Raw genomic sequence first — 258009 nt, 5'->3', positions numbered from 1 at the left:
CAGGACTGAACTGATTTTCTCAGGGACTGGATTTTATTGAGTCTCACCTAGAATGGTCCCTTGTCACTATGTCATGATGCACTGTAGGGAGTCTGAAGAGTAGACTCATCTGTTAGAAAATAGGATCACTAATTCTAATTATGAAATGGATTTTTGCTGATCACAGAAAGGAGGAAAGCCTCATCAGTTGTATCAGAATATTCCCTTTTTTGGACCACAATTTCTATCATTACTTGTAGTTTTTTTTCTATGTTCAGTTTTTCTTTAACTGACCAGAAGAGGGTGTGCATGGCACCTGGAAAGTCAAAGGCTACCCAGTGAAATTAATAATTGTTTAAAATGGGGAGAGAGGGGAAGTATCCTAAACAGTGGGCCTTGCCATAAAAGGTGCTTAGCTCTAAAGCTAAGCTCAGAACTCCAGAGAACTCCTTGCATTTCATTTTAGAAAAAGAAGAGGACACAGTCAAGACATTTAGCTCATGTGTTAAGTTGTTAGGTCTTTTGACATTTCTAAATTATCTTGACAATTTAATATTTTAGCTTGCCTTAAGTTCTTCTGATGTTACATGTGTGAATTAAGGCAGGTGGCTAATTGCAGAATAGGTATCAATAGCAGCTTTGTGGATTGTGGGGCCATGGCATACTCTGCTAGAGCTTCCGCAGTGCAAGGTTTGGAAAAATCAGAAATGTTTTCATCTGGACCCAGGCCTGATCCCTGTATTTCTCCTTCTCCCACTCCTCCCCTTACACTGAGTAACTAGTTGGCAACCCTATGGCAAATAAAGAGACATTCACTCTTACAGAAATGGATTAGATAGGGCACTTGGGTGGCTCAGTAGTTGAGGGTCTGCCTTTGGCTCAGGTTGTGATCCCAGAGTCCTGGGATCGAGTCCCGCATCGGGCTCCCCGCAGGGAGCCTGCTTCTCCCTCTGCCTGTGTCTCTGCCACTCTGTGTGTCTCTGATAAATAAAATCTTAAAAATAGAAAACTTAAAAAAAAAAAAAAAAAAAGAAAAGAAATGGGCTGAATAACTGGCTACAACTCAACTGCTTGCATTCAAGGTTTCAGTCCAGAAGCAGGGTTGGAGCAAGTAAGATACTGAGTTGCATGAAATTTGGAGCTCCTACCTGAGCATCATGTTCTTTGTCCAGTTACTGAGGGACCAAAGACAGGATGGAATCGTGAGTTGGAATTGTGAGTTGGTGAGCTGTGAGTGGGAGCCTACAGTGGCATAGGTTTGAGGAACGAGTGTTTTGTGTCTTTGGAGGTGTCAAGGCTTGGTCATTGGCCTTGAATTACCCAGAGGGGACAGGTTAATAACCACGGCCTTCCTATGGTGGGACTCTGATTTAAAGCAATCAGGGTTGGTTGCACTCTTATTTAATTGGCTAACAGCTTTGAGTAAAAGTGGTACCTACTTAGGCATGCACAGATTCCCTAGGTTTTCTTTGCTTCTCCGTCTTCTCTGTTTGCCTGAGTTGGAGCACTTGCGTTGCTTAACAAACCCTCAGCTTGAGATATACTGATAATATATCGATATTTAAGCAGTTTATTTTGTTACCTCTGGTTAAAGAGGAGAGAAAAGTTTGAAAATGATTGTTTTCTCAACTGTAGGAGAAATGTTAGAGGTCATCATCCCTGTCATTGTTCATCCATGCTTTCTCCTTCCTAAAACCAGTGTTGTAAGGCCTATGGTGAGTTTCTGACAAATGTACCTTCATAGCAAAGCCTCCGGGGAATCAGGGACTATCCTGTCTGAAATTATAACCTCTTGGTTACTTTCTTCTCAAACCCGCTCTTTTTTTTCCCATTTACATTTACTACATTTTAACTTCCTGTAGATTTTATTCATCTTGTCTCTCTCCCCTACTAAACTATGTGGGCAGGGTCTTTGGATGATTTTCCTGCTTTATCTTCAGGGCCTAGTGAATGGCTGGCACAAAATAGGCACTCAGTAAATCATTGTTGAATAAATGAATGAATGCTGAAGTAAGGAAATCAGCATTGGTAATGCAGTCATGCTCTGCAGCATTTACACTCATACATACAGACTCCTGACTACACCTCTGTTTTTTTTGTTTTTTTGTTTTTTTCACATTTGTTCAGAGTTGAGATTGGAGGACAAACTAACCTGAGTCCTAAATAGAAAATCCTCACCCCAGACTAGGGGACTCCTCAAATTACTCTGTATTTAATGTTCCAAAATTGCTTATAGCTGAAAACATGGTAAGTTTAGTAACTACAATTTCCATAAAGAGGGAGATGACACGTATATGAGACATTTCTATGAGATTAACCAGGAAGGGGGCAAGAATACACTAGCAACTTTCAGTGTATCTATCATGTTTTATTCTTAAGCTGTGTGATCAGTACATGAGAGCGTGACATATTATTCTTTATACTCATATGCTTGAGTTATAACCAAAAGGGGGGTGCTTGGTGGTTCAGTTGGTTGAGTGTCCAACTCTTGATTTCAGCTCAAATCATGATATCAGGGTGGTCCTGAGACTGAGCCCCATGTCAAGCTCTGCACTGGCCATGGAGCCTGCTTAAGATGGTCTGCTTCTCCCTCTGCTCCTCCCCACCTCTTTCTCTCTCTCTCTCTCTCTCTCTCTCTCTCTTTCAAAGAAATAAATAAGTAAAAAAAAAAATAAAAAATAACCAAAAGGAACAGGCCAACTAAAACAACCATTCTCTGTTCTATAACTGACTTCCAAATTTGGCACCAAATCTCACTTCAATATCTTGACAAAGAAAATTAGTGGTAGAAATGGAACTAGAAGTCAGGCTTAAACCCCTATCCTGACTGATGTAGCAAAGAGTTAAGGTTTATCAAATAGCCAGTAGCTACAAATTTTATCATCTTCCATGAACTAGAAACAATCTCCATCCTTCACCTGGCCTAACCCTCCCCCCAGTAATAAGAAATATGTCTCACACCTGTGCCTCTCCCATCTGCTCTAGTTGGAGCAAGGTGCTTTAATCTTCATAGGAAGATTCAAGATTGTGTTGGCAACCCACTTATCTGGTTCCCTTAGCAACCAGAGCACAGTGTTTAAAGTGACAGCATCCCTTGCTCAGAATAGAAATTGAGTAAGCCTGATCATGATGCCCTGGTCTGCACAGGGCTGCTTTACCTCCTCAAAGGCTCTTTTTCTCCTGGCTATTCATGGTAGCCAAACTTTAAAAGGATAACTACCTAGAATATAACCAGTAAAACCTCTGGATCTGTATACATAGCTGACTTCACCCTTGCCAGTTACAGTGACCCTTATCTCCAATCCCTGGAAATATTGAGCAACCTGTCCCTTTTAATTCAAGAATTTAAGAAAAAGTTTTCATGTCCCTGCAACTTTTGCAGCAATTTAGATATCCTACCACTAATTTTCATGAAATCTGAGCAGGAATCAAGACGATAAAGTTGCTTGGCATTAAGGAAAAGCACAAAGGGAAAAACAATGTTTTTAAAGGAAATCACTATTAAGGAACTATGCTAGGCATCTATTGTTTTGTCTGTTTAGTATGTCCCTTCTTTAGGGAATGGCCCCACAGCCACCCCATTCCACCCTCACCAGGAATATAATGTCTAATTGCAACAGAAGCAAGAAGTTAACTGATCCTGAGACCATTGACTGGTCTGGGAATCTTGACCAGTTAATCTATGCTAGGCCGGTGGGTCTCTTCCTTGGGATTTTTGGATTTGGGACTGAGAATGTGGCTCAGTGGTTTGTGTGCTTGGATGTTAAGATTGGATTCTCCAATGCCATTGGTGGCCATGAAAAAGCAGTGTTGAACAGGTTCTTTGCTGTCAGATGTTTTAGAACCTCTAATATCCTAATGCATTTTGACTCGCCAAAAGGGGAAAGATTTATTCTATTTCAGGCAGCATTTGCCCAATATTTTGTACCATGGAACATAGAATTCTCCAAATTTACTTGGCCCAAATGTACCTTCTCTGTGCAAAAACTATGAACATCCTGGGGAACTCGTTTTTCATGTAACATGCATTAAAATCTGTTGCTTACACTGTGAAGTTTCCATGAGGTTGGGACACACAAGGGATGTCTGGACTGCTCTAATTTAGAGGTTTTCTATCAGGGGTGATTTTCTCCCCCGGGGGACATTTGGCAATCCCTGGAAACATGTTTATCATGATGGGAGAGAGTGTTCCTGGCATCTAGTAGGTCAAGACCAGAGATGCTGCTAAGCACCTTACAATGCACAGGACAACACCCCCTCCCACCTCACAGCAAATAATTATCTGGCCAAAAATGTCTATAATGCAGAGGTTGAGAAACTGCCCTAACCTGATGTCAGGATGCTGGATTAGTCCCGTATGGGTTCAAGGCTCCAAGTCAGTGGGCATGTACTCACACAGCGCATTCAAACGCTCTTGACCTCTGTTTCTGGCACCTATTTGATATTCTCTAATGTTCCTTAGTAGACTTAGCCAGACTCATCCAGATCTTCTGGATAAAACAGGCCTTTCCCAACCCCCTCACTTCCTGGGGAAGAGGATAAGGAGAATTCACCCACGGCTTCTGATCACATGCCAGTGCTTCCTCCCACGAATCCCATTTACTTTCTCCCATCACATGAGGAGGCATGTGAGGAGCAAAAGGGCAGGGAGACACCTCTGCGAGGGCTGCTGAGCAAATGCTCCAAGAAAAGCATGAGTCAAGTGCTAGCAGAAGGCCTGAAGCATGAGCAGGTCTGGCCCTGACCGCACAGTTGACTCAAGCAATATGGCTTATATGACACTGCGAAGTGGCCTCCAGCTGCCTTCCTCAGTGAGCTGAGGCTGACGCACTGAAGCCTCTGTATGTTCCTCCAGCCACCTCTTAGGGAACAGCTGCCTAGAACCATGGTCCTTAGGAGCATCACTGGACGGGGCTTAGAAATGCCTGAGTAGCCTCCGTGTTCCTGGGAAGGAGAATGGAGCACAGAGTCCCTACCTACAAAGGATTCACTCTCTTCTTAAAGACATCATCACTTCCTGGTTTGCCCGAGGAGTGAGGGGTTCCCCAGATGTGGGACTTAATTTTAAAAACCAAGACAGTCCCAGGTTATCTGGGAAGAGTTGGTCACCCCACTGTTCAAACACACAGGGAGACTTATTAAGTAATGAAATGAGAACTCTTGTTATATTTTAACTGAATTAATTGATCACTGCTGATTATGTGCCCATGATTGTGCTGGGTACCATGGTGGGGTGGAGAGAAATACATGCAAGTCCAACTCACACATGCTGTGTGCTGAGAATGTATAAACTGTCTGCTTGGGACTCAGAACATTTTCCTAAAGTAACCGTGTTAAGTGCTGATAATACTTCCAAATTAAACCCCAGAAGCCCTTAAAGATAACTCATATGAGAGCTGAAGTGATAGAAACTTCCCCACAACTATAGGAAACCATGTTGTGGCAAATGTAGTATTTCAGCTACATGGGTTGGATGCTGCTGTGTGATCTCCCCCTTGTTTCTAGGAGAAAGTCCATACAACTCAGCATGACAGCTACACAATCACAATATACTGGCTCCTCCTCCTCCTAACACGTGCAAATGAACATATATAGCACTTGCATGAGATCACACATGCACACACGCATGTGCAAGGTCTGTTTCTCACCCATGTTCCTACTCCAGGGGGGACGTGTGAGATTCAAGGTTTCCTTGATGTCAGTCAAGTGGCCCTTTCCCCTTTTGGGGTGCTCATATCTCAGGATAGATAGACCCCTTCCTATCTGTGACCTCCAAGTGCTGATGACAGGGATGAGGAAACACAGCAGATTCCTCAGTCTGTCAGAGATGCAGGGCTGGCCGCATGTGAGTCAGGACAACGTGAGCTGAACCCAGGGCAGAGTTTCTAGGACATGTGATCTTTGATATGGAGAGAATCAAAGAGATGATTTGGTTCTATCCCCTCTTTTACAGTTGAGAAAACAGAGCCAGGGAAGTGAAGAGACGTGCCCAAAGGTCACTTAAACTTTTGGATTGGAAATACTCCAATTCCCAGGCTCTGGTTCTCTTCTGTCCTGTGCCTCAGAACCTAGGAAAATCTCCTGGAGTTCTAGTTCTTCCCAGCCCCAATTCTACTTTTGAAAAAAAGATTCTGTAAGGAAAGCTTTGCTATCTGGACCGAAAAAAAAAATGGACTTGCTGAATTGGGGTCATGGAACTCCCGAGGCCGAGATTGCCAAACTCTGCTACCCCCTGACACCACAGACACTGCGGCTTCCCTGCACCTGGAATCTTCCTCTAACCAAGCAGAAAACAACAGGGTGGCACCACCGACCACCACCATCTTCTACCATCATCACCATATTTCTTTCCACCAGCCGGAGAAGGGCTGCCTTGTTCCTGGCCATCTTCTCATCTCTGTAAATGTTCTTAAGGCCCAAGAGCCATGAGACCACTCCCTGCGGGTGTGTTAGGGTGATGGAAGGGGAGATACAAATGCTTCGCTTAAAGATTTCATTCTAGTTCTTCATGCTGCTCTGGCCACAGATGTCTGCTACACATTTCAACCTCCTTCCTAACCTGGAAATGCCAATTACCTCTGACCAGGCCATGCTGCATCTTACAAGGTCCTCCGGCTTCCAGAGTGGCTGGATGTGCTCTGGATATACAACTATGATATACTGACGTGTTGCATGTGCCGGGTTGTACACGCCTTGTGAAATGCTTTTGTGTTGATGATCTCATTTAACCCTCTAGAGGAGATGGGGCAGCTATCCCTATACCCATTTTATGGATGAAGAAACTGAAAATAAATTTGATTATTGCCAGATTTTATCTAGTGGCAAAGATGAGATTATCCTGGATCCAGTATCTTTTCCACCAAAAATATAGCAGTCTTTAAAAAAAAAAAAAAAAGTCTGATTGTTTTTAAATAGACAATACCTACACATTGTTCAAAATTCAAAAGATACAAAAAGGCACACAGTGAAACCTAAGTCTCCTCCCTGCTTATCAGCTCCCCCACGTCTCAAAGCAACTTTCTGGAGATGTACGCAGCCTTTTAAAGCTAATCTATGCTCATACTGGCCCTTTATTATGTATGTAAATAATATATATGTGTTGTATGTATGTGTGTGTGTAAAATAAATGAGAGATAGCTTTTATTTACTTAAGTATATATATTTTCCACATCTGCATGTGGAGTTGTGTTCCAAGGACCCAATAATGCCGTGCTTGTGTTTAGGAGGACGGCAATATATCTTGCAAGTAAGCACAGGCTCCCCCAAGTCAGGCAGATCTAGGGCCCTGATCACATATGTGTCATGTAACCTTTCTGAGCTCCAGTTTTGTCATCTGATGAATGAACATGATCGCTCCTAACACATAAGTGAGGTAGTGTCTGTACCATGTTTGGTACATTTAGTGCATAATACACATGTTCCATAAATGGTGGCTATTTCCCATGCACCTACTATGTGCCAGATGCTGTGCTGGGTAACAGAGGAAGCAGGGGAGTAAAACAAGATGTTGGCCCTTAAAGGCTTATGATTTAAACCAGGAGAAAGAGTCCTAAGCAAATAAATGGCAATACCTTGGAATGGGTAGGAAGCAATTTATATGGAGGCTAAGAGCATAGACTCTGGATTCAGACGTTCCGGGCTTCACATCCCACCTTGAAGGAGTTACTTAACTTTCCCTGAGCTTCCTCATGTATAAAACAGGAATAATAATGAAGAGTATGAGGGTTGAGTGAAATAATGTGCAGTACTTAAAACTGCCTGGCACATGATGGGCATTCAGTGAAGAGTGATTTTGATGATTATAACATTGAATTCTGCATATGAACAAATGCCACAGCAGGAATATGGGGCACGCACCAAAGCAGCCCGGGGAAGGGTGAGCATTCCAATGACACGAGAACCACGACTGCTCCCCTTTGGGATACCGCGTGCCCAGCCCAGTCGTTGGCATCTCACCCGCGTCCTGTCCCGTAGTGCTCACCGCCTCCCTGGGAGGATGCTTTCACTCCCTTCTCCCAGAGAGAAACCGAGCCTTAGAGGACTTCTCCCAAGGTCATTCTCCTCTTACCATCTGGCTCCCTGCTGTGCCCGAGCCACTGGGGTAGACCTGGGCAAGAGCAGCAAGATGGTAGCCCCAGCACCCCCACCTCATCCCCAGAGCACCCATTACCGTGGGGAGACAGACCACACAGCCTAGTGTGTACCCCGGATTCACTCACAGTCGTGATAGTGGAAAGAAGGGGACATGCCCACCCGGGGCCAAACTTGGTTGGAAGGATTTGGGGCTTCATCTTGGCCTGCTGTTGCCTCCCCAATATCTAAGGTTTTGGGGGGAGGGGTTGGGAGTTAGAGGGAAGGGAGGGAGAGACCAGGAGCAGAGGAGGAAGTAACTGGGCACGTTGTTGCAGGCAGGGGAGGACAGTTACTGGCAGTCACAGGGCGGTCCCCTGTTGGGGCCCCTCAGCGCCGCCACTGCAGCGCTCTGGCCCGGTACTGTCACCCCCAGGCAGCCGAGCTGAGTTGACGACATGCCCAAGTGCAGCTTCTGCCGCTGTCACCATCGCTGTCATTGATATTATCCTTCCTGTCGTTCATGTGGCGCCTTCTAGCTTACCCAGCACTTTTACATCTACCATTTCATTTTACTTTATAGTAGATTATGTGCGATTGGGAGCATGTGGGTGTAGGGAGGTTGAGAATTGTTCTTCCCTACTGCTACTCCTCACTCGACCTCAATTTTCTGCCTTTTGCAGTGAACTGGGTAGTTATTATTAGCCTTGTTTTTGCTTTTTAGTTTTTTAAAAAATTTATTTATTTATTTATTTATTTATTCATGAGAGACAGAGACACCAGGCAGAGGGAGAAGCAGGCTCCATGCAGGGAGCCCGAAGCGGGACTCGATCCCAGGACCGCAGGATCATGACCTGAGCTGAAGGCAGATGCTTAACCACTGAGCCACCCAGGTGCCCCATTATTAGCCTTGTTTTTCAGATAAGGAGACTGAGGCTGTGAGCATCTGAGTAACTTGCCTAAGGTCCTGGAGCTCATTATGTGGCCGAGCCAGGCGTTGGGTTTGTAAGGTTCTCAAACCAACTACCGTGGCTGTGATGCTGCATGTTCATCCCTTGTCAGAACCTTCAGAGGTTCCGCCGTGCACCAAAGGGGCTCTTAGCTCTGTATTTTTTACCAGGTAGAACTAGCCTTTGTCCTGGAGCCTACTAGGCCTGAGGGGGTCGTTCTCATTGGCAAATCTAGATTTTCTCCTTAACTATGTTCTAGGGACACCCCGCCGACCCCACCTTTGACTCCTGATATGAACTGAATTGTGTTCCCCCTTAAATTCATATGTTGAAGCCCTCACCCCCAATGTGACTGTATGGGGGCCTGAGAGGTAGTAAAGCTTTAATGAAGAGATAAGAGTGGGGCCTGATTCTAATAGGATTGGCATCTTTTTAAGAAGAGGAGGAGACACAGGCACATTTTCTCTTTCCACACTTGCACAAAAGACTGTGTGAGGACAGCTGAGAAGGCAGCCATCTGTAGGCCAGGAGGATAGGTCTCCCCAGAAACCAACACTACCAGCACCTTGATCATGAACTTCTAGCCTCCACACCTGTGAGACAATAAAAGTCTGTTGCTCAGGCCACCCAGTCTGTGGTATTTTGTTATGGCCGCCCGAGTAGAGGGCAACAGCTCTCATGACCTCCACCTCCACCCTCCACCTCCACCTTCAGGCTTCAAGTCTGGGCATTTACCCAAGCAGTTCTCTCCAGCATTCTCTCCATTGCTGCGTAAACTCTCTCTCTCTCCTTTCTCAGCTTCTCAGCTTGAATTCTTCATGTTCATGTTAGCTTGACTAACTTAGCTACCCTCCATTATTCTGTTTCTCATTGCCTTTCTCTGGCCCGTGAGATAACTGTCATAATAAAAGAAGAGGTCTCTTTATTTCTCTGATTCCCTTACAGTTGCCCATGAGTTAGTCATTGTTGGTGGAGCCAAGTATACTGGTGTGGAAACCTGGTTTGGACTCTTGGCTCTATCATCTTCTAGCATGGGCCTAGATCAAGCCACAGGATTGTTGGAGAGTAAATGAGCAATGCGGTGGTGGGTGGTGGTGGTGGCAAAGGTGTTGTTTAAGCAAGCTGCTTGGAGGAGTGCCCTCACTGAGTTGGGCGTTGACATCAGGCTATCATTGAAGAGCATTATGAAAAGCAACCCTACCATCAAACTCACTCTACTCTTAAAGAGCATTGTTGGTGCTCACAAAAGTATGGTGTTTAGTTTTGCAAACGTTCAAAGACTTTTTTAGGATTTTTTTTTTTTTTTTTTTTTTTAGAGAGAGAGAGAGTGAGAGAGACTGTGTGCACCTTGGGTAAAGAAGAGAGGCAGAGTGAGAGGGAGAGAGAATCCCAAGCAGGCTCCACAGTTAGCATGGAACCTGACATGGGGCTCCATCCCAGAACTCTAAGATCATGACCTGAACTGAAATCAAGAGTCAGATACTTTAACTGACTGAGCCACCCAGGCGCTCCTTGATATGGATCTTTAAAATTATAAATGTGTGTTCCAAGCCCAGAGCACACGCTCCACACTCTCAGCACTAAGGGGCTATTCTTGCAAATTTTCAAAAGAAATTTCTAAAGAAAGAGCTTGTGATCCTAAGAAGCAGGTTTGTTCTCATCAGTGGACACCATGAATTATGAAAATGATCGTTTTCCTTTTTGTCTTGGTTGCTCAGGAGCTCAGAATTAAACTGACCTTCTACTTCTAGCAAGTTCACTTGCTCTTCTATCAAATCCTTTGTATACTATCACCACTGCTGTCACCTTAATTTCCTTATTATTTTCACTTGGTTCTTCAATGTATTTATTTCATAAATTAATGGATGAATACATTCTTGTTGTAAAGATGAAAAGAAATCAGAATTATACAGGGCAAAATTTGAAAGTATTCATTTATTATTTACGGTGTAGTACTCTTTATTTGTGCAAGTAGCCTCAAATCCATTTAAAACAATATTAGGAAGAATCAAGTTTTAAAAAACAAATGAATAAAAAGATTTCATTTGAAATCTTACCACCATGCTACATGCATTCACATATGCTTTCTCCTTTCGTTCTTAACAGCAACAATATAAAGCAGATTATCATACACTCATTTTACAGATAAGGCAATTGAATAGGGTTAATTGTCCAAAGTCTTAGATAGTAGTGGCAAAGTTGGAAATGAAACTAGGGTCTGAGATTCAAAGTTTGGGTGTTAACTCCTTCATTTGTTTGTCTTTTTTAACCATCGCACCCCTCTATAGCAAAAAGTAGGATTACGAAATTTATGTACAACTGGAGTGTGGAGGTGGAGGGAGAGCCGCGCTGTGAATTGCTGGTCGTTACAGCTACTCTTCACTCTGCTTCAGGCCAGTGTAATTATTCAGGTAATTCAGCCAAGAGCAGTTTTTTCTACCTAACTGCCAACAGAGACCTGGCCCAACTCGGCGGATTGTGTGCCAACTCTGGGAGAAGACTCAGCAAAGCTCCAAGAAAGGTAGCCTTTACCCTTCCGTCACTGACCTTCCCTGGTGATCAATGGGCTGCGGCTCTCGGGCCAGGATGCAACGTGGCCTTTCTCTTTTGAGAGATGCAGCAGCAGCAGCAGCTCCTATTATTATTTTTTTTTTATGGTTTTATTTATTCATTTGACAGAGAGAGAGCAGGGGGAGGGGCAGAGGGAGAGGGAGAAGCAGGCTCCCCTCCCAGCAGGGAGCTGGATGTGGGGCTCCATCCCAGGACCCCAGGACCATGACTGGAGCTGAAGGCAGACGCCCAACTGACAGAGCCACCCAGATGCCCGGAGGCGGCAGCAGCAGCAGCAGCAGCATCTGTACCGATGATTGCTCCTTAGGGTCTGGTGGAGAGAAATCTGCTCACCTCCAGTCTCCGTCCCGTTCTCTCCCCAGCTCCCAGACAAAGACAGATTCATATTGCATGTGACGTGTTTGCCTGGGTCCCCTTCAGGGCCACCAGTTCCAGGAATCTGTACTGGCTTTCCTCCCACTCTCCCTATCCTGTCGGCCCCAGCCAGAGGACACAGCTATTGACATAAACGCTGCCCGCTGTCCCAGCGAGGAGGCGAGCGCGTTTCTATTTTCATCTGAATTCCCAGCATCTTGGGGAATGAACTTGGCCGTTCCTACCGACCAGACCCCCAAGGAAGGAGGAGAGCCTGCAGGCTCCTTCTGTAACCTTCCTTTGACTTGGACCCAGAAGACAAAGGTGAACTTGAGTGCTGCGGGGACACAGCTTCCCTTTATGCGGCCACCGAGCCCCGGGGCTGCCTCCTCGGCGCACTGAGGCCCTTTTGTCCCGCGGGGCGCCCCCGGCCTGACTGCCCACTCTGTTGAGGCGCGTTGCAGCTCGCTCTGCCCCTCCCCCGGGGCTCGCAGCCCTGGACGGGGCCTTCGGAGTCCGGCCGCCGCACACAGGCCCTTTTCTTCTCCCCGCGCCTGCAGCTTTGAAGCTGCGCCCTGGCAGACTGGCCCGCGCGGGGCGGGCGGGGCGGGCGGGGCGGGCGGTTCCCGGGCCTGGCGGGCACCCGGGGCCGCAGAGGGGGCGCGCACAGACCCTGCAGCTCTCACGTCGGGCCTCGAAAACTGGCATCCTCTGCGACCAGCGCTGCTACTTACAGGAGCTCATGATGTATCCTGGGACCCTAAAAAGTGTTCATTCTAATCTTCTTATAAAAATTTTCAGGCATGGGATCCCTGGGTGGCGCAGCGGTGTGGCGCCTGCCTTGGGCCCAGGGCGCGATCCTGGAGACCCGGGATCGAATCCCGTGTCGGGCTCCTGGTGCATGGAGCCTGCTTCTCCCTCTGCCTGTGTCTCTGCCTCTCTCTCTCTCTCTCTGTGACTATCATAAATAAATAAATAAAATAAAATAAAATTTTTTCAGGCATGCAGAAAAGTTGAAGGAATGGTACAGTGGATGCTCATATGCGCATTATCTGGAGTCTGATTAGCATTTTGCATGGAAGGATTTAGCTACAAGAACGATCATTGCCCCCCAAGCGTAGTGTGTGTCTGTAGAAACCTAGATGCCCCCACCCACTGTGTGTTAAATTATGGCACATTTGCACAATGGTACTATGTAGCAATTAAAATAACACGGTACATCTAGTGGCATGGAAAAATGTTGGTTTTTTTTTGTTTGTTTGTTTAATGTAGAAAACTGCACGATATCATGTTATGTTTTGTTAGGAAAAGTCAGTATAGGGAAAAAAAGACACTGAGATTATATATTAACATGGTAACAGGATTGTGTCGAAATTCAGATATGAGTGAATTTGATTTTCATCCCTGGCTTATTTTTATTCCTTTCAATGAAGATCTATGGCAAGTGAAAAAAGGAATTTAAAACATGCATGGTCAGCTCAGAGAGGCCAGTAGGACTCTGAGATTATTCCAGTACCCTTGATCCTGGCAAAAGTTCTGGGGCTGTCCTAGCTCCTGTGCAAATATTGCTGCATAGCCCATCCTGGCCAGTTAGAGCTCACCAGCGCCCCTGCCCCAGTTTCCTAAGTATGAGCACCACGCCCTCCTTTCCTTCTCTGTCCCTGCTCTCCTGCAGCAAAGTGGATTCTTCTCTCTCATCACTGACTTTTAGGTCAGGGAGGTTCCCTAGCCCCTAACGAGTTAGGGTCCTCTCATTGCTATCCACTCCCTCTGCCCCCCTAGAAGTAAAAGTCTGTGCGATGAAATTCCTCTTCTTAAATAGAAGGCCAGGGCTTACCCCAGAGGCTCCATGCTGCCCATGGGCCCCAAATTCTTTCTCTATGAGGTGCCTGGCCCCCCAGTAGACTCCCATGGGAGACACTGTGTCAGTGTGGTTCTTCAAGAACCCCTAGGACCAGCTGGGTAATATACTTTCATCACCATACAAACAGTGACACAGTATACTACAGTGATAAGAGCTCGCTGGACACATATTTTAAATTTCCAAAGTAAATCCACACTCTCTCACAGTGGTTCCCGGAGCAGTATCAAAAAAATCATTTGGAGATGGCCATGGGGTGGTCAACTTTTATTTTGCCATGTAAAACCACTTACAAACTAAAAACCAAAAGAAAAAGATGTTTTACCACACACACAAAATAAGGACAATCTCAAAATTTAAAAAACAACAATATTTACATTTAACTCTCAAATCGTAGTGTTATGGTTCACTTCTCCCACTACATACTTATAAAATCATTACTTTTTGTATATAACCTGGAAAATGCTGTTTTACAGACAGACAAGCCCTAGTGGGAACCACTTCTTCATCGGTTTTGATACTTATAATCTTGCAAGTGAGGAAAGTAAGCTTCAGAGAACATCAGCAAGTGGTGGAATTAGGATTCAAATTTGAGTCTGTCTGTTCCAGAACCAGCAGTCTTTTCAGGTTGCATCTGCATAACCAGGTTGCCCTGTGGGTTTTCCAGGAAACGGTAGACAGAAATAGACCCGATTTGCTTTTCAAACCCGTGGCTAGACTTGGGTCACCAGAATAAACCCCAATAGATAAGATTTTATCTTTGATCCAAAAATCGCAGAGCTCATCAGATGGTATTAGCCATTCAGAGCAGTACCACCCTATTTTCATTATTTGCTTTACCAGCAAATTTATATTCACAGTTGATATCAAGCAGAGGAGCACACATTAGAATTCTAATCTACCCATCTAACTCTACTGATCGATGCCAGAAATTCCTCTAGTTTGATTGCCTCCATTGATGTGTTTGAAAAAAAATCATTAAACACTTGGGAATAAGGTAAGAAGGTGGACAGTTTATCCTTTCAGTGTTACACCGAAGCAATCTTTAACAGGCTCAATGGGGAATTATTTTATTATCTGGAGGAATGTAGCTGTGTATGACTTTGGTTTTTACTATTAATTAAGGGTTCAGACTCTGAAGTGACATGTTAGCTTGTAGACCTTGCCTAGAATAGAGGCAAATAATTTTTGTCCAGTAGAAAAGATAACCAAAAGGTTACGGTTCTGTTGCCCTGTAGTACATTAACCAGTTTTGTTTCTTACTTGGCAAACTTACATCATAACACCTTTCCTGGTGGACTGTACAAACTTGTGTTCATCTAATCCACATTTGAAACCAAACTTACCTCACTGCTGGTTTGGTCCCTCTTTCATGAGCTGAATAAAATCTACTGAAAGGCAGGTCACTACCAACACCACTTTAAAATGGTATCAATCATTTGCCTCAGTGTGAATGAAGAATCTGAGAACAGATTTTGAGAAGTTGAAAGATGCAGGACTTCGGATCTGAGGAAGATGAGGGAGACGGTGCATTGGGGGAGGCGAAATTAGCCAAGCTTCTCAGGACAGTTATATAAGAATACTTATATTTTTTCACATAGTTCCCTTGTCTTTGAGCAGTGGCCAGGGGCATGGCTTGATAGAAATAGGATTTCCGAGGAATAGTGACTGGGGAAGAGATTAAAAAGCTAGATGGGGCTAGCCAGGGGGAAGGATTAGAATTTCATTCTGTAAATCACGGGATCATTAAAGATTTTAATTCAGGAACTGGTACGATCATATTTTTTGAATCAGAAAGAAAGATAATTCTAACAAGAGTGTATAGAGTGTGTGAAGGGAGAGGCCTAGTGAGAGGTGACCGGGGTTTGACATCTTTGAGAACATATGTGAGTGGAAACTTGAGTATAAAGTCAAAAGGCGATTCAAAGGTAGGATGGACAGATTTGATGAGTGATCAGATACGGAGTGTGAAGAGAGGGAAGAGTCTGAGGATGGAAGGATGGTGATGGAGATCAAGGTGGATCCCATTATTTTTTGACCTGTTGAATTTGAAAGTCATCTGAAATTTGAATCTGGAACTTAATGAGCTTGAACCAGAGAGAAAATTTGAGTTTTAGTATTGGCTCTGAATAGAAGTCATGGACATATGTGTGATTATTGAAGAAAAACTTATCATTGGAGAACCTCTAGTACTTCACTGGCTAGGGAATGGTATGGTTCACTAGAAGGCATCCTCTTCAATTGCAGCATGTTACTGCTGGGAACAGAGCCATGAACAGTCCACGGCTCCATACCTGGGCACAGAATATGGACGCCCCATTCCCATTTTACTTTGTAGAAACGAAGGCTCAGAACAACAAAACAGATTTCTTAAGTGTATGTTTCAGGAATGGAACATTAGACTGGAAACACCTCCTAGAGTTAATCCTGCAGTTCTGACAAGCATAAATGAAGATATCATTTATCTGGGGAACTAGAATTCGATGGGGCAAAACTTTTTTTCTCATTTCTTTACTCATTTATTAAGGTGGTGGTTGCTTTTTTTTAATCCCACGGGGCAAAATGCATCTTTCCCCCAACTCATCATACAAGGTGTCTATATTAGTACTATTGGTTGTACTGCTGCTGTAAAAAAAATTTACCTCAAACTTAGCTGCTTGAACACAAATTTGTTATTCTAACCTTCCAAAGGTATTTCCATCCTCTGGCCACCGAAGCTTATATCTGCCCCACATGCAAAATACATTCACCTCCATCCAGATTCCCCAAAGTCTTAGCCTAGTATAGCATCAGCTTAAAGTCCAAAATCTCATCAGCTCACAAGTTCCAAGTTTTACCATCTAAATCGTCTAAATCAGGTATTGGCAAAAGCTCTGGGAATAATCCATTCTTTGCCTTTGTGGGCCTGTGACACTCAAACAAATGATCTGTTCTCAAAATATAATGATAGGACAGACTTAGTTTAACAGCTATAGGTGTTCCAGTTCAAAAAGGGAGAAACCTGAAAGCAAATAAGAGTTACTGGTCTTAAGTCATTTCTAAATCCAGCTGAGAAAATTCCTTTAGGTGTCAAGATGTGGGAATAATCCTTTGTGGCTGTGGCTCTGTCCCCTGGGTTCCTGGCTGTCTTCTGAATCATCCTTCCTTTCGTGGGGGGTAGCATGTATTTGTGGCTGAGCAGTTTTATCAGCCCGTTTCTTGTGTATAGAATTTTGATGGTTTGACAACCTTCTTTCATTTTGGATTTTGTCTATTTCAGCTCAAGCTGGCAGTGTTTCTGCTGGTGTGACATTCTCAAGAAATCTATGGGTCTCCCATGTGTGTCATGAGGATTTACTCCATTAGACAAGGGGCTTATTCATAGACCTTTCCGAGATAATCTCATCTCTATTTTTGGCTGTTGTTGATCTGGCTCCGAGAACACACCTTAAGCTCTCTAGTTTGATTGGGGATATTTATGAGGCACACTCTTAATCTAAGAGCCTTTTATGTGACTTTATACTCTGACCAGCATCTTCGGAGGCGTCATACCTTTTGCTTTTGCTGTAGAATGCACATTTCTGACAGTGAGTTTTGTTAATTTTAGCATTTTTTGCCATCCAGATAGTCTGAGGATTTTTAAAACTAACAAATCCTGGGGGTTTTGTTGAACATTTCTTACTTCAATTTGTTATTTTCTTTTCTCATTTAACTAAAAGCAGCAAGAAGAAACTAGACCTCACTTTTAACACTGGGCTTGGAAATCTCTGCTAAGTGTTCAATTTTACTTTTGTATATATGTTTTGTTTTTTTTTTGTTTTTTTTTTGTTTTTTTTACAAATCCTGCTTTTCACATGACTGCAGGACACAATTCCACTAAGTTTTCTGCCACTCTTTAAGAGGGATTCTCTTTCCTCTAGTTTCCAGTTTCCAAGAACATGCTTTTCAGTTTATTCTGCGACCTTTTTTGCAGGACCTTTCATGTCTGATATTTCTACTAAGAGTGCATTCAGAGAAATTTAGGCTTTTTTGATCATGCCTCTCAAAATTCCCCCAGCCACTCCTTGTTGCCCATTCTGTACTAGTAGCACCCTACCCCTGGTGTCAAAATCCATATTAGTTTTTTTTTTTTTTATTGCAGCCATAACAAATTACTGCCAACTTAGCTTACATGATAGACAATAGAAATTTATCCAATTGCTCTGTATGTTAGAGGAGAAGTCTCACATGGGTCTCACCAGGCTAAAATAAAAGTGTTGGCAGGACTGCATTCTTCTCTGGAGGCTTTAGGGAAGCCTCTCTCTCTCTCTCTCTCTCTTTCTCTCTCTCTCTTCCTTTCCCTTCCAGCCTCCCTCCCTCCATTTCTTCTTTCCTTCCTCCCTGAGCTCTTAACCTATAATCCATGGAAGAAGTCATTGGAACCTTCAATCTGTTGTCAGAGGCATAGATAACAACCTGGGCTTGTTATTGGCATCTGGAGTGGCAGGCAATCTTAACCTGTGGGATCTAACACTATCTCCGGATAGTGCCAGAATTGAGTTGAACTGTAAGACACCCAGCTAGTGTCACCGAAAATTGCTTGGTGGTGTGGGGAAACTCCCTGCTCTGTACACGAACACTGGAATTTGATGATCAGAACTACCTTTTATGTTTGCAGAGTTTCTTTTGCCATGTCCCTAGTATTAGGTCATGGATATCTTTGAGAGCCTTTAGTCTGCCTGCCATCATGTTAGCAAGCAGATTTGAACCCAAGTTGGTCTTATTACACTTGGACTTTTTCTACTAGACTCCATGGTATCCTCTCATAACTGCCCAGAAGCCCTGCTCATCTTGTACCTCTGTATTTGCCACTTTTGTTGTAGCAGATGGTAATTCTTTGGGTTGCAAGTAATAGGTAACATTTAACTAAGAGCTGCTTGAGCTGTTTAAACCAGTAAATGGGGGATCCCTGGGTGGCTCAGCAGTTTAGCGCCTGCCTTTGGCCCAGGGCGCGGTCCTGGAGTCCCAAGATTGAGTGCCGCATCGGGCTCCCTGCATGGAGCCTGCTTCTCTCTCTGCCTGTGTCTCTGCCTCTCTCTCTCTCTCTCTCTCTCAGTCTATCATGAATAAATAAAATCTTAAAAAAATAAACCAGTAAATGTTTATTTTTCTCACATAACAACATATCTGGAGATGGTAATTGGTCTTGTTTCAGTGATTCAATGATGTCAAGGCCATTGGCCCAATTTGATTGGCCTTTCCCTTATAGTTGCAATATGGCTGCCACAGCTTCAGCTATCACGTCCACATTCAAGACAGGAAGACATGGTGGGGCGCCTGGGTGGCTCAGTCAGTTGAGCGTCCACCTCTTGATTTCAGCTGAGGGCATGATCTGAGGGTCCTGGGATCAAGCCCCACATCAAACTCCCTGCTCAGCACAGAGTCTGCTTAAGATCCTCTCCCTCTGTCCCTCTCCCTCAGTTTATGCTCTCTCTCTCAAATAAAACAAAACAAAACAAAACAAAAGACAAGAAGACATGGGAAAAGGAAGAGTAGGCTCCAGTTTTGTCTGCCCCTTTTTGTTTGGTTGGTTGCTGTTGTCATTGCTGTTGTCTGCTCCTTTTATGAGGAAGGCAGATATTTTCCCTGAAGACCCATGAGACTCCAGTTGTATCCCATAGACCAGCGCTGTGTCATATGCCCCCACCTCCTGCAGGTGCAAGGAAGCCTGAGAAAGTGAGTATTTAGCTTTTTTTTTTTTTTTTTTTTTTTTTTTTTAGCTGGTAGAGGCAGGCAAATGAAGAGGATTAGAAATGAAGTTTGGATTAGCTAGCTCATAGTGCCAGCATTTTCATCTGTCCAGGACCCTGTCTTTGCTTTTTTCTCTTGCCAGTCCACAATTAGAGTTAGAATCATGTTCCTGAGTCAGACACCTCCTGATGGCTGTGCTATGACCACCTGTCCGACAACCCACTCACTCCTTCTTGTAAGATATCCCTGACCCTAGTGAGCCACTTAGACTGCCATGTGCAGTGGCCTGGATCCACTGCTTGTCATTGCCCACTGCTGGCTCTAGAAGCACCTGACTACTTTTCATAGGCCTAAGGACTCCATTTCTCCCACTGGCTATGCAGAGGAAAGCTTCCATTCTGACAGCACCTATTTCTTTATGGGTCATTCCTATGTGGTTTGTGTGTGTGTGTGTGCGTGTGTGTGTGTGCACATGTATGCCTGCATGTACAGGTGCAGAAAAAAAAAAAAGGAGAGAACAGGCCACATTGACCAAGGACATTTTATCCTATGCTAGCTCTAAATTCTATCAAAGTAGAGAGTCTTTTGAGAATATAACTCTGGTGGAAATACCGTTGTCTCCAGTCTCTCCTTCAGTAACAGACTATGATTTTATGTGTAGCAGACATGTACCAGGCAAAAGACTTCTTCATTCTCAGATGAAGATTTTAGTGTCTCTTATAGCTAGGAGCAACCATGTGACTAAGTTCTGGCTAATGGGATATAAGTGGAAACATTGTATTGGGCTTTCAGGACATTTCTTTAAAGTGAGTGAGCATGTTCTTCTTTGTCCTCTCACCCATTTGGCTATCCGGAGTGCAGATGAAATGGCTAGAGCACTGTCAGCCATTTTGGACCAGGAGGAGGAGAGATACAGTTAGTTGACCTTAGAACAACATGGGTTTGAGCTGCATGGGTCCATTTATAATACACAGATTTTTTCAATAAATATAGTACATTACTATAAATCTATTTTCTCTTCCTTATGATTTTCTTTTTTTTTTAATTTTTATTTATTTATGATAGTCACACAGAGAGAGAGAGAGAGAGGAGTCTCCATGCACCGGGAGCCCGACATGGGACTCGATCCCGGGTCTCCAGGACCACGCCCTGGGCCAAAGGCAGGCGCCAAACCGCTGCGCCACCCAGGGATCCCATCCTTATGATTTTCTTAATAACATTTTCTAGTTCTCTAGCTTATTTTATTGTAAAAATACAGTATATAATACATATAACATACAAAATATATATTGATTGACTTTATGTTATTGTAAGGTTTCCAGGCAACAGTGGGCTACTAGTAGTTAGGTTTGGGGGAGTCAAAGGTTACACATACACACTTGTAACAAAAGTTACATCCGTGCAGATGTGCGGCACCCCTATCCCCTATTTTGTTCAAGGATCAACTCTACTTTAAGAGTGGCCAAGAGCTGACACTATCCCTGAACTTCCAACCTCCAGGGAAATACATTTTTTGTTTAAGTCACTGTTCTTTTGGATTTTTGTGTTTTTGCATCTAAGCCTGACCCTGAATAACTCACCTACGTATCATCTGCATGATGTCTAACACTTGCAATAGTCCTTCCAGGTACATTATCTCATTTTTAACAGATAGGAAAACACTCATTTTTCTGTGTTATTTCTAGCAGATCCTGGGGTCAAAGAGAGCCAGTAAGGGCCAGTAGCAACCATCAGAGAGCTGTTTACCTGTCAAGACTGAAGACCGTAGGAAAACTGAAAGCATTTGGTTGAGGGAGTGAAAGGAAGATGTTGCTTTTGGAGTTAATAGCCACTCTAGGAGGAATGGACCTACCTTTATTTTTGTGCAGCTGGGCCCTAACTCTCTGAGACACAGCCCTTTCTCTCACCATTTCACTTCCCCATTTTTCAAGCGGCATTTTGGTCCTTGCAAGAACTTTATATCAATATTGTCTTGTGGACTTTTATCCCCCTGAAATAGAAATTAAGCAATGTTTTCATGACTCACTGATGAGCTGTTCAACTCATTCTCGGTACAAGCTCTTCAGGAGCAGGTCTTTGTGATAGAAATGGTATTGGTGGCTGGAGTAAGAGTCCTTGTGGTATAAAGTACCTGGTGACCTGCTCTACTTGGTTCCAGAGTAGCAATTGGCCTGTAGTCCACCAGAGCTGTTTCTGTCTTGTTCTGTTTCTGCCTTCCTGCACTATCTCTGGCACACCCTCCCTCTGTCCCAAATCTCACATGGGGCTATCTTCCAAAGCTGGCCAGGCATTTTTCTCAGGTGTCCTTCTTCCCCAGTCCTCTAAGAAATCCTAGCAGGACCTGGCTGATCCCATCATGGCCCAGCCTGACTCAGCTCTTCCTTGAACCTGCCTGTTCCATCCTAGAAGCCCAGCCAGGGCAGGCTGTCCCTTAAGAAGCTGGCATGTGGATTCACAGCAGGCATCCTTGGAGGGGGCGGGTGGGATGTCTCTGAACAAAGGATGCAAATGTAGTGGTCCAAAGCCCTGTTTTCCAAGGGCAGTGATGAGAGGGGTTAATGGTACTCTGATGATTTAATGACAGTAATGGCTTTTCTTATCTATTATTCATATTTTTACTCCTAGCAATCCTGTGAGGTATTTAGGGTGAATTTTATAGATATGATCTCCAAGGAGGAGAAGGGAACAAAAACTAAACATTTAATGAAAGCCAAGTTTGAGTTTGTTTTTTGTACACACTGGCTGGTATCACAGCAGGTAAGGGCATGTGATTGAAGTGAGTCAGCACTTGGTTCTACACTAGACCTGCTGTGTAGACTCACTGGCTGTGAGGCTTAGACAGGCCAGTAAATAAACCAGAGTGGCTGAGTTAACTCAGAGCCTTGACTGCCTCTTTTGCAACATGGAGATGATGGGCCTGGGATCTAGATGTGAGCTCTCTGGTGCCCTGGGAGGCAGTACGGTATAGTGGCTATCAGTACAGGCTTTCCAGAGCTGCTGGAACAATCCTGGCATCATTGTTCAATAGCCAGGCAACCTGGGCCAAGTCATCAAACTTAATCTGATCCTCATTTCCACATCTGTAAGGTGGTGATGAAAACACCTCCTAGCCTCCAGGAGTTGTTATAATGATGGAATGAGGATGCAGGTAAACTGTCTTTTGTTCCACAAATAGAAGTTCTTACTTTAATTATTTTTAGCATTACTGATTGAAGAGGATATTCTAATGTTCTCGAAAGAAGGAGACCATCCACCTAGCCCGCCCACATACCTAGAATAGAGATGCACTCAATTAATGAGCTTCTCTTGGGCTGTTGGGACAGCTTTTCAGCCACCACCTTTGGGCTGAGAGCTGTCTGGCTGTGTTAGCCTCTCAGGCTGTTCCTCACTCCCAAGACGCAGATCTGGTTCCCTTCACCTTCCTGATAGGCCCTGGCAGAGCTGCCCAGGACAGCCAAGGTCTCCAGGGCTCCCAGGGACAGAGAAGCAGCCCACGGGGGCCATGGCTGCCTTCGTACCTTACGTAGTCTCGCCTGATCCACCCTGCCCGTCGGCCCTCCGAGGACTCAGTCCTCCTGAGGAATGTGGACTGCCTGAGCCCCTGGAGTCTGGCCAGCACAGTGCCTACCCCCGTGAGCCGGTTGCCCCGGGCACCCCCTCCGCCAGTCAAGGAGACCTCAGCAAGGACTCCCATTAACCAGGTGGGCTCCTGTTGCTCCTTCTTTCCCCAGACCCACACAATTGTTAGGAAATTGTTTCTTTGAATGGTGCTGGCTTCCTCAGCTTTTCCTACTCTGTGCTCAGTTTTCAATTGCGGGCCGCGGTGTAGACTCTGTATTACAGGGGATAGGATACCTGCCAGCTTCAGAGTCAAGCTGGTTCAAAGCAGCCTTTCTTTACCCTGAGTGGCACGTACTTACTTAGTGAGGCAGGCACTGTATGGCATGTGGTGCCAAGTGCTTTACAGGGACTAGTATTATCTCCTGGACCCTCAAAACGTGTCTGTTAGATAGCTGCTCTTAACAGATGAGGGCATCCAGGCACAGGGGCGCAAAGTGACTTTCTCGAGGCCGCATAGCATGGGCATCTGTGACAACAAGGAGCCCTGGGAGGGGAGAAGAGGCCAGGGGATGAAAGAAAAAGAGGAAGGCTACTTCACACCTTGCCCTCCAGGATGGTGGGGGGGGGGGGGTGTCCAACTGCCTTAGCCACGCTCTCAGTTTTGCAGAAGAAGGTATAGAGGTGGAAAGAAGAGATCAGCCAGGATTGAAGGGAGGGTTTATGAAGATGCAAAAAGGCCTTTCCGCAGAAAAACACATCCCAAGGGTTTTGGCAGACAGGATGTGAAAAGGTGCCTTTTTGCTCTGGGGGGAGCAGGAAGCAGCCAGGATGCCTTTTGGTTGGTTGTAAGCAACCATTTAATTCCGACCCTGTGTTTAGATCCCAAGGGAGCCCAAGCCACCAAAGTCATGAATACACATGAGCCCAATGCAGCCTCGTGGACAATAAGACAATGAAGGTGACATCTCGGATTCCCGCAGTCGGTGGCCACATTGTTTTAATTTGCAAATTAATGAACAATTTCAGATGTCAGAGCTTTGGCCTACGGAGAAATGTAACCTTCAGCTGAGATTTTCTTATCTCTTCTGATATGGATGTCTACATCTTCCCTGGGTTTCAGCAGTTTCCTCTTCTCTGCTCCTAAAAGAACCTGCATTTCCCTTTCCTGACTCCCTTCCTGGCTTCCTGTGTGCTAAGCCTTTGCAGTTGTCATCATGTCTTCAGAAGGCATTTGATAGGTACAGGAAGTTGCACCAGACGGGAGATGGAACCAGCAATCAATAAAAAAAGAACTATGTTTCTAAGAAAAAATGCATCACGGCTTCCCACCGGAGTTGTGTACCATATGTCCTAATATCCGTGGAACAATGGATCTAAATTTTAGCTCTTCTGCTTGGCTGTCCTGGCCATCTAAACAAAACAAAACAAAACAAAAAAAAAAAGAAAGGAGACCTTTTAACCTGCTGCTACCCAGCTTCCTGACCATTCCGAGTAAAGACTGCCTTCCCTTTTAACCCTTTCATCAGATATCACAAAATAAAATCTCTCCTTCCAGCTTTATTTCTTCTGGCTACTAGTTTAGTATATTTATGGTGCATGAGTCATCAAGCTGCCGCCTGATTGGAGAAAAACCCAGCACCCCTGAGACCATCAGTCAATTACAGCTATTCTCAGCTTCATTCACAGATTTATTAGCTTGCACACACAGAGAGAAATTCATTCAGCAAAGTTCATTCATAAAAATTTCAACACTCTGCATCATCCTGCACATCTCAGCCTTCTGCTGCCGGCGGGCTCCTGAAAGAAGCTCTGAGACGAGCCCGGGAGGGCTCAGGGAGGGAGGGGAGCTCCCCCTGGGCTGGGTGGGCTGGCTGGGAGGGATCTGAGGCGCCCCGAGGGCTCGCAGGTCCCTGCGATGATGCGGAGCGCCGCCCGTCACTAGTCCCTCTGGCGTGTGGCCCGCACGGGATGCAGGACAAGATCTTCCGAGAGAGGAAGCCCATCGGCACCAACGGGCTCAGGCCGAAAGGCCTTTGGCTCATATATACATTTTTTTTTTTCCTCCTTCCTTTTTTAAATGAACAGTCACTGGAACAAATAAAGGGTTAATAGGCCAGTCATTGCCCCGCCCCGTGGGAGCCGGAGGGAGCAGGTTTGAAAGTTCCTTGTGCAGGAGGGAGGGCTGGGGGTGGGGGGCGCTAAGCACCTCTGCGCCGCGGCGGGCCGGGCCGGGCCGGGCCGGGGGGTGGGCGGCGGGTTCCGAGCCCGAGACTTGGCCCTGAGCGCTCCGGCCGCCGCCCGTGCTGCCGCGGCCGGGAGGGCTGCAGTCGGCGGGGGAGGGGGAGGGGGAGGGGAGCCCCCCCATCCCCCCCCGGAGCCCCCGAGGCGGGCGGGGCAGAGCGCAGAGTCGGGAGCCGCGGCGGCCGCGGGGTGCGCGGGGGCTGAGGCTTTTGCCTTGGGATCCGCCGATCCCGCAGGCGACCCGGCGATTCGTGCACCGCTGTCCTGCTGCAGCACTGCCAGGGCTATGCGAAGACGCGGTCGGGACAGCCTGGCGGGACTTGTGCTGTGCGTAGGACTCGTCGGGCACCCCGGGATGCTGCACAGGGCCAAGTACAGCCGCTTTCGCAACGAGTCCGTCACGTCCCTGGACGAAAGCGGCCCCGGAGGAGGCGCGGGGGGCGACAAGGGCTCGCCTCAGCCTCCCTACCCCGCCCTGGCACCTCACCTGCCGCCTGAAGATGCCACCTTGGCGGCCCAGGAGAGCCCCACCCCACTGTGCACCTTGATCCCTCGCATGGCCAGCGTGAAGCTGGCCAACCCGGCCACCCTGCTGAGTCTGAAAAACTTTTGCTTGGGTACCAAAGAGGTGCCCCGGCTGAAGCTCCAGGAGAGCCAGGACCCGGCTCCCAGCAGCCCGGCCCCCCCCGAAGCCGGTCTCACTAGGGCTGGGCCCGCACCTCTGCCGCAGCAGCCAGGCCCGGTGGGGCACAGGGCAACCGTCTTAACTCCCGAGGCCTGTCCCCTTCCTGGCGCTGGGCAGCCAACCCCAGGGAGCAGGCAGGACAGGCATTTTCTGCAGCACCTGTTGGGGATGGGCATGAACTACTATGTGAGGGTAAGTCTGCCCCTCTCTGTACCCCTTCTAAGAACTCCTGGGGAAGGGGGCGTTTTCCGGGCGTTCTGCAAGGGGCTGGCTGCACACCACCTGGCTGGGTTCTAGGTTTGGACAAGACATTGTGTAACTGGACTGAGAGGAGGGGAGCCGGGCTTACAGGTTTCCCTGGGAATATCTGGCTTGTACTGAAGTCCGACAACTTTTGATTCAAGGACATGGACTGGTGCTAACTTGTAGGTAGCTTCCAGGGGTAGGGACAACTTCTGATAGAGTCAGCGAGAGATGGTGCCATCGTCTTGTTCCCCCTGGACCTGGCATTCTGGCCAGGAACAGTGAAGAATTTCAAATCTGTTTAGTGATTGAGACCTGCTAGGCTCTATCAGCCATTGTATTTCGGTAGAGATTTTTTTTTCACTAGAGGAATGCCTGATGTGTAAGGCACTTGAATTATATTTAAAAATGTAATTCAGCATGTAACGAGTATGTCTCAGAACGTGGCCCAGTCTCCGTGCTTGTGTTAAGAGCTAGTCTTAGGTCTTTGGTGCCCAGACCTTTATTGCCTACACTGCGGCAAATGGGCCTTGTCTGTGAGCTATGTGCAAAATCAGGGCCCTTCCTGGCCTCACGTCGGCCCTTGCTCGTTCCAGATCTGGGTAAGAGAAGAGAAAAAGATTTGGCTCCTGCTCTTCTGGAGCTCACATTTCAGTCGAGGAAAGCAACAAATGCGTGTGAAATAATAAGAGAACAATACTTAGCAATAGAAATCTGGTGTGAGAATGCCGAAGGAATTCAGAGAAAGGAAAAGATTGGTGTGGTCTGGGATTCATTCACATGGGGAACCTTTGGGAGAAGGTGTGTCTTGGAAGAGGTATCAGACAGATCTGGATCGGCAGAGAGGAGGAGATTCCTGGCAGGACAAGAATATGAGCAGTCTGGAAGGCAGGTATCACTGTGGTGGCTGCAGGCGAGGGTCTGGCTGAGCTTAACTGAGGAAGGGGAGGCTGGGGGGTAGTCGGTGATAGAATGACCAGCACACACTTGATGCTCAAACAAATGTGAGTTGAATAGAGACAAATATAGATCATGCGTGGCTTGGGGAAGAGGAGCCGTTGACTGAAGCTCTTAAATGTCAAAGGAGGAGTTAGTAAACACTTGTGATTGGTAAACAGGAGCCCTCGCTCGGTTTGTAGACAAACTGTGACTTGCTGAAAGTGATTTCAAAAGGATCCACCTGGATTTATTTGAGATGGATGGAAGCAGGGAAAAATGAGAGATTGGGAGGCCAGTCAGAAAGCTACTTCAAGAGTTTAGGCACGAATGGATGGTGGGTTAAGGTGGAGGTGTGAGAAAGGAGGTGAAGACAAGAGCCTCCGTGAGACACCTCAGCAGTCTTGGGTGGTCGACCAGACCATTTCAGCTCATGATACAAATAGCAGGACAGTGAACATTTATTGAACAGTGAGTAGACTGACAACTTTGTTATTGTTGTTTATGGAGGTTGTGGGTGATTATTGGTAAAAGGTTCTGAGGGGTGAGAAATCACTTCAAATCTAAGCCTCAGAATGGGATTAGTGATGTCATTGATAGAAGCAGAGTGAGCTGGGAAGGGGATCGTGCTAAGTTTGCTTTTGTCACATTACGTTTAAAGCAATTATATCTACCTGGTATTGATTTGTAGGTAAGCAGTCATGTAAGACCAGAACTCAGGTGAGAAGTCTGACATGAGGGTGTAAATCTGAGAGATAACCAACTGTCACAAATCACAAATGGACAATTAAGATCTCTCAAGGACAGCCAGATAATGAATGCTGAGAAAGTTACAGGGAGAGCAGGCGTGGGACAGCTTTGGCAAATGAATAAGTCAGACCTCTAAGGAAGATAAATTTATGGGACACTCAGTTCTTGCCCTCCCCCATGGTGACACGGCTCATAATGGAAATAGCTTCACGTATCTGCTGAAATGGGCACGTTCTCATTCGTCAACCCAAGTGTCTACCAGGCTGTAGTGGAAAACCGAGCGACTCCAAACCCATGTTCTCTGCACCTGCCTTTCCATCACCTAGACATCCTCTACTCTCTGCCTTGTCTTTCCTCCCGTTCTGCATCTCCTTCCACCTCCCCACACCCACGCACTTGTACAATTTGGAATGTGAAAAGAGTTGCTGTGTGCCCTCCACTTCCCCAAGGGTGTTTTCCAGTTTAGATTTTTAATGAGGACATTGTCTTTTCATGGTGATGATAACTGACCTCAGGGAAGGCGCTGACCCCCGCGAGCCAGGTGAGCCACACTATACCGCCAATAGACGATGACATGAGACACCTGTTAATGCCTCTCAGAGGAAGTCAAAATACATGGAAGAGCCTACTTTATTAATTTTTATAGAAGGCCAACTTGGAAAGATGGAAGGGACTCAGAGATTATCAAGTTCAGTGCCTCTGTGGGCAAAGTAAAGCCCAGTAAATCACTTTTTAAAATCACTTTAAAAAAGTGATTTGTTAAGGCCACACAGGTGAGGCAAAAGGAGAGTTAGAACTCAAGTTGCCCTGTGTGCCACTCCTGGCTCCTTTCACCACAGCTTTCCAGCCTGGTTGAGAGTCTGTTCCTCGAAATTGTTTTAAATAGAAACCAATTTGAAAATATGAAATGCCAACCTATTAATTTACAGTTAAAAATGATCCTACCAAGTGCACCCCAGTTGTGATCCTTGTATCCCCATCTGTAGGAAGGTGCATATAGGAAGATTTAAATCAGAGGTTGCTTAGGGGCCCGGCGGGGGGGTGCTCAGTCAGTTAGGGATCTACTGTCTGCCTTTGGCTCAGGTCACCATCCCAGGCTCCTGGGATCGAGCTCCACATTGAGCAACCTGTTCAGCAGAGAGCTTGCTTTTCCCTCTGCCCCTCCCCCACTGCTCATTCTTTCTCACTCTCTCTCAAATAAATAAATAAAATCTTAAAAAAAAAAAAAAAGTTGCTTAGGGGTGCCTGTGGGGCTCAGTCAGTTGAGCATCTGATTCTTGGTTTGGCCTCAGGTCATGATCTCAGGGTCATGGAATCAAGCCCCCAGTCTGGCTCAGGGCTCAGTGCGGTGTCAGCTTGAGATTCCCTTCCTCTCCCTCTGCCCCTCCCCCTGCTCACTCCCTCTCAAATAAATAAATCAACAAATAAAATCTTTTAAAAAAATTAAAAAAAATAAAAGTTACTTAGTGATGATGAAATCAGAGCAGCAAGAGAGAGATTCTCGCTGGCTAGTAGACATGGAGGCGACTTTTTTTTTTTAATTTTATTTGTTCATGAGAGACACAGAGAGACAGAGGGAGAGACATAGGCAGAGGGAGAAGCAGGCTTCCTGCAGGGAGCCCGATGTGGGGCTCCATCCCAGGACCCCGGGATCATGACCTGAGCCAAAGGCAAACGCTCAACCACTGAGCCACCCAGATGCCCCTAGAGGCAACTTTTGTAGGCATAAGGTAGCCACGTATTGTACTTCCTTATCCACACCATGTGACTGCTCCTCTCCCTGCCCAAACTTGTTTATTCATTCACTCGTTTATTCAACAAATATGTATTGTGAACCAATTATGTGACCGGAACTGTACCAGGCCCTGGGGATACATCCGTGAATAAAGGAGACCAAGTCTGAGCCCCTGTGGAACTCATATTCTCGTGAGTAGAGATGGGCCCCGATTGAATAAACAAGTAAATACAATGTGTCACACGTGCTGAGTGCTAGGGAGAGCAAGAAAACAGAGGAAGTACGCAAGGCAGTTGCTTGGGCAGACATGGAAGATACTGCCTCCTTTTTGGGAGAAAATAACAGTTATAGTTAGTCTTTGTTTTCTTGCATCTTTTATCTTTACAGTAGGAGCTATATTTACCTTCTACTCTAAGTTAGATTTGACTTTGGGTTGAGTATTATTTTTTAATTAAGGATTTATTTACTTATTTGAGAGAAAGAGAAAGAGAGCAAGCTTGCGAGTGTGAATGGGGGGAGGGGCAGAGGGAGAGAATCTTCTGAGTGTGGAGCCCAGTGCAGGGCTTCATCTCCTGACCCATGAGATCATTATCTGAGCTGAGACCAAAGGTCAGATGCTCAAGTGACTGAGCCACCCAGGTGCCCCTAAATATCTTTTTTTAAATTAACTCTTTATTCATAAATTAATAAATAGTTAATTTATTAATTTATTAATTTTTATTAACTCTTTATTTATAAATTAATAAATAATTTATTAATTCTTTTGGTCTTATAGAATTGGTTATACAGCTAAAAGTGTTTTATGAATTCTGAGCACCTATTTTTGAGTAACTTTCATTTAAGCTCAGACCTTGAACCCTCTGAAGATCTTTCAAGGAAGGTAGGCCAGCAAGCATTCTTTGAGAGATACCAGACCAGAAGTGGGACAACCAGACCCCAGTCTAAGCAAAGCAGTGAGGTGAGGTCTGTTACGTGGTGCCAAATAGTGACTTTTGTTCTCACCATAAGATTTTTTTTTAAATTTATTTATGGTAGTCACACACACAGAGAGAGAGAGAGAGAGAGAGAGGCAGAGACATAGGCAGAGGGAGAAGCAGGCTCCATGCACCGGGAGCCCGACGTGGGATTCGATCCCGGGTCTCCAGGATCACGCCCTGGGCCAAAGGCAGGCGCCAAACCACTGCGCCACCCAGGGATTCCTCAACATAAGATTAAGCCTCATTTCTTTACGAGGTATTCCCAAGTCACTTTATCCATCACCGAACATTCACTCGGAGGTCTCCCAGTAGCCCAACACCATCTATGGTGAATGTGGAAAATGTACAATGTGACCAGTGCTCTCATCCCTAGAATGAGAGGATCCTGTATGGCCTTAAAGGTGCTCCCCAGCTCCTCATTTAGTGACTCCAGCTCTTTTCTTCATATGGGAGGTGTTTAAAATCTTAGTTCCCCTTCCCATTCCCAACCCCCAAACTGCTTAAAATCTAGCTGAAAGCTAAATAAAGCAGAGGGAAAGAAACCAACTATGCCAGGGTCGCCACAGGCCAGTATAGCAGTTCTGACAGCAGCTCTGCAGGGGAGGCTGCATTTTCCGAATGATGACACTGAGCCCTCCAAAGTATGTTCTCTACCCTTTCCAACCTAAGGGAGTAGCAGACAGAGTTCAAATCTAGATTTGTCTCACCCCAGTGCTAATCTTCTTCCCACCCTCTCACGCCACCTCGGATCAAGACAGGCAATCCTGGAAGTTTGTGAACAGAAGTGTCATGGATGAAGGACCACACTGGGCAGGACTGCTTTATTCCAGGACTGACATACAGGTCTTGACTAGTTGCATTTGTTTGCAGGATTTCAATCTCTTCCCTTCAGTCCAACCCACCCCAGGGATTTCCCCATTTGGTGTTAGTTTGCTGAGGCTACTGTGACAAATAATCACAAACGAGGTGACTTACACTGCAGAAATCTATCCTCTCACAATTCTGGAGGCTAGAGGTCTGAAGCCAAGGTATTGGCAGGGTTGTACTCTCTTTAAAGGCTCTAGGAGAGGATCCTTCCTTGCCTCTTCCAGCTTTGGGTAAATGCCAACAATCTGTGGCATTTCTTGGCTTGGAGAAGCATCACTCCAATCTCTGCCTCCGTCTTCAAGTGGCTTCTTGCCTATGTGACCATGTCCAAATTTCCCTCTTCTTATAATGGTACGGGTCATTGGACTTGAGCCCACACTAATCCAGTATGACCTCATCTTAACTTGATTATATCGGCTTCCAAATAAGGTCTCACTCTTAGATTCTGGGTGTTAAGGCTTCAACTTCATTTTGAGATGGTTGTAGTTCAAACCGTAACAGTCCTCAGGAACGCTTACTGCTATGTGTTTGCCCAAATAAGCGTTCTTGGGTATTGGGCTCATCAGCTTTGTGTGCAAATATGAATTTATGCTGAGGAATTTTATTTACTTCCTTTGTAAACCTCACAGCCTACTCTTACCATCCATCCTTCCTCGTCCAATGTTATGGCTTATTATGGAGCCAGTAGACTAGTGTTGTTTATTATCTGTTGTGTAGACTAGATGTTATCCATGGTACCACAATGTTCTATCTGCCCCAAGTATCTTTCACACAGGACAGCACAGGCTGAGGAGTTATGAGATTTGCATTAAAGTAATGGTTCTGATGCTAACCAGCTGGGTGACCTTAGGTGCATCATTTCACTTCTCTGGGCCTCATTTTCTCATATTTAAAATAAGATATTTGAGCAAAATGCTGCCTAAGATCCTGAGACTCCAGGTCTCCTTTCCCATTGACCTATTAGGATCTCTTTTGCTTATAAAATGGATTCAGGACAGTTTCCTAAAGGAAATCATTTTTAACATCTTTGTATTAATAGAGAGGAGAAGAAATGTCCTAAACACCTTCTTGCTGATACTGAGCTGGCTTCAGCAGTAAAGCAGAAGGGGGTGTGTCATACTGTGCCCTGGGCACAGGTGCTCAGTTCTAGAGAGTCAGTGTAAGAGGAGTCATGTCATGGAAAAGCATCCAAGTGTCGGATTCCAGAGAGGGGTGGAGGGCAGCCCGATCCAGGGGGCAGGCCAGAGTGAATGACGGTGGTCGGGGTCATGGCTCACGTGGTCTAGCCAGCCAGGCCGGGCTGGGGCTTGGTGTCTAACCTGAGGACTATAGGAATAGCAAGAGTTAACCCTTCTCTATTCCCTCTGGACAAAAGTGCTAAAAGAAAAAGGCCTTACCACACACAGAGACAGTCTCATAACCTTGACCTTGAAAGAGGGAGATTTAGAAGTCTGGGAAACCCCTGAAGAGATAGTCGCAGGATTTCTGTAAAATAAAGGCAGACCTGGGTGGTGTGGGTCAGGCCCTCACAGGTAACAGAGATAGCTTTCTGCCTCTGCTCATTTCCCTCTTTTGTAAGTTATCGGTGGTTAAAAACGGAGGTAAAATATGGGTGGGAGGAAGTACTTCCATCTAAAACTGACAATTTGTCATTGAGGGTGTTATATTTTCCTTCCTGTTTCTTTTTTGGAGTGAATGTAAAAGTAGATTCTGCTAGAATTTAGAAAAATCCTGCTAGATTTGACCTATTATTCCCTTCTTCAAGCATTTTTTAATTTAATTTTTATTTTTTTAAAAAGATTATTTATTTATTTTAGAGAGAGAGAGAGAGAGTAAGTGCACATGCAGGGGGATGGGCAGAGGGAGAAGGAGGGAGAGAATCCCAAGCAAGCTCCATGTCCAGTATGGAGACCTGGGGCTCGATCCCACGACCCTGAGATCATGACCTGAGCCAAAATCAAGAGCTGACTTTAACTGAGCCACCCAGGTGCCCCCCGCCCCCGCCCCCATGATTCCCTTTAAATTTGCACATGTCCTCTGATCTTTCCAATCCTTGCCCACCCCTGACCACTAGAGCACTAACTGGAAGTGAGAGTCTTAGAGATCCCCAAGTTCAAAAGCTTCATTTTGCATTTGAGGAAACAGAGGCTCAGAGATCGGAAGTAATTTACCTCACACCACACAGCTTCTAGTGGTGGAGTCCGGACAAGAACTCCCAGTTCTGTGAACAGCACTCTTTTTTTTTACCGGAGTCTTGCCTCAACTGTCCTCATTCCCTGGACTAAACACGTTATGCTACTTCTCTATTGATTAAAATGCTGTGTGTGCGCTTTTTTTTTTTTTAAGAAGACCAGAATGAAAACATGTTTTTCTAATAGAAAAATTGTCTTTCGAAAGCAACGAATAAGGAAAAAGTGAGGCAGAGTGGCAAGGAGCCCGAAATGCCTTGGCTTTATCAATTTTTCACTTTTTTGTTTAAGGAGGTCCCTGTGCATGGCAACATGCCAGTGTTGAGCCAGGACTTGTACGATGTGCATAAACTGGCTTCCATTAATTCATCTTCCACAGCTTTTGGGGTCACTTCCCTATTATGATTTCTCCCTTCACTTCCATTTGCATATTACTCTAAAGCTAGTACCATGTTATCACATGGATTGCTTGAACCAGTCTTGTTTCCCAGTATGAGAGCTTCATCACCAGAAGAGTGATTTACATGCTGCGCACCGCTCATGAGGCAGGGCCGTTCCACCCCCTCCTTAACAGCAGGAATATGAGGTACCTGGGGTTTCTTCCTCTCTCCTAACAAGCTCCAGATCTCTGTGAGGGGGTGAGGGGGACAGCAGAAGCAGAGTGAGAGGGGTCAGGTCACATTTGTGTTAAAGCATCAAGATCATGGTTACCAAAAGATGTAGGACTTGGTGCTGCCCCCACATAGCCATTACGTGAAAAGATTGTATCTGAAACAGGAGAATTTAACAAGCAGGTATTTAGAAAAGTCAAAAGGCTTCGGATAACTAGATTTTTGGTTGAGATCATGGATTGAAAACGTATGAAACTTGCCGATATCATAGCAATGATGATAAGTAAGTATAAATTTGTGACCATAAACTCAGGTGTACAAGAAATGTCATTACAAATATATTTTAAAATCACTTAACTCACTTTTTAAAGTGATTAATCACTTTTTTAAATAAAAATTTAAATTTTTATTTAAGAACGACATGAAATCTGACACCGAGCCTTTTCTTGCATGGCTGGCAATGATTTCAATTTTGGTCATTTTTCATCCTCCAACCTGTAATCATGATCACATGTGAATCAGGAGGCTTGTTTTGTGCCCCTACATGAGCAAAGGCCTCTGACCTTCAGTTCATTGAAGTCAGGAAGTGCTCCTGTGTCTAGACCTCCATTTGCACGCTAGAATCCTTTCTTATTCTGAGAGCCCCTTGCTGAGAATCCAGCCTCCCTAGCTGACCCTCCAGCCATTCCCCTTGGTAAGACTTGCCACTTGCCACTGCCAGAATGCAGTTTGGGGTTCTGTAATCCTCAGAGATCCATCAGTATCAACTACCCATCCTCTTCCCATCACTGCCCCTGAAGGACAGGAAGGACACATGGTTCAAGCAAGTTAACGGGAAATCCAGAAGCAACCAGCAACCAAAGGGGGTGTTGTTGGCGGAAGGGCATGGCAGAGGGCCACAAAGGAAAGCACAGCCCACCCATAGAAGCTGGACAAAGACGGAACGCAGTTTAAAGAGTTGCCCCTGTTTGTCAGGGTCAGACACTGGCAGCCAAGGGTTCTGATGGAAAATGAGACCGAAGGTTCTTGGGAGGAGTTGGAAATTATATTGTCTGTGGGAGGTTGGGATTGAGAGGCACAGGGGGTTGGAGAGAGTAAGAGAGAGGAGAAAGAATGCATAGTGTAGGCAGTGTCCTACCCAGAAAAGAATCTGGAACACAGAGGTCATAAGCCAACACATTTAATGACATGTTTTGTTTGCTCAAATTAGAGGAAAGGTTGTTTTTTGTTGTTGTTGTTTTTTTTTTGTTTTTGTTTTTGTTTTGTTTAGTTGCCAATGCTTAAAAATTCTGTATAAAACTCTGGATTTCTGGCTTCTCAGAAGAGCCAACAGCCATGGTCTGGTCATCCCACATCCCACATGTCAGGAGATGGCTAGAGATGGCTGATGAGCTACAATCCCACCCAGTTTCACTCACTTATGTCACCTTCTGCCCCCAAAGGTGAAAGGTGGCTGCTTTGCATACCCACCTGTGGCATCGGAATGGGAAGACACTGGTAATCCCTTTGTCTTTCATTTTTATTTATTTATTTATTTAATTAATTTATTTATTGGAGTTCAGTTTGCCAACAACATATAGCATAACACCCAGTGCTCATCCCGCCAAGTGCCCCCCCTCAGTGCCCTTCACCCAGTCACCCCAACCCCCCACCCACCTCCCTTTCCACTACCCCTTGTTCGTTTCCCAGAGTTAGGTGTCTCTCATGTTTTGTGTCTTTCATTCTCTAATTTGGAATATCTGGGAGAGAAGCTGAGAATGTCTTCCCCTTGGGCCACATACGAGGACTTCTTTATGTAATGGGACAGGGTCCTGGGGACTGGGCGAGCCCATGAGAGACACGTTGCCTTTCCAACTCAGAGCCTTTGCCCATCCTAACCAAGTTGCAGAGTTTAGAGAGATTGTGGAGCTCTAGGACTGGCACAGGCCGTCCCTATTTTGTGAAGACATTGTGGGTCAGAAGTTAGTTTGTATCCCAATACTTTGAGACAATGAATTTTTTCCAGAGAGATAATGTTAAAAGAAGTTGATAAGCTTTCTCCTATGGTGAAGGAGAGGATCAAATGAAAAATATATATAAAAAGCTTAGTTACAGAGCCTGCCCACATGGTAGGTCCCAGATGGAGGGAGGAAAGCAAACTTTCAAAGGGCCACAAGTGCCTTGGGGTAAAAATCAATTGAAAGCCCCACAGCTGAGGGTGGGGCTTGATCCCAGGCCCTTGAGATCATGAGATCATGACCTGAGCTGCAGGCTGACGCTTACCTGACTGAGCCACTCAGGCGCCCCTACTTCACTGAATCTTTATTGTAGTATTTCCCAAAATACTTCCTGAGGGCCACTGGTATCAGTTAAAAATGCTTGTTAAAAATGCAGACTCCCAGGGCACCTGGGTGGCTCAGTGGTTGAGCGTCTGCCTTCAGCTCAGAGCGTGGTCCCAGGATCCTGGGAGTCCTACATCGGGCTACATCACAGGGAACCTGCTTCTCTCTCTGCCTAAGTCTCTGCCTCTTTCTGTGTGTCTATCATGAATAAATAAATAAAACCTTTAAAAAAAAAAAAAAGCAAACTCGCAGCCCCCTCCTCAACATACTGCATCAGAATCTCTGAACCTTTGTTTCTAATACACTCACTATGTGATTCTAAAGCCTACAAAGTTCAAAAACCTCTGCTGAGTCCATTTGGTGTGGTGGTTTTCAACAATGGTTGATTTTGTCAGTCGAGGGACATTTGACAATGCCCGGGGAGATTTTTATTGTCGTAACTGGTGAAGAGGTGGGTGCTGCTGGGTTTAGTGACTAGATTCCAGGGACAAGCCACACCTCCTCAGGGCACAGGATAGTCCCCACCACAAAAGAATTCTCAGGCCCAACTGGCCCTTGGTACTGAGGCTGAGCAACCTGAGGCAGTGGGATGAAGTGCATAACCCTGGGATGTGCATTAGGAGGTGATCATGAATGGGAGAATAAACAGTTGATTAGTCATTCGGCTTTTGAAAAATGTAACCTAAGCTACTTCTCATTATCTCAAGTTTTCTTCTTTCTTCTCCTTTAATTCCACAAATTCTCTCAAAACTATAGTTCACTTCCTCACCTACCCCTGCCCCAACCCCCACCTCGCAATACTCCCTGGGCTTCCACATCAGGATCTCAAGGGGTGGGAATGAGAGGGGTGGATATCAGCTGTGGGTCAGGTATGTCCACAGCAGATTCGATCCTGACTCAGGTGCACTCTGGGCTAAATGGCATTACAGGCTAACTTGGTATCCCAACTGTGGCTTCCTACCAGTACTGGTGCCTTCATTTCCATAGGGAAGTGCATTGACAGTTTTAGCAAGTAACTTACCAGTAGATTTTAAGAATAGAACCTGTGTTGAGGCTGGAAATTTCCTTTAGTTAGAGGCGAAGAAGTGCCAGGATGCAAGCAACTTGAGGAAAATGACTGGTGTGCTAGGACAACCCCAGCAGTTGGATTTTTCCCCTCAGGGTCATCAGATGATAACTTACATGAATCATTCATTAGAAAGTGATGAAGTATATAATTCAAACATGATTTTTTTTTACCCTAGTGCCAACTGCAGGTCCTTGAAAGGCACTGCCCCTCCTTCCCCTCTCCTCTCAGCATGGTGCCTTTAACTCTGGGCTCAGGATGCAGACTGATACATTGACTACAAAGTTCTGTTTCAGAGTGAGTTAAGCCACCCAAGGTCACAAGGCTCATCAGCGAAGAGCAAGGACTAAAATTCAAGTTTCCCAACTCCCAAGTCAGTGCTCTTTTCACTACTGTGGTGAATGAGACATGGTTCTTTAATTCTTGCAGTATGAAAAGGGAGCAAAGACATCCACACAAATTACTGTAACAGAAGGCAATGCATAATAAATGACACCAAAGTGATCCAAGTAAAGCACGTGGGATATCGTGGAGGACAGGGGACTTCTTCCATTTGAGATGATTAGAGAAGGTTTCATGAGAAGCCTCATCTCAGTTGAGTCTTGAGAGATGGGTAGAGTTTCCTTGGGCAGAGATTAGGCATCCTTACCTGACAAGCATCCCATGAAGGCAGAGAGATTTTAGGTGGTTTTTGAGGATGGGAAGAATGGAGTGTTTCTTAATATTACATAGTAGAAGACCTCTTATTTGCTGGAAGTGCTTCACATATACCTTTGATGTTTTGGTTAAATGTCCATAAATGTACGTCTGTGTCATAGAGTCAAGGCCTTTTCTCGGAGTTTTATAGATGCGATGATTAATACCCCTCTCATTGTTCTTGTGTAAATTCTGCCCACAGTTCCTTCCTTACATTCCTTTCAGTGTCTTCAGAGTGATATGAGCTGTGAGATCTTCAAAGCAAGCTGAGTGCAGAACGTTTCATTTTAAAAATCTTTAAGAGTTGTGTGATGTACATGTAGTCTTTCACTTGACTTTTTTTTTAAGTTTTTTTTTTTAATTTTTATTTATTTATGATAGTCACAGAGAGAGAGAGAGAGAGAGAGAGGCAGAGACACAGGCAGAGGGAGAAGCAGGCTCCATGCACCGGGAGCCCGACGTGGGATTCGATCCCGGGTCTCCAGGATCGCGCCCTGGGCCAAAGGGAGGTGCTAAACCGCTGCGCCACCCAGGGATCCCCTCACTTGACTTTTTAAAAGCAACTTGCCTTCAGAAAGTCTTTCGAAAACTTTTGACTTAATATTCGCAGAAATAACAATGTTTTTTTTAAAAAATCCCCTAAACTCATCTATTTTCAGTTTGGTTAATGTCTACTTAAATGATGTGATTCCAGCAGCAATTGCAATTGCCCCATACAGGTGTGCCACCAACACACCCAGGTTCTCAGTAAGTCTCCACTCCGAGTGGTGGCAGCAGAAGGTGTGGCCATCTCTACTGGCTGTGGCAAGCTGGTTGAATGGCAACCAGTCAGCAGAGTTTTTTATTGTAATATTTTGTGTTAACAGCTCAGCAACTTGGTTTGTTGATCTGTCTCAGGACACATTTCCAGTTTGTCACCACAACAGCATGTTTTACCTTCCACTATTTCCTTTTCCTACTAAACTTGACAACAACATCTTGCCCTTGAAGAGCAGATAGCATTTAATGAATACTTCCTCTCCAAACAGTTTCTGTTCAGGGAAAATGATATATAGAGAGTGTCCCAAGGCAAACTAGGAAAAGAAAAAAAAAAAAAGAAAAAAAAAACAACCACAGCTAGGAGTACAGCAGGTAATCCTGACTGCTCCTGAAGAATCTTATCCAAGACCCTGTTTTTAGGAGGTGAAACTGAATCAGCAACTAGAGGGCTGTCTCTGGGGATGGAAGTTTAAATTTAGAAACTCATCTTTGGCCTAAGCCTTTCTCTTTTTCTAAGGAAAACCCAAAACATGTGAGGTTTGAGTTCCCCACACCAGTGTCAACCTTATTGCCAGCTTACAACTCAGTGAAGACCCTCTTTTGTTTCTTTTCATGACAGTCTGTGTTTTATAAGGTGCCCTCTGCATCTCCATAGCATTTTCTAACCATGAAACAGAGAGAATAGACTTTGTTACAAGGGTAGATGTAATTTGTTCTCAGTAGCTTTTGTTAGTCCTTTGGGAAAAATACACATCTTCTTCAGTGCAGTAACATTAACTATTATGCTCCAGGGAAAAGATGCTCTACTCACCAGAGTGGCTATGTCTTAACTCCTATTTACCCAGCACTCCTAGGGATGCAAAGGCTATGCGATCCTGGTGAATGAGACAGTTCTCTCACTTGCATTTTATTTGTTTATTTATTTATTTATTACAGTAAGGGAGGAAGAGTAATGAGTGTTAACTTTTCTGAGCTCTTAGCTAATCTAATTTTTCCTCGTATTTTCTGAAATGTCAAAGGTAATACATACTTATTTTGGTAAAAATTAAAACAGTGCAGAAGGTAGAAGGTAAAGGTCCCTTTTCTAGGGTAATTACCACTAATGACAGTTTGTTTTGTATTCTTTCAGAATTCTTCCAAAGCAATGCATAGTTATTTATTTATTGGAAAGATTTACTTATTTATTCATGAGAGACACACACACAGAGACAGAGACATAGGCAGAGGGAGAAGCAGGCTCCCTGCAGGCAGCCCAATGCGAAACTCGATCTCAGGACCCCGGGATGATGACTGAGCCAAAGGCAGACGCTCAACCACTGAGCCACCCAGGTGCCCAGCATTGTCTATTTATATAAACACATCAACATACTTGCTGACACGGATGAAGATTCTAGCATGCACACTGTTCTACCACGGGCTTTTCCCTCTCTGACTGGTAGGTGGAGGCACCCTCACATGGCACTATGTGCTGATCCCCCAGGAGCGGCGTAATGTCCCAGACAAAGGGCCACACTTCTGGCCACTCCTCTATTGAGAGACAGTTCTCTGACCCCCTGACCCCGGCTGGGAGGAGGCCTTCATCTTCCCTGCACTGTTTCAGCTTTGCTCTCTTCAGTTCCTCAGCTGCTTTCCCCACCGGGGGTGAAGTGGGGGCTCCTAGTGTGAGGAGGATCCTGGTCCTCAGCCTAGGAGCATGCTCTTCCACTTACTGTGTAGCTGGAGAGGCTGGGATCCATCCCAAAGTAAGAGAGTCTTAAGTGAGATTAGGCACCTTGCAACAACTCACCCCCTGTATGTGGAAGCTTATCTGTAAATGTAAGCGTGCAGGTTGTTTTAGACTCCCTACTGTGCAGGAAGCCCTACGTGGGGCTCAATCCCAGGACCCCGAGACCATGACCTGAACTGAAGGCAGATGCTTAACCCACTGAGCCACCTAGGCACGTGCATGTTGTTTTAGAAAGCACAGCCTGTAGTTTGGTCTAATGTATTTCTCTGTGAGGATAATCCTGGAATTAAATCCATTCTTTTACTGGCATTCTAGTTTATAGACTAGCTTATTTAGGGCCAGCAAGGGTGGTATCCTTTTAGGATCTTGACGTCTTGTTCACCATTTGACTTCGACTCAGCTCCTAGAGGTCGATCTAGTTGTATGTGATGTCCCTTGAACAGATGAGAGGAGGTGCCAAGTGTGGAAGAGTATTCCCTGGCAGACAGGGTCTGCTCTCTTCTGCCCACAGTCCCGAGTGGCTTTGCCGGAGAGCGTGAGGCCTGGTACTTCAGCCAGGAATGGAGCCTGCCAGGGATGGAGGAGAACCCTGACCAGAGGCTCATCTACTTTTGTGCTGGCTTTCTTTTGGTTTCTGAAATGATGTTAAAGATACTTATTCGGGCTATATGAAGACACGCTTGGAAAGAGTTTTTGATTTGGAAAGAAAATATCTCAGAAGTCCTGAAAGTTTGAAATAAATGTCTGAAACTTTAAAGACTACCTCTAATTTCACCCCCTACCCCCAACTCCCCAACATTTACTTTGTGGATAGACAGCCACTGGGAGCCAACACATGGCTGTCTACATAATGCTGGACGCTCAGGACCCGTCTAAGTTATTTCGAGTATCTCTTCTTAATCCCTTTAAATACAGAGACGAGTTTAAAAAAAAATTTAAAAAAATTATGTTAACCCATCTGGAGTAGCTATAAGCTGTTCGCTCAAAAACAAAGAAACGTTTATTCAACACCAGATCTTACATTCTTTATCTTTTATGACAAGTTGCAAAATTCTGCCGAGATAAAGGCTGAGACTGCGAGTACCACATCCTTGTGCCTAGTCCACTGGTAGGAATGTTTTGTGGAGGGAGTGTGCGGAATGTATGTGGAGAGCAAGACAGATGACCAGGGAGGGAGGACAGAGCCATGCAGCAAAACCCAACAGGGACCAAACGAAAGGGATTCCGTCCTGGGATGTATTGCACACTTCTAAATCTCCCTTTGTAAAATCTAAGAATCCAATTTCCTAAGGAGGCTATTACCTATGAAAAGAAGGAGGAAAGCGGGTGGAGGAGGGAAGGGAATGGAGAAAGAAGGAAGGAGAAGGATGACAGAGGATGTCTGCGTGATTCTGGGGGGCCCTTGGGTCCTGGTAGGGTGCGAGTATTGATCCCAGACGCCTCCAAGAAGCATGTGCATACTTATGGGACATATTTTTTATTAGGATTTACCTTGCTGACTTCCAGAAAGGTTTTGAGGTGGCTCACCTGCTAGTGAGTTAATGCTTCCTACACACACTGAGCAGCTCTGCGGGAGTGAAAGGACAGAAAGTCTGTGAGTCATCACCCAACTGTTCAAGTGAGTTAAGAGGGGGGATGTTTCTTCTAAATGAGGTGCCCACAGACACTGTCAACACCCACCGGTAGGAATCCTGATACAGTCAACTCACTTAGTTGACATCGCCAGGAAATCATTGAATTTTTCAGATAACTGAAGCTCTTCCCTTTCAAAGCCAATCTTCTAAAACTTAAAATACTTTACATGGGAGCCTCTGCATCATGAAAATTATATGCTCCTTTCTCTTCAGAGATGGTTGATAACTGAATGAAAAATATTTTTTGAGAGGGAAATGCCAGGTATTTTCTCCAGATCTATGGTTTATTTTTTATAATGGTTTTATTGAGATACAAGTTGTATACCATAAAATTTACACTTTTAAGTGTGCAATTGGGTTGTTTTTTTTTTTTGGAAGAGGTTAATATATTCACAGAATTGTGTAACCATAACCACTATCAGGTTTTGTTATATTACTTGTTTTTTTTTTTTTTTTTAGAGAGAGAGTGTGTGTGTGTGCTGGGGGAAGGGGCAGAGGCAGAGAGAGAATCTCAAGCAAGCTCCAAACCCAGTGAGGAACCCAACATGGGGCTCCATCTCACGGCCCTGAGATCATGACCTGAGCTGAAACTAAGAGTCAGCCACTTGACCAACTGAGCTACCTGGGTACCCCTCTACTGTCAGGTTTTGTAATATATCACACCAAAAAGAAGCTGGCTACCCTTAAGCTCTGCCTCTGTCCCCCAGCCCCTGGCGGCCATGAATCTACTTTCTGTTTCTATAGATTTGTCTATTTTGGGTATTTCATTTAAATGGAATCATACAATAGGTGGCCTTTTGTGTCTGACTTCTTTCATTTAGCAAAGTATTTTCAAAATTCATCCATGTTGCAGCATGTATCTGTACTGCATTCCTTTTTATGGCTGAATAATATTCCATTCTGTGAATATACCACATTTTGTTGATCCATTCATCAGTTGATAGACATTTTGGGTTGTTTCCATTTTTTGGTTATTATGAATAATGCTCTTATGAGCATTCATGCATAAGTTGTGTGGACATGTGTTTTCAACTTTCTTGGGTCTATCCTGTGAGTGCATGCAGATTGGAATGTAACCTTCTTTTTCTTTTGGTGGAAATGGAATCTTCATTTTAACAGTCATGGTGCTATCACTTCTTGGCCTTTTGGCTAAGATCAAGTGTCACAGTTATGGTTCTGTTCTGGGATCCAGGATAGATCGACAGGAGCCAATAACTGAGATGGGCTAGTTGCCCCTGCACTCTGAGTCCCCAAACGGCTGAGTTTTTAAAATTTATATGTCTATATTTTTACAAGTTTTCAGATTCCTTGTGTTCAGTGAGCTGTCACTGTTTGCTCTTGGTAGTGAGCCTGTCTTTGGAAGAATCCAATATTTCAGTTTGAGGTTCTGGCCTTCCTAAGAGGACAATGTGTTACCACTGTATCTAAATCAAGAGTAAATGGCCTCTGAATGAAGGACTGAGATGCCTTCCTAAAAGAAAAACACAAGCAGAAGCTTTAGGGTTTGACTTCATTTAAAAAACCTCTTTAGCTGGGGCTCAGTTGCTTAAATGGCTGACTCTTAATTTTGACTCAGGTCATGATCTCAGGGTTGTGAGATTGAGCCCCATGTTGGGTTCCTTGCTGGGCATAGAGCCTGCTCAAGATTCTCTCTCTCCTTGTCCCTCTGCCCCTCCTCCCACCCCTGCTTGCTCTCTCTCTCTTTAAAAAAAAAATCTCTTTGGTCAGTTGCTTCTGTATTCTCAGCCATGTTTAGGACACTTGAAGTTGTCAAGTAGGACATTTCCTTTTTTTTTTTTTTTTTTTTTTAAGTAGGACATTTCCATCTAAGATATTAGTCTATAACACTATGTTCAGATAATAGGGATTATAATGTTGCTTTTTCTGCTCATGAGCTACTGAAATGATTCTAGTCTAGAACCTATTCAGAGAGCTCTTGCTTGGTAGAAAGGGAGTCACACAGGAACCCTGACTCCTCAAATGCCAACTGCACAGCACAGGTTAAAAGGCCTCTGTATCTTTTTTAGGAATAGGTTGTCACAAAGACTCAAATAAGGAGAGCTTAAACAAGACAGAGATTTTCTTTTTCACTCATGTATAAAAGTCCATAGGTAGGTATGCCAGGGCCACATAGTGGTCCCACAGTCATCAATAACCCAGGCTACTTCCATCTTTCTGTTTGGCCATCCTTAACACATAGCTTCCATTCTCAGGCTCACTCAAGATTGTGACACGACCATGGGAGCACCCTCCCCTTTATGTGCATTTTCCAAGCAGCAGGAAGAAGGAAGGGCAAAGACAAAAATGGGGTACCTCTTAGCTGAGTTAGCCCCTTTTAAAGGAGCCTTCTTTGAAGTCCTACCTGATGACATCCTCTCATATCTCCTTGGTCTCCTGGCTTCAAGGAAAGCTCAGAAAGTGGTGGTTTTGAAGCTGTGGGCACATTGGAGATTCTGCTGGCAAGGAAGAAAGTAGGAAAGGAAAAAGGAGGGAAGGATATAGGTAGGCAACCCAGAATCTCCACCCTGGCCTCCTAGGAGCTCATGTTTTAAGGTGGATGGGACAGAGACAGATCACCACACAGTGTTACACATAGAGCTGTGCAGAGCTTTACAGAAGCTCATCCCTGGACCACCTCAAAGTTTGTAGGCTCAGGCTGTTGAAAAGGAGGATTGTCAGTAATGGTAGAATTGTCCATCTCAGCTCTTCAGTGGAAGCATCAGAAGACTTTCTGGAGGATATGGGATTTCAGAAAGTTCAAGGAAATGATGCTATCAAAAGAGACCCTCCTCAGGTACCATGGGAATGCCAGGCCGAGACCCATCTGTGTGATGTCACCTATTCTTCTTGGTTCCCATATGTGTATGAATAAATGCCATTGGTCAGGGGTATTTAAGGCAATAGTTGGAAGTCTGAAATGTAGTCAGTGGCTAGGGAAGGAAAGAAACTTCTTGATTTCCATGAAAGTCTCAACCCTGAACTAAATTCCTCATTATTAGCTATAACCATTTGCTACTTCCTGCCCCTAGAATTTTACTTCACTGTCCTATCCTTTTGATTATTAAACTGAACAATATAGCCTAGAAAGTCATTACTGTTTTCTTAAGATTTTATTTTTAAATAATCTCCATACACAACATGGAGCTCAGACTCGAAGCCCTGAGATTGAGTCACATGCTCTACCCACTGAACCAGCTACACACACTGTAGCAAATCATTATTTAATATAATTACAACAGTACTAGTGATCCACCACATGGACTTAAAGAAAAGTAGAGACTTTAATGGACTTTAAAGGAAAGTAGAGATCTTCCTTGCACCCTTTTCTTTCTCTTCAGCTAAAAATACTGAGTTTCTTTTTTTAATGATTACGAGCTATAAAATCAGCAAATTGAATCTGAAATTATACTTGAATTGCTTTCTGAAAGTGAGTTTGATTCAAAAATCTATGTTAGAATTTTTGAGGAGACACCTGGGTGGCTCAGCGGTTGAGCATCTGCCTTTGACTCAGGGCGTGATCCGGGGTCTGGGATCGAGCCCCACATCCGGCTCCTGCATGGCGCCTGCTTCTCCCTTTGCCTGTGTCTCTGCCTTTCTCTCTGTGTCTCTCATGAATAAATAAATAAATAAATAAATAAATAAATAAATAAATAAAAAGAATTTTGGGGAACTTGACGTCTGTGATAGAATGAACAAATTTGCAAATGTCTATACTTGTTTAGAGTTTTGTGATGTTGCATGACCTTATTCAAGTCTTTTATGCTTTGCAAATTTGAGGACTGAGGCAAATTGTTTTTTTAGTGCAAAGGTTCTGTGAGTCTAGGGTTTTGTTTTTGTAAAAATATTGACATAGCAAGTCATCCCTTTCTAGCTCTGATCACAGTGCCCCTGAGACTTACTTCTGAAGCAAGTGTACAATTGCTGAAGTCATAGGCTTATGCTGCTGTCCATCCTAACGGCATTTCCACTTACTCAAACTTCGGCTGGGTCCTGATAGTTTATAAGAATATTTAAGAATCCCCAAATAGTATCCAGACATATGAAAAGGGCAAATGTTTCTTTCCAGTTTGAAAGCTGTTTGATTCAGGCATTTGGAACAATCTGACTCATTATTATGAGCACTTATTTGAATCCGTATTTACACATTTTACAAAGAGGCTCCACTCTTTTTCCCTGGGGACTGTGATCCTACATCCTCTTCAGCTGTCCTGTTATTGTCAACCTCTCTATCAGATGAGCCTGTGTGCAAGTCTGTTCCATTTTTAAAATAACGTCCACCCTTAGTTTATCTTTCATTTTTTTTGTTAAGGCATAAAGTTCTCAAAGCAAAAATACAAACAAGAGCACTATGCTTTTTGGTTTAATTCCTCACCTCTATATCACATTCTTTTTTTTTTTTAAGATTTATTTATTTATTTATTTATTTATTTATTTATTTATGAATGAATGATAGAGAGAGAGAGAGAGAGGCAGAGACACAGGAAGAATGAGAAGCAGGCTCCATGCCAGGAGCCTGACGCGGGACCCGATTCCGGGATTCCAGGATTGTGCGATTGTGCCCCGGGCCAAAGGCAGGCGCCAAACTGCTGAGCCACCCAGGGATCCCTCTATATCACATTCTAAATCCCCTGCTCTCTGCCCTCTACTCCTCTACTCTACTGAAGCCAACAGTGAAAGCCAACAGTTGCCAAATTTCAGTGGACATTTTCCAGTCTTGTAGACTGTTGGTCATCTCCACTGCCCTGAACTCAGCTAACAGTCTCTTTCTCCAAGTAACTCTCTGTGCCCTTGACTTCCACCATATCATGGTTCTCCTTATATGTTTCCAACTTTTGTTTTGTGTCTTTAGTGGCCTCTACTTTGCTTGCCTTTTAAATGCCAAGTGGTATCATAGAAGCCACTTAATTTTTTATCCATGAAAAGTAAGAGGGGTTTGAATGGATAATCTTTAAATTCCCTCAAACTCTAATATCCTTTTAGTCGTATTATCAGGAGTCAGGATTCACTGGCTTGAGCTGCAGAAAACTCTTGTGTTTCAAGTAAAAAGAAGTGTAATGAGAGATGATTAACATTTGGACTGCAGTTCTCCAAAGGCATGTTGTTGGCGGCTGCTTCCTTTTCAGAGAAATCATAAAAGCTGAAAACTAGTACGACGTCATTCAGCAGTTTATCATCATGTGGGAGACTGACTAATGGGAGTTGTGGTTTCAGCAGAACAGAACAACCAACCATTCATGGAGGACTTAAGTGCTGTGACTTGGAGGGAGGATGGTATGAATGAGGCTCTTTGGCCACCATGGCCTCCAGACATGACCACACACCGGGCATGGTTACAGTCCTAGAGAGCTGGAAAGATTAAAACCACCAATATAAATGCTCCTACTGGGGACATCATGTTTGACTAAGTATGACAACTGATGATAAAAAATGTTGGCCTTTTCCAGTAGCACTTAATTAAATGGTACCTGTAGTGTTTAATAGTAATTTAGTTAAATATGCTGCTAGCTAAGATTTCAGATTATTTTTTGAGAGTGAGATTTAAGTTGATAGGCAGGAGCAAAAGTTTAAGGGTGTTTGAATCTCTAAAGGGGGGTGGGTGAATGGGTGCAGACACTGCTGGGTGGGAGAAGGGGGATAGAAGAGAGCATATGATGGAGCCATTAAGTTTGTTTCCCTTGTGGTGGAAATTGCAGATGCTTTCATTTGTGAATGTGTAGTATTCCTCCAGTAATGTTTGATTCAATAAAAAACTCTAGGTCCTGAATACTGAAAGCTGAGTCAGATTTGTGTGATATAAGGATATAGGGCATAACTTATTGAATATTTCCGAGAAGGTCAAAACTGACAAGTGAGGCCTTAAATCCCCAAAGGTGCAGCATATTAAGTGACTATGGCTTGGCAGAAGAGATCATAAACACACTGTCACCATTAGATTAAAGTTCACAACTTAATGAAACAAAGATACAAAACATAACTGCTTGGTCATCAGCTAAGTCATTCTGCAAAGGTGTTGCCTTGGCTACAACTGTAAGCAAATTAAGGCCATAGCCAACAAGATGGCGCACATGTTGGACCACTGAAATAGTAGATGGGGCCCCATACCATTTTCTTGAGCACACACCCAGAGGAGCTTTGTCAGCCTCTGCTGGGCCCGTCCCTCTGCTGTCTTGTATGGGATGCACGGGGCCGCTGCCCCTTGGCAACTCTGAATGGGAGACTTAGAATACTGGATGGGTACCCTGTGGCAAGCCTGGGAAGTACATTAGCCTTATCTATGAAGTGTTGGTGCTGGCATTTTGCCTCACCTTTCACAGCAAAGGACATCCAGCAACACTCTCCTGGGAAGCAGATTAACTTCTGTGAGTCACTGCTTTTCCATCTCATTTATGATTCATGACCTGGGCTATATTTTTAGCTTGTATTTATTTGGGTCTGAGAAGTGGGCTGGGTGGAAGTGTTGTTTGGAAACTTATGGAAGAATGAGGAGAAATTGGCATCACACTTAAGCTTGAGTAGCCTGGAATTTGTTGATGATCATCATACATTCTGTAAACTTTTATTGAGATCCTACTATGTGCCATGGACTGTGCCAGGCTCTAAAAATGCAAGTAAAGGAGACCCAGCTTCTGCCCACCGAGATCCTACTGAATTGTGAGGGCAGACGACTAGCTTGACAACAGATATACTGTAACCCCTGCCTATACTCCCAGCTGTGTCTCCAGATTTTAGTCATATCAAAGTCTTTGGTGTTTTTGCAGTACCCCTTTTATTTAAAGTCAGTTAATTAACATATGGTGTATTATTAGTTTCAGAGGTAGAATTCAGTGATTCATCAGTTGCCTATAACACTCAGTGCTCATTACATCATGTGCCCCCCTTAATGCCCATCACCCAGTTACCTCACTTCCCCACCACCTCCCCTCCAGCAACCCTCAGTTTGTTTCCTAGAGAGAAGAGTCTTTTATGGTTTGTCTATCTCTCTGATTTCGTCTTACTTTATTTTTCCCTCCTTTGCCCTATGATCCTTTGTTTTGTTTCTTAAATATCACATATGAGTGAAATCATGTGATAATGGTCTTTCTCAGATTAACTTATTTCACTTAGCTTAATACCCTCTAGTTCCATCCATGTCATTGCAAATGATAAGATTTCATTTTTTTGATGGCTGAGTATTCCATTGTGTGTGTGTGTGTGTGTGTGTGTACACATATCTTCTTTATCCATTCATTTATCAATGGACATCTGGGCTCTTTCCACGGCTCGACTATTGTGGACATTGCTGCTATAAACATTGGGGTGCGGGTGCCCCTTCAGATCACTATGTTTGTGTCCTTTGGATAAATACCTAGTGGCACCACCCCTTATTCTTGCCCTTCCCTGTTGCGCATGCTATATTCATTGCCTGGATATCTCTCCTCCAACCTCTCCTTAGTTTCCCTTCATGACTCACACCAGCATCCCTTCTGAAAAATCTTCCGTGAGGCTGAGTTGGGAGCCCCCTCTTAAACAGTCCCGTAGTACCTTGCACCCCAGTGTTTATCACAATCCTATGAACAGTAGTCTTGATTGAGGTCCCTTCATGATAATTGAGACTTATTCATCACTCCCCAAAGTAGGAGGCAGATGGAACTGAAGAGGTTGGAGAAGAACAACACTGTCATTCCAGGACAATCACTGTCATTCGCTGAACCCTTTCCATGTGCCAGTCACCATGCTCAGCACCACACATGCATTACCATATTAGAACCTGGTAATAACCCTATGAAACAGATAAGTTATTGTCTCTATTTTATAGATAAAGATGAGATGATATGTAAAGTGATTAGCCTCAGGTTTCACAACTAGTACATGCAAAGCCGAGATTCAAATGCAGACCTGCCTGACTCTCAAATCCTATGCTCCCAGACTCTGGCATATTCCTTCTCCCTATACAGTGATTACTGTATCAGCCACAATATACTAGGTCATTCTGTTAACAAGCAATCCCAGCTTTCCAGCAGCTTAGACAAAAAAAAAAAGTTTATTTCTTGTTTATACTGTGTGTCCACAGCAAATTGGCTGGGGAACTCTACTCTTTGTTATTCTCCCTCAGGGACCTGGCCTGAGGTCTCCAATTGCAAGAGAAAGGATATGTGAAAAAACACTCAGTGATAGTCCCCTTGAATATTATTGGTCAAATCAGGAGCTGTACCCAGCTTCAAAGGGGCAGAAGAAGTGTAATCCTACTATGTGCTGGGAAGGCAAAAAATTGGAAATAATTATGGAACAGCCCCAATAACTCCCACATATACAAAGAAAGGAGTGGGGGAAGTAGATAAATGAAGACAAAGGGGAAGGATAAAGTGTCCAGAGGAGTGAAAGTCTTCCAGGGATTAAGAGAAAGCTTGCTTTTTAAACCATAGGTCTCTAGTTAAATGGCTGTTGGGATCAATTATTCAATTGTTCTTCCTGTAAGCAGTACTGTTAAGACTTCTTTTCTGAATGTATTAATGCTTTGACACAACCTGGGATTTCGCTGAGTCCATCAGGAGAGCATACTCAATTAGTATTACAAAAGCAGCTAATCTGAGTAGGGCCAGTATTCCAGTTCTCATTTTCATTATGAGGAACTAGTCCCGCCACTTTAGAGACTTTCTCCAAGAACAATAGAAAACAGGATTCCCAGTCTCCTAGGATTAGGCCTACATGGTGATAAAAAAAAAATCTCTTAAAAGTTTCTCAGGAGGCTGGGACACAGTGCTAACATTTTCTCTGCCCCACAAGGGACTTGGCTTGGAGCTATCGGGTGCGGGTTTTGAATCTCAATAAACATTAAAATGGAATATTAGATACAGGGCCGTTAAGCAGTTTCTGCAAAGAGCACATGGAGAATATTTTGGTCAAGGAAAATCCACCGTTGTATAATGCAATTCCTGTTTTTCAAGAACACAGAGGGTGATTGACATGGTGTCGAATGAAGCACAATAGTGTCTGAGGTGGTAGATGCAGCAATCGTGCTTCAAGCCACTGTGAGATTATAGATGATATAAACACCTGCCACCTACAGAGATGGTTGGCCTTACCACTCTTCTTTCTCTTGATGCCCCCCCCCCCAAATATTGAATGAATAAATCTAAATTTCAGGCTTTTGAACCTAGAGCAGAAGGAGCTTTCAGCAGGGTAGATGTTTGGATTTTTAAAATATATTCAATTCAATCACTGGGTGTTATATTATATGATGGCAAATTGAATTAAAAAAAAAAAAAAAAAGATTTTGGCAGCCCGGGTGGCTCAGTGGTTTAGCGCTGCCTTCGGTCCAGGGAGTGATCCTGGAGACCTGGGATCGAGTCCCACGTCAGGCTCCCTGCATGGAGCCTGCTTCTCCCCCTGCCTGTGTCTCTGCCTCTCTCTCTCTCTCTCTGTGTGTGTGTCTCTCATGAGTAAATAAATAAAATCTAAAAAATAAAAATAAAAATTTAAAAAAGATGCTTCATATAAATAGAATCACAAAATAAAAAATATATATATTCAATTCAGTCAACCGAAGTATATTTTGAGGGCTCCTGTCTGCCAGGCAGTATTCTAGGTATTGAGGATAGAGCAGTATCAGCTCTTTGCTACTTATAATGGGTTTGGGTGGATGGGTGGAGGAGAGATGCAGTGTAGTATCTTCAGGCCAGAAGTTTTCAGTTCCCTGAGTTCATTTTCATTTTAAATATTGCCCCAGACTATAGCCATCATGGAGCATGGGGCACTTCAGGAGGGTAAACATCATGGGTAAAACTCCTACCTGACCCAGGTACCATGGGGGAATTGCTGTCAGCAGATGCCTCATCCATAGGAGGTACTGATCTGGTAAGTCAGTGTCCAATGTCACTATGTAGTATCTGGTACTTTTGAAAGATGCTGGGCTTGGAGTCTTTCCTAGATGGTAAACTTCTCCAGGCCAGGGAGGTAACATGAAATATCACAGCTTGAAGCATAAAGAGACGTGGGTTCTTCTCCATTAACCAGCTCTGTGGCCCTTGAGCAGAACAACAAACCTCTGAGAATCAGTTTTCCTACCTATAAAAGGAGTGTCAGACTCCCACCCAGGGGTATCGCAAGGATCAAATGAGGTAACACTTGTGAAAATAGACAGTGTAAATCTCTGTGTCCAAGCACGTGGTCGCATAGGATGGCTCTTCTGGCCATGCCCAGCTGCAGAAAGAGCTGCGCGAGTCTCCCCACGCGTGGGTGTCTGGTTATTCCTGGGAGAGGTCATAGCCCTGCAAAAGTTCTCACTGTGCTTTTTGCCACAGGGATGACCTCCAACTGAGTGACTGTGTCTGTGCTCAGGTCTGTAGGCAGAGATGAAACCTCTCTCAGTTCAAAAAAATCCCCGTGTGTAAGGGGTTCTCAATGGGAGTAGGATTGTTGGTATGTGACACGGCATAGCTGCCTCATGTGATACAGATGGTTGTCATGCTTTCCTTGCCCACAGATGGCCAGTACTTTTTTTTCTTTAGACAAATTAGAAGATTTCTTTGGCCAATTGTAGATAGCTCATACCCAAGTCTATTAGAGTGTCATCAGAGTGCCAACCAGATCAAGATCTTTATTGTTTATCTGGGTTTCTGGCACTCAGGACATTCTATTTGCAGGATACTGGATTGCCCACTGCTGTCAAAAAGAAACTTTTCTTCTGAATCAATTTAAAACTCCCCTTATTTAATTCTAAAATTCCCCAGGAGATTACATTTAAGACGTTATCAGCTCTGCTTGCCTTAGAGGGACTTTAAAACAACAGATGCTTCCTCCATCTGCTGTGGGCAAAGGAGTGTACTTAGTTGGGAAAGAGCATAGGAAATGAGGGTGGCCAAGGGTTGCTGAGCTTTGCCCCCTTCACAGCCCTGCTTGGCTTGGGCAGGAACCCTGCCGAGGCAGCTCGTGCTTTTGGAAGAAGTAGCAGAACACACAACTTACTTTTAGAAGATTTCATCTTTGTCAACATTGAGGACTCGGGGTTGAAGTATCTTGGTGGCCAAGACCCTGAGTGTGAATGAATGAACGATTCCAGATATTCAGGTTTTTGAACCTGGAGCAGGAGAAGGAGCTTTCAGTAGGGTAGATATTTGGATTTTTCAAAATATATTCAATTCAGTCAGCCAAAATGTGTGTGTGTGTGTGTGTGTGTGTATGTGTGTGTGTATTTGAAGTATAATCAATCAAAGTGTGTTATTTTGAGGGCTACTGCATGTCAGGTGGTATTCTAGGTGTTGAAGACGGAGTGGTCTCCACTCTTTGCTGCTACGTTCTAGTCGGAGGGGGAGACAAGCAACAAGCAAACAAATACACAATACTGTCAGCAATAAGTGCTCTGGAGAAAAACAAATATAAGAGAACAGAGAATGGTAGAGAAAGGGAAGGTGTCAGCTGCTCTGTGTTCTTGGATGCAAGTTTCAAAAGTCCTGCAGGATCACTCTAGGAAAAGTCAGTCTTTGCCAAGACCACTTGTGCCTCTTCCACTGAGGCCTGTCTTCTTGTTGTCTCACTGAACTCCCCCAAAATCTGCTCCCCAATGTTGTTCCTTGTTCCAGGGGAGGGGCCCTGCAGTCCCATCATGTACCTGCTCCGGTTTTCATTAGATCGTTGCTGTACTAAACAGGGAAGAACCTTCCATTCCCTTCTCATATGACACACATACAGACTCAACTCTGGTACGAGGAGGGCTTTGACCGGCTTCACTTCAGGATTATTTTAACCAGCAACATATCCCTTTAAGAAAGAACACATTACAGATGGTCCAGTTAGGAGGCAGGTTATTTTGAGACTTCCTGAATATCATTTCTTGGCTACTTCATTCAAATAAATCATTTATTGCACTGTAAGAGGTGCTGGCGATAATGATGACTAAGACTCACTCCCTGCCCTTGAGAAGCCCACGGTCCAGCTGCAGGCATAGACATTTAAGAAGATAAATTGCAGCACCACTGGGTGAGTGCAACCTTGGAGTATGACCAACATGCTTTGGGAGCCCGAGGGGAGAGCAATGAACTCTGCCTCAAGAGTGCTGAAGAGGATGTCAAACAACTTTAATGATTTCTGATGCCTCATTTATATATTCATTATCCATCCATTCGACCATATTTCCTGCATAGTTTAGATCAGGGTCACACGATGCCTTGCAGATAATGTTTGTTTGGCCTGTTATTGTTGCTTGGTAACAGCTTTATTGAGATGTAATCTGCATACCATACAATTCACCTGTTTCACGTGTGCAATTCAGGGGTTTTTAGTATATTCACATGGTTGTGCAAATACCTCCAATTTTAGAACATCTTTATCAATCCCAAAGGAAACCCTGGACCTGTTAGCAGTCACATCCCATTCTTCCAAACTTTCCAGCCTTCCTTTCTACCTCTATCAGTTTGGCTACTCTGGACATTTCATATACATGAAATCCTGCAACATGTGGTCTTTTGTGATTGCCTTCTTTCACTTAGAGTAACGTTTTCAAGATTCCTTTATGTTGTAGTGTGTATCAGTACTTCATTCGTTTTTCTTGCTGAAAGGTTTTCCAATGCGTCGTGTCCTTTTTATTGATCTATTTATCAGCTGATGGATGCTTGTGCTTGGTGGTTTCTACTTTTTTTGCTGTTATGAATAAAACTGCTATGTACATTTGGGTGCAAGATTTGGTGTGGACACATGTTTTCCATTTTCATGGGTATTTATCTAGGGGTGGACTTGCTAGGTCATATGGTAATTCTAAGTTTAACTTTTTAGGGGAATTGCCAAGCTGTTTTTCCTAGTGACTGCCCCATTTTATATCCCCACACTGTATGAGAGTTCCAGTTTCTCCACATCTCTGCCAACACTTGTTATTTTTGGTCCATTTGTCTGTTAAATGAAGGCCATCTCAGAAGGCATGAAGTGGTTTCTCATTGTCATTTTGTTCTGCATTTCCCTGATGAGTAATGGTATTGAGCATCCTTTTGTGTGCTTAGTGGCCATTTAAATATTTTCTTTGGATAAATATTTATTTAGATCATTTGCCCACTTTAAAAGTAGGTTATGTGGACAGCCCAGGTTGCTCAGCGGTTTAGCGCTGCCTTCAGCCCAGGCGTGATCCTGGAGACCCGGGATCAAGTACCACATCGGGCTCCTTGCATGGAGCCTACTTCTCCCTCTGTGTCTCTGTCTCTCTCTCTCTCTCTCTCTCTCTGTGTCTCTCATGAATAAATAAGTAAAATCTTTTTTTAAAAGTAGGTTATTTGTCTTTTTATTATGGAGTTATAAGAGGTTTTTTTTTTTAATGTATTCTGGATCCAAGTCCATTATTAGATATATTCTTTGCAAATATTTTCTCCCATTTTGTGGGTGGTCTTTTCATTTTCTTGGTACTGTCCCTTGAAGCACAAAAATATTTAATTTTTATGAAATCCAATTTATCTTTTTAAAAAAATTTTTTTTTTTTTTTTTATGATAGTCACAGAGAGAGAGAGAGAGAGGCAGAGACACAGGCAGAGGGAGAAGCAGGCTCCATGCACTGGGAGCCCGATGTGGGATTCGATCCTGGGTCTCCAGGATCGCGCCCTGGGCCAATGGCAGGCGCCAAACCGCTGCGCCACCCAGGGATCCCCGAAATCCAATTTATCTATTTTTTATTTGCTTGTGATTTTGCTGTTATATCCAAGGTCCTGATTTTTGCATATTTTCTTTTATCATTTTAACTCTCATACATAGGTCTTGGATCATTTTGGATCCATCCAGTTTATTTCTGCATTATAGTGTAAGATATGGGGTCCAGTTTGATTCTTTTTTAATGTAGATATTCAGTTGCTCTAGCACCATTTGTTAAAAGACTATCCTTTCCCCTTTTGAATTATTTTGGCATCCTTGTCGAAAATCAGTTGACAGTAAACATGAGAGCTTATTTCTGGATTCTAATTCCATTCCTTTGATATATGTGTCTATCTTTATGCAAACCACACCTGTTTTGATTGTGTTTCAGGGTAGTACGTTTTGCAATTGGGACATGTGAGTCTTCTAAATTTGTTCTTTTTCAAGATTGTGTTGGCAACTCTGGGCTTCTTGAATTTCCGTATGAGTTGTAGGATCAGTTTATCAATTTCTGCAAAAGAAGCCATCTGGGATTTTGACAGGAATTTAGTTGATTCTGTAGATTAATTTTGACAACATAAAATCATTTGATGTATGAAGGTCGATGTCTTTCCATTTATTATGATCTTCTTGAATTTCTTTCAACAATATTTTATACTTTTAAAGGTATAAACTTTGCATTTATTTAATTTTTTTAATAAATATCTTCTTCTTTTTGATTTTGTTACAATGGAATTGTTTTCTTAATTTCACTTTTTGATTGTTCATTGTGACCTATAGGCTTTTGAAATTAGGAAAACTTACAGATAAAGTCTGATTTCTGGCTTCTCTTGAAAAATCAGATCTGCTTTCCCAAATAGCAACAAAGTAGTTGAGTGAGTAGTTTCGGTTCTCTTCTTTTAGGCCCCTTTTTCTGAGTTTGTCTTCATCATCTGGCTACTTTCTTATATCTGAATTAATTCAGTCATTAATATCATAATTATTAAGCACTGAATTTTTGACCTTTATGATTGTGCTTTTGGGAGATCTAAGTTAGATGAGATTTAGTTTGGATAAGGGATTAATGTTATCTAAATATTTAATGTGATTATTTTTGTATACACATCTTATCCTTTCTCAAAAGATATTCAAGTCACATCTTATTCATCTCAGGAACATTGGTGAGCTACACTCTACACTGAGGATACAAAGAAGAAATAGACACAATTTTTGCTTAAAAGAGAGATATACACATTGATAAAAAGTGCTATATAGGAAACTAGAGTTTTATAAAAGGTCTGCTAGTAGTCCACAGAGTGTGCAGAGGAAGGCTTAGGAAAGGGGGTGTGGTCAAGACTGTGGGTAAGGAAGGGGGAGAAGAGGAGAGGATTCATGAAAGAAGTGACCTTTGCAGGAGATAGTTGGGAATTTGTCCATCTAGCTAAGAAATTTGGAGCTTTTCCTAGGGTCTGGTGTTTTCTCTAATGTGTGGTTCTCGGACCACCTGTAGCAAAATCACCTGAATGCTTATTAAAATGCAGTTACTCAGACCTACTGAAGCAGAATCTCTCAAAGCCCAGGAATTTGCTTTTTAAAATCTGCTCTTTAAGTTCCTCGGGTGACTTTGAAGTTCTATACATTTGAGAAGCTAATCTGAGGATGGGGGCCCTGTAAAGATTAAGTGTGAATGGAGTGGGATAGGATGGAGTGATATCATGCCACACCTGAGTTTCACTAATCGTTAGCTGCATTGGGAAAGGCAGATTCAGAGGGTGGGACACCAGAGATTCTGTGGTAGTGGGGGTTATATTCAAAAGTCAGCACTAAGGTGAAATTCAGGTAGAGAAAAGAATATACTGGGTGATCCCTAAAATCTCCTACATCTGTGTACCTGGACTGTCAAAGGTCAAAATCCCTGTCTTACGTTTTTGTCTGTATTTATACGAAGGTCCCCTTTCCCTGGGGCTGTTGAGATCAAGATCTAGTTTGGGGAGTAGGGTTTGGGGCTACAGGGCTGAACAAAAAGATTGATTTCTTGCTTAATACCAGCCAAATTAATATGGTTCATTTTAGGTACATTGAACATGCACACAATGCAGTTGAGAGGCAGAGTGCCCAAATGAGGATGGTAAAAATCGGGGCAGGGTGTGGAGTTGAGGAAAGAAGACAGAGCAGGTCCAAGAGTTGAGATGGAGCTTGAATTGGCAGGGCTTGGCCCCTGGTTGGATGAGGGATTTGAAAGAAGGGAAAGAATTGAGTTTTCTGGCTCATGTAACTAGGTGGATGGTGATCATGTAGCTTGAGATCAGAAATGCAAGTAGAGGAATAGTTTGGGTTTACTGAATTTGAGATGCAATTGGAATGAATATTCATGTGATTATACTGGTCTGTATCATGTGAAAGAACTTGGGTTGAAAATCTCTGTGCCACCAGAACCCAGGTAATAACTGAAGGCATACGTGGTAGAGATTGATTATGGGACTGAGGTAGAACTTGGACATCAGAATTTTCTAAGCTTCCCTGGTGATTCTAAGATGCAGTTGGAGTTGAGAACCACTGGTATAGTGTGAGAGAAGGGACCATTGTTTAAAGAAAAGACAGGTAAAAACAAGGAACTAGCAAGGTAGACTAAGAAGGAACAGTCAGAGGATGACGATGAGGAATCAGAGAAAATGCTCTCATGAGAGCCAAGCAGGGAGAAAGGGTCAGAGGAAAGAGAATGAGGTGAGTAGAGGTTAGCAAGGGCAATGTTCTAGGCAGGTGAACTGGAAAACAGAAACAGTTCACTAGAGACGACAAGGTAACTGGTTTGCTCAGGCAGTTTCAGGAGAGTTCTGAGGCTAGAACTACTACAGTGAGCTGAGGCATGAATAGAAAGAAAGGAAGTGGAGACAATGCCTCAAGATTATGAAGAGAATGTCCTCCCTCCAACTCCCCTTTCTTAGTGAGAAAGACTAGAAGTTATCTAAAGGGAGCAGAAAAATCCTGCAGTGTCTTTGGGCCACAATTGATGGCCTCTACTATTGTCAAACATTTATTGCATGAGGGTCAGACCCTTGTCATATCACACTTAATCATACACTGTTCTTCAGTGTTCTGATAGTTTCAAAGTGTCATTCTTCCCTGTCTTATCACATGCAGGGCCTATGCCTGAAGCCTTCTTATGAATGATGGTCTCCTATACTCCTAGCACAGGGGCAGGGACAGTCTAAGAAAGAAATACTGTATGCCACAGAAAAAAAAGAGATTTAATCCTGCTTAATAATGAATGAACTGTGCTTCCTAGAGGTTAAGGTAGGCTTTATTTAATTTTTAAACTCTATAACAATACTACCTATTTATTAAGAAAAAATAAACAGTATAAAAGTATAAAGTAAAAAGTAAAGCCTGCCTCTCTCCCATTCCCAGTAGTAACCAGTGTTACCTTTGGTATCAATTTCTTTATTTTTAAAAATATTTTATTTATTTATTCATGAGAGACACACAGGGAGAGGCAGAGGGAGAATCCAGCTCCCTAAGGGAAGCCTGATATGGGACTCGATCCCAGGACCCTGGGATCACGACCTGAGCCAAAGGCAGACGCTCAACCACTGAGACACCCAAGTGTCCCTTTTACCAGTTTCTTATGTGTCCTTCAGACATTCTTTCTGAGGATATAAGAATATATATCCTTTTCCTTAGGTAATATGGTCAAAGTCATCATTCTATAAAAGAGTCGATATGAACAATTCTGATAAACTAGCTATCATTCCTCCTCTCTGAAAACCCTAGTAATTTCTTCAAAGCCCAAGACACACACAGCTATGAATAGGCTGTTCACCTCTCCCTGGGAGCAAGTGGTTGAAGCTCAGACAGTACAAAAATATTATTGCTGCCTTGGGGCGTGAAGAGAGAGCTTGAGCTAGGAGTTAGGTAAGCTGTCTGTCAGGTGCTGAATAGGAAGTTTGTCTGAGCACTGCTAAGCTCCACTACTTTCTCACCACCCTTGTATGCCTCTAATAAAGGTCTTCCGTGTCCTCTCAGGGTCAGGAATTAGGGAGTGTCTTCTGTTTCATGTGCCACCCCCTGTAGTTCTCAGAAGAAGCTTGATTCATTCTGCTCTCACAACTGTGGCCCCTGGGCTCATCTCGCTGCTACCCACTTCAGTAGACCAAAGGAAGGGTCAGTGGGATCCAGTTCAGTGACCCTTTCTGTTTCTTCTTTTCCTGTTATACAAGGCTTCCATAGAGAGTCCCAGAAATGGGCTACAGGCTCTGGGATAAACCCTGATTCAGTCTCACTGAGCCAGGCGTTTCCCTTTAATAGACCTTAATGCTTCCACATGCTTCCACCTACTAAATGGAATTAACAATAATGACTAAACTCATAGAAAGAAAAGATAAATAATCTCTTTCATGATTCTCTCTTTTTTTTTTTAATATTTTTTTAATTTTTATTTATTTATGATAGTCACAGAGAGAGAAAGAGAGGCAGAGACACAGGCAGAGAGAAGCAGGCTCCATGCACCAGGAGCCCGACGTGGGAATCGATCCCGGGTCTCCAGGATCGCGCCCTGGGCCAAAGGCAGGCGCCAAACCGCTGCGCCACCCAGGGATCCCTCTTTCATGATTCTCTTATCCTTATGAGGCTGGGTTTCTTTCCTTTCCTTTCCTTTTTCTTTTTTCTTCTTCTTTTTTTAAAATGTAGGCCCCATGCCCAGCGTGGATCCCAACATGGGGCTTGAACTCATGACCAGGAGATAGAGACCTGAGCTGAGATCAAGGGTTGGATGCTTAATGACTAAGCCACCCAGGTGTCCCTGAGGCTGGGTTTCTTAAGAACAGAGACCATATTTTATTCAGATTCGCATTTAATAAATGAGTGGGAGGTATTATCATTCCCAGTTTGTACCTAAATCAATAAACCAAATGTCTCCTTTCTCAGGACCTGACATTCAACCACTATCTGCTTATGTTGTCATCAGGTACCTAAACAAACAAGTGGACAGATTGTTTTTATGCACTGCCCTCTTCCTGCTTCCTCATAGCAATGGTTTCTGAGTGAAATGGACTATGTGAGTTAATGGGAAGACCAAGTCCATTCTGGGCTTTAGGATACTTGTGAAATATCAGGCACTGATTCCCTCCTATCATTTTGCTCAGAGTGGCTTTCTCAACACAGGCCCGCTGTGGAAGGGGAAATGTACTCATTGTCATATCACCTCAGGCATGACTCACATTTCTTCAGAAACTTCAGTTTATCACAGTGAGGCTGACAGAAGGTGTCACCTGTGTCATTGCCGACAGTCAAGTATATGGAGCAAAGTGGAGGTTTCAGTGAAGGAAAGGGGATTGGAAACAATGCCTGGATCTGTCTTAGAAGGAAACAGAGGAGGTGGTTTTTGCCATGAAGTGTGATTAAGAACAAAGCCTTGGGAGAGTCTCTCTCTCTGTCTCCCCACTAAAAACCCCTTTCCTCACTAATAAGCCACATCCCACCATTGGTGATTCATGTCACTGGACTGAGAATCACCCTCACTGTGACACTCTCCCTCACATGGATGTTGAGCCTCATTGGCCTTGGAGCGTCTCTATCCAACTGTATCCAACTGACTCTGTTTGCCTTCTTTCCCATTCCTATCAGATACACAGCCTGCTCTCCCTTCCTGTTAAATTCCCCACCATCAACTTTATCATCCTGGGCTCTCCTTTATCATCCTGGGCTCTCCTCCACCCACTGCCGCTGGACCACCCGAGGAGGAGGGCACACTCTCCCCCGCCTCCCACTTAACTACAAAACCTCTTCCATGTAGGTCATTTGTTGCCAATCTCTAAGATGGGGACAAACGAAAATCAGAGGAAATGGCAGAGAAATCCAGAAGTCTCCCAAAGGTATCAGCCTAGTTTATAGTTCCTGAGTCTCCTTCTGAGTCCTCTTTTCTCCTGTATGCCTCATTTATCCCCCAGGATGAGAGACCAGTCAAACCTTCACTTCCCTCCATCTCTTCTCTCCCTCTGCTCATTTTAAAGACACCGCTGGGGATCCCTGGGTGGCGCAGCGGTTTGGCGCCTGCCTTTGGCCCGGGGCGCGATCCTGGAGACCCTGGATCGAATCCCATGTCGGGCTCCCGGTGCATGGAGCCTGCTTCTCCCTCTGCCTGTGTCTCTGCCTCTCTCTCTCTCTCTCTCTGTGACTATCATAAATAAATAAAAACGTAAAAAAAATTAAAAAAAAATAAAGACACCGCTGGAGTTGAACAATAGAAGCTTTTTTCATTCTTCCAACTAGTATTTATTGAGTATCAATATGTCCTAGGCACTGTCCCAGGTGCTGGGAATACAGTGCTGATAAGTGTTTATAGTCAAGGGAATAAAGACAAGAGTAAACAAGCAAGCTAACAAGCAAACCCGATAATCAGTGGCATGAAGGTGACAGGTGAGGCCTGTAATGAAGGGTGACAGAAAAGGGCTTCTGGAGCAGTGATATTTAAATTAAAACCTAAAGGATGAGAAGGAGTCAGTCCTGGAAAGAGATGAGGGAAGAGCAGGGGAGAGGAGGAAAGGGAAAACAGCAAGTGCAAAGGCCCTGTGTTTGGAAAGAGTTGAATATACTTGAGGAACAGAAAGAAGGCCAATGCGGCAGTGACATGTATGGGGGAGAATGACACAGATGAAGTTGTGGGGGGAAGTAGAGGCCAGGAAACATAGGGTCTGGGGGCTTATAGTAACACATCTGTCTTGATAATAAATGCCGGGGTTTTTAAGCAATGGGGGGACATGATCTGATGTGTATTTTTGAAAAATCACTCTGGTGGAAAGTGTAGGTGGAAAAACATAGGTGTTTGTTTATATTTTCAAAAAATATGTCTTGATGGGCTGGTTACTAAAACCTCATCTTAACTTGATGATTTATAGCTGAAGGGAAAGATGACACTCACCTCTGTACTGACCAAACCTCCTGTGGGAATTGAACATGTAGCCACGACCTGTATCCCACTGTGTGGGGAGTTCATTCTTTCCAGGGTGAGGGGTGCAGGAAACAGGGGAGCAGGAGCCACATTCTGAAACGGGAGAAGATACTGAAAGGCAGGAGGAGCTGGAGCAGCCAGTGAGGGTATGAAAATAATCTTTTTTTTTAATAAATTAATTTTTTATTGGTGTTCAATTTACCAACATACAGAATAACACCCAGTGCTCATCCCGTCAAGTGTCCCCCTCAGTGCCCGTCACCCACTCACACCCACCCCCCTCCCTCCTCCCTTTCCACCACCCCTAGTTCGTTTCCCAGAGTTAGGAGTCTTTATGTTCTGTCTCCCTTTCTGATATTTCCCACACATTTCTTCTCCCTTCCCTTATATTCCCTTTCACTATTATTTATATTCCCCAAATGAATGAGAACATACAATGTTTGTCCTTCTCCGATTAACTTACTTCACTCAGCATAATACCCTCCAGTTCCATCCACGTTGAAGCAAATGGTGGGTATTTGTCGTTTCTAATGGCTGAGGAATATTCCATTGTATACATAGACCACATCTTTTTTATCCACTCATCTTTCGATGGACACCGAGGCTCCTTCCACAGTTTGGCTATTGTGGACATTGCTGCTAGAAACATCAGGGCGCAGGTGTCCCGGCGTTTCATTGCATCTGTATCTTTGGGGTAAATCCCTAGCAGTGCAATTGCTGGGTCGTAGGGCAGGTCTATTTTTAACTCTTTAAGGAACCTCCACACAGTTTTCCAGAGTGGCTGCACCAGTTCACATTCCCACCAACAGTGTGAGAGGGTTCCCTTTTCTCCGCATCCTCTCCAACATTTGTTGTTTCCTGCCTTGTTAATTTTCCCCATTGAAAATAATCTTTTTAATGTACCTCACTATGGAGCTTGGACCCTAGGGACCTCCTGTCCTGATAGTTCTGATAGTTTCTGAGAGTTCTGATAGTTTCCACCATATCCCCCAAATCCAGACTTCCATTCCTAGTAAGTCTAGAACTCTCTAGACATCACCCACTTTCCCAGTGTTCAAGCTTTGGGGAGTTAAGTTGTGATTGGGATGGTATAAAATGTTCAAAAAGTTTTTTGTGTGTCAATACTAGAGACCCAAGAGGAGTTGACATAGGCATCTGGCTGAGAATCGCCAGGTGAGTGTCCTGGCCAGTGTGCCCTCCCACTAGGCTCTAGGCAGCATTTGGTAGGCTGACTTGCTGATAGGATGCTAAATCTACAGAATTTGCTCAGAAATACTATAAGAAATATCTGAGGAGGCATCCCCTGGATCCTACCATCTTTCCACGGCGCTTTTGCCATTTCCAAGCAGAGGGAGGCTGGAAGACTTCCAAGGAAGGCTACACAGGAAGGCATATAATTTCCAAGGAACTGACAGATCACTTTCAATCAGTCTGCTTGGCTCTCATAACATTTCCGAGCTCATTCTCCGAGAAACACTCTCCCTTGTCAGCTAAGGCTCTGCTAAGAGGATTTACTCCCACGGCCTCACTTGGCAAAGCTACACAGAAGACTACTAAGTCTGCATCCCTAGGCTTAATTCTTCTCCACCATTCCAGAATCCAATTTTCAACTGCAGGCTTATCATTTCCTGGATACCCCACCAATGTCTTTCAGTCAATGGGTCCCAAACCAACCCATCATCTTTCCCTCTCCTGGTTTTCCTGTTTCTGTTAATGGAATCACTGTTCCCTCTGCTACCCTGGCTGGAAACATCTGAGTCATCCTTGACTCATCCTTGTCTCCGATTCTCTAGATCAAATCAACTGCCGAATCATGTAGTATCTGTTTCCGTGATGTCACTTGAATTTGTCCCCTCCTTCCTATTGCCACCATCTCTCCTTGGTGGCTCTCGTTACTTCCCCCTCCACAGGGACTCCTCACCTTCCCCCTGACAACCTACTTCCATACTGCTGCCAACATATAGCTTCTCACGCATAGACTGACCACATCGCTCTTGTCCCCGTGGTTCTCACTGCTGTCGCCTTAAATATAAACTGTCTTTTAGCTTATAAGGCACAATTCCTATTCAAATACTCTGTGTTTAAGGTAAATTTACTAATTCCTGCTGTAAGACATGACTCTTTTCTCCTTTATTTTGAACTCTCTTAGTAAATGATCTTGTGAAAAAGTAATGTCATATTGCTGAATTCTGTATTTATGCAGTTGTATGCTTGTTTTACCTCTTTAGAGGCTTCACGGTTCCTGTATTATTTGCCTCACATAACAATTGAGCACATGCATGTACCTGGCGCTAAGAGCTTCACCCATGTGAAAATATTTAACTCTCAAAACAATTCTAATTGTATCCCCCAAGTTACCAGGGCCAAAACTGAAGTGCAGAGAAGTTGAGGAATTTGCTGAAGTTCCATAACAAATAAGTGGCAGAGCCAGGATTCACATTCACACGGTCCAACACCAGAGCCCAGGCGCTTAACCAATGAACTTACATCATCTTTGTTACCTGCATTCCTGTATCATAGTTTGGATTTAGTTGGTGTTTTATAAAGAGCTGAGGCTGAAGGCACATGTCCATTAATGGTTAGAAATATCAATGGTAGGCTGAGCATGTCAGTGTAAATTGATATCAGAAGCTGGCTTAAGGTGTTTCTCAGGAAATCACTCTAAAGATGAGAAACATCATTGTGCTATTTTCTTCCTAATTATTCTTTTTTTTTTTTCCTTATTCCAGTACATGGGCTGTATTGAAGTACTGCAATCAATGAGGTCACTGGATTTTGGAATGAGAACCCAAGTTACAAGGTAAGAGAACAAAAATGTGAGTGGCTTTGAGGACCACAGTTTACAGTCAGAATAGTTTCTCCCTGTGGGAATTTCTTGCAAGCCTTCAAAGTCACCATGGGCTTTTATTTATGGCTGGAAGGTAGGACATAGCTCAATGACCTAGGATGAGTGGCTCATCATGTGAAAGATTCCCCAATGGGTGGTGGAGCATCTGTATTCCATATAAAAACTGATAAGATGATGTAGTCATAGAAATAGCTGATTTTCTGGGTACCAAAAGTATTTAAGTGTATTCCTGGCCATTAAACATTAGAGAATCTCAGACCTTTTGAACTAAGTAGCTGAAAAGAAGACCAGGGAAGAGCTTTCTGTATCACGTTCTCCCCATTTACAAGACATGAGAACCTGAGTCTTCCTCCTTTATATACAGAGAGCAATATGGAAGAGTTGAACCAGGGGAGCCTTACCCTGCATAGGGGAAGAACCATGTACTACTGTACACAGAGCATAAGTCAGAAGCAGACGTATAAGGCATGGGGTCTGAAGGTCAAGTTCAAGGCAAGAATGGAAAGAGGAACAAAGAAGTGCCAAGACTGGTACCTGGGAGAATTGTGAGGTGAAGGGGATAAGGTGAGAGGACTGGGTTGATGTGAGTGATTCAGGATGAAGCCTCAGGCATCTGTTCTACATGGTGCTGCTGTGTGTCTCAGGGACAAGCCACCGTGCCCATCTGCATCTGTGGTTGCACGCTACCCTTTCTAAAGGTGAATGTTCTCATTATGAAGACAGGAAAACACTTCTTAATGCTCATGCCATGAAATTATAGGTGTAGGAAAAGTGTCATGTGGTTCAAAGTTTTGGGAAAAGGAGTAATATTGCTCTTTAAGAGAGTGTAGTATACAAGATAATGTTAAAAACCCTGAGAAGTGCTGTGCAGGAGTTTAAAGAATTCTATCTCAAGATTGTCTAACTTATTCGGCTCCAGAGTCCTTTTTTCATGTAACGTAAATGAACATCTCACATATCCCTAGGGCTCCATGAAATGCACTTTAGGAAGTGCTATTTTGGACTCACTATGATGCATTTTAATCTGTCTTCCCAAATTTCTCACTGACCCTCAGTATTCCCTATGGTGCCACATAGATGAAATTTAATTCTACTTTTGTACTTTTGGTGGCCACCTCAGTTCTTGGCACATGGAGAGGCTCAATGGAGATTTATGGAATAAAAATATGGTTCCATCTGGCTCCCAGGATTTGGAGATAGCTGCATTTCTTCTCCTCTGAGTTTTCTCTTTCTCATTCTCAGATCCTTCAACTATTCTGCAAGTGACCTGGTGTTTAGATGACTTCCTCTGCTAGTAGTCCTACTTTGGATATGTCCAGGCTTTATTTTCATCCTAATGATCCTTAACCTGGAGAAAAACCTTTCTCCCAATCCTGAACAGATTACAGATGAAAAAAAGAAAGTAGCTACCCCGGGTACCTGGAATGGAGGCACAGGGCAAAGAAATGCCCATTTTCCTTACCAGAGAATGACTGATTTTTTTTTCATTCATCTATTCATTTTCTTTCATTCAAATATTTATGGAGTGCCGATTAAGTGTCTGAAACTGTACTAGAATTAAGGATGCAGAAGTTTCTGTGACCTCATGGAGTTTATGTTCTAGCTGGAGAAACAAGACTATATAGCAAAGAAACAAATAAATATACAATATAGGTTCATGTAGTAATAAGTGCCATTACTGTAACAATAAAGCAGGGTAAGAGAGTAGAGATGGGGGGCTTTTATTTTTTAATTTTTAATATATTTTTGTATAGTTGACACACAGTGTTAAACGTTAGTTTCATAGTGATTCAACGTGCTGTACTCACCACAAGTGTAGCTACCATCTGTCTAGGGGCTGGGCTTTTAAATTTTATTTTCTAGCTATAAAAATACTGTGTGGTTACTTAGAACATTTGGAAAATACAGAAAAGTATGAAAAAAGAAAATCATTCATAATCTCACTTAAGGTTATGTCTACTAACATTTTGTATTTTGGAATACCTTTCCAGTCCTTTTTCCATATATGAACTTTAAATATTTTTATAAAAAATCTGGGAAATAGTTGATATTATTTCTACCATCCTGAGCATTTCCCTGTTGCTAAATATTCACAACTATTATTTATTATAATAAAGTATGCATAACATAAAACTTACCATCTTAACCATTTTTAAAAATCTTTAATTTATTTACAAGAGACAGAGGGAAAAGCAGGCTCCCCGCAAAGCAGGGACCCCCATGTGGGATCCCAAGGTCCTGGGATCACAGCCTGAGCTTTGCAAAGGCAGATGCTTAATCGACTGAGCCATCGACTGAGCACCCCATCTTAACCATTTTTAAGTGTACTGTTCAGTAGCATTAAGTACATTCGTGTTATTGTGCAACTATTACTACCATCCATCTCTGAACTTTTTCACCTTTCCAGATTGAAACTCTGTACTCATCAAATCATAACTCCTCATTCCCTCCTCCCCTAGCCCATGGCAACCACCATTCTATTTTCTGTGTCTATAAATTTGACTAGCCTGAGTGCCTTATGTAAGTAGAATTATACAGTATTTGTCCCTTTGTGACTGATTTATTTCATTTCACGCAATGTCTTCAAGGCACACAATATAACTTTTGAAAGCCTTTGGTGTGTATTGCTAAATTGTTCCGCAGAACTGACTATTTGATATTCTTGCCTCTCAACCATGTAGTATCTATTTTTAGTATCGATTATTAAAATCTTTGTGAACTTGTAAGGCTATATTTTCGTATTGTTTAGTAAATGGTAAAAGATTATTTTTTTTTATGCCATGAAGATTCAGTCTGTAACTAATGTACACACCCAAGGGAAGGTGCCTGGCATAGTATCTAGATGTTATTCCTCATAGACGTGTGCATGTGTGATTCAGGCATGGCACATTGTGTTCTGGGCAGATTTGTGAAGCTCAAGAGTGGTTCACTTTCTCTAAAACCTTTAATTCCTACCCTACTTCCCAAATACTTTTCTTTGTCCTCTTTACTTTCATTTTCCTTTCTTCTCTCAACTTAAAAAAAAAAAGATTTTATTTATTCATTTGACAGAGAGAAAGCACAAGCAAGGAGAGCATCAGGTAGAAGGAGATGGAGAAGGGGAAGGAGAAGCAGGCTCCCCACTGAGCAGAGAGCTTGACATGGGGCTTAATCCCAGCACCCTGGGATCATGACCCAAGTCAAAGGCAGATACTTAACTAACTGAGCCACCCACCCCTCTTCTCTCCGCTTATATGTATTTCGACATTTGGCCACTTTTCAAGTTGCTTTGTTACCAATAGTCTTGGATGGATGTTATCATTAAAACGTTAGGGGCAGGATCCCTGGGTGGCGCAGCAGTTTAGCGCCTGCCTTTGGCCCAGGGCACAATCCTGGAGACCTGGGATTGAATCCCACATCGGGCTCCCGGTGCATGGAGCCTGCTTCTCCCTCTGCCTGTGTCTCTGCCTCTCTCTCTCTCTCTCTCTCTGTGACTATCATAAATAAAAAATAAAAATAAAATAAAAATAAAAAAAACGTTAGGGGCGCCTGGGTGGCTCAGATGATTGAGCGTCGGCTTTTGGCTTGGGCCATGATCCCTGAGTCCTGGGATTGAGTCCTGCATCGGGCACCCCACAGAGAGCCTGCTTCTCCTTCTCTCTCTGCCTCTCCCTCAGCTCATGCTCTCTTTCTCAAAAAAATAAATAAAAATCTTTTTAAAAAACTAGGTTTAATCAGTTTTCAAGTTATTTTAAATTTAAAGTCCACATATTCACAAAGTTTCATTTAACTCATAATCCTACTTAATCCAAGAAGAAAGATTTCATTGGACCAGTTAGAATTCCAAACGAAAGAACTTTATTTTGTGCAACCTCAACTATCTCCCCACGTTTATCGTCAAATGTAAATGTTGATTTACAATCATCAGGTGTGAATGTTGATAAGCTAGTGTATCTAATTGCCACTATAGATACAAACGATGATATTTCAGGCTGATATCCCACCCATGATAAGTGGCCTTACCATCTCTAAATTAGTTAATACATTATTTTAGACAACCAGGAGACAGCAAATGGAAATTCCTGATGTTCGAGGAGGAGCCATGATTAAGATATAGCAGGTGGGTCAGCATTTGAAACAGAGAAGAAAGGTAGAGTAGAATTCTTGTCTTCATGACAGACTTTTCTGCCAATTGTTTGAGGACTGAATCCACAGGACTTCTAGAACACAGAGAGTACTCAAATAGAGCAGAGGAAAAAAAGAAAAGGACAAGAGGCCATTCACTTTCTCAGCAGTTCCCTGGATCATACCCCTTTCAAAGCTTCAATCACATCCCTTCACCTTGACTCCAGATTTAGTCCCCAAAGGAGCCCTGTGGGTGGCTTCTACTGTTGTTCCTCAATAATTCTCACCCAGACATTTATCCTCTTGACTGATTTAGGACCAGATCTCAGTTTTGAGTAACCAGGTATTCATGCAAAAGGGCGAAGGAGGAAGTTTTCCTGATAGAAAAGAGAAACAGGATCATTACGACAACAAAGGCTCACAGCTATAGCAGACATCAAAATGTCTAGAAAACAGTACCAAGAGGAAATAAGAGAAAGGGAAAGCGAAAATCATGTTAAGAATGATATAGTCATTTGTGCTTTCTCCCTTTTTTAAAGATTTTCTTTATTTATTCATGAAAGACACAGAAGGAGAGGCAGAGACATAGGCAGAGGGAGAAGCAGGCTCCCTATGGGGAGGCCATAGGGGAACCTGATACAGGACTGGATCCCCGGATCACAGCCTGAGCCGAAGGCAGATGCTCAACCACTGAGCCACCCAGGCATCCCCATTTGTTCTCTTCTAAAAAGAGTTTCTATCCTAGTTTTTAAAACAAAGCTAAAGAAAACAAAAACACTCGTTTGATCTAATTCAGGGCGCGCACACATATACACTCACACAAAATAAGTCAGGTCATTGAAGCCTTAAGCCTGTTTTCCCTCCTTTGAGTAAGTATGATGTGGACATCATGCAAAGAAGGAAAAACATTCCTTCTGCCCCTAAAGAGGCCTCCCTTCTTTGCTTCTAGGTCAGATACCGAAGGAAAGATAAACAACATTTCAGGATGAACCCAATAAGTGGAGCTGGTGGGACAGGGCTTGACTTTCAACCCTAAAGAACAGAACTTCATGGGAAATTCTCGAGGGGATATTTAGTTCATCACATTTATCACAAGGCATCATTTACTTCAAAGGGCAGGGCACAGTGCTGGTGGAGAGACCTCAAGATCATTTTCCTGCTACTCAGTCCTCTTCCTGTATTTATTGTCTTATGTTTGTAACTCATCTTTGGTAATAAAATCAGCCATGCTAAGCACCAGACACCCAGCACAGGATCTGCCCACACCAGGCTCCAGGACAGCTGGGAAGCAGCAGCTGGCAATGGGTTTGCTTCATTCTCGTGATTGCCATCTCTGGAGGTCTATGAAGGAAAAATGGGGAGCCATTAGACAATGGGTGGTAAATGCTCCCTTTTTAGGGTCCTGGTTTAAGATTAATTTCCTCTAGCTGATTGTAAGGGGCTGCACATGATGGATTAATTTATCTATCCCATTCTACTCTATTCCATGGGGAAGAAAAACCTTGAGTACTGTTGTTTTTGAACTGCTGCTATCAACACTAAGCAGGCTATTTGTGTGATTTGGTACTAGGTAAAGCAATGAGGAAGCAGAGATCATAACTCAGAGGATATTGTAATTGGACTAATTTCCTGTTTGAAACGTTACTGCTAATGAACAGTGATTCTGCAAATTTAATTCACTATCTTGAAATTTTGATTCTTTGGCTTCAGCAGGACGTTAAAAGCAGTTCTTTGGAGACAAATGCATACTGTGTGTGTGTGCATGTGTGTTAACAACCATTTGATGCAAAGCAGATCCACGATGCAGCTGAACATTTACATAAAGGCCTGTGTTTGTGGTTTCTAAGGCATGTGAATATGAAGAGGGAAAGTATTCTGTAGAGGTCAAATATCTGTATGTTTGGTGGCTAAATGAAGAGATTTGTTTGAAAATAGGCAGGCATTTATCTAAATGTCCTGAGGATTATAGGAAGGGAATTGATTGCAGCTATCCATGGATAAACGTGCGTACCTCTGCATAGAACTTGGAGTCACTGGGGCACGTGGGTGGCACAGTTGGTTAAGTGTCTGTGTCTTGGTTTCTGCTCAGGTCCTGATCTCAGGGTTGTGGGATTGAGGCCCAACTCGGGCTCTGCACTCAGTGAGGGGTCTGCTAAAGTTTTTCTCTCTTTCTCCCTCTGCCCCCCATCCCCAACTGTCTCTCTCTTTCTCTCTCAAAACAAATAAATACATCTTTAAAAAAAACCCTGAGTCACTGTACTGAATCCAGTGTGTGGGTTCTTTGTTGACTTTTGAGGAGACCATTGGAGTTAATAGGATTGTAGCCTACATGGCATGCAAAATAAAGACTGCCCAATGTGGGTATACAAGACTGAGCCTATTAACTTGTCATGCAAGGGGGAATTCTCCTCATTGAAGAAATTTACTGAGGAGAGTCATAAGGAGAAAAAATGGAAAGTTTTTAAGTTCTAGTTTATGGTGGTCATGCTAAGGATTGAAAACAAGCACTCTGGCTGAGATGGAATATATATGGTTAGATAAAACAAGTGCCATTGTTCATGGGTCAGGAAAGAATGTTAAGACTCCAGTAAGCATCCAGTGTCCCAGGGTCAAGGTTTATAGCCTTTATCAGCTGGTGAGAACAGTTACAATAAACCAAACAGTCAAATATTCTTTTTTTTTTAAATATTTTATTTATTTTTTCATGAGAGACACAGAGAGGAAGAGCGAGACAGAGACATAGGCAGAGGGAGAAGCAGGCTCCATGCAGGGAGCCTGATACAGGACTCGATCCTGGGACTCCAGGATCATGATGTGGGCTGAAGGCAACGCTCAACCGCTGAGCCACCCAGGGGTCCCACTGTCAAATATTCTTAGGCAAGCACTGATTTAAGTGGAAGTGTAAAGGTGTAAATGTCAGGAAGCTCTTGCTGGAGGTTTTGGGCCCTGTGCACGCACGTGTGTGTGTGTGTGTGTCTATGTGTGTGTACAATGACCGTCTCTTCTGGTTTCAAGTTTCATGGCTCCCCAGTTCCACACAGCCTATTTAGGACTGAGATCTCATTTCTCAGATATCTGAGATGAAATAGTCAATTAAATTCCTTTTAGAAGACTCCAAAGATCTAGTAATTAAAAAAATGCATTGGGAAGGGTTCTGATAGCATGACAGAGTCAAATGAAGGAAGAGAGGGTGGACCGTCGATGGTACTGTTTGGTTCAGTCATTAATACAATGTCTCTCACATAGAGGTACACAGTTACTATTTGAATGAACAGGTGTAAGGCAACCCACAGAATAAGAAAAATATTTTCAAATCGTATATTTGGTAAAGGATTAATATCCAGTACATATAAAGAACTTATACAACTCAACAACAACGACAAAAAAACCAAACAGCTCTATAAAAAACTGGGCAAAGGACTTAAATAAACATTTATCAAAAGAAAACATTTAACTGGGCAATAAACAATAAATACATGAAAAGATGCTCAATGTCACTAATCATTGAGGAAATGCAAATCAAAACCACAATGAGATTGCACTTCACACTCATTAGAATGACCATTATTTAAAACACCCATACCACAAATTCAAAAAACAGAAAATAATGAATGTTAGCAGGGCATGGAGAAATTAGGAAACCTTATGCATTCTTGGCGGCAATGTAAAATGGTGCAGCCACTATGGAAAACAGTATAGGAGTTTCTCAAAAAATTAAAAATAGAATTACCGTATGATCCAGCAATTCCATTCCTGGGTATAGTTCTAAATGAATTGAAAATGACGGTTCAAACATATTTGTACATCCATGTTCAGAGCAGTATTATTCACAATATGCAAAAGGTGGAAGCACCCCAAGTATCCACTGATGGACAAATAAATAAATGTGAGATACACACACACACACACACACACACACACACACACACACAGGAATATTAGCTTAAAAAACGAAGAAAGTGGGCAGCCCTGGTGGCGCAGCGCTTTAGCGCCGCCTGCAGCCCAGGGCGCGATCCTGGAGACCCTGGATCGAGTCCCACGTCAGGCTCCCTGCATGGAGCCTGCTTCTCCCTCTGCCTGTGTCTCTGCCTCTCTCTCTCTGTCTCTCACGAGTAAATAAATAAAATCTTAAAAAAAAAAAAAAAAGAAGAAAGTCCTGCCAATTGTGACAACATCCATGAACCTGGAAGGCATTATGCTAAGTGAAATAAGCCAGAGAAGACAAATACTGCATTGTATCACTTATATATGGAATCTTAAAAAAAAAAAAAAGTGGAACAACAACAAAGAGTCCAACTTTAGAAGCAGGGTAGAAAGGTGCTGGTAGTTGCCAGGAGTTGCAGGTTTGGGGAAATGTGGAGATGTTGGTAAAAGGGTACCAACTTTTAGTTATAAGGTAATCAAGGTCTGAGGATCTAATGCAGAGCATGGTGACTATAACTGATAATGCTGCATTGTATAATTGAAATTTGCTGAATTAGATCTTAAATATTTTCACACACACAGACACACACAAAAGTTAAACATGGGAGGTGATGGATGTGTTAATTCACTTGATTGTGAGAGTCCTTCCACAATGGATATGTATATCAAATGATCACATTGCACACCTTAAAAATATTACAATTTTATTTGTCAATGATACCTCAATAAAGTTGAGAAAAAAAGTAAGGAAATTGGTACACACTACCACATGGATGAGCCTTGTCTTAATCTGTTTGGGCTGCTGTAACAAGATGCCACAGACTGGGTAGTTTATAAACAACAGATATTTATTTTTCACGGTTCTAGAGTCTGGATGTCTGAGATCAAGGTGACAGCATGGTTGGGTGACAGCCCTTTTCGGAATCACAGACTTAACTGTATTGCTAAAGGGGCTGGGGAGCTCTGTGATAATCTCTTTTGTAAGAGTATTAATATCATTCATGAGGGCTCCATCCTTATGACATAATTACCTCCCAAAGACCCCACCTACTACTACCATCACCTTTGGAGGTTAGGATTGCATCATACAAATTGTGGGGAAACACAAACATTCAGATCCTAGCAAATCTTGAAGATATTATGCAAAATGAAATAAGCCAGTCACAAAGGGACAGATATTTTGTGATTTCACTTATATAAAGTAACTAGAGTTGTCAGATCCAGAGACAGAAAGTAGAATGGTGGTTGCCAGGGGCTGGGATTCTTGGGAGGGAGGGAGTGCTTCATGGGGGACTGAGTTTCAGTTTGGGAAGTTGAAGAGTTCTGGAGATGGATGATGGTGATCATTGCATGACAATGTGGACAAATTAATGCCACTGAACTGGACACTTAAAACAGTCATAATGGTAAATTTTTTGATATGTGTATTTCACTATATTTTTTTGAAGTCTAGTTACTAGATGAGTTCTAATTTGGGAGTTTTCAGTATTGTATAAGTGAACTTTATTTTGTTGAAAGCCAGTAGGAGAAAGTTATCCTTTTAAAGCTTCAGGGCCTGAGTTTATCAGCCAAGATAATTTGGTAAGGAGGGCAGAATGGCTTCTTCTTAATTTCTTAACAAAGAAATGTGACACTGGTGAGAGGATGGCCCATAGGACCACACTGGTGAGAGGATGGCCCATAGGACAGGAGAAGAGACTAGGTACCAATAGCTAATGTTTGTCTCCCACTGCACAGAGCTTTCACATCCATGGCCTCTTATGACCTGCACAGACACCCTGAGAGGAGGGCACTATAATTCCCTGTGTTAAAGCAGGGGAAGCTGAGGCTTGGAGAAGGTAATGACCATCCCATGACCACACAGCTCTTTTGCCAGGGCTCAAACCCAAGTACTCTCATTCCATACCCTATCCCTGCACTACTTAATGTTTCCTAGTGACGTTGCTTTGAAGCGAAGAAACTGCTCTCTTGGCCAGATTAAGATGGTGGGGAACAATTGAGGGAATTACAGCAGACCTGAGTCATCCTTAAAGTTCACTTTTAAGTGGGAGAACAACAGCATGGCTGTGCTCATCATCACCGATGTCAATCCTCTGTGGGACATCTCATTCTTAATATTGTTTCACTGTGTTTTCTCCCCCCGGTTACAAAAAGTAAATTTGTCTTATTGTGGGAACTGGAAAGTAAGGTGAAATAAAAGAAAAAAACAGACAAATCACTGGAGATAACCAAGAGTAACAGTTTGGTATAAGGGTTTTCCTATCATCTGTTTAATACCGAAACTGAAAATACATAGCGCTTATTGATTTGTTATGTGTTTTTGTCATTGGCTGTGCACATTTTCTAGGTTGTTAAGAATGAGTAGTACTTGCTGTGACCTGAGCTTTCAGGTGGAAGAAATAATTTTAAACGCATCTACCTGTCATAGGTATATTTATTGAGTCTTTTTACTTCCAATAATAGAAAACGACTTTCCCTTGCCTAAGCCAAAAGAGGGCAGCTCATAGAACCAGAAAAGCAGTGAGCAAACCAGTAGAAGGACAGGGGTTTGGGGTCCCAAGGCCTCAGCAGGAGGACTACAGAGATTACCCATCTCTGGTTTTCTCAGTTCCAAATATCAAATTCCCAGGGGAGACAGTGATTGGGATCTAATCCTGCCCTAATCATCTTTGGCCAGGACAGAGTTGCACTGTGAAAATATAGTACTTCCATAATAATCCAGTATTGGGAAGTGGAATGGCTGAAGAGGAGGAAGAACAGAAAAAGCAAGAGGAGAAAGAAGCTTATAAAATGGAGGTAGCAGATGCAGTAAAACATAGGTTTCGACCTCACAGGGGAAAAAAAGACATTAGGTCAATTTCCTTGGAGATCTTTAAAAAAAAAAAAAAAAAGAAGAAGAAGATTGAGACTATTTAAATCATCTCCAAAATGCTCCACTGAAATCCAAAGTTTGCTAAATTGTTAATCCAATGTTTCATGTTATGGTAGCTAGCACATTAATTTTAGAACATAATTCAATTGAGCTGTATTTTTGTGGGGTGACAGACACTTTGAGACTACATGTATAGATATTGTATATGTTTATTTCCCTTTTACAGGACTTAGGGCAGTGTTTTAATGCTTTAGCTATTTATAAAGTTTTGTAAAATGGTCATTATTTTTGTCCTATGACAAGTTGTTTACAGTATCTACGTTTTATTTGTGGAGGAGGCTTTGGTCAGGAATGAAACTCCCAATTATAGCATCTTTTCCATGGAAAATGTGATCCATTTTATGAAGTGGTTTCTAAAAATATGTTGCAGCTAAAATCAGGGCCTGCTAATTTATCTATACGAGTGTACAGAAACTTACAGGTATGTAGATATTATCAGACATACACAAGCACACACACTCAAAAAGGTCATGTATACACAGTTACTGAGCTAAGTGGATGGTTAGCTGTCCATGTCTAAGTGTGGATGGTAGAGGATGGCCTCAAATATTTTTTTTTAAATATTTTCCCAGTTTCTTTTCTTTTTTAATTTTTATTTATTTATGATAGTCACACAGAGAGAGAGAGAGAGGCAGAGACACAGGCAGAGGGAGAAGCAGGCTCCATGCACCGGGAGCCCGACGTGGGATTCGATCCCGGGTCTCCAGGATCACGCCCTGGGCCAAAGGCAGGCGCCAAACCGCTGCACCACCCAGGGATCCCGGCCTCAAGTATTTGAGGAGGAACAAGTTAATTCAGAGTTTAAAATGCATGAATGTTAAAGCCTATGCATTTTGGGGAGACCTCAGTGTGTTTAGCTCTGACTGCTTAGTGAAATAGCTTTCTCCAGTGATTTTTCCCCCCCAGGCCTTCTTTATTTGCAGAGCCAGACGAGAAGGCAGTTTAGTATCTCCCTTTTGTAGCCCTTTTTGGTTTCCTGTAGAAGTCAGAACTGAATTTTTGTAGCACACCAAGCATTCTGAATTCTACTCAGTGCAAATGTTCTTCAGGAGCAAGAGAATAGATTTCTAATTTTGATTTTGACAGACACACTGGTCTGAATCATTTAACAGTGCAAGTAGAATAGGGTTTTTGAACCTCTGTTCCTAGAAACACCAAGACTATAACTGCAGAAGCCTCCTGAAAAAGCCCAGAGTGCATCCCGGACTGTGTCTGGCCCAGAAGGGGTTGGGCCCCCTATGGTTCTACTTCAATGGACTAACCATAAGAGCTCCACCATCCATCATCTTTGGATTTGAAGGTTCTTGTGGAAGCCTGGTCCATAGCCCTGGCAGGTTTCCAAGCAACAGTGCCCTAGATATATTTGGATCAATAAATATTTATTGATTAAGAGAGAGGTTTCAGGTCTTCTCAGGCTTTGATCACAGATCTTGAGGTGACTCTGGAGGTCTTGAAGGCTCCATGGTCACTGCTGGTAGTCAGAGAAAAGAAAAGACCTAGAGAATCTAAGAACATGGAATCTGGCGGAATGAGGTCAAATTCCAGAGTGAGGAGCTCTTAGACAATTGGATCTGGCCCCTAGTTCCAAGGCAGAGTGCTTGGCACATGGTACCATTCGTACATATTGTTAAACAAAGGAATAAAAATAAATTCACTGAAGATGCTTAGTTTGGTTCAAAGACCCTTGGGGCTCAAGGAGCTGATTCAAATGAAGAGAAAGTTTTCTCAATCCCCATGGACCTGGCCTTAACCTCTTTCTAGTTTCAACTATCAGCAAGCAGTCTACAGAGTAGTTTATGACTAAGTAACAGTTGCTATCATCAGCATTGTAATCATCACAAAAGTTAACATTTGTAGAATAGATATCACTATTAATCTCATTTTGCCCATGAGGATACTGAGACTTAGGGAAATTACGGAACTCACCAAGGTCACCTAGCAAGTTAACAAGTGGTGGAACCAGAAACCAGATCAGCCTGACTCTTGTGTACTCGGCTTCATCAAAATGAGAGAACTTTAAGGAACAAAGCTCAGGAAAATAAATGTTGAAAGCCAAAAGTGACAGAATAAGGAAATGTTCCGTCCTCAGCTTGGAATTTGGCACGGGTTCAACATGCCAGATTCCTTATTTGTGAGCTCTTTCTGGAAGAGCCTTCATAAAGAAACTCATAAATCTGTAGGTGAGGATACTTCTAGTGATGTTTTCTGATCTCTACTAAGGAAAAAATAAAGATTGTGTCAGATAGTGGTTCTCAAACTTTAGCCTGTTTGAGGACTTGTGGAAACACAGAATGTTGTACCCTACTTCCAGAGTTTAAGATTCAAGAATTTGCATGCCTACTAGTTTCCCAGGTATAACTGATGCTGCTGGTCTAGGAACCACACTTTGAGAACCACAGGTATAAGGGAAGTATATCCTGTGGTTTCAAAGTGAGCTTTACAGTTAGGCCATGGATCATAGGGAATTCAGGGAGTTCCCTTCATTTTGAAAACGCGATTCTTCAGAAAAATCCCCAAAAGCATCTGAAGGTTTTTTTTTTTTCTCCTGTTGTTCTGTTTTTGTTTTAAAGAAAAGGGCAAAGCCTGGGGAATGCCAGAGCAGCGTGTTCTAATTTTGCTATATGTATGTGTATATATAGCCAGAAAAATCAATGATGCAGTTCCTTTTGGGAAGAGTGAGCCAGATGGAAGGCACTCAAAATTCATTAAAAACTAATCTCAGCATGAAAGAGTCCTTTCTTTGATAAAAAGAGAGCTTTGTGGCCAAAGGAAATGCAGGACAGTTGGTGCATCTCTCCACCTGCCAGGCAGATTTGTTCCATTTCCTATTGGTATTCTCCTTAGGAAAACTGAGAATTGCCTAACAGAATAAGTGTGCAGCTCTGACCCCTTTAATTAAACATGAATCATAGCTTGTGAGAGCTGCACCTACTCTATGAAAATGGGTGTTTTCACGTATGTTTGAACAATATGAGGGTGTTATATTTTTGATTCAGATTATCTGAGCCACTAATGAGAATTTCTCTGAAAATAAGTTTTTTCCACTGTCACCTGTGACAACACAGATTTTTTTTTAAAGATATCTTCTGGTTAAATGGCTATGCCACTGTAAGATGGCATAATTCTGGCAGGAGCTCATTAGCAGGGCTTAGGCTGGGTGTAGAAACAGACTTTGAAGTGGACAGCTAAATGCAGAGGCTTACTGTGTGGGCTCTCAGGATCAACACATGAGGGAGTGAAGGATGCAGGACCGGCCAGGGAGAGGTTGACCAGCAATGTCATCTCAACAAAGGCCTGAACAGGTCTCATGGGCAAACAGACCAGGCCTTCGAGCTTCATATTGACTTGTCATTGGATGCCTGCTGTCTCTGGAGAGGGGACGTAACTGTGGGCAAGGCAACTGCCTTAAGGAGAAGACAGTTTCTAGGGGAAGGAACTTAGCTGTGAGCCATTAGCAGTGAACACTCCAACATTAGGGGCAGTGAGTACCTCTGTGCTAACGGGGAAGCCGGGAAGAGGGGATCAGTCTGTGTTTCAATGCCATGGAGATGCCTAAACATTTACACATTCTGCCCTTGTAGAAACTTGTACTGTCCATTAGTATAACAGACGTAATTGGATCTCTTCCACAACATATCTATAACACCCCAGTTATAACACGGAGAGTACTCTTCTGGGCACTAGGCATTGTAAAAAGCAGGTTAGACCCATTTCTTAAAGCAGACAGATATATTAGGATAAAGCAATTACTCGCTCGGGGTCACAGAACTTGTAAGAGCACTACTTTTTGAACTTTGGCTGTCTCCTTGCAGAGCCCACTTGACCAGCCTTTCCCCAGGTTCTGTTATCATGTGGAAGAAGAATTATAGATCAGTTAAAGCCCTTCATATTTTTTCCTTTTAAATTTTACTATAATTTTGTACTTTCACTTCTGTATTCTTTCATGTACTTTGCACAGGATGTAATGCACATGGCATCACTTTATGAAGGTTAGTTGATATTAAAACAAACAAACAAAAAAGGATTTCAGTTCCCCTCTTTCTCCACTGAGCTCCAATGGGAGAGATAAAGAATGGGAGATGATAATTCATAGTTTGTAAAAGGAGTTCCAGAATTCTCATATTTACATAGAAGTCCCATCTCTTATAAAACCCAGCTTCCTGTACCAGGAAACTGAATAAGACCAAGTCCAAAATCTATATAAATAATCTTTGTAAAGATTAAAGGTGCTCTAATGGTTTTCCATTAGAGACGATCATGATCTCAAAGGCTCTAACATTCATTTTTGGTTTGCTCCAGACAAGGCTCAGCAAACCACAGCCTTGGGACCTAATTCAGCCTACTACCTGATTTTGATTTTGCCACCTTGTGACCCGAGAATAGCTTTGACCTTTTTAAAGGGTTCAGGAAAAAAAATCAAAGAAGAATATTTCTGAAAGAATGTTTCATTTCACATGAAAATTATATGGAATTCAAATTTCAGTGTCCATGAGTGTTACCGTCATACGTTCATGCCCATTTATCTGTGTATTGTCTGTGGCTACTGGCCTACTGCGGCTGCAGAATTGAGTCGTTGTGACAGAGATCGGATGGCCAGCAACGCCTCGTGTTTTTACTAACCGGCCCTTTACAGGAAAGGCATGCCAACTGCTGCTGTTAAGGGACTCTCAACTTCATCTCTGTTAGAAACACTTGAGGGAGCTTTTAAAACTCCCAGTCTCCAAGCCCCACTCTGCACCAATTAAATCAGTCTGGAGATGAGACCTTGTCTTCCGGATTTGTTAAAGTTCCCTTGTGTTCCCCAGTGTGTGGCCAAGCTTGAGAACCACTGCCTAGAGCATGAATGCATTTTGAAGGACAGGTGGATGAGGCCTGTTGGCATCCAGGCTGCCATATGGGAGAGAGAATGCAGGTCACTGCTCAATACCTGTTTGTTCTGGGGGCGATATAAGCAAAGATGTTCAGGACCTCCAGATGCCCTCTGGGAGAAAGCCCTTCCTACAAGGAGGCTGGCAGAGATGAAGGGGATGGGGGAATAGAGGGGACTAGACCAAATATCTATCCCAGCATATTGAATGACTGAGTTGAAGACAATTTTTCCCGTAAATGGAACATCATCAATTGTATGGGCAGTGTGGCCATCCTTACCCTAGCTGCTCAGAATAGGTGACCTAATTCCTTAGCATCTACTAGTTTCAACCATCTGGTTGAAACTGTGGAACACAGAACCAGGTGTCCTGTGCAGTGGGTCCAATAGAAGTTTTAATCAACTGTGTGGTGCCTGAACTGATCTGCTTCAGAATCACCTAGAGGGGGCAGCCCAGGTGGCTCAGCGGTTTAGCGCTGCCTTCAGCCCAGGGTGTGATCCTGGAGACCTGGGATTGAGTCCCATGTCAGGCTCTCTGCATGCAGCCTGCTTCTCCCTCTGCCTCTCTCTCTCTCAGTGTGTCTCTCATGAATAAATAAATAAAAATAAAATCTTAAAAAAAAAAAAAAGAATCAACTGGAGGCTCTTAGGCATACTCCAGACCTATAGAATTAAAATCTCCAGGAATAGTCCCAGAATCTACATTTTAACTAGCATCCTAGTTGATTCTTAAATCAGCCTACCTACCTACTTAAATGGTTATGCTGTTGAATTCTTAGCAGAAATGCAGGCAAGTCGCTGTCCTACCATTTTTTGCCACAGTGGACTCAACTGGCAAGGCCAGTTATGGATTGCTCTGAAGTGTGTGCACACATTTAAAAAAAAAAAAAGGGACTTACCAGGTAAAATCTGTAATATATATGCCAAATGGCCTTTCAATAATCAGAGTTATTTTTTTAAAAAGCAGTGTGAAAGTCATATACTCATTCTACCAATTACTGTCTTGCTTAGTAGTGTACATACCTCTATAGCAAACTATTTGAAATATCTGAAATAGTGCCAATCTTTTTTCTTTGAAGATAGGTCTACTTTTTTGGAAGTAGATAAACATCCTTTGGAGTGAAATAGGGTGGATAAGTTGGATCTGTTTTAGCTTTTGAAAAGACGAGCTTTGACTTGGAAGTGACCATACTGTTCACTCTTTCACTTCCAAAGACACGCCTTCATAATATTTTGAATATTTTGTCTAAAACAGAGTAGTTTTAGAATAGCCTAGTTTATCCCAAAGTAATGGAAAACAGATTTTTGGATTTACAAATTTCAGGGTGTTTTGTATGAAATCAACCCCATATCTCTCTTGTCATTTTCATAAGGCTTAAACACTTAAAAGGTGTTTTTGGGTGTAGGTATTTGCATTTTGAAATATGTGATTCCATTACAGGAAATCATTGTGGGGAGAGGAGAAAATCGGCGCTTCACTTCTGTTCACCAGGGTAGACTTGTAGGGGAGGCGTGCTGCTGGGGCCCTTCACTTCATGAAAGTGCACCTGATGGGGCAACATTTACATCACAGCCAAAAGGCAGCATCATGAAGCAGACAGAACAACTGTGCTCTGTGGTTGCTGAGCTGGGTAGAATTGCAAGTGTGCTTTAGAATCAGATTTTAAATATAATTCAGGTTGAACAGAGAGGTGCAATAAGTCAGCGTGAGAGTAGGAGCCGTGGGCAGTACTGAAAAGTTTTATTTGACTGTCTTGGGACCTGAAGTGTCTATTTCTAAATGAAAGGATATATTTTATGGGCTGTGTCTACTCTCCTAGGGTGAAGGGATGATGCCCCTTGATAATAGCACAAAGGGAGTTTGAAGCTTTCCATTTGCTACCCTTCTGTGGGCACTGAGTGCATTCATTGTGCGCTTATCGCCATGGAGGCAGGCTCATGTTCTAAAGTGTCTTGTCTGAGGGCCGACACAAAATTTTAAATGTCTTTAATTTCACCAAGCTGAACAAAACTGAACACATAGATCGCGGGGCCTTGATCTTCTGTGGGCCAAGATTTCAAAGAAGGTACTAGTTTTCCTAAAACAACCTTAAGATGTAATACCACCCTGACGCGGGGCTTGACGTACTCACAAGTCCCTTCATTCATCTGTTCCAAGGAACTCTGAGATGTTGACAACTTGTCCCTTTGACATGGTGAACTGATTTCTTTAAGGATTCAGGTTGGAGATGAAAAGGAAGGTAAAGTCCTTTGGGAGACACAGGTGATTTTGTTTTGCCGGATTATTTTTGAGTTTTATTTGGGAGAGGTTTTTGCTGTGCTTAAAAATTATCATTTCTACATGCCTGGACAAAATTGAAACCACTCCTTCACTGTGTGTGTGTGTGTGTGTGTGTGTGTGTCTGTGTGTGTGCGCGCGCGTGTGAGGAGATGGGAAGAGTTGCCTTGAACCATTCCCCTGGGCCTGTTGCCTGGTTTCATGTTCCACATTTTCTGACTTTCCTATTTACTGAAGAGCTGCATTTTGACATTCACTCCAAACAATCTGTCCGACAGCCCTCCCTCGATTAAACACTCTGCTTTGTCTTGGATTGTGATATTGCCTTCCAAACCTAAAACAAGGGTGGGGCTAGGCAACTTTGCTTCCAGAAGAGCTTCACTGTTTAAGGGTTAAAGACACAGAAAAATTATAACTTAAGCACTGTAGTGGCCAAGGGTCAATGAAGAAAGGTGGCTTTGTTTGGATGGTTCGTTTGGACTCTGTTAAGACAGACAAAATATCTTTTTTTGGTCTTATGGCGTAGGCAGGGTTTTATATGCTTAAAAGCAATCTTCCACTGCATTCTCATTCTCTTACATCAGCCCACTTCTCCCCTTCCCTCTCATGTGGCAAAACAATAAACAAAGTGGCCACTGTTGGTGCTGTGGGGCCTTTCTCCCTCTTTCTTTCTAGTGCAGGCTCAAGAATGGAAAGCTTTAGCCATTTAAACTCTGAAAATTCTGCTTCTCTGGGAGAGGACATTTGCTGAATGTTTGCTAGCTGGAGAACATCTCATGATGAGTCAGTTTTAAAAGGGTGATGCAGAAATGCAGGCTGCAGAGGCAGCTGGGATGGTGAGGACACCCCCAAGTCCTGTGAGAAATCCCTGCTTCTGGGTTCTCTGTTTTCTTTTTCTCCTGCATTTGTAAAATGTCTGAGGGTGTGGCTGAAACTCCAGAAAAGCATTGAAAGCACTATTTGTTCTTGAAAACATTACAGTTAATCTCTGGGTCCTAGTCTGAGGGAAAGAAAAGATCTTTGTGAAGAAAGGCAACAAAATGCAAGCATCTCTCTCTTCCCTGGCTGCGGTTGCAGATTTGTTAACTCTGATGTCAGCAGAGAAAGCAGAATCTGAGAGGTTATTTTAAAGCAGCGGTTCTTAGCCTGGGATCTCCGGATTCCCAAGAGCCCCCACAGATGGTTTTCTGGCCGTGGTGGGGGTGGGGTGGGGTGGGGAATCCTCTAAAACTGAACAGAAAAGTTTGTACAAACAGACCTTTCATTGAAGAGAGAGCCTGTGACTTTCTGGAGTCTCAAATCTCTGAAAAAAAAATTAATAACCACTTTCTTTGTATTCTTTTCTTTGTTTATTGTGGTAAAATAAACATAACATAAAATGTGCCATCTTAACCATTTTTAAGTGTACAGTTCAGTGCTATTAAATACATTCATTTTGTCATGCAGCCATCACCACCAGCCAACCCCATAATTCTTTTCATCTTGCAAAACTGTAACTCTATACCCATTAAACAATAACACCCTAGTCCCTCTTAACCCCAAGCCCTGGCTACCACCATTCTACTTTCCATCTTTATGAATTTGACTACTGTAAATACCTCAGGTAAGTAGAAATGTGTAGTAGTTAGATGTTTGTGACTGGTATATTTCATTTAACATATGTTATAGCATATTTCAGGATTTCCTTACTTTTCAAGGTTAACTGATATTCTGTTGCCTGTATATACCACATTTTGCTTATCCAATCATCCATTGGTGGACATTTGGGTTGCTTCCGTGTTTCAGCTATTGTGAATAATGCTGCTATGAACAGAGATGTACAATATCACCACTTTTTAAAAGCAAGTTCATAAGCCCAAGTTCCTCTTTTTCCCTTTTGAGCAGAATTATATATTAAGAGATTTTCAGAATCTGTAATGCTGCTAAGCCTTGACTGACCGTAATATTCCTTTTTAAAAATTAAGATATAAATGACATACAATATTATATTAATTCCAGGTGTACAGCATAGTGATTTGACATTTGTGTTCATTGTGAAATGATCACCACAATAGGTCTAGCTACCACCTGCCACTATACAAAGTTAATACAGTATTATTGACTATAGAGCATATGCTGCCCATGCTGTGCATTGCATCTCATGACTGTTTTATAATTGAGATTTGTGTATCTTGATCCCCTTCACTCATTTTGCCCCTGTCCCAATGCCTTCTCTGGCAATCAGTCAATGGTTTCAGGACATACAGATTTTACACATGTATACACGTACACACGTATACACCAGTCTGTGCTCTGTATCTATGAGTCTGGGTTTCTTTTGTTGTTTTTTAGATTCCCTATATAAGTGAAATCATGCAGTATTTGCCTTTACTCTCTAAACTTGTTTCACTTAGCATTATACCCTCAAGCTCTGTCCATGTTGTCACAAATGGCAAGATTTCATTATTTTTATGGCTGAGTATTATTTCATAGTGTACACACATGCACACACACATCTTCTTTATCCATTTGTCCATTGATGGACACTTAGGTTGTTTCCATATCTTGATTATTGTAAATAGTGCTGCAATGAACCTAGGGTGCATATATATCTTTTTAAGTCAGTGTTTTTGTTTTCTTCTTTTGGAAACCCAGTAGTGGATTTGCTGGGTCACATGGCATTTCTATTTTAAATTTTTTGAGAAACTCTATACTGTTTTCCATAGTGGCTGCATCAATTTACATTCTCAACAACAGTGTACAAGGATTCCCTTCTCTCCGTATCCTTGCCAGTAATTCTTATTTCTTGTCTTTTTGAAAGTAGCCATTCTAGAGGATGTGAGGTGATATCTCATTATGGTTTTGATTTGCATTTCCTTGATGGTGAGTGATGTTGAGCATCTATTCATGTGTCTGTTGGCCATCTGTATGTCTTCTTTGAAAATTGTTTATTCAGATCCTTTGCCCATTTTTTAAAAATTATTTACTTATTCATAGAGACACACACAGAGAGAGAGGCAGAGACACACGCAGAGGGAGAAGCAGGCTCCATGCAGGGTGGGGGACTCGATCTGGGGTCTCCAGGACCACACCCTAGGCTGCAGGCGGCGCTAAACCACTGCGCCACCGGGGCTGCCCCGCCCATTTTAAAATTAGATTATTTTTTGTTATGCGTCATATGAGTTCTTTATATATTTTAGATATTAACCTATTATTAGCATATGATTTGTAAATACCTTGTCCCGTTTAGAAGGTTGTTTTTTCATTTTGTTGATGGTTTTTCACTGTGCGGAAGCTTTTAATTTTATGCAGTCCCATTTGTTTATTTTTACTTTTGTTTCCCTTGCCTTTGGTGTCAGATCTAAAGAGAGGGTGTTAAGATTGATGTCAAGGAGGTTATATTTTCTTATAAGAATTTTATAGTTTCAGGTCTTACATTCAAACTTTTAATCCATTTTGAATTAATTTTTGCGTATGCTCTAAGATAGTGGTCTGGTTTCATTCCTTCACATGAGACTGTCCAGTTTTCCCTGCACCATTTATTGAAAAGACTATGCTTTCTCCATTATATATTCTTCCCCCTTTGTCATAAATTAATTGATCATATATTCATGTTTATTTCCAGCTCTCTATTCTGTTTCATTGATCTATATGTATGTTTCTTATGCCAGTACCTCACTGTTGTGATTACTATAGCTTTGTAGTATAGTTTGAAATCAGGAAGCATGATATCTCCAGCTTTGTTTTTCTTTCTCAAGATTGCTTGGCAATTCAGGGTCTTTGTGGTACTACATAAACTTTAAGAATTATTTGTTCTAGGGGCACCTGGGTAGCTCAGTTGTTAAGCATTAGACTCTTGGTTTCAGCTCAGGTCATGATCTCATGGGTCAAGAGATGGAGCCTGCACTGGGCTCTGCATTCTGTCTGTTTGAGATTCTCTGCCTTCCCTTCTGCCCCTTCTCCAACTTGTACATGTGTATGTGTGTGTTCTCTCTCTCTTTCCAAAATCAATCAATCAATCTAAAAAAGAATTATTTGTTCTATTTTGTGGAAAATGCCACTGGTACTTTGATAGGGATTGCATTGAATGTGTAGATTGCTTTGGGTACCATGGACATTTTAACAACATTAATTTTTCCAGTACATGAGCATTGAATATCTTTCCATTTATGTGTGTTTTCTTCTGTTTCTTTCATCAAAGTCTTACACTTTTTAGCGTACAGGTCTTTCACCTTCTTGGTTAAATTTATTCCTAGATATTCTTTTTGGTATGATTGCAGATGGGATTGTTTTCTTTTCTTTTTATGTTTTTATTTTAATTTCAGTAAATTAACATACAGTGTTATATTAGTTTCAGGTGATTCAACGCTTCCATACAACATGCACTGCTCATCACAGCAAGTGCACTCCTTCTTTCCCATCACCTATTTCATTCATCCCCCCCACTCACCTTCCCTCTGGTAACCATCAGTTTGTTCTGTATAGTTGAGAATCTGTTTCTTGGTTTGTCTCTTTTTTTTCCCTTTGCTTATTTTGTTTCTTAAATTCCACATATGACTGAAATCATATAGTATTTGTCTTTCTCTGACTGACTTATTTCACTTAGCATAATCTCTAGCTCCATCCATGTCATTGCGAATGTCAAGATCTCATTCTTTTTGTGGCTGAATAATATTTCATTATATATATATCTTCCACATCTTCTTTATCTATTCATCAGGCAATGGACACTTGGGCTGCTTCCATATTTTGGCTATTTTAAATAATGCCACAGTAAACATAGGGGTACATGTATCCTTTGAATTAGTATTTTTGTATCCTTTGGGTAAATACCTCCTAGTGCAATTGCTGGATCATAAGGTAGTTCTATTTTTAACTTTTGGAGGAGCCTCTATACTGTACTCCACAATGGCTATACCGGTTCAGTTCGCATTCCCATCAACAGTGCACAAGGGTTCCTTTTTCTCAACAGCCTCATCAACACCTGTTGTTTCTTGTGTTGTTGATTTTAGGGGTTTGTTTTCCGATTTCTCTTTTTTGATAGTTCATTATTAGTACATAGAAATGCAACAGATTTCTATATATTAATTTTGTATCCTACAACTTTACTGAATTAATTTATTAATCCTAACATTTTCTCGGTGGAGTCTTTAGGGTTTTCTATGTAGTATCATGTCATCTGTAAATAGTGATAGTTTTACTTCTTCCTTTCTAGTTTAGATGCCTTTTATTTCTTTTTTTTATTATTATCTTTTGCCTAATTGCTCTGTCTGGGACTTCCAGTACTATCTTGAATAAAAGTGGGGAGAGAGGGCATCCTTGTCTTGTTCCTGATCTTAGAGGAAAAGTTTTCATATTTTCACCACTGAGGATGATATTAGCTGTGGGTTTGTCATATATGGCCTTTATTATGTTAAGGTATATTCTCCATACCCAATTTTTGACAGTTTTTAAAATCATAAATGGGCGTTAAATTTTGTGAAATACTTTTTTTTGCATCTATTGAGATAATATGTTTTCTATCCTTCATTTTGTTAATGTGGAGTGTCATGTTGATTGCAGATGTTGAACCATCTTTACATCCTGGAGTAGGTCTCACTTGATCATGATATATGATCTTTTAAATGTATTGTTGAATTGGCTTGCTAATGTTTTTTTAACAAGGATTTTTGCATCGATGTTCATCAAGGATACTGGCCTCTGATTTTCCTTTTTTGTGGTGTTCCAGACTTTAAAATTTAGAGTGAGTATACCCATGCATACATGAGAATGTTTGCCCACATGGGCATACAGCTGGGCTCTGGATGCTCTTTTTTTCCATGAGGAGAGAACAGCCAGTGTAGAGAATGTAGTGTCTGGGAAAGGGCAAGAGTCATCCATTTGAGATTTTTCTGGAATTGATCCCTGCCACTCTGCCTTATTCTCTTGCTAGTTTACTCCAGACACATTAGAGTAAGGATTAGGCAAAAAGGAAACCCTCATTTGTTGGGGGGAATGGACAAGGGAAGGTCTGATATTCTTTTCCTGGTCCTGAGAGTGTGAGATGCCTTCCTTTCCATGCACCTAGCAGTATGGTCACAGAATGAGTGTAGGTTTTGAATTCAGACCTGGATTTGTATTTTGCTCCTCCCACCATCTGCATTATTTGGAAGCAGTTATTTAAATTCTTTGAACTTTAGTTTCCACATTTGTAAAGTGGGTATAAAATAGCTATCTTGAAATGATATTGTTTATTTTTTAAAATTTATTAGACATCTGGTTTATTTAAACATCACACCTACTGAGGACAGAGTTAACAGAGCTCATGGAGTAGGGGGAAAAACCCTATCCAGCATTCCTTCACTGCAAATTTCCTGGGGACAAAATTTATGCATTCTGTACTACAGTCTCACCCTAAAGCATCCACATGTGCTTGATATTAACTTGAATAGGAGATGAGAAAATTTCTCTACACTCAACTCAGCAAGGACATTAGTGATGCAGCTTTGAGAAACATTCTTAGGCACAAGAAATAGCACTGCCTGTAGTGAGAATCTTTAATAATCAAAGAAAAGAATGTCACTAAATATAATCTTACAAATAAGCAGAAAAATACACTTTTGCCAATGGACTGTTTTACGTATCAGGAAAAAGTGTCACAATGAGATTTCTATGAAATTAAAACACTAATTGTTATACTCAGCTTCTAATCTATTCTGAAGTTATTTTGTGGAATTAAAACTCAGAGAAAAAGAAAACTGATTTAACCTAAATGGAACTTAGGGGAGAAATGCAGGACTAATATGGAATAGTAGCTGTACTTCTTTGATTACACATTTAAAAAATATCAAACATAGTCAGCCAAATTTTATTAAAAGAAAAAGCATCAGATCACCATTATAATTCAAGAACAAAGTCTAAATATGCACTTGACAATAAAGCACATTTGAGTATGGAGTGAAAAAGTTTTCTCCAAAACCACCAAATGTATCCTCTCCAAATACCCAAATAATCCACTTCTGCAGCTCTTTTGTCGAGTGGAATCATAAAGAACTGAAGATTTAAATGACATTGTTTTTTTTAAAAAGATTTTATTTATTTATTCATGAGAGACACAGAGAGAGAGATAGAGACAGGGAGACAGAGACATATGCAGAGGGAGAAGCAGGCTCCATGCAAGGAGCCCGACGTGGGACTCAATTCCGGGACTCAGAGATCACCCCCTCAGCCAAAGTCAGAGGCTCAACCGCTAAGCCACCTAGGTGTCCCTTAAATGACATTGTTAAGAATAAATGAGATGATGTACATAAGGTACTTAGTACTGGGCCTGGCCATCTAAATAGGAGCCATTCCTTTTAAAACCCAGGCTCCCTTAAGGAGGGAACATGATGAAATGAGCACTGGGTGTTACAGTGTGTGTCGGCAAATTGAATTTAAGTTAACAACAACAACAACAACAAAAACAAATCCAGGCTCCCTGCAGTGGCATTGTGTATTATTCTAAAGGTAGGGATTTCTATTTTGAAAGTGTTGCTAAATCGATAAAGATTTTTCTTCTTTATGAAACTTTGGGGAAATAAAATAAGCAAGTCTACCAAATGAACTGAAAAAATAAATCTGGATTTAGCAGCCATAAAGATGGGAAGAGTTAAAAGCTAAGGTGAGGTGAGAAAAAGATACAAATAAAGAAAATCATTTATGATCTGTAACATGAACATTGCCACATCTCTCTGTGGGTGTTGACAAAAGAGAGAAAGCTGTATCCCTCCCTCACTGGGACATCTTTGACATGCCCTCACATTTTCATAGCAGATGAGCAAAACTCTTGCTGAAGAACTTACTTTTCATTCTTTTAATATTTTAAAAGATTTCTTATTCAGTCAACTGCACAGTGATAGAATATTTTATTCTATCTAAATATTGATAGAATAAAAATAGAGAACAAACCACACACAAAAAACACCCAAACCAAGTCATTGTTTATAAGGTCTTTGTATATCACTATTTATTGACAATTAATTTTATGTAGCTGCTACCAAGGTGTGTACCATTTCAAGTTCTACTTTTCCACCTACTCATTTATATAGACCCTTATTTCTATAGTCTTCATACTTAACATTCCAAGTGGAAATACTTATACATTTTATGCCTATATCACAAGCTATGGAGTTGGTTTTTTTACTCTAAAATGTTTTTTCTACTACATACTCAATGCTATTTCAATACAAATTCTCCTCATTTTGTCAAAAGCCCTGATAAAGGTGAAGAGATTTATCATCTTTCACCAAATCACTCTCTAGGAAAACTGTATTAATGCTAATCAGGCCCCCAGGAATGGATAAGTACGTCTGAAGTGGACTCTTTCCCATCTTCCCCAACAGTGCCTTTGTAATTTTCTTTTTTGCTAACTTAATGTGAATAAAGTGTCTCATAGTTGTTTTAATTTTCAATTTTAAAATTATAATGAATGTGAACATTTTCCTGTTTTTAAAAACTGAACTATTCCTATCTCTTTTGTACGAATTATCTAATCCCGGGGTTGGCAAACTATGGCCCTTCAGCTAAATATAGCCAGCTGCCTGTTTTTGGAAATAGAGTTTTATTGGAACATAGCCATGCTCATTTGTTTGCATATTGTCTAATGCTGCTTTTGAGTTATAATGGCAGAGTTGAGTAGTTGTAACAGAGGAAAGTCTAAAATATTTATCGCCCTTTGCAGAAAAAGTTTTCAGTCTAATCCTATCTCTGAGCTTTTATCCACTCTTGTTCTTCCACACTTTATTCTCCAGCAATATCAAAGTACTTGTAGTTCCCCTCAGATCATGATAATTTATATTTTCCTATCTTTACACATGCTTCTCCTCTGTCTGGAATTTCCAAACTCCACTCTGCCAGGAAGCTTCATTCTTCCAAACCGTCCTCGAGAGGTACTCATGCTATAAAGCACTCCCTTTAATTCCCATTTACAACTTTACTTTTTGCTGGACGATATTGCCTGTATGAGAATAAAAAAAAACAATGCCTGGGAAAGCACTTTGTAAAACTACAAGGTGCTATAAAAAAGTAACAACTAATAATAACTGTTGTTATACTTGGCAGCATCAGTGCCCACCTTTGTTTCTACTTTTATTTCAAACCATTTACAAGGGGCTTTTTTAGACGAAAGCACCCCAGTTTGCTCTCATGGAGTAAAGGATCTGATAATACCTTTTATATAATCCCTCTTTATTAGATATCAACAACATAGGTGCTTGAACTAGCTATTTTGGCAACACCAGAGGCTAATTCAGATTTATTATTATGTGTCTCATCAATTCTTGAATAATCATTAAGATGACTCAAACATTAATCAACCAACCAAATAGCCTAACTCTCTGAGCAGTCCTGTTTCATCCAGAGAACAAAGGTTGGAATCCAACAGAAACTATAAATATAAAATCCTGAGAAAATATGCCAAACCAAAAAGCCATTCTGTGTTTTGGTTACAGGTAATTATGCAAAAATCAGACAATAGAATACCTTGGAGAAGGATTTCATATACCGGGGGGGAAAAAAAAAGACTCTGAACTAAAACTAAAACACACACTATAAATCTAAAACTATGCCCCAGAATTTTTGGGAATTCTACTTATCTTTCCAAACTGCCTTCTACAAGAACATTGAGAATTAAATCTGCAGTAATGCATCTTTATCTATATAGCTGTATCTGTACTATATATAGATAGATTTCTTTAGTGGGTCTGCATTCCTCTGAATGTTCCTTCCTTCCTTTAGTAATCAAAAATATCTCAAAGAAAATATTTTTCATGAAATATGTATAAAAATTGTAATGCAATGCTGCACGTGCGCATATGTGTGTGTACTAATTCAGTTTACTAATTTAAGCAATGATCTCCAGTGAATCCAGGAAAGAGCTTAGAGATGTGCTTTGTGAAAAGTTTAATATATGTGTTGAAAGCCACAAGGTTATGGTTCAGATTACACTGAGTGAAAGCTCCGGCTGTTGTGAATGCTGAGTTCCAGAGACAAAAGCTCTTAGTTATAACTGCATTTCTGGAGTGGAGGGCGCCAGTTCATTCACCACTTCCATTAAGGACCAACTTCATATATTCGTGGTGCCTTTCTCTCAGGAAGTACAGTGCAGAGTAAGGGCAAAAAAAAAAAAAAAAAAGCAAAGGAGGAAATTTGTTATTGATTTTCAGTTCTTCTGCGGAATTACGTGAAAGCTCAATGACTTGTCGCAGTATCTCAGTCAATAAAGCTCCATTTGAGACCACCTTGAAGTTCAATTCTCTCCCCATCCTTTTAAACTTCCCCTACTGTCAGATTCTTTTGTATTTCATTGTCTTTGGTGCTGAGAAACTAGGAAGCTTTTTATTCATAACACCACAGGGAGGATTTTGCTGAAAGTAAAACTGAATTATCCTCAGACAACAAAGTTCTACCCCTCTTTTTTGGCTCAAAATCAAACCTGAAAATCAAGGAAAAAAAGAGATCAAGAAGGTGAATAGTAGGACTCCTTATTGTAAAGTGGCTTTGTTGCTCTCCTTTGCTTATTTTTTTTGTTGCTGGGTTTCTGGGAGTTAACGGCAGAGGGACAAGGTACAATGCTTTACCCTTTGGGAATAGGGGAAGATCATTTATGTCAGACTCACATTTTATCTGTAACACTTGCTAGCATTTATTGACCATTCACTGCATGTTAGTATGCTAAGTCTTTCTATGGTTTCTGTTCTGTAGGGAAGCAATAAGTCGCCTGTGTGAAGCCGTCTCTGGGGCAAATGGAGCCGTTAAAAAGAGAAAGGTAAATATTGGTGTGGTTTTCTTGTTTTATGTTTTTCTAAACATAAAAGAGAATATCAAAATAGTTGTTAGTTCATTCTACCCAATGAGCTGAAGTCTAGAATGGCCTTTTATCAGTTGGCATGACACCAGAAATGCACTGAAAGTTGTTCTTGTCTCTCCAATGTTTCTGACTTGCCTGACACTGTCTGAAATGGTGATGCCCGAGCCACAGAATGAAGAAAGCGCCTGGGTTTCAAGTAAAAAAGTCTGGGTTCCAGTCCTGGGTGTTTACTTACCTTTGAAGTATCTCATCTCTCTCTCAGACCCCATCCTTGTTCCTGTAAAGTTAAGTTGAACCAGATGGCCGGTATGGTTCCTTCCAATTTCATTATTTTATAATGTATCTATTCTGCATTTTAACATTTTAGAATTTTTAGACTCCTTGGCCTATTTTCAAATGGAAATGTGGGTGCTGGTAGAGGTGAGATAATAATCCCTGAGTGGAAGGCACTTCTCATGCTTGAAAGAAAACATAAGATTTGGTGTTGCATAGACTTGGATTTAACCCTAGAACATTTATTGCTTTGGAATGTCCAAAGGGGAGGTGTAAAGGGCCTTAAGATAACTATGGATATCATGGAATTGTAGGTTGTTTAAGAGAGAAAGAATTTTTAGAGATCTTCCAGTCTAGCCCTCTTATTTTGCCAGCTACTAGACTGGCTCATAGGAGATCTGTCTTGAGTAACTTGGATGATGATGGTAACAGCCAGCTATAGAAGCCAGGAATTCAGATTTCCAGTTTAGCGCTTTATTTTCATACCACCCTGCCTCATTCTTTATTATTCTTCATTATTTTGCATAGGGCTAATCCAGTGTCACCCAGATGAGCCACAAGGCATAGAAAACCACTGATAAGTAGCCTTTGAATTCTATTAGAGCTCCCTATTTACTAGTTTCTTTGATGAAACCTATGGCCCCAAAGTAGCCTCTGGCCTCCTCCTGCCTCTGTAATGTCTGCAAATAGGATGCTTTTACTGGATGATCCCAACAAACAGGCTCACTCATTTAAGACTTTCTCATTTCAAAAATGGGGAGCTCACACCCCAAAACAAAATAAAACAAAACAAAGCAGGTTATCATCTTTCCAAAAAAGTACACATGGAAGGAAAAAAAAATTCAGTTAATTTGCTTTGATAGCTAACATTTATTGCATACTTAATACATTCCAGGAACTCTTCCTTTTTTTTTTTTTTTTTTCCAGGAACTCTTCTATGCGCTGTATATTTTTATGCTCTTTTCCCTTCCAATTTAAAAAATTATGGTAAAATATGCAGGACATAAAATTTACCATTTTAACCATTTTTAAGTGTACAGCTCAGTGATATTATATACATTCACATTATTGTGCAACCATCGCCGCTACCCGTCTCCATGACTCTTTTCATTTTGTAAAACTGAAACTCTATACACATTAAACAATGACTGCACTCCCTGATTTCTCCAGCCCTGACAGCCACCATTCTACTTTCTGTCTCTATGATTTTGACTACTCTAAGTGCCTCACGTAAGTGGAATCATAGTATTTTTTTGTGTGTGTGACTGGGTTATTCCACTGCACATAACGTCCTCGAGATTCATCCATGCTGTAGCATGTGTTAGAATTTCCTCCCATGTTCGTTTTGGCAGCACATGTACTAAAATTGGAATGATACGGAGAAGATTAGCATGGCCCCTGCACAAAGATGACTTGCAAATTCATGAAGCATTCCATATTTTCATAACTGGGTGGTGGGCATTAAAGAGGGCACATGAAGTAATGAGCACTGGGTGTTGTACACAACTGATGAGTCACTTAATTCTACCTCTGAAACTAATAATACAGTATATGTTAATTAAATTGAATTTAAAGAAAAAAAGGAATTTCCTCCCTTTTAAGGGAATAATATGTATGTATGTACCATGCTTTGCTTATCCATTCTTCTGTTGATGGACACTTGGATTGTTTCCATGTTTTAGCTGTTGTGAATAATGCTTCTAGGAAAATGGATATATAACTACCTATTCAAGTCCCTGCTTTCAGTTCTTTTGAGTATATAACAAGCGGGAGGATTGCTGGATTATTTGGTAATACTACTTTTAATTTTTTGAGGAACTGGGAACTGCCATACTGTTTTCCATAGCAATTGTACTATGGTATGCTCCTGCCATTAGTGCACAGGATTTCTATTTCTCCACATCCTTTCCAACATTTGTTATTTTCTATTGTTATTTCTGCTTTTGTTTTCTATTAGTTTTAGTTATCTAGATTTTCTATTTCTTCATCAAGTCTTGGTAGGTTTAATGTTTCTAGGAATTTGTCTGTTTCATCTAGGTAATTGCATATCAGTTTGTTGATATGCAATTGTTCATAGCACTCTTTTATAATCCTTTTTGTTTCTGTTGAATTGGTAGTTAGATCTCCATCTTACTTTTGTTCCTGATTTTAGTGATTTGAGTCTTCTTTCTTTCTTTCTTAGTCCATTTGGCTAAAGATTGGTCAATTTTGTTGATCTTTTAAAGAACTAACTTTTGGTTTCATTGATTTTCTCTATTGTTTTTCTAGTCTTTCTAGTCATTGATCTCTGCTCTAATCTTCCTTGCTTCTACCAGCTTTGGGTTTAGTTTGTTCTTTTTTTTTTTTTTTTAATTCCTTAAGTTGTAAAGTTAGGTTCTTGAATTGAGAGTTTTCTTCCTTTTTAATGTTAGTGTTTATAATTATAAATTTTCTCCTTAGCACCACCTTCCCTGTGTCCCATACATTTGGTATGTCTCATAGTACTTTTTTTAATGATCACAAAAAAACCTACACCAACTCTTTTTTTTTTTTTTTTTTTTGACTTCTGGTGTACAAAGGGACCAGAAAGTTCAGCTAGCCCAAACTCTCACTGGAATTCCTTTTATATAAAGCAGATCTCTTCTCCCAACACTTGGGTTGTACGAGAAAGGTTCGAGGGCTCAGATTTCACTACTTATTAAAGAATTTGCTTCATTCCGTTTTTAAAAACTGTTCATTAAAAAAAAAAAAAAGCATTCCGTCTCATTTGATTTGTTTAAAGTAAAGTAAAATAGAGAGGAAGAGTATGTGTTTTGACCCATTTTTAACACATAAAAACATTCATATTATTTTGTAACAAAACCCTTAACTTAGAGTGTTGTTTTGCTATTTTTAAAGCCTCCAGTTAAGTTCCTATCAACAGTTCTTGGCAAAAGTAATCTTCAGTTTTCGGGAATGAATATTAAACTGACCATCTCAACATGCAGCCTCACATTGATGAATATTGACAACCAACAGGTAAGATCACGAATGTCATTTATAGTTTAACATACCATGTTTTTTTCTAGAAGAGTCTGGGCATAATAAAGAAAATAAAATTTCAGACAGAGTGTGCCTAAAATTTAATAAGGCACAAGGGAAAAAAATCTGCCAAGGATTTATGCATGACAATAATTAGAACGACAGTATTATTAACCCGTCATGGCATTTAACTGCTTGCATACTTACCTCTACCTAATTGGCTTTGTAATAGGAACTAAGGTGCAAATAACATTGTAAATACCATTTGGCAAGTTGTTTATTACTGTCCATCAGTGCTCCCCAAAGGGAAAGCAATTCCATTTTCAGAACTAACAGACTGTGTTGGATGAGGGTGTAAATGAAGGACAGAGGGGCAGGTGATGTTAGAGTTAATATTCTAGCTAATTGAAATTTAAGCATAAAAGATTTTCTTCCAACTCTTAAGGTTGAAATGCTTTGTAAAATGTTATAACATAAACACAGTTTCTTTGATGATTTATGATACCATGGTATATATGCCTGAGTTCTCGTTGTGAACCTTATTTCTCAAAGAACAGCATGGTGGAAGCAAATATAAAAGATATACAGGCCCTGGACTAAATGTGTACCTTATAAACTAGGGCACTGTTTGACTTGCTTTTTATGTTTTAAGCTAAATTCCCTGTATCAGGTTATTTATGTGTGTTAGAGTCTATTTTTTTTTCTTGGTCTAATATGTTGTGATTCAAGGTTCTTAATATTTAAGGTTTTCCTCTATGGATTGTTGTTGATCAAGGACACCTGGAAGATTTAACGTGTAGCTGGCTGAAATAAAACACTATGGGGGCTGCCTGGGTGGCTCAGTGGTTGGGCGTCTGCCTTCAGCTTAGGTAGTGATCCCGGGATCCTGCGATCAAGTCCCACATCAGGCTCTCCACAGGGAGCCTACTTCTCCCTCAGCCTATGTCTCTGCCTCTCTCTCTGTGTCTCTCATGAATACAAACAAACAAACAAAACCACTATGGGGCTTTGAGGTCACAGCATAGGTTGAAATCCTGGCTCTGCCACTAACCAGCAATTTACTCTACCACTCAATTTTCCTTGTCAGTGAAATGAAATAATACTACCTATTCACAGAGTTTCTGAGAGAGTGGATTTTTTAAATTATTATTCCTATTTTGTTTTGTTTTTTAATTTTTATTTATGTATTTTTTATAAATTTATTTTTTATTGGTGTTCAATTTGCCAACATATAGAACAACACCCAGTGGTCATCCCGTCAAGTGCCCCCCTCAGTGCCCGTCACCCAGTCACCGCCACTCCCCGCCCACCTCCCTTTCTACCATCCCTAGTTCGTTTCCCAGAGTTAGGGGTCTCTCATGTTCTGTCTCCCTTTCTGATATTTCCCACTCATTTTTTTGAGAGAGTGGATTTACCAGTAGTATATGTCTCATTGGGTTATTTAGGGGATTCAGTAAGATCATCATGTAAATCACTTAGCACAGTGCCAGTCTCCCAGTACCAACTGTTATTTACTCAACCATTTTTCCTATTTCCTTGAGACATTTTCATAAACTAGTCTTTAACAGGGAAAGCATATTTTAAAACAAAATTATGAAATTTTCAGTAACATATAAATACAGCTATATACATTTTGACTCTGATATTTTTGCCAAAAAAATCACTTGCAGTTCTGAGGGCTGCTTTATTTTCTAAGTTCAAAAGCAGAATAAGGGGCAGCCCACGTGGCTCAGTGGTTTAGCGCCACCTTCAGCCCAGGGCCTGATCCTAGAGACCGGGATCGAGTCCCACGTCCGGCTCCCTGCATGGAGCCTGCTTCTCCCTCTGCCTCTCTGCCTGTCTCTCTCTCTCTTTCTGTCATGAATAAGTAAATGAAATCTTTAAAAAAAAAAAGCAGAATAAAATATATTGCTTACACAGTAGTATAAAACACCATAGAGGAAGACGGTTAATCTGAAATAGTTCAAAACAAATTCGTGTCTAGTTGGGCCCTGATTGGTTATACAAGAGAGGTGGTACCATTGGTATAATGACAGGAGAACATTTGAGGCTGTGCTTTGAAGATGCAACAGGTCTAGGTGGAAGGTGAAACAATCATTCAGTCTTTCAGATGCTTTGCTCTTAAGACACTTGTAAGTGGAAAATTTATTTTTAGTTTTCATCCACGTGCATGGTACCAGGAGTGCTTATTGTGCCTTAGTATGAGTGAGATTCATTGAGTATAGAAGCACTTGAATTATCTCATAATTTTGAAGGAGAGGAAGAGTAATCAAATCTAGAGCCATCATGGTGACAGCCTTATGTGCAGAATATAACGAGCACTTTAAAAAATGGTCCTTTCTATGGAGTGACTGAAGGAATGTGGAATTTAGGAAGAATAGGGTTGTGGTGTATAAGGGTAGAGGGCATAGTTTATTCTCATGTTTCTCTCCTTCTACAATTTTTCCAGGCTACTGCTATTAGAGGGGGGTATTGTGACATGCCCATCATCGTTTTGGCAGAATAGAAGTAGGGACAGTGGGCATGAGTGGCTTGAGTGGCTTCCACTACCAGTAGTTGTAGCAGTGAGTGCCTCTGGAAGTGAGACATCTTTTCTGTCTTGGTGGCGTGGAATGGGGTTATGTTCAGCCCACTGCTGGAGTGAAGACTGAAGTTAGGATCTCATTGATCTCAGACCCAGGTGTTGATTTTTAAGAATAATTTTGAATCATTCTGCAGGCCTAGTAGGAATGGCTTGGTGGTGGTGGGGTATAAAAAAAGATGTGTCACTGTGGATGCTTCAACTCAAGAAGCTTTATAAATCCCATCAAAAGGGCAAGTAACATGTTCAAGGTATGAAGGCAGCAGAGAATCAACCATATAGACAGATGTACATGAGAAAATGATCTAGTAATTAAATTCTCCTTAAAGACAGCTACCCTTTGAAGTTCTAAGATAAATACCAAGAAATACTAATGCCTCCCCTCATGCTTCTAAGATATACTTTGGACTGAAAACATAAACAGTTTCAAGTTAATAGATACATTCATAGATGACAGAGTATTTATGGGTCAGTTTGCATTCATCTTCAGCCACGGAGAACAACTTCAAGAATATAACCATTCACAGAAACGGTCTTTCAGATCATTCCCAGAAAATGTCATTTCGAAGGAACTTCAGAGGCAGAGAATGAAATTATATTAAACACATAATTGCAATTTTTAAAATTTACCATATTTTGGAAAAGCAAGTTTTAAGGATTTTTGTATACTCGTTTTAAAAATCCAAGCAGACTTCCTTGATATACTTTAATATGTTAGGGACTTAAGCAAAAATGTCAGTCTCAGTAGCTCCTCCTCCCACTATTCTTTACTCATATCTACAATCCTACTACCAAGTCTAACAGCTGGTAAAATTTTACTGAGAAGGGTAATAAAGAGATAAAGAAAGTAAAATAGGCAGAAAATGGAGACATTTTTTAGTCTTTATGAAGAGAGGCAACTTCAAATATATAGAGGCCAGAAGGGTAATGCTAACTGTCCAGGTGCAAGAAAAACAATGGTGCAAGCATAATGATACACGGTGAGGGCCACTTGGCTTCCACGTTGGGGAGACAACACTGGGAAACATGGCAGTACAATGCCTTCTCTATATGAAGGGGAATTGGATGCTTTTTCCCACATAACTATAGGTCAAGGGCTGCCAGATCTTCAACTTTTGGGGGGAAAAATGGATATCTGGGAGTTTTGCTGCTGTCTCTGGATTATGAGAGGTTGCTCTTTAATTAAAAATGAAAATTTTAAGCATGAGTCAAACAAAATAGATGTGTCCTTAGGGCAGCCAGGGTAGGACAGTCTGATCTAATAAAAATGTATATGAAAAGATCCAGAAAACTATGCCCCATCACCCCACATACTCATAATTTTAAGGTTTCCTTTCCCGTGTTCACAAAGTAAGGACCAGAATCTCTCTAGAACTCTGTTCTTTAGTTCCCATTAACCCAGATTTGAACTAGGTCACCTCATTCCAGTGTTAGCTTTAACCTTTAAAAGAAATACAAGCGATTTTATGCTTCTAAAAGGGGTGTTAAAATGTTATTAATTATTTTCTATCTTTAGTAAATACAAACAAGTATTAATTTCAGTGGTCTCTCAGATTACTGCCTATTTTTCTAAGACCTACCATCAGAGGGGTCCACTCCTCCTCCTCCTCCTCAAAATGAGCCTTCAAACCCAACAGGGAATAGTTTTCTTTTCCTCTCCTCTTGCTCCCTACTCAGTCCCAGAGATGAACCTAATCACAATTCCTGGTTGGAAGATCGGTTTTTTTCCTGACACCTCTATTTGGAAGTACATGCTACTGGTTAGTTATGTGTGTGTTGGCATCCTTTGCCCCACTCCCAAATTCAGTTAATTCACATCATACAAGCAATAATCAGACTCGTCTAGCTGCAGCTACAAGCTGTTTGAAAATGCAGTGAAATTAAGGCATTGGAGAGGCAGGGTTAGGATGGTTAAGTGCTAACATCTTGCTTATTATTGTCCCATCTATCTATTCTCCTCCTCACCAAGCTAGTGTTTCAGTAACTATGGTCACCCTCGCCAGTCCTCTACTTTATGTAAAAGGACCCCCCCCCCCCCACCCATAAGAGGCAAGATGACTGTAACTGAGGCTGAGCTGTGGTATTGTACTGGATGTGTCCTTTAGTGCCATAAGGGGCAGGAACATCCAGTACTTTTATTGATCATCAGACCTACTAATATACTGTTTTACTGGGCACAGCTTTCTGACAGAATTACTACTATTCTTATACAACTTCAGAACCTTAATAACCACAGCAACATGCTCACCTTAATAGGACAGGTTTTCTCAGGCTGGCAAATTCTTTCATAGGAATTTGCCAAGTTTAATATCCACAAGTTAATTTATAAATCAGTTATTTGAAGCTGGAGCACTTTCCCATGTAGTGGTTAAATGTGAATCATAAAGTGGTTTCAATGATAAAATAAAATAGCACAATACAATAAAATAATAGTGTTTAGATAAAGTATGGGAACAATATTCTTGGCCAAACAAACAAAATACACAGAACAAGAAATTTTATTATCTCGAATGCTGGTGCATAACCAATGACAAGCGTAATTAGAGGAGGAGACAGAGGGAAACTTCAGATACTGAGGTGGATTTCTGGGCAGGTTTTAAAACCTTTTAAGGGTTGAGGGCATAATTGTTCAGTCTTTCTTTTTGGATGTAGGGCTTTCCTTTTACTTGACATTTTCACTTTAACAGTTCTTATATTATGAAGTTCAACCAAAGTCCTTCACCTGTAAGTTAAATGAAAAACAAAGAGAGCAAGTAAAACAACTTCTCTAGTATGTAGGAGTATCAGAAATAGTCTGTTCTTTCACATACATTTTAATGTCTAACTTTGAAATTACGGACGTCTTAATTTTTGAGTTTTAAAAATGGCAAGACAAATTTTCTTGAATTATGGATCATAGTAGCTTTATAAATGATCAAGATACACGTACAAACAAAATTTCAGATGCTCTTGAAAACACATTTTGAGATAGATCACACATGATACATATTTCTTCTTGGGTTTATCTTTTTTGGGATAGTGAAGAATACCCAATTTTTTTTTTTTTTTTTTTACACTAAAAATTTAGCCTTTGAACACTGGTTTGGACAGACCACAAAGTGGAACCTCCAGAGTTCTCTCAGTAGGCTTTCAGTCCAAACGATTCAGACATCTTGTGTCCTAAATTGGATGTTACTACTTTTTCTCACGTAATTGGTATCAGTGGGGGTCTTGTACTGGCGGTTTGTCTTGGTCATAACTTATTCTTGCAAAACCATTCCTTATAGTGAAATATAGGAGAGGTATTTTCCCCAAATGCAAGGAAAATAACCGGGATCAGTAACAAAGTCTAAGCGGCAGGTGTTTCAGGAACATTCTTGAAAACAGATTTCCACAGTCCTGATACGTTTCTTCTTCTTCTCCAACAATGCTTTCATAAGAGCGCAGTCACTGCCCTATTCTACTCTGCACAACAACAACAAAAATTTTCTTTGAAGATCGACTTTTTTCCCTTGGCACCGTTACTATCTATCTGGAATGAGCCCAAAAGACCGTGGAATGTCGGGTCTCTCCTCAAGTAGCTTCCTCCTCTTTTAACAGCGTGTAATCACTCTCTGTCAATAATCTCATCACAGCCGAGTTCTTCGGTCAGGCGATTGACAACCATAAGTGAAAAAAGCTCTTCGATGAAAGCCAACTGATCAAACGGGGTCTTCTCGTAATGCATTTGAAACCCGCCATCCAGGGCTGCTTCTCTGGCTCTGGATGTTCTCAGGAACATCTTGTTGGCTTCCTCCAGGGCCGCGGATACCCTGTAGCCGGCACCACTCAGTTGCTCCTCTTCCGGATAATCGTAGTCGTCCTCCCAGTCATCAAACTCCTCACCCTCGTCCTCGCTCTCGAAGTCAGGGCCGGCGAGCTGGCCCGGCTGCTCCCCCGGGCTGGGCCGGTGAGCAAGGCCTCGTTCCCCCTGCGGCTCCGCCATTGGCTGGGCCGCCTCCTCCTCCATCGGGCCTTCCTCCTCCAGCTGCGGCTGGGCCCCGTGGCGGGAGGGGTTCGGGGAGGGCTCCCGGCTCCCGCCGCCTACCTCCATCTGCGGAAGGTCACCCTCGCCGGGCATCACATCCATCTGCAGGTCATTGCTCTCTTCATACAGCTCGGACAGCTCGTTCATCTCCGACATCGTACTCGCGGCGCACCCTCTAGCCAGGCGTCCCTGCAGACGGAGCTACGCGGCCGGGCGGTTCTGCGCGTGCGCCGACGCCGCGCGCCTGCGTGACCCCGTGCGTCTGCGCGACCCCCGGACGCCGTCTCCCGGGTGCCCGTCGGGCGGGGCGGGGGGCCGACTCCTGCGGCGGGAGGGGCTCCCGTTCGCCGTCCGTTCCTGCTGCTTAGCGAGGCCCTGCGTTTAAGAGAGTCGCCTTATCTCCGCTTTGCTTAACCGTCCCGCTCCTTACGGTGCTGTAAACTTGGAGATACTTTACGTGGCCTCTGTTACGACGTTTCAGCCTCCCCCCTGCTCCCTCCCCCTCTCCCCCTCTCCCCCTCCCTCCTCCCCCTCTTCCTCCTCCCCCTCTATCCCTCCCCCTCGCTCCCTCTTCCTCCCCCTCCCTCCCTCCTTCCCCCTCGCCCCCCCCGCTCCCTCCCCCTCTCCCTCCCTCCCTCCCTCCTTCCTCCCCATCCCTCCTCCCCTTCCCTCCCCTAGACCCTCGCATCTGCACCTGTCGTCCATGCGCAGGGCTCCCGCATCCACACCGCCAAATCAGTGTTCTCAACCACAGACCAACATACTATGAACTGATCCATTCAGCTCTACTTCTGTTTCCCCCATTAAAAAAAAATAATAATAAGTTCACAAACATATTATCTATCTTCGCTACATGCTGAAGAAGTACTTGACTCTATTTCCACAGGAGGTTAACTGTGGTCAGTTTCAGTGCGTATTCTTTAAATCCTTTTCCATTGCATTTGTCCTTTTCCTTTACAACCTCGTGCAAAAATCTTGTTCTGTGTGTGGGTTGTTTTTTGTTTTTGCATGTCTTACGTAACTGTCTTCAGATTACAAAACAAAAAGCCCCTCTGCAGTGTCTTGAAGGTTTAGCTTTGTTGGGGTACATAGATGAGTGGTGGTGGTGGTGTGTGTGTGTGTGTGTACAGCATTTCATTTTATTTTTTTTTATTTTTTAGCATTTTATTTGTATAGCTATGCTGTTGTTGACCTAACTTTGCGCGCAAAATTTCCGATTTTTCAATATTATAAACTATGGGTAAATGACATCCATATACGCCAGTGTTTCTCTAGAATAAATAACCTAGAAGTGGGAAGGCATAATTGTAGGGTGTGCATACTTTAGTTTTTAATTCATGCTGTCAAACTGCTTCCCAAGATTGCTGTACAAATGTAACCTGTCCTCGGCAGTGTTTGAGAATATCTGTATCCTTGCCGCACATAGTTTTGTTGAGCAATTTTATCAATTTAATGGTATCTTGTTTTATTTTCCACAGCCTTGATTTCTTGGAAATTGGGTATTTTTCAGTGTGCTTATTGAACATTTGTGTGACTTATGAAAATCAACTGCTCTTATTTTTGGTTTATTTCTTTTTCTTATTGACTTGTAGGAATGTCTTACAAACTAAATGAATACTTTGTTTTACGTGTTGCAAATATATTCTCCCTGCCTGTTATTTGTCCTGTTTCAGGGGTCTTTTCTGGTGACAAAAGTTTTAAAATGAGTTTTCCTGTAATCAAATAGAAGGTTTTTAATTTTTTCTGTATGTCTTTTACTTTCTATCAAGATGGGTTTTCCTACCTCACAGATCACAGCGTAATCTTGTATTTGTCTTCTAATGTTTGAATAGATCTTTTATGGATAAAACCTTCACTTATATAAATACTCTGAGGACAGGATTTTTTTTTTAATATTTTTTTATTTATTTATGATAGTCACACAGAGAGAGAGAGAGAGAGAGAGAGAGAGAGAGAGAGGCAGAGACACAGGCAGAGGGAGAAGCAGGCTCCATGCACCGGGAGCCCGACGTGGGATTCGATCCCGGGTCTCCAGGATCGCGCCCTGGGCCAAAGGCAGGCGCCAAACCGCTGCGCCACCCAGGGATCCCAGGACAGGATTTATTTAAATAGTTTTTTACATATATACAGCTAATTCATTCAACTCGACTAATTTAATCACTGTCCTTTTGTTGGCTGTTTGGTGCCACATTTATCATAGACTAAAAGACAATGAATGTGTGAGTTTGTTTTTAGACTCTGTATTTAAATAAATTTCTACAATTTTACAATGTGTCTTGCTGATAAGGAAAGTCTTCTCTCTTTGTTCTTTAAAAAATTATCTTAGCTCTTTTTGCACATTTGTTCTTCCATGTGAATTTTAGAAGTAGCTTGAAATGACAGTTGGAAGTTTCATTGGAGTTGCATGGAATTTACAGATTAATTTGGGGGAGAATTGACATCTTTACAATATTGTCTTCTCATCCATAGAAGTGATGTGTATCTTACTGCTTGTTTGTGTCTTATTTATATCCTTCAATGAAATTTTCTAAAAAGCCTTACGTGATTTGTACTAGTTTTGTAGTGGTACTCTTGTAAAATGTACCCCTTACCCAATACAGTGTATAATTGGTTAGTGCTGCTGTGTTGGAATGACATTGATCTTTGTATATTGATTTATTTTTGGTAATCACTCATAACTGAAATATAAACATAGGAAAGTACGCAAGTTGTAAATGTGCACCTTGGTTATCACAAAATGGACATATTTTTGTAACCACTACCCAGATCAAGAAATACCATTTGCAGAATCCCAGAAAACCATTTGCTCTCTCTCTCTCTCTCTTTTTTTTTTTTTTTTGCCTCATTATTACCACCATCCTCATTTCAAACAGAATAAAACATTTTTGACTGGTTTTGAACTTTATGTAAATTAAATCATGCAGTGTATATTTTTTGTGTCTAGCTTTTTTTGCCCAAGAAATATGTTTTTTTTTCGCTACATAGCAGTCCATTTTTGAATATCACAGTACTCATCATTGGGATTGTTTCCACTTTGGGGATATTACAAAGAAAGCAAAAATTCTCTTTCTTGAGAAGTTCTTTGATGCACGTATTTATACAATTACATTAGAATGCATCTAAGAATAAAATTGTCCATCTTATCAGATCAATAAGCAGAATCCTATGTAGATTAGGTTAAACAATTCTGAAGATGAGATTAGCCAACTGATGCAGTTGATATTTTCAATGAACCTTCAAAACAGCATGACAGATACATCTCTATAAATTGGTCATAGGGCAGCCCCGGTGGCCCAGCGGTTTAGCGCCGCCTTCCGCCCAGGGTGTGATCCTGGAGACCCAGGATCGAGTCCCACGTCAGGCTCCCTGCATGGAGCCTGCTTCTCCCTCTGCCTGTGTCTCTGCCTCTCTCTCTCTCTCTCTGTGTGTCTCTCATGAATAAATAAATAAAATCTAAATAAATAAATAAACAAATAAATAAATATGTCATTATGCTGTGGTTTCCAAATAAGTCTAAAATCTCAAATGAAGGAGATGGTCTTCTGACATTAATGCAGTTCACATGGATAACTTCATATTGAGGATCTTAATGTTAGTGCCTTAGTTTGTGTTTGGTGGTGAATGACTGAAATCCAATTCAAGCTAACTTATGTAAAAATAAGTAAATATAAAAAAATGCATAAAAAGATAAAGAAAGAGGGATGGTTAGTTGAAGTGATGGAACAGATGTTACCATCAGATTTTTAAATATTTTTAACTCTCGACTCTGATATGCCCCAGAGGGAAAGCTTTATTTTTCCATTAGGCTTTTCCCACATGGCAGCAAAAGATGGCTCCCAGAAGATTTGGACTTAAACTAAGGCCCTAATGGCAGAGAGAAGTGCAATCCTTCCTGTTGCCCATTTCAGTTCCTCCCCGTGATACTGATTGGCTTTGCTGTATTCAGAGGGGATGGTATTTTCTGATGGGTGAAGCCTGGATCACATGTCCAGCCATAAGGAGAGTGTCAGTGAGATGGGCATGTCAAACCTACTTGAACCTCAGGAGATTCTTACAGAATATGGATACAGTAGTTTCCAAAGGGATGCTGAGCAGGCAAAAACGAAACATGCAAATGTATGTCCATTACTATTAGATTGTATGTAACTAGGCATAATTAATCTGCAGCATCATACATGTTTGTTTGTATTTTACAGATTATTGCAAATCATCATATGCAATCTATTTCTTTTGCCTCTGGAGGAGATCCTGTAAGTATGGATTCATAAAAGTTCTTTTTATAATAGTTAAAAGAGCTTCCATGTAAAGCACGTTAGCCATGATGTATCTTTTCCAATGTTTTATTATGATTTGTGAATAGCCATGTACAATACAAAATTTGGTCTTGATAAAATATTTTCTGTTACTGATTTTTAAAATATTTGGATTCATAGATGAGCTATCAGTATTCCATTGTGTTGTGAGTCATGGAGTTCTCATCTGAGACTGTTCTTGTAGATAACATCTAAGTCATGAAAAACAAATATGTCATACATGTGTTGCCAGTCCCCTCTCATCATTTTTCTTAACACAGAGTTCCAGGTAGATCCTATTAAGCAATTGGATTTGTCATGTGAGGGGAAGCCTGGTTGCCATTCTGGCTGTCAACCAAGGCAATTAAGTCTAATCTAAAATGGGCATCCAGGTTTGCAGAGGCTCATGGAAGGAACACTTAGCTGGCAGGAGAGAATTTCAGTTCCTTCCTCCTTAGAGGCCACGGGATGCTCATTTCCCATGAACTGTGGGAGACTGAGCAAGTGCTCGCTGTCCCAGCCTACTTTACAGAGTGGAGGGTCATTTCCTGACTCCCTACTCTTCACTTCTGAACCAGATTGAAAGGAGAGATGCAGTGAAGGCTTAGGAAGCCTGTGACTGACCAAGAAACAGATCTGTTTGAACTGAGGGAGTAGAAGGAGGAATTTGTTGCTCCATGACATTGGGATGTTTTTCTTCTCCCTGCAAACATATAGAGGCTAAAAGAGGACTTTGATTTTCATAAGGGTTGAACAGCAGTAAAGTCGAGAAAACATATGGGGGGGGGGAGCAAATGTAGGCCTTATTATAATTGACAATGTATTATCTTCTTTTCTGCTGAGCATTTATTATTCAAGACTGTATCTTTCAGAAACGAGGCAATAAAATCCACTATAACAGTTTTTTTTTCCACTACATTTAGTTTCTCACTTCCAACTCAGGAATAAAATGGAGGGTCATAAGTGATAGGACATATAACTCAGAAACCTAAGAGAGAAGTATGGAACGGTAGTAAAAACTAAATCTGGTGGCTGATGTGCCTGCAAAGTTTTGACCTCTATGCTAAATATTTAAAAGGAAAAATTATTGTCTATCCTAAAAGGAAATAATGTTCTGAAGTTACTCTGCTATAATCATTGCTTGCCTTACTGGCATCTAAAGTGAGCAACTTTCTTCACTTGATGATGTAACTTTTTTATGTCTGAAATATATACTTAAATACTATTTAATTACCCTATTCTTTAAAACATTTGAATAATAACTTGTCTTCACATTGGCTACCAGTGACTCAAAATATTCAAGCATGTCAAACCTAAACACCCTGTCTTTAGAACTTATTTGAAGCATATGGAAGAAAAGCAGTATATATAGGACTTCAAATCATTGTTTTGTTTTGTTTTTTTTATTAGTGGATACTTAATTTTCCCTTTGGGCTTCTCTACTTCCTTATATTTCAATCTGGGGCATAGTTATTTTCAAATGAATATATTAGTTCCATGGTGGTACCATTTAATTAACATGTAAACCAAATTTTAAGAGCTCTACTTCTTCCTCAAGAGATTCCACAGATGCCTAATTGTGGATTCAGTACAAATAGGGGGCATGTAAGGTGCCTAGCACGTAGCAGTGGCAATGGGGGTCCAGTACTGAACCTGAACTCCCATCCATCCAGCCTTGAAATCTGGCCTTGACAATGACAAAAAGGGATATGCTTGATAGCAAAGAGGGTTGACTGAATCCAGCCTGAAAAGGCCAGCCTTGTCTCTTCTCTTCCTAACCCATTAGAGCTCAGTCATCCATGAAGGAACTCAAATACTTTCCTTAAGCTATGTAAAGTAATGATTCTATAAGTGAAGAGTTAAAAATAATTATAGATGTTTGCCCTAAATTTCTGCTTCAGGTTTCAAGGGTTGCTGTCATTTCAGCATTGATACGCAAATCATCGTTTACCCTAGGCAAGCCCTACATGATGTCTATCATAGTTCTCCAGAATCCTAATTCTTTTTAGATCATCATGACATACCTTTAGTTCTTTAGTACTTTCAACCCACCAAAGCACTGCCTTTACCAAAAACAAATGGTAAAGAATTTGTAATGCTGTGGGGAAGTTTGTACCTAGATTTGAGTGGGACCCCTGTGTTCTCTGTAGCTGGGGCAAAAGTCTGCTCTTCAAATTTAAAACAGAAAACTGGAGTGACCACAAGCTTTGGCATTCAGGGTCCCCCAAGTGAAGTGCCAGGCTTTGGAGTCAGGGAGACTTGACTTATTTAACCTCTTCCGGCTTCAGGGTCCTCATCTATGATCACCCTTGCCTTAAAGCATTGTGAGAATTATGTGAATTGATGCACCTAACCTGCTAGCACCATGCCTAGCACAGTGTGATGGGAGATAGCTATCGCATTATTGCTAGCACATAGCTTTTTTTGTTTTGTTTTGTTTTTTAAGATACTCACTGAGATAATTTACAACTTCACACCTAACTGGCTGCAAGATGCTAAAAGTCTCCATGGCCCAAAGTAATACCTTTCTTTCAACTGGATTTCTCCCCCAAGTTTAAGAAATACTGGCTACTCTTCCTTACCTCTTGATCTTTGCTCATTCTTACCTTTACTCTTTTGTCAAAGATAATTTACTTGTCTTCCTCCAGTCAGCCCTGAAGATAGTTCTTGGTAATGCTTCTGTATCTATATATACTTTCTCCTTTTTAAAAGTGCCCTAGAAGTATGTCACAAATATATTTTCTTGTATTTTTTCCACTATTTGTGCCATTTAACATTCTTTAGATTCTTCTAGATATTTACAGTTAATAGAATTTTATAACTATAAGACTGTTAAATAATGTTTTGAGGATGAGGTCCCACAACCTCTTTCCCATCATCTAATGCATCTGAGAGTGTTGCTGGCATCCTACCATCCTTCAACTTTATAAATAGTAGCCACACCCCCAGCACTTGTGGCTTTGCTTCTACATTCATATAAAACAAAGCTCAAAAAATAAAAAATAAAATAAATAAAACAAAGCTCATAGATATGACCTTATTTATTTATAAGATGTTTCAACCCTTTTATCTTTTATCATAAGATAAATTTGTTTAGGTGTTTGTTATTTTTTAAAATAACTGAAGACAAGTTATGCTGACCCTGAGATCTGCTTCCTGCGTGTTTCACTGTGGGTTATTAAGTGATTGTCCTTGAGGGTATTACACACGGGCTTTTATTTCCTGCCAGTTGATTGCATCTTCCCTCTGGAGAGTCGTACTTCTAATCTGCAAATGGCATTGTGTGTATTTTTTTTTTCCCTGAGAACTGAGATAACAAAAAGCATCTTTAATTATTAAAATCTTATCACTCATCAGTTTACTGTTTTCAGTAAGAGTCAGAATTACCAAGTAGCTTTCTGTTTGTTTTTACAAAGTCAGCAACACATCTTTTTGAACTCCTTAGATTTTTTGTGGGTTCTCTTTTTCAAAAATGATTTTTCCTCTCTAGATATTGATCAAATAAATGTTTTATATTTTTGCTTTGTTATTTAAGTTAACTCGCACTACACAAAAGCAAACTAACAACCACAGAACCCAATGTGTCTCTGTAATTGACTTATTTTCTGACATACATGGTGTCTCTTTGGACAACTGGGAAATCATGGCACCCCTCCTAGTTTATGCCTTTTTTCTGATGGCATAACCCCTGGTATTTCACCTTTCAACACAGGAGATAGTCATGCTCCCTAACCATTTTTTAAGAATGTATGTCCTACAACTCAGAAACTGCACTACTGGATATTTACCCTAAAGATATACATGTAGTGATCCGAAGGGGCAACTGCATCCCAATGTTCATAGCAGCAATGTCCACAATAGCCAAACTATGGGAAGAGCCCAGATGTCCATCAACAGATGAATAAAGAAGATGTTTTATATATATATGTATACACACACACACACACACACACACATACATACACACACACACACAATGGAATATTACTCAGCCACAAAAAATGAAATATTGTCATTTGCAATGACATGGATAGAACTAGAGGATATTATGCTAAGTGAAATAAGTCAATCAGAGGAAGACAATTATCCTATGACCTCAAATTATATGTGGAATTTAAGGAAAAAAACAGAGGATCATAGAGGAAGAGAGGAAAATATAAAACAGGATGAAATCAGAGAGGGAGACAAACCATAAGAGACTCTTAATCATAGGAAACAAACTGAGGGTTGCTGTAGGGGTGGGGAGTGGGGGGATGGGTTAACTGGGGGATTGACATTAAGGAGGGCAGGTGATGTAATGAGCACTGGGTGTTATAAGACTGATGAATCACTGACCTCTAACTCTGAAACCAATAATACATTATATGTTAATTAATTGGATTTAAATAAAAATTTTTAAAAAGACAGTAATAGCATAGTATTAAACCAAGCATGGGTCTTTCTAAGTACAGGACCCTGTGTGACTACACAGGTCACATGCCCATGAATCTGGCCCTGCTGCTAACTCAACTTTACCATTCCATTCATAAAGCCAAGGAATTATATTATATATATTTGTCTCTACTATTTGTTTGTTTCCTTTCCACTGTATAGCTGGATATGTATATGGGTGATGGACATTAAGGAGGGCACGTGATGTAATGAGCACTGGGTGTTATATAAAACTGATGAGTCACTGACATCTGCCTCTGAAACAATTACATTATATGTTAATTGGATTTAAGTAAAATTTTAAAAAAAGAACGTATATCTTAACATATTCCCTCTCTGGATTCTTTTTTATTCTTAGTGAATAAGTATAACTAAATCTGCCTCTAAATTTTAAATTTTCAACTTCTTTCTCCAAGGGGCAGAGGATGTGGACTCCATATTGGCCAAGCTATGCAGTGTGTATTTATGTTCTCTCCTAGCATGCTTTTCTATTCTATTTAGGCAGAAACATTTGTATTTAAGTCCTCACCTCATTACATGTCCTAAATGTACTCTTATCTTTCAACAGTACAATCCATTCATTTTAAATGCAATCATTTTCCCTCTTTTGTAGGATACTACAGACTATGTTGCCTACGTAGCTAAAGATCCAGTTAATCAACGAGGTATGGAAAGCAACTTCTAGATTTTCTTAAGAGCTGATTTATACCACCTTTAAAAAGTAACAAATAGTTCTTTTCAATATACAGAGTGATGAGGATCACTAGAGTGCTATACGGGGTTCTAGAAATATTATGTGAATTTGAGTTGGAAATAAATAGCCCTGCTAGCAGAATGAAGTAGAAATAAATATACAGTTGGGATTTAAATCCCAGTCGTTTGAGGGATCCTTATACGAAAAGCTTATTATCTATTTGTATAATAAAAAGAGAAGTTGTTTTGGTTATACTGCAGCTGGCTGCCTCATCTCCAGTGGATGAATTAATTACACAGAAGACCCAAGCCAGTGAGATTATTGGCCTGCATTGGTCTCAGCCTTGGTGTGTATGTGTGTGTTTGTGTTCAACACACTTGTGTGTTGAACCTGTGCATTTGTTCAAATAGTCTGGCATGTTACTTTGAGTGTTTGTCTTCTAATTTTTGGATCTTAGTTTAAATGTCACTTCTTCAGAGAGACTTCTTTGACTGATACCACCTCCTATCTCCAGGAGCATATCCCAACCTGCTGCATCATACTTTATTGCTCTTCTTATTAGCACTTAGCCCACATTTTTATTATTTTATTCTCTCATTTGTTGATATGTTTAATGTCTGTCCTTCCTATTGAAAGCTCCCTGAGGGCAGGAACCTGTTTACCTTATTCACTGTTGTTTCCAAAACACCCATCAAAAAGCCAGGCACATAGGTATTGCAACAAAAATAACTATTTTTGTTGAGTGTCTCAATAAATGGAAGGGTAAATTGATTGGATTTCCTATCTCAAGATTTAGCAAGGTTGCCTAAGTAAACTCATCTCCCAGTGAAACTTTGGGATAAAGGCCTGAAGTTTCTTAGGTCATTGGACCTCCTTAGACAGACATGGTTTGTGTTGCTTCTCATCCCTGATTCTGGGACATTCAGACTCCTCTTAGGGATGAGTCTCAGGTTGCTTCTTCTCCTTAACTAGAAACTTATTTGGGCAACAGCTTCTCCACCCCAGGGATAGAGTTTGCCCCAACACATTTATTAGGTACATGTGAAGTAGAATTTGGAAATTCAAAGGCTATAAAGACATGTAGAGGACAGATAGGATAGAACTGATAAATAAGAGCAAATTAATTAATTAATCTTTGAGCAAATGGGTGGAGAATGCTGTTTACAAAGCAGAGCTTCAGGAAGATTGATTTAGGAATAGGATGGATTCAGAGAGAGCCTTAAGGCAGAGAGATCTGTTTGGAAGCCATTATGATGGTCAAAAAGGAAATGATGAGGACCAGCTGCTAACAAAGGACTTGGGATGTAGTAGATGTTTAGCGAATGCCAAAAGAACATGGCTCTGTGAGATGGAAAAGAAGAAACAGGTGACAAGAACTAAGCAATACTCCATTGAAAGGGACTCACTGTAAACTGTATAATGAAGAATGGATAACCATCAAAGATGAGTAGGAGAGACAGGAACTAGTGAAGGGGAATAAGGGTTTAGGAATGGAAGACAAGAAAAGATACTAGAAAAGAACAACCTCTTTTAATTAAGCCTGTGTTTCCTGAAAGAATAACTGCGTGCTATTTTGGGTAAGGCCTCTGAACAACAAAGCCTTTTAACCTGAAAGGAAAAGGTGAAAGGAAGTACAAATAGATTGGGAAGTCTAGGTGTTTGGTAACTTTGTCATCAGTCACTGAATAGCTCAGGCAGGTCATTGCTCTTCAGTCAACACAGTGGTGAGGAGTTCAAAGATTGATGTCCATTGCTTGCTTGCTTCTCTGGGATAATGGGTCTGCCTTGAAAATAGATGACTTAGAAACATAAGGTAACTTTGCTGGCATCTGGGTGGCTCAGTGTTAAAGCATCTGACTCTTGATTTTAGCTCAGGACATGATCTAAGGGTCATGATCTCAGGGTCTTGAGATCAAGCTCTACCTGGGGGGGGGGGGCATGCTCGGCAGGGATTCTGCTAGAGGTTTCTCTCTCTCTCTCTCTCTCTGTCTGCCCCTCCCCCTGTGCACTCTTTCTAGAATAAATAAATCTTAAAAAAAATAGGGTAATTTTTTGGATTAAAAAGTTAGCATCTCCTCATCCTTATTGCTCCGTTTCCAGTTTCCTCTTTCCCTTTCTTCTTCTTTTTTTTAAAAAAGATTTTATTTATTCATGAGAGACACACAGAGAGGCAGAGGGAGAAGCAGGCTCCCTGTGAGGAGACCGATGCAGGACTCAATCCCAGAACCCCAGGATCACTACCTGAGCCAAAGGCAGATAGATGCTCAACCACTGAGTCACCACCCAGGCGCCCCACTTCCTTCCCTTTCTTTTTTCAAAAGAGTTTATTTATTTATTCATGAGAGACACACACAGAGAGAGGCAGAGACATAGGCAGAGAGAGAAGCAGGCTCCATGCTGGGAGCCCGATGTGGGACTTGATCCCAGTACTTCAGGATCACGCCCTGGGCCAAAGGCAGGTGCTCAACCACTAAGCCACCCAGGCGTCCCTCTCCTCCCCTTTCTTATTTACTTGGTTATAGAAACTTCTGTGAGAAGCCATTTTATTGTCATCATAGCCCCGGCTTGCACACCCATCTAGTGTCAAATCCTTTCTCCTCGCCTGAGCCCCTGGACTTTGGTTTGTACACAGAGGTGCTGATACAGCTTTTGAGCCTGCAAATAATTATTAATTCCATACTAATACAGAAGGGGCTGAGCTAATTATTGTGGAAGCAAAATAATTCCTGGCCAATCTGGACTCCTTATTTAGTGGGAGAGAGAAACACACAGAATGTAGGATGTCATGGAAAAGGGTGTTTGAACAGCAGCATGTGGGACATCGCAGGTGCTCCATGAGGATCTATGGGAGAATCGAACACAGGCCCAGGGGAAAGAACCCTGTGATGAGAGCTTAGGGTCATATGTTTGGGTGGTGTGTGAGTGTGTGTGAGGGTGGGGTTGCCAGAGAATAGAAGGAATAGAAGTAGGGGAGCCATGGCAAAAAGATCAGCTAGAAACAAATTGTAGAGGGCTTTGAATGGTGGCCAAAAGGTCATTGGGAGCCATGGAAGATTTTGAGCTTTATAACAACTATTCTGACTTCTGCCATTTTACTGAAATTGCAGAATGATTATTTTTCTGGCATTTGTATCTGTGAAAGTGATACTGGAGCGCAGAAAATAGTCTGGAATTGTAGAGTCCAATTTGGAGGACATCTCATTAGTCCTAGGCAGGAGTGGTACGGTTTAGATTATATTGCGGGGAGGAAGGAAAAGTTTGGACAAATCTGTGAACTAATGGAACTTGGCAACAATTTAGATATGAAGGTTGTTGAAGAAATAGAAACCAGATGTTCCTGAGGACTTAATGTGATATTATATATGATGAAATATCTCAATATGTGTCTCATAGTAAGTATATAATAAATGAAAGCTTATTATTATCATTATTATTACCCTGTGTGATTTGGAATAGTATTGCAATTAAAGAAACAGGGATTATTATACATTGGAAAAAGACAATCCACTAGAGAAACAGGGGAAAGGGGGAATCTACCATCTATTGCGTGCTCACCATATGGCAAGCATTGTGTAATTTCATCCTTACAGCAACTGAGGTTGGTATTAATTTATTCTTTTATTATAAAAGCAAACACTGGCATTGAAAAAAGTGAGATTGTTTTCCTAAGCTCGGCCAGCTAATAAACAAGTGAATCAGCCCCCAGGTCCTCAGCATACCTTTACAAAAGAACATCACAAGGCATGAAGAAACATTTAAAAATTTTGCAAGTTTACTAGCTACCTTGTTAGCAATCAAATTATAAATAGGTAGCACATTTCATCTTCAAATTCCAAATATTGAAGACAGGTAAAATGGGGTTTAAAGTAGTTTATTCTTAACAATGTTGGTAGGAGTGTGGATCCAAATGTTTTGGAAAGCAAGTTGACAATTTGCAGCCAAAGCCTTAAAAAGGTAAATTGAACCAGCAGTTTAACTTCTAATGAAATAATTAGGACATGCACAAAGATTAAGCAATAAAGATCATTGTCATATAATATTTATATAATAGAAAAAATACAATTAATTCAATATTCATAAATAGCAAATTGTATAAATGAATCTATAGAATGTACTACTATGCTTTGATATAAAGCTAGTGTTAGAGGGCAGCCCAAGTGGCTCAGCGGTTTAGCACTGCCTTCGGCCCAGGGTGCGATCCTGGAGTCCCGGAATCGAGTCCCATGTTCAGCTCCCTGCATGGAGAGCCTGCTTCTCCCTCTGCTTCTCCCTCTGCCTCTCTCTCTGTGTGTCTCTCATGAATAAATAAATAAAATCTTAAAAAAAATAAAGCTAGTGCTATAGAAGAATAAATAATGACATGGGGAAAATGTTGACAATGTTATGAAGTGCAAAAAAGTAGATTGTGAAACAACGTGTATAATATGACCCCAGGTAATTTTTTGGAGGTATAGAAAAAATATTGGAAAGAAAAAGATGCCAAAAATATTAATAGCAGTTATCTTTAGGTAGGGAGACTTGCATAATTTTTTTTGGTGCCTTTTTAGTTTTCTAAAACTCCTGCAGTGAATATTTATTATATTTGTAAAAAGAAAATATGTTCTAAATCCTTGAATAAGTAAAGAAAATAGTGAAACCAGAAAGAAGATGTTACAGAATTACCTAGTGAGTTTTGTTCATCTGGGGAAAATGTTTAGCAGGCAGGAGGATATAGGGAGGGGTGTTACTGTTATGGGGGATGGGAGTGTGGGGGTGGGAGAGACAGACAAAGAAACAGGGACCAGGCCTTCAGGTGCAGGTTTGGAAAAACTGCAACTTCATAACCCTAAGAGTAAGCAAGATCACCCAAGGAGGAGCTTGCAAAGAAGAGGGCTGAGGGCCTCAGGGAGTAGAAGAAGTCAGAGGAGACAGCAAAGAGCCAGATGAGTGGGAACGAGGAGGAGAGAAAACCAGGAGATGAGTATCATCTAAGAAGGAGGAAGAGCAAACTTCTAGGGGAGAAAAGTCATCCCAGAATAAGACAGCACAGAATGTCACACACTGAAAAGGAGTTAGGGGGAGTGAAGGTGGAAAAAGCCTTTGAGTGGGGCAGTTAACAGAGCCAGACCTCAGGGATGAGGAAGAGCTTAGCTGACTGAGGAAACCCAGGCTCCATGCTGAGAATCCTGAATGTTCCCACTGTCTCTCATTTGCATGATTCACTTTCTTTTTTTTTTTTTTTTCAGCATTAGTCTATTCAAGGCAAGGCAGTTGTCACTTTTTCCCATCTTGGCTAGGACCCTTGAGTGAACTCCTCGTTTTATAAAAGGCCTTTTCTGTAGAAAAGCTAAGTTTCTCTAAGAACATTTTGAGTTTACTTAGTGACTAATACGGCTTGCCCCTGTAATTGCTGTAAATAGGAAATCCATATTCTCTTCACCTCTTATTCCAAATATGTCATCATCCAGGAAAGTTTACAGATTTTCTCTGAGTCTAAGATGTGAAAGAAGGCCCCAGTTTACCTGGGTAGAGGATGGCCATGGTTCTCAGTCTCTGAAGAAAGCTAAAACAAAAGTTTTTTAAAGACTGTAAAAACAATTTCAATTAACCTATTTAGTTATATTTATGGTTATGGTTATGAAATATACGCATGATTGCCCTGGGTTAACTCTGGTCTGACTGGAAGCTTGCTTCTTTGGTCTGGTTTCTTCCTAGGCATGGAGGACTCCTTGCTCAGTACCCCAGCACCATCTGGTGGTTGACCTGAGAAGCTGCACTTTTGAATTTCTAGTTTATTAAAAAACCAAAAACCAAACCTGATCTAAAAAATACCCCTGGTCTATTAAAAATAAATATAAAACTAGTAGGGAAGGGCCCATTATCCTCTAAGAATAGTTCTCAGCCATTTGTTCATGAATATCCAATTAGGAAACCAAATGAAAAAGGCTGAAGAATATGAATCTAAGACTTTAAAAAATCCTCCTTAATATGATACTTGATACCCAAAGGTAGAGTTGTGGGTCTATCTGGCTACAGGTGAAATGAAAAGAACCCATTTTGCATCTGATTCCATCTCAGGCCTCCATGCCGAGTTATCATATCATTGGAAAGTCACATTATTTTTTGGCAATTGGGACTTTCCATATACTTGTCCTTCATTCTTCCCATTAGCTAAAGATTGGTCAGTTCTTGGCCAACCTAGCTGCTTATCCAGACCTTTGGAGATGAGCCTAATACTGGGAAGTGGGCACATTTGTATGTGATTCAGAGCCCATCTGGCCCATGAGCAACCTCAAAAAGACAGTTTTTTACAGAGCAGCATACTATGAGTAGCAACAACAGCACTATGTGTGTTCGCTGAAAGTAGTGAGGCTGCACAGAATATCGCACAGGGTCAACCATTTTGTCCAGTGTCATCCTTTCATGGTGATGGGCACCACTGTTTGTTTTCTATTAATCTTCTCAAAAAAGTAATATGGCATTGATGAGGTTATCCAAAGCAAAGCAGAACATGTTGGTGGCATCAGCCCAAGAACAGGACCAAATCCTCAAAGTATCAGAATCAGAAGAATTGAGACAAGTAAAACCATTTTAGAAGTATGTGAGAAGCGGTAGAGGATGTTTGGTGGATTTGGTGTTTCCTTCCTTCCTGAGAGTACCCACACGCCACAAGAGCCCACATGCCTGTTCCTCAGAAGGTGTAAGCTGCTGTGAAAGAGGGAGGTTAGGATTTCTATAAAGCAATAAGGGACTTCAAACATCACCCGTGCTCTGTCTTGGCAGATAAGGGTATTTCTGAAAAGTGATTTGTTCGGGATCATGCAGATTGTGGCATAATTGGAATTTGAACTTGAATCTGGATCTTTCCATGGAGTTCTTTTAAGTGTTCTTGTTTTCTCATCCCTTCAAAGGGAGATACATTTTCATTTTCCTTCGGGTGTGTATATGTATGTGCAAATATTTGAATTTCCTGCCTCTCTCATTATCTTCCCTATCTTCAGCTCTAGACCTCTTCTTGAACGTAAGAAATATTTAAATTTAAAAAATAATTTCCTGTATCCTTTTATGATTTCTGATCTTGACTTTATTTTTAATTGACCCAGAAATTTATGAGATGAAAAACAAAAGAGGGATCCCTGGGTGGCGCAGCGGTTTAGCGCCTGCCTTTGGCCCAGGGCGCGATCCTGGAGACCCAGGATCGAATCCCACATTGGGCTCCCAGTGCATGGAGCCTGCTTCTCCCTCTGCCTATGTCTCTGCCTCTCTCTCTCTCTCTCTCTCTCTCTGTGACTATCATAAATAAATTTTAAAAAATATTTAAAAAATACTTTAAAAAAAAAAAAAGAAAAACAAAAGAATTCAAGTGAGTTGCCTTTTCTTATCATAAGGTAATACGACTTCTCTTGGCTCAACTGGAGGGCACTTTCCAAGGGCACTTTGTAGGTTTAAGGATATCTCCAAGAGCAAACCAAGCAGTGATTCATACCACTCAATGGCTGGAAGAATCTGCCTCACTAGGGGTCCACTGCAGGTGCCATTTCAATGCAATTGAAGACAACTTCTCACACTAGAATTATTGATGCAATTCAGGAAAATCAATATGGATTTATTCAACACAATTTTTTTTTTAAATTTTTATTTATTTATGATAGAGAGAGAGAGAGAGAGAGAGGCAGAGACACAGGCTCCATGCACCGGGAGCCCGACGTGGGATTCGATCCCGGGTCTCCAGGATCGCGCCCTGGGCCAAAGGCAGGCGCCAAACCGCTGCGCCACCCAGGGATCCCCTCAACACAATTTTTAAAACACCTTCTATGTGTTGGTCATGTGTGAAGCTACTGCAGAGAAAAAGAAAGAGCAATTTAAAATGACAGCCTAAAGATAGATCCATCATTTTTCTTTGGTAGAAAGGATATATATTTATAGACATTCTTAATTAAGTTTTGAAGCTAGAATTAGCTCCTAAGTCTATATTAGGATCCAAGTCACTTCTTTAAAGGGACAACCTTATAAGAGATGGTAATGATAATTCTAGAGGTTTGACACCTTGGCATTGTTTGATTTAATAATTCCTCTCCCACACACAGGCACATACAAACACATGCCTTCTAAAAATTTAATTTAAATCTTTTATTTTATTTTATTTTATTTACAGATTTATTTATTTATTTTAGAGAGGGAGCACAAGTAGAAAGGGGAGAGGGAGAGAGAATCCCAAGCAGACTTGAGCTCACCTTGGAGATCGACCTGGGGGCTTGACACAGGGCTTGATCTCATGACCCCAAAATCACGACCTGACGTACTGCACCACCAAGGTGCTCCTTCATCTAAATCCTTTAAGTGAAAGTCAAGTTAGTTCTGGAATAAGAATTGTCTGAGATTCCTTGAGATAATTATTAATAGAAGGCTAAGAGAAGAAACACTTGTAGGTTCTACTATTACGTACTGGTATAGGCTTTGCAAATTCTATCAGATGTAAATGAATTGCCTTCTGCTTTAAATAGATATAGAATCCTTTCCAAGAGAATGCAAGTGTGAAATCATGCTTCCAAGTCAGCACAGTTGAATCATGCTATAAAGACAGCTCTTCTCTCTTTAGGTGTCCCTTTTAGTAATGTGTCCTTCTGTTGGTTTCACACACAGTTCCCAAGATACATGAAGCATTCTTGGCATCTACTCTAATTCCCCATGCACTTGCTTAAGCCTTTCTGTTCTTAGAGAATAGCTAACAATTTTTGCAACATTATTGCATATATTTAACTGCTATCAAGCTTTTTCTCATCCCTCCATTCTTCAGGCTACACAAACCAATATATTTTTGAAAAATGTTATTTCTCATGGGACTTATTGCCTCCAAATAAAAATTATCCTCAGGGCTCTTTCTAAGCCATCCTTATGAAACTTCCATTTCAATAAATTGCCATGTTGCAAGGCTCTAAGCAAGACCCCATATCCCACCGAAGCAAGAATGGTATTCCATATGGTGGGAGGTGAATTTATAGTCCCTGAACAGAAGCTCCTGTTTTTATGCAGCAGCAGCAGATTTGCTCATTTGTGGTATTCCATCAGCTGCACCCTTCATAGCTTATTTATTTAAATTACATGTGCAAACTCCCCCCTTCTCAGTAGCTGCTTCTCAGAGAAATTATCTAATAAAAATTTTAATATCTTCTGGTCATGTCATCGTCACAAAATCTTGTTGCCTTTTTTTTTTTTAATCTTGTTTTTGATGCTTGATGGAGATAATACTTTAGTAGAATTTTGAAGACAGGGATTACCACACCATCACTACTTTCTAGTGGCAATGACAGGGCAAAGGGGTGTTATAAGCTCCTATCTTCACCAGCAGCTCATCCCTCACTTTGAGGGGAGCAGGGTATGGGGGAGATTTGGAAAGTTATATTTTTGCAAAGACAAAATACCATGCAAAGACGACAGCATGACCCTCATCTTCCTGTCAGATTGCTGCCCTAAGCATCTTTTGTACCGAATTATAGAGCTAACATTGAATACAAGTCACATGATTAAGATCACTCTAGTTTTATAAAAAATGGAGGCCCAAAAATACTTGTCTGGAGACCAGAATTTGTCGTTTTTTTGCGATATTTAAATGTAAAATATGACTGTTTCTTCTCTTTGATCCATATGAAAAATGAGGTATTCTTTTCCGCTACTTCAGAACTGAAAAGAACTTGTAAACCTGCTCCATTTCACTCAATTAAAAGTTTGTGTTGTGGAATGATTTTGACTTTATATAAAACCTTTCCTTGTTGACAACTTATTACAGGTGTTTTGTTGTTTTTGTTTTGGTATGTTCTCTTGCAGCCTGCCATATATTGGAGTGCCGCAGTGGAATGGCCCAAGATGTCATAAGCACCATAGGGCAGGCTTTTGAACTCCGGTTTAAACAGTATTTGAAAAATCCTTCTTTGAATACTTCTTGTGAAAGGTCAGCCAAGAGTTCTATAATTATTTGACTTACTATATTTGTTTTGTTTTATTTTAAAGTAAATTTTCAAACTAATGAAATTAATATTTTTTTCTTACAAATAGGCAGTTTCAGTACAAACTAATAATGTCATTTTCTATTCTTCTTCCATTTATATTTATCCAGATATTTCCTCTTGCTTTGTATCAGAGAAACAGGAATATGCCCTGTTTCTCTGATATATAGAGAGCTACGACTTAATGAACTATTATCATGAAATAACAGACATCAATACATTTCTCAGAATCATTCCAATCCCAGATCTCTTGCAACTAAAAAAAGAAAAGAAAAAATCAAGAATGAAGAACAAAATAGTAAGAATCAAATGTCTGTAGCAAGAATCACCATTAGTTTGCTGGTTTGCAGTGTAAAGAGATGAGCTCCAGCTAAACGGTGGGAGGGCTGAAAGGTGATGTGACCCAAGGATCTGGTTGTTCTATCTGAGGCACAGAAACTCTGCAAGGAAAGCCAAGCCCTTTAGGCCTGACAGACTTCAGCATGTGTGGAGTGCAGTGAGGTCTCTCACACCCAAGGGACAAAACTCAATCTTGTTTAATTTTAAATATACTCCTCCCCCAATTAGTTATGTTGTGTATCAGCCAACACTGGGTTTGGAGATCTCCCTTTATATGGGTTCTTAGGAGGCCTTGATGTTGAATTTTTCCCAGGGTAACACTCAATATCTTAGTGCTATCGTTTTGTTGACATGTAATGAACCCAACAAGACTGTGTGGGTTGTTAGTGGAATCAGTTCAGTCCAAAAGGACTTGATTTATTCTTTTTCATAAGAAACTTTTACTAATTCCAATTTGGAAGAAAAGTTGTTTGTTTTTTGTTTTTTTTTGTCCTGTTTCAATTTTTAAAACAATGCATGTTTACATAAATCTACCCACTTGCCACATATGGTTCTAATATTTCTTTATGAATCCCATATACTCCTCCAGATTTGTGCAGACAAGATAACTGGCCATAGCTCTCTTATTTTTCTCATCTTGGTTTAATAAACTGGACTAGGCCCTCTGCCCAATATCTAAAAATTTTTTTTAGGAGAATATTTCCAAAATGGTACAATCAAAGTGTGCTGAAGATACTCAGGAAAACTTTATTTTTATGCTCCACTGGCAAAAATGACTTACATTCAGAGTTCATATGTGTGTTTGTGTGTGTATGTGTGTTTCTTAATCACTGGGAGGAGACACAAAAGCATCACCCTTGGCACTTTTTGTTGGCTTACCCTACTTTAATTGTCTATGGAAAGCTAAACAACTCAACCATCTGGTTGCTTCCATCCAGATGTTTGACATCACTTAAGAACAGCTATAAACTTAAAACATGAATGCAAAGTTTTTCAGATGATTTGCATGGTTCTGATCCCTCTGCCTCCCCTACAGCATTTGAATTCCCGCCCAGCCTCTTGGGGATTCTTTTTTCCCTTACAGTGAGGGGGTGCCTATTGATGATCATGCTGAGGAGCGAGAAGATCATGAGTATTACAATGAAATCCCAGGGAAGCAGCCACCTGCAGGTGGTGTTTCAGATGTGCGGATCAAAGTCCAAGCCACAGAACAAATGGCTTATTGCCCCATACGGTGTGAAAAGTTGTGCTACTTGGTAAGTCATGTTTTATTGTTACCGGAACTTAGCAATGTGATTCTGTCCTTGTCACTAGAGAGTTTAATTTGAGAGTTTTCAAGTACTAGTTTAGAGAAAGTATCATCTTCCTCAATACAGAGCCAGAGAATGAATCATTGTTGGAGCCTGCACTAGATCATTTTTGCTCTGAATCCCCCAACTTTGGCTGATGTGGATGACTTCACATCTCCCTTCACTAGGAAGTCCAGCATGTTATTTTTAACATCACCCTTCTCCATCTCCAGTCTTCCTATATTCTCCTTGCTGCTCATCCTTAGCTACAGCCTCCACAGCTGATCCTTCCCCTGACCTCCTGATACCCTCTCCTCCTTTCAATCCTCTGCCTTTGTTCTGTTGCATCAACCCCTGTCTCAGTCTTTATTTTCTCTTTGTCTACTGGTTATCTCTCTTCCATCTGCTAATAAATTTGGATTCCTCCAACCAGCTCATAATGTCTTGTCTCCTTCTCATCTTCCTTTTTTACCCGTAAACTAGAAAACATTGTCTCTATCCCAGGTTTCACATCAGCACTATATTTCTAAGATCTGAATTCTGCTTGACAACTTGATGGGAATCACTTTTACAGTGGTCACCAATGGTTTTTTTGGTCACTGATGGTTTAAATCAATTTTCTTCATCAATATTCTGAATCTGTCTATAGAATTTGATACCTGAATAAAAAAAAAAAAAAAAAAAAAGATTTTGATACCTGTAGGCTGCCCCTTCCTTTTTGTAGACCTCTTCTATTATCTTCTAAAGCACTTCTACTGTGTCATTCTTATCCCCCATCTCTTTTGCAGCTTTTGAAACCTTTGTCCAACATTTTATTATTAATTTTTTCAAACATACAGAAAAGTTATGTAAGAGTCATACATTGAACACTCATACACTCACTGTCTAGAGTCTATGATTAACTACATTTAACATTTCACCAGGTTTGCCCTGTCATCCTATATAGCTATCATCCATCAGCACGTCTTAATTTTGGTATGTTTCAAAGTAAGTTACATCTTTTTTTTAATTTAAATTTTGTTAGTTAACATATAGTGTAAAATTGGTTTCTGGACTAGAATTCAGTGATCCAGCACTTACATACAACACCTAATGCTCCTCACAACAAGTGCCTTCCTTAATACCCATCATCTGTCTAGCCCATCCCCCACCCACTCCCCTCCATCCACCTTCAGTGTGTTCTCTGTCATTAAGAGTCACTTATGGCTTATTGCTTATTTCCCTCTTTCCTTCCCCCCCCCCATATATTCATCTGATTTCGTTCTCAAATTCCACATGTGAAATCATATGGTATTTGTCTTTCTCTCACTGACTTATTTCACTTGACATAATACACTTTAGCTCTGTCCACATTATTGCAAATGGCAAGATTTCTTTTTGATGGCTGAGTAATATTCCATTGTGTGTGTGTGTGTGTGTGTGTGTGTGTGTGTGTAAACAAACATATATACACACATACCACATCTTCTTTACCCATTCATCAGTCAATGGACTTTTGGGCTTTCTCCATAGTTTGGCTATTGTTGATAATGCTATCACATCTTTTCTCGTTAGACCTTATTTTCTTCCACTCACCTACAAATCCAAGCCCTTGCCCTTACCACCCTTGCTCTGTGTTTGGCCTCGACCTTGGTTTCTCCTCTGGCATGCCACCTGTATACACATTGTTCCAGCTTCTTTGTTTTCAATTACTACCTATCTCTCCAGCTATAATGCGATAGACATTACATTGCTTATGTTAAGATTGAAATCAGCATTTTCTCCTTGATTTCAAATCAGATTCCTCTACAGATTTACTCATGTTTATTAATAGTACTGCTCTTCTTTCATTAATCTGCAGTCTTTTGCTTTTCTCACTTTGGGCTCCACATCAACTCAGTCTTCAAGACCTAGAATTCTGCCATGAAATCGTTTGAATCTACCCCACCTCTCATATTCCTGTTGCACCTTTCTGAGCTCTGGTCTTTACTTGCCCAGATGATTCTGAAAACTCCTTCCTTGTCTCCAGTTTCATTCCCCCAAACCATTCTGCATGGTACTTCCAGATCAGTCTTTCTGAAGGATAGATATTGCCCTTCTCGAAGGCATCAGTGATATCATCCCACTATTGAAGACAATCTAGATCTAGATCTAGATCCATAGGGGATCAGTGCAACCCCTGATGGATGAGATTGTCAAGGTTGAAAAATGAGCCTGGCATTAACCTCAGTAGAATAGGGCTCCAATCTGTCACTATTAGATAGAGGTTTGCTAAATACTATTTATACAAAGTGTCCTGGAAATCACACTTTCTGGCCTGAGACTTGGATTGAGTCCTGTAGGGGAACCTCCCAAGCACAGGCAGCAACCCTCAGGATATAGGCCTTATGTTGGCAGCCTTTATGACTCCCCGCTCCAGACCCATCTTTGCAGCCCCCAAATAATGCACTCCCATAGGAGTCTATGCTCCCCACCCAGAATCTCAGTTCCTGTCGGAAAGTGAATTTGTCAGCTGTATTCTGCTGGGAGCATCAGTAGTGTTGTTTTTTGAAAGTATGGATATATACTATGTTTGTAAATGTTTCACAATTTGTTGTTTGTGCAGCCTGGAAACTCCAAGTGCAGCAGTGTGTATGAGAACTGTTTAGAACAAAGCAGGGCAATAGGTAGGTACAATTGTCCTCTGCCATCTGCCGCTCTCCTTATTCCTTGTAGGTCATGTGGTTGTGTGTGGCCCTAGCTCTTAAAGACTTCCTGGGGAAGTCAGGTTTATATAACCAAACATATAATGCTTCAGCGGCCGGCTTTCCACACTCCGAGAGGCCCAGAATGCCACGCATGTGTCACTTGACAGGCTCATGACTTTGCCTCACTCTTGTGGGCTCTACCACACTATCATTCTACCTTATGAGGTCTTTCACTGCTGTAACATCATGAGAGGTCTTCCTGGAAAGATGCTTCTCTGCTTAAAACTCAAGGGAGTTCCACTTCAAAGAAGATCAGACATTAAGCTAATGTGAAAATCAATGCTTTACCATTAGAATTAAGGTAAAATCTTTAAGCAGAAAACAAAAAGAAATCTGAAATGCAAGAGACTCAATTAGGGGGGCCCATCTACTCCACTTGCCCTACTTCCTAGGGCATTAAATGTCTTATTACTGCACGTGATAGTTATGTTGGGCACAACTTTTCCACAACACAAATGTAGAATATCAACCATCCAGGTTGGACATACATTGTCATAAAGTTATACCCTAGTTAGTAATTTGATTTTTTTAAATTGTTGAAGGTACATATTTCTTTGGGAAGCAAAGTTTTATAGCATTAGAGAGGGAGGTAACTGGATGGTATTGATAAGATGGTGGAGAAATAGAGTTGGATAGCCATGCTTAGGGACTCAAATTAGCAGGAATTTGGCACCTAGAAGGTAGTCACTTCTAAGGGTATATATATATTACTTATTTATTTATTAAGAGATTTTATCTATCCATCTGAGAGAGAGAGAGCATGCCCAAGCACATGAGAGAGAGCACAAGCAGGGCGAGGGGCAGAGGGAGAAGCAGACTCCCTGCTGAGCAGGAAGCCCGATGTACGATTTGATCCTGGGACTGAAGGAAGATGCTTAACTAACTGAACCACTCTGGCACCCCTAGAATATTTTCATTCTTCTTAGGAAATTATGCCATTGTAACCTATTAATTTAATTTACTTCTTTTGAGACAGAGAGACAGAGAAAGAGAGAGAGAGAGAGTGCAAGGGGGAGGGGGCAGAGGCAGAGGGTGAGAGAGAATCCCAAGCAGGCTCCACCCAGCATGGAGCTTGACATAAGACTCGATCTCACAACTCTGATATTATGACCTGAGCTAAAATCAAGAGTCAGACACTTAACTGACTGAGCCACCCAGGTGCCTCAAATTTTATTATTTCTTATATATGGGAGATACATAAAAATTTATCATTTTAGGTACAGCTATGATTCCTACCTTCCTCCACCATGCAAAAATAACAGAAGTAGTGGGTTTAGACGGTATTGTTAATTCTTTAAAGATATGGTTCTTTTTGGTAGCTATTAAAATTCCATGCCATTCTTTAAAGTTATTTACAATTTTAACCTAACTTTAAGTAATATGACTATAACAAATTAAATTAAAGGTAAGTGCAAAGGCTCCCTAGAAGCTATATTCCTTCCTCCCTTCCTTTCCCTTACGCAGAAATCCCTAACCTAAGGATTTAATAGTCAGGAACACATCACATATGTCCTGCAGTATTGTAATTATTTTCTACCTGTGCTGAAGCTCACTTGGAAATATCTCCACATCCTGTTTCATCTCATTCTATAGTCTTCATTTATGCAACACTTTACTCAGTGGCTATTTATGAAGATGCTCTGTAGGTCTGGCAGTATGCAAGAATGGAATCACAACCAGTACTCATGTTGGTAGTTTAAATAGGAAGACACATCTTTAGCAAAAGCTTACAAATAGGATCGATATTTCAAAGCCCAACGTGTTATGGAAACAAATAACAGGGAACCTAACTTAATCTGAGGGACTATAGAGGGTCTTCCTAAACTCTCTTCAGGCAAACAACCAAACCAGGACCTGATGGATGAGTAGGGATTATCCAGGCACAGAGGAAGAAATGGGAAGAGGGGGTGAGAGAGGGAAAGAGAAAGAAAAGTATAAATGGAAACTAGAATTCCTGGTGTGCCAGGACCACATCCTAGATCACTGCACCTAGAGAGGACAGCAGAGAGAGTCTTGGACCTAGACAAAGAACTCCCGAATTTTTGGTCCTAACAAATACCTCCCTTCCCAGCTCATCTTCCTCCTCTCCGTTAAACAGTCTTGATGGCACAGCCTGTGTGGCAGCCATGTGACATGTGGCACAGTCACATGGCTTCTGAGGGGAACTCACTGAAGGAAAATCAACATTACTAGAATGATGTACCATATGCTAAATCACAACACTACCATTGAAGATAAGGGGCATGGTCTCCTAGTTTTTTGTCAAGAGCCCCCAAAACATACATTTGTGAAGGAACTAATGGTTATAGAGGTTATAGAGGTACTGTCTCAGTCTTATTCAAGATATTTCTTTTTGTAAATGTAATCTTGTCATAGAATCCAACTTATTGTTTCTGTTTATCTTGGTTTTATTTCTCCTTCAAATCCAACAAACAATGTAACCCCTTATTCTTTTGTGGTTTATATATGTCCTAAGCCAATATAAGCAGATCCAAACTTATGAACAGACTTTACTGAGAGCCTGGAATATATTTCCAGAATTAGTTCATTCCAGAATTAATTTTAGCCATGATGATTATCTCCTAGACAAGTGTACCGTATTCTACTATTCTGGTTTGCCTGTACTAGAGCTTAAATACATATTTTGGAATGACAAATACAATAGAAGTTTCTATTGCAAGTGCCTGTTCTTCAGTTGCACTCCAACTTTGCGAGGGTTGGAAACCAGTACAGAGCTACCTTCCTTGTGGTGGCCTTAAGGTAACAGTTCATAACTGGGAACTTTTCAGAATCTTGGTGAGGTGAGAGATGGTATTCGCAGTTTGGAAAAAGTCCTTCAGCTGGATACTTTCTTCCCTTGAAAATCAGAGCTACAACATTGTTTCCTTAGAAAAGCAGTTCTAAGTTCCAGTGAGGATCCAGAATGCTAGGAAGCCATCTCCCTAGACCTCAGCCACTAAGACCATAAGTTAAAAGAACTCAACCCCTGCTCCAGGAGCAACAACAATTAAGGCCACTCCTATTGTTGTAGGGAGGACTTTACTACTATGGTGTCCATTCATTCACAGACACCCAGAAATCAAGTATTCCTATCTTGGGGCCTGCCTGTGACTACTAGGGCATATGTTTAAAAACTGATCTGAAATTCTTGACCAGTGAGCAAATTAATAGCAGTTGCCAGAATAGCAAATACATAACTTTTATGGCTTTTCCTTGAGATTTATACATAAGCATTTGAGAGACACCTATACAAATATTTTCAATAAGATCTGGCTTTTTCCTCCCAAGACATTTATTTATTCAAATACTGACTTACAACTTGAATTCCAGTATATTATAAATACTGCAATAGTCTTCTGGTTTTTGGAGAAGTTAATTGTATTTATCACCAGACTTATAAAAGACACCTATCCCTACTTTTTTTTTTAAAGCTTTCTTTTTTTAAAAGATTTTATTTACTCATGAGACACAGAGAGAAAGAGGCAGAGACATAGGCAGAGGGAGAAGCAGGCTCCATGTAGGAAGCCCGATGTGGAACTTGATCCCATCATTCCCTGAGCTGAAGGCAGACGCTCAACCACTGAGCCACCCCAGTGTCCCTCTATCCCTACTTTTAAATTTCTTTATGGAAAAAATTAATTAGCAAATAGAATAATGTTTTCCTGACCTCAAGTTAAATGGAAATAAGATATTTTTAATCAAAAAGACATTAAATTCTTACAAGCCCTAAGGGCTTGCACTTAAAAACTTTGGTTCTTACAGTATATACACTATGTACACTATGTATTTGTTTTTTGCCACCAGTCCTCTCTTCAACAGGTTGGATCGGTTCTCGGAGTAATACTTGGCAAAAATAAATTTTGGAATGCACAATGGCTGGCATATGTGGTTAAACTCTCATCAGCCACATACTTTACCCAATAAAGATTTTAAATTTGGGTATAGAGTGAAATACATATTTAAGGCAACATTACTGAGTTAAATATAATAGGGCATTTGGGAAAAAGAAATGGTCATTTTCAAGAGAGACTGGATACAGGCATTAATGCTTTTGTGTAATTCTATGGGATGGTAAAACTGATGTTGTCACCTCATGCCATTCTCTGTAAGGGGCAAATGAGTCAGTGCCCTGTGCTAAAGTTTGACTCAGAACATACCGGGGTCAAATATGCTGAGAAAGGAAGACTGAGGCAGATTCAGCATCTGTTCATTCAGCTGACAAACATTTTTCTTTTGAGCACCTGCCTCAGTGCCTTCATACTAGGCATTGAAGATGAAGAAGATATGCAGATAAATGGGTTCTAATCTCTTCTTAAGGACTCGAGGAATTTGCAGTCTCAAGGGGAAGACAGACGAACAAGTAAACACATACCTATATTATGTTATGGAGTGGCGCCTGACCCAGCCTTGGGGAGGGAAGCACTAAGGGGGAAGCTTCTTGAAGGAGGTGGATTCAGAACAGAATCTTATTTATATATATTTTTTTCAGAACAGAATCTTAAAGGACAAATAGGAGTTAGGTACAGACAGAAAGGAATAGCAGGAGATAAGAACCATTTGCAGAGCACCAGCATCAATGAATAAATAGGTAACTGAGCAGATATTAATTATTTATTAAGCAGGCACTATTCTGTTAGTGTCTCATCCACATTCTTTCATTTAATCCTCACAACCATATTTTTTTATTTAAATGCAATTTGCCAACATATAACACCCATTGCTCATTGCATCACGTGCCCTCCTTAAAGCTCGTCACCCAGTTACCTACCCACCCACCCACTTTCCCTTCTGCAACCCTTTGTTGTTCCCCAGAGTTAGGAGTCCTGCTAATTATAGTGGCTGTGAGTACTATCATTAGATAATGTTTCAATATTTCAAGGTAATATCTAAATGTATATCCCAAAATACAATAGAGCATTTGATAAAGAAAATAGACATAAATCCACATTTCAAATCTTGATCATTTTAACTTTCGGGAGGCCAATGTTCTGATTTAATTAGGTCATTCTTGTTTGTAAGCTCATAATGCAGCTGAGGAAGATTTTGTAACAAAAAAAGTGATCTTCAATCTTTGATTTATTTGTAGTGATCTCTAACCACTTAGCCATTTATGAAAGTAAGTTTAGTTTAAACTAGATAATATTCATAGATCCATGTAACCAAACAAATGGAGACTGTCATATATTGTAAAATGCAACAAAGAAACGAAATGCCCTGACCACCCCTCCTTCTTTAGAAATCTCACTCCTCCCTCAGGATATTCCACATATAGAGTATGAGGGAGGACAAGGTGATGTGTAACAGCTGACAGACCAAGAGAAAATGAGTAGGTAGTGAGGCTGTAGTCTTCTGACTGGGCTTCTCCTATGTGATGTACCCTTGGGTCTCCATATTTTATAAGAATTATAGCACTATTCATCATGATGTGAAATCTGATATAAAGTTGGTTCTTTTTGGACCACATTAAAAGGGTTTAATGACTGAAACAATAAAAGGACTGATGTTGACTGATATTTTATGATAAGACAATGGAATGTGAATGTCATTACTTCAGGGCAGCTTCATGATAGCACATATGGCCAAAAATATAAATGTTCCATCTATCCTGACATTCTGAGGACAGAACCATCTGGATGGTACAAAATATTTCCTGACATCAGGTACTGAAATATGGTGCTATTACCCATCCATTCAGTAACCCTTTGTTGTCATAAGTATGTGCCAGCCATGTGCTAGGAGAAAAGATCTCTACATTCACGGAACATGCAGTCTAGATGGCATTAAACAAAATGACATAATAGGATTAATTTTTCTTATGATATGGACTTCAAAGGTGAAGAAGAAACTTCTAGCAAAGCAGAGAGACTTAGTGTAGTCTGAGAAGGTCGGAGAAAGCTCTACTGAGAAAAGAGATGCTTATACTGACACCTGAAGAGTGTGGGAAGAGCATGGCAATCAGAGAAAATGGCCTTACAGTGGAGATTATTCTTCCAGAAGGGCAAAGTGACTGAGGAACATGGAGGTGCAAGGGAAGCTGGGTAGATGGGACCAGAACTTGGGGCTTGTTGAAAAGTTTGAGCTTTGGGACACCTCCTGGGTGGCCTAGTGGTTGAGCATCTGCCTTTGGCTCAGGGTGTGATACCGGGGTCCTGGGATCGAGTTCCACATCGGGCTTCCCACCGGGAGTCTGCTTCTCCCTCTGCCTATGTCTCTGCCTCTCTTTCTGTGTCTCTCATGAATAAATAAATAACATCTTTAAAAAAAGACAAAAAAAGTTTGAGCTTTATCCAAAGAGGAATGGGAGGCAGTAAAGAGTTTTTTAAGCCGCTGAAAAATATGACTAGGTTTGCAAAAAAAAGATCATTTTGGCCACAGTGTATAGAACAGAATGGAAGAGGAGGGAACAGGGTAAGAGGGAAGAAGGTGATAACCTAAGGGTGAGGTTTTTCCATTAAATTCCAGAATAAACATCAACAGTTGGTTAGAGGCTGAGCTTGGCAAAACAAAACTTTGGGCATAGAGAGAAGACAGACTTTCCATTCTTAATAATTTAAGTAATAAGGTTTTGAAAAACAGTTTAGGGACACCTGAGTGTCTCAGCTGGTTCAGCATCCAACTCTAGATTTTGGCTCAGGTCATAATCTCAGGGTGGTGAGATTGAGCCCCACATTGGGCTGGATGTGGAGCCTGTTTAAGATGTTCTCTCTCCCTCTCCCTCTGCACCTCCCCTGCCCACTCATGCCCCATATGCACATGCTCTCTCTAAAAAAAGGTAGGGTGCCTGAGTGGCTCAGTGGGTTAAGCATCGAACTCTTGGTTTCAACTCAGGTCAAGGATTGAGCCCCAAGTTGGGCTGTGTGTCTCCCTCTCTGTTCCTCCCCACTGTTTGCATCTCTCTCTCAAACAAAATCTTTTTTTTTTTTTTTAAAGCAGTTAAATAATAGATATTCAGGTTCTGTATGACATATGTGTTTTCTTGATTCCTGGACCACAGCCCTGAGCAGTGATGTTTGCTGGACAGTCGGCTGTCTTTTTTTCTCTGGCTGCTCCTCTCTTGGGTCTTCCTAGTTTGTTTCCTACCTGGTGTTGAAGCAGTAGGTCAGCTGAGGGATGGGCGGGGAGGGTCTAGGAGGCCAAGGAGAGGGTGCTTTCCCTGAAAGCCTGGTGTGTTTCTTGTTTTTACAGGTCTAGAAGTCAGTACTCAAATATGTATAGGAGGGGAGTGGCTCTTCCTTTCCTATCAGTTCTAGACTCAAACATGATTTTACTTATTGTTTACAAAGTAAGAACATATGTTGATCATTAATCATTACAGGTAATGCACAGGAGAGAGGAGTGCAGTCCCATCGAGATGCCTCATTAATGAAGCACGCATGTCGAGTGGATTTCTTCAATGATCCCTGCTACATAAACACACAGGCTTTTCAAAGTACACTTGGCTCTGCCCCAAATCAAAGCTCAGCTCACGTGTTGGGGAGCCCATGGCACCGTGAAAGTAAGTCGCTGCTCACTATCTGTATGAATTTCCTGTGGCTACTGTAACAAGTTACCACAAACTGAGTGTCTTCAAGCAACAGAAATTTATTCTCTCACAGTTCTGGAGTAGTTCCCTCTAGAGACTCTGGAGGAGGATCTGTTCCATGCCTCTTTCCCAGCTTCTGATCACTATTAGCAATTCTTGGTGTTCTTTGGCTTGTCAACATATCAATCTCTGCCTCAGTCTTCACATGGCCTTCACCACTATGTCTCCAAACTTCTCCCTCCTTTTTCTAGGACAATACCTTTCTCTTCTAGGTGGGCCCTAAATCCAGGAAGATCTCATCTCGAGATCCTTAACTTAATTATACCTGCAAAAGCCCTTTTACCAAATGAAGACACATTCATGGGGACTATGGATCGGGACTTGAACATATCCTTTTGGGTGCTACTGTTCAACTCACTACATTGTCTTTCAGTTTCAGGAAGGCTGTTTCGCTGGCCTCATTTTTAGGGAATGAAAAGGATTGTTTCTTACCTCAATATTATACCACAGTTAATTGTGAAGTGTTATGAATTTCGAGGTTTTGGGACTTTGATTTTGAATAATCTTTTCAGATACTTTAAATTGGCTCCCAACTTTTAGTTTCTGCTGTGTGCTTTTGCTGAAGGAAGGACTATCTAAACCAGGAGATAATTTTGAATTTGTTGGTTTGCGTGAGGAACAATGACCATTATTTGGCTCTGTTTAGTGATGGTTTTAATTTTATTCATTTCAAAATTCCTTGGTAAGTCATCTATACGGTACTAAAATAAAGTGGCTCCTTTCCTTTTTTTTTTTTTTTGTGGCTCCTTTCTTTAGCCATGTATCTGTGAGTAAAATACAGTAAGACAAACATCATTTTCCTACTAAATTGCTTCCAGAAGTAAATGCATAAACAGGAACATAAATAAGTAAAATCAAAGCAAATCAAAAGCCTACAGCCAATTAAAAAACAAGTAAACCCAAAAATGCTTTTTATAAAATATTAAAGTGTATTGGGTTCAAATTTGGGTGAGCCAAACCTGGTTCACTCCAAAGATGGAGATCCAATCATTCAGAAAGTCCTTTTGCTAGCTGAGAATGTCTCTCCAGACTGCCAAGGGCAACTTTCTAAAAAAGTTGATGAGCAATGACAAGATGAAATTTAGCAGATTTTGGTGAGCCTGGGCTTCACCAGACCACCTTAACTCCTAAACTGAGAAACAAAGGTCCTCGTTGCCAGCGATGTGACAAGTGAGCCATTGTCTTGCAAGCTTTCCAAAATCAGCCTTGGCACCCAAACAACCTGATTGGGTTCTCTGGAAGCAAACACTGAGATGGGGCTTTGGCGTGCAGGGTCTTTATTGGGATCCCTATCAGGAAGGGATCAGCCATCAAAAAAAGTGAAATCTTGACATTTGCAATGACGTGGATGAACTAGAAGATACTATGCTAAATGAAATAAGTGAATCAGAGAAAGACAATTATCCTATGACCTCACTCATATGTGGAATTTAAGAAACAAAACAGAGGATCTATAGAGGAAGAGAGGAAAATATAAAACAGGATGAAATCAGAGAGGGAGACAAACTATAAGAGATTCTTAGTTATGGGAAACTGAGGAGGGTTGATGGAGGGGAGGGGGTGAGGGAAGGAGTAACTGGGTGATGGGCATTAAGGAGGACATGTGATGTAATGAGCACTGGGCATTATATAAGACTGATGAATCACTGACCTCTACCTCTGAACCAATAATACATTATATGTTAATTAATTAAATTTACATTTAAAAATAAATTAAATAAAAAAAAATAAATTAATTAAATAAAAAAAAAAGGCTAGAGCATGTAGCTTAAAGTTCATGACATCTGGATAATGTAAAGTCCTTTCAGTCAGGATTGGATAGGAATTCTTATTATTCTTATTATTCTTATTGTTTTTTTTATTATTTGCTAAGTTGTCTGTCGCCTTCCACAACCAAATTTAGTAGTGAAAAGAGGGATAAGATTACCATAATAAAAAACCTATGTTCACAAAAGAGAAGCATGCAAGACACACAGGGGTCACTGGTACATAGCAATTCCAAATCCCATAGTGCGGTAATTGTGAAGACTCCTTGAGCTGGAAGTGGAGAAAATGATTTGCTTGGACTCTGGTCCAGCTTTATGAGAGGAATCTCTTTGTCCATTGTTATCTGTGGGCCTCGACTGTCCTCTGGGTTGTTCCTGCCGTTATCCTTTGTGTACACATCCAAAGTTAATGTTGGAGAAAGTGCCTTTTTTAGGGGCTTCACCACATTTATAGCCTATTTTCTGTGGGTGGGGACTTGATAAATTGGAGTTGCTCTGGAGGCCCTAAAGCCATAGACAAGCCAATCACAATGAATTATGATTCATTGGCAACGTAATTCCTTAAAAACTTAGTAGGATTCTCCTTTATTTGCTTAGAGTCAATTCCTCATGAAATTCCCCACAATGTTCTTTTATTATCCTCATTGCCCGAAGGATGCCTTCTTTCTTTCCTGTTATTGATATAATTTCTGTGTTCTCTCTTATTGATCTGTGTTCTTTGAGATTTATTAATTTAATTGATCTTTCTAAAGGACCCAGGTTTTGGTTTCATTTTGTCTGTTATTTTCTATTTTCTGTTTCATTGATTTCCATTTTTACCTTTTCTGTGCTTTCCTTCCACTATCGATTAAATTTTCTCTTCTTTATCTAGCTTGTACTATATTTTCTTCCACTGTCTTTGTAGTTTTATTTCCACAGTTACATATTTATTTCTCATGAACTTTATATTTTCTGTGAAGTAGAGGGTCTAACTTAATTTTGCCTATGTAAGTGATCCAGTTTTGCAAACACCATTGACTAAATAATCTCCTCTTTTTTTTTTTTTTTTTTAATTTATTTATGATAGTCACAGAGAGAGAGAGGCAGAGACACAGGCAGAGGGAGAAGCAGGCTCCATGCACCGGGAGCCTGACGTGGGATTCGATCCCGGGTCTCCAGGATCGCGCCCTGGGCCAAAGGCAGGCGCTAAACCACTGCGCCACCCAGGGATCCCTCTCCTCTTTCTTTAATATCACTCTCCACTAGACTAGATTCTTTCTTTGTATGTGAATCTGTTTCTAGGCCTTTATTATACTTTTTCTATTGCCCTACTTCCCTGTTCTATTACCAGTATATTAACTAGCATGGCTTTATAATATATCTTAATAGGCATATAATTCTTCCTTTATATTACAAATAATTTTTCTCTGGGTGCTATCTCAAACTTTCACTTATTATTGACATTTTAAAAAAGATTTTATTTTATTTATTCATGGGGGAGAGAGAGAGAGAGAGAGAGAGAGGCAGAGACATAGGCAGAGGCAGAAGCAGGCTCCATGTAGGGAGCCCAATGTGGGACTCAATCCCAGGTCTCCAGGATCACACCGTGGACTGAAGGCGGCACTAAACCACTGAGCCACCCACGCTGCCCTATTATTGACATTTTTTTGTTAATATCTTTTTCTAACAACGTTTTAGACACTCTACAGAGGTGAATGTGTTTTTCCCCTCATTAATGCAAATAAATTCCTGTTCTATAATTTTTACATGCCCAAGATTCCATACTGATAAACAGTATGCAGTCGGTTCTCATACTTAATGGATTCCATATTTGAGAATTTGTTTACTTGCTAATATTAGTTTGTAACACCAAAACACTCATGTGGAACTTCTGTGGTCATACGTAGATGTGCACAGAACAACAAAAAATTCGAGTTGCCCAATGCACCCATTTCCAGCTAAGGTGAAAGTAGGGTCATGCTCTGCCTTCTTGTTCCGTCCCTTCTGTTATAAACAAGTACCTTCTGCAGTCCATTTATTGCCATGTACTTTGAGTTTTTGTGCTATTTGCTGCTGATTTTGCTCATTAATATCATCTCCAAGTGTTGTGCTGAAGTGCCATATATCGCTTGTAAGTGCAGAAGATTGTGATGTACCTTACAGAGAAAATCCACATCCACATATTAGATAAGCTTCATTCAGGCATGTGTTGGCTTTTAAGATCAGTGTTCTTGAATCAACAATGTATATGAAATAAGGTAACTTTAAATAGAAATACACATAAAACAAGGTTATATATTGATCGACTGATGAGCATGCTGTGTCCTGAGGCTCAGAGGAAACTAACCCTGCATTTCTCCTGTGGATGGTGTTTCAGTTTTCACTAAATCAGCATTCATAGCAACTTTGTAAAATAAAACTGTCAATGAAGAGAACTGACTACTTTCAGTCCTTTCAAATCAGAAATGGAGCCGTTTTAACATGTCGTGGGAGAAAAAAAGCATGGGCTTTTCTTCCCACAACAGAAAACTGAGAGTTGCCCACCAGCCCCAACACTTTTCTCACAAATTTAATCCCCCTTCCAATTTTGTCTTTAGTTATGTGGCTATCCTGATATTTGTATACATTTTTTTATTCTATAAACAGGGTTTTTTTTCTAATTCAAAAGTAACACAAGTACTCATGGAAAAAAATCCAAATAATAAATATGGTATTTAAAAATAAAATAAAATGTCCCTTCTCAAGCTTTAATACTGTATTCAACTCCCTACATATTAGCAGTTTCTTCTGATTACTACCAGAATGTTAATGAATAGTTAAGTATCTATCTACATACTTAGGCATATCCATCCACCCATCTATCTACCTACCTATTAACCTATCATCTATCTCCTTTATTTTTTTTTTAAAGATTTTACTTATTTATTCATGAGAGACACACACACACATAGAGAGGCAGAGATATAGGCAGAGGGAGAAGCAGGCTCCATGCGGGGAGCCCCATGTGGGACTCTATCTCAGGACCCTGGGATCATGCCCTGAACTAAAGGCAGATGCTCAACCACTGAACCACCCAAGTGCCCCTATCTATCTCCTTTAAAAAGAAATAAAAGTTATACCCCCTTAGAAGTTATGATAACCTCCTTCTATACTTGCTTATTTCACTCTTCCATTTTAGAGATTTACAAATTAGCATGTAATATCCTTTGTTATTTTCTTCCAGTTTTATTGAAATATAATTGACATATAACATTGTACTAGTGATTTGATATATGTATATATTGCAAAATGATTAACACACTAACTTTAGCGTGGTATCTATCCATCACCTCACATAGTTACAAAATTTCTTGTGTTGAGAACTTTTAAGATTTACTCTCTTAGGAACTTTTAAATATGCAACACACTATTGTTAACTATAGTTGCCTGGCTGTACATTACATCCCTAGGACCTGTTTATCTTATAACTGAAAGATTGTAACTTTTTACCACTTTCACCATTTCTCCCACCCCTCACTCCCTGCCTTTGGCAATCATCAGTTTTCTGTTTCTGTGAGTTGTGTTTTAATTTCACATATAAGTGAGATCATGCAGTATTTGTCTTTCTCTAGCTGACCTATTTCACTTAGCATTGTGCCTTCAAGGTCCATCCATGTTACAAATGGCAAGATTTCCTACCTTTTTATGGCTGAATAATATTCCTGTGTGTTTGTGTGTGTAATCAACCAATCACATTTACTTTATGCATTCATCCATCATGGATACTTAGGTTGTTGCCATGTCTTGTAAATTATGCTGCCATGAATGTGGGGGTGCAGGTATCTCTTTGAGATAGTGATTTTTTTCCTTTGGATATATACCCAGAAGTGGGATTTCTGGATCATATAGTACAATAGTTCTACCCTTAATTTTTTTTTTTCCAGAGTGGCTGCAGCAATTTACATTCCCACCAACAGTGTGTAAGGGGTTTTTTTTCTCCACATTCTTGCCAACATTTATGTTCCATTTTTTCCATGATAGCCATTCTAACGGGTGTGCGGTACTATTTCATTGTGATTTTGATTTGCATTTCCCTGATGATTAGTGATGTTGAGAACCTTTTTAATGTACCTATTGGGCATTTGTGTGTCTTCTTTAGAAAAATATCTATTCAGTTCCTCTGCCCATTTCTCAGTTGGATGGTTTGGGGTTTTTTGTTTTGTTTTGCCACTGAATAGTATGTATTCTTTGGATATTAACCCCTTATCAGATTAATGATTTGCAGATATTTTCTCCTATTACAAAGATTGTCTTTTTGTTTTGTTTATGGTCTCCTTCACTATGCAGATTTTTGTTTTGATGTGGCCTTACTTGTTTATTTTTGCTTTTGGTGTCAAATCCAAAGAAACACTGTCAAGACTGATGTCTAGGGGCTTACCCCTTATGTTTTCTTTTAAAGTTATATGGGTTCAGGTCTTACATTCAAGTCTTTAATCCATTTTGAGATGGTTTTTGTGTATTGTGTAGGCCAGGAGTCCAGTATCATTTATTCACACTTGACTGTCCAGTTTTCTCAAAAGCATTTATTTGTTAAAGATGCTATCCTTTTCCCATTGTATTTTTCTTGGTTCCTTTGTCATAAGTTAATTGACCATGTAAGTGTGAGTTCATTTTTGGGCTTTCTATTCTGTTCCATTGATCTATGCGTCTGTTTTTATGTCAATATTACACTGTTTTGATTTCTACATCTTTGTAATATAGTTTGAAATTAGGAAACACGATAGCTCTAGCTTTGTTCTTTTTTTTCAAGATTGCTCTGATTATTTGAAGCTTTTTGTGGTTCCACACAAATTTTAGGATTGTTTGCTCTAGTTCTGTGAAAAATGCCATTGAAATTTTTGATAGGGACTGCATTGAATTTGTACATGTTTTGGGTATTATGGACATTTTAACAATGTTAATTGTGAGCACAGACTATTTTTCCATTTATTTGTGTCTTCAATTTCTTTCATCAATGTGTTAAGAGTTTTCAGATCTTTAACTCTCTTGGTTAAACTTATTAAGTATTTATTATTATTTAAAGTTTCATTTATTTAGATAATCTAAATTACCTAAATTACCCAGTGTGAGGCTTGAACTTTTGAGATCAAGAGTCATATATTCTTTGGTCTGAGTCAGCCAGCAGCCCCAGTATTTTATTCTTTTTGATGCTATTATAACTGGGATTGTTTTCTTAATCTCTCTTTCTGATGGTTTATTAGTGTATAGAAATACAACTAATTTTCATTGATTGACTTTGTATCCTGCAACTTTATTATTCATTTATTAGTTCTAACAGGTTTGGGGTTTTTTTTGGTGGAGTCTTTAGGGTTTTCTATATATAATATTATATTCCCTATAAAGAGAAACAGATTTACTTCTTCCCATCCAATTTGGAAGCCTTTTATTTCTTTTTCATCTCTCTCTCGCTCTTTTTTTTTTTTTTTTTGCCTAATTGCTTTGGCAAGGACTTCCATCACTTTGTTGAATTAAAGTGGGAAGAGTGTGCATCCTTTTGTTTCTGATCTTAGAAGAAAAGCTTTCAACTTTTCACTGATGAGCATGATATTAACTGTGGGCTTATTACATATGGCCTCTATTATATCAAGGTACGTTTCCAACATACTGGCTTTGTTGCGAGCTTTTATTATGAGGGGATGTTGAATTTTGTCAAATGCCTTTTCTGCATCTTTTGAGATGATCATCTGTTTTTTTTTTTTTTAAAGATTTTATTTATTTATTCATGATAGTCACAGAGAGAGAGAGAGAGGCAGAGACATAGGCAGAGGGAGAAGCAGGCTCCATGCACCGGGAGCCCGATGTGGGATTTGATCCCGGGTCTCCAGGATCGCGCCCTGGGCCAAAGGCAGGTGCCAAACCGCTGCGCCACCCAGGGATCCCTGGTTTTATCTTTCATTAATGTGGTGTGTCACATCAATTGACATATGGATGTTGGACTGTCCTATATCCCTCATAAATCTCACTTCATCATGGTATGGGATCCTTTTCTTTTAATGTATTGTTGAACTTCGTTTGCTACTATTTTGTTGAGGACTTTGTATCTACATCATTCATCAGGGATATTGTCCTGGTAAATTTCTTTTATTATTATTTTTTTGTGTGTGGTATCCTTGTCTGGTGTTGGTATCAGGGTAATGCTGGCCTTGTAAATTGAGTTTAGAAGTGTTACCTCCTTTTTTTTTTTATGAAAACTGTTAGAAAGATTGGAATTACTTTCTCTTTAACTGTTTGGTAGAATTCACCTGTGAAGCCATCAGCTTCTGGACTTTTCTTTGCTGGGAGGTTTTTGATTGGTGATTCAGTCTCCTTATTACTAATTCACTTGTTCAGATTTTCTATTTCTTCATTATTCAGTCTTGATAGTTTTTATGTTTTTAGGAATTTATCCATTTTTCTAGGTTATCCAATTTTTTGGCATATAATTGTTCAGAGTAGTCTCTTATGATCCTTTGTGCGATGTCACTTGTAATGTCTCCCCTTTCATTTATAATTTTATTTGAGTCACTCCTTTCTTGGTAAGTCTAGCTAAAAGTTTGCTTATTCTGTTTATTTAGTTTTATTGACTATTTTGTGTTGTCTTTTTACTCTGTATTTCATTTATTCCTGGTCTGATCTTTGATATTTTTTTCTTCTATTATGTTTGGGCTTAGTTTATTTATTTCAGGGTAGCCTTGAGATGTAAAGTTAGGTTATTTATTTGAGATCTCTCTTTTTTCTTAATATAGTGTTAGTTAGTTTGAACTTCCCTCTTAGAACTGCCTTTGATAGCATCCCACAAGTTTCGATATGTAGTATTTTGGTATGTGGTATTCAAGATATTTTCTGACTTATCTTTTGTTTTATTCTTGGACCCATTTGTTGTTCAGTATCATGCTGTTTAATTTTCACATATTTGTGAATTTCTTAGTTTTCTTCTTGTAATTCATTTCTAGTTTCATATCCTTGTGGTCAGAAAAGATGCTTGATATGATTTCATTCTTTTAAAATTTATTGACTTGTTTTGGCCTAACATATGATCTATCCTGGAAAATGTCCCATGTGCACTTGAGAAGAATGTGCGTCTATTGCTTTTGGGTAAAATGTTTTGTGGATGTCTGTTGAGTCAATCTAGTCTAATGTATAGTTTACATCCAATGTTTCCTTACTGATTTTCTGTGAACAAACCTTTGTTATTTTCTATTGTTTTATGGTATTATATTGTATAAGTACATCAAAGTTTATATATCCATTCCCTTATTGAAGAACATCTAATGTTTTTTCAGTCTTTGCTAATATAATAGTCATTACTACTCCAAAATACCCAATTGCATGTGCTTTTTAAAAATCGAACGCATCGGGATGCCTGGGTGGCTCAGCAGTTGAGTGTCTGCCTTCGGCTCCGGGCCTGATCCTGGGGTCCCAAAACGAGTCCTGCATCGGGCTCCCTGCAGGGAGACTGCTTCTCCCTCAGCCTATGTCTCTGACTCTCTCTCTCTGTGTCTCTCATAAATAAATAAATGAAATCCTTAAAAAAAATTGAATGCATTATTATGCTGTCTTCCCAGTTCACATTGGTTTCTTTAAGTGTCTCATTCTTTGTCATTGGGCTTACTTACAATTGTTTAATTTTGCATGTTAGATTTTTTTTCTCCCTTAAGCCATATGCCCTTTTTATTTGATCAGATGCTTATGGGTGTGGATATTCTTATCTATCTTGTGCTTACCTGAATTTCTGATCATGAGCAATATGTCTTCAGTTCCTACAGGAACTCCAAGATAACATGATTATTTTCTTCCATGATTCCTATCACTTTCTTTTTAGGTCTCAATTAAATATAAAGTGGCCTTTCTTGTTGCTTGCTTAACCTTTGCTACTTCTGAAAAAAATATGTTATTAATTATATAACATCAATAGCTTATTAAATTTTGTAGGGCAATTTTATGTAAATAACTAGATTTAAATTATGATTATCTTTCTCAAAGTTAACATTATGTAAGGAAGCAGTCGATAATAGGTAATGCACCACAATGTTAAAGAGTAGTTGTATTTGGTGATAGGACCACTGGTGGTTCATTTTCTTTGTTTTTCTGTGTTTCCCAGATATTAAAAAGCAGCATGCATAACTTTAAAAATTAAAACAAAATTTTAAAAAAATCTGTCAGATATTCTGCTTTTAGGAAAATTAGATTTTCGGCAAATATTTAGATGATTAAAATGTCCCAGTACAGTGTATATTGTTCTTGTGCTAATTTGGGAAACTGTGTTAGGAAAATATTGTCCATAACCTCAGGCTGGCCTGTGATCTGTTGCCTCTTTTCAAGATGATATAATGTCTGTTTTTCTTTTGTTTTGTCCTTGTCCAAAAGCTCTCCACCCTTATCTCAGAATAAACTGGAAGCCATCATGCATTATGATGTGTGTGCACACACGCATGCATGCATCTCTCTTCCACTCATACACTTTCCCTTTTACTTACACAAACATGTACATGGCTGCTTCTCTGAGTTCTTTTTTTATGCCTGCAAGCAAGCAGCACTAAGGCCAACTTCATTTATTATTCATCAAATCTGGACACGTTTCTTCAGCCTTTTTCTGGCAACAGTAGATAGATCTGGTTGTTTGTGGAGAGAATATTTTCAGCCATTAAATATAGACTAAAGATATTTTCAAAAATATATATTTGTGAGTGCTGCATCATAATTGTGTCATGCAGAGGGAAGTGCCTAAGTAGAGACAAAACTATTACATATTAACAGGGGAATTGGGTTATGTCTACAATGCCCTGGTTACCTATTTTATGTATAATATATATGATATACATGACTTCATGAGATTATCACATATAATTCATAAAACTTAGAGTTAAGAGGATTTCTTATTCCCTTGCATAAGGACATGGAAACACACCTTTGCATTTATAAAGATGAAAGCTAGTTTCTATGTAAAAGATCCTTTGCATTTAAAAAGACAAAGCCTGATTTCTGTGGTGATTTTCCTAGTAAATTTGCCATATAGAACATATCTTCAGGGATCCCTGGGTGGCGCAGCGGTTTGGCACCTGCCTTTGGCCCAGGGCGCGATCCTGGAGACCCGGGATCGAATCCCACATCGGGCTCCCGGTGCATGGAGCCTGCTTCTCCCTCTGCCTGTGTCTCTGCCTCTCTCTCTCTCTATGTGTGTGTGACTGTCATAAATAAATTAAAAAAAAAGAGAACATATCTTCAGACCTAAGAATTTTATGTTATTACTTCTGCTGTATATGATCCAGATAACCTTGCTCTCTAGTAGGGACCATTGTAGGTACTATGGAAGTAGAATGGCTAGGCCAATTTTGAAAACTGAAAGATTTTCACATTCAAGGCAATGGTCTTTGAGCATGGTGATTAAGAACTTGGGCTTTGGAGTCAAATAGATCTTATTTCATATCCTAGATTTACAACATATTAGCAGTGTGACTTTGGGTAAGTCATTTAGTCTTTTTAAAATCCATTTCCTTGCCTGCCCTGTTTTGAGAACCAAACAAGATAATATATAGAGAGCATTGAGCAGTGCCTATCATACTTAATAAGTGGGAACTATAGAATAATTATTATCACTCTGAATATCAATAATATAATTAAGTGCCACCTGGATATACCTCTTCATCCCCACTTGACTCTAGATGATATTTATTTAGCAGAACTGTGGGGAGCTGCCTCAGACCAGGGCCTCCCTGATGTTTTGCCTTCTTTTACCAGATGAACTCTGCTTTGTCCATGCAGGTGAATGACACAAACACCAGATTTGCCATTTAAATAGGAGGCCATTTAATAGCTATGCTGTGAGGTTCAGCATAGCTTTGGAGTTTTTGGTAAGAAGCATCTCTGAAGCACATTAGTAATTTGGTTTGAAAGTAAAAAGCTAATTACTAAAAACAGGCATAGTGTAAAGTTACTGAAGGCATTTTTCAAAGAGTTTGGGGATGTTTTTAGAAGTTATCTGCGATCCAGGTACTGCATAAGCCTCTTTCTCTTTAACATACAGCCCCTAGGACATAAAGTGCTTCTTTCTGCAGTTATGAAAGCAGTTTTCATGGGTCAGTTCCATTTCTCATCTGAAAAGAAAACTGCACCTGGGGAAGCCTTTCCTGGTAACAGAAGCCAAAGGCAATGTTTGGACCATTAAAATTAAAGCCTGTTGGAAGTTCTAGAAACAAAAACCCCATTTGTTCCAGAAGCAGCATCATTTAAACAGTGCACGGCACACAGTAGGGCCTCAAATTGTATGTGCTGAATGAATGAATGAATGAATGAATGAATGAGGAGGTAACTTGGTGATGTCTCTATTTATGTTTGGACTCTAGAAGCACCAGAAACTGTTCAGCCTGGTGCCACGGCCCAGCCTGCCAGCTCACATTCTTTGCCACATGTTAAGCAGCAGCTGCGGAGTGAAGACTGCTACCATGGCAAGCTGAGCCGAAAGGCAGCAGAGAGCCTCTTGGTGAAAGATGGGGACTTTCTGGTTCGAGAGAGTGCAACATCTCCCGGCCAGTATGTGCTAAGTGGACTACAGGGAGGCCAGGCAAAGCATCTTCTTCTGGTGGATCCTGAAGGGAAGGTATCACTGACCTCTTACTATGGTTTTCAAAGAATGTTCTAATTAAGATTATTCTGAATGATTGATCCAAACCCTGATATTGAAGCACGATAAAGCTAAGGGTTTCCTTTCTCTTGAACCCTCCACCTAGATTAGGAAGTGCTCACTAATTGCTAGTGGAGGCATTTGGGAGGGAGTCACCCTGGAGTATTAAGTAGAGGACAGCACTTTCTGCCCCTTCTCAATTCAATTCAGTGAACTAAATGAATACCTACTACATGGAAGTACAAGGATTCACAGTTGACCGTTGTCCAATATTACATACTTTTTCATTGCTATCAGAGTGCTTATAGCTTATAGTTTCATAAAACAGAAACTTGAATAATTAAGAATAATTAAGAAAAATCCAAGAATGACATGGGAATGGTTCAACCAAAGTATTATGGTGTTTCTCAGGATAAAGGAGTGCTCTGGTTGAGGCAAACTAAAGGCTTCTTGCAGGGTCTGACATGTAAGATGAACCTTGAGTGACAGCAACATTTTTTTTAAATTTTTATTTATTTATGATAGTCACACACACAGAGGGAGAGAGAGAGGCAGAGACATAGGCAGAGGGAGAAGCAGGCTCCATGCACCGGGAGACCGACATGGGATTCGATCCCAGGTCTCCAGGATCGCGCCCTGGGCCAAAGGCAGGCGCTAAACCTCTGCGCCACCCAGGGATCCCGAGACAGCAACATTTTAAAAGGGGTACATTTAGAGCATAGGGAAGGAAGTACAAGGACAGACAGAGCAGAAGAATAGTATTAAGCCAATAAAAAAAAATGTATGGCTAGGCAGAAAATGCCTATAGACGAGATGATCCTGGACAAAAACCAGTTAACAAAATGGTAATAGTTCTTCCCTATTAATAATTAGTTTAAATGTAAATGGATTAGGCTCCCCAGCCAAAGAATATAGAACAGCTGAATAAATAAAAAGCAAGATCCGACTATATGCTGTCTAGAAGAGACTCACTTTAGATTGAAGGACACATATAGGCTGAAAGTAAAAGGATGGATAAAGATATTACATTCAAATGGTAACCAAAAGAGAGCAGAGATGGCCATACTTGTATCAGACAAAATAGACTTCAAGTCAAAAACTGTCAAAAGAGACATAGAAGGACATTATATAATGATAAAAGGATCAATTTACCAGGGAGATATAATAATTATAAATGTATATGCACCCAACATCAGAGTACCCAAATATATGACAAACATTGACAGAACAGAAGGGAGAAATAATAACCCCATAATAGTGGGAGATCTCAATGCCCCACTTTCAATAATGGATTGAATGAATGTCCAGTCAGAAGGATTTGAACAACAGTGTAGACCAAATGGACCTAACAAACATATGCAGAACATTCCACCCAACTGCAGCAGTATACACATTCCTCTCAAGCATACTCAGAGCATTCACATGTTAGATCACAAATACTTGGATGGATCACATGTTAGGTCACAAAACAAGTCTTAGGAGATTTGAGAAGAGTGAAATCATACCAAGTATCTTTTCTTATCACAATGGAATGAAACTAGAAATTAATAGCAGAAAGAAAATTCGTAAATAGGTGGAATAAAACAACACACTCTTGAACAACCAGCTTCAAAGAAGAAATCAAAGGGAAATTAGAAAAAATCTGAAAACAAATGGAAATGAAAACAACACAACATACCAAAACTATGGGATGCAGCAGAAGCAATATGAAGGAAGTTGATGGTGATAAATACCTACTCTGAAAAAAAAAAAAAAGATCTCAAACAATCTAACTTTACACCTCAAGGAACTATAAAAAGAACGAACTAAATCCAAAGTTAGCAAAAGGAAGGAAATATTTCATATTACAGCAGAAATAAATGAAAGAGTAGAAATATAATAGGAAAAATCCACAAACTACAACTTGATATTTTGAAAAGATACACAAAACTGACAAACCTTTAGCTAGGTTGCTAAGAAAGCAAGAGGGAAGACTCAAATAAAATCAGAAGGGAAATAAGAGACATTACAACTGATGCCAAATTAAATGATTATATTAAATTAAATGATTATCAGAGATTATTAAGAACACTTGTATGCCAACAAGTTGGATAACCCAGAAGTAATGGATAAATTCCTAAAAATTTACAACCTACCAAGATTGAATCATGAAGAAATAGAAAATCTGAACAAATTACTAATAAGGAGATTGGATCACTAATCAAAAACTGTCCAATAAAAAAGTCCATGACCAGATGGTTTCACTGGTAAATTCTTTCAAACATTTAAAGAATTAATGTCAATACTTCTTAAATTTTCAAAAAAAAAAAAAAAAAAAAGAAAGAAAAAGAAGAGGAGGGGTGCCTGAGTGGCTCAGTTGCTTAAGCATCTGCCTTCTACTCAGGTCATGATCTCTAGGTCCTGGGATCCAGTGGCCAGAGTCGGGTACCTTGCTCAGAGAGGAGTCTGCTTCTCCCTCTTCCTCTGCTCCTCCACCCACCTGTGCTCTTGTGCATTCTCTCTCACTCTCAAATAAATAGATAAAATCTTTATTAAAAAAATGAAGAGGAAAAAATACTTACAAACTCACTTTATGAGGCCTGCATTACCCATATAACAAAACTAGAAAAAGACACTATAAGAAAAAAAAAAAAAGAGGGCAGTATGTCTGATGGACATATATACAAAAATCCTTAACAAAAAATTAGCAAACCGCATTCAACAGTTCATTAAAGGATCATACACTGTGACCAAGTAGAATTTATCCCTGGATTGCCAGGAAGGTTCAACAAAGAAAATCAATCTATGTGGCACGCTACATGAACAAAATGATTGATAAAAATCATATGGTCATCTCAATAGATGAACAAAAAGCATTTGACAAAACTTAACACACCTTCATGATAAAAAAAAAAACCCAATCTACAAGCTAGGAGTAGAAGGAAATTACCTTAGCATGGCAAAGGCCATATGTATAACGCCTAGAGCTAATACCATACCCACAGTGAAAAACAAAGTTTTTCCCCTCACCACTTTTGTTCAACATAGTACTGGAAGTAGTAGCCAGGGAAATTAGGCAAGATAAAGAAATAAAAGGCATCCAAATTGGAAAGGAAGAAGTAAAATAATGTCCTCAGATGATATAATCTTATATGTTAGAAAATCCTAAAGATTCCACAAAAAACTTGTTATGACAAATGAACAATTCAGAAAGTGAATATATAAAGATCAGTTGCATTTGTATATAATAATAATAATGAACAATCTGAAAATGAAGTAAGGAAAACAATCTCATTTACAATACCATCAAAAAGAATAAAATACTTAAGAATAAATGTAACCAAGAAGGCAAAAGACTTATACACTAAAACTGTAAAACACTGCTGAGAGCAATTAAAGAAGACACAAATGGAAAGATATCCCATGTTCATTGATTAGAAAATTTAATATTGTTAAAATCTCCATATTACCCAAAGTAATCTACAAATTCAATGCAATCTCCATAAAAATTCTCAGAGCACTTTTTTATAAAAATAGAAATACAATCTTAGTATTCATTTGGAACTACAGAGAACCCTGAATAGCCAAAACAATCTTGAGAAAGAAAAACAAAGCTGGAGACATCACACTTACTGATTTCAAAGCTAGAGTAATCAAACCAGTATGGTACTGGCAGAAAGACAGACATACAGACCAATGGAATGGAATAGAGACCCAGAGAGAAACCTCTGCATAAATGGTCAAATGATCTTTGCAAAGGTTGCCAAGAATACACAATGGGGAAAGAATACTCTTATCAACAAATGGTTTTGGGAAAATGATATCTATACATAAAAGAATAAATTGGACCCTTATCTTACACCACACACAAAAATTAACTCAAAATAGATTAAAGACTTATACGTAAGATCTGGCACTGTAAAACTCCTAGGAGAAAACATAAGGGGGAAATTTCTTAATATTGCTCTTGACAATGATTTCTTGGATGTAACACCAAGAATACAAACAAATGCAAAAACAGACAAGTGAGACTATATAAAACTAAAAAATTTCTACACAGCAAAAGAAGCAATCAACAGAGTGAAAGGCAATAAGAATGGGAGATAATATTTGCAAACCATATGTCTGATAAGGGGTTGATTTTCAAAGTATATAAGAAATTTCTACAACTCAATAGCAAAAAGACAATCTGATTAAAAAATGGACAGATGGGGGATCCCTGGGTGGTGCAGCGGTTTAGCGCCTGCCTTTGGCCCAGGGCGCGATCCTGGAGACCCGGGATCGAATCCCACGTCGGGCTCCTGGTGCATGGAGCCTGTTTCTCCCTCTGCCTATGTCTCTGCCTCTCTCTCTCTGTGTGACTATCATAAATAAATAAAAATTTAAAAAAATGGACAGATGACTTGAATAGTCATGTCTCTAAAAAAGATATACATATGGCCAGCAGCTACTTAAAAAGATGCTCAACGGCTATAACCCTCAGCGAAATGCAACAAAATTCACGGTAATATATCACCTCACACCTGTTAGGATGACCATGATCAAAAACAAACATACAGAAAAGAACATGTTTTGGTGAGGGTGTGCAGAAATTGGAACCTTTGTGTCTTGTTAGTGAGAATGTAAAATGGTGTAGCTGCTGGGGAAAATAGTATGGATTTTCCTCAAAAAATTCAAAATAGTACCCACATTTGGTCCATATTTATTGGTTGGGTTTTTATCCCAAATGAGTTGAAATCAGGAACTTAAAGAGACATTTGCACTCCCATCTTCATTGCAGCATTATTCACAATAGCCAAGTGGTAGGAACATGCTAAATGTCCCTTGATGGATTAATGGATTAAGAAAATGTGGTGTATGTATACATACACACATATACAATGGAGTACTATTCAGCCAAAGTCAAGAATCTGTCACATGCTACAACATGAATGAACCTGGAGAACATCCTGCTAATTAAAATAAGCCAGTCACAGAATGACAACTACTGCATGATTCCAATGATATGAGATATCAAAAGTAGTCAGACTCATGGAAACAGAAAGAATAGTAGTTGCCAGGGCCCGGTGAGGAGGAGGAGATGGGTTGTTGTTTAATGTATAATGTATAATGTATAGTTCAGTCATGTAAGATGAAAAGTTCTAGTGATCTGGTGTACAGCATTGTGCTTAGAGTTAACTATACTATCGTACACTTAAAAACTTGTTCAGGAGGTAGATCTCATAATAGGGGTTTGTTATCTCACACACATGTGCACAAATGTGCACCCAGGCACCTTGTGATTGGGGTCATAGCAGCAGATGTTTGCAGTGTGTAAAGCTGGGCAAATGGTGAATTTAAGGTGAATGAGCATGGAGTGCAGTAGGCTAAGATGACCTGGGAAGCACGTGTCCTGTGTCAGAGGGACAGTCACATGCAGCTTCAGTCAATTGCTGCCACTTGGAGTAAGGGCCCAGAGTAGCCAGATTCGATTTTACCAAAGAAGCCACAAAACTAAATTTTTGTAGGAAATCTCCCCATTTTTAATTCAAAATACTTAAAAAATCTCTATTGGGCATCTCCCACTTAACACACCCCAGCAAACTTAAACATCCCTGGGATGTTTGGCTACAGAGTGGATAGTTTATAATCCCTGCACTGGAAGATTCACTGGACATCTGTATGTAGGATTGCTTGGAGAAGAAAATAATGAGGGGCTTCCAGGTAAAAACTAGTGAGAGCCTGAACCAGAATGGAAGCAGGAGAAATACAGAGAGGAGGGCAGAGTGAGCTGGAATTAAAAACACAGACTGGCAGGACTGATCAGCTGATCTGACATAGGTTCGTGTTGAAATGAAGGAGATAAAAATGTTTTCAAGGCTTGGAGCCATTTGAGGCTAAGTTGGAAACATTGTGCTCTTTGCCTCGTACTCCTTGAGTGTGTATTTCCCAAGAATAGAGGTATTCTCTTACACAGACATAGTACAGGGATCAAAATCAAATTTATACGTTGATACACTACCATGATCTAATTCATAGTTGTATTCAGATTAGGTCAATTCCAATAAGTTTGTGTTTTTTTAATATGCTGAAAACCAATATCTAAACAGAACTAAAAAATCCCTTGTAGAGAGAGGTAGCAGAATCATGTAGCAAGATATTCTCTGGCTGTGACTTCCCACTCCTGGACAATTCTCAGCCACCCTCCCAACAGGAATATTTATGGCCAGTGGAGTCATGATGGGGAGTAATTTCTTCTGCCACTGCAGAGTAAGGATGCAGTAACATTAGGGAGGAAAGTCCTCAGGAGAAAGCAGGCAAAGGGAAACCAAGTTTCTATGGCAGGCAGACAAGAAGTTCCATATAACAAATATTTAGGAATCAGCTACCATGAAGTCTTCAGGAAGAAGACGTGAATGCCTATTAGGAAGGTCTGAGGAGGCTTCTCAAAGGAGACAGGATTTGTGTTAAGCCTCCAAGGAGAGGCAGGACTTCTCCAGAAGGGCCTGCTTCCTACAGACACAAGATATTTTGAAACAGTCTGCTTGCTGGGTTATAATTATAACCAATTATAGACTTCATGCTTGTATATACAGTTAAATATTTATAGGACTGGTGACATGATAGAATACATCAAACAGTAACATGGCAAAAGGTTGGTTGCAAATTTGGATTTTTCTAACTCAGAGGGAAAATTGCTTTAAAAACATAATGGGGGAGCACTTGGGGGGCTCAGTGGTTGAGCTTCTGCCTTTGGCTCAGGTCGTGATCCCAAGGTCCTGGGATCGAGTCCTGCATTGGGCTCCCCACAGGGAGCCTGCCTCTCCCTCTCCTTCTGCCCATGTCTCTTTCTCTCTCTGTGTCTCTGATAAATAATTAAATAAAATATATTTTTTATTTGTTTTAAAAAGAGGTAATGGGGAATGAGACAATTGTCTACTAAGGGATATAGAGTTGAAAAGTACGTTTGGTTTTTTTTGTTGTTGTTCAGCCAAATATCTCCTTTGAGGATGTGTCTGTTTTTCTTCCTGATTGTTTACATCTTTTGAGAGAACTATTACCATTTAACCTAACTACTTTGTACTTCCTTTTCAAGGTAAGGACCAAGGATCACGTATTTGATAATGTCGGCCACCTTATCAGATACCACATGGATAATAGTTTGCCAATCATCTCTTCTGGAAGCGAAGTAAGCCTTAAACAACCAGTGAGAAAAGATAATAATCCAGGACTTTTGCATTCTAACAAATGATAGTATGGAAGTGCCATCACACTAATATTTCAAAAAAGTCCATTTTGTGTTAGGACACAAAGATAATCCAAACTTGGTTTATAGACAAAATAGAGCACAAACTGTGAAGTACATTTTTTCCAAGACCATCATGGGACTATGTCTTTTATCAGACAAAGAAATAACAAAGATCGATCTTCAGAAAGTAAAACTTAGAAAAGGGGAAGAGGATTAGTCCATTTGAAAAGAAATTATACATATGCACGGATGTCACTTTTTAAGGCCATATTGCATTGATAGCAAGCTAAAAGCACAATTAAAATTTCCCATGCTAGAGACTATTTGGATGAACTGCTGGGGCAGTGGTATGTGCCTTTCAACTTGATAATTTGGGGACATTTTCATATTGGGGAGATTAGTTCTAACTGTCTTCATATTCTATAACTATAGAACTATTTGCCAAAAAGTTTTTCCTTGTTACAAAAATAAGAAGCAATCTGCTTGATAGTTACTGACTTTACTACGTTTTCTGTTTAGTAGCACTTTCACTGCAACGTTAAAATAAATTTGACGTTGAATTTGGATTCTGTCTATGCCAGTAGAATCAAATCAAAAGCCACTGAAAGCATTGGTCTGTTTCATTGGCCTGTCCCATTCACTAGTTAAAGGGTTGGAGCCTAGATTCTTTGGCCTCGTATTTCTCAATGTTTGCTATTCAAACTGCATATATGCAGCATAGAACAAGCTGAAGAGAGGCCAAATCTATCAGTCATTTCTAGTTCATCATATTTCTCCCTCTTTCCTCCCCCACCCCCACTCATGAGAAAGCTCCTGAGTGCATAGATTGAAAACATGGAAGGCAGACCAGTGTTCATATTCAACATCCAAATTGGTTTCATTCTTATTTAAAGAACGAATTTATTTGAAAGTATCAGGAAATATCCTCCTGATTGGCTGTGACTGAATCATAGTCTCTCACCTACATGTATCCTCAGCATCTTTTCTAGATATGATCAGACAAAATGCAGAAGGGAGAAAACACATTGAATGAAACATTTGGAAAGGTCTGCCTCATGTAGGTACACTGATCAACTGATGGTGTAATTAAGTGTTGTATAGAGAAGAGTGCTGGCCAGGTCTCTCGAAGTGACCTTGAGCTAGCTGCTGAACCTGACTGGACTCCCGTTTCCTTGTCTATGAAATAAGGGAGTGGGATTAGGTGAATTCAGAGATGTATCTCTGCCCTATCATGAGTCTATAAAAAGCAAGTTTTCCATTTATTAGGGGTCAGCGCTGATAGTTTGTATAATTAAGATGAAAACTTGAGTTTATTCCTTTAGTCTGTATCTCTACTCACAGAATAAAAGGCACAACTGAAATCAACATTCAGGTAGCAGAGACCCTGAGCCTTTCTGTCAAAAACATTGAAACTTTGGAGTACTCTCAGTAGTGATGGTGGAAGTGGATTGGGTTGTTTGGAGTAGCAGAAAACTGCTTCAATCTTTTACTTGCCTTTGCATATAGTGGTTTGGCCATTACTTTAGGATGCTTTTTTATCCTGAGTAATCTGGACAGTTGCCTTAACCCCACTTCATTTTGGCTATGTAGATACAACTTAATCTTTGTAATTATGATATATTTGCTAAGTTTTAAATAAAATACAAGAAACTTTTTTGGGGTAGAAATCATCAGAAATCAAGCACACTGAACTGTAATATTTTTCTGCAAGGGTTTATGATTTTATTCTACTCTACTGCCACTGATTGCTTAGGTAGGTTTGTTTCCTTTTATACAACTAGGAAATAATGGCTGTTTCATCACTTTTACATATATCTTGGTTTTTGATGATCTGTCTTCGTGAAGGGGGTCAGCGTGAGTATAGATCATAGAAATTTGTGGGTGATCTAGTCACCTATCAGAGTCAGAGTAGGGTTGTGATCTCAGTCTGGTTGAGCAGAGTGTTAACTGGGTTGCAGGAAGAAGTTCCTGGTAGAAATAGGTGCAGAGAGTATAAACAATATGAGCAGAACATGGATACTGGTACATGATGCACCAGTACATGGATAATCAGTATTTGACTGTAATGTTATAGTAGTTAGATAAGCAAATACTGCACTTACAAGTACCGCAGACACAGTTCAAACAAAATGAAACAGAAGAAATATTTTATTGCATGCTATTTTAATCACACACACTTATCTTCATCTGTTTTAAAGTGGAAATCCATTTGCCTATAAATATCTGTAAACAACTTTTCAAAAAAAAATAAATGATCATTGCTTTATGACAATTGAGAGTATATGTCTGATGTTTAGGATTTGGAAACTTTATCATTTGCAGGATGTATCAGGGTCCTGACAGACAACAGATGGTTCACTTAAATTGGGTAATGCAAGGAGGGTTTAATAAAGGGATTTTTTACAAAGGTGTGGGCAGAACGTTGGGAAACCACAATGGAGCGTGCAGTGCCCTGGGGCCAGTGAATGGATAAGGGAAGAACGTGGTAACATAATCTGGAGCGAACTCTCTGGGAGGACTGCCTCCTAGCACCTGTGGGCACCAGTGGAGGGACTCCACCAGCTCTGGTGACTCCACAAGGAGGAGGCTAGGGATAGTATACTCAATGGAAGAAGGACAGCCTTTTCAACAAATGGCATTGGAGCAATTGGATGTCTGTAAGCAAGAGAACAAACCTCACACTTTACGTAAACATTAACTCAAATGGATTATGGATTTAAATGTAAAATATAAAACTATGAAACTTTTAGGAAAGAAAGATACAGGAGAAAACTTTTAGGATATAGGGCAAAACAGAGTTTTTAGACTTGATATGATCTGGTAAAGGAAAAACTAATACATTGCATTTCATCAAAATAATAAATTTTTGCTCTGTAAAAGACTGTAAAAAGGATGAAGGAAAAAAAAAACAAAAAAAAGAAAACAAAAAACAAAAAAAAAAAGGATGAAGGGCAGGCTGTAGACTGGGGAAAAATTTGCAAATCACCTATCTGACAGAGGGCTAATATCTAGAATATATAAAAGACTCAAAACTCAACAGTAAAAAGAAAGTAGAAAGAGGGCAAAAAACATGAACAGACAATTCACTGAAGATATATAGATATCAAACAAGCACATGAAAATATGTCCAAAATCACTAACCAGTTAGGAAATGCAAATTAAAATCACAATTAGATATTACCACACACATATCTGAATGGGTAAAATGAACAATATTGACAATATTAAATGCTGACGTGATGAGAAGAAAGTGGATCACAGTTTCTCATCATCTTCTTTCTCGCACTCTGGTGAGAATGTGAAATAGTGCAGTCATTCTGGAAAGCAGTTTGATAGCTTATCTAAGAAACTAAGCATGCAGCTAACATTCAATCCAGTAATTAAACCATTGGGCTTGGATCACAGAGAAATGAAAACTTATGTTTACACAAACACTCGAATAGGAATGTTTATAGTAGCTTTGTTTGTAATGACCTAAAGCTGGCAATATCCCAGATGTTCCTTCAGTGGGTGAATGGTTAAACAGACTGTGGTACAGACATACCGTGGAACACTACTCAGCAATAAAAAGGAATAACAGGCTGATACATACAACGTGGCTGAATCTGCAGATAATTATGCAGAGCAAAAAGCTGATCCCAAAAGGTTACTTAGTATAGGACTACATTTACCTAACATTCGTGAAATGATAAAATTACAGAAATGGAGAATAGGTGTTAAGGAAGGAGCCAGCAGGAGGGAGGAAAGTGGGTACAGATATAAAAGGGCAACATGAGTTGGGGCACCTGGGTGGCTCTCAGTGGTTGAGAGCCACTGCTTTCCACTCAGGTCATGATCCTGGGGTCCTGGGATCGAGTCCCACATTAGGTTCCCTGCAAGGAGCCTGCTTCTCCCTCTGCCTGTGTCTCTACCTCTCTCTATGTCTCTCATGAATAAATAAATAAAATATTTTTTAGAAAGGCAACATGAGGAATCCTTGTGTGATGCAGTTGTTTTGAATTTTGACTATCAATGTGGATATCATAGTTGTGATATTGTAGTATAGTTTTGAAAAAGATGTTATTGTTGGTGACAATTGGGTAAAGTTTACAGGAGATCTCCCTGTATTATTTCTTACAACTAACTACATGGGAACCTACAATTTTTACCAAAATACAAAGTTTAATTTAACAAATGTTTGGGGGTAAAAGGTAGATAACACTTTCACTGGTAGGATCATCTTGGTCACTGTAGGTCCCCTTGTACTAGGACTAGAAGGGATCATCTAAATGAGCTACATGAAGCCACCTTCATGAAGGGCTTCAAATGTAATGTTTGATGTTGTCTCCAGAGATAATGCTGACAAGATCAAAGGATGGCAAACACAGATGTACGGGGAGACACTGCCAGCTTTGCCCAGACTCTCTCAGATCCCTTGATTCATTTAGGCATGTCCCTCTGCTGGCTTCTGTGTGTTTTGCTCCCAACTGCCTGCAGAGTGGCTCTTTTCTCTGAGGACAGCCTCAGGTAAGCGGAGTTGTTTTGAGTCACTAAGAGCCAGATGTGCCTGTGAGTTTCCTTCTCCCCTTCCCTGCCACCATCACTGGTGCAAGAGTGTATCCCATCCTGTTTAAACTGCAGAGATCCCCAGTGGGGTCAACTGGTCAGTGTATCTCCTGAAGCCACACACCTGCTTGGCCTTTCCCCTTTCCTGTCCTGGTTTCTCACTCCCTAACAGCTTTCCCTGGGAAGCCTTTCTTTAGGAAATCCTATGTACTCAAATTTTATCCCAGGGTTCACTTCTGGGAACATGACCTAAGCCAGACAAACGTCAAATAACTTTAAACATGTATCCCATTACTGGACTATACTATGTTCTAAGTGTTCAAATCCCTGAACATTTTAAATAAATCCTGTAATTGTCGTGTGAATGGTATTATGTTTGTATTACATTAATATGCATTGAACATGTTATGTAAGCATTTGAAATATACACCAATTTAATGATCTTGTTTCAAGAAACAGAAGTACTATGGCATCTGGGAAGGTCTGCATTTCACACTCAGTTATGATTTTTGCAGCTTTGGATCTTTATCAAATGGTCATTGTCACTTCTTCTGATAACTTTTACAGGTTTTCTGATTAAAAACCTTGTTATTGTTGAAAATCCTGAACATTAAATCCAGTCCATTGGGTCTCACATTTTTGGCCAAAGACCTCTTCCATAAGAGGCAGAAGACCTATTGTCCCACATACCTTCCATCCCCTAATCCTCCTCTATTACTTATTAATTTTTTGGAGGGTAGTGAAAAAATAACTCTGTGACAACAGAGAACTGAAGAGGAACATCAGGAATTGCTTATTTATTTACTTTTAAGGGAGAAATACCATTTACATGATTTTATTTTCCAAAATACTGCCTTACAGATTTTTTGAAAAATGAGTAATTTTCTCACTTGCCTTGATAATATGTCATCAGTTGTTTAAATAGAACAAATTTTAACTAATACATTTCAATAAAGCAATAAGCAAACTTCAGAGGAATTATAAACTGATGACTTTAGTAATGACCAATGATAAAAATTGAACCTGAACCTGGATATTATGTTAAAGTCAGGTTATAGGAAAATTGTGAATTTAGGTATTAAAGGAGCTAACATTACACACACCTGAGGTAACCCAACACTGTACAACAAACTAAATTGATATTGATGAAGCCAAGCAAAGATAGTTCATAACTAAGACATAGGAAAAGCACCTCTTAAAATCCAAAATTTCCTGGGAAAGAAACTTACACTTTTCTCCCAAAAGTAGGTATTTCAGTTACCTTCAAGTGTGCCTGAGCAGGAGTTTTATAATTTTGCACATAGAAATGATGAAACACCATTTTTGGTAAGTTTAAATAATGTGATAGTTTTAGTTTACAAATTCAAAACATTAGTAATGCCTCATATCTTACTTGATAGATTCCTATTAGGCAAACCTTAGTTGTATGTAAAAATAAAAACCTATAAAATTGCAAGTTATTTTCCCATGAGAACTGAAGAAAACGACTTATGTGATCTGTATCATTTAATGAATCATCAGGAATATCCGTGAGGTCCACCAGAAGGTCATGGATCATACTTGGAGAATCACTGGTTTAGACTATTCACATATAATCAATCTAATCAATCTATTGTCACAAATGCATCTTAATCATAATTATTTGGTTTCAAGGAATGAAAACACACCTGTATTAATTTCCTAGGGCTACTGCAGCAAGTACTATAAACTAGGTGGCTTAAAACAATAGAAATTTATTCTCTACAGTATTGGAGATTAGAAGTCTGAAATCAAGGTGTTGACAGGGCCATGCTCCTTCTGAAGGTTCTGGGGAAGAATTCCTTGCCAGTTTCTGGTGACCCTTGGTGTTCCTTGGCTTGTGGTGACATAACTCCTATTTCTTCCTTTCATCTTCACATGACTGTCTTCTTCTTGTGTGTCTTATGTTCTCCTCTTTTTTTTTTTAGGAAATTAAAATTTATATTTTAAAAGTGAACTCTGTACTATGATAATGTATATATTTGTGTGCACGTGTGTTTAATTGACAGAGGATGTTACATTGGTTGCGAGTTCTTCTCTTCTTCTTTAAAGGACACTGGTCTGGGGGATCCCTGGGTTGTTCAGCGGTTTAGCGCCTGCCTTTGGCCCAGGGCGTGATCCTGGAGTCCCGGGATGGAGCCTGCATGGAGCCTGCTTCTCCCTCTGCCTGTGTCTCTGCCTCTCTCTCATGAGTAAATAAATAAAATCTTTAAATAAATAAATAAATAAATAAATAAATAAATAAATAAATAAATGACACCAGTTTTAGATTTAGGATCTGTCCTCATGTATATTAACTAATTACATCTGTAAAGACTCTATTCCAAATAAGGTCACATTCTGAGTTCTGGGTGGATATGAAATTTGTGGAGAGGACACACTATTCAAATCCTAAATGACCTGAGTCAGCTTAAGTCAAAAGATCGTTTTGAGTTTCAGGTTATCGTAGGATTCAAGGAAAAGCTGAACTGTGAGACTTCACAAACTGCAAGCCTCAGGCACATCCATGGCTTTGAGTGCCAGAAGGTCGTGATCTTCAGTCTAGGCTCCACTATATACATATACTTCCATGTATGGAAGCAGTATATTTCCCATAAAATACAGGCAACTGTAATAAAAGCCTGTTTCTCCTCTGTATGTTTGCCAGCTGATTCACTTTCATGAAGTCTTATTTCAGTTACTTGGGAAGAGAATATGAGTGACCCAACTTGGGTCTGGTGCTCACCTTTGACACAGTCAGGTATGACCAGATATTAGGGCAGTGGGGAAGTGATGGTGGTGAAATTATAGTGGCTGCAGGCAGGAGTAGATTCCATGATTAGAGGCTTAATTGGGGCAGGCATTTTGACTCATGTGTCAATATTAAATGAGCCCCTGGAATAGTGCTTGGTGCAAAGTGGCTCCTCAAAAAATATTATTAAATCAATAAACTGCAAATAATGGTCTGATCTTCCTCAGTTAAGTAACAGTTAAATAGCATTTCTACATTTTAGAAGTTCTTTCACACAATCTTATTTCATCCTTTTTGCAATCCTGCAAAGTGGATATTATCATTTCTCTTTTTAAATAAGAACATTGAGGCTCAGAGGGGTTAAACTGTTGAATAAAAGCTAGTGGGTAGGAACTTGAACTCAAATCTTTAAGTTCAGGGCTCTTTTAAGGATAGTGCTCTTTATTTCATGATGGCTTTGCTTTGACCTAATACCTTTGACCCCAAGAAGAAGGTAGGAAAAGGGAGGGATGATGGTTTAGCTCTACCTTTAGATATCTTCTGAATGGGAAAGACCACATCTCTTTTTTTTTTTTTTTTTTTAAGATTTTATTTATTTATGAGAGAGAGAGAGAGAGAGAGAGAGAGACAGGCTCCATGCAGGGAGCCTGACGCGGGACTCATCCAATCACGGGTCTCCCAGATCACGCCCTGGGCTGAAGGCGGCGCTAAACCGCTGAGCCACCCGGGCCGCCTGGGAAGGACCATATCCCATCAACAACATGGCACTTCGGGGACTCCTGGGTGGCTCAGCAGTTGAGTGTCTGCCTTTGCTCAGGATGTGATTCCAGTCCAGGGATCAAGTACGTATCAGGCTCCCTGTGAGGAGCCTGCTTCTCCCACTGCCTGTGTCTCTGCCTCTCTCTCTGTGCCTCTCATGAATAAATAAATAAAATCTTAAAAAAAAAAAAAAAAGACACTTCCCCTTGAAATGTAAACAAGTCTGGTAGAGGTAGCGTCCCTCCCAGCTCACAGGTGTGTCTGTTTAGAAAATGCAAATGACCCAACATTCCAGAAATAATCTCTAATCCAGCATGTAAGACCTTTGGCAGCTTTTCTCTTACCCCACATTTATTTTTATTACTCCTGATTGACTTTGTCTACTTGCATTTCTCTGGACATGTTCATTCCTTGTGTATACCATACCTTACTTTTGTAGCATGTCTTTCCCATTTCTTTAGGCATTGAGCTCTCCCACTGGCTGCCTCCTTCTGGTCCGCTTCTCCACTCTTAGGTCTAAATATAAGAACCCTTTTTTTAAAAAACATTATTTATTTGAGAGAGCGAGACAGAGAGAGGGAGAGAGCACAGGGAGAGGAGGAGAGGGAAGGGGGAGGAAGAGGGAGACAAATAGACTCTTCACTGAGGAGGGAGCCCGAAGGTGGGGCTTGAATCTCAGGACCCTGTGATCATGACCTGAGCCACCCAGGTGCCCCATAAATATAAGGATCTTTTATTTTTGCTGGTCTGGTTTCACATTGCAATCACTCATGCTAACAACCTTCCTGTTGACTCTCTTTTCCTCTTCCTCCAAGAAGTTTGTCTGATAGATCCTTTCCTAGATGATCACTTTCCCTCAGAATCACACCCATTCTTACATTGCATGTAGTAAACTATTATTTTGTGGGTTTGTGTATGTGCGTGTGTGTATTTGTCTTCTTATGTATTTTGCACTGTCAAAGAGTATGAGTATCTCGAGGGTGGGGTCCTGCCTCACATTTTATATTCAAGCACCTAGGCCAGGAATTAAACAGGATAGGCAGTCAAGAAAATTTCATTGATTATACCCATAACTTCACCCAAATCCATTTTTAGAGGCAAGGGGGCTCTGAGGCTCTGATTTATTCTTTACTTTTCATCTTTTGTGACATACATGTTTAACTCTCACTTACATATAATATTAAATATAAATAGCTCTGGATTTGGAGATAAAGGAAATGTGCTCAGATCCTTTCTGTCTTGCATTAGCTGTGTAGCCTTGGACAAGTCACTTAATTTTTTTTCTCAGTTTCTTCTGTGGTAAAATGGGATATGAATACCTGTCCTAGCCCCTCATAAGTTTGTTGTAAGGACATGAGCTAGTGTCTGTGAAAGAACTCAAATTCTAAAGCACTAGGTAAGGGATTATAAACATTGTCACCTCATGTGCTTTCCCCCTTATATCTTTTATGTGTTCATCACTGTAAGAAACAGGAATCACCGGCGGCGGCAGCCCGGGTGGCTCAGCGGTTTAGCAACGCCTTTGGCCCCGGGGGGGGGGGGGGGGGGGGGGGGGGGGGAATCCGGGATCAAGTCCCACCCACGTCAGGCTCCCTGCACAGAGCCTGCTTCTCCCTCTGCGCCCCCGCCCCCCTCTATCATGAATAAGTAAAGTTTTCTTTTCTTTTTTTTTATAAGAAAAGAAACAGGAATCACTTAGCATCCTTGCTATAGCATTCCATCTTCACCCAAGCCTAGTTCCCACTAACAGATACCTTGGCTCAGGTTAACAACTGCCATTTACCTGAATGCCTTTTATTTACATTTTTTCTGGCACAGAAGTCATCATTTATTTGTTCATTCATTTACTCATTTAACAAAAATTTTTAAGTGCCTATGAGGGACCATGAAACATGCTTGATATCCAAGAAGTAATGTAAGTACCTCAAGTTATTAACATTGAACTGAGTAAAACAGACACACAGCTAATTATAGAAGATAATAAACATGATAAGATATGTATAATGTGTACAGATGGAGCATCATTTCTGTCAAGGGGGACAAGTGTGTCATGAAAGGCATGTCAAGATAAATGAAAGACACATGTCAAGATAGATGAGGAATTGCTCATCTATCTTGAAGACTGAGTAGATAAGTAAGATAGGGCAATGAAGGTGAAAAAAAAGGGGCGCCTGGGTGGCTCAGCGGTCGAGTGTCTGCCTTCAGCTCAGGGTGTGATACCAGGGTCCCCAGATCAAGTCTCGCATCAGGCTGCCTGCATGGAACCTGCTTCTCCCTCTGCCGGTGTCTCTCATGAATAAATAAATAAAATCTTTTAAAAAAAGAAAGAAAGAATTTGAGCTAAACGAAAGCACTCTGAGAACCATAGGAAGCTCAGCCAGTAATTTCAGACACTTATTGCTAAGGATTGAGTGAGTACCTATTATGTGGCATATGTACCCTTATGCTAGTCAATGGGGTTACAGGGATCAGTGTAGGCATCACAGGAGTTGGATGGTGAGGTAGCAAAAGAAAACTAGACGGATTATGAAGAGCCTTAAACAACCATTTTGCTCCATACTGTATGGGTAAGGTTTTCTCGTATATATGGGAAAGTGTTAAAAAGAAGTGCGAACCTAGTGCTACCAACTCCTTGATATCCACTGAAAGCCTTTTAGGTTGGAAGGTGGATACAGAACGGGCTTTAGTCTACACTAGGCAGCCCTTTCCTAAAGGACAGGCTAACGTATACCTAAAGTGACAAGAACATTCACACCTGGGGGAAATTCAAGACGTGAATAGACACGTGGGGGAAATGTGCCATCTCATGGGTAATGCAAGAAAACACAAATTCAAACGAGGCAGGACCCAGTAAGCAAGAAGACAAAATAAAACTACACCTAAGCGTGTTTAGGTGATGGGGAAGCAGGAACCTTATAGAATCAAAGGGGCGAGTGCAAAAACCTTTAAGGGAAAGGATTCGGTGGGGAATGTGAGGGATTCTGTGTGCTGCGGCCGAGACCTGAGGTTTAGGAGTGGAAGGCGCGGGGCGAGGGGGCCCCGGGGGTACCAGCAGGTGCAGGAGGCAGCAAGGGGCCCCCCCGCCGTCGAGACCGAAGGCCCAAACCCTGGCGCTCGGCGTCGCTAAGCAACCGTAAGCCCGCCCCCTCTAGAGCCAACCCTTTCGTAATTGGCTCGCTAACTCACCAATGGGCGCACGGGAGGGCCTTCCCGCCACCTCTGGCGCCCGCTTTTAAACAGCCGTACGGTCGCTACCGCGGGCGGAATTCTCAAGCAAGCTTGGGGGGGGCGGAGACCTCCGCCTCCGCGCCCAGGCTCGGGCAGGCACGGCCCCGCCCACCGGGCCAGCCTCTAGCCGCCGATTGGAGGAGGCGGCTGCTCATCAACGGCCCCGCGCCCCTGGGTTCGGTTGTGACGAGGAAGGCGCTAGCGGGTTAGAGACCCCGGCAAGGGGGGTTGTTAGGAGTCGGTCTCCGGCGGGGGCAGGGTTTCCCCGTGGTGACAGCGTCGCGGCCGCCGGTGAGTTTCGCTTCTCGGAGCGAAAGTAAATTCTTGGAGCTGGGGCTGGAGAAGGTGCGGGGCCCTGGGCATTCCGGCCGTGGCGTCCCGGGGCTGAGCCGCCCCCTCCTCCACCCCGCGGCGGTGGACTGGCTGTCCGCGGGCTGCGGGACTCAGGCTTGGGCTTGGAAGAGTCAGCGAGACCCCAGGTTTCCGCTCAGTGCTAAGGGACGGGTGGGAGCCCCTCCGCGCCTCGGGGGTCGGCGTCCTGGGGAGCCCCGTGGTGGCTCACAGCGGGGATCCACGCGTGGCGGCCGCAGCCGGCCCCGGCCCCGCGCCCGCAGGCTGCAGCTTCGCCGTCGCGGTTCGCGCTCGCGGTGCTGTGCTTGACGCCGGCCCGGGTTCCTCGGCGCGCACCCCTGCAGCCCGCGGCTGCCTCCCGCACCTTGAGTCGGGGTCAGCACCTCGCCCAGGCTGCTGTCCTGTGGCTGGTCGCAGACCGTTGCCATCACTCCTTTACACGTCTGTTGTCTTTTCCTCTGCGAAGTCCTGTGAAACTTTGTAAATCTTGGACAAGTGCCTGGTAGATCATTGAATAAGCGACCAGGCCTTTCAAGCCCGGCGTTGCAAGTCTCAGACAGTGTCCTGGCTGTTTTCATTCTGGGAGGGAAGCTAGGCTGTAAGCAAGTAAGTAGAATTTCCTAGGGCGTGTATACACCATCCCCGACCCCCACCCCCACCCCCCGCTGTGGCACTTGGCCTTTGATTTAAGCCGAATTTCACCATATGCTTCACAACGCGTGGCACTTTATATGCACTCCCTGGATATGTAAATGCACCCAACTAAGTGAGTGAGAGGCTGAAATTGAAGGCTTAAGAAAAGTGTGAGAAATATAGCCTGAGAGTGCAAGAAACTGGCTAATTCCTGGGGCAACACGATAAGGAGGGCGTCTTGAAGGAGGTGGCATTTTCATCCTAGAAAAGGTTGCATTAGTCGAAGTAACGTTTCCTACCTGCTGCATATTCACCTTTCTCGGATGTACTGAATCCTCTTTGTTTTGACCTCTTGTAGCTGCAGGCTCTTCATTGGTAGGAATGCTATAATAATAACAAAAACTAAAATGTATCGATTGGTACTTAGTACTAAGCACTCTATATTCATTATCTTGTGAATCTTCATAACCAGTCTTTGAGGTAGGTACTCTTTTTACCCCCATTGTATTCATAAGAAAATGGAAGCCACCTCCTTAGGCTTGCACAGCTGATAAGTAGAGAGCTAGAATTGAGCACTTTCTGCAGTATTGTGTCCCTTGTAACCAAAAGCCTTTTCTTTCTGTGAAACTTCTCTCAGCTGCCCTTTCTTTTTAGTCAGAGCTAATTTATGCTTTATACTTTCCTCTATTACGGAGCTTATTACAATGTATTATGGTAACTATTAATTTATATCATTGTTTCTCGAAGGCTGATAACATGTCATCTAGGTTATAAAGTGGGTGCCCGGGAAAGTTTTATTGAAATATTGAATCCTATAGGGCCCCATGAATGTATCATATTCAACAAATATTTATTATGTGCTTGCTATGTGCAACACGTGGGGGACATGCATTTTAATTCTGCCTTCAGAGAGCTTACAGGTTTTTGGATGCCATGAAAACAGTGTTTTTGGTTTTTGATATTTTGTCCTCCCAAGACACTCATTGGTTTTCCCTCTCACGGCAAGAAAGGCAAAGAAAATGTAGCCAGTAACTACAAAACGAGTACTGAGATGGAGTCCTTCTGATCTCAGTGTTTAAAAAGAAAAAAAGAACATAGTCTTAACAATTGGTTCAGAAAAAGTTATTTGGGAAGAAAGTATTAACTACTTTTTAAAAAGCATATAGTACACTTATCCTGCATCTTGATTATTGATCAGTTATCAAAGAAGTACATCAGTATTTCTATTAATAGTATAGTATCACCAAATTCATTCAAAAGTACTTTTACTATGACAAATGTTCTTTTTCAATACATTAATATGGTAATTTTCAGGATGGTTTTTGCAATTCATGCTTCTCAGCAGCAATTCCTGAGGTTACCTGTTTTCTACAAAATAGCCACCACTAAGTGTTATTAACCTTTTTTTCTTTTTAAATTTAGCGGTTGGAAATCATTTCAGTGTTTAAATAACACTGCATTCTTCATGACTTACACATCTTCTAAGTTAATTGAACATTTAACACTTATTTTAAAAAATGAATTGTGTTGGTTGCCCATTTTAAATTGGGTTGTCTCTTTCTCATTTCTTTTTGAAAGTTGTATATTGGGATTTTTGTCATGTGTTTTGCAAATATTTTTTTCTTTTTATTTATTTTGCGAATATTTTTCTTATGATACATTACTATTATTTTATCTCTCAACTTTGTTAGTGTTTTTTTTTTTCATACATAATATCTGACTTGTCAATGAGGTCTCTTTTACCATATAAAGAATTTATTTTTTGTGGTTAAGTTTCTGTCAAGTTTTTCCTTTATGGTTTCTGGGTTTACTGTCTTACTATTATTTTTTTTCTTCTAAAAAAGTTTCTTTTAGGGCAGCCCCGGTGGCACAGCGGTTTAGCGCCGCCTGCAGCCCAGGGCGTGATCCTGGAGACCCTGGATCGAGTCCCACATCGGGCTCTCTGTATGATGCCTGCTTCTCCCTCTGCCTGTGTCTCTGCCTCTCTCTCTCTCTGTCTCTATGAATAAATAAATAAAATCTTAAAAAAAAAAGTTTCTTTTATTGTTCTATTACAGTAAAGTCTCTGATAACAGTGGTAATTAGTAGTGATTAATAAATTGTGGAAAAGCATTAGCTTTTATTTTAAATTTTAGTTAAAATGCTGATTATTTATCCACAGTAAGTTTATCTGATTTCTCTTTATGCTGAAATAGTTTCTTAAGGTCTCCAGTAGTTTGCACTTTTGAGAAGAAAAACTTATTTGTATCTTTTCTTCTCCAGTCTGGAGAGATTTTGGTCTTTCCAGATATTTGCAGATCTTTATTTAATGACATAGTTTGGATTAAAAAGCCATTGGAAAGAGATACACTTTGGTCTCTTATATTTTCTTCACTTGAAAATACTTTGCAGAATTCACTGTTCTCTGAGAAAAAGTAGCTCTTTATTTAAAATAGCTGTATTTAGCAATAGGCTGTTGTAAAACTTGATGTTCTTTTTCAATATTCAACAGGAATTGATGGCATGTTAGTGAAGGATTGAAAAAAGAAAACCTCTCCTTTCTTTTGTCTAATACAGGAGAATAACCCAAATCAATATTTTGGCTTTAACTATAAAGTACAAGAAGAGGTGGAGAATACTATAAATATCAGAAGGAGGAAAGATGATTTCTGCCTGGAGAATTCAGGGTTGTCCTTAAGGTCCAATTTAATCTAATTTCTTTAAAGGAGCCAGGATTTCAATGGCCTAGTATTTTCATTATTTGTTGAATTCTGTAGACTTCATGTTCACTTGCAGTAATGAAAAAACCCTAGAGACATGAGCTTGTGTATTTTTCCCTTACCATTTCAGCTATGTTATAGGCTCTCTACCTTCAGGTCTCTAACTTATGCAGGTGTACAAAAAGGTTCTTTTAGCGGTTGGGTGGAGATGAGGTTTAGATTCCTTAAATTTTCGTATTTTCCCTCTTAGTGAAAAAATGCACATTTCCCTTCCTCCTCTTAGCTCTGGCACAAGAATAGAAAGGAGCAGGTCTGGTCTAAGAAACAGAAGCTAGTTGATGTAAGGGGTTTGATTTGATCAGTCGAAAGGGATGGTCTGGGTGTAGGAACCAGAGAGGGAGGGATAAAGAAGGTGGACTGCAAATTACAGTTGGGACAAGAAACATAAGTTAGTCTTTGAAAAACAGAAACTCATTGTATGGGGATTTTCAACATTAAAATTCATATTTGTGTTAGTCTGTAATGCCCTATTTCATCCATTCTAAAGTACACATTTTCTTTTCAAATTTTAATATCTGCAAAGTCAGGCTGCAGTTTAAAATTAATGATGTGTCATAATTTAATTGGCCACATCTTTTTCTTAGTGGTACAAATGGAACGGTGTCATATAATCAGAGGTGCGCTAGGTCTGATGAAGTGGAATATCTTTTGCTTGTAGAGCTATTGCCTTACCGAAAAGTTTGTGATCATAGTTCTCAACTGTTAACATGAAGGAGCTAAGTTCTTTATGGTAAAATGTATTTGAATTCCTGGGCCTATGCTTCTCAATTCATTTCCAGTTTAATATCGTTTTAGAGTCTGGAAAGTGCAGTGAATGAATTGTGGCTCAGGCTCACATCAAAGTGCATTTCCCTGGCATGCAGAAGAGCGGAGTGAATGGAAGGCAGTATTAGGCTGGGTAATTGATGACGCCTGCCTCCTTTTTTGTTGGGATTCTTTGGACCTTTGAAATTCTGGGTAGTCTGTGTAGCCACGATTCCTAAGTATAATTCAAATCATCAGCAGGCTCTTGACTGTAAGTACTTGAAAACCCACCTCCTGCTGCTGCTGCTGCTTCTGCCCCAGCAGTAGCCATTCTGCAGAGAGGTTTTTGCTGTTGCTTTTGGAATTGGAACTCTACAGTGGTACAGCTTCACAGTCTTCACTTCTGTTTTTCCTCAGTATTTTTTTTTTTGCTACAACCTGATTTTATCAAGCCAAAGAGCAGGACGTCTAACAGCGATATTTTTGTTGTATGCTACACAGTTTACCAATGGTAAATGGTTTTTGGGTGGCAGTCATTAACTCAGGATTTAGTGGCTTTCTTTTTGTGAAACATGACATTTGGATTTGTGATATTCAAAGGATGAAACAAATTGTGGAGGATGCTCCCTTTGCGATATTTAATAAACCAACTTAGTAACTTTGAGCATATTCTTAAAATTTTTGTCTTGGAATATTTCTAATTTATTATCTTATTTTTTGTGTGTGAACAAAAAATCTTCCTGTTTTAAGTTATATGTTCCAGACCATGAGAAAGGTCTAGTCACAGGTTTATTAGCTTTTTGCAGTTTTCTTTTCTTTTTTTAAGATTTTATTTATTTATTTGAGAGAGAGAGAGAGAGCGCACAAGTATGGGGTGGGGGGTTTGGTGTGGGGAGAGGAAGAAGCAGGTTCCCTGTTGAGCAGGGAGCTGGGAGCACAGGGCTGGATCCCAGGGTCTTGGCATCATGACCTGAGCCAAAGGCAGTCCCTTGACCTACTAAGCCACCTCGGTTCATTTTTCTTTTCTATGAATTAATGTCATACGGCTATTTTTCTGTAAATCACATTGATTTGTAAGCACTGTCTTTATATTTGGAATAGTAACCATTTGTCATGCATGAGTTACATATATCTTTTCCCTGGCTGCTGTTGTCTTTTTTGCATATGGCATCTCTTGTGTAGTTTGGTCTGGGGAGATTTTATGGGATATTTAGGAATCAAGCATCTTCCTCTTTCCACAGGAAGACCATGTCATTAGATTTTGGCAGTGTGGCACTGCAGACACAAAATGAAGATGAAGAGTATGACAAAGAAGATTATGAAAGGGAGAAAGAGGTAAGTTACTCAGAAAAAAGACTCTAAACCCAATCTTGAAGTTTTTATCCTGATCAAAATGATACCATCTTGTGTCATTTTGAAGGGATTTAGAATTTTTTTGTCACCTCCTAAAACTTGATCAGTATTTGAACTTTTAAAATGTGGTTGAGTGGAATGTTTCCTTTTTTGAAACAAGACTAAAATGCAGTAAATGGTTAGATTCTTTAAGATCTTTTCATTTAGGAGGTAGTGGTTGGCTTTGGAGGCAGAGACCTTGTTTCTGGTTGCCTGGAACTTTGCCTTGAACAAGTCCAGCAAGGTTCTTTGCTTCAGGTATCTTACATCCTTGTGGAGGCAGGCAATAAGCAAGTAAACCAATGAATAAAATAATTTGAGTGAGTGATAATTTAGCACTGATAAATGATAAGGGAACAAAATAGAATGAAATTAAAGTAACTGGTAGGGGACTGATAAAAGAAGGTCCTTTGGAGGGGGAAATGCCTGAGCTTAGACTCTGACTCATGAGAAGGAACAGCCAGTGCAGAAGCCTGAGGAAGAATATTCTCGGCCAAGACATGCAACAAGTGTAAAGCATACAAGTTGGAAGAGACCTTGTATATTTGCAGAACAACCAGAAGGCAGTGATATGGGGATTGGGTAACCAAGGAATGAGTGTGGAAACAGGCTAAAGAGGTTGGCTAGGGCCAAATCGTATGTCATGGTAAGTTGTTTGTATTTTATTCCAGGAGAAAATGGAAGTCAGGGGAGGATTTTAAGCAGGGAAGTGTTACCTGATCATGTATATAAAGATCTTACTGTATGCTGTGTGGTGAATAGACTCAAGGAGAAAAGGACTAAGAGGAGGAGATTATATTTTATATACATCTACGAGTTTAACAGAATTCCTGGCACATAGTAATGTTCAGTAAATGGTGGCAGCAGTAGTAGTAGCAGTTGGTGAAAGTCCATTTATTAGGATTGTTTTTAGTTTGAGATAAATTTCTTGATTGACTATGATAATAAGCTTCTTTTGTATTGAGGCTATGCTTGATATGATCCATTTTCTAATATGTAAAACAATCCTTTTTAATAGTTACTGTGGACTAGTATTAAGAAGAAGCAAAGAATATGATCATTTGCCCATGTAGTTGGCAGTAGAGTTAGGGTAGAGATAGAAAACTGGCAGCTCAGTGGATTTTTGTCCATAGACATTTTGTCTTGTTTGGTTGTGCAGTGTTTTTAAAAGTTCAATCTATATTTAAAGTTTGGAAAATTTCATGTAACAACTCAGAATTTCTGGCTTGTCTGGAAAGGTCCTAAGCCCTGGCCATATATGCACATGGCAGCAGGCAGGCTGAATCTGAGCAGTGGCTGTCCATCCCCAGCTGGCCATGGTCCTCTCACACCACATGGGCTGATTCACTTGGACTTGCCAGCTACGCTCTTGTAAATTCTCTGCCAGGCCGCTGAGGGCATTGGAGTCTGACCCCGACCAGGGTTTCTAGATTTTTGACAGGGTCCTTCACCACAATTGTTGTGGCAAGGATGGGGGTGAGGATTTTCTATTACTTTGTGAACTCACAGCACGAGGTCTTCATGACCCCTGATGGCTTTGGATAGTTTGCTGGAATTTAGCTACTGGGATTCTTGAGGGGATCAGTTTAAGTAATTATTATAGTTGACTTTAAAGAAGAAGAAAAAACAATCTGACAGGTGATTTTTCATTGGAAAAGATATTAGAGAGATGGTTAGGGTATTAGAGGGAACTAATTAGAGGTGTATTGTGTGGTGAAAGTTTTAAGGGGGACATTAGTTAAAGAGGCAATTAATTCTAGGTATATAGAAAATAGCCCTAGGGATCACTTCTTGATAGGTTTTAAACTGGGATAGGGAATTTCCAGAGGACAAAGAGCTCTCAAGAAGTAAAAATATCTAAGAATGAGTGTTTCTAGCAAAGTAGAAGAAAAGACCATATTAGCCAACCTGACTCTGACATGATGATTATGTTTCATGTTAATAAGTGTTTTTGCCTTTTTTTTTTTTTCCTAATTGCTGCAAGGGAAGAAGTAAGATCAGAGGCTAGATGGTTTCAGATTTTCACCAACAAAATTCAGGATTATTCATAAAAATTCAGTTTTGTCTATATCATCACTGCAAGTTAAAATGACAAATTGGTTAATCAAACCTAGGTTTGTTTGCATATCCAGAGGCTATTTCAATCTCCTCTGATTGACCTGTCTAAACCTACTATAGAAAAACATTTCACAGCCTTGCGGGGTTAAAGAAAAGAGTGGTCTTTTCCTGTTCCCTGGTTGGTAGTTTTGGAATCAACAGCTGGCTTATAAGTGTTAGTAGAGGGCTAATGCATATTGCTTTCTCTACTTAGTGAATCACTTGGTAGTCAGTTCACATATGTAGGGGGAATGTCTGTATCCCTGAGGATGTACTGTAGGGCCAAGTGGACCATATCTGACTCATAGTCTCCCCTACTAAGGATTTGTGAGATCCTCTCTCTTTTTTTTTTTTTTTTTTAATTTTTATTTATTTATGATAGTCACAGAGAGAGAGAGAGAGAGAGAGGCAGAGACATAGGCAGAGGGAGAAGCAGGCTCCATGCACCAGGAGCCCGACGTGGGATTCGATCCTGGGTCTCCAGGATCGCGCCCTGGGCCAAAGGCAGGCGCTAAACCGCTGTGCCACCCAGGGATCCCTCCTCTCTCTGTAAATGGTAGAGTAATCCTGATTTTGACCCTCTGGTATGAATGGCCAGTTGCTGAGCTTAATTTGGGTACTTTGGGGCAATTGAGATTTTGTCTACACTTATCCTTAAGTCAGTGAATAAGCCACAGTCAAGTTCCAACTTCCATGCCATCCCAGTAGGAGCTCTATGATCTTGCCTTTTCCATTTCCGTTCAAGCCATTGTTTGCTTAGAAGAGTGAAGGGAGAAGGTACATTTGCATTTAATCTTCAGAAAAGGAATAATCACTTCATTTTTTAGAGTGTTTCAATATTCAGAGGACATTTAGACCAGTGGAATCTCAAACCACATGATGAGACCCGTATTTTGAAAAAAAATAAAGAGTTTTGCAGAAAAGTGAGGTACTATAATCATTTCTAAAGTACCAGTTCTTTAATGGTAAAAGTTTGCTCACTGTGGGCCAAGGCATAGCAGAGAGGTGCATAATCCACAGCCTCACCCCATGTTAAACCCAAAACTCAATCTTCTATGCAGTAAACAGCAGATTAGGGTGCAGATGAGCAAGGGTGAGGATACCATAGAGATAGGCTGTTACATCAGTTAGTATTTATATTACCCATATTCCTTGCAGCTTATTGGAGCCCTTTACTTTCTTGCTGTACCATTTAAGAATTATGGATGTAGTTGTCTTTGCTACTAAGTAGACCTCATCCAAAGTATTCTAGGCAAACTTTTACTTATAAAGCTGGCCCAGGAACTTGACGGGATGAGCACTGGGTGTTATTCTATATGTTGGCAAATTGAACACCAATAAAAAATAAATTTATATTAAAAAAAAAGCTGTCCTAGGAAAGAGGAATTCAAAAGTTCTTCTATTAACTCATTCATAATGTAACAATGTGATTTTTTTCAAAATACTTTTCACTTAAGTCAGTGTGCTTTGTCATTTCATTGTGGAATGTTAGAGACCTATAGTTGTTACTGTTGTGATAGGAGTGGTTACAGGCTCCAAAGTTATTGGTACACCCATAGGTTAGGGTAGATTGTCCTTTGGGGATCTCACAGTTTGCTGGAGTATACATGTACTTTCTGCAGTGTCACCAAAAACAGCTCTGTGATTATTGCTTGACTCTATGTATGTATGCATGTATTTTGGAGCTGGTGTTTTGGGGCAAAAGTACTAGTAATCTGCAATGTCAAAATGAGACTTGCTGATGATGGTTCATTTAGTAATGATTAATTTGAAGTCTGAAAAATGATCCTGAGTAGAAATGTAGGTGGTTTAGAAGCAGATGGCAGAGAGAAACTCACACCTGGCCATGCTGGTTTGAGTCCATTTGGTTTTTATATTGGTGCTTCTCTAATAGAATAATAAAGCACATCTGAGCTTGAAATCCTATATTTTAAAAAGGTAGGGTTTCTACTGCATAGCCTTTCTTCTACTTTTTAATTGCCTTGTTTGATGTAATTATAGAAAGATGGGCATTTTGTCCCCACTAGAGGGAGTTATGAAGCTAGTATTTGTTTACATTTTATATTATTTAACTTATTTAGTGGCCTTTTCTTGTTATCACCTGAGAAAAAGGAACAAATGGTTGAGTATTCATATGGTTGATGTTTTTCTTTAGCAATTTCTTATACTTCATCTGGATTGTTTCTTTGGATATTTCTCAAAACATACAGGTGTTTTTCAGGGACTGTCACAATGGGAACAAAAACGTGACTGGCAGACTATAGCTTGATTGTATACAAACAGGTAGAAATAAGTGACTTCCGGTGACCAACGGAATGTCATGTAGAAGAAAATTGGAGTGGAAATAGAGAGATACAGGTTCTGGTGCCAGCTCTGGGGCTGTAACTCTCACTTTTGTGTGCATGCCCTTCCCCTCCTCTGGGCCTTGGTTTGTTCAAACCCTTTAGAAGGAGAGATTTGGCTTGGAGGAGCTCCAGTGTTCCTTCCAGGCCTAAAGTACTGTGTCATTTGTGGGGCTGATATTGTCTAACAAATGCTGCTGTATTTCTTTTTCAGATATGGTAATCTAGACGGAGTTTTCCCCACTAACATAAAATGTAGCTTACTAATGGAATGGATTTAAAAAAAAAATTCCTCATGTAGTATAATTCATAAACTAAGGCTCTAGCTGCCAAGTTATTTGGCCCTTTCTCATTCCCGTATTGAGCCTTTCCAAGGATGTTTTGAACTTGGCTCTTAGGTTAAAATGAAGATTCTATTTACTGTATATTCCCAAAAGCATTATTTAATAATTTATATTTTAAAATATCAGAATCTTTCCGGTATACTTATGAACTAACCTGTTTAAAAGCCATATGAATGTTGGCTACTCCATATGCTGCTTTTCTGCAGGAAGAATATGTCTGGTTTGTAATCAGAACTCTTTCTTTCATGAATATTGAAGATCATAGTCTCCAAAGACAGTCTGTTTCGTTAATTTAAATCGAAAACCCTAACAAAAGGTTTACATGTTCTCTGTTTTACATTCCCCCTAAACATAGCTGTTTTGGATGTTCTGCATGGGTAATTGCAAAGTGTTTTGCTGCTGAAATCCTTTGAGTAAAATTCCCTCAGTTTTTTCTTGTTAGAGAAGAAACCTGTGAAGTAGTAAAGGGAGAGGAGTTTATGGATTGGTTTAGATTGCATTTCAGTGGAAGCCTTAGCAATGGCAAATGATCTTTTTTTGTAGGGAAGGTATCTCTTTAATTATTAAGTTCAAAAAAAAAATTATTAAGTTCAGTTGACGCACAATAACATCCCACTGAAAAGATTGCATTTGGGACCAAAAAGCAATCTGATGAATTTCAAAGTAATGAGTGGGATTAAATGTCATTATTTATAAAGATAGTTCTCTTTGCCCTTGAATCTGTATTTGGTAGCTAAGTGGATCTTTAACGAAGAAAATTTATAGTTTATAAAATTCTCGACTTGGTAACATGCTAGGTTGATCTGATAATTCTGTGTTTTATGTTATAAAGTTTAGTGACCAAAACCAAAATCCATTTGACAATGTATATGGGAAGGGCACACTTGGGTTCTGGGAATGGAAGCCTTGGGGGGTGGGATTTTGTTCTTGAATGGCCTTATTAGGAGAACTCACCTCATTTAGCTTTTCCCTGTCTTGAGAGTTACGGAAGCCAAGGAATATGGCCCAGCTATGCCAAAGAACTTCATGGAAAAATTTTTTGAAGGTGAATGAAACGCTTTCAAAGTGTTAGCATATATGTAAAATATTTTATAGTCATCCCTATAAAACACTATAGGGATGATTTTGCTAGTTGTTAAGTTCACCCGTGGATCCAGAAGCATTTTGATGAACTTACTGCTTAGGCTCAAATTAATTTTCCTCTGTGGATGCTAGTTTTGTTAATTTTGTGGTATCACAAAACTACAAGAACTGCTTAGTTATTGTATAGCTTTTTCTATCCTGGTGAGAGGAAACTATGTACTGTACAGATGTCCCTGTCAACGTTTTCCTTAATTATAAGGCTATGTACTTGAACCTCACTGAAGGCTTAGAAGAAAATATTCTTTCTGTACAGGAGTCCTTACTTGATGTAAGCATAAGAAATTTATTTTGTTGTAATTTTTCTCTGTGTAGTATATGGGGGCGGTCTTTTTCCTTAAAGGAGTGATGCATAATTACAGACAAAACAGGCTGGACTACTTTTGAAAGACCTTATATATGTTTTTTACTTAGTGAATTTTGTATCTTTCTCAAATCACTTTGCTACCTTTCACTTGAGGCACACATGTAGCATACTAATATGTTGATGTGTTCTGTTAGCTTTTAGTGATTCTTTTGTGTGATTCTTATTCTTTATATCTTTGGGTTAAGTCTGACTGATATAGCTAATTCTCAAAATGGTTTTTCAATTACCCAGCATGAGCAGGTGACCAATAAATCAAGGTCTTAGTTATTAATATTAATATCAAATAAATTTTGAGATGAAATTAACTTTTCATTGGAATGGAATATTGTTCTCTTGTGTCATTTTTTTTAATGATTTTTTTTAAATTTTTATTTATTTATGATAGTCACAGAGAGAGAGAGAGAGGCAGAGACATAGGCAGAGGGAGAAGCAGGCTCCATGCACTGAGAGCCCGACGTGGGATTCGATCCCGGGTCTCCAAGATCGCGCCCTGGGCCAAAGGCAGGCGCCAAACCGCTGCGCCACCCAGGGATCCCTCTCTTGTGTCATTTTTAAAGAACAAAATGGATTGAGAAAACTTAAAAAAAATAATACAGTGAATATTAGAAATATATGTGGGATCAAGGAAGTATCTCCCTCCCTTCTTCACATACTCCATTTCCATTCCCTAATTTGACTTCTCCAAAATTCAGTTAGCAATTGAAACATTCCTTTGAGACCTTTCTTAATATATATATGTGTGTGTGTGTGTGTGTGTGTGTATATACATGTAAACTCCATGCTGGCAATGGAGGGTTTGAACTCATGACCCTGAGATCAAGACCTGAGCTCAGATCAAAAGTTGGACATTTAGCCAACTAGCCATCCAGGTGCCCCCGTAATACTTTCATTTAACTTTTCACATACTTATTTTCTTTTATAAGGTTTTGATTATAAATATAATAATGAAAAATGTTTTATACTACATTTCTTTTCTTCTAAAATGGAGAAAAATAACTTGCCATAGACTAAGGAGCATCTCATTTTTTCCCCAAGGTTTTACAAAGTATTTAGTATCTTTAAAATTCACTCATTGCATAATTCTCTAGGGTTCATTTATGTACTATGGAGGACTCAGTCAACTTGTTGATTTAACTAGTGCTTAATTTTAAAGAGAAGTCCTGGGGATCCCTGGGTGGCTCAGTGGTTTGGCGCCTGCCTTTGGCCTGGGGCGTGATCCTGGGGTCCCGGGATCAAGTCCTGCGTCGGGCTCCCAGCATGGAGCCTGCTTCTCCCTCTGCCTGTGTCTCTGCCTCTCTCTCTCTCTGTCTATCATGAATAAATAAATAAATCTTAAAAAAAAAATAGAAGTCATAAGCAGCCCTCTTCTGTTTAATATAGTATTTGAATCTTCTGATTGCTATACATTGTAGGACAATATATTGGGACTTGAAGAAAGACATTACAGATACTGACAGTCGACAAATAAGACAATTCATTCATCTCTTAATCACCATTTATCTTGAAACTTAAATGAATTTATCTAGTTTTTATAGGCAGAATGCTAAAGAAAAATTTTTTCTAGAAAAAAAATTGGAGAGTGAAGTCAAATGCTTTTATGTCAGGTTTGGAATTATGCTTTTCAGAGTATTTTCTGTAGAAAACTGAATCTTAAAGCTCTGTTTTTACTCAACTGTGTTACCAGAGCTGAGTATCATGTATCTTTTCATCTTTGGAATTAGATGGCAGTCTGTTAATTAGTCACTCTCCAAAGGGTTTCTATCAAATTATTAGAGCTTTTAAGGGTTTCTGGCCACCTGCTGCTGGTATTTCTGTTCTTACCACCTGGGCACAGTAGAGCTGGCTACTTAGATTCCCCGAGGGGATGTGTGGTTGTCAAGTCCCCAAGGTCTGATTACTGGCAGGACAGGATTCTGAGACTCCAGTCTGCCCCATGATAACATAATACTATGATTGTACCATTATCACAACTTGCTGTGTTTCCATAAAGAAGTTTTAAAATTCTATTGTAATGTTAAGTGTATTTAAGACATTTGTAGAAAAAAAGCCTTCTAATATAAATCCTGATATTGTGTATTCCCCTGTTTCCCAAGTGAAATGATGAACATAATTTATGTGGAATTTCAATAATTTATTAAATGGAGAAATTAGGAACTTCTTTGACTTCTAAAGTCAAAATCACTCATTGCAAGGCAGCTGTGGTTCGGCATCTCATGTTTCATTCAGGGTGATATTGATGCTGACTTTCCTGTCTCAGTTGCAGCAGTTACTCACTGACCTTCCGCATGATATGCTAGATGATGACTTGTCCTCCCCCGAGCTCCACTATTCGGACTGCAGCGAGGATGGCACAGACGAAGAGTAAGGACTGAACGCTTTTTCTTGTACATTGCAATTCTATAATGCTCTTTCTTTTGATTCTCAGTAGCAATAATGTATGTACATGGTTGAAAAATTGTAGACTAATTGTTAGAATTTTGGGTGAAGATTGGAGGAAAAACATGTTAAAATATTGGGTTCTTTGTGATATCTATGTCCAAATAAGTGATAGGCTCTAAAGTATTGATTTTTCTCAAGGCTACATCGCTCTGAGCAGTTGGAGATGAACTGGCATGAGCATCAAGTGCTGCCTAAATCTCAAAATGTAAATGTAAGTATCTGGTGGGTAATGACTTTGGTGAGAGTGGGAATGGATCATAGTCCCTTTGTTTTTACTCTTGTTATCTAATAGGACTATAATGAGATTCGGGATATATATGTTGGAAAGAAACGTAGCAACGGCTGGGAAGACAATCAAAGTAAAAATGATGACCAGCATCCTGGCTACCATCCCAAAGAAGGTGGAGATGAAGGCGGGAGTGGTTATAGTCCTCCAAGTAATTATGAACAGACGGATTTATATCATCTTCCGGAAAACTTTAGGCCATTTATCAATGGTCAGAAGCAGGAATTTAATAGTCAACCAACCAATGTAATTAAATTTTCAGAACCTCAAAGGAATCATTTCCAGGTATTGTAAGAATTTGACTTTCAGAAATTTGTGTGTATGTGTGCACGTATTTGCTTGTGTGCATATTTAAAAAATGTACATAAAATGTGCATATTTAAAATATGCACATAAGTGCAAAGATAGGCTTTATTTTCAGTACAAAAATCCCTGAGAGTGCTTTTATTCAGGTTCATGTTAAATTAGTCATGCTGTTTTCTGTTTACAATCTAATGAAATCATGATCTTAAGTTAGAGTTTTTAAAGAGAGGCTTTATAGAAACAGTTAAATGGCAAAAGTTATGTTTACCAGAGAATAACCATCCTCACTTGCTGCTGCTTCTGGCTTCTACCACTTCACCAAGCTTCAGTGAGAAGCTACATTCAGGTCTCCTTTTTTTTTTTTTTTTTTTTTAAGATTTTTAAAAAAAATTATTCATTTATGAATTTATGAAAGACAGAGAGAGAGAGAGAGAGAGCGTGCGAGAGAGGCAGGCAGAGACACAGGCAGAGGGAGAGGCAGGCTCCATGCAGGGAGCCTGATGTGGGACTCGATCCTGGGTCTCCAGGATCACGCCCTGGGCCGAAGGCAGGCGCTAAACCACTGAGCCACCCCAGGATCCCCACATTCAGGTCTCTTGATATAGTTTTAAAGTGGTAAATCTATGTAGATGACACCGTTTAGTTATTATCTTGATTTGTCTAGCTTATCACCTTTATGACAAATTTTAGGTTGACTACTTTTTTTTTTTTAATATTTTATTTGTTTATTCATGAGGGACACACACACACACACACAGAGAGAGAGAGAGAGAGACGCAGAAACACAGGCAGAGGGAGAAGCAGGCTCCATGCAGGGAGCCTGACATGGGACTTGATCCCGAGTCTCCAGGATCACGCCCTGGGCTGAAGGCAGGTGCTAAACCTACTGAGCCACCAGGGCTGCCCTAGGTTGACTACTTTTTTTTTTTTAATTTTTTTATTTATTTATGATAGGCACACAGTGAGAGAGAGAGAGGCAGAGACAGGCAGAGGGAGAAGCAGGCTCCACGCACCAGGAGCCCAACGTGGGATTCGATCCCGGGTCTCCAGGATCGCGCCCTGGGCCAAAGGCAGGCACCAAACCGCTGCGCCACCCAGGGATCCCAGGTTGACTACTTTTAAGCTGATACTTGTTTTGTGATGTTAACAGCAGTAGATAGGATGAATGTTAAGGAAAGAAACACTTTTAAAATTTCTTATCCTGGGAGAGTTTATAAGATTTTAGGATATAGGTGGCTGCTTCTTAGTCTGAGTGACATCGATTTTGCCAATAGCTTTTCTCTTTTTGCCAACAGCTATTCTGTGTCACCCAATGACAGGATGACTTTTTGATCCTTTTAAGGTGGTCATTTTCTCTTCTAACTCTGTGGAATGTTAATTATTCCACAAATGTTACTGAATATTTATTACATATGAGGCCTTGTACCACATATTCTTGTTATTTAATACATACATTTTTATGTTCCCAAGATGTTGGCATCAACTAAATCATTCTTAAATATTTATATACAATCTTTGGAATTCTTGAGTGTTATTTATGGAATTGGCCCCATTGTATGCTCAGAAGTATAATTAAGGTACATAAAATTATATATTTTATAGACTTTTAATTAAGAGTTAAATAACTCTAAGCGATACATTTTTAAGCAAAGATTATATGTATAAAGTTTGTGATTGTACCACAATTAAATTTCATAACAAAATTGAGGTGTCTAATTTAGATCATTTTCAAAGAAAACGCCAAATCCTGATTGTCAATTTCATTTATTATCTTTTGATAGCAATTTGTTACATCACAAGGTCCCAGTTGTCAAGCTTTGGAACCATATAAAGTGACGTACAAACCTTATCAGTCTTCTGCCCGGAATAATGACTCACCAGCCCAGGAGATAGCAGGAAGTGACACATTTGAAGGCCTGCAACAACAATTTTTAGAAGCTAATGGAAGTATGTATCAAGTTTATATTTATTTCTTAATAACAGAAATGGAGAGTTTTGAACACTGGACATACTCAATAGTCGTTATTTCTTCTCAAAGTATGATAATGGAATTGTGGTTGATTTTCTTTTTTTTTAAGTTCCCTTATTGTTAGAGATCCTGAAGTATTTATGAGTAAACTGATTGAAGTCTTGGATTTACTTTAAATAATATGTTGCTGGAAGAAATGTTGGGTGGAGATATAGATAAAGCAAGACTGGCCATAGGTTCATAATTATTGAATCTGGGTGATGGGTCCATGGGGTTCATTGTGCTCTTCTCTCTACCTTATATCTGAAACTTACCATAATAAATCATTAATATAAAAAAATAAAACATTAATAATGTTCTTCTCAACGATATATTTCAGTTCTAATTGGTTAAGATTTTTCATTAGATTCATGTTTTTCTTACTGAAGTCTAATTTGGAGAGTGAAATAGAATTTTCTCTTCAATCTTGGATTTTTCATTACTACGTAGATATGTAATTTAGTAAGTCAGCCATTATCTTAAGTTTTTATTTTTAGACTTTTAGTGTAATAATTGGGCAACTCTGATATAAAGTATTTAATATTCAGAATTTAAACTAGCTTTTTCTCAAATTTAGTCATGTGGCATTTCCAAAAAAAAAAATTTTCCTTTATATAGTGCATATATAAATATGAGAATGAGAAAAGTGTTACTAGAGTTTTAAGGTGAGGACACATCCAAAACCAAAAGCTAGAACTTATGCTGTGACTGACCTATGAAGTGTTTCATACATTTAACTTTTATTGTTACACTTTCTGGCATGTGAAATAACTTTTAGTTATTGTGCATTTTGAAGAGCCAGTGTGACTCTAGAGTGTGGCAGCAAGACTTTTGTTTGTTTCACATTTAAGGGGCAGGGGAAAAGTCATTGACTCTTCTGGGTTTCCTGGGCTACACCAAGTAAACTGGACTTCATGCTATAACTTCAGAGTACTGCTTCCATCATACACGTGGGCTGTGGGGTAGTTATAGGGGGAGGCGAGACCTCACTTCCTCCAAAGGAATCAAGAGCAAATATGAGGTCACCTCTCTTTGTTTAGAGGTTTTATGGAATGAGATGAGGAAGTCCAGCCTGTGTGGCATAACTGGTTTTAGACTGAGTAAATAAGCATCACCTCGTGGCCTCACATCTTGGTATTTGCTCTTTCAGTTTCATTGTGTTAGTTGCATTTGTATTTCTGGCCTTTCTTTGTATATAACCTTGTCACTCTAACAGTCTGAATTTTATCAAGTTGATTTATCTTTTGGTTAAGTAAGTTACATGTTTGTCTAAATTTGACATTTGGAAATTAATTAAATAACTTCATAGCATGATAGTGCTGAATTTAGTGATTACAGCTTTTTAGCTACAGTAGTTTAAAAAGATGACTTTGGGGAGAGGTGTAGCCTATAGGCTGCTCATTCCTGGGCTAGCCCTATTCTAAGTTGATTTGTAACAAAATTTTCAGTCTCTAAGGGTTTCTTTTGGTCTTAACCATATCTCTTTTTTAAAAAATGAAGATTGTTAAATAAAAATGAAGATTGTTTTGCTTGTTAGCAAGTAGAAGCATTGTTCTAGTAGAAAATTAAGAAAATATTTGTCATTTTGTTGTTGAGGCACTATCCTTCTACACATTATTTTTTCTTTTAATCCCCAGTCATTTTTAAATGGTCCTTAAAATGACTTTAATCATGTCTGAAAGAAGACCTCAAAATTCTTTATTAATCTATTCATTCATTTGGTAATGTAGCAGTTATGTGCTAGCATAAATGTGAATGCACTATAATTCCCACTCCTGTTTAAAATAAAATATTTTGAGAAGAATGTCCAGAAATGTTCTTTAAAAATGGCTTTATAGAAGCTGATTTTTTTTTCAATTTTATGAGCACACTGAATGCTGTTCCACTGTTATTGTTAAATGCTAATCTTCAGCCAAAATAGTAGTGACTCAGAGTTACACTCTAGACCAGTGACGACTTAAACTTTTCTAACAGTGACTACAGTAAGAAGTACATTTTTTAAATATTATCTATGTAAATAAGTATATATAACTAAAAAGTTTCACAAAATAATCGTTTTTCATACTACATGATGTACTCTGATATATTCTTCTTTTTAATGCTAGTCACAATCCATTGAATTGATTTCATGATAATGAGTTGTATCCACAATTTTACATTTATCTAATAAATTATCTTTAATTTTAATGCAGATTCTGCAGAAAATATGCAGATTATCCAACTTCAGGTTCTTAACAAAGCAAAAGAGAGACAACTAGACAATTTAGTTGAAAAGTTAAGTGAAAGTGAGCATCAAATTAGATATCTGAATCACCAGCTTCTAATAATCAAAGGTAAGATGACACCTGTTGGGTGCTATCATTTATGAGGTACACTAGAGCTAGATATCTTTTTCTAATAGCCTCACTTTAAATATGAAGCTTAGAGAGTTGATGTACTTGGTCAGAGAGCTCAGTAATGAGTCAGTCAAAATGAAACAAAAACCCCGGACTTTTGACACCTTGCCTTGGGATTATTTTTCACCAGAACATTCTATTTCGAGGTCCTCGTTTTCTCCCTTTCTCTTCTATAGGCTGTTAGAATCAGTGAACATTATTTAACTATGCTGATAGCATTCTATCCTAATAAGTTGTTGCTTCCTTGTACAGTTTACCTTGGATGAAGTATTCCAATTCCCAGAGACTTGTGTTTAGTTTGTAATACATTTTCTAAGCCTACAAATTAACATAAGATTTTAATCCAAGTAAGAGTTAGTGATCCTGAACTCCTTTGGGTGTGTCAAGGAGAAAAATGGAGCCATTACTGGGAAAGCACATAGAATAAACACAAGTTCAAATGAAAATTGCTTACTCTTCACGCTTTCTGTAGTTTTGGTCAGTGCTGGACTTTTCATTTATAGAATAATTTTGTGACTGAACTCTAACTTGTTTCAAACTTAATTGATAGTGAAAAGGTCTCTTTCTGTAATATTTTTAGAATTTATTTTGAGAGAAGAACTTGTAAACTGTTACAGTAAAGTATGTGGGAAGAATTTAAGATTAGGTGAATTTAAAAGTTCATTGCATTGTGTATAAAAAACAAATAGTTCTCAGAGTCTTTCTTTGGTTAGTAGAGATTTGTCACATCCATGTTGCTTCTCAAGTAAACAAATGCTGAAATCATTGTTAGGAAATCTTGTGGTCCCCCAAAAAATACAGTAAAATTTTTGAAGGAAGTGGTTCTGGTTCTCTCAATTTTTTTTGGTGTCACTCGGGCATTCTTTTTTGGAATTTTTCCTGGTTTTCTCTAAATCAGCTCAAGTTTACTATCTGAATTGAACTGAACATTTATATGATATGTATCTGATACGTGATAGAGATTGTGACAATTGGGATCCCTGTACAGTAATTTATTATTTATATAAACATTTTTAATGTTCTAGATGAAAAGGATGGTTTGACCCTCAGCCTTCGAGAATCACAGAAACTCTTTCAGAATGGAAAAGAAAGAGAAATACAGCTTGAAGCACAAATAAAAGCACTGGAGACTCAAATACAAGCATTAAAAGTGAACGAAGAACAGGTAAATATTTTATCATGATTATTTGTGGTAAAAGGTTGTTTATTTTAGTGAAATGGTTACTTAACTTTTTTGGTAATGTGGGACTAAATGTAGCAGAACTTTACAGTTTATATCATTTTCTACCATAAGTCTGCTTTTGTTTCCCTTACCTCGGAGGGATGGTGCTTGCATTCACCCAGTCATCTGTGATAGTCTCTAGTCTCTTTTGGGGGAGAGGAGTGAGGGTGGGAGAGAGGGAAAGAATCTTAAGCAGGCTACACGCCCAGTGCAGAGACCAACTTGGGGTTTGATCTCATGACCCTGAGATCATGACCTGAGCTAAAATTGAGAGTTGGACATTTTACTGACTGAGCCACTCAGGTGCAGGGTAAAAGTCTCTGGTCTTTTACCCCTTCCCCAAATTCTCTCTTATGGTTGGTCTTTTTGAAATACTGATTGTTTTTCCCCTGCTTAAAGCCTGACCCTGCTTTGCTTATGGGATGAGGTATGGCACTGAAATGGCCATCTGATCCTTGCCTACGTCTTCCCTTATTCTCCTCAAACTCAGTAGTGGGTGTGTTGTTTTTATGTACTTGTATATGCTGTCTCTTCTCTCTGGAAGGTCCTTTCCACAGCACACTGCTAGTTGATTAACACCCCTTGCTCAAGGGGTTTCTTTTCTAAGTCTTCCCTGCCTTCTATCACATATATATCTCTATTCCTACTCTGATACTATCATGATTATAGTTTTATGGTTTGTTTTGAAATGTGATAAACAAGGGCTACTGTTAGTATTCTTAAAAAATATTGTAGCTCTTTTTCACATTTTCTTTACTAGATTTTGCATATCAACTTTTCATGTTTGTAAGAAATCTTACTGGGATTTTGATTAGTGAAGCATTGTGTTTATGATTTTATCGATGAGTTAATCAATAAATCAATTTGACCTTTTGGAGAGGTCAAATTACTTGCCCAAGGTTACAAAGCCAGTTATTGACAAAACAGCAGCACCTAAATTTCCTGACCCCAACAGACTTACCTTTAAAGTGGTGGCACAGGGATCCCTGGGTGGCGCAGCAGTTTAGCGCCTGCCTTTGGCCCGGGGCGTGATCCTGGAGACCCGGGATCGAATCCCATGTCGGGCTCCCGGTGCATGGAGCCTGCTTCTCCCTCTGCCTGTGTCTCTGCCTCTCTCTCTCTCTCTGTGTGTGACTATCATAAATAAATAAAAATTAAAAAAAAAAAAAAGTGGTGGCACAGGGGCACCTGGGCGGTTCAGTCAGTGGAGCGTGTGACTCTTGGTCTGGGGGTTGTGGGTTTGAGCCCCAAGTTGGGTGTAGAAGTTACTTCAAAATAAAATCTTAAAAACAAAGATAAAGTGGTGGTATGTTCTTTGGTTAATGAGATAGATAGCCATATAATGATTGGAAATGGTCCCAAGACATTAGTAGCCAAGCTGGGTGGGGGTGGCGGTGGGGGTGGGGGTGACTCATGAGAGTAATAACATTTTGGAGGAGGGTGGTGGTTAAAATTGAAGTGACTATAAAATTGTGAGTTAGGTTTTTTTTTTTTTTTTTTTTTTAATTTTTTTTTTATTTATTTACGATTGTCACACACACACACAGAGAGAGAGAGAGAGAGAGAGAGAGGCAGAGACACAGGCAGAGGGAGAAGCAGGCTCCATGCAACGGGAGCCCGACATGGGATTCGATCCCGGGTCTCCAGGATCGCGCCCTGAGCCAAAGGCAGGCGCTAAACTGCTGCGCCACCCAGGGATCCCTGTGAGTTAGGTTTTGGATGAGATTTGTGGCTAATTCTGAGGATGGTTTTGTGAAAGAATTTGAACAGTGCTGTGTCATATCTGGTTCCTTATCCTTCCAGTGTCCCCCCAAACAAGTCACTTTATCTCTAAAGTAGCCCATAGCTCCATATTCCTACTCTCCTTCATCATGCCATATCCTATTATTCTATTTTAAAACTATCTGAAACAATCTCATTTGTTTACTTGTTATTGATTGTCTCTTCCCACCAGAAAGTTGTAAGAGTTTGGACCTTGCCTATCTTGTCATCATGTCCTTAAGTGCTTAGAACCTGCTTGGTACAAAGTATTCACATTATTTATTGAACAAATGAATAAATGTCCTAAGCACTTAAAACAATATTGAAATAGTCAAACTCTGGAATAGAAATGAAGAATAAGCCTCATTTGAAATTTTAATTTTTGTGTGTGATAGAGACTATTAACATTTTTAACTTTTTGAAAACTGATAGCTCTTATAGAAAAGTTGAATTACTTTTATATAGTAAACGGTTATAACTTTTTAATCTTTTTATAAGTTAGAAATTGCATGTATAAGAAATAAAGCATAAATGAAAACATAAGTGGATGGTTGGGTAGCTCAGTTGGTTAAGTGGCTGCCTTTGGCTCAAGTCATGATCCCCAGGTCAGGTGTTGGGATAGAACCCTGTTGTTAGGCTCCCTGCTCAGCAAGGAGTCTACTTCTCCTTCTCCCTCTTCGCCTCCCCCTACTTAGGTTCTCTCTCTTGCTCTCATAAATAAATAAAATCTTAAGGAAAAAATAAATGAAAATATAAGTAAAACAGAATCACAAAGTGTACTGATTTTCTATCATTAACATGAACTTAATGGCTTGAAACAATGCTTATTATCTTACAGTTCAGAAGTCAGAAGTCTGACATGGGTCTCACTGGGCAAAACTCAAGGTGTCAGCAGGGCTGTACTGCTTTTTGGAGACTCTGGGAAGAATCCATTTCCTTGCCTTTTCCAGCTACTGGCGGCCACTGGCATTTCTTAGCTTATGGCCCATTTTCATCTTCAGAGCCAGAAGTCACTGGTTCTGAATTTCCTGCCTCAGTTTGCCTCATTTAAGGACTTTTCTGGATACATTGGGCCCACCCAGATTATCCAGGATAATCATTTTTATTCTATGGTTATCTGATTAGCAATTTTAATTTGGTTTACGGCCTTACTTTTCCCTTGCCATGTAACATAACATATTCATAGGGTTTAGGGATTAGGACATGGACCTCTTTTGGGAGCCATTATTTAGCCTAGTACCGCATTATTTTTCAACAACTGTATAGATACAGTTTTCAAAACTTTGTTTTTAGCAAGTGATCATTGACAATTTTCATTAGTCTTTCAAGAAACAGTTGTCATTTTTCTGTGAGTTGGAATTTTTTAACAGTTGGATTGCGTCCCCACCCCCCCTGGGCTCAGAGCAATGCAAACAGCACTGGGGCCAGTACAGTAGCTGCAGATTCCTTTTCTGGTACCCATACTGCCATCATGCAAAGCAAAATCCTCTATCACTCTCCTCAGATAACTACAGACTTTTTTTCTCAGAGAATAGTGTTTCCAGCAACCATGGGCCTGGTGGGTTCCAGCTAGGGGAAGTCTTAAGGAACTAGAGCCACCATAGGGAGACCCTTCCTTGTCTGTTTTTCTTAAAGGATGGTAGATTTTTAGAGTTAAAGTCCATAAGGAGAGTACAGTTAAAGTCAAAATACTTTAAACATGGCTATCTTGTGTGTATCTAACTAGATGATTAAGAAGTCCAGGACAACTGAAATGGCTCTTGAGAGCCTGAAACAGCAGCTGCTGGACCTCCATCATTCTGAATCACTTCAGCGTTCTAGAGAGCAACATGAGAGTGTTGTTATGGGCCTCACGAAGAAGCATGAAGAACAAGTGTTGTCCTTACAAAGGAAATTGGATGCTACAGTTACTGCACTTAAGGAGCAGGTTAGGATGATTTCACATGAACAACTGTTCTAAACCAGTAAAGCTGGTTATTTTTTGCAACTGATATTTTGTGGGGTTCATAATACGGAAATTTTGGATGCTTGCAGTAGGTGTTTGTGAGTAAAACTTAAGAGCCAAATATTTTCAATCTATTAATATGCCCTGAAGGCTTAATTTTGGAAATTCTCTTAGAGGGCTGGTCAGTACTTTCTCAATTCTCACGTTACTAGTCCTTTATTTGTAGAGTATTTATACATATTGTTCTTATTGCCCTGGAGTAAATCCATACTGAAAAGAGTGAATGTTCTGGGAGCTGGTCTGAATTTGAGAGGTATCCTGGGACACAAGTTACTGAAAGCCTTTCTTGAGTAATTAACCTGTCAGTAAATTCTAGACAATTCTAGAAGTGGTTCTTGGGAGTTAATTTTTGAGAATAGTGTAAAAAAAAAAAAGGGGGGGGGGGAAGAAAGTCTGACCTAAAATCCCTGAGATTTGTAACTTGAGCATCTCTGTGTATTATTTTTGCCCCAAAGGGAACAAAATGTAAGATGTGGGTGAGTCAGTTGGTGGGTTTGCTTGTGTTCCAAACCCCAGGTAATCACTTGAATGAATAAAATTTCAGAGTGTACTTTTCTTCATGTAATTTCAGAATTAACCCGAGAGAAGAAGAGCAGAAAAATAAGATGGGAGGGTATGGCAAATCCCAGTGCACTTAAAATTCATCCTGATTTGGGTTATTTCTTATTTATGCACCTGCCTAAATTTTTCCATGTTTTAGGTAGAAGTACAGAAGATTATGTACATAAGTACACAAGTACTGAATTATTGCCAGTAATAAATGTATACTGTCTTATTTTATTTTTATATGTATTTATATGACTTTTTAATTATATTTATTTTCCTAAATAGCTTTTTTTAATAGAAATATTGTGATTTTGATTGGTGTGAAGAATATGTGGGGAAGGACAAGGGCTATGCCAAATTATTGACAAAATCTTTAGTATTTAAGCAAATGGCATTTGAGATATAGTTTTTTTGTTTTGTTTTGTTTTGTTTTTGAGATATAGTTTTATTTATCTTGGCTGTGTTTGTGTAGTAGCATTAAAGTTAGTTGGACTTGGACAGTGGTCCTTCCTGGATGACAAGAGGGGTGGAATCTGGTTGGCTTTTCCATGCAGGGTTGAGGATAGAGTGCCATTCTCTGCTGACTTTGGTTACACAGAAGGGCTGGAAGAAATTCTTGCTGTGTTCAACCCCTGTGCTCACTCTATTCTCTGTTCTTACCACTCCCTTGACCCTCACTTTAATAGAAGGACCCTGGACTAGAACACAGAACCAAGTCTTGATTCTATGCTGACTGGGCTTCAGATACCTGAACCATAAATTGAAAGTGTGATTAAGATCTTTTCCACTGTTACATTCTGTGACTGTTTTTATTTTATTTTTTTAAGCAGACCATAGCACTGAGACTAGCCTGTGGATATAATTGCATAACTGTTTTTGCAAAGTGGTGATTCCACAGTGCTTATAGTTTCTCCTTTTGGGGATGTTTCTGAGGTTATTTCTTTTGTGTTGTCAATTTGGAATCATTTGGCTCAGCAGTATTTTTAATAAAAGGACAATCCATATTATCTCAGAATCCATATTGAGATTTCTGATTAGAGAGGTGCTGTAAAGATCAACCAGGAGATGGGAGATCCCTGCCTTTAATCAGAAAAGTATATGAGTGTATTCTATATAGAGCAGGTTGATTTCTTAACTAACTGGTAACCATACATACATTCTTCATTTTGCCCCTTGCCCTTTTTTTCTTTATAAAAGTTATTGAAGAGCTATAAAGTATTTCCCTTTCAGATAAACCTTTTCCTATGTTCCATTCAGCACATCACCCAGACAAGTAAAACAACTTTTTGAAAATAGGAGCAAGGTACAAATAACTGGATAATTTAGTAAATGAACTTAAATAAGTTTGCCAATTTCTGAGGAAGGTTCTGAGCAGCTTTCACATAGTTAGCTGTGTCCCTATGTGCTATGCACTATATGCGTACGGTGCTAACAGAGTCCATGTTTACATGGAGCACATTGTGCTAGTTATACACTTTTAACCTGGCATCCCTGAAGGCAGTTTATGATTAGACGCCAAGGCTTTGATAGATCCTCTCAAATTGTGGATACAATTTTCTTTTACACGTCCGTATATGTGTTTTTCGTTTTGTTTTTTGAGAAGACCCACAAACGTGCTCAGATTTCCCAAGAAGTTCATGCAAGAGGTTCTCCGTGCAAGAGGTTCTTGGAAAAGGTTAAAAATCACTGCTTTATGAACAGCTTGTTCTTGGTGGGAAAGGACTATAATTGTAAACTAATCATATTATTACACTGATAGCAAACCCTCTCCTGGGCTCTCCTGCCTTCTGTCTCCCATTCATGGAGATGTCGTGTTCTGAGATCTCTGAATGTCAGGCTAAGATCTCCGATTATCTCTTTGATGGTAAAGAATCTTTCTTCATTCTGGTCTTGAAATCTACAGCTTTAGGTAAAGTTGTGAACTTCGGTTTCTATGTCATGACTTTTGCCTGGTCTACTTTCTAACTTTCTTTTAGTGTTAGATTTAAAGGCTCCAGTGAAACACTTTCTCTTGGCTGAGAAATTCCCACAGACCTCTGTGTGGCCTAATCCTCATTTTTCTGTGCACTAGAAATCTTGTTGAGCTCTATTTGCTCCCATAGATTCAGCTATTCTATCACCACCCTTCTCATTCAGTCTTAAAGATGTCTGCCTTTAACCCTCTTGAACTAAATGTTCTCACTCAAGCTACTCATAGAAAAGAAGGAACCACTCATTTTGTTTTTTGATATTGAAACTGCACAGGGGCAGCCCCGGTGGCGCAGTGGTTTAGCGCTGCCTGCAGCCTGGGGTGTGATCCTGGAGATCCGGGATCGAGTCCCACATCGGGCTCCCTGCATGGAGCCTGCTTCTCCCTCTGCCTGTGACTCTGCCTCTCTCTCTCTCTCTCTCTCTCTCTCTCTCTGAATAAATTAAAAAAAAAAAAAAGAGAGACCGCACAGGTTTATTATGAGTGTAATTGGTTTCCCCTGAACTTGTCAACAGGAAAAAATGTGGTTCAGTTGATTGTTGCATTTAGTCAAGTTATTGCCACAGTCAGCCTTCTCTTTATAGTGTTTTTCATATCTCCCTTTTCTTGAACTTTCTTTTTGTCAGCTCTTAGTCTCTTATTTATAAAAGGTATTATGGCCTCCCCAGCCCATATGTGTTGTCTCCCCACCCCTTCTCTCACACACATTCATACTGTCATTAATGTTAGCCCATTCTTGTGTTTGCCATGTTATTTTGGCGCTTCAGAACCATGCTTTTCAAGCTGGCCTGGGAATCAGCAGCAGTGTGCCAAGAGGTTTGCACTGTTGAATAAACATGGAGCAGTTTCCAGAAGTTTCACTTTGCTCAGAAATTTGGTAGAAAAAATTTAAAGCAGACATGACTACATTATGAAATAGTATGCAAAATTCACATGGATTTGCAAACTAAAACAAGAGACTTCAGAGTCTCTTTCCCCTGCTTAATGATGCTGTCATTATCCTTATAAGGTGTACCTTGTGGTACTGTCCTTAGGGCATTATTAAGCTTTAGATTATCCTATGGATCAGGCCCCAATTGCCTTCTCTGCTTCAAATCTCTTTGATATTCTTCTTACTATTTACTTTCTTCAGGCTTTTTCAGGTAACTTCAACCAGTTCCTTTAATTTACTCCTGCCTATCTCATGCTCTGCTTTTTGTGTGGAATCCAGCCTACATAGTCTTTTTTGAATGAGAAGTGGTGATTTCTTCTACCTAGGCATGGGACTCCCATGGCTTATTACTCCCAAATGCATTTTTCTTTTTAAAGAAATTTGAATATATTGTATGCATGCTCCATATTTTCTATATATCTCCATATAGTTACACACATGAATGAATGGGTGCACTCATACAAACACACATACACATTTATCCTGTCTGGTTTTCTTTGTCATTTATTTTTAAAGGTTTTTTTGTTTGTTTTTGTATCACTCACTGTGTGTAAGATACTGCATAGGTACCTTCAAGGAGATTTTATTAAGAAAAATACATAAAAGGTAGAAAGAAAAATATAAGAGAAACAGATTAAGTATAAAAGAAGTTCAGAAGAGGGAGAGATTATTTTTGGCTGCTCAGTAGAATGAGCTTTTGGCTCTTCAGAATAGAGTGAGTTTCCATGTGTTTATCTGTATCCTTACTGTCTTAGGATACAGATTGCATGGTTCAAAGTGGTCTGCCTAAATATATATACATACCCTTATAGTGACAGTGTAAAATGTAAATTGAACTATAATACATTTTCTTTGGCTTGAATAGAATCTAATTTTAGAATATCAGTGAGTTGTGATTGTAGAACAGAAAGGACTTTAGAAATTACTGAATTTAACCTTTATTAACATAATTACAAAAGAAAAAACAGATGGAGAAGTTGATGACTCACCCAAGATCATTAAAGTTTATTCTAACTCCCAGTCCTGTGCACTTAACCTTGTCAAAGAGGTGATGCTGCTCTGTAGTGATTTTATGTTTGACCTATGTATCATATTTGTTAGCTTAGTATTTAATAACTGATCATGAAAGTGACTTCTTGGATACTTTTTCTCCTTAGGAAGATATCTGTTGTCATTTGAAAGATCAAGTGAAAGAACTGGAAAGGAATCAAGAAGCAACCAAATTAGAAAAGACTGAGATCATTAACAGATTGACGAGAAGTCTGGAGGAGAGTCAGAAGCAGTGTGCCAACATTTTGCACTCAGGTGGGTGTCCAAGATTGGCTCTTGTCATCCCACGAGGCTAGTATGATGAGCAGAGAGAACATAGGATCCATGAATTATAAAAATCCAGAAAAGTTCACTAGTGACAATTTTTTTAACATTGTTAACTGTATATGCATAAAGGTATGGTGCATTTTCATTAGATAATTTAGAGAACACAAGCAAGTACAAAGTGGCAAATAAAGATAACGGCAAATAAAAATAACCAATGATCCTACTACACAGAACTATTGTTAATGTTTGAATGTATTTCCTTCAAGCAAAATTACCTACCCACACTGTAGGCAATTCCCTGCTTCTGTACATAGTGCATTTTTGAAAACATACTGAGGCCGAATGTGCAAAAATTGAACAATAAAATATGTTTTAAGGCAGATTCTCTCCCTGGGAAGTAAAAATGATTATGAAATCCCACTTTTTAGACTCAAACTGATCCTGTATTTCCACCATTTTGTGAAACTTCTTTACATTTCTTTTCCCCTTTCACACTTATCTGGTCAGTTGAAGCTAGGGAGTTATATTTTTGTCATGATTTCTTTTCTTTTTTTTTTTTTTTTTTTTTTAAAGATCTTATGTATTTATTGATGAGAGACACAGACAGAGAGATACGGACAGAGACACAGGTAGAGGGAGAAGCAGGCAAGGACCACGATGTGGGACTTGATCCCGGGACTCCAGGATCAAGCCCTGAGCCAAAGGCAGATGCTCAACTGCTGAGCCACCCAGGCATCCCGCTTATGATTTCTCATATGGTTTTCATGGTATTAAGTTTGAGACATACACTTTTTGTCCTTAGTTTCAGCAGTCCTTTTGTTTCTTGTTTTTATAGAATGATTTTAGAGTAAAAGGCAATAAAATAATCACATATATGCAAACTGCCCTACAGACAAAACTGCCCTGTTTGCTGGTGAGTAGCTCCTGCTGTGAAAATAGCTCAATGGTTATTCATTAGCTGACATATGAAAGTCACACAATGGCATATAAAGCCAATTCAGACTGTTGGCACAATGTATATAAGAGCAGCTTACTCAAAAGTTGAAAGATTTCAAAGATTGTCAGAATATTAGTGTGCATATGTTTTTGGTGGGGGCAGAATTTGGCTCATACACTGTTTGGCCCCCTCTCCCAGTTTAGTATCCTCATGTTTCACATGGCATTATTTAGTGAGCCTTTTTTCCTTGCCACTAAAGGCTTTGAAAATATGATTTTCTTTAGTTGCATAATATGCCATCATTGCTTTGCTTAACCATTTCCCAGATGCTCTTTTTTCTTTTGAGGAAGCCCAATAAAGTCCCTTTTACATGGGAGCCTTCCCCTAGTACATTTAAAACATTAGGTTACCGAAGTTTCCAAAGCATTGCCCGAATATGCTTTTTTCACATGTGGAGGTGGGGGTGGTGGAAATAAAAGCATTTCGAAAGAAGCTAAAGGCAGCAAGATGTAGTTTTCTTATTAGAGGGTAGAAATGGGTTCCAAAGAATTTTTGCTTTGGCTTTCTATGAGTTGGAACATTATGCTCCTATTAAAGGACTCTTGGTATTAAGGTCTGTAGACGTGGCTGATTTGATTCATAGCACGGTCACAGTAGTCCAAGTCTTCAACCTCCCAAGGACATATGAAGAGCCATACTAAGTGTGTGGACATGTCTTGGAGGTGTCTGGACCCATGCTTTCTGGGTCCCACTGGTTATACCTTCGAGCTCCTAGAAAAGTAATGAAATGGTGATAATGCAGAACTCCACCTTCTGTAGTCTTCTGTACATCATAGGTACTTTGTCCCTTTACTTTTGGTGTGTTCTATGATTTCCCCCCCTCCATAGGCTCAGTACAGGAGGTGGCTCAGCTACGGTTCCAGCTGCAGCAAGCACAAAAAGCACACGCTATGAGTGAAAACATGAACAAGGCTTTGCAAGTGAGTGTTGCCACCTGGAAGAGACTCTGTGGGTAACTGAATTAGGCAGTGCTTACATCACTTTTCTAAACCTTGGATTTCTCTATAAAAGAGGTGGTTGGCCCATCTCCAGACCAGGCAATGAGAGTTGTTCACAGTCTCACCCACATAGGTAGTCAAGCCCAGGTCTGTCTGGACTGCAGAGCCAGGGCCTGTCCACCACCTGTCCACATCCCCACCCCCCATCAGTCTGCCTGTCTGTTGCCTCCATGTGGCATGTCCTTTCATTTATGGGTATATCCCAGAGATAAGTATATCTACAGGTGTGGGAGACCTGCAGTTTAGCTGCAATTCTCTCACATCCTCCTCCAGCGCTACTTACATTTTCCACTGGAGGAAGAGTTCCAGTATTACCTCTGTTGGAAAGACGTATTTTGCCTTTTCCCACCGGCAGACTAAAGTACAACACGTTCTTGGCAAACCGGTCTACTCTGTCTTCCAGGAAGCCAAAAAGTGCTGCCATCAGTTTGTCAGCTCAAGGGACACTTTTTATGGAGGACAAAAAGTAAGGGAGGGATGAGAGAAGCTCCTTATGTTTGCTTTCTCATTCATTTATTCCTTGGTTCATTCAGTTTTCTGGAAAACCTGATATGTGCTAGCCTTTCTAAAGTTATATAGATATTTTAATTATGCACCCATGTTCGTAGCAGCATCATTTTAAAGTTGTTATTTGATGTATGTGAAGAAGCCTTTCTGCTTTCTGTTGATCATTAAAATGAATTTAGAAGCATAGATAAATGACTGATTCCTTCATGTAGGAAAATAATTGTCAACAATTTTGTGTTTTAGGAAGAATTAACAGAACTGAAAGATGAAATTTCTCTCTATGAATCTGCCGCAAAATTAGGAATACTTCCAAGTGACTCAGAAGGAGAATTAAATATAGAACTCACTGAATCATATGTGGATTTGGGTATTAAGAAAGTCAACTGGAAAAAATCCAAAGTGAAGAGGTATTAAGCAAATAGTTTACTATAGAAGAGTCTGCATTAATAGTACTGAAGAGACATGTAAATGAGTGGCACCAGGCATGAAATGAGAGCTGACTAGGGATTCTTGAATGTGGGACAGTATGCCTTAGTTATTTCTAATGAGGTGTAAATGTGTGAAATAAAAATGAACAGAAACCTCAACTATTGATATTGAACTATCTTCAGTACCAATAGACATGTCAATTTCAATAAGGTATAAAATGATTAAAGTTAAAATATACAGAGTAAATTCTATGACTGAGGTTATGTATCTTTTATTATTGAGGTAAGGATGTATTATTTTTATTTGTACTGTGTGTGGAAGGCATTTATCAATGGCATGTGAAAAAATAAGCGTTAATTTTCCCTAGGATCTTGACTGTGATCTTACTTTTAAAATACGGATTCTGTCTTTTATACCACTGTTTGACACAGATGCTTTAGCAATCTCATGAAAGGAACAGAGGTGAAAAGGGTGGGGTGGTGGGAGAGGGAACACATTTTGGTACTGTTAAACACTTAAGAGATGAATGAAGGACAGGATGTATATTTTTGAAGCACTTGCGGTCTGGAAGGTGCTATGCAAGGCTCTAGGAGTAGAGGACAAAAGATGAGGATGAAACTCTCCCTCTAGGGAGTTCACATGTGTGTGGGCAAGGAAAGGGAGGCATACTTGTGAGCAGCTAAATGCTGTGTGCTACACATTATCCTGGATATACAAAGAGGCATCTATCCAGTCATTCCTTCTGCTGGTGTGGAAAAAGGATGAAAGATGGATATTTGGCAGAGATTGCATTTAGGCTAAGGAGAGCCTTTCTTGAATACATATAAATGTCACACTTGTACCAGCAAGTGTATAGTTTCAGACTGGGTACCATCATTTTTGTTCCATGAGAGTGTTTACTACCTGTTATGTTTACGTATATGAATCTCCTGAAGGGTTTGCTCTATAATAGATTTTAGAAGTTAAGTATTTTAATCCTGTGATTTCATTTTCAAAATAGTAAGATGACATTCAGAAAATTGAAATATCAAGTGATCTGGTAATCCTGTGAAACAAGATGTTAATTCGGTTTAATAAGGCTCCATTTATCTGTAGGGTCAATCTTTAGGGACTCTCATCAACAGATTACAGATACAATCCAGAAGGAAGCTAGGATGCCAATAGCATAACTAGCATATGTGCACAACTAGGATGCCAATAGCACAACTAGCACCCTCAGGCTCTTATTGACTTAGATTTGTGTTTGTATCTCATGAGTTATCTGAGTTCCTGACTGCAGAGTAGCTGGGGCAGAGGGTTAGGAGGTAATACCAGTGTTTTGGTCAGATAGCCCAGCCTTAGCAAGGAGAGAGCTACAGAACTATAGCTGTGATCTCCCTCAAAATGCCCACAGACATGATCCTGTTATTGAAAAAAGCCTTCACCTTTGGTTAATTAAAGCAAAAAAAGGTTGTATGTATTATAAATCTACAGGTAGATTTACATAAAAGTTTGAAGTTAAGATGTAGTTATCTGGAAAATTTACTACTGTGAATGCCTCGTTTCCTGTTAATGCCAGATTAGTTCTAAATGGCTAGTGGAAGGAGCATGGTCTTTACATCCAGATTTTGTTTTGATTTGTAGTTTTGCCATTTATCACTGGCTTTGTGATCCTGGGCAAATTTCTTGGCTTTTCTGAGCCTGTTTTTGTATCAAGTTTTTTTCTGTTAAGTAGATTATAGATGTCTCTTGGAGGTTAAAATGAGGATTAAGGCATAAAGGGCCTCATATAATACGTTCTTGCACATATTAGGCATTTAAAAAATAGTTATTTATTTATTAGAGTATGCACCTGTGAGTGGTAGAGTGTGGGGTGAAGGAGAGAGAGAGAGAGAATCTCAAGCAGACTCTCCACTAAGACAGAGGCCAACACAAAGCTGGATTCCAGGACTCTGAGATCATGACCAGAGCCAAAATCAAAGAGTTGGACGCCTAACCAACTGAGCCACCCAGGCACCCCGCACATACTAGACATTTAGTCATTGATAGCTATTAATATTATTATTTAGTAGATGATTGGCTAAAATATAGCATTCATTTTTCATATTAATTCTTTTTTAATTCAACATATACTTTGTAAAAAGTTTTTGATCTTCATTTCAACCTTGGAGAAACATCAGATCTCTATTTTCATTTTCGGGTTGGGAAAACTAGTTCTCAAAGATCTGAACTCTTTTTGCCTATAAAGAGAGACCATTAGCAGCAGAACCAATACTTGAGCCCAAAACTTTATTGTCATGTAAATCTGTTGGTTTGTGTTTACATGACAAACCTTTTTAATTTCAACTTCATTCTTCCTTATGTCTTCTATTTTAGAGGGTTAAAGATTTAGTTCATCTCAAAAAAATTTTTTCTCTAGTTATTATTTTACTTTGAGCTATAATTAACCAGGGAATTGGGAAAATAATGCATATATATGTTATATAAAAATTATATATATATGTGTGTGTGTCTATATGTTTTACCTTTTCAGGTAGACTAACTTCATCACGATAACTTCTAAAATGTATTCTGCTTCTTCCCTTTGTATTTAGTTAGTACTCATAGCCAAAATCCTATAGTAATATAAAACACAGTCCTATAGATATCCAACCTGAGACATATCACATCACTGACATAGTAAAAGGACTTCTACCACATGTAGCTGGGAAAGTGGAGAATAACTAAGCACAGAATGAGTGGTCATTGAGATTTAGCTAGAAGTCTCTGTCTGAATCACAGGGTTTAGTGAAAAAAAAAAAAAGTTAGCTTTTAGTCATCCCACCCACCAGCAGTTTAATAGATATTCGGCTTTGAGGAAAAAGTAAAAATATTTATTCGTAGATCAAAGTGAGAGGAGATATAGGAGAGAAGAGATTTGTACCTTTTCTCTGCTGGATTGTGATTCTTAGAACAAGAGGAAGCCACAGTTTTCCCAGTGTCGAGAATTTTAGTTCTTTGTTGACTTGAGCTGCTTTCAAATCACTGACCCAAATATTAGCGGCTCCAAGCTTTTATTCTCAACTACCACCTCCCTTAAGCTACTGCCTAGTAAATTTGAAGGGTTTAGCCTCAGTGTTCTATTTCACATTCATGGAATTTGAGTAGCTAAATCTGCATGCAGCTTGCAGACAGCTTCCCCTCTCCCGTATTATAGTTGGCTGCGAAGCTCAAATAATAAACATTTAACAAGTGGAATGCCTTTTCCCTTTGGTCTTCTCAGCAGGCTTCATAAGGGACTACAGTTTATTTGGACTTAGGGGAACTGACTTCCACCGGGCTCAGCAGGACTGGTCACCACTGCTGACTTTTTCCCTTTTGGGAAAGAAGAGAAAATTATTTTAGCAAGCACTTTCCCCACTCTCTGACTTGGCTCTCTCTAGGAGTACATGATGTGCTATTTCAGTGGTCAGCATTCAGTAAGAAAAGAAATTAGGGATGCCTAATTTGTTAACTGAGCAAAGTAAGCATTCTGTTAAAAGTTCACCGCATCTTACAGCACAGGAAGATGCATTGTAATATATTTTATATTTCTTATATAATTATATTTCTGTGAATTATATTTTTATCTTATATTTCTGTATAAATAGAAGTGGCTGAAGTAGATGAGATCTATATAGACATACTTACACCATATCTATTACCTATACAGGTGTTGTGTATATTGATAAATATGTAGTGTATTACAAGGAACTCCTTTGATAATGTAACATCTAAAAACCCCGAATATTTTGTTCATTCTTTCTCCTTTCCCCTCTGTCACTCTGTGTGTGTGTGTGTATAACATTTCATTTGGAATCCTCTGAAACTGAAGAACAGTAAAAATTAAACTAAGATACTATTATTTATTTCTTAGAACTACCTTTTAGGTTTTTAGAACAGTTTTAATTATCAGAAAAACTAGTACAATTTCCCTATACTCTGCACCCATTTTCCTCTGTTAACATCTTATACCAGCATGATACCTTTGTTACTATTAATGAACTAATATTGACACATTTGTTATTGACTAATGTCCATAATTTATTTAGATGTCCTCAGTTTTTGCCTGATGTCCTTTTTTCTGTTCCAGGATTGCATCCAGGATACCCCCATTGCATTTTGGAATCATGTTTCCTTAGGTTTCTCTTAACTTTCCTTGTTTCTGATGACCTTGAAGTTTTGAGAAATACTGGTCAAGTATTCTGTAGAAGCCCCTCTTGGAATTTGATGTTTTTCTCATGGGTTTTGTGGCATCTCACAGAGATGAGGTGCCATTTTCATCACATATTAAGAGTATATACTATCAACTACTTCTTGTCAAAAGTAACTTTTTCCTTTATTATGGAAAAATTAGAAAATGCAGATTAAGAAAATAGAAGAAAATTAAAGGCAACATTACCTCACTTTACCTGCCATGAAGAAAACCACTTCAACATTTTGATGTATAATTTCCATATTATCTATTTTGTATATTTCTAAAAGAAAATAATATTGAATGTATTGTTTTAATGTGTTTTTTTAACTTAGTATATTCTGAAGTCTCAAGATGTCAATAAATATTGTATATATTTAGAGATGGATTTGTAGATGAAGCAACTATAGTAATGCACTGTTTAATTTTTTATGATAAGTAATACAATATTATTTTATCATAAGCATCTTTGTAGTCAAGTCTTCATTCACATCTTTATTTCCTTAGGATGTGAGTGAATATCCTCGCTAGGAGGTGTGCACATATTTGAGGTTTTTGATACATGCTACCAAGCAGCTCTGTAGTTTATTACCCACATTGTGTGGCAGTATCTATTTCTGTGTATCCTAGCTGGTACTGAGAGTTTTCCTGTTTAAAATTTTTATGCAGTTAGATCCATCACTCTCTAGCTGTATGATTTCTTGATGGGATTTTTCTAGTAAGTTTTATAGTTTTGTTTTACTTTTAAAACCTTTTAAAATTGAGACAAGTGCATGAAACCTAAGTGTATAGCTTAAACACAGATTTTTAAAGTGAATGCCCATGAAACCACCCCCCAGAAATAAACGCCAGCAGCTGTACATATGCCTCTTCCTAGTCATAACCTTGAAGTTAATGACTATCCTAAATGCTGTAGCAATTGTTTTCTGTTATCTTGTAAGACCTAATCATACCTAAACACTATAGATTAGGTTTGCCTTTATACAAAGGGTAACTCATACATTAGATGCTCTTTTTCTTCTATAATTTTACTGAGATGTATTTAAAATACCATAAAATTTACCCATTTGAAGTGTACAGTTCAGTGATGTCTACTATATTGAGAGTTGTGCACCCAGTACCATAACCTAATTTAGAACATTTCAATAAACGTTTTGGGAATGTTTCCCCAAAAAGAAACGCTTTACCTACATTCTTCATTACCCCTTCTTGTCCTGACAGCCCCAGGGAATCACTAATCTGCCTTCTATCTATGGATTTGCCTATTCGGTATACTTCACATGAATGGAATTGTATAGTATGTGGTATTTTGTAGCTGGCTTCTTTCATTTAGCATAATGCTTTCAGAGTTCATTCACGTTGCAGTGCTTCATTCTGTTTTGTAGCCAAATAATATTCTGTTGTGTGAGTATATATCACATTTGACTTAATCATGCATCAGCTGATTGGACATTTATTTGGGTTGTTTCTACTTAGGCTATTATGAATAATGCTACTGGGAACATTTGTACACAGATTTGTGTGGATATATGTTTTCATTTCTCTTAGATAAACAGTTGACCCTTGATCAGTGCACAGGATTAGGGGCACTGACCTGCTGTGCAATTGAGAATCTGCATATGACTTTTGACTTTCCAAAAACTTAACTGCCTACTGTTGATCAGAAACCTTACCAATAACATAAACTGTTGATTAACATGTATTTTTTATGTTATGTGTATTAATATATTTTATTCTTACCTTAAAGTAAGCTAAAGAAAAGAAAATGTTAAGACAGTCATAAGGATGAGAAAATACATTTACGAAATGTACCGTATCAAAAAAATTCCATGTATAAGTGGATCTGTGCAGTTCAAACTTATATTATTCAAGCAAGGGTCAACTGTATATCTGGGAGTGGAATTGCAGAGTGATGTGGTAATTCTGTGTTTAGCATTTTGAAAAATGGTCATGGTGTTTTCCAAAGTGGCTGTATCATTTTATGTTCCCACCAGCGATATATGAGGGTTCCAGTTTTTTTATATCCTTGCCACCACTTGCTATTTGGCTTTGATTTGCCAATGATATAGTTTTTATTTGATGGCTAATGATGTTGAACATCTTTTAATGTGTTTTTTGACCATTTGTATGTCTTCTTTGGAGAGCCCTCTTCAAATCTTTTGCCCATTTTAACATTGGGTTGTCCTTTTTTTTGGTTTTGAGAGTTCTTTATATATTCCAAATACAAATCTTGTGTCAGATATATGATTTGCAAGTATTTTCTCCTGTTGGTTGTCTTTTCACTTTCTTGATAGCATCCTTTGAAGCACAGTCTTTACTTTTATGAAGTCAAACAACATATTTTTTGTTTAGTTGCTTGTGCTTTTGATTATCTAAGAAACCACTCTCTAATCCCAGATCCTGGAGATTTATACCTATGTTTTCTTCTCCAAGAGTTTCATCTCTTACATTAGATCTTGGATTCATTTTGAATTAATTTTTACGATATGATATGATGTAGAACTTCATTCTTTTGCATGTGATATCTAATTGACCCAGTACCAAAATTGTTTTGACATCCTTGTGAAAAATCAGTTGACTCTAAATGGAGGGTTTATTTCTAGGCTCTCACTTCTATCCCATTGACCTGTATGTTCTTATGCCAGTACCATACTGTCTTGTTGGTGTAGTAAGTTTTGAAATTAGAAAGTATGAATCTTTCAACTTTGTCTTTTTCAAGATCGCTTAGGCTATTCTGGATCTCTTGCATTTCCTAATAAATTTTAGGATTAGTTTATCAGTTTCTACAAAGAAACCAGCTGGGATTTTGTTTGGTGTTGCATATAGTCTGTAGATTAGTTTAGGGGAGTATTATAATCTTAGCAATATTGGGTTCTGATTCATGAACACAGGATGTCTTTCCAATTACTTAGGTCTTTCATCTCTTTCCATATACTAATGTATTTTGTATTTTTGTGGTTTTCAGTGTGTTAGAGTCTTATACCTCTTTTGTTAAATTTACTCCTAGTTATTCTCTTGGCTATTCTTTTTTGCTGGATTGTTTTCTTAATTTTATTTTGAGGTGGTGAATTCCTAGTGTATAGAAATAACATTTAATTTTATATATTGATCTTGTATCCTGATACGTTGCTGAACTTGTTAATTTAGTTCAAATAGTTTTTTAGTGGATTGCTTAGAATTTTTTTTTTTTGGTATAGGATCATATCATCTGAAAATAGAGATCATTTTATGTCTTTCTTTCCAATCTGAATGCCTTTTATTTTTCTTGACTAATTGCTTTAGCTAGAATCTCTAGTAAAATGTTGAATAGAAGTGGTAAAAACTGATACTCTTGTTTTGCTCTTCAACTCATGGGGAAGCATTCAGTCATTCTCCATTAAGCATTAATGCTAATCCTGTGTGTTTTTCATAGACATAGATGTTCTTTAGATTTTTTTTCCACTTAACATTTTGTTGTGAAACTCATGGCGTGGCATATAACTGTAGCTCATTCACTTAGATATACAAATATGTATATGTGTGCTTTATTTATGAATAAATGAATAGTCTAGTTTATTTGCCATCCTACTAACCATAGATTCTTTATGTTACTTCCTAGTATAATGTGCATACATTCCTGTTGGGTATATACATAGAAGTAAAATTGCTTGTGGTATATGTGTTTCATTTTAAGAGGTATTGGAAACTCTTTTCCATAGTGGTTGTTCCAATTTACATGAGAAGTGTATGAAAGTCTTGGTTGCTCTGTCTCTTTGTTAACACTTGATATTTTAAGTTTTTTACTTTAAGCCATATAATGTGTAGTGATATTTTATTGTGGTTTTAATTTGTATTGTCCTATATTAATGAGATTGAGCTCCATTGAAAAAACTGTTTATTGGCTTTTGGGTGTGGGGTGTGTGTGTGTCTGTCAGTGTATGTGTGTGACTTGTTCATGTCCCTCTTCAATTTTTAAATGACTTTGTGTGTACATGTGTTTTGTTGATTTTTAGAAGTTTTTTTCTTTTATAAATATCTATTCCACATATGAATTCTTTGATGGTTATATGTATTGTAAATATCTCTCATTTTTAACCTTTTGTCTTTTGATGAATGGAAGTTTTTTTTTTTTTTAACTTTAGTCAAATTTATCATTAGTGCTTTGTATGTTCCCTTTAAGAAATCTTTCCTGTTGGGGTGCCTGGGTGGCTCAGTTGGTTAAGTGACCAACTCTTGGATTTGGCTTAGGTCATGGTCTAGAGTCCTGGGATCCAGCTTTGTGCTCATTAGGGAGTTGACTTAGTGATTCTGTCTCTCTCTCCCACCCTGCTCATGCTCTTGCTTACACTTTTTCTCTAAAATAAATAAATACATCTTGAAAAAAAAAAAAGAAACCTTTCCTGTTAGCCCTATGATGCCTTCTAAAAGCTTTAATGCTTTGCCTTATATTTTGTTTTTACCATCGCTCTGGAATTGCTGTTTTTTGTTAGGATTTTTCTGATTATTCTTGATCCTACATTCAAATGAACTTTATGATTAACTTGTTCTGCTCCAGGAAAAAAAATCCTGAGAATATTTTTATTAGGATCACATTAAACTTATACATTGACCTAGGGAGAGTTGATATTATAATGATGTTGAATTTTTTTTATCCAAGAATATACCATGCCTTTTCATTTACTTATATCTATTTTTGTCTCTCAAGAATGTTTTAGTTTTTTATATTTAGGTTATTGCACAATTCTTGTAAAATTGATGTATTTTTACAGTAGTAAATAGGGTATTCATTTCTATTATTTCTTCTTGAGTATTTTTTGTACATATATACACACACACATATATGTGTGTGTGTGTGTGTGTGTGTGTATATAGAGAGAGAGTTATAACCTTTTTTTTTTTTTTTTTTAAGATTTTATTTATTCATGAGAGACAGAGAGGCAGAGACATAGGCAGAGTAAGAATCAAGCTCCCTGTAGGGAGCCTGATGTGGAACTTGATTCCAGGACCCCGGGATCATGCCCTGAGCCAAAGGCAGTTGCTCAACCGCTGAGCTACCCAGGTGTCCCTAACCTGTTACTTTCTAACTCTTACTGTTTGCAGTAATTTTTCCATTATATTTTAGGTTTTTCTAGGTATAATTATATTAATAGCAAATAATGGAGATAATTGTGCCATTTTTGTTCCACTTATGCTCCAAATTGTTTTCTCTTTAAGGTTGCATTAGAGGTCCTCTGTTTTATTTTATGTAGATATTGATAGTATAAATGCTGTTTTTCAAAGTGACCATACTATTTTGCATTACCAAAAGCAATGTCTGAAGTTTCAGTTGTTCTACATTGTTGTTAAAACTTAGTGGTGTTAATCTTTTTAATTTGAGCATTTGTAATGTGTGTAGTGATAATCTTATTGTGGTTTTAATTCTTTTTTAGATTATTTATTTATTTATTTGTGAGAGACACACAGAGAGAGAGAGGCCACAGGCAGAGGGCGAAGCAGGCTCCATGCAGGGAGCCTGATGTGGGACTCGATCCCGGGTCTCCAGGATCACGCCCTGGGCCCAAGGCAGGCACTAAACCGCTGAGGCACCCAGGGATCCCCTGGTTTTAATTTTTATTTACCTAATGACTAATGATCTAAGGATCTTTTTTTTCTTTTTCTTTTAATGTATTCGTTTATTTGAGAGAGAGGGAAAGAGGGAGAGATTGCACATGCACAAGGTGGGGGTGGGGGGGAAAGGGCAGAAGGAGAGAGAAAATCTTAAGCAGGTTCAGGCCCAGCATAGATGGAGCCAACACTGGGATTAATCTCACAACCCTGAGATTATGTCTTGAGCCAAAGTTAAAAGTTGGATGCTTAACACTGAGCCACCTAGATACCCCTAAGCATCTTTAGATGTGCTTTTCTTTCTTTTTCTTCTTTTTTTCCTGATGTGTTTACTTGCTATTTGTATATGTTGTTTGGTCTTTATATATTCCAAGATACAAGCCCTTTATCTGATATATATATGTTGTGAATATTTTCTTCTACTTTCTGGTTTACCTTATCATGTTCTTAATGGTATCTTTTGAAGAGCAAAAGTTTAAGTTTTTAAGAATTCAAATTTATTAGTTATCTCTTTTGTAGTTCATGGTTTTGTGTTCTAATGTAACCATATCACAAAAATTTTCTTAAGATTTTAGAAATTTAATAGTTTTACCTCTTACATTTATATCTATGATCCATTACGAATTAGGTTTTTAATATGATATGAGGTAAGGATTGATGTCCATTTTTTTCATAGCAATATCCAGTTGATCTAATACCATTTGTCAGCAAAACTTTTCTTTCCTCGTTGAATTGCTTTAATATCTTTGTTGATAATTAATGGACCATTTGTGGCCTCTTTCTGTACTCTCCATTCTGTTTCCCTACTCTTTTTGTTAATACCAGTCCTGATACTGTAACTTTACTGTAAGTCTTGAAATGTGTTGGACAAGTCCTTCAACTGTTTATTTTCAAAATTGTTCTGAGTATTCGAAGATCTTTGTATCTCAAAATAAATTTAATGATTAGCTAATCAATATCTCCAACAAAATCTACTTGAATCTTAATTGGAATTATGTTGAATCTATAGGCCATTTTGGGGAGAATTGATATCTTAAGAAATTGCTATTTAATTATACATAAATAAAGCTGGAGGGGAAAAAATGAGTCTTCCAATTTCAGGGCATATGTTATACATCTCTCTTACATCTTTAGTTTCTCTACAGTAATGTTTTGTAGTTTTAGAGATTTCCCTTTGGTAGGTAACATTTTTCCTTTAGTTTGAAGAATTTTCTTTAGCATTTCTTGGCAACAAATTCTAGGTGTCCTTATATGAAAACGTCTTTTTATTTGCTGATTATAGAATTCTGGATCAACAGTTCTTTTATTTCAGCGTGTTAAAGATATGTTCTTCTACTATCTCTGGCCTTGGTGGTTTCTGAAGGAAAATCTGTTATTTGGACCATTATCCTGTGTGTAAAGTGTCGTTTTTCTTTTGTTGTTTTAAAGAATTTTTTTCCTCTTTTCAGCATTTTGGTTATGATGTGTCTGTTTTTTGTTTTTGTTTTTTTCATTTCATTTGGGGTTTACTGAGCTTATTGAAAATGTAAATTTATCATGTCTTTTATCAAATTTGTGAAATATTGACCATTATTCAGATATTTTTCTGTCCTTCTTTCTTCTGTCCTATTCTAGGTCTCCAATTATGCAACTTAAATTTTTTTATATTGTCTGACAGTTCCTGAGACACTGTTCTTTTTTTCTGATTCTTTTTTTTTTTTTTTTTTCTGTTTTCACACTGGATAATTTCTACTGAGCTATTTTCAAGTTTACTCATTCTTTTCTTTTCTTCTGTCATCTGTTTTATTAAACTTATCCAGTGAGGGTTTTTTCTTTTTTTTAAGTATTTTTCAATGATAAAATTTCTGTTTGGTTCCTTTATAGTTTTTATTTCTCTGTTGACAATTCCTATCTTTTCATTCATTTTAAATATGTTTTCCTTTATTTCATAGAATAGAGACATAATAGCTACTTTAAACTTTGAAGACTCTCTGTGATAGTAGCTCTAGCATTTGTGTCATCTATAGGTTTTCTTTTTTTCTTGCAAATTGGTCCCATTTTCTTGGTTAGTTGCATGTTGAATAATTTTAGATTATATACAAGGATACCTTGTTTTATTGTGCTTTGCAGATACTGCATTTTCTTTACAAATTGGCAATCCTGCATCAATCAAGTCTATTGATGCCATTTCGCCAACAGTGTCTGCCAATCATATGTCTCTGTGTCACATTTTGGTAATTCTCACTATATTTCAAACTTTCTTATTATGTTTGTTGTGGTGATCTGTGATCTATAATTACAACTCGCTAAAAGCTCCGACAATGGTTAACATATTTTAGCAACAGAGTATTTTTTAATTAAAATTCGTGTATTGTATTTTAGGCCACACTATTGCTCAACTTAGTTGACTATTCATTTGGGTCACTTTATTGCAATATTTGTTTAATGTGGTGGTCTGCATCCAAATCTGTGATACCACTGTGGTGTGCTTGTATTAGATGTTAAGATTTTTAGGTTGCGTAGAAGCTTGTATGGGTGTTTCAGATCTCAGTTTATTTGTCCAAGCCTTTGCCACATTGGTACCAATCTGTCCTTGAATGCATAGCTCAAGAGTTAGTCATTGTGAGATTTGTGTGTGTGGTTCAAATTTCAGTTAAATTCTCCAAATATTTGCTCTGTTGGCTTGTGGGTCTATTCTGTGCATGTATACATAGTTCAGGGTTTTGACTGAGGCTTATACGTATTTATGCACAGAATTCATGACTCCTTTCTCTGATTCTCTCCTCTCTAGGAGTTTTCCTGTGCTTTCTATCATTGGTTTTCAGCAATTTGATGTTAATATAACTTATGGTGGTTTTCTTCATTTTTTTTACTTGAGATTCATTGAGCTTGTAGGTTTTAGTAGGGTTTTAGTTTTCATCAAATAGAATTTTGGTCATTTAAAAATTTGGGGAGGCACCTGGGTGCTCAGTCCATTAAGCATCTGCCTTTGGCTCAGATCATGATCCCAGGGTTCTGGCCCCACACTAGGCTCTTTGCTCAGCAGGGAGTCTGCTTCCCCTTCTTCCACTCTCTGTCTCCCGCTCTTGCTTGCTCTCTCTCTCTCTCTCTCTCTGAAATAAATAAAATCCTAAAAAAAAAATTTTTTTTCTGCCCCCTTCGTTTCTTCTTTGATAAGATTTCAGGTACAATGAGGTTAGAAAGCTTAACATGCTCAATATATTTCTGTTTTACTCGCCTTTCTGTGTTTAATTTTGTAGGATTCTATTGCTATGTCTTTATGTCTGATGATTTTTTCTGCAATATTAAATAAGCTGTTAATCTCATCCGGGATATTTTTCATTTCAGATGTTATAATTTTTAGTCTAAGTTCAGTTTGGGTCATTTTTTTTTTTTTTTTTTTTTTTTTTTTTAGTTTGGGTCATTTTTATATCCTCTGTTTCTCTCCTCACTATGTTCATGCTTTTTTTCTTGCCTCGAACATATGCAATATATTTAATTAATTCTACTGCCAGCATCATTGCTGGGTCAGTTTCTGTTGATTGATTTTTCTTCTGGTTATGGTTTATATTTTCTTTCCTTACTTGCATGCCTCATAAGTTTTGATTAGATGCTGCACATTTTGAATTTTATGTTTGAGATGTTAGATTTTTGTTGTATTTTTAAAAAATATTGTTATTCTTTTTCTGTGACGCACTTAAGTTTCCTGGAATCCATTTGGCCCTTTCACGGCTTTATAGGTTTTGTTGGGTCAGATTTAGAGGAGATTTTATTTAATCTGGGGCTAATTTGGCCCCATTACTAAGGCAATATTTGATAATTTGTGAATTTGGAGACCTTTCCAGTATGGTTCATTGGAATCCCCAATATCCCCAGCTCTATTCATTTCCTATGGTTCTTTCCCTGGCCTTGCAGTAATATTCTCACATGGATATACAAATATCTAGAGCTCTCTTTCTGTGTAGCTACCTTTCCCATAGTATTTCCCTCATCAAATTCTAGCCATTTTGGCCTTCCTAAACTGAGCTCTACAACTTGGTGAAATTGCTAGGCTGCTTTTGGCTTTTCTCTCCCTGTGCCACAGGCTGGAAAATTCCCAGGGAGAAAGCAACAGCAATCAGAACTCACCTTGTCTGTTTTCTTTTTCTGAGAGATCATTATGCAGTGCTGCCTATTGTCTAATGATTGAAAACCACCATTTAATATATTTTGTTTGGTTTTCTAGGTTTTCTTTTTTAAGGCAGGAAGACAAATCTGGTACTTTGAATCCATTATGGCTAGGAGCAAAGTTCTAATTTCGGTTCTGAAATATATCGAAACTAAAGTTGGAATTAAATTAGCATAGCCTTTATTTTTGTTACTTTTGCCCCAGTTGCTCAGATAACCACCCAGACTTGTGTATTAATAATAGAGATACAGAAATTGTTAAGATGACTAGTATTTTACTTTTCACTGCCTCCTTTATTTTCATGTTGTTTCTCATAGGGTCATAAAGGGCATGCATATATAGCATGCAACTTAACCAAAAACAAAAAAAGCATGCCATATTGAAGTTCACATGACTGAACTCCTTTCAGTGAGGCAGGCAATCTAAGCATAATAATAGTCTTCTTATGAATAAACTTACTTCTATATATGGGGACATAGCAAAAATGATATCCTTGTTTAAGACAAAGCTTAAAATTGTTTTTGAAATACTAGTCTGTAGTTGTATAGGTCACACAACTTGGTCGCAACTGCAGTTAGTCAGGGAATGACCATGCTTGATTTGTTACTTGCTTTAATATTAAATATGATAATTTCTCCATTAGCATTGTACAGCAAGAAGAGCCAAATGATGAGCTTTCCAAAGATGAGGTCATTCTGAAGCTGAAAGCAGAAGTGCAGCGTTTGCTGGGTAGCAACTCGGTAAAGCGTCATCTGGTGTCTCAGTTACAAAATGATCTCAGAGACTGTCGTAAGAAAATTGAAACTCTTCAACAAGCGGAGAAAGATGAAAAAAGCATCAAGGTTGAGGTTTGTAGAATTTGTAGAGTTAAAAACGCATCTTTAAAAGCTTTAATTAAAAAACATGCTTATAATCTTCATGTTTATTTATTTTTTTTATAAATTTTTTTTTTTTAAAGATTTTATTTATTTATTCATGATAGTCACAGAGAGAGAGAGAGAGAGGCAGAGACACAGGCAGAGGGAGAAGCAGGCTCCATGCACCGGGAGCCCGATGTGGGATTCGATCCCGGGTCCCCAGGATCGCGCCCTGGGCCAAAGGCAGGCGCGAAACCGCTGCGCCACCCAGGGATCCCAATCTTCATGTTTAAATCAAACCTTTCTCTTCCAGGGTTTCATTTGACATTATTTAGAAGTCCAGTATAAAGAAAGGAATGCCACATAAAGTAATATATTTTCTAGTTCCTTTTGGCATCTTGTAAATAACATGCTAATTAGGTGAAATTCCTTTACCACAAATCCAGGAAGTAATCTATGTAACAAATACCTACATTTCCTCAAGATTGGCTTATACCAACAGTGTTCTAGTCTTAAATTCTCCACAACTAGATCCTTTAGCACTTTGTCCATGAGATTTCTCTGGCCCATGTTCCTGTAATAAGCTTCATTCTATATAAGGAAATTAATTATGTAGTAGTGATGTTATGAGTGGGAAAGGTGCAGAAACCAGTTAAGTCAAAATCACTGAATCCACTTTTATATCCTTCAGTTAGTGTCCTCATTTTACAGATGAGGAAAAGGAAGCTGGAAGAAAATGTGACACTTCTGAGGTCACAGAGTCAGTCTTAAGGCAAATCGAAATGAAAACACTTGACTAGTGAGTTGGTCAAGGTTATTTCCCCAAGATCTTTCTATCACAGAGATCTTTACCATTGACCTCATTTCATAGTTGCCTTTTCACCCTACCATATGTCCAACTCCCAATCCATCTATGGTCTCAATAGAAAAGGATACATGTAAGACCTAGTAACTAAAAGGAAAGGGAAGGAGGAAATGAATGTGGGTGCTATATTCCTTTTCCTTCTGGATGGAAATGATATTTTACTTCCCCCTTTATTACTGTTTTATCTCCTAATCCTTTAAACTAGGAGTTGTATTCATTAAAATGATCCTATTAAATTATGCAAGATGTTTTATGATGTTTATTATTATGAAATTTTAATTGTATCAGTTTTCCAAAAAATAATAGTGTGTTTTCACTGTTAAAGTTCTGACCAGTCTGGTTCCTTCTGCTGAGTAACTGTATTTGATAAGTACAATGACAATGTTGATTTCAGTGTTAATAATCAAATGAGAAAGAACCTCCCTTCCCCCCAGCACATGTAACATCTCTAAATCAAGCTGTCTTGTTTCCATGTTTTTTACAAAAGATGGGAATAAACCCTCATGTTTCAATTTGTGTTAGAGTTGGTTAGTTCAAGTGTTTTGGTGAGAGTAGCCTAAGATTTAGGAGAATAGGAACCTGGTTTAGAGTTTGAACTTTAGCTCAGGTGTCCATGGTTCTTTCTTTGTTCTGTACTGGAATTACTGATGGCATTTGCTCTACAGATATACATCCACGTATGTAGCAGATGATGGTGGCCGTGTCTTATGCTTTTAAAATTTTAACTTTTGCCTCCATAGTATGAAGAGAGCTATCTCATTGTTGAATATTTTTTGTCCGGCCACTCTTTTACCATAGTGATTTCTCAGCAGTCCACGTTTGGTTTTTCTTATAAGTGTGACTTGCCAGCCTCTGCTGCTTATGTCTGTCTTGCTTCCACTTACTATATAGGGATTTCTTGGGAGTATTGATGATTTTCTGCATGTTTGCTCAGTAAATCCTTGTTGAATTAATACACATATTGATCCCTTTCTAGAGGGGGGAAAGGGAGAGGAAGTAGTAATTTAACCAACATACTTTTTAGATAAACACTCAAGTTCATGGTCATCTATCTAATTAGTTCATGGACACCTTCAAACTATGCCTTTGCTTATTTCCCACATCTTTTCTAATGAACTTTCTACTTAGTCTGTAACATTAGAAAGCAGGGTTGGGAAGTACATGGAAAAAGAGCAAATCATTCAGCTGAAGCTTTTTTTTTTAAATCTACTCTATGCAAGGTCTTGTGGGATTCAGTGAAAGAAACAATGGCCATTCCTTGAAGGAATTTAGAATCTAGAACAGCACTATCCAATAGAAATATAATGGAGCTACATATGTAACTTAAAATGTTCTAGTGATTCCATTAAAGTAAAAGTAATGGTGAAATTAATTTTAATAATATATTTTACTTAACCCAATATATTCAAAATATTATCTTCTCAATATGTAATCAATGTAAAATTATTAATGGGATGGTTTGCATTTTTTTTATTTGCTTTTTTTATGATTGTGCCAAGTCCTTGAAATCTGACCTATGTTGTCCATTTATAGCACATTTCAATTTGGATAAGATATGTTTCTCTTTTTAAAAATTATTTATTTAAATTCAATTTAATTAACATACTGTATTATTAATTTCAGAGATAGAATTTAGTGATTCATCAGTTTCATATAAAACCCAGTGCTCATTACTTCAAATGCCCTCCTTGATGCCCATCACCCAATTATCCCATCCTACCACCCACCTCCCTTCCAGCAATCCTCAGTTTTTTTCTTGTAGTCAAGTCTTTGCCTTCCTGTTTTTGTCTTAATTTATTTTTCCTTCCCTTCCTCTCTGTTCATGTTTTGTTTCTTAAATTCCATATATGAATGAAATCATATGGTATTTGTCTTTCTAGTTCCCTCTAGTTCCATCCACATCATTCCAAATTTCAAGATTTCATTCTTTTTGATGACTAATATTCCATTATATATGTGTGTATGTGTGTGTGTACATATACATGTACATATATATATATTTTTCCCCCAAGATCTTTCTATCACAGAGATCTTTACCATTGCCTTTGTGTATATATACCATTTACATTTACCATTATGTGTGTGTTTATATACACACACACGTATATACAAACACACACCACATCTTCTTTATCCGTTCATCTGTCAATGAACATTTTTCAAGTGCTCAATAGCCATCTGTGGTTAATGGCTACTGTATTCAACAGTACAGATCCGGAGGGAGATGAACATGTATAACTTTGTGTAATAAGGATGATACTGGTTGCAAAGTGCTCTAAGAAAGAATAACTAACCAGGCATGGTTGTAGGGGAGATGGTAAGGCAAACCTTAGTGAGGTTTTTAAGGAGGGAATATTTGATCTCTATCCTGAAGGATAAAGGCAGGAGAGAAGGTAGGAAGGAACATGTCAGACTTGAGCAGAAGTATATAAAAAAGGATGTAACAAATAACTGGTATAACTAGGGAGTAGGGCATGTGTCTAGAAGTCTATATTGTATAAGTTTCAATCGTCTGGAATCTTTGAGGCCAAAAACATATAGATGTTATATCAATTTTTGGAATAATATAGCTGGCATTAAATCCTGAGGTTAATGAAGTAATGTTGAACTTCTCTGCTTGCTATAGGGATGTTAAGAGAAAGAACATGTCAATTTAAACTTCCTTGGATATCTTTTTAAAGAGAACTAGGTCATCAAAATCCTTTCCTAAAGCCTTTCTAAGTATTGAAAAGGGCAGCAAAATATTTACTCTGTAATCTTAATTAGCATGTTTCTTTTATGAATGTTTAAAAGTATTTGGTTGTATTTATTGCTTTATAACTTTGTAGTATATTTTATTTTTATTCATATCCATCTTATATAGAAAAATTAAAGATTATCACAGAAATTCTGTTGTTTTTGCTTTCATATCATTTGAGTATTCAAACAGTACTGTTCTCTGACATTTCCAGGATCATTAAGATGAATATTAGGAACTTGTCCATATGTAGCACTATGCACTAATTGGGAGTGAACTAAATTCTATGCTGTTCATTCCAGTTGAACAACTGGGCCTTTAAGGTAGAATGTAGTAAAGTCCTTAGGAAGATAAGTCTAGCAGTCAGGATCCATATCTACACTGAATTTTTTGTTAGCATAATAAATAAAACATAGAGGCCTTTTTGTATCTGCTACTCAGTGGAGATTATTACCTAGCCACGAGCTGTGGTTAAAACAATACTCTGATTCCAAGGTACTTGATAGGCAATGTTCAGTAGCCAACTCAGAAAGTTCTTATCCAGTCTTTTTAGACATAGAAATTAGGAAGGTAATGTAAGAATTGGTATATTACATGTCTTTTTTTCTTCAAGGTAATATCTTTAGTATTCTGACTTTAGAAAGAAGTTTCATTGTAACATTCAAGTGGTCTTTTTCTTTTTAAAGGTCTTTTTTTTCTTTTAGATTTTATTTATTTATTCTTGAGAGATAGAGACAGAGACATAGGCAGAGGGAGCAGCAGGCTCCCTGTAGTGAGCCTGATGCAGGATTCGATGCCAGGACTCTGGGCCCACAACCTGAGCTGAAGGCAGGCACTTAACCAACTCAGCCACCCAGGCAACCCTTAAGTAAGGGTTTTGTGCTGATAGGTACAAGTACCTAGTCCGTGTGTGCCTACAGTGTGATAATATGTCAAAACAGAGCGTAATACCTAGCTGTGAAAATTGGTTTCCCCTGTCATATCAGTATGACGTTATTTTCAATCATTTCCTTTCATAATAATATAAAACTCACCAATGGGGAAGGAAGCACAAATGAATATCATAAACTTTAAAAAGTGGAGGCCAAGTTAGAAAAATTAAAGCCATTCTAATGAGTCAGTAAAATCCTTGAAAGTCTCATTAGTACCTCTACATCTGGAGAGAACCTCACAGAGTAGATATTCGTAGCTCTTCTCTCCTCTGGCTAGCGTAGAAGCAGTGGCTTCTGGACAATGATGGCAAGTGAAAAAGGGAAAATCAACAACTGGAGCAGTCTCCCTGTAAAGAAAAGTGGAGGCTAAGAATCAGAAGACTGAACCAGAACCTGGGTGTTCTGTTACCCTACATGTGAATGAGATACCCGTACCTCCCCAATGAGGAGAATGAATCTTGATACAGGATATTTTTTATACATTGTAAAAGAGAGCTCAGACTTCAGGTAAATACATAAACCAACAAGTCAAATGGAGTAGATATTTAAAAAAAAATCTTTGTGGCCCCTACAATGAATAAATAATTCACAAAGGTAGATAAAGAAGACACTTAGATGGTAAGAGTAAAATGTGAAATAGTATAAGCAGACAAATCTGGGAAGATGAAAAACGAATTATGAAGGCATGTTAAGAGGTTCTGCTCTGATGGCAATGCAAGAAATGCAAATGATAGCAGGTGTTGGCTACCCTTTCCCCATAAAATACAATAATTATTTCAAAACAGTCATTGCCCTTGGAGGCAAAGAGAATTGGACAGATTCTCACAGATGGACTACCTGACAATATACATTTGCATGATCTTGTGGGAAACAATTTGCCAAAATTTGTCATGAATCTTAAAATACTGTACTTGTTGAATAAAATACAGATCTATGAGTTAATGCTGATTACATAAATAAGTACAGAAATAAATTAGATGCTAAACATAGTATAAGATAAAAAAATAGAATATTTGCATAGTCTCATAGTATCTTTTCATAAGATACTTATTCCTAATAACAAGTAGAAAAATTGTAACTTTACAGTGAAGGTTCCTGCAGATATTATCTTCATTTATTGATCATAATCAGTTGATGAAACACACTGACGTCATGTGTTTCCTGAAGAGCACACACATCACTTCTCTGGCATTCATGCTATAAACAGATGACCTGAATTTAGTAATGAAGTAATATCAGAGAAACCTACATTGAAAGGCATCTTACAAAATAACTAGTTGGCACCAAAAAGTCTTAGTTTTTTTTTTAAGATTTTATTTATTCATGATAGACAGAGAGAGACACAGGCAGAGGGAGAAGCAGGCTCCACGCGGGACTCGATCCCGGACTCCAGGATTGCGCCCTGGGCCAAAGGCAGGCGCTAAACTGCTGAGCCACCCAGGGATCCTCCAAAGTCTTAGGTTTGAAAGACAAAGACTGAACTGTCCCTAGATTGAAGGAGACTAATCAGACATGACAACTAAATGCCATGTGGAATTGTTGACTAGATCCAGACTGAGAAAAAGAACATTAGAGGAAAATTGGAGAATTTTGTATAAGGTCTGTAGATCACATCTGAGTTAATTTCTGGTTTTGATCATTGTATTGTGGTTATATTTGGATACAGCGATAAAAGTTATGGAAATTATTTGTGCTGTTTTTGCAATTTCTTTTTAAGTATGAAATTATTTTAAAAGCATAACTTAGAATTTTTTAAAAATCTGAAAAGCTTTTGATTTCTTTTAACATTTAGACTAAAATAGATACCTCGGAAAACCCAACTAATCAATTCTGGCCTGGCTCTTCTAATTCTGATATGATTGTCAAAGATGACATTCTGCGATTTGAAAATGAAATTCATGTTTTACAGCAACAAAATCAGGTAATTAAAAGTCTCCTGTATTTTATGAGAATTTTTATGACCTCATTAAATTCAAAGGATATAACAGACTTCAAAAATCCAGAGGTAATGTGATTTAGTAGATAGGTTTATTAGTAGGTGAATAAGGATTCCAGTTATTTTCCATTATTGGTCATGAGGTAGTACTTTCATCAGAAGGTAAGTTGGTGTAATTCCAGTTTCCTGTTTATAGAGAAGCATGGCTACTAGAGGTGTTCTTTTCTTGACCAAATAGTTCAACATTGTTTATTTATATGGTTGTGAAGATTATTGAATTCTAAGACTTAAGACATTGGTTAGCTAATACTTCTCTCGTTTAATGTTTTCATTTCATATAGTTCAAAATGAGTACAAAATTTTAAGTCTTAGCCCTACCAGAAAGCTGCTTCTCAAATGATTCTCTACTCTTAGAAGGCTTAAAGAGACTTTGTAGAATGATGAAAATGATACATCATCATTACAGACTAGAGATAAAGCACAGAGGATATTAAAAAATAAGATTGGACACATCAATGAAAATGATGTTTATTTCCTCTACTGTATTCTTTTGTATATAGGAACTTAAAGAAACGGAAGAAAAACTGAGAAATACAAACCAAGACTTATGTAATCAGATGAGACAAATGGTACAAGATTTTGACCGTGACAAACAGGAAGCTGTGGATAGGTAAGGAGTATATGGAGGTCTAATGCCTGCCTCCAGCCTCTATCCTCCTTCCCCCTGTGGCTAAAGAAAAGATTCAAGAGAAGTTATGGAATGAACCCTCCCTACTGAGATCTCAGACTGAAGAAGATGAGTCTCTGGCTTCTCAAATTAGAATTCGGAACACATTTTCCATGGCAGTGATGTTATGTAGTGGGTTGGGTTCTATATCACCATCAAAGCTGTAGTTCATTGAAATAGTATAGCTTTATGGTTTTTATAGACTATCTGGGAAACTATTCTTTATAAGGAAGAAATCTGGAAGAGAGTATGTCTTCCAAATACCAAATCATAAACTTGGAAACAGATTTTTGGAACATAACTTACTTGTGAGTTGAGTACTGCTAGTATTTATGTTTAGTATAGATACCTTGAAATTTTGGAACAATGTTATTTCAATTAATTTTTTGTAAACAAGTCCTCAACCAAAGACTATTATCTGTTTGAAAGACTGGAGCATTCTCCTACCCATGTTGCTACCCATGTTTTTCCTACCCACGTTTTTCTCTAGAAACATTTGAAGAAAGAAAATTTTGAAGATTCTTTAAGCTTCTTCATTGGGAATTAATTATTACCACTTTTGGTTGGAGCAAACCAACCTGACTTTAATTATAATATGTATTAGAGGGAGGGAGGGAGTGGGTAGGGAAGGAAGAAAAAAAAAAAAAGAACAACAATTCATCTTGGTGTTTCTAGTAATGCTAGGTACTGCCTTAGATTCTGCTGTCTGCTCTCTTTTTTTTTCTAGATGTGAGAGGACTTACCAGCAGCACCATGAAGCCATGAAAGCCCAAATACGTGAAAGCCTGTTAGCAAAGCATGCTTTGGAGAAGCAGCAGCTCTTTGAAGTTTACGAGGGGGCTCGCTTACAACTTAGGTGAGAACAAGAGAGTATAACTATCCTTTAAGCTGTAGAGACAGCATTCTCCTGTTTTGTAGTTGAGAGAAAAATTATTTGCAGCCCTTATATTTTTTGTGGTCATTTAGCTGCTGGTTTTGTGTATCCAAGGTCTGAGTTAGATAAGATGAATAAGGAGATGGCTGCTGTGCAAGAATGTTATCTGGAAGTGTGCAGAGAGAAGGATGATCTGGAATCAACTCTCAGGAAGACCATTGAAAAGGAGCAACAGGCGCAGGAGCAGAAGGTATGGGAAAAGTTCATGTTATGTTTGCTCCATCTCATTCCTCTGGCTTCACTGTTGTCATAGAAACCAGTACACTTGTTCTTTTGTGACATGTGGAAGGCATACATAGAAGTAAGTCCCTTTACTTTTGGCTGTATCACACCAATATAGCTCATAAGGCATAGAAATCTTGAGATGATTACTAAAATCTTAGTAGAAAATGACATCCATATAGAAGAAAATGATTCTTCCTTATGTCTTTATTCTAAGAGCCAAAACTGGGCTAAAAAATAAATGAATGAATGAACGAATGAATGAATAAGTGAATGAATGAATGAATGAATGAATGAATGAATAAACAAGAGTGGACCTGGGTCACTGTGAGTCTGAAACCCAGGGATCCTCAGTTTGCAATCATTTGTTGGCTGCAGGTGAACCTACCTAGTCCTGTGAGCACTGCATACAACATTGGCTCAGAAACATTTTTCTCCGACCCATTTCTCTCTCAGTACCTAAGTGTCATTTTATTCTTCTGGGGGGAAGGGCAGGAATTTGAACTTGGGACTTAAGACACAGAAGGTGGTGGTATGGAGCCCTGGAGAGCAAGGTCACACTGTTAATGTGACCTCTTCCAGGGAAGTTCTTGTTTTTAGGGAAGCTGTACTCCCTCCTCCTGCCCGAATCCAAGTTGCTGTTGGTGAGTGTCCAGAAGTAAAATCACATGTAAACAGTCATCCCTCTTTTCTTCCCTGTCCTGGCCAGAGTCTCATCCAGACACATGTCTGATTTTCCCTTCCACTTTGGACCAGCTGACAGACCACAATTTGAAAGCCACCTGCGTCAAGATTAGAAAATATTTTTAAAGGCTTGAGTGAATGTTCTATACAGAGCCTTTTCTGAACAAAGTTCTATATATTTCTTTAAAGACTTTATTTTTTGAGAGAAAGAAAGATAGTGATAGAGAGCAGGAGAGAGTACAAGTGGGGGAGAGAGGCAGATTCCCCACTGAGCAGGGAGCCTGACTCAAGGCTGGATCCCAGGACCCCACAGATCACAACCTGAGCTGAAGGCAGATGCTTAACTACCTGAGCCAGCCACGCACTCCTGAACAAAGTTATATAAAAGCAGGCTATTGCTACTACAGACTTAAAAAGAATAGTAAAGAGCAGATGAGGAATTCAGCTCATTTAATATTTTGATTATTTTTGAATAGAAAAACATGTCATGTATACATGTCATCTAATGGAAAAAGAGCTTCTAAAGAGCTATTTTAGTTAGTGCTGGCAGTTTAAAAGTTAGAAGGGATCTTAAATTACTTAGAAATTAAGGATTTAGCTTTTAGTAATGTTTAAAAAAATTGAAATAGATCTCTACTATGATTCTTTTTTTTTTGATTCTTTCTTTATAAATATATAAATTGACAAGAACAAAAGCAATTCTCTCAAAGAGGTCATTCTTTTCAGGAATATTTTCTTTTACTTTTAAAGAATCAATTGAACTATAAAATTGGATCACATAAATTGGTCACTTGCAATGAACAGCTCTACGATGTTGGCTCATGAATGCTTGTACACAAGGACAGAAGAAAAGTTAATATTACTATTTGGCCCTTCCAAAAAAAGCTTACAGGATATATTTTTTTTCTTTGAAAATTTTTAATGGTCATGTAATGAAATTGACTTTTTTCATTTGTTGTAGCGTTCTGCACTTTTTTTAACATAGGATTTAATGCATGTATAGAATGATGAAGGTACAGAAGACTTATCACCCTGCAACACTGCTTTGTGCTAGCCCTGTGTAGTTATATCCACCCTCATTGAAAGGGCCAGAGTACTTACCACATTAGAAGTATATATAATTCCTCCCTTCTCTGGAAATACTTTAGTTTTTTATTTAGACTTACATAAACCTACTATAAAACTTACTAATCTTTATAAGCCAGTCAGAACAGAACTTTAAATTTAAGAGAATTTATTTAATCTTTTCATATCCTCTAGAGGTAGGCAAAGATATACCAATCTGTTTTCCTAGGTAATGTTTCACACGCACACAATAGAAGAATCTTTCTAAACTCAAGCAAGCTAGGGAACTTTCAGAGTAGTCCTTTTTTGCAGGACATAAACCATTTTCCCTGCAATTGGCTTTCGGGTCAGTAACTTAGTCTGGATACAGAATTCATAAGATAGGCAACCCCGAGAGTCCTGGGGTGTATTTTCTTGTTCTGTATGTGCTCTTTTCTGAAATGCTTATTGAGTCAGGCTGTGGGTTAAGTAGGGGCTGAATTCCATGTTTTAGAACTTTTATTGACACACAGAACTTTGCTTACATTTTTGCCTGGCTTGTTCAGAGAATGGGAAAAGGTCACATACACAGAACTCTTCAGCCTGTGTATTAATAATCATTGGAGGTCATGAATTTTCAGACAAGGCAAAAGTGGGCAGTATTCCCATTCATAATTTCACTTCTATACACCTTAAGGCTCATTTATATAGTTGTAATACATGCTGAGTCTGTCCTTAGAGTTCTTTTGCTTTCTGGGGCATGCAAATCAAGCTTAAATATTTTAAAACTATCCAAAAATGTACTTCCTTTTAATGATAAAACTTTTAAAGTTAGATATACCTCCAGTATGTTCAAATGGCAGATCCCTGTGCTTGATAAATCTGTTACTTCTATAAAGAGAGGTAAGCAAGGTTTTCCCCACTGTGGTAGATTGCAAAAATGGCCACACGTTTTTCCCATCAGTGAATGCACGCACTAGTATTGTAGTATGAGTTTGTAGCTATTCTCAGTAAGAGGTGGTCTGTTTCTCACACCTTGAATCTGATCTTGGCCACATGATTGGCTCTGGCCACTGAGATTTTAGTAAACATTACGTAAAAAGAGCCTTAAAAATGCAAGCCATTTATGCATTGGGGCATACAAGCTTGATGCTCTGAAAAATGCAGTGACCACCACTGTGTGAATGATCTGGGATACCCTGTTGAGTGATGACACATTGACCAAGTCAACTTTCTAACAGATATCGAGCTAACCTCCAGACATGTGAATGAGACTATAGAGACTATATAGATCGTGTACCTCAACTGCCTGCAGAGATCAACAGTGTTGACTTAGGTCAGAACCACCACCCAGCTGACCCAGAGATTGATAAGAAATAATAGATGTTTGCTGTTTTAGTTTAGTTCTGTTATAGTTAAATTTTGGCTGGCTTTTTATGTAGTAAATCTACCTATGCACAAACAAACAGAAAATTGGTAGCAGTTTTCTGCTGTGGGTCAAAAGGAAATGTGGATACATATGGAACAACTCCTGAAGGATAGATATACACAGATAAGACAATTTGAAGATTCCTTCTAAAGTCAACAGAAAGTAACAGTGATATATGATATGATCCTGAACAACTTTCTCAGCCATGTAATTGAGACTGCCCTATAGCATTAGTACAACTATGGTTTCCATGACCGGATTGTGAGGAAATGGGTTCTTCAGTCACCAGTTTCCAACATCATACAACACTGAAAAAAAAATAGATAGCATCTTTTCGGCATGTGCCATTGGTGGAAAGGAATCAGATGGCAATTCAGACCAAAATAAGCCAGGTCAGGTGTGAACCAGAAAAAATCCAGACAACCAGGTAGTCATGACTCAGAACTAATGGTAAAGGGACACTGAACAAAAGCTCTCTTTTGAATGTCAATAGGTATGTGAAGTGTATACTTTTTTTAGCATTATGTCTTGTGGGCTTCAGTGTGATATTTCTCGTTGCATCTCGGTGAAACCTCCAGAGAACCGCTTTAAAAATTTTTAGATGGAAACTGTTATAGGTTATTGGATCCCTGAGTAGAACTTTATTAGAGTTTTCAGATCAACTGGATTTCTAGAGTACATAGAGAATGTTATATGAATAGTTCAAATTATTAAATTTTATCTGACACTTGACAGTTACTATTTGATAATTCTTCAGCTAGTTTTGATAAAACATTTTGTCTTTAGTAATGAAAAAAACACCAATCTGAATTGGTAATGTTTTTGTGAGACTATCAGGAAAGCATAAACTGTTACACAAGGTTGCCATTTCAAATGCAGCAATACAGCAGCCTGGGATTGTGATAGCCAGGAAAGCAGTTTGAGAACTCTGGATACCCAGAAGGTGGAAAACAGGAAAAGGGAAAAGCAAGTTTTGCTGTTTCATAGTTTTGCCTAAGACAGACTGCTTGGATCCATCCCAGTACACTGTTGAAAGTAGAAAGTTATCATTAAGATATTATTCTAATAATGCTGCTTCCCCCTTCTTGAACGCACAGTTGACTCAGTAGAATTTAATATCATAACAAATAAGGTTCTAACTTGTTCAAGTAAGTAAAACTATTTTTTTAGATTGTTCAGTTTTAAGTTCATTAATTAGACTTAACCCAGTGCCTGCTTTGTGGAAAGCCTGGTGTTGATGGAAAAAACATAATAGAAGTTTTCTTCATAAGAAAAAAAAAAAATCATGCCATCTTTGTAGTGGCAATGTCAAAGCTTCTTGAGAACAAGATAGCCTGACCTTATGCAGTATACTCAAATCTTCCATGTGATTTATGTCACATTTATAGGGTCCAACAGTAACTTTCAGGGTTTATTTGAGAATATATTTTCATTGACTAAGTTTCTAAATCTCATGGAATTACTACAACAATGTCTAGATGGTTTTCAAACACAGCTGTGGTTGCTCTTTTGGCTAGCTATTAATTCCAGTTTTTGCTTATTTGAATATTTTTTCTTTTCATATGATTTTTCTTCTGAAAACAGATCAAACAAGAACTTATTCAACAGCTTGAAAAGGAGTGGCAGTCTAAGCTGGATCAAACTATAAAGGCAATGAAAAAGAAGACCTCAGATTGTTGCAGCCAAACTGACCAAGTAACCACTGCAGATGTTATTTCCAAGAAAGAGATGACAGCCATGATAGAAGAACAGAAGCGAAGGATCCGGCAAGATTTAGAGCAAGAAAAAGAAACAGCTATCAGTGGGGAGTTGAAGAAACTTGAGGTTGAATTAGAACTCAAATATTGTGAAAATATTGCCAAACAGGTAATATTATGGCTTATTATAGTAAAATTATTGAAACTGCCTACTAATGAAAACATGTAAAATGGTACCATTGAACTTGTTCATAACTTTATATTTTAAAAATTTTGTACATTCTAGGATAGAGAACCTCTTAGGTTGTTACTAAAATTTTCTTCATTATGTTTCTGTTACTCCTTGTTTTTTCTGTGTATTCTTTAAGTTTTCAGACTGCCCCATTGAGTTCAGTCTAAGCATTAGGATGCTTGAGGTTAAAGGTGGTGGTTTTACAACGGAATGAACCATAATTTCACTGTGAATCTTCGTATCTAACTTTATAGAACATACTCCACTATGTTCTATGTTCATACTTCACTATAAACTAATAGTTTAACTAATATAAACTAAATATAGTTAACTAATATAAACTAAACTAAGGTAATTTTAGATTAAGCAAACTTAAAGCAAGTAAGATATTCCCCGGTAATTACATTGAGACTTGCAGAGTTAAATCTGCAAGCATGCCCCATTAAATGGGACGTTGTCTGTAAATCCCATACATTGCCAGAAAGCAGTGCCATTGCCTTCCCTTGGATGTGCTCAGAAAGCTAGCTCATTTTTAACTGGGGCATATTACTTGGTTTCCAAGAAATGTCATACTGAGAAAGTATAGCTCTGTATTAATGGAATAAAGAGTTAATTTTTAAAAAATCTATATCATTATAGTGATTTTTGAATTTTTTTGGTTTCAGTATGCCTTTACACTTTTAAAAACTTACGACTCTATAAAGCTTTTCTCTGTATGTGTTATATCTATTTATTGGAAAATGAATATGAGAAATTTTTAAAAAACAAAAATACTGAAGCACACTTTCCATTGGCTGTCAGAGCAGTGACATTCCACATAGCATGTAGCCTCTGGAGCATTGTATTACTTACACATGAAGAAATGGGAGTGAAAAAAGAAAAGGTCTGAATATTATTTTGAAAATAGTTTTGACCTCACAGAGCACCTGACAGGGTATTTAGTTCCTTAGAGGTTCCTGGACCTTACTATAATATTATTTATTTTTTATTTACTATTTTAGACTTATAAAATCTTAGGATAATACCTAAAGTTTTAGAAAATATATTTAGCTTTTGATAAATACTTGGAATTCAGCCTATTTTTAAAATTGTTCTACATGATTTTACGGAATCCTTACAGTATAGGATGTAATGTATGTACAAATGTATGTAATGGAATTGAGGGCATCTTCAGTCAGTTAAATAATTTTCTGTAATGCTTAAGGTTTGAACAGAGTTAATAAAATGTTCTGTGGGCAAAGAGATGTATTATGGGTGCTGCTCTGGTGTATACAATCATAGATCTTATGAAGAAAAACAGCATGATACAGTAGGAAGGAAATATTTATTTGTTTATTTATTTATTTATTTATTTATTTATTTAAAATTTTATTTATTCATTCATGACAGACACGCAGAGAGAGAGAGAGAGAGAGAGAGAGAGGCAGAGACACAAGCAGAGGGAGAAGCAGGCTCCATGCAGGGAACCTGACGTGGGACTCGATCATGGGTCTTCAGGGTCACACCCCGGGCTGAAAGCAGCACTAAACTGCTGGGCCACTGGGGCTGCCCAGAAGGAAATATTTATAATAACTTTTTAAAGAATATAAACTTCTATAGGAGCTTTATCTCTTCCCTGTATTTTTGACTCCCAGATTTTACCTGTAAATGTATTTAGCATTTTCCAAAACAATTCAGCCCCTTATGTCAATTTTGGTTTTGTATGTTTGTATGGATATAGATATGTATGTGTCTGTGTGTATTTCAAAATAAGGAAATAAGGAAAGATTATTTAATAAATGATCTTGTGGTAACTGGTGACAGATTTACAACCAGATTGCCTTCGTAATTCATCAGGTCTTAAATTTTTTTCCCGAATTGATGTATCACCCTCATTCTTTAGTTGCAAACTCAAGATAGTAGGAAAACTTGTTAGGTACAAGGCTATAAACTATATTGGTGCATGCTGGCATGTGTTAATGTGTTTATAGGTAAGGCATGAAGTCTGTGGATATGGTGAGTGTGCTGATGGGACAGCCGCTGACTCCAAGCAGCATTCCTGCATGTCTTCTCCTTTTTCTCAAGATAAATATGAGTTTGTTGGAAATGATAATCGTTACTTTGTATGAAGCTTTCCAATAATAGTATTGGCCATCAAATGTTTACAGATTCCTACTTCCTGTGGTGCTATTTGCATGGAACAGTATGAGAAGTTTAGAACAGAAGGATTAGAATCTACTGTTTGGGATAAGGTGGAGTACTTGAAGTCAGTGTACCTAATGTAGTGCAATACAATATAAAATGCACATGAAATCATAGTTGCTATTTGCATATGGGATCCTTCTGAAAGTTTATACCTCACTTTACCTCCTTCTCTTGCAATACCCAATTGCAGGTAGAAACAGCTGTACAAAATGCTCGTCATCGATGGCTGGAAGAAATGCCTGATCTTGCAGAGTATAAAGCACGTGTAAGAGCAGAACAGAAGAAGTGGGAAGAACAACAAGACATCACTGTGGCCAGACGGGTAAGCACTCTCCTGGAAAGAAGCTTCAAGAAGGCCTCTTTCCTGACCTCTCATCTTCACCCCAGGAATTTGTATCTACTCACAGTGTTATAGAAGGATTAAATACAGTCAGGCATGTTAAGCATTAGCTCAGAGCCTAGCTGATGGTGTCTGTTCTCATCATCAAGATGTTGAGGGAGAAAGAATGTATTTTAGAGTCTTGAAACTCGTAATCAGGAAGGTAACCTTAACTGTAAAACTAAATCCCATTTGATCTTGCCTTATCTATAGAAGAAATTCGGAACAGGTGTTTATCTGTTTATTAATAGCTGTCCATTTTCTTTCATATGCTTTGTTTCCTATGCTCTGTCAGTTGTCTTATAATCTCCTTGGAAAATAGCCCAACTCTCCTTTCCAGATATGTCATGTTGTTTGACCAGAAATGTAATCATTTGCATTCTTAAAATTTGTTAGAGTAAACCAATTCTAATCAAGATGCCAGTAAACTGAACATGGTTTTGAAATTTGACACAATAGTACTAAAATTTACTTGGAAAGGACTAGAAATTTTTTAAATGTTCTGGAAAAGAAATAGTAGTCCAGCCCTAACACATAATAGAATATGTTGGAAAGCGACAATTCAGTGTTGAGTCACAAAAATAGAATTCTTTTTCATTCTGTATAATATAGACTTCAGAGATAGGCCCAACTATAAGTAAAAGCTTAATTGTTTCAAAGCAAGGGGATAAGGAGTTAATCCATAATAAGTAGTCTTATGATAGCCAGATAGCACTTTGGAAAAATTAAGATTACCCACACATACATCACAAGAAAGTCTAAATTGATCAAGAAAACATTTTGGGGTGTCTGGGTGGCTTGGTTGGTTAAGCATCTGCCTTCAACTCTGGTCATGATCCTGGGGTCCCAGGATTGAGTCCCGCATGGGGCTCCATGCTCAGAGGGAATCTACTTGTTCCTTTCTCTCTGCCCCTCCACCTTGTTCATGCTCTCTGTCACTGGCTCTCCCTTTCTCTCTCTATGAAAAAAATCTTAAAAAAAAAAACCAAAAACAAAAATATAAGTTAAACATTTTTAGGGCAACTCTCTAGTAGGGTCCCTTCCCTTTTCTGGAGCTTTATACTATCACTCAGTAAACTTTGCTTTTCTGCCCCCCTGCTCCCCCAAAAGAATTTAAACATTTTTTTTTAAAGATTTATTTATTTATTTATGATAGACATAAAGAGAGAGAGAGAGAGGCAGAGACACAGGAGGAGGGAGAAGCAGGCTCCGTGCCCGGAGCCCGACGTGGGACTCCATCCCGGGACTCCAGGACCGCACCCCGGGCCAAAGGCAGGCGCTAAACCGCTGAGCCACCCAGGGATCCCCAAAGTTAAACATTTTTAAATGAAAGTATAAAAAAAGGAAATTGAATATTTCAGGTCTATACCATAATAACTTAATTTTGGGACAACGGAAAAAGTAGCAAAGATAGATGAAGAGGATAAAACAGGTACAAACATTTAACACATTTGCTTTTGTAATAAAAAAAAAGTGACAGGATAATAAAAATAAGCAAAATAAATGAACTAAATATGAGAAACATTAATATTAATATATAAGAAAAACAATACAAATTTATGAGAAAAACAAGAATCTATGGATAAGTACACCAAGAATATGGACATACAGTCTTCATGAGAAGTCCAAATAACAAACTTAAGGTGCTCTTTTCTGCCGTATGTGTAAAGTCTCTCTTCCTAATTGTAATACAAACACTATAATAGATTGCAGTGTCAGATATATACTGTTCTCACAATATTACAACCATTTTGGGAAAAAAAAAGTGTGTAATAGACATTGAAGCATTCATGTGTCATATTCATGATCTTATTCCACAGATTACTTAAGGAAATAATTCAGCCTAAGTAAACTATTTTAACATTTTCCTTAAGTTATGTGATAATATGTGGGTGTTCATTGCATTATTCTCTATACTTTTTTAGTATGCTGAAATATTTCAGAAGGAAATTTAAGAGAAAGAGGAAATAATGTGGTAATGTGCATGTGTCTCAGACCTCAGAAGTCAAGAATAATTAAGTTGGGTAGGATATAGAAAATAAAGTAGTCAAGAGACCTTTCCTTAAGAACACAGGAGACCCAAATGTATGTGGATGCAGAAATACGGAAATGAGAGGACAGGGACGCCTGGGTGGCTCAGCAGTTGAGTGTCTGCCTTCAGCCCAGGGAGTGATCCTGGAGTCCCAGGATTAAGTTCTGCATCGGGCTTCCTGCATGGAGCCTGCTTCTCCCTCTGCCTGTGTCTCTGCCTCTCTCTCTCTCTGTCTCTCATGAATAAATAAATAAAATCTTTAGAAAAAAAAAAAGAAAAAGAAATGAGAGGACAATGTGTTACTTCTCAAACTTTAGCAAGCATGAGATTTGTAGAGGGTTTGTTAAAGCAGATTCCTGGGCTTTATTCCTAGAGATGCTGATTTGGTGGGCCTGCAGTGAATCCTGAGAATTTGCATTTCTAACAGGCTTCTAGGTGATACACACTGCTGGTTTTTTAGAGCACAGTAGAGTTTGAGTAGCACCATTCTAAATAATTATTCAGCCACAAAACGTAATGTTAACCTTTTGTGGATCCCTCCTCCAAACCAAAAAAGGTGAGCAAGGGCCAGTTGCATAGCATTGGCTGGAGAATTCTTGTAAGATGAGAGTGATCAATCAAGATCTATAAAAATTTAAAGCCAGTTTTTCTGAAGTCCGGAAGTGTCAAAGTTCCTAAAGTTTGCTGCATTAGAAAACATTAGAAAAACCTGAGAATCTGTAAAAAAAAAAAAAAAAAAAAATACTATTGCCTAGCTCCCATCCCCCAGGCTTTATGTTTTAATGGTACAGAGTGTGGCCTGGGTATTAGGATTTTTAAAGGCTTCTTGGGTGATCTAATGTGTGGCAACTATCAGGAACCACTGACTTGATTAATGCTGTCAGATTTGCTTTGTACAACTTCATGTGAGAGGATGCACACTTTTGGTGAGGTCAGCAGGTCATCCAAATTCCATGGGATATGCCACCTCCACCAAGTTACCTGGTAATGATTTCCAGGATCCACTGTGACAAGACTGTTTTCCCAAACAGCACTCTTTAAACATGTTTCACATTGCTACTCAATCATTCTGCTGGTAGCAAAAGAATTTTGCTGTGAATTCTTTTGTAAAGCTCATCTTAGATGGTAAATTTAAAATACAACTTGAAAATTTTGATTTATGTTCAACTATTCAGGAACTCATTATTGAATAAAGCCATATAACATCTTTAAGAATTTTTGTAGTTGATGTTTGCTAAGATTATATAATACCTGAAGATTCAGGAAATAGATACCCTATTTCAACAACCAGAATAGGTGGATGGATGGATGGATGGATGGATGGATGGATGGATGGATGGATAGATGGATAGATAGATAGAATTGATTTCTAGCAATCACCACTTTCTAGGCCAAACTTTTGGAGTGCCCACTTCTTTTAACACTTATATCCTTGTAACTTTTTTGAATTTATAAAAAGTGACTCTAGGTCATTATCTAATCTGCTCCTTATGTAGGTGAAGACAAGAAGTACAAAAAAGATTAAGCAACTTTTTTCTAAGGCCATGCATCCAAAGGTTAATAACTACATAACTATATAACTACGTAACTAAATAACTACATTTTTTGAGTCCTTATCTGCCAGACTCTGGACTAAGTGCTTTAGATGTATTTTTTTCTTTTGTCCTTTATTCCTAACAAAATTCTATCAGGTAAGAATTATAATTGTCCCCATTTTATAGTTGATGACACCGAGGCTCAAAGAAATTAAGGCCTGTGGTTCCACAGCTGCTAAGTTTACTGCAGCAATGTATCCCTAGAGCCTGATCTGTTGAGCACCATGCTAGGCTGCCTCAGCAGTCAAAGGCGGGGTTAGAGCTAAGTCTTAGTTTTTTGATTCCCTAGGACTTTTTGGTTATGTTCTATTATTATCTGTGATCTGCTAGCCTTGTCATAAAAGAAAATTAGATTAATGAAAAAATGACTTTTTATGTTTGGTATTGTCATTTAGTGAATTTTGCTAACCACTGTGCTTCCATTAAAATATAGTTATGTTTGCCAGCAAGTTATGCAAATATATATTTGCATATATATTTGCAAATATATTATATTTATATAATATATTTCTATTTATATAGAAATAGATATATTTCTATCTATTTCTAATTATAGAATATATTTCTAATAGTAAGATTATATTTATATAATCTAATATATTATATATTAGAATATATTTTTTATTATATATTTCTAATAGTATATTTCTAATAGTATATTATATTTCTAATAGTAAGATTTATTTATGAAGCTGCTTTTGCTTCATGTAAAAGATACTTCATTTGTCATGGGCTTAGGTAAAATTTGAGGCTACATCTGTATAAAACCAATATGAACTTTTTTCAGAAATTAGTTTTGAATAATTGTGTAATTACATATTTGGGGGGTCTTTAAATTTCTAGTTCTCCTTGAAGAAACTTGTGTTTTCTAAATAATATAAGTCATAAAATATATTAGGTGATTTAAAGTGAAGGAAAGGCAGGTATCTGGGTGGCTCAGTCAGTTAAGCATCTGTTTTCAGTTCTGTCATGATCCCGGGGTCCTGGGTTCAAGCCCCATGTTGGGGCTCCCTGCTCAGCAAGGAGAGTCTGCTTGTCCCTCTACCTCTGCCCCTCCTCCTGCTCTTTCTCTCCCTCTCTCAAATAAATAAATGAAGTATTTTAAAAACAGTGAGGGAAAGGATCTTGGAGTATAGTATAAGTATATTTTGGGAGCAATGTCTTATCCCAAATAGTTACTTTAATTTTTTAATTCATGAGGAGATCCTAAAGATTTTAAATGTACATCATTATATCTTTTAGATATCATTTGCTATTTCTGAAGCTAAAGAGAAATGGAAAAGCGAGCTTGAAAATATGAAAAAAAGTGGAATACCTGGAAAAGAATTGGAAGAGAAGATTCATTCTCTTCAGAGAGAGCTTGAGTTAAAGAACGAGGAAGTCCCTGTGGTTGTCAGGGCTGAGCTGGCGAAGGCCCGGAGTGAATGGAACAAAGAAAAGCAAGAAGAAATCCACAGAATTCAGGAACAAAATGAGCAAGATTACCGGCAATTTTTAGATGATCATCGAAATAAAATTAATGAGGTGCTTGCAGCAGCCAAAGAAGACTTTGTGAAACAAAAAACTGAACTACTTCTTCAGAAGGAGACAGAATTGCAAACATGTCTAGACCAGAGTCGTAGAGAATGGGCCATGCAGGAAGCCAGGCGGATCCAACTGGAAATCTATCAGTATGAGGAAGACATCCTCAGTATACTTGAATTTCTCTTGAAGGACACCCAAAAGGAACATGTCAGTGGTTCAGAGGACAAGCAACTCTTGGAACTCATGTCAACTTGTTCTTCAAAATGGGTATCTGCACAATATTTTGAAAAACTAAAGGCCTGCATACAGAAAGCATTTCAAGATATCCTCTCCCTAGCTATAGAAAGTACCAACTCAGAGTGGGAAAAGGTATGTTCCTGATAAGTGAAAAGCATTATTAATAAACATCAAAGGTGATTGTAGAAGTTGCATATGGTATTTTTTTCCTTTCTTCGTTTTACAGTTTTATAGACATAAAACTTGTGTTTTTACCAGTAGCTTAACAACTTTTTGTAGCGAATCCAAAGAATCTTATTTCTTTTTGCCAAAAAAACTTTTGCTTCTTCAGAGTGCTACAGATATGAGGCAGAGCTTTTAGGCACTAGACCTCTTTCCTAAAAAATATATGCCGTTCTTTGTAGGGGCCTGAGCTATGAAAAACTGAATAACTTTCATTCCTGTTTTTGTTTTTTGGGCATGACCACTTCAAGAAATATGCATTGTATTAAACTAGGGTTTCTTAAGAGCTTCTAAAGAGTTTGGAAGCCTGTTTCTTGCCCTCCAGGAATATGTGTCACAAAGGCCAAAAAATGCCAACCAAGTACAAAAAATATTGTTGTAGAAACAAGCAATTAGAAGTATGGCTCACTCACACAAAACTCTGAATCCCAGTTTTGTTGGTGTACTATATGTGGACATGTAAAATGAGTTAATTGTATCCTTTTAGTTGTCTAAATAGTCTCTGACACCAGCTTTTAGTTTCTGTGGAAGATCTGAAAAAACTGAAGTCTTGTTGGCTTATGATTAAAGAAATGAGATATGCATGAAAAATCCAGAATGATATGTAGGCATTGTGATCAGCCAATTTCAACATTTGGAATTAGAGGTGGAAAAAAAATTGCTGACATTATAAGGTTTGTCTGAGAGGAGATGAAAGAGTTAAGTTTCATGGGATGCCTGGGTGACTCAGTGGTTGAGTGTCTACTTTTGGCTTGGGTCAGCTTGGGTCATGATCCTGGGGTCCTGGGTTCAAGCCCCATGTGGAGCTCCCTGCTCAGCAGGGGGAGCCTGCTTCTCCCTCTGCCGGTGTCTTTGCCTCTCTATGTCTCTCATGAATAAATAAATAAAAAAATAAAATCTTAAAATAAAGTTAAGTTTCATTAAGATATCATGATTAACAATTTTTCAAGGCCAAGATTGAACATTTGGTTTTAATACTTACTGGGAAGAGTTATAAACTGAAGAAAAAAATCTAAGTTCCAGTTCCACACTTGAGGACAACTAGTCTGTTACCTATGTAGTCATATATTATAGTTGCTTATCTAAAAAAGAAGGTACAAATGTCTGGCCTAATTCCTTGGGTTTTGTAGAGTTGTTAGGAGTTGTTTTCAATGTAAAAATAACACAGTAAGATCACACTTCCCATGGGGATCCCTGGGTGGCTCAGCGGTTTAGCGCCTGCCTGCCTTTGGCCCAGAGCGTGATCCTGGGATCCGGGGATCGAGTCCCACATCAGGCTTCCTGCATGAAGCCTGCTTCTCCCTCTGCCTGTGTCTCTGCCTTTCTCTTTCTTTCTCTCTGTGTGTCTCTCATGAATAAATAAATAAAATCTTTTTTAAAAAAATCACACTTTCCATGAATACTGCTTATACTACTCAACTGAAAATTTTTGGAAAAAAATGAAGAATTAGTTATAGCCAGTTATAAGCATAAGCAGTGATGGAAAATCATGTTTTATGCTTTCAGGTTTACTTTCCTGAGAAGGCAATCTCTGCTACAAAAATCAGGAAAATATAATACTGTTCCTCTGCTATTAATATATAATCAATCCTAGGGTCTCTGTATTGGGCTTATAATTGTGCTATGGCAGTGTGAAGTCATACATAAGTGTATGACTTAATGTAGCTCACATGTCTGTGAAGGTAGAACCACATAATTTGGTTAAGAACTTAGACTTTTGTGGCTTTTGTTGGGTGAGATTAGATTCTATTCCTGAGATAATCATGGCTTTCAAATGCCTTCTCTGGCATTTGTCATAGAAGAATACTTGATCTTCTGCTGTTTGAGAGCTATCTGAGCTCAGGAGCTTGAGGTAAGCAATGACTGTAAACAGTGATTATAAATTTGCAATATAGGTGCCATAAATATGAAGAACTATGAATTATAATTAATGAAATGTGTCATTTTTAGAACTGTTCATGAACATTAAGACAGGAAAAAATGATCAGTATATATAAAACAAGTCTTCATTAAAATAACTTAGGTGATCAAAACTTTTTAAAAATGGACAGAATGCAATCAATTAAAAATGTAGTTTCCAAGAAAATGAATGCCTTATCAGAATACAATACTACAGGTCATAATGGAAAGAAAGAAAACAAAAACATCAATTGGAACAGAATTTTCAAACAAATTTAAGGATGTGTGTTCTGTCTTCTACCACCAAAGTCAAGTTAAAACTAAGACAAGAAGGTTGCTGCTCCTGCTTTTTTGTCGTCCTGGCTTTTCTCCAGTTTTGAGCAGAAACTGGAAACATTGGCTACCTTAGAGTTCAACTTTTATTACTCCTTTTGGCCTCAGCCTCATATCCTCTCGATTGCCTGGAGTTTGCATTTTCTCGATAACTGCTGACCTCTGCTTCTGATGCATATCATAGGTAGGTTTCCCAAAAGCCAGTTAAATGAGTTTCTTATAATCAAAATCAAGGCTTCTAGAATCAAATTTATATGATCTGTTTTAAGTAATTAAACAAGGTAGCTTTCTCAAGATCACTTGTGTTCCACTGGGATTTAGTAGTTGTCCAGAACCTGAAAATACTGCCTAAAAAGAATGTCTCACCGTTCATGAATTTAGTAGCTGTATTGTCATAGCAGGGACTAGGACACTGAAAGTGTTCAATAAGTGTTAGTGAAGAAATAGTCTTGTACAGAATGTTTAGGTTAGCTTCAGTTTCTCTTTCTAACTTTGGAATTCAACTGAACTTCCTGACAAAATGACAGTGTATATTAAAGTATTTAGAAATGTGACATACTGTATAAATGTTTTTTTTCTCTTGTTACTTTAAATTCTCGAAAGGCAAAAGTTTGGTATTATAGTTTCTAATGAGTTCGATCCCTACTGCAGTGAAATGTTTTGGATTTTCAAGAACCTTTGTGATTTCACATAGTTTGTCCTGTGATTTGATCACATAGACCATTAAAAATCTTAAATTCACATGTATGTGTGCAAACTATCTCCTGTCTGTCTCATAGTTGGCCCACCAGTCCTCTGTCAGATAATGTTCTAATTTGAGAATTACAGTCATAGTAGACTACTTCATAGTAATGACAGTATTCATGTAACACCCTAAGAAAAGTACTGGTGATGGTTTAGGCAAGATTTTTTTCAGGCAATGTTTTCTTTCTACATTTTTAATATTAGCATTTTAAATAGAGAATTGTGTAAAGATTTTTACATGGCATTAACTGTGAATATAATCTCTTTTAGAGAAATATGGCCAAGATCTCTAAGGATCCTGCCACAGATGTCACTGGCAGAGGAGACCCTGGAGTCCTGGCAGTCCTTCCTGCACCTACTTTTGGACGCTGTGCTCAGCCCTTAGCCTTTCAAGAAACAGAAGCAGAAGCTGGTAATGGGATTTTATTCCTACTGGTCTTTGTAACATTCATACTCAACAGTTCCGGTTGGTTTGAGGATAAAAGGAAGTCAAAGATGTGGACAACTTTTATGAGTAAATAAGTGGCTACTGTTACTTGTGCCTAATCTGTGTCTTCTCTTTAGATTTCATTTTGCATTTAGGAAATGGGGCTGCTTTAGACCCTCTGAATTCTATCTTTTCATGGTCTTCGCTCCATTCATAAGTAGTTCTTATTATAAGGAGAATAATGAGAATTTTAATAGTCATGTTTTCATTCCCTGGCTTTATTGAGAAGTCCCGGGTTTCATGTAAAAGAATTGCCAAATAACGGAGACCTTCTCATTCATATAATTGAAGCTTATTTCAACAATTTTTTGATGGAAATCTTTCTGAAGAGGTGTTTCCTGATTTGTGAGTTTTGTGAGGGCAGGAGCAGTGTTTTATCTTTTCCTCTCCAATACATGGCAGAGTGAATGGCACATAGTTTGTGTTCTTGAATATTTGGTAAATTAATAGCTTAACATTTCCATAATGACTTACAGTTGTTACTCTGAAAAATAATTATTGTATTGTACTGAAGCCCCTTGACATATTCAGAGCTCACTGAGGCATGCTGATTGGATTTATATTGCCTAATCACCTAGAATTCTGAACAAGGATCTGATATATCCTTTATAGGCTCCAATCCTTTTCTTGCAGCCTGCTCTCCCTCCACATACAAACACATACCCACTCTTTCTGTTTCTTTTCTGTTGCCTCTATTGCAGCCTAGAAAAGAACTAAGAATTGTCAGAACAACTCATATATACTAGGTTAATAATTTTAGTTTCCACAATTTCTAATTTAGTCAGTTATATTACCAGAATTGTAAAGAACCCCTGCCTTTCCTAAGAGTTGACAGTTTATTTTCCTGATCATCCATAGGCCCTTTTTCCTCACTTCTAGATTCTAGATGGTTGAGGATAACTTATTATTAATTAGGTATATGGGAATACTACTTAATTTATATTTTGTTTCTTACTTTTCAGTGTCATTGTATGTCTGTTACTATATTTGGAATAACCCGAGAATTTATTCACAAATTTATGAAATGCGTAGCAACAAATTTTGGATATTATTTGGCTTTGGGAAGTCCTATCAATATGAAAGGAATTAGTTTTTACTTAAGACAAATCAGAGTACAAAAGGATTTTTCTTTCTTCAGTCTTTTTTTCCCTAAAACCAAACACATCAACCAATTCATTAGAAAGGGCTAGTAATCCTAAATATATACTAAGTGCTATAGTCCTTTATAATACTACCACCAGAGAGTACCAATGTTAACTGTTTGATTATATTCTCCTAATATCTTATAATTCTTTAAAGTAAGTTAAATTTATGAAATAGTTGATACATGCAAAGAAAATATGTGATGCACTTGTAAGTCATGAAGCCTACCAACCAGGAGCCCACTCTTTGACTTAAGAACTAGAGCGTCACCAGTACTGTTGAAGACTCCTGTGTATTTGACCACAGTCCCATCCCTGTAACTTCCTTACAATCCAAGGTAACACATATTCTGATTTTTAAAAATTATTCTCTTGCTTTTCTTTATGTTTTGACCAAATACAGGTAATCCTGAAAAAGCTGTTGTGTTGTCTAATAGCATTATAAAAATGTTCACTGTAGTCTTTGTAATTTGCTCTTCTCTGCTTCATAGCAAGCTTCTGATACCTGCCTCTGCTAATGCATGTAGCTCTAGTTGCTGCGTAGTGTTCCATTCTATGAATATACTGTAATTTATTATCTTGTCAGTGAGCATTTGCCTGGTTTCTAGTTTTACAACAGTATCTTAAATGAAAAATATAAATGCCATGTATAATACCACCGTGATGCTTCATTAATTCTTTGATGCTTGTGGACATAAATGGCACTATTTAAAGGAAACTGAAGTCAGGGAAGATCCAAGAATAATTTTGTTGGACCAGTGAGTTTACATCAAATTTTTGGGTACCGGCTTTTGAGCCTGTGCCAATTTGTGTCCTACTTTATTATACCAATTATGTGAATAGTAATAATCTATTTTTTGTATCATTTTTTATATTATTTAAATTTTACAAATTCCATATATTTCTAATAGCAATAGCTGTTAGTTATTGTATGCTGCTCTCTGCCAGGTACCGTGCCACACCATTTATATACATTTGTACCTCCTGATAGCTTTAAATATTTTTTTCATTTGGAGCCAATTTCAAACTTACAGAAAAGTTACAAAAGTAAAAATAGTTGCAAGTAGCACTCGTATATCCTTTACCTAGATATATTTGTTGATGTTTTATACAGTTTTATGCTCTTCAGTGTGTGTGTATATGTGAACATTCCCTTTCCTGAACCATTTGAGGATGTTATATAATATATACATTGTGCCCTTTTACCGCTAAATACTTCAGTGGGTATTTTCAAAAATTAGGAGTTTTTTCTTTTATAACGTTAGTATAGTAAATTTAACATTTGATAAACATATTGTATCAACTTGTATGTATTCTGATTTTGTCAACTGACCCAATAATGTCTCATTATTTTTTCCCCCTACAGTACATGAATCTGTCCAGGGTCAGGTATAATCTTTAGATGTCACATCTCTTTAGTTTCCTTTAGCCTAGAATATTTTCCAGGCCTCTTTTTTACTTTTATGATACTGACATTTCTGAAAGACTTACTCTCCCTTCTCCCCACCACCCCACCCCACCTCCAGCTTTTGGTAGAACTTTTCCTCATTTTGAGTTTGTCTGATGTTTTTTCATAATTAAATTCAGGTTGCATTTTCTGGGCTGAAACGCTGCATAGGTGATGTGTTATCACATGTGGAGGTGCACAGTGTCCATTTGTCTTTTATTGGTGAAGTTCATTTGAGCACCCGGTCAGGGTGTTGTCCAGTTTCTTCAGTGGCTTTCCCCCACCTCACAACTAATAAGCAATTTCTAGCAGACACTTCCAAGACTATGAAAATCACCTTCTCATAAACATTTCCCTTATATTTAGTAATCATTGATGATGCTTGTCTGATTCTATCTTTACTGTGGTATTTGCAAAATTATAATTTTTCCAGCTCTAGACTTCCCTCCACTTTTATCAGTTGGTATTTGGCATGTTGTTATAATTGTGAATCCTCCTGTTAGTTGGTATAGTTATTTATTTTTCTGTCTTTTTGTTTATTTATCAATCTGTCGCTCAATCCATTTACCTATTTATGTATCAACTTAATCTACTTATCCATCTATCTACCCATCCATTCCATTATGGGTAGGATTATTGGTATGGCTCATGAATTTCTATTTTTTTATTATTTTATGATTCATTACTGTACTTACTGTTAAAATTGCCCCATATTCAACTGGTGGATCCTTTCAAACTGGCTGCTACGACCTTGTGGCATGCCTGTATTTTTTGGGAATTTCTTTCTGGCTTTCATCTTGTATATCCCTTGTCCCAGTACTGGAATTAGCCAATTCTTGAAGGTCCTTGGTTCCTTTACTAGGGAATGGTATTCAATACTAAGAGCTGAACATTATGTTTCAGAGCAATTTTTAAAATAGATGGTATTATTTTACATACTAAAAAACTAAGTCTCAGGTTATATAATATACTCTGAGCCTTATTGCCAATAAATAAAGAAGATTTAAACCCAGATCTCTCTCTCTTAAGCATCACATTCTTTTTGATTGCACTGTTGCCTCTAGTCATGTCACCTGGTTTTCTTCCTTCCTTCCTTCCTTCCTTCCTTTCCTTTCCTTTTTTAGTTCTTAGTTTAAATTGATGTAAAAGTTTGCTATCATTTAATTTTTGCAGATAAGAAAAAGATCTTTGAAATTAAGGATTCATGCTGTGGACACTGCTTCCAAGAACTTGAAAAGGCAAAGCAGGAATGTCAAGATCTGAAAAGAAAACTGGAGAAATGCTGTAGGCATCTTCAGCATTTAGAAAGAAAGCACAAAGCTGTAGTGGAAAAAATTGGAGGTTAGCATTTAAAGTAGCCCTACTACCGGTGTTTGATCCTTGAAATGTTCAAATGTGACATTTTAGTTAATGTAGGCACCAATTCTCTTTGAGGATTAAGGTAAACTAATTTGGCCCCTATTTTTACCGATCAAATTATTATTCCTGAACTACAAAGAGGAAAATTGGAGCTCTGATTAAAAGGTCACATTCCTTTCTTCCTTTTTGGATTGAATAGGTACTGAGTGCCCACTATGTGTCAGGCAGTGTTCTAGGCACTAGGGACACAGCAGTGAATACATCATACAGAATTCCTGTTCTGATATAGGCGTACAAGACTGTTTCCTTCCTTCAAGAAGCTTGTCCTCAAGTGAGGAGACCTAAAAAGAGATTAATAAGTAAGTGCAGCACCGAGTGCTCCTGGTGATATGCTTGTGTAAACTTGGAAGAAAGGATATGAATGAACTCTTTCTCTTGCTTGAGTTAAGGAAGGCTTGACTAAGCCTTGAAATATGAGGACAGCATTCGAGGCAGAGGGGAGACATGTGCACAAAGACATATGGGCCCAATCTGGCATCCTTCCAGTACTTTCAGTCTGTTCTTCACAGTGCTGTCAGGGAGATTATCTGGAAGGGATATCTGCTGCTGTCTCCACTTCCCCTTTTGCATAAGGGAGGCTACTGGGCTTCTGAGGGCGCTTCCTCTTACCTTTTAAACTTATCTCCTGTGCTCATTCTCTGTACACTTGAAATGCTCAGATTGCTGAGCTGGTCAGGAATTGTACTGCTGGACCTTGCGTACAGTGTTGTCACCCTGCCCTACATCATATCCTTTCATTTTCATTTAGCCTAATTCTTCCTCCTCCTTTTGGGTTCAGCTGAGAAAGATGCCTTTATCTGCAGAGACCTCTTTGATTTTCCTTGCCAATGGACCACTTCTGTGTAGCTCCATAGCACTCTTGGCTCCTACTCTGTTACCATTCTGTATTTAATTTTTTGCTTACTTGCCTGATACCATTTCCAACCTTTAAGTTCCCTGATAATAAGGAATATATTGTATCTTGTTCATCATTGTAGTCATGATGCCTGTTAACATGCCGATGATAATAAATGTTTCAATGAATGAGGGATTGAATGCAAGGGTCCCCAAAATTATGTGACCCAGAAAAAAACAGGCGGATAGATAGGTTTCCTTTTTTTCTGTATGTCAACTCTGTTGCTTGCCTGGACAGCAGTTACCTCCTGGCCCTTTCTGTTTCTAATCTTGTCCCTCATATCCATTCCCCATCAAGCAGCTCGAGTGACCTTTTAAAAAAGTAAATTGGATCATGACACTGTCTTGTTTAAAGTCCTTCTGTGGCTTATCTGGCCCTCAGTACGAAATAGAAATACTTTATTTAAGGCTAAGAAGCCTTTCATGATTTAGTATCTGCTAGCCCCTTAGCCTCATCTTGCTCTAGCCCCTTTATTCTCTCCTAGGGCTATAGAATGGATTTTATTGTCTCTTTTCTCTTGTCTGTTTTCATCTCCTTTTACCAAAACATCAGTATTCCCATCCTGATCACATTGCCCGGCTAACTCCTACTCCTCCCTCCCCCACTACATTGCTTCCTCAGGGAAGCTTTCCTAACCACCCCCAACTTGGTAGCTTCTGTTTGACACTACCGGCAGCTCCAATGATTTTCTTAACATTTACCATATCATCCTTGTAATTAATTTTTGTCTATATTGTCCTTTGGAGCATAGCCTTGGTGATGAGAAGGATCAAGTCCTGACTGAGCACTTAGCGCACAGTACCTGGCAACATAGCACACTCGGTAAATAATATTGACAAAGAGAAGCCACCTGCTTCATTTCCACCTACTGCTTACTAAGTCTGTTAGTAATAGATAATAATTATTTTAAGGCAAGATAGGATTTTAAGAATTTTGAGGTAAAAACTTTAACAACTGTAATTCCCATGGTGATGGTTTAGTTCTTTGGGAGAGGCCAGAAGGGTAAACAAGCTATTTGTAGCTCTTGTTAAAGTTTGATGAAAATCAAGAATATTTATTTTACGTAATAAAGTGACAAAGGCAGCTGGATACGTTTATTATTTATAAATAATATTTATCACCATGCATTGTGATTATAGTTATTCTGTATAGTGCTTTTTGAGGCTATCTTCTGTAATTCATAGATTTAGAAATAATCTAGGAAATTGGTACTTAGCTCAAAACATGAGGCTATAAAAGGGTTCAGGGTCAGAATTAAGTCATTGGATAATTTGATTTCAGTGTTTGTCTTAGTGTACATCTTTTAGTTGACAATGTTTTTGCTATACTGGTTACTTCTTTTTTGTTTTTGTTTTTGTTTTTTTTTTTTTTGTTTCTTAAATTTCATTTTTCACCATGTTGATTTGGTAGCGCTTATTGAAAAGTGATGGAATAAGAGTGAGTGATTTAAAAATATGCAAGTTATATCAATCACTAGGAGAAATAGAATGATTCATTACTCAATTTACAGGGTGTGTTGAGAGGGTGGCATAGGAAACATGGTGTGTCTTGTTCATATTTATTAAACATTGGTATTGCCAGACTTTATATAAGGTGCTGTGGACTTATTATTTTATTTCTATTATCTTAACGGTAAGTAATACTATCTCTGTTTTACATATGAAAAAACTCAGGTTCAGAAAGTTTAAGTAATTTGCCCAAGAAGCAGAGCTAGGATTTAAACCCATGTCTCTCTCACTCTGAAGTGCATGCTTTGTCTTCTGTTCCATATGGACTCCATCAGTCTTCTCATCCTCTTTTTAAAAGTCCAAAGAATTGAAAATCTTGCATTATTGTGAAAGTGGTACTTACTTAATCTTAATTTTCTTCTTATTTTGTATAGCAGTGCTTGTTCAATGTTCATTTATATGAGTATAGACTGTATACCAGGATCCAGGAGAAACATGGGAATAGAAGACCCAGTATGTTTCAACAGAGCTTCAATCTAGCTGGGAAACAAAATAGATGCATATGAAACAGTTGGAAACCTATTCCAAGACAAGGTGTAACCCAAAGCAAGATGTGGATGTAATATTGATTTTAAGTGCTGAGAAATTGGAATAGGGAATAGTCAGATTAGGATTATCAGGGAATGAATGATACAGGGAGCAACTGCCATTTCTACAATCTCCTCTATGTGCACCATGTGCACTGGGAATTTCAGGGAGAGGAAGATTAAGGAAAGAAGAGATTAACCAATATACCATTAATTTTCTTTTTTTTAGAAGAGAATAGTAAAGTTGTTGAAGAATTAATAGAAGAAAACAATGACATGAAGAATAAATTGGAAGAACTGAGAACACTTTGTAAAACACCACCAAGGTAGATTTTAACTATTTTATTTTTAAATTTATTTTTATTTATTTTTTTGAGAGAGGGAGGACACATGTGAGAAGGGAGTGGGAACCTGTGGGGGTGGAAAGGACTGAGGGAGAGGGAGAGAGAATCCTAAGCAGGCTCCATGTCCAGCACAGAGCCCAACTTGGGGCTTGATCTCACAGCCCTGAGATCACGTCCTTGAGGCTGAAATCAAGAGTTGGTTGCTTAACCACCTGAGCCACCCAGGTGCCCCAACTTTTACTATTTTAAAGAAATTATTTATTTCTAAGTATTTTTAATTTTTTAACATCAATTATATAAATAATGTTCATACCAAGAATATAAAACTTGTTATATAGCAAGAACTATAAAAAAAGAAAATCTTCCAAACCCTATTCCTAGTAGATACCCTCTGTTAACCTCTTGTTTTACATCATTTAAGTTCCTTTATACTCACATGTACATGTTTTAAAAACTGAGGTTATTGTGTAAGCTATTTTCTAAGCTTTTATTAATGTTATAAGATAAACATTTCCATATGTCATTAAATATTCCCCTATAATATGCTTTTTAGTAACTTCATATATTTTCATCATGTGGATTTATCATAATTTATATAAATAACCATAACATTTGTTTCTTTTTCTTCTATTTTAAATAACTATAGTGAAGATTCTCACATGATTTTTTAAAGCACATCTCAATTGGATGGTATTAGAATATATAGATAGATATTTAATCTCTATTTGCAATATTTGGTTCATTTTTAGGTCATTGTCAGAAGGGGCCATAGAAAGTGCTTGCCTGCTATGCAATGGGAGGGCCTTGGAAGAACTTCGTGGACAGTACATTAAAGCTGTAAAAAAAATTAAGCGTAAGTCCTTAAGGAGAGTTCTAAGATTTTAAGGTGGTTTGAGCCTGTTTTATTAGTAGCACTAGTAATTTCAGAGAATTTGCCAAACCACCTTGTTCTTTTCTAAATTACGCAGCGATGAATCGTTTTGCCCAATATCTTGTGGACGTGACCTGAGGGTAGAGTTATTTTATATTGTTAATTATCCTTTTTCTTTCTTGGTCACTAATATTAAACTAAAAATTTCATAATCTTAAAACTTAAATAGCTAAAAATGTCATGTGGGTTTTAAATTAGCAAGTATTACTTTCTACCATAAGCTTTTAAAGACCATAGAAACTAGATCTAGTTAGGCATCATTCTATTCTTTTTCAAATATTTTGGTAATAGATTAAGCCATTTTCAGATCCTTTGCTGTAAGAGGTGATGCAACATACCCTGCAGAGCATTTCTTTGGTTTATGTTTTCTCAGTAGAATATCTCCTGTTTTTTTTTAATAGGTTTTTTTTTTTTTTTAATTTATTTATGATAGTCACAGAGAGAGAGAGAGAGGCAGAGACACAGGCAGAGGGAGAAGCAGGCTCCATGCACCGGGAGCCCGACATGGGATTTGATCCCGGGTCTCCAGGATCGCGCCCTGGGCCAAAGGCAGGCGCCAAACCGCTGCGCCAAACAGGGATCCCTCTCCTGTTTTTTAATTACAATATTGCTTAGATTGTATGTTTGTCCCAAAACATTAGCCAGTGCTGATACAGGAGAAATGTATGTTTACCTTTTAAAATTGGTTTCATTTTTAACAAAATGAGAATCTTGTGTAGATGTTTTGAAAAGCCCACTCAGTATCAATAAAGACAAATTGTTTTTCAGTTGTTGATGGTGCCAACACAGGGCATGTTACTACAAATCAAACAAAGCAACTTTTTGTTAACAATCATATTGGTTGGGAAGTGAAATTTTAAGCTTTTTTTTCATTCTCATATGCTACCTTGTACGTATGTGTATTGTTTAACATTCTAGATGTTGGTTGGAGGTTTTCTGTTGACATGTATTCCAATTTAATTTGTCCCACTTCACATAATCAGAAATAATCTTTCAGTTAGTGTTTTTTTTGTGTAGAACATCTAATTTTCAGGAAGAGCTTACTGATATGGAGGGGGAGAGCTCTATGAATTGAATCTTTAATATAATTGAGTGATGATATTCTAGAGGTAGGATGTAGCCCTAGATTTAGTAAAAAAAATGTTGACCTTAAGTAATGGTAGTTTCAATCAAATCATGTTGAATCAAAGATAAAAAGAAAACTTCAAAGCAGTGAACTATTTTTAAATGTAAATTTCAGAAGGCAACATAAGTCTTATCCTCCTCCCTGGCATTTTGTACATATCTCTCATGGATTGTAGTATTATATTTACTTGGATTCTCATAAGTGCTGCTGAAAGAATTGAATAAATAATGAAACATGGATTTTCAGAGCATAAGTAAATGGGAATATGAATCTCCACTTCTTATTTCCTCCTTCTGTCTTTCTTTGGTTCTTTCTTCTTTTCTTCCTCACCTTTTATGTGTATTTTTCTCCCTCTCTTAATCAGACAATACATAATTGAAATGTGTAAGTTTCTGCATCTCATATTTATTTTCTTGCCTCAGTGTTTTGGAATATGACAATGTTTTGCTAAAGAATATGCTGTTTCCTTAACATATGTGGCTATCATCATTCTAAAAGGACTTTTAGATTATTTCTCCTTTGAATCTCCCAAAATAGGGATCTGAAACATTTCCATTTTAATGATTGTGGAAAAGTACAATGTTTATATCTCTGGTCACTTCACCTCCCAGAAAATTGATCTGAAGTCTGCCTCCCCTGTTTTTGAAAAACTGCTAGTAAATGTGCATTTTTGGGGGTTCCTCCCCACCAACTCCCTCCCTCACCTCGCAACTAGGTGATATGCTTCGTTATATTCAAGAGAGTAAGGAAAGAGCTGCAGAAATGGTAAAAGCAGAGGTGTTGCGAGAACGTCAAGAAACCGCCCGAAAGATGCGCAAATATTACTTGACTTGCCTCCAACAGATTTTACAGGATGATGGAAAACAGGAAGGGTAAGTTCAATCTAAACAAACAATGTGTCCTGAGACTACCAGGACAGCATGTTGTCATTTTCTAAACATTTTCCTGAAACACAAAATTAACTATTTCTACATGATCATCCATTAGGGGTTAAGAGAGGCTTATGTCTGTACTACCCCAAATATTGGCAGGACTAATAGGAAAACAGAAATCCTGGGGCTAAGGAAACTCATTTTTTCCTTTAAACTATTATTAATTTAATATTCTGGAATTCCCCACAGGGCTGAGAAAAAGATTATGAATGCTGCTAGCAAACTTGCTACAATGGCAAAATTGCTGGAAACACCAATTTCTAATAAATCCCAGAGCAAAACTCCACAGTCAGGTATGTCAAAATGAGTCACTTGAAGAGTTTTTTTCCTCCCTTCTCTTTTAAATATTTAATATTTTTAGTATGAAGAAGAACAAGGAATGTAAGGAGTGAGAATTTATAAAGTTGTGCCTGTGTTTTACTTATGCTAGAAACTTACAAAAAAGAGTGTAGAGTTTCAGTTCAAGTAGGCAGACTGAGCATACCCATCAGCTCCCTATAGTTATTTCCATTCCTAGAAATGACAGAAAACATTTTAAACAAGTTAGTAGAAGAGAGAGAATGATAAAGATCAGAGCAGAAATAAATGAAATAGAGATTTAAAGAAAATAGTAGGAAAGATCAACAAAATCAAGAGCTGGTTTTTTAAAAAGATAAAATTGATAAGCCTTTAGCCAGACTCTTCAAGAAAAAAAGATAGAACTCAAATAAATAAAATTAGAAATGAAAGAGAAGTAGCAACTAAAATACAGAGGATTGTAAGAGAGACTGCTACGAAAAATTATTGTCAAAAAATTGACAACCTAGAGGAAAGGAATACATTTCTCAAAATATAGGGTCTTCTGAGACTGAATCAGAAGGCAATAGAAAATCTGAACAGACCAGTTACTAGAATTGAAATTGAATCTGTAATTACAAAAATTTCAACAAACACAAGTTGAGAGCCAGAAGGATTCAAAAGTGAATGCTACCAAACACTTAATGCCTATCCTCCTCAAACTATTCCAAAAAATACAAGAGGAAGTAAAACTTCTAAATTCATTTCTATGAGGCCAGCATTACCCTGATACCAACCCAGAAAAAGATACTATAAAAAAATAAAATTAGAGGCCAAATCTCTGACAAATACAGATGCAAAAATCCTTGAAAAAATATTAGCAAACTAAATTCAGTAGTTACCTGAAAAGGATCATTCACCATAATCAAGTGGGATTTATTCTGCACATGTAAGGATGGTCCATTATTCACAAATCAATCTATATGATACACTACATTAACAAAATTAAGACCACAAACCATATGATCATCACAATAGATATAGGAAAAGCTATTGATAAAACTCAACATCAGTTTACGATAAAAACTCTCAACAAAGTAGGTTTAGAGGAATTTTACTTCAGTATAGTATAGGCCATATATAATAAACCCACAGCTGACATCATAATGAGGAAAAACTAAAAGCTTTTCCTTTACAATCAAAAACAAGACAAAGATGTCTACTCTTACCACTTTTATTCAACATAGTACTGGAAGTCCTAGTCATAGCAGTCAGATAAGAAAAATCCAAATTGGTAAGAAAGGAGCAAAACTGTCACTTTTTTGCAGATGACATGATACTATAAATAAAAGACCCTAAAGACAACACCTAAAAATGACTAAAATAAATGAATTCAGTAGTGTTGTATAGGGTATAAAATTAACATACAGAAATTTGCTGTGTTTGTATGTGCTAATAACAAAGTATCAGAAAGAGAAATAAAATGATCCCATTTATAATTTCATCAAATAGAATGAAATACCCAAGAATAAATTTAATGAAGGAAGTGAAAGACCTATACTCTGAAAACTTTAGGACCTTGATGAAAGAAATTGAAAATGGTGTAAACAAATGGGAGGACATACCATGCTCATGGATTGGAAGAAGTAATATTGTTAAAATGCCCATACTACCCAAAGCAATCTAAAGATTCAGTGCAATCCCAATCAAAGTGTTAATAGTATTTTTCACAGAAGTAAAACAACCCTAGAATTTGTATGGAACCACTAAAGACCTTGAATAGCAGAAACAATCTTGAGAACAAAGAACAAAATTGGAGGTATCACAATTCCAGATTTCAACCTAAACTACAAATTGTAGTAATCAAACAGTGGTGCTGGCACAATAGTAGACACATAGATAAGTAGAACAGGATAGGAAGTCCAGAAATAAGCTCATGATTATATGGTCAATTAATCTACGACAAAGGAGGCAAGGATATACAATGGGAAGAAAACTGTCTCTTTAATGATGGGAAAACTGCACAGCTACGTGCCAAAGAATGAACTGTATCACTTTGTTAAACTATACACAAAAATATACTCAAAATATATTAAAGACCTAAGTGTAAGACCTCAAACCATAAAACTCCTAAAAGAAAACATCGGCAGTGATCTCTTGAACATTGGCCTTAGCAGCTTTTTTCTGAGTATGTCTTCTTAGCCAAGGAAAACAAAAACAAACTATTGAGACTACAGCAAAATAAAAGTTTCTGCATAGTGAAGGAAACAATTGACAAAACAGAAAGGCAACTTCCTGAATGGTAGAGCATATTTGCAAACGATATATATGATAAGGAGTTAATATCCAAAATATATATCAAGAACTTCAATTAGCACCCGCAAAACAAATAATCCAAAAATTTAAAATCAAAAGATAGAAGAAATGAACAGACAGTTCTCCAAACAAGTCATACAAGTGGCCAACAGACACATGAAACATGGAAACCTCAGTTCAAAACTGCCAGAAAATGACAGTTAAAAGTAGGAGCAAAGTCAAGACTGTTCCATGTGTGAAGGCAGGATGTTGCAGGAAAAGTTGTAAGCCTAGGGGATACCAGTGAGATAAATAGTTGGTGTTCTAGAGCACAATAACTAGGTGGAGTCACCCTTTTTATAAGTCCTTCTCCTTCTCCTTTCCCTTCCCTTCCCCTTAACACTGGGTTGGAGTAAGAGCAACAGGAACAAAGAGTCTTGGAAAGGCTCTAGATTGCTGGTCACACCAAGGAGGAACTTAGAGCCTACATGTCCAGAGTACCAGCTATTAGGTTTTTCTGCCCTTCAGCTTGTTCCTTTCACTACACTCTCAACTTTTTTTTTAAGATTTCATTTATTTATTCATTCATTCATTCATTCATTCATTCATTCATTCATGAGAGACATAGAGAGAGAGAGGCAGAGACATAGGTGGAGGGAGAAGCAGGCTGCATGCAGGGAACCCGACATGGGACTCGATCCTAGGACTCCAGGACCATGCCCTGGGCCAAAGGTGGCACTAAACCACTGAGCCACCCGGGCTGCCCTCAACTTTTTTAAACAAGCTAATGCTATACTCAGAATATCTAGAAGATAAGCATTCAACTAAAATCACCAAGTATCTGTGGAAAGCCAGCACCATGGTAAAAGGTACCAAACTCAAAGTAAGACAAGCCAAAAAAACCAACAGAACTTATACCTATGGAAACAATAGAACAAACAGAAGGATCTGAGAATATTAGAAAATTATAGTATTCTCAAAATGATATAAGAACATATTGTAGAGGAAATTTAACAAATATGCTAAAAGGTTTACTTTTTCAAGGAAAAGATACAGTTACTGATAACTCTAGCCATTGCTAGAAAAATGCAAGTTTAAGTATGTGTACTAAGACTTAAGCCTAGTCTGTAGAGAAATAGAATATATAACTCTCAAGCTAGTAGGGCGAAAAACTTGTAAGAAGAGGTTTTCAATCTAGCAGAATCATGAAAGAGGAAAAATACAACTAGAAAGCATGGGTAATAGAAAATTATTGTAGGATCAAACACCAGCAATCATGCTAAACATAAATAGGTTAAACTCATTTTTTAAAAGACCATAATTTTAATTTTTTAAAAATCCAAACATGTTATTTCTATGAGAACATCAAAAATTCAAAATGAAGGAATTAAGAATAATATACGAAGCAATGCAGTGTTGATATTAGATAAATACAGTATTAAGCAAATTATACTTAGCATCGGAAGGGATTAAAGTGAAGTTGATGATGGTAAAGAAGACTCCTAAAAACCTATAAATGGGTTCTGTTTATAATAAAATAGGTTTAGAATATATAAAGCAAAAGCTGATGGAAATGTGTAAAAAATGTGATACATTTCCAGTCACACTGGGGGATTTTGAACGTATCTGTGGGGAAATGGGGCTTTTGAACTTCTAGAAAGCTTGAAGCAGAGATTGTTCAGGAATCCACAAGTCTGATACTAGTAGACATTCTTCAAAAAAGCACAAAGATTATTTGTATAAATTTGAGATTGGTGGTGTAAACCTTGGGTATAAAAGATTTGGGGCAGCTGTGCAAATGTGCCTAGTAAATGCAAACCCTTTTCATGATCCAGGGTCTAAGATACACTACTCAGAGAGATGCTGCCTCTGATATTTGCTGTGTGGCTGCTTTGCCTCTGATTAGATTTAGTGTCAGGTAGCTTAAATCGTAGCTTAAATCAGAAACTCTATTTTAGCTTTTACTCTGAGTGTGTGTGTGTAGGTGTGCTTATGTAGGCATTGGGCGTTGGGGTTCTTCTAGCAAATTTTCTTCATCAGAGCAGAATTGGAAACATTACAGTTAGCTCTTGAAATGCTATATCTGTTGCAGAAAATAATAGATCAGATGCATAACAGTAATGTCAGATTTCAGTAACAAAATTGCCTAACTTTATTTAGTGGAATATATAAGATCGTATTTTAAAATGTCCAGCATTAGTGTATTTTCTTTGAGAATGATTAAAACATATGCATTCTTTGGAAATACATAAAAACAATTTTTTCCCCTCATCTTTCAATGTTAAATTTCTCCTAATTTTGTTTTCCCCTAATTTTGTGTTCCCTTGTGTATAATGGTACTACCTGTGACTTCAGAGATGCTGACTGGAGTTGAAAAATCAAAAAGAAATGATGTGAATCAGAATACACCACGTCATACAGAAAGCAAATCAAACAGTATACAAACTGTTCCTAGAAGTATGTGTGACCAAGTTCCGAAGAGAAGGGCTGCTTGTAACTTACGAAGACGGTTAGAGGACACAGAGCATGGGTACATAAAGCACATGGGTTCCAAAGGGTCACACTCAGACTTCCAGTTTGGAGATAACAATTACAGACAGCCAGACATGTTGCCAAAAAATTTTTCTCCTGAGTTTGTTCCTTGTGAAGGTGAAAAAGGCTTTGTTTTGCACAAGGAGAAAGACCTCCGTGATACTGGCTCTGAATCACTTCAGCATTCAACTGGATACTCCTTTCTTGGATCCTTTGGAAATAAACCCTCCCCTAGATATACCCCTAATCTTTCTGAATCTGGATCCACACATACAACCTTTCAAGGTCCTAATGAAAGACTTGGTTTAAAAGTATATAAGTGTAATCCACTAATGGAAAGTGAAAATGCTGCATCTGAGAAAAGTCAAAGTTTGAGTGTTCGGGAAACTCCAGTAAAGGATGGAGGGGACCTTGATGACTCCATAGGCTGGCATTCCAGCAGTGCCACTTTACCTTGCAACAGTCACGAAGTGTCATTCTTACACGGTAGACCACAAGAAACTCTGGATATACCTGCTGAAGCTGTTAATTTCAAACAGTTTTCTGCAGCCAGTTGTCTTTCAGATACAGAGAAAAATAATGTGATTTGTCAACCAATGAAATGTCAGAGTGGTCACACTTCAGACCTGTCAGAAGAAACCCTTTGTTCCCAGCCAGAGATCAGTGTGACTCTTAGACACCTACATCACCATAAGGCTGATAAATTAAAGTCAGATTTCAAAAAACTGAGCAGTGCAGTACCATCATCTGTATGTCAGCAGCCTTCGAGAAAATTAATTGCTCCTCTATCTAGCCAACAAGACAGTGGCTTTGATAGCCCATTTGTCAATCTAGACTAATTGTTGTACAGTATTTAAGAAGAATCATTAATATATTGACAAGAAAACTGGAAGGGAAGACTTCATACTGAAAAAATGGTGGGCTCTGTCTATTTTGAGATGCTTAATAACATCTATCATATGAGTAAAGTGTTCTCATAAAATTATATGAGATATTAATGTTGCCTTAATCTTCCAAAGGCCTGATGGTGTATATGTAATCTGCTTCTGTGTGGTGCTTTATATCTGGTTGCTAAACCATCTATTTTTATACTTCTAAATTAGCTTTCTGTGCAATGTTAAATTATTTAAATAAACTTGCATATGGTCTATTGAATAGTTATGAATTCTTTTGTAATTCATAATATAGAAATGTTATATTGATATGTTTGAAATTCATCCAGAATAAAATATAAATCTTGATGATTTGTATTTATGATCAGCCAAATTCAATATTTGAAATTAGTCATGTTTTGAGGTTGTAGATTTACTTGACGTACTTTTCCAGGAAATATCTACTCAGACTTTGGATCCTTGCTCTCAATCAGCGGAAAAGAAGTATTGCAAGGATTGCCACAAAATTCATAGTTGTGTCCTGGTTTCATTATTTAAAATATTAATCTGAATTTTTAAAATTGACATTTGCATTATTTCAAATCTCACGTGATAGCCAGAGACTTTGTCTTTTGTGGTTTTACAGAGTCTTTTTTTTAATCTGAAATACTACTTTTTAAAAATTGAAATAATAGGGGTGTCTAGGTGGCTCAGTTAGTTAAGTGTCTGCCTTCAGCTTGGGTCGCTATCATAGGGTCCTGGTATTGAGCCCTGCATCAGGCTCTCTGCTTATCAGAAGAGGACCTGCTTTTCCTTCTCCCTCTCCCTCTGTCTCTCCCTCTCCCTCTCCCTGCAGCTCCCCCTGCTTGTGTGCTCTCTATCAAATAAATAAATAAAATCTTTTTAAAAAATTGAAATAATAAAACATCATATAGCAAAAATTTTAAACTATTAGATTTTTATGTTCATTCATAGTGCCAAACTGGCTAACTTACTAATGCTTTGGGGAGAAGCTTATAATTCTAAACCGTGCAGAAATGAATGTCCACCTAAATATTGTTTCTAGATGAATTTTTTTTCAGCTTCCTAGACATGGATATGAAAGTTTTTGGTGAGTGCAAATGCTTTTAAAACGTTTATTATAGCTTTCCTTCATATCCCTTACCCTCAATTGTGTTATGGACTGTATTTATGGATTGATTGGGTGTATTTTTTACCAGGCTAAGTTGGGTTGTGGTTGGATGGTTGGCAAGGTGCATCATCATCCTGCTGATAACCATCTCTAAAAGCAAGAACCTAGAAGTGAACCTTTGAGAAGTTGGAAATTGGTGACCTGATATAGATAATCTTAAAATTTAGACCTGGATTTCAGAATTTGGGTTGAAATGAGCAGGAATATAAGTCCTTCTTGTATTCCTGGAGACACAATGCTCCTTTTCCAACAGTTAGGGTATCATTTCTCATTCTAGGCAAACCCCTAAACCATCCATGTTTCTCATGGATCTGGTTGGTGATTGATTGATTTAAACTCCGGTTATAACTGAACTGAAAATCTAGCTCATTGCTTACCTTCTTTTTCATCTTTGTTTTAAATCTTTGTTAGGTATAGGTATCTCAACCCTCAACATCAAGGTTGAAGTTGGAAATCTTCTTGGTCTCTGCTGCTTTTATGGTATCCTCAATATTTTTTAATGTCCATAATTTCAGTAAGATTAAGTTACTTTATTTTGTACACTCTACACAACAACCACCAAGGAAGGTTTATATTGATTCATGTATAAATTAAGAGATTGCACAAACTACCAGCAATTTACATCAGTTTGAAGGGTGATGTCAGAACAGAAAGGAAGTTGGAGCCTCATAGATGTCATGGTCACATAAATCCAACTTCATCATTGTGCTTATCTTTTTTTATATGTTGCTGGGTTTTACTTGCTAGCATGTTGAGGATTTGCATGTGAATGCTCACAAGGGATACTGGTCTCAATGAGTTGGACAGTTCCCTTGCTTCTATTTTCTGAAAGTATTTGTTTAAGATTAGTTCTTTTATCGCCCTTTTAATTTGGGTGGTTATTTATGTCCCTTATTTCATCTCTGATTTTGGTATTCTGTGTCAGCTCTTGTTTTTTCTTAGCCTAATCGAAGTTTTGCCGGTTTTGTTGATTATTTTTTGTAAAGAACTTCGATTTCTTTGATTTTCTTTTTTGTTTTTGTTTCCTATTTCATTGTTTCTTTCCTTCTGCTTGCTTTAGATTTAATTTGCTCTTCTTTGTCTATTCTTAAAGTAGAAGCTTCGATTATTGATATGAAACCTTTCTTTTCTAGTATAGATATTTAAACTTCCGAATTTTCCTCTTAGCGCTGAATAAGTTATACCTCATAAATTTTTATATGTTGTATTTTTATTTTCATTTAATTAAAATATTGCATAATTTCTCTTAGGATTTCTTTTGGTTATAACCATGGGTTATTTAGGAATATGTCACTTCATCCTCCCAAGTATTGGATATTTTCTGAATTTCTTTGTTTTTATTTGTCGGAGAATATAATTTGAATGATTTGAACCCTTTCAAATTTCTTGAGACTTGTTTTATGGTCTTGCATATGGTCTATGCTGGAGAATGTTTCACATGCATCTGACAAGAATGCATATTCTTCTCTTATTTGATGGAGAGTTAGAAAATGTCAGGTCAGTTTGGTGACAGTGTTACTCAAGTCTGCTATAGTCTTGCTGACTTTTTTGGTCTGTTCTGTTATTAAGAGTAGAACATTGTCACTTTCAACCATAATTGTTAAATTGT

General features: G+C 39.2%; 4 protein-coding genes, 1 long non-coding RNA gene and 1 other non-coding gene across 25 annotated transcripts; 4 read left to right on the top strand and 2 right to left on the bottom strand.

Annotated features, from left to right (window-relative positions):
- Positions 1-22818: 22818 nt before the first annotated feature.
- On the top strand, positions 22819-24501 carry LOC144303663 (uncharacterized). The gene is made up of 2 exons (XR_013370650.1): positions 22819-23195; positions 23935-24501. It is a non-coding gene; the product is annotated as an uncharacterized LOC144303663 (long non-coding RNA).
- A 947-nt stretch (positions 24502-25448) lies between these two features.
- Positions 25449-157816, top strand: SHC4 (SHC adaptor protein 4). 2 transcript variants are annotated; one of them, XM_077881029.1, is made up of 12 exons: positions 25458-26173; positions 65730-65800; positions 94652-94715; positions 97908-98027; positions 108814-108867; positions 113954-114005; positions 123839-123962; positions 125441-125612; positions 128230-128290; positions 135687-135866; positions 148060-148313; positions 155392-157816. In XM_077881029.1, exons 1-12 carry the CDS (start codon positions 25583-25585, stop codon positions 155545-155547), a joined length of 1899 nt encoding a protein of 632 aa, XP_077737155.1. In that variant the 5' UTR covers positions 25458-25582; the 3' UTR covers positions 155548-157816. The 2 variants fall into 2 exon arrangements, with proteins under 2 accessions (XP_077737156.1, XP_077737155.1); XM_077881030.1 differs by lacking the exons at positions 148060-148313; positions 155392-157816 and adding an exon at positions 136327-136686 and having other exon boundaries at positions 25449-26173.
- On the bottom strand, positions 71022-222262 carry LOC144303181 (uncharacterized). 16 transcript variants are annotated; one of them, XR_013370233.1, is made up of 6 exons: positions 221828-222262; positions 218638-218768; positions 168109-168193; positions 164024-164113; positions 122248-122347; positions 103092-103333 (listed from the first exon to the last, which is right to left on the bottom strand). XR_013370233.1 is itself a non-coding variant. In XM_077881033.1 (5 exons), the coding sequence occupies exons 1-5, from the start codon at positions 221845-221847 to the stop codon at positions 71182-71184; spliced, it is 423 nt and encodes a 140-aa protein (XP_077737159.1). In that variant the 5' UTR covers positions 221848-222262; the 3' UTR covers positions 71022-71181. The 16 variants fall into 16 exon arrangements, 6 of the variants coding, with proteins under 6 accessions (XP_077737159.1, XP_077737162.1, XP_077737163.1 ...); XR_013370229.1 differs by lacking the exon at positions 122248-122347 and adding an exon at positions 146194-146328 and having other exon boundaries at positions 168124-168193; XR_013370230.1 differs by having other exon boundaries at positions 168124-168193.
- Positions 96369-96473, top strand: LOC144303683 (U6 spliceosomal RNA). The gene has a single exon (XR_013370663.1). It is a non-coding gene; the product is annotated as a U6 spliceosomal RNA (small nuclear RNA).
- Positions 103092-104856, bottom strand: EID1 (EP300 interacting inhibitor of differentiation 1). The gene has a single exon (XM_077881031.1). The coding sequence runs from the start codon at positions 104771-104773 to the stop codon at positions 104198-104200; it is 576 nt and encodes a 191-aa protein (XP_077737157.1). The 5' UTR covers positions 104774-104856; the 3' UTR covers positions 103092-104197.
- CEP152 (centrosomal protein 152) lies at positions 166970-255491 on the top strand. 4 transcript variants are annotated; one of them, XM_077881025.1, is made up of 28 exons: positions 166970-167116; positions 172554-172647; positions 181252-181355; positions 181572-181644; positions 181726-182004; positions 182977-183129; positions 183804-183969; positions 186223-186363; positions 187452-187591; positions 191136-191336; positions 196018-196165; positions 198003-198094; positions 198923-199086; positions 213674-213878; positions 220214-220342; positions 220918-221027; positions 221812-221940; positions 222073-222208; positions 226982-227263; positions 229701-229832; positions 234759-235409; positions 238746-238887; positions 242725-242892; positions 246130-246226; positions 246994-247097; positions 249017-249173; positions 249423-249526; positions 254160-255491. In XM_077881025.1, exons 2-28 carry the CDS (start codon positions 172561-172563, stop codon positions 255173-255175), a joined length of 5310 nt encoding a protein of 1769 aa, XP_077737151.1. In that variant the 5' UTR covers positions 166970-167116; positions 172554-172560; the 3' UTR covers positions 255176-255491. The 4 variants fall into 4 exon arrangements, with proteins under 4 accessions (XP_077737151.1, XP_077737152.1, XP_077737153.1 ...); XM_077881026.1 differs by lacking the exon at positions 182977-183129; XM_077881027.1 differs by lacking the exon at positions 242725-242892.
- Positions 255492-258009: the final 2518 nt, after the last annotated feature.

The sequence above is a fragment of the Canis aureus genome, chromosome 32 (assembly GCF_053574225.1).
Source record: "Canis aureus isolate CA01 chromosome 32, VMU_Caureus_v.1.0, whole genome shotgun sequence".
NCBI classification, from domain to species: Eukaryota; Metazoa; Chordata; class Mammalia; order Carnivora; family Canidae; genus Canis; species Canis aureus.
Note: the sequence above shows the minus strand (reverse complement) of the source record. Positions and strands in the feature narration are given on the sequence as shown.

Coding starts and splice junctions, on each gene's coding strand:
- SHC4 (XM_077881029.1), top strand. CDS start 25,583: ATGCGAAGACGCGGTCGGGACAGCCTGGCGGGACTTGTGCTGTGCGTA. Junction 108,868..113,953: donor TTGCCTCTGGAGGAGATCCT/GTAAGTATGGAT, acceptor CCTCTTTTGTAG/GATACTACAGACTATGTTGC. Junction 135,867..148,059: donor GAGCCCATGGCACCGTGAAA/GTAAGTCGCTGC, acceptor TTTGGACTCTAG/AAGCACCAGAAACTGTTCAG.
- EID1 (XM_077881031.1), bottom strand. CDS start 104,773: ATGTCGGAGATGAACGAGCTGTCCGAGCTGTATGAAGAGAGCAATGAC.
- CEP152 (XM_077881025.1), top strand. CDS start 172,561: ATGTCATTAGATTTTGGCAGTGTGGCACTGCAGACACAAAATGAAGAT. Junction 172,648..181,251: donor ATTATGAAAGGGAGAAAGAG/GTAAGTTACTCA, acceptor TTCCTGTCTCAG/TTGCAGCAGTTACTCACTGA. Junction 221,941..222,072: donor GGGGCTCGCTTACAACTTAG/GTGAGAACAAGA, acceptor TGTGTATCCAAG/GTCTGAGTTAGATAAGATGA.
- LOC144303181 (XM_077881033.1), bottom strand. CDS start 221,847: ATGGCTTCATGGTGCTGCTG. Junction 218,769..221,827: donor ATGGCTTCATGGTGCTGCTG/GTAAGTCCTCTC, acceptor TTTTCTTTACAG/GGAGACTGCTCCAGTTGTTG. Junction 164,114..168,123: donor ATTCAGTACATCCGAGAAAG/GTGAATATGCAG, acceptor TCTTATATTTAG/ACCTAAGAGTGGAGAAGCGG.